We start from the raw sequence: 288358 nt of genomic DNA, 5'->3' as shown, positions 1-288358 counted from the left end.
GCTTCCCTGAAAACTCCCAGTCCCGTAGAAACGGAGGGCGCAGGGGACTTGCTCTTCAACGGTGAGCGAATGAAGCCCGCCACACTTTCTCCACAGACGAGAGTCTTCGCCTAGCTCGTCACACAGCCAGCGCACTGATGTCTTCGACAGGCCAAAATGACGCTGAAACTCCACGGCGGTCATGTACGCGAACGGGTACAGACGGTCATACTGACGGTCGTACAGACGGCTTGCTGCCGCTGGCTGCAATAACACAGGCTGCTGCTGCCGCCGCCATGTTCCCGAGTTGAACTCGGAGGGGGTTTCGCGATGTACGAGTTTAGCACGAGTTTGCCTGTCAATCAAAGCCAGAGGTCACGCCCCGCGCGAGGCATGTAACTCTTGTGCGCGCACCCACCACGGTTGGGCCACGCTCAACTTATCTTTCGGCAACAGCGACGCGGTGCCGAGCTGAGAGGCATCAACAATATTCACCACCGACATAAAACACGCACAACACACTGTCATCGGTGATGTACTGCGCACTACTACCAAAAACAAAGCGTTGACTGTCGCTGGCTTCTCGGGCTGAGATGGCCTCACAGCACGGTTTCATTGCCTGCATTGTGGCGACGTAGCGCACAGTAAATAATTATTGGCACGTCACTGTAGCTGCTTGCAAGGCGTCGACGCGCCGAGGGTGACGACGATGCTGAGGAGTGCGTATCGCAGCAGTCGTTTGAGATGGCTGCTCTGTCATCGGTGATGTATCGGAGCCACAACGTCGTAAACACGATCAGCGTCCGAGAATCGCTCGCTCTTCTAGATCCAGTGCAATGGCATTTCTTCATCACAAGCACCGCGCACTCAACAGTTCCACCACCTTCCTCAGTTCCAAGTCTCATTTCATAACCGCACACAAGAGCCCTCACCTGCCAAAATGCAATTGCTGCGGTGTCGTTACGATATCCTTCTGCGATCGCTGCTGCCTCCAGCATAAGTAATCCGCAAGCACCTTGGTGCGCACAAAACACTCAAATACTGCGTACATGCGCTCAGAGGCACTTTCACTGGGCAAGCGATGACAAGCGATGAATTGTGTCGATGGGAAGCACGCACTTCTTCGCAATGCATCGCCGAGGCTTCGCGCACAAAGATAAACTGGTACATTTTCACTAAACTGCGTCACTACGGGCACTACGGACCGCCATTTTGCAGCGACGGCCGTTGCTCCCGTATTTATGACTAGTGTATCGTTTTTAGTTGGTAAAGCGGGGCCTTAAGGCGCCTGCGATGAACAGCCGTACCACAGCGCTGCGTTTCTATTCACCTAATAGAGAAAGAGTGGTGATCACTGACATTATTGAGAATAGCACTGTTGCGCCCCTAGGCGACTTCTCACTGTATAAACTGCCTCGTGCGTGCGACCCGCTTCAATGTATCCGCTTCTAAGCTTTCGCCTCACTGTCGCCACTCGCGGCAAGAAGTGCAAAATTTAATAATTTGCTCGATCTCCATTTGTCATCAGAAATTTCTAGCATTCAAAACGAAAAACAGACCCCTAAAGAAATAATAATGATGAAGAAATTGCGGCCACTGACCAAGTGAAGGTGAAAAAACACACAGAGACGTTTCGGGACCCGTACGGGTTCCTTGATCACACTCCCGAAACGTCTCTGTGTGTTTTTTCACCTTGACTTGGTCAGTGGCCGCAATTTCTTCATCATCATGTTACCTGACCAGACGAACTTTCGTCGAACTCTTGACTAGAAATAATAATGTTCGTTATTTTATTTGTTGTATTTTAACGTATTCGTTTGAGCGAAAGCGTAGGTGCAAGAAGGCGCCGCATGTACCCTGTTCGCATTCGATCGAGGATGTAAAGATAGTTGCCGAAAGAGGAGGCACGCCCGTGACGCGCCCGGGAAAGGCGTGGCAAGCGGCTCACGGCAAGTCTGCAGACAGACAGCGGGACAGTCACGGTATTGCTAAGTTGCGATAACCCGTTGATAACAATACGCGGCACTGGCGCGTTTCGTTGTGCAGCCGTCTGCGCTTGAAACGTGGAAGCAGGGTGCCGCGCAGGGTGCGCTCATGTTGTCATACGCGGCTTTTTGTCTACATATTTTTTCGCCTGCAGCCTTTGCGCGTTTCACGCTATCTCCGGTCACTGACTGCCGTCGAGCAAACTCGGGTAAAACTCGGGTGAACGAGAAACTCGGCGCATCCTGCATAGCACCCCAGCTCTTTTCTTATACTTTAACGTTACACCCATCATTCTTCTTTCCATAGCTCGTTGCGTCGTCCTCGATTTAAGTAGAACCCTTTTCGAAAGCCTCCAGGTTTCTGCCCCGTACGTGAGTACTTGTAAGACGCAGCTGTTATACACTTTTCTCTTGAGGGATAATGGCAACCTGCTGTTCATGATCTGAGAATGCCTGCCAAACGCACCCCAGCCCATTCTTATTCTTCTGATTATTTCGGTGTCATGATCCGGATCCGCGGTCACTACTTGCCCTAAGTAGATGTATTTCCTTACCACTTCCAGTGCCTCGCTACCTATTGTAAATTGCTGTTCTCTTCCGAGACTGTTAAACATTACTTTAGTTTTCTGCAGATTAATTATTAGACCCACCCTTCTGCTTTGACTCTCCAGGTCAGTGTGCATGCATTTCAATTTGTCCCCTGTGTTACTAAGCAAGGCAATAGCATCAGCGAATCGCAAGTTACTAAGGAATTCTCCATTAACTCTTATCCCCAATTCTTCCCAATCCAGGTCTCTGAATACCTCCTGTAAACACGCCGTGAATAGCATCGGAGAGATCGTCTCTCTCTGCCTGACGCCCTTCTTTATTGGGATTTTGTTGCTTTCTTTATGGAGGACTACGCTGGCTACGGTACGCTCGAGGTCATGAGGCATTGCGTATACAGGGTGGCCAGTTTTTCTAAAACAATTTGCCCACCATCCTTCAACAAATCTGATGTTACCGGATCCTCCCCAGCATCCTTCCCCCTTTGCATAGTTACCAAGGCTTTCTTCACTTCTTCCGGCGTTACTTGTGGGATTTCAAGTTCCTCTAGACTATTCTCTCTTCCAATATCGTCGTGGGCGCCACTGGTACTGTATAAACCTCTATAGAACTCTTCAGCCACTTGAATTATCTCATCCATATTAGTAATGATATTGCCGGCTTTGTCTCTTAGCGCATACATATGATTCTTGCCAATTCCTAGTTTCTTCTTCGCTGCTTTTAGGCTTTCTCCGTTCCTGAGAGCATGTTCAATTCCATCCATATTATACTTCCTTATGTCAGCTGTCTTACGCTTGTTGATTAACTTCGGAAGTTCTGCCAGTTCTATTCTATATAGCTATAGGGTTAGAGGCTTTCATACATTGGCGTTTCTTGATCAGATCTTTCGTCTCCTGCGATAGCTGACTGGTATCCTGTCTAATGGAGTTACCACGGACCTCTATTGCGCACTCCTTAATGATGCCCATAAGATTGACGTTCATTGTTTCAACACTAAGGTCCTCTTCCTGAGTTAAAGCCGAATACCTTTTCGGTAGCCTGATCCGGAATACCTCTATTTTCCCTCTTACCTCTAACTCATTGATCGGCTTCTTATGTGCCAGTTTGTTCTGTTCCCTCCTCAAATCTAGGCTAATTCGACTTCTTACCACCCTATGGTCACTGCAGCGCACCTTGACGAGCACGTCCACATCTTGTATGATGCCAGGGTTAGCGCAGAGTATAAAGTCTATTTCATTTCCAGTCTCGTCAATCGGGTTCCTCCACGTCCACTTCAGCAATGCAGCAATGCAATGCAGCAAAGAAGTTCAGCAATGCATAGTCCCAAAGCTAGTTAGCGCTGGTAGACCGGCTTAAGTCGCACAATATGGCCTATTTCAGGTTGTGAGTGGCGGCGCAGTGTTTTCCGAAATGCTCTTTTGCATGACCTCTTAGTCCACTGCGCCAATGCGTATCAGGACTTAGCAAGACGACAATGAGGACTTAGCAAGACGCGTAAACGCTTCTTGCTAAACCCTCATCGGCGTATAAAGCTCCAAACCCAAACACGGTCGCCGGGTTCGTATTCCACGTAGCGTCGTCGAAGATTCTAGCGCCAGCTGTCAGTCCTCTGCTGGTTCTTGGTGCGCAGGCGGGCGAGCTGTCGGGCTTCTTCGGCGCGCAGGAGATGGGCTATGACGTCTACAGTTTCATCGTCGGTGACGTGCGGCAACATGGTGTTGAGAGTCGTCGTAGGGTTCCTGCCTTAAACAAGGTTGAGCGGCGTGATCTTTGTTGTTTCTTGCACCGCAGTTTTGTTCATGCGCACCATAAGACCATTCATCTACAGGTGATAGGCAGTTGACCTCCTGCGGTTTGGCTGGCTGTAATGCAGAATGGCTTGGGTGAGCTATGCTGTAAAGGCCGTTCCTCTATCGGTGATGAGGACTTCTGGGGCACCATGTCGCAGGACGATGTTGTCGACCAAGAAATTTTCCACTTCGGCTGCGCTACCCTTCGTCAGAACTTTAGTTTCAGCGAAGCGGCTGAGGTAGTCTGTCGACACGGCGATCCACTTCCTTCCGAATGTAGACGTCCGAAAAGGTCCCAACAAATCCACCCTAATCTCCTGAAATAGTCGGCAAGGAGGCTCGATCGGCTGTATCAATCCCGCTGGCCTTGTTGGTAGTGTCTTGCGTCGCTCACAGTCTTTTTTACGGGTACGTTGTTTTGAAGCGAAAACGAAGACAATCCTTGCCTAAATGCCCGAGGGGCAACGTCAGTGTTCCCTTCCACAACGGCGGATTTCCCTTCCAAATACTCGACGAGGCCTTTTAGCTCAGGGTCTGCTCGTTGCTGTTCAGTGAAGTCTTCCGTGCTTATTATTTCAATGAAGGCGTCGTCAATGGGGTCGCGTGATTGGCAGTCGGCATCCTAGTGTTTCCCTCCGAACTTGTAGGTTACAGTGATGTCATATTCTAGCAGATCGAGGCTCCACTACGCCAGGCGTCCTGAATCGTCCTTTAAATTCGGTAGCCAACACAACGCGTGATAATCACTGACGACTTTGAATAGCCTGCCATATAGGCAAGGGCGGAATTTTGCTGTAGCCAAAATGATATGGCGATGCATGACTTTCCGGTTGGAGAATAATTGCCTTCCGCTTTTCAAAGCGACCGCCTAGCATAAGCTATCGCCCCTTCCTCTGGACTAGGACGGCACGGAGGTCTAAGCTTCTGGCGTCAGTGTGTACTTTGGTATCGGCGTCCTCGTCGAAGTGTGCACGTACCGGTGGCGACGGCATCCGTGGTTTCCCACTTCAACTCGACATCAAATTTGTTAGATGTGTCAGCGGCTCAGCGATGCGTGAAAAGTCCTTGACAAAGTGCCAGTAGTAGGCACACATGCCAAGGAATCTACGCACTGCCTTCTCATCGATGGGTTGCTGGAACTTTGCGATGACAGCTGTCTTCTGCGGGTCAGGGCGGACTCCAAACTTGCTGATGACGCGGCCGAGGAACAAAAGCTCATCGTAAGTGAAGCGGAACTTTTATGGCTTCAGAGTGACCCCTGATAACGTGATGAGCTCTAGTACTGTCGCAAGCCCCCTGAAGTGATCGTCGAAATTCCGGACGAAGAAGACGACGTCATCCGAGTACACAGGACACGTATGCCACTCAAACCCTGCTAACACCGTGACCATCGCGCGTTGAAACGTTGCAGGCGCCGACCACAGACCGAACGCCAAGACCTTGAACTCATAGAGGCCGTCTGGCGTGATGAAGGTGGTTTTTGTTCAGTCGACGATAATCGACGGATAAACGTTGAGTTCTGTCATTTTTCTTCACTAAGACCACAGAAGATGCCCACGGGCTTTTCGATGGCTGGATGATGTCGTCACGCAGCATTTCGTCGACTTGTTGCCTTATAGCTTCACGTTTTCCTGTTGAAACTGGGTAAGGGCTCTGGCAGAGTGGTCGAGCGCACTCTTCGGTTATTATGCGATGCTTTGCAACTGGTGTTTGTCGAACCCTGGATGACGTCGAAAAGCTGTCTTTGTATCGTCGGAAAAAGCTTCTGAGCTCTTGCTGCTTATTAATACGGAGACTCGGATTTATTACGAAGTCTGGTTCGGGAACTATGGTCGTCGGGGTATATGCGGCAGAATCCGAGAGGACAGACGCATTGCTAGTTTTCACAATTTCCTCGATGTATTCGATTGTCGTGCCCTTATTTATATGCTTGTACTCTTGGCTGAAGTTTGTAAGCACTACTTTCGCTTTCCCTGGGTGTAGTCGAGCGATCCCTCTTGCGATGCAAATTTTACGGTCGAGCAGTTGACGTTGGTCGCCCTCAATGACGCCTTCTACGTCTGCGGCTGTTTCACTGCCGACGGAAATGACAATACCGGAGCGAGGCGGGAGGGTGACATGGTCCTCACCTACTCTCAAGGCACGCTGCCTGGAAGACCTCTCCTTCTGTATCGCTTGACCTGTAGACAGCGATATCTACTTCGACCTCAGGTCGATGATTGCGCCGTATCAGCTCAGGAAGTCCATTGCGAGGATTATGTCCCGCGAGCGCTGTTGAAGGACAACTAACGTGGCAGGGTAGCTCCGGTCATGAACTGTAATTCTTGTCATGCAGATTCCCGCGCAGATTGAGATCAGCTCTTTCTTTTCACGCTGTTAGCCTATATACGCAGACGATGCTTAGGTATAAAAGAGGTTTGAATTGCAGCTATAGCAGATGGAAGCACAGCCTTGGCGCTGATGATGCGTTGACGAGGCTGAACGATTTAAAAGCCTAATGATTCATTGCATTATAATTTTCTACTCCGCCCTTGTACGGTAGGCGATGACGGTGAGGAGCAAACGCCAACTAGACGTCGAGCAGACGACGCGGCGCCGGTGAGCACATTCAGAAGGACGTTTGCCGCTTTTCTCGGCTAAGCTAATCTGAGGGAACGGCTGAGAAAAAGAGCACTGCAAATCAAACGAAGCCCAAGCATTCAAGTAAGCGCTCCAAAATTTACAGCGCCGAAACCTTTGTTGTGCATGATGCACCACCGACGCAGCCGTCCGGCTGCGTGTTCGCACCGACGACCTAGTCATCAAGCTGCTTCGGGGCTCCAACGCCGAAGGCGTCTCACTCTAAAATAATAAAAAGAAAAACCTTCATTCAGGTGTGCTCTGTCTTATAGGCGGCGTTCAGCAGAGGCAAGGCTGCAAGGTTTGGGAACGTAAATGTGCTTGCACAAAGTGAATACAATTCGTATATCAGCAACCACACCCAATTTGCGTAGTGTTGCGCAACGACGAACGATGCGGACGCTTACGGCCAGACTTCAGGTACGCTTGCCATGGCGCGTGAAAGCTCGCGGCCGCGCTCCTTGCGTTTGCAGCACCTCGAAAGTAATAGCGGTTTGAACCTACCAGACGCAACCAGCGCGCGTCCACTTGACTCACATTTGCGTCTTGGTAGACAAAGTTTCGCAATTTTGTGAGGCAGTCAGAGGACCTATATTTGCCTGGAGAAAAAAGAGATTGAGAATAGCGTTTGTCGCCTTACGTACATAAGCGGAAGCACCTTTGCGGAGCGTTTTGGTGTGCGCCTCTTCAAAACTTTTACAGTTTAACGTACGGGAAGGCAAACGCAAGGAAAGCGTTATTGAGCGTGATATTGAAAACTAATTTCGCTCCAAGAGAAAATGCAGCAGCCGTGGAACCTTCCACTTCAGATCGTGACAGAGCTTGATGCAACACGTATGCGATGACCAGCTCCGCAAGCGCAGGCACAGAAATCCTGACGTCGCAATTTACGCAGGGTTCATTCACAACTTGTACTGATCTCCTCGAGGGCTTTCGGTCATAATCACGTTGTGTGATCACAGTTCCAAAAAACGTTCTCTCTTATTTTATCGGGCATCATGCTATAGACATGAACGGAATTACCATATTACTGCATCTTTGGAAAACATTCCTTAGTTCACAACTTGAGTGTAATCGCGCTTGAAGAACTGTTCCGAAAAGTGTCATTCGCCCACAAGTGGTGTCCGTTGCTGCTCATGTCGGCGCTAAGAAGAATGCTGCATTAGGCCCCCGTGAATTATCGTTCGTATCGTGGGCCCCCCGTGTCCCACGATACGAACCGTCTTCAAGTCGGTATCAACGTGCGAAGTGGCAACTCAGATGAAACGTTTTCAAGCGGATAGACTTTTAATTTTCATAAGGGTGATTTTATTGTAATTTCTTTCCCTGCGATGAGGTGAAAGCCGACCTATAGGCATTTAAATTTTCGTTATTCATAAGACCTCTTCTTAATACAAGGCTGCTGTCTCTTACAAGCTCCTAAATTAGTAAGTAAGTTAGTAATAATAAGATATGATAATCCATTTCCCAGCATTGACTCAATGAAAATGTAGCACGCCTATACTATCACAGTAGTGATGCGAACAAGGCAGTTCCAAACGAGAGAGTCACAAATTTAACTCATTATATGGCTTGCTTGCACTTAAAAAATATAATAGCACTCAAAGCACAACCATCTCTCCGTGCAAAGTATTGCTTCCTCTGAATCCGATGTACGTGCGGATTATGGCATCCGTTCATTCATCAGATTGGAATGTTCGTACATTGCAGCCAAACTTGGCCGCTATTTTGCGATCGAAAATGTATGCCAGTATTCGCTTCACGCGCGCAATCAGAATAATAACGCTCGCTATTGAATTTGTGACAACATTCTTGCTATTAGAAATACATGCAGGCAAGTCTGAAGCTAACCGATGACTTGAGAACAGTGGTTAGACGTTGAAGAAGCTCACGGAAAAAATAAAAATTATAATAATGAAGAGTCGCTTTAAATACTAGCTGAAGCATAGTACTAATGGTAGAAAGGGCCTCAAAGACTGCACAGCGGCGCCGACACACAAAAATTCAAGAGCTAAACACTTTCCAATTACTGGTATTTATCAAACCAGCATTTCGTGCTTCAATGTATCCCTGTACACCAGCGGCCAGTTGCACCACAGGCACTTTGTCGCGGGTCATATTTCACGTGACTGTACGTAAGCCAGCATTAATTGCCCCAAAATCTGGGCCCGTACCCATGATATTTTTTTGGGGGAGGGGGAAGGCGAACCGAAGGTAACTTTTCTATGCAAATGAGGGGTTGAAGGTACCTTTACGCTTAAGAATAATGTACATCCCTAACGGTTTTTTTTTTAGTGTCTATAACTTACCCCCTAGCACCTTGTAAAAAGCTGGTTTTTATAGGGAAGTACACCCTTATGATGGTTCTCCTATATTCTAATAACACCCTATCCCTTGAGGGTGTTTTGAACAAAATATTACCCGTTGACCCAAGAGGTGTAAGGGTGTGATGTGCAATATAATAGCCGTTCTCATAAGGGTGTTGAAGTACAGCATGCTGTAGCGGGTACATATGCACTTCATGGTATGTTTCGTAAGTCTACAGTCAGGCTAGCAGACAGAAATGTTATGTATGGTGTGCATACAACAGGTAATGTGTTTCCAAATGCACGGCATAACAACTTTGAGAGCAAACACGTAATCACATGTGAGTGTTCTGCCTGAAATGGTCCCATTTACCACAGATACAGAAAGAGTGACTGCATGGAGGGTCATTTATTCTTGCACTAAGCCTTGTATGTAGCGACAAGTTTTGTGGTCATGCTACATTGAACAACACTCTCATTCAAACCAATGTTCCAGGGCACAGGCGAGGCTTGTGATGTCTTTGCGTCACATCTTTGCCACCATCGTAGCCTTTGCGTAGTTCCAATGTCCAAAGGCGAGCCATCTTAGATGAAGCCATTTCTTCATTGATTGCTCTAGCCATATGCTTCTTTCCTACCTGCAAAATTATTTTTTGCAGTTTAATATCAGGAAAAGTACATGAAACATGACAAGCAGGGCTTCCCTGCATCATTCACTTTAATATTTCAAGATCCCATGAAGACCAGGATAAAGAAAACAGAAGCACAGATAATGCTTACTTCCATGAAATTGTTATTTGGAAAGAATGAGGCATTTATTACAGCCACATCATAAATGTACGTGAGACAGGCTGCAAATACAGGCATCCCCGTAAACTTCTGTAAGACAGCAATGAATGTTGATGGGTGCACAACCTCCCGAAATGAGAAATTCAATTACAGCCCGCTGTTTCAACTGGATGTCACCACTTTATGCCATGGATTGCTCAATTACATTGGAACGCGAAGAGAGAGGAAGGTGGGGCAAGTGACATTCTATAGCTTAAACATCATGTATTAATTAATAAAGAGAAAATGAGACATCCACCAAAACATAATAGTTATGTGGGATTCCGCAGAACTATTATGTCGAACTCTTGCTTATGCTTCTGAGTTGTTGATAAATTCGACTTCGCCTGCCGTCTGCTTAGTCGCCTGGTTAGCTCAGATGGTAGAGCGGCTGCCCCAGAGAGGCGGCGGTCCCTGGTTCTAGTCTCGAACCAGGACGCATTTTTCAACTGCGAAGCTTTCCTTTCGAGGAACTCGTTTGGGTTGCCTTTGAAGCACTTAGCTACGTTTGGGTGGATGTCTCATTTTCCCTTCATTAAATACTTCTCTCCACCTCGCGGGATTCCGCAGAACTATTACGTCAATCAGTGCATTAATGATAAACAGTTCAAAATGTTTGCAGTACTATTGGTAAAGCAGTGGACTTGGAGGCATTACTTTCTTAACCCCCTCGTATTACAGGAATAATGTTGAACAGTGTTCTTGTGTGTGAAATCTGACCCAAAAGTACAATTTAGAATGTGCACAAACAAACATACTCGTTTTGAGCACAATCAATGATTCACATACACAGCAATCCTTTCTTAATCAATAAGGTTACAATGAGAAGCCACATCATCTCACTGCAACTTTTTCCTACAAGCAAGTTTTAGTTAAAATAAGGTGCAGCGATATGCTTTGCTATGCATTGCATGGTAACCATCAAGAGGTACTTTGACATTAATGCCATGTTCCTAAAACCAACTGTTTAAATGCCAACCATTATCTCACAGGAAGTGGTGACCAAGAGACAATAACACATTCAGGTGTTTAAGGGCCAAAACAATGATCTTGAATGCATCTGTTAATATAACACATGATATTGTTGTTTTGCCTGCCTCCTCTGGAATTTTCATTGGCAACAGAAGTAGAAATCAATTTACATTTTCGCAGCAGCTTGCTTCTTTATTAACAAGGAGCACAAACGATGCTGTTCTTCACATTTCCCAGGCAAACAATGCAAGCAAAGAAATCAAATGTTGTAGTGAAGGGCGTGGGACCAAGAAACGTCTCACTAAAAATTTGAGTCACAAGGAGTCATAAGCTGTAAACCTTCTAGTCAGGATAAAGGCGGAGGTCACTGTGCGCTACTATTCATTCTAGAAAAGCCATACCGAACAAGAGGCAAAGACAAAATAGGATGACAGCCCATGCTGCTTTTCTCCTTGACCTTTGTTCTTTGTGCATTTTCTAAACTGATCCCATGTCAACTTGCCCAGTTAGCTAATGCTCCCAGCCTTATGCTAGTGTTTTCAGGAAAGTACTACAAACAACAGATATGTCAGTGTCCGAAATACTGCCCTAATGAAGACAATTAATATATGAAGTTTTACGTGCCAAAACCACTTTCTGATTATGAGGCACGCCGTAGTGGAGGACTCCGGAAATTTCGATCACCTGGGGTTCTTAACGTGCACCTAAATCTAAATACACAGGTGTTTTCGCATTTCGCCCACATAGAAATGCGGCCGCCGTGGCCGGGATTCAACTAATGAAGACAAAATATAGTAACTATGTGGTGATGGGTGCTTTGCACGACTGCAAGGAATACAGCTGCAAACCCATAACAGAAGCCTTAGTTAAAAAAAAAAGAATACACATTATCAAAGCGGCTGACTGCAAAGTCGGATTAGAGGGACAATGTGTTAGTAAAAACTGGACTCCTGTCTTTGAAAACAAAAGCCCCTTCGTACATGTGCTATATTGTCCTCTGGAACCAGGCAAAATAAATTGTGTTTCTTTCACAGTCACCGCAGCCTCTCCTTATCATTGTTGCCATGTGATATATGAAAGCATACAATACACTTTGTTTGTGAAAAAAAAGGTTATTTGAAGTAAGTGCTATGTGGTGTCTTTTATACACTCACATGTTTGTGAGCACTTGAGAAATATGAAGGAAAAATATGCCATACGGCCACTTACAAACAGCCTGACTTGTAGACTGCAGTTTTCTGCATTCAACAGGAAGTTTTGACATTTTCCTGAAACAGAGATACAATCATATTGACAATAACGACGAACAAGATAGCCACAGTTCCTTAAAGGGCCGGCCCCTCACCAGGTCTGGTCTTTTTGAGCTGACAAGCGCAGAGCATACACAGTGTTATAACAATCATGTCTGCAAAGTATTACATTGCTACGCGCCCCAGAAACACCTGAAATTTCAAACTGAACACCGTTTTCCCTTTCCCTCGCGGCCGCTGCGCTTCAAGCCGGAGGATAGCATACACGCGCTACTGCATCTACGAACACATGTCGGCACTGGGGCGTCGCTTGTGGTGACACGTGACTTCTAGAATTATTCAAGGCAACATCTGTTGTTAGCGTAATACCTGTTGCTTGAATAGACGAAGTAAAGCTTAGAGAAATAATAAAACACAAAAACCGAATGTGTGCATATTTTAGTTTTACTTTGCACCGCAGCAAGAGAGATGTACTTCCATTTCGTCTGCTTGTTCCCATGTCAATAATAAAGGGGAAAATTAGACATCCACCCAAGCGTAGCAAATTGGCACAAAGGAAACCCATATGGGTTCCTCGAAAGAAAAGCCTCGCAGCTGAATTTGTCCTGGTCCGGGACTCGAACCCTACCATCTGAGCTAACCAGGCGGTTAGCAGATGGCAGGGCGAAGTCGAATTTGTCAACATCATGCTTTCACTTGATCTTGCTGGTTATCTGATTGTGAGTGATGCTTTGATCAAAATTTCTAATGGCCAACATCTTTCATCTGTGAAAACTCTAGTGCACTTGTCAGTGTTGTTACGGCATTCTTATATGTGACGATTAGGCTGCTGGCTCTTTAGCACTGTAGTAGCATTCCACAGGGTGATAATATTTAAGTTCCACGGAATTTTTACAAATTTCCTGTGGCAGATGGCATACTTGTTGTCCTTGAGCTAGATTAGTTGAAGAGGCGGACAAAACGATCATGAGAAATCGTAACACATGTTCAACTAATTAACAAAGATGCACTAATTAACTTCGTAATTATTTTACTGCACATATTGCAATTTGCAAATTTTAGCCAGTGAGCTTGGAAGACGTATGCACTTGAACTTCCAGGATGACACCAGTTCAGAAATATTACCCAAAGTATAGAACAAGATACATGGGTGTTCCAGTTGCTTTTGTGCATCAGTGGATAAAAGCGCATTTTGTTAAAAACGTAAGTGGAACAGTGCAGTTTTACAGCAAGTTTGACGGTGCATATCTTTAAACTGGCATCATTCTGGAAATCAATTCCAAGTGGATACACCTTGGAATCTCCTTGGCTATGATTTGTAATTTACAATATGTACCGCAGAGTAATTCATCCAAAAGATAATTAGTCAATTTTTGGTAATTCGTTAATTACATGTTTAGATTTCTCGTGCAATATATGTCTGCCTGTTTGAATGTTCCTGCTAAAGGGCTAGAATTATGCTACATGCAACAAGCTACATTTAAAAAATCCATAAAACTTAAAATCATCATCTTGTATAAAGACACTGTGAATTTAAAAACAGGCTTCAGTGCACCTTATTGAATAGCAAATGGCCACTGTAACCAGCCTCATCATCCGGTAAATATTTTGTGGCTTATAAGCATAGAGCATTTCAATACACATTTAGGAATGCGAAACTTTCTTGCAATCGCCTCTTTCTTTTTAACAGCTAGCATCCCTGCCAGTTTGGTTAAACATAATGTTGCATGACTTCAATAGTACTGCAAAATCAGATTTTCTTTCTGCTCCCAGTGTCTAGTAATGTACTTTAGCAGTGTCTTTAGCAGCTGAGATAATTAATGTTCCTGCAGGTAAATAACAGAAAACATTGCGATAACTGCCAAGCAAATGCAATCGTATGTCTTGTTTACAATACAGCATGTGATTTACCTTCTGCCAGGTTTGTTCTCCATATTAGGCCAGCATGCAACTTGTACAAGAGGCCCCTTTCGCATGCATGAAGATATTTGATGATGTTATGGTGGTGTCAAAACATGACATCAACCATAATGCTTTAAACTATTATATGAAACCCTTGTACAAACCTAGGAAAGGCACCAATTTTGAATTTATAACATTTGGTTTAGAGTACCATAGTAGAAATGGCTCAACTAGTACAGGTATGCATCCAGGCTAGTTGGTATTGGTCCAGGCATTTGACAGCGTGAACTCGACAAAGGATGGTGAAAGACGCGATAGCGTTTGTGTCCGTTTGTCGCCATCCTTTGTAGAAGTCCATGTTATCAAACATGACGGATCAAGTAGTACAGCCTGAAAAAAATGTATCATCTAAGAAAACTTGGCTTTCAACTGCAAGACAATTCTGCCCCCCGCCCTCCCCCCCTGTCATGTATTGTGGTTTCTTCAGACTTATTTCTTTATACAAAGTCAGACCATTAAGTAACACTTACTGAAAAATAAGTTAACAACAACATCAACACCTCTCAAGGCACATGCACCAAAGGAGTCAGATCATCATACACATTACCTTTAGTGCAAGAGCATTCTTTTTCTTAAACAAACTGCACTTATAGTTTCTTAAAACTTATATATTTATTTGTCACAGATATAGGAAAATCACAAGGTAGAAAAAGATGTGTTGGTGCAATTTCAACTATTATGCACAACAACAAAAGGTAAAGCATAGGAAGGCTCACTGCTCCTCTGCGTAAATGACATTCAGTTTCATTTGTCATATCCGCTCCCATCCTGATGGCAACACAAACAGGAAGACAGCAGCGTGGTTCAGAAAGCAGACGGAGGAGCTGATATCCTAGCTGACATAAAGAGTAAAAAAGGTAGCTGGTCAGGCCATGTAATGCAGACTTGAGTCATCATTAACTAGCTCAAAAAAGACAACGGATGACAGCTAGAAGCACACAGAACTCTAGGCTTCCACTTAAATTTTTGCTACACAGAAACATAGGATTCAGGGGATGCACGGAAGCTACATTCATCTTTCCCTTTCCCCGTCTGATACTGGAGGTATCGGTACAAATCGATGGACAGGCTAATTTCGAGATACGAACTCTTTTCTGCTGAGAGCCAGGGCAGGGTGCTTACACACCTTACACATTCGCTTTTGTTATGCAAAGTGCTTTCAATATTTTCATATCGACCTGCCTCTAGAACCGCCTGAGCAGATGACTGCTTTGAAACTGCTCAGTGCACGAGTACCTACGGCAATGATCAGCCAGATGGCCACCAGCCACTGACAGCTGCACTATCTATGTTCCGTCAAGCGGTCATTCAAACACCGACCTGTTTGGCGTGAGGGAACATATGGCAGTGCTTTAGTGGCTGGTGGCTACCTTGGCAATCATCGCCATAGGTGCTCGTGCACTGAGCAGTTTCAAAGCAATCGTGTACACAGGAGACTCCAGAAGCAGGTTCATAGGGAAATATACGAACCGCTTGCATATAAAAATCGGGGAATAGGTGTGTAAGCACTTATCTGTGGCCTTGACTAAGAGTGTTCGTATGTGAAATTAACCTGTTCATCGATTTGTTCCGATAGCTCCTGTGTTGGTTCCGTGTGTCAACGTTATGTGCATTCCATGAATTCCATATTTCTGCCTAGAAAAAATTTCACTTGACGTCTAGAGTTCTGTCTTATGTGCTTCTTGATGTCGTCTGTCGTCTTTCTCGCACTAGTTAGTGATGTCTGAAGTATGTATTGAGCACCGACTAACCCAAGTTTCTTCTACAACCATGTAATGCACAGGGCAGATAACCGGTGGCACATTCGAGCTACAGACTGGATGCCAAGGGGAGAGAAGGTAGTAGAGGACGATAGAAAATTGGACTATGATGAAGTCAGGAAATTTGCAGGCTTCACTTCTAATCAGCTAGCGCAAGACAGAGGTAATTGGAGATCACTGGGAGAGGTCTTCATCCTCCAGTGGAAAAAAATGTAAGCCAATAGTGATGAAAGAAAGCACACCTGTCGGCTAAGACGTCTACACTGTTTTTTCACCAATGTGTAGTGCCAAGACGGTCAGTCGGTTCCCAAGCAATTGCTTCATGCTGACTGTAACTGCATGGATACAGGAAAACAACTCACTGTTAATACCACCCGAGAATGACCACTTAATAAAAGAACCTCTGAGAACTACAAATACAATTAAGCATTTACCACCTTAATGTATATATATAAAGGCTAAGTTACAATAACCATAAGCTTTATAACCAAACATAAGAATAAGGCAGTGAAACGTCCAGTAGCCGTAGGACGTTCTGTGAAATTTCTTTCAGAAATACTGTCGACCTCTGACAGTACGCCTTAGGCAGGGTTCAGTCATACAAAAAGAAAACATAAATAGTAGTAGAAGTAAGCATGCCTACGTGAAACCAAGAAACGAATTCAAGGAGGACAAAAAAAATAATAGATTGGGCTCCGTGTACTTATACGAAACGATAAATTTGGAAACAAATCGCGTAACCACGCGTTCGTCCGCAACAGCACGAGAGCTTCTAGAGCAAACGAGCACAACTGAAAACGAAGGATAAGTATTTAGTCGGGATGGTCGTGGTTATTTTGTTCTGTATTAGTTCTAGCGATGAAACCACAAGCTCTAGAAGCTACCTGCGCCATTGCCTACCACGTGACCTCCGACAGAAAAAACAAAAACAAAGAACAATTGAGTGCATGTACACAAGGAGTATTTAATACGGTTGTCGCATCGCACACTTTTGCCCGTGATCGATCCTGATTAATATCGAATTTCTGGAAGCGTTTGGCTTCATGCAAAATGTGGGGCGTTCATGCTTCCTTGCTCAATCTGCGGACAGGAGCCTGTCGCGGTCGAAAATTTCGATCTAGGACGGGCTCAACCATGATCGAAAGTGGCCGTGTGACACCGGTATAAGTCTGCGCCCATCTTTAGTTACAGAATGAACCAATTAAGCCAAACCAAAGTATTCTTTACCTGCCTGCGCCGAATACTGACGCGTAGCAGAACTTAATTATAAACAACTCAATGTACTGTCAGAATTAGCTGAAGACACGTGAACGATGAATTTTTTCTTTTCACATTCGGTGCTTGTTGGCACCGCCTGGAGTACACATAATTCACTCACATTTAACACACCTTGTGCTTTCCTTCAAAGAAATTACGCGAAAATTAATGCCACAAAGACGCACCACAATAAACCGACGCTGAGCGTGACTACGTACGAACCTTTTATATGAGCAGTCCATACGCCTCGCAAGTGGCCCTCGGCTTGAAGGCGGAGCGCTGCCACGATGTGTACTCTAGGCACTCCATTTCGTCTACGTAGTGGATGGGCGATGTTGACGATGGATTCCGCCGAAACTAAAACGTTCACTTCTTCACTGTTGAGGCCAAATGGAAGGCGTTTTCTCCTTTGCCACGAATCACGGCCGTCGTAGGCACAGTAAACACACGATCACAAAGAAACACCGATGTTGTAGGCTGCTGGAGCCGTTCTTTCTCACGCATAATTGCGTCGCGTTCAGTCCGGGCGCTCACTTCGCGTCCGTGAGCACAAAAGTTCACCAAAACAACGAGGTGCTGACACTAAACGCAGCAATAAACTATCTAATTACTCACAACTTCGACACTGTCAAGAAGAACGTACACATGCGCCCGGCGGCCGGCCGCGACTCTGGATGGATGGATGGATTGATGTTATGAGTGTCCCCTTTGAAACGGGGCGGTGGGTTGCGCCACCAAGAACTTGCTACTATGCTGCCTAATATCCTACCCACCCGCCGTGGTTGCTCAGTGGCTATGGTGTTGGACTGCTGAGCACGAGGTCGCGGGACCGAATCCCGGCCACGGCGGCCGCATTTCGATGGGGGCGAAATGCGAAAACACCCGTGTACTTAGATTTAGGTGCACGTTAAAGAACCCCAGGTAGTCGAAATTTCCGGAGTCCTCCACTACGGCGTGCCTCATAATCAGGAAGTGGTTTTGGCACGTTAAACCCCATAAAAAGAAAAAAAATAATATCCTACCTAGGTTAACCAATGAAGAAAGAAAAAAACAACACTATGAACTACCACGTCCAAACTTTCTGATCCCCTATTGCGAACTGTGCTTTTGTACGTCTGCGTCTTTTGTCGTTTCCCTACTTTTCTTCCACCAATCCTCCAATCGCCTCTTACTAATGTCTATTGCAGACCTGTTTGCTTTACCACTGCTCCCGCTGAACCCAAGGGCTTCAAGGAGGCCAGTGGTGCCCAAATCGACCGCTGGGTAGACGTCTTCACATTCTAATAAAATATGCTCCGTCGTTTCCCTAGCTTTACCGCAGCAAGCACATGCTTCTTCTTCCTTCTTATATCTCGCTTTATAGGTGCGTGTTCTAAGGCATCCCGATCTCGCTTCGAAAAGTAATGAGCTTTCCTTTGAGTTATCATAAATAGTTTCTTTCCTGATTTCGTTTTTTTTTTCTCCTAAGTAGTTACTCATGGCAGGTTTCTTTTCCATTGCCGCCACCCATGAGATTAATTCAGCCTCTCTGACTTTCCGCTTGACCTTCCTTGTTGCTGTGTTGCCCACCCCACAGGCCGCATACTTACTGGTAAGCTTCCTAGTTCTTTTCCTCCACTGTGAATTATTAATGTTTTTTTCTGTACGAGATACCTCATTACTTTCCCAGCCCATTTACTTTCTTCCATATTCCTCAGCCGTTCTTCATACTCAATTTTACTGCGAGTTTCCCTCACTTCAAAACTAGTCCAGCCCATATCCCCCTGCACAGCTTCATTTGTAGTCTTCCCGTGAGCGCCCAATGCGAGGCGACCCACTGACCTTTGGTGCCCGTCGAGTCCTGATTGTACCCCTGATTTAAAGGAAACGACCGCATTTCCAAAATTAAGTCCTGGAACCATTACCCCTTTCCACATACCTCGGAGGACCTCGTACCTATATTATCCCCATAGCGCTCTGTGCTTCATTATGGCTGCCTTTCTCTTCCCCTTGACTGTTATGGTTTTTTCCTGTGTTTCCATATATCCACTGCCTTCGTTTATCCATATACCAAGGTATTTATATTCTGTTACCCGAGGTATTTCTTGGCCCTGTATCTCCACTGTCTGCTCACTGTTTTCATTGAATACCATAACACCTGATTTTCTAACACTAAATTTCAAACCTAAATTGTTGCCTTCCTTCCTGTCCACAGATATTAGCCAGATGTTGCAAATCGCTTTGCTTGTTAGCGAGCAACACAATGTCGTCCGCATAAGATAAACCCGGGAGTTGCTGCTCTATTACTGTACCTGCCTGTTTGTATGAGAGATTAAACCCGATATTACTTCCTTCTAGCGCCCTCTCCATCCTCACTATGTACATCATAAACAGCAGCAGGGATAAAGGGCACCCCTGCCTCAGTTCCTTGTTGATGTGAACTTTCTCCGCGCTCCTCATCCCGTCCCATTCAACGCAAACGGTATGTTCTAGGTAAATCTCTCTCAAAAGCTGTAGACAATCGTTACCTAAGCCTTCCCCTTCCAGAATATCCCACAAAATGTTGCGGTCTACGCTGTCGTAGGCTCCTGTAATGTCCAGAAAGGCCACATACAACGGTCTGCTATCTGCTTTTGATATTTCAATACACTGAGTAAGAACAAACAAGTTATCATCCAGACGCCTACCTATTCTAAAGCCATTCTGAAGCTCTCCTAAAATGCCATTATTCTCTGCCCATGCTTGAAGCTTTAATTTGATTGCCTGCATTGCTAGCCTGTATATTACCGATGTAATGGTGAACGGTCTATACGAGTGAATGCTGTCTTTCTCCCCCTTACCTTTATAAATTAAATTCATTCTACTTTGTCGCGAACTGTCTGGTATTCGTCTATCTTTTAAAGTTTTTTCCACTGCTTTCACCCGAGCTTCCTTACTTTTTGGTCCTAATTCATTTATCAGCCTAACGTGAAGCTCGTCTAGCCCTGTGGCTGTGCGCTTAGGAATTTCCTCTTCCGCTTTCTTCCAGTGTAACTTTTTCCAGTCTAAATTTGTCCAGTCTAAATCTCTCGCTGACTCTCAACAGCGACAGCGGCGACACCCTTCGGTGGAAGTTTTTGCAATTTCGATTTCGTTTTCAAGACATGAAAACAAATATTATTTTAACCTGCTTGTATATAGAACTTTCTAAGCTATTTATTTTACACTATCTCTAAGCTATTTTCTGTGTTTACGGGTAGTTTCACGGGAAATTTATTCGCACAAACATTGGCTGATATCAAATTAAACGGATTGGCAAGGGTGGGATCGTGGCAACTGCGTGTAACTACATGTAACGGATAAGTGAATTCATTTTCTCGCTTTTTTTTCATTGCTTGGACGTTCATTTGTAGAAAGAGACGACCCTTTCTGAGATGCAGAGGTACTTGCGAGCATAGAGATAGTAGAACAACTCTAGAGGAAAAGCTGGGCCGGAAAAGTGGGAACCTCTAGGGCGCCGCCCTGTTGCTACTCATCAATGTGGTAGCGCAATTACTATTGAAAGGGCTGAAAACAAGTAAAGGTCACCTTATGCTTTGTCATCTAAAAACGCATACCTGAAGGCTTTACGAAGGTGGTGCGTTAATATTAAGTTTACAGAAAGCGATCGCTATGTTCTTGACTCATGTAAATCACGATGTACGCATTCATGCAATAAAGGATGACGCGAATTTCGGTTTCGAATCTGTTTTTGGATGCGTAGTAGTTTCGTACAGTTTAGGTTTGACATACGATCGCGCGTCGACATCGGACGCTATGGCACACTCGTGCCTTATGTGCCACCGAAGCCCCGAAGTGCCCAGGCATATACCTTCACATGTAAGTTAACGAATGTATCTCCTTGTTGAGAATATCACGCGAGTAGGCAGCTCTTCTGGTGCATCACAATCGTTTGAGAAGCGTCACAGTAGAGCATTTTTCTACATGCAGAGCGGTGTTTTTATTTGCAGGTTTCCCTTCAGTAAGAAATTGCTGGACAGGCGGACCAGCGCACTGGAATTGTATTGGTGAAGCCACAAGCAACTCAAAGAATCTGTTTAATTGTTGCACTTTGAACAATCATGCTTCTACAAAGGCCACAGCAGAAAAACAGCCTGATGCCGAGTATTTCTGTGCCACGAAGTAATCAAGAGGCGAGTGCCTAATGCGGACGAAATCGAGTGCATCGAGACTTAGAACGACAGAAAGCTGAGCTAGTTGGTAAGGATTCATTATGAAAAACAGAGGTGAGGCATGCAGACAGGACACAAGAGTAGAGAAGTGGGCGGCGCTCGTGTTGTTTGCTTGTAAATACTCTACTCGTGTGTCCTGTCTGCACGCCTCACCTCCGTTTTGCATAACGAGTGCATCAACCCACATATTAATAGCGTAGGCGTTTTATTAACTGTGCAATATTTTAAACACTTCTTTTCATGCCATTTCATGTGGAATATCCTTTCTGGTCACAAATTTGTGCAGCGAATATATTTGGATGATCGACTCCGGGCCTGTGGGACCGTTCACTTGCACTTGATGCTGAATATTTTACATGTATCCATAAACTGCAGATATGCACAACCAAACCCTGCGAGCATTTTCAAAATTCAGTTATTTTAGACAACAGGCACATATGCAATACTCACATAATCTCAAATACCACTAAGCAGCTGGGACACATTTTTGTTGACCATACTCGCAGGTAAAATAAGTAGATCATGTGGACAGCTCCAGCTCATTTTCCTTAAATCAGTGTGTACAAGGGGTATGCAAAAATAATTTTTTTCTCGCGCACCGATTATTTTGCTGTATAAGCAAGAGAACCCACCATGTTAGTGTAACGTATCTTGTACATCACACTAATATGTGCTTTAATTTACTAAGTGAGATGAGTTACTTTTATGGCTAATTCAGTCATATCACACTGCAAGCTGCATTCATCAATCTTCAATTGGATTTTGCAAATGTTTAATGAAACGTGTTTCTCTTTTATGCAGATATGCAATGGCAAGCCCTTCCGTGTGTTCCAAAGGTAATATTTAAGCTCTAAATTAAAGAAGACATTTCTAGTCAGAAACAAGCAAAAATGGTGAATGCAGAGTATCAGAAGCCCAAGGTACAGAAATTATTAGAAGTGTCGAATGATTTTAAGGAAAGAGTCGTATTTGAAAATTCAAGAATCTTTAGTGGAGGTTAAGCAAGTCAATATAGGTAGAATACTCTGCAAAATTATGCGAGTGAGGGGATGTCAAACAATGGGTCAGGAAATGCGTTGTTTTTCTGCAAAACAAAAGCTGATTGCCATTACATAAGTCACTTTAGCATCATGAGACTGCTGCTTGATAAATTCAGAAATAAACCAAAAAAACAAGACACGCAATAATAAAAAACAATTTAATGATGCTCTCTCCACACTTTGATAAATAAAAACAAACATATCACATCTTATGTGGACATATCAGACGCCTTGTGAAACACTAAAGGAAAAATTCAGTTTTGAGCTATGGCACTTGCCGCATAGATGTGGGGGGCCTTGCACTAATAGTGATAGTTACCACTGCATTTAGAAATTGAAAGCATTCATGCAGACAAGAATGATTCTTTATATTTTTGGCTACCACTTCAAATGCCTCCACCAAGTGCAGCAATGCTGCACGCAGCCATACTAAGGATCTCGTAGCAACACCTGCAGGCAAAAAGCAGAAGCAGTCAAAGTGCTGGTGTGTACTGGACACTATGTTTTAAAACTTTTAAGCAAGAAGAGTGCAAGAAGCAGACATAACAACTGCATTTATTTCCATAATTCCCCATTTGAATGGCCTTTTCTTTTTGCTTAGACAATGCCTACGCCTAGCCACAGCAGCTCCCTCATACAGACTCCGCAAGCCAAGAGGCCGTGGAGGCAAATGCAGGTAAGAGGCAAGAAGCAATAGCACTGGTATCGACATTCATCTAATTTCTTTCGTTTAGGCAGCCAGCACACCTCGAACAGCCACCTTGACTGCGAGTGTGTCAGTAGATTCCTGTTGTACATATGCTCATAATAAACTTCAGTAAACTTGAACTTAATAATAAACTTGAAGGCAAATGGGACATTGATGCATTGTTTTTTTGAACATTTATTGTACACATACTACATATGTTATACTTTGCAGTGCTGCAGAGCATATTTTGAAGCTTACCCCTATATTTTGCACCTTTAATTACGTATGTGTTGTGTGGCCCTCAATGCAGTTCATGTTGTAGCAGCTGCTTTGTCTGTGTATCGCACATTGGCTTAAGCTAGTGATATCCGCATACTTCTCTCCCATATACAAAATAAAATTCTATGTAGTCCTCAGTGTTACAATAAAAAATGAAACTAAACAATCCGATCGTGGAATTGTGTTTACTACAGTGATTACTATGTCAAAAACTGACAAGTTGACAACTTGAACTGGTCAATCCGTCCATAGCCTCCTCTATTTTTAAAAAATAAAGGAGGCTATGATCCGTCATGGCAAGGAATTGTATGTATACATAAAAAAGGGGTATGTGTGTGTGTTTGTAATGGGGGGTGTAGCATTAGGGCTGTACGAAAAAATGTACCAACACCGTCCTCTAGACCCATTCCGTTAACGTACCGTAACAAAGCGTATTATGCATAAAGTTCATACAACCAACTCTGATATTACTACACACGCCAGGCGACGCGAGCTACATTTGCCATGACGCATTCGCGACTGCACCGGATGCCCTCCACATTATTCTCGTTAATCGTGCTCGCTGCACCGAGGCAAAAGAAAGATCATGGGCGCAGGTGCTTTTAAAGTATCTCGACCTTGCGAGGCACTGCTGCGCGTGCCAGGGGAGCTGTCCGTGCGAACACTCCCTGGCACACACCTGCCTCGGCGGCCCCAACCTACGTACCGTTCTGCTTCGAGCTTTGATCCCCCCACTGTCCCTTGGGTGCCCTGGATTTCCTGTGCCGCCTGCTTTATTATAATCTCAGGTGCTCTCCTGAGACTTCCGTTTGTCGGTTACATGTGCCCTACAGCTGGATCAGTCCTTATAATAATAAAAAAAAACGATCTATCGTCGCCACGATTGATTGCGAAAGCGGCTTTTGCAACATACCGCGCCCGTGCGAAGAGAATTACGGAACGCCAACGAGGAATCTGACCACAGCTTCGAGCTCGTAACCTCGTCGAGTGACACTCCTGCAACAGGCGTGACCGCTGAAAACCGCATACCGCTGGAAACTTCAACACGATCATCCCTCGGTTGCATAACTGCCACCTGTACGGCCAACATGGACCACACCCACACCGTCCCGCAACATAGAATAAAGAACCAACTTATAAAGCCCAAACACACGGCTGCACGCACACATCACGACACTACAAGCGAGACGCCATGCTATACGCTGCTACGGTTGCCGGATTAAAACTGACTACTGTCACCAAGCCTAGCAAGCGTCTCAGGAGCTGGCAACCTCGGCGCGTAGCAACATGGCGGCGCTCTTGCGGTTACCGATTTCAATGCATGGGCCCTATGGGTAGCTTGTCCTCTAGAGTCAGTATAGTAACTCTATGCTTGCGAGTCTGTCTTTTCCTTTATCAACAGAGAAAGAGAGAGAGAAAAGAAGCTTTAATTGGCGTTTTCTAGAAGTCCACAATGCTCATATTTCTGAACTGGAGGGCTCACGCAAATATTAAATAGCTTAGACGAACGACATATATAGAAGTACTTGCATAATAGATTACTAAACGTACAGCCAAAGGCACGAAATCTCGCATGTACAGAATTACACGACAACATTAATTTTCCAAGTGCGAAAAGTCTTTCATTGCGTGGTGTCATGAGTGTGTAGCCAGAGCGGATCCAATGCCAGCTTTTTCTTTTTTTCTTTTAGAGCAGGTCAGCGAGGGGGGCCGATGACCGCTCAAAGGAAAGAGTAAATAAAACAACGTCTCCTCTTTGGTGGACAGCACCGTGAGTTGTTGTTATAATCTGATGTCGGTCTTTGTCTTACTGCAGTTGCTTAGAATTGAAGTTTGACGAATAATGAGGAATATGTATTGACATCGAGGTATTTTGTGCATGCGGTAGACAAGTCATTTTCAGCCCAACTACTCTCGCCCTCAAACTATCTCTAGCAGAGCAATTTATTATTGTTCCCATTCAATAGCTGCGCCTAAACCATCACCGAATTTTGCTCGGCGAGGGTGCAGCTGTGGCAAATGCTATTGAATAACAACAATCTATTCCTTCTTGGCAAAGTCTGGGAACTGTGATGACTGACACAGTGATGCGCGAAAAACATTCGTGCTCCCCCTTCATCCCTGGATATGGACAACTCTAAAAATGCAGACCATTCTGACCACCAAAAACTCTCGTCCAGGGGACTGCGTACCTCCTGCGTGCGCGTCCTGCCAAGGCACGTAGGGTTCTTCTGAAGTGCCCCCCGCTAGCAAGTGGAAACCTGTAACTACCAATAATAATAATAATAATAATAATAATAATAATAATAATAATAATAATAATAATAATAATAATAATAAAGAAGAGAGGCAGATCCCATGCACTGTGGGAATGGACATAGGCGCAGCTCGCTGGTGTATTTGCGTTCACTTAAGATATTTGGCAATGCCGTTGACGGCCTACCACAGTCGTGATGTTATGTTGAATGTTATAACACAGAGAGACGTGTTTGCTCGAGGCGCTGTTGTGCGCCATTTTTCGTAGCTTATGTGAAAGTTATTGCTCTATTTCCCTTACACGAGCGCATCGCATCGGTGCTAGAGCGCTGATTTGCTGGACCGCTTTCGTATTGTCGTCTTGACGCTGCGGTGCTTTCGTGCTGCTTTGCGTCACTGCACGCCCTGCGTCAGTTAGCCACGTGCACAAAATTGCACGGTGCGTATTTTTTTTATAAATAGCAGAAACATGCCCTAACATACCTTGAAGTAAAATTATTAGTTTGCCCGCAACTCTTGCCATGTCTAGTCGTGTTTCTTTTATTGAGGAGACACCAAACGAAGCATGCGTTGTGTTTGTAGGGTGTGAGACCGGGCTACTTGGCATTCCATGCTGAAGTGACTAACGCAGTAGTGGACACGGGGCACAAAAGGGCGACAGCACCCTTACCCTCTCCAGGGATCATCCCATGTATGCGAGCTGCCACGTGCGAAAAGTGGCTATTATTCACCCATTTCGTGTTGGCTTTAAGCATTCTCTTGTCTGCCCTTAGTACCATACTATCTCTCCTCTGCGCTGTTGCATGTGAGTACAAAAGTAAACCCTGCAGCTTCTGCACTACTTTTGCGAGGGGGGGGGGGGGGGGGGTAACGCGTTGTTAGTCTTCCAGAGGGCATTGCATCGATGGCCATGCTAACTGATCAGGAGCTTACAATACAAGGCCATGAAATACCCCGAGTGGCCGAATACAAATATCTCGGGGTAGGGATAAACAAAGGGCAGATGTACACGGAAAAGCACGAACAGCGTCTCGTAGCAAAAGGGCGAAGAGATGCCGCGATAATGAAACATAAGGCATTGTGGGGGTACAACAGGTATGAGGTACTGAGAGGTATTTGGAAGGGAGTAATGGTGCCGGGGCTTACTTTCGGGAATGCGGTCCTGTGTTTAAGGACAGAGGTTCAGTCGAGACTAGAAGTAATTCGGAGAGCTGTGGGAAGGTTAGCACTAGGTGCCCACGGGAAAACCACAAACGAAGCAGTACAGGGAGATATGGGCTGGGCATCGTTCGAAGCACGGGAAGCTCAGAGTAAAATCCTATACGAAAAACGTCTGACGAAATTGGACGATAACAGTGGGCAGCTAAGGTGTTTAAATACCTATACAGAAAGAGCGTTGACTCACAATGGCGGAAAAGAACTAGGAAGCTAACCAGTAAGTATGCCAGACACGAGGACGAAGAAAGACAGATCATTAAACGACAGGTTAAAAATGCGCTAGGTAAAAATTGGATAAATTCAATGGAAAAGAAGCATAGTGTGGAACTATGTCGATACTGAAAACAGCAGATCAGGAGGGAAGCGTTTTTGATAACTCAAGAGGCAGTACCGTACTCTTTGAAGCTAGATCAGGATGTCTTAGAACGCGGAGCTATAAAAAGAAATTTAACGAAGAAGAAGACACATGTACTGTGTGTGGTAAATATGTAGAAACAATGGAACACCTCATACTAAAATGTGGTGGTATCAAGCCCCTTGTCGATGCGTCCACAGTCACCCTTCCTGAGGCCCTAGCGTTCAGAGATAATAATAGTCATGTAAATAAATATGCGGTGAAAATTAGCAAAAGGCGATTGGAGGATTGGTGGCTCAAACGCAGAGAGGTGACATAAGGTGTAAAGGGCAGGAAGACTTATTTAAAGAAATTCGAGAAATTCAATAACACACAACACAGATAAAAATAAAAATTAAAGGCAAAATAAAAATCTGAGCATGGTGGCAACTGCCATCGCCCCGTTTCAAAGGGGACGCTCCTACCTTCCATCCATCCATCCATGCTGTTTCAGTGCGCATTGTGACGACTAAAGAGCTCCAGAGACTATTGTAGCGACGCCCACGAAGTTCTCGCTAAAAGGACTCGCACAAGCCTCCCCCGCGCATCTCTCATGTAGATTATACACGCTCTCAAACCACCCATCGACGCGGCTGGCAAGGCAGTGACAGCAGCAGCAGGATGAGGGTGGAGGCATAGAAAGCTTCGCTTTCAAATGTGGCATCCAGAGCTCTGGTATTTTGAGAGTTGGGTTTCATTCTACGAAGTATTTCTTTCCCGTATTCAGCAGGTGCCCCTGTCCTAACCGTCTCGAGAGGGGAGACGGGCGAGTCTCGCGCAGATCTGCATATTCCAAAACATAGCGAACGTACTTGGCAGGTGGGAAATAGCAGGCACACTTTAAGAATGCCTCGACACTGTTCCGTGAACAAAGATGGGTATGCAAATGCCCCGCCAATTATACTGTATGCATTGCAAATTGTACGTTGGTTCTCTATACTTTCTCACATTCTCCTCCCTTTCTTTTTGAGCACTCCGTTCTGGCAGCTGTTTGTAAGCTAATAGAACTTTCCTATACAACTACTAACCTAATAGTTTCTTTTTGTACAGCCAGCATCGTAAATTGACGCGTACGCGAAGCCATGAGCGTTTTGCACGGCTCTTTCTGTAGATGCTGCCTGAGTAAAGAATTGTGGTGGGTGAGAAGGCTCAAGTTTGCCAGCGAAGCTACCTTGATTATAAATGTGACAGAAAAAGAAAGGATTGGGGTTATTGATTCGGCGAAATAATGTGAGGTGAGGTTAAAGCTTCCCGAATCGACGTATCTTTTCTCCGCATATGGTTCGTCGCGCCCTTTTCTGCCTGTTTTGTCGTGCTTGACAGAAACCTAGACGACCGCATTGCTTTGGTGCTTGGTGGCGCGCACAGCTGCATGCTGTCACGTGGCCTATCCATTTTGCTTAATTTGCGGCGTCCCAAAAGCAAGAGGCGCACTAGTTCTGCCTTGCTGAAAACGTTTTGAACATTTTTCTTTTTGGTTAAATATGCAATATAGAAAAGTATGTGTGTGGTTTTGGATTCCGCCTAATTTATGCACGACGACATTTAAGATCTGTGTGCCACCTAGCCCACTATGACATAATAGATAGTAGTGCTTCAGCAACACAATTTTCGCAGGACATTTTAAAAATTGCTTATAAAAGAGACAGTGAAACGGAGGGGGACTCTCTTCAGGAGTTTTGTCGGCATTGAAAGCCCGACAGGTCTCGGGGGGAAGAGTTTGGGGTAGGGGAGGGCCCGCTTCTGGATCCACCACTGGTTTGTAGTGCCATGGGACACGCTGTCTCTTCGTACAACTGTATGATTGTGAATGTAAAAAAAAAATAAACAAAATCACCCTTGCACCCACCCCAAATATTCTCAGTCAGTGCACCTTTTGGTGTGTAAAAAGGTGTTATGACATCTAGAACTGCCCTATGCTTCGCAAAAGGTCATGCTGATGGGATGTTTCTTCAATAAAACACCCTTCAAGGGTGTTATCATTCGCAATTCTCACCATCAAGGGTGTAAATTGTTTTACTGTGATATACTAGTGCAAATGTTAATAGTGCCCATCATTCGCCATAAAGAGGCGTAAACCTGCAAGAGATAATTGAAATTGGGTGTATATCACAGTTACGCCTGTGAGATACACCCCTGCTTTACTTGGCAAACAAACGACCACATCAAAGGGACTCGTGCATGAAAGAAGTGCAGGAAGAACACTGCCAAGAACACGTAAAGCAGCGAAAATGTAAAATGACGATGTCCACTCTCGTTCTTTCAATTAGCTTTGGAAGAATTATAGAGAAATATATATTTGCGAAACAATCACAGTTCATTTGGATCCCTCGATTACTGCTCTACCAAGTTAAGCGCCAAAACCAACTCGTGTTGTTATTTGGCAAGTTGCTTAACCATGCATGGCCGCCAATCCCGTACAACCGCGTAGAGCGCATGCAGGACGCTGCGGTTCTAGACGTACTGCGCCCACCGTGGAAGGTTAGAAAAACACCCATATAAGCACAGCATGCAGAGAAGTATACCTACGTAAGGCGGCTCGACTGATAACTGTAGAAACATCATTCAATAGACACGGAATTATTCTCCACTTGAGGCGGCGTTTTCTCTACTTCCTTTTTAAATAAAGGTATGTTGATCAATAAATATTTTTACTAAGGGCGGTTAAATTTGTTAAGTTTCGCTTTTCCTTCTTGCTTGGCTGTTGCCTTGGCTCTCTCCCTTAGTATCCCGCTTAATTTCTCATTTCCTTGCGACTCTTGTTTCCAGTTGACAATTTTGCACGAAAAGTGCTGTACAATTAGAGAGAAATCAGACAACGTAACGGATGACATTCATGTTGCTTGTGGGTTTAACGCTTATTGCAGGGTTTGATGATGGAGGCTGTTTCGCAATATCTTATGTTCCACCTTATCTAACCCATATCGCGGGTATATGGTTCTGAAGATCTGCCAGCGTCGCGGCGAGCCCTCACTCGAGAACTAATCAAGCAAAAGGAAAAGTTAAACGCAACCGGCGTTTTCTCCGGCCGCAACTCATTCCACGAGCATGGAGATCAGCTGGCTACGAATTAACTAAGCTACTTTAATTAAATTTTCAATAGTTCATCTAAGGTGTCTAAAGAAAATTCGTAGTTTGGAGCCCGTCCTCGAGATTATCTAGCGGAGCGAAGAGATTTTGATTAAACATGTTACTGTAAGAGTCATGCGAACAAAACTCCTAACAAGCGCTCTTGGAAAGCGATACTGACGCAAAAAAATAACGTCTGTAATGTCTCAGAAAGAACAGCGCTTCAATACTGGACTTGGTACCAAGGGGGAACCACGCACAGACACTGCTCTAACAACTTGAAGCGCTGTTCTTTCTGTGATAGTTAACAAACTAGCCCGTCAATCAACCCCTGGAAACCTGTAAGGTAACCTGACCGCACCTAGCCTATTGTGATGTCACCAAAAGTGTGGCTCCGTGAGCATATTCCTTGTAGCCAGCCCGCTTTTGATTTTTAAAGCGAAACCTTTACTGGCCGCGAACTTGCGATTTCGCCGTGGCTGTGCTCCGAGGAGGCACATGACGTCACACCGCGCTCCTCGTCGTTGAGTTCGATTCCGCTCGCTTCGCCTGCTGCGTCGCATGCCTGATAACATGTCGGAGAATTGAAAAGGAGAGATCGCCTGCGCCGCAACCACAGTTGAGGCGGCAGCATGGACTCCGACAATTCTGATAAGCAGGAGGAGGGCTGCAATCGACATCAGAACGAGATGAAGAGGAAACGAATCGCCCAGGAAAGAGACGAACAGCGCGTCAAACGACTGCCTAAACACCGCAACATAGCTATACACCCCAAAGGGTGCAACCATTTTTAGAGTGTAAAACAATATTACACCCTTTGGGTTGTATCTTTCCACACAACGACAAACGTCATCAGTCTTGTCTGCATTTCCTTTCTTTAATGCAGCGAGCCTGGTACTTCCCAGTAACGAAAGGCATGCGCATTATCAGCATGACATAGCATTCCCGACCGGGAAGTAGCGGGCGCGGCGTTATCAAGAAAAAAAAAAACACGCAAGCAAGGCAGATGACGAATATCGTGTGCGCTCTAAAAAACGTTGACACCCTTTGGGGTGTATATATTCAACACAGCGATAATCGTCGTCTGCCTTGCTTGCGTTTCATTTCTTGAAAACGCCTCGCCCGCTACTTTCCTGTCGGCAATGCTATGTCATGCTGATAACGCGTATGCCGTTCGTTAAGGCCGATCCACACGACGGACCAAGTCTGCGGGCCGATCAGTCACGTGATGCGACGTCACGGCCCGCCGTGGTCCGGTCCGGCGCAGAGCACATCCACACGGTGGACCGCCATAGCAGACGGCAGAGCAGACCAACAAGCTACAGTCTCGGCCAGAGTGTTATCATTGTTATCATTCCGGCTCGAGTCCCACAAAGCCGGGAACTGCTCAACGAGGGATACAACATAAAAAAACCTCGTCACTGCAAGAGGACACGGTGTTTAAAAAGTATATCTGCTGCACGCACGTGTAGGCGGAACGGCGGACGTGAAACGACTGGCTTGACTGGCTTTTGCTGAGCCGAAAACTAAATTAGATTTGGCTGAAGACACTCTGCTGCCGGACAACATTCGTTGAAAGCCAAAATCGCTGCGGTTTGCATGCGGTCCGCCGCCAAAACGGAAGCGGGAAAAGCCTCGGCGATTTGTTGGACCGCGAGGGCCGCGGTCTTGCGCGGGCCAACGGCGGTACGCACGAACTGCTGACGTCCTATCACGTGATGCGCGGACCGCGGTCCAAAAGAGCAATTTGGTCCGTCGTGTGGATCGGCCTTTACTGAGAAGTACCGGGCTCGCAGCGTTAAAGAAAGGAAATGCGGACAAGACAGATGACGTTTATTGTTGTGTGGCAAGATGCGACTCAAAGGGTTAACACTTTTCTTAGAGTGCGCCAGATATACACCTAAAAAGGTGTACCTTCGTCTCAGAGTGTAGTTACGGCTCAGGCGTGTTTATATATATTTTTTTTTTTGGAGGGGGGGGGGGGGCAGTGGCGTTGATTTCGCCAAATATGTGTTTAAATAACCTCTGTATTACATTCATCCCCGAGAGTAGACGTAAGCGGCGAAATGCTCTCACACTCTCTCAATCACTCTCTATCTCACACACGCAAACACACGCGGACTCTCGCAGGCATGCACAGAAACACGCACAAATAGATACGATACATCTTCGCCTGCATTCACATTTACACACGCCCATGCACGCATGCATACACGCTCAAAAAAGTACGCGCGAACGTGTCTTTGTTTTGTTTTGTAATATTGTCTTAGAGCGCGCACTCTCAAAGAAAATTACACATTTGGTTTGTATCTTGCCACACAACGATTATCATCATCCGTCTTGCCCGGATTTCCTTTCTTTAACGCTGCGAGTCCGGTACATCCAAGTCACGAACGGCATGCGCGTTATCAGCATGACAGAGCATTCTCGACAGGAAAGTAACGAGCGCAGCGTTTCCAAGAAAGGAAACGAAAGCAAGCTACATGACGACTATTGTTGTGTGGCAGATATACACTCCAAAGCGTGCAAACGTTTCTTAGAGTGTGTGGGAAGTACCGGGATCGCAGCGATAAACAAAGGAAATGCGGACAAGACAGATGACGTTTATCGTTGTGTGGCAAGATACAACCCTTTGAGTCGTATCTTGCCACACAACAGGTACGAGGTCTGTTAAAAAAATATCCGACCTTATTTTTTATTTTTTTTTGCGGAAACCTGTAGCATATGAAACAAGCGCGCTTGCATCAGCTGATCTTGAACCTTCATGCGCATTCGCGAATTTTTTCCCGCCTGCCGATAGCGTCAGTCGCTGGGAGTGAAGGGATGCGCTGTGCTCTCGTCAGTTTTTTATTGCAAGGAAATTGTCAGAGCGACTGGAGCAGCGCTACTGCATCAAATCTTGCCAGAAACTGGGCGACAGCCAAGTGGAAACGATTCGGATGATTCAGACGGCTTTCGGTGACGATGCTATGAGCAGCACTCAGATTAAGGAGTGGCACAACCGGTTTAAAGACGGCCGCACATCGGTGGAGAGCGAGCCACGCTCCGGTTGGCCATCAACATGCCGAGATGACCAGGTCATTGCCGAAGTGAACGCTGTGGTGAAGCAGGACCGTCGTGCGACTACCCGACAAATTGCGGAAGAGGTGGGCATCAGCACTTTTTCTGCACATGCCATTATGGCCGAAGATTTGGCCATGACGAGAGTTGCGGCGAAATTCGTGCCGAAGCTGCTCACGGTGGAGCAAAAGCAACTTCGTGTTGAAGTCTCACAGGACAGGCTGGATTCCACAACCAGTGGCCCCGACTTCATGAACACCATGAACACCGCCACGGGTCTTGGGCATACGGGTACGACCCGGAAACCAAATCCAAGTCGTCACCGTGAAAGCATTCCACGTCACCAAGACCACAAAAGGCCCGCCAAGTGCGCAGCAACGTCAAAGTGATGCTGACTGCTTTCTTTGACACCCTCGGTGTGGTATACACCACGAGTACGCAACACAGCGTCAAACAATCACGGAGGAGTACGACAGGGATGTCCTCCGTCTTCTACGTGATGCTGTGCGGCGCAAGAGACCGGAGTTGTGGGCAATAGGAAATTCGCGCATCCATCGCGACAATGTTCCTGCAAATTCCTCGCACTTGATTCAGACTTCTTTGGCGAAAAACCAGACTACTGTAGTTCAACCGGCTCCTTACTCTCCTGATATGGCCCTTTGCGATTTCTGGCTGTTTCCAAAGTCAAGAGGCCATTGAAAGGAGCGCGATTTCAGACAAGAAAGGACACTATGTCTGCAACGACAGCTGAGCTAAACTCCATTACGAAAGAGGCCCTTCTCGGAATGCTTCCAACAATGGCAGCACCGCTAGGAGAAGTGCGTGGAGTCCCAAGGAGACTACTTTGAGGGTGATTAGGTTTCCAACGATCCAGTTATGCCAGTTTTTTTTTTCTTTGGTCCGATATTTTGCTAATAGACATCGTACAATAGGCACAATAGGGATACGATAGGTACAAGGTGCTACCTGGTATGTGAAGAGGTGTAATGGTTCCAGGGCTTACTTTTATAAATGCGGTTGTTTACTTGAAATCATGGGTGCGATCAGGACTCGATGGCAACCAAAGGTCAGTGGGACGCCTCGCATTGGGCGCTCACGGGAAGACTACAAATAATGCTGTGCAGGTTGATATGCGCTGGACTAGTTTTGAAGTGAGGGAAGCTCAGAGTAAAATTGATTATGAAGAACGACTGAGGAATATGGAAGAAAGTAAATGGCCTGGAAGAGTCTTGAGCTATCTGTACAGAAAAAAACATTGATTCACAGTGGAGGGAAAGAACTAGGAAGCTTACCAGCAAGTATGCGGCCTGTAGGGTAAGCAACACAGCAACACAGAACGTCGATTCCAAAGTCAGAGAGGCGGAAAGAATCTCATGGGTGACGGCAATGGAAAAGAAACCTGCCTTGAGTAACTACTTCAGAGGGAAAAACGATATCACGAAAGAAAAAAAAATTATGATAACTTAAAGGGAAGCTCATTACTTTTCGAAGCGAGATCGGGATGCCTTAAAACACGCACCTATAAAGGGAGATATATCAACTAAGAAGTAGTCTAATGTGCTTGCTGCGGTAAAGCAAGGAAAACGATGGAGCATTTTTTATTAGAATGTGAAGATATGTGCCTAGCGGTAATTTAGGCAGCACTGGACTCCTTGAAGCCCTTGGGTTCAGCGAGAACAAGGGGAAAGTAAACATCCCCGCAAAAGAGATTAGTAAGAGGCGATTCGAAGATTGGTCGAAGAAAAGTAGGGAAACGACAAATAACGGAGACGTACAAAAACAGATTTCAGAATAGGGGTGAGAAGATTTGGTTATGCGAATTCATGGTGCGTTTTTTTTTCTTTTTTGCCTAGGTAGAACATGAGACAGCATATAGCGAGAGCTTGGTGGCGCAACTGAACGCCCCGTTCCAAAGGGGACGCTCATAACATCCATCCTGGGACCCGCCGTGCCACCACCACGCTCGCACGTTGGCATGCGTTGGCCGTCTGTGTCACCTGCCCTTGAACACGTATTCATGTTGTGCTTTGTGCGCGTATTTGTTATTTCGTGTGCGTTTTTTCTCTGACCGATGAGGATGACGAATCCTCGTTGGAAGAACTAACTGCTGCGCTCCCAGTTTCAGAACTGGGTATAGAGGCTTGAAGACCGCGCCGAAGATGTGCTGCGTTTCGCACCGGAGCCTTCACCGTGCTGATAAGCCCCTGGAACTGACTGACGCTGTGTGTGAGCTACAGTCGAAAGAAAGTACGTACTTCGACACTGCGTTCAGTTCACTGACAGAAACGAAGTGCGGATACCGCGTGGAAAGCCCTCGCTTTCACCGGACGCAGTACCGACCATTCTGCCGAATGTTCTCAAGTACCTGTAGAAGGTGCCAGTACGCAGAAGACCTCTCAAAGAAAAAAAGGTCTGCGCATAACCTGCAGAGTGTGGCTCGTCTAAGAAACCGTGTTTGCAAGTTGACGAGCTTCAAACGGATGGACCGGCAATCGACGTGCTGTACCTGCCGTTTGGCTTACGGATGTGCCTCAGCCGATCGAGCAGTGGGCCGCTCACAAATTTCCGAATTATGATGGTGCTGCTCACGTTGACGCCTCTTTTAACAGTCAGTCTCGCGGTGTCATGATGGAAACGACTGTCTTCATGAACTAGGTAATACACAAGGCGACGTTGTCTGCCAGACGAACGTTTGCGGCACGTTAATATCAGAACCACTCTCGCACACCATGGAAGCGAAACAGGAGCTGCATGACTCTTTTCGGCATATTTACACGGCGAAGCTGTCCATGGCTAGGATTCAAAAGATGAAGAAAGAACGATAGAACAATAACAGGACAAGGCGCTTGTCCTGTGATTGTTCTTTCTTAGTGCGCTGTCTCTTTTGGCGCTTTTCTTTTGAAAGCTATGAACTAACAAGCCCCACAACGGGTTCTACTGCAATATGGCTAGGATCCCAGTATTTCTTCGTGGCGTAACGTCGACAGAAAACTATCCTCTATGGCTCATACCCCCACAAGGCAGAGGCTACAAACACTCGGCAAAGTAAAGCGAGCAGTGCATACATTTTCTGGAATCGCGCATACAACATTCGAAACAGCATAGGTTTCAATAAATCACAAGCGTTAAAAAAACATCCGAACCACGTGCATAAATGATGATAAGGCACTCCTGCACCTGCATGCAGTGTCAAGCTTGTTGCGCTTCCAGCACACGTTGAGTCTAGTATAAGTCTCAGCCCGGTGAGACTTATACTAGTTACATAGAGGATGTCGTTGATATTTGCGCCCGCGTCGATTCCACCATGACTGAAGAAGACAAGGTGAAGCACATCCTCAAGGGCATCGAGGACGACGCATTTCAAATGCTCCTGGCGCGGAACCCTACTTCTGTCGCAGCTGTCGTCACTCTTTGCCAGAGCTTCGATGAGCTGCGTCGACAAAGGGTCCTTGCGCGCAGCGCTCTCGCACCTGGCGACTCTCTCTCGGGCCTCACGCTCCGCTCAAACACCACGCCAGCAGCATCGCTCTCTGTTGAGGTTAAGGATTTCATTCGTGAGGAGGTGGCGCGCCAATTGTCTATGCTGCCTCTCCACGATGGACCTCCCCAGCCTGACACATCTCTGGCTGCTCCCATTAGGCGGGCCATTCACGAGGAACTTGCTGGGTCGTTACCTTTCGCCCAACCCTGCCCTCCCGTGGCTGCACCTCTGACCTATGCCGAAGTCGCCGCGCGACCTGCGCCGCCGACGTTCTCGTTTCCGGCGCCAATGCGACTTCAAGCTGCACCTCCTCCCGCGTCGCCTCCCGTTCCATCTCGACGCCCAGTTCAGACCTCTTGGCGCACACGCGACAACCGACCCATATGCTTCGCTTGCGGTGTCGCCTTCCACGTTGCGCGCTTCTGCCATCGTCGTATGCCACCTGCTAACGCTACTGTCGCACCACCTGAATATGCCTATTCCCACGATACCAGCGGGCATGCGATGCTTCCCGACCACGAGTTTTCGCCGCCTCCTCGACGCCCTGTCGGCACCCATCGTTCGCCATCACCTCGTCGTCGCTCACTTTCCCCCTTACGTCGCCGCCAGTCACCTAGCGAGGGAAACTAGTTGCTGCAGTTCCGCAGGCACGAACTGCAAGCTTCGCGACTTCTACAAGGCCTGCACAGTCGCCACGCAATTTATTGGACGTTTTGGTCGAAGGAACCGCCGCAATTGCGCTTATTGATACTGGGGCTGCAGTTTCTGTTATCGACGAAAAGCTTTGTCGCAGCCTCCATAAGGTCACAACGCCGTTGTCTGGTATGCTTCTAAGCACCGCGACTGCGCAGCATATAGCCCCGCTCGCTCAATGTACTGCAAGGGTGGTCATCGCAGGCATTGTCTACGTTGTTGAATTTCTCGTGTTATCATCATGTTCACATGACATTATACTCGGCTGGGACTTCTTGTCTCATCATCGTGCCGTCATCGACTGCGCCCGGGCAGAAGTAGCGCTTTTCCCGCTTGCCGATGCCCCGCTGCCTGACCCCTCTGAACAAAAAGCCTCCAAGCTCACTATTGTGTCCGATACGGACATACCACCCGACATGTGTGTGCTTGTGCCCGTCTCTTGCTCTACCGCGCCAGACGCTACAGTACTTTTTACACCGTCGCCGATTTTTCTACGTCGCAAGGCCCTACCTCTCCCATTTGCCGTCCTCACCACTGTGTCTGGATTATCCTCAATGCTTGTGTGTAACCCGTCTCACTACCATGTGACGTTCCTGCGCGGCGAATCACTCGGTCGTGTTCAGCCCCTTGACCCGCTTCACATTCTCGATGTTTCCGACGACACGGCCTGTTATGAACTCGACGCCCTCACTTCTCCCGTGCCGTGCACATCATCATCATCATTGTCGTCGTCGTCGTCAGACGTTGTTGAATCTGTCGTAGACGCCGATCTGCCGCCTCCATATCGCCAGCAAGTCCTCGCGCTTCTTCAGAATTTTCGCTCGTCGTTTGACTGTGACCAACTATCTCTGGGGAGTACGGCAACCGTCACTCACAGCGTACACACTGGTTCCCATCCTCCTTTACGCCAGCGACCATACCGCGTGTCAACAGCCGAGCGACAGATCATTAACGAGCAGGTCGACGACATGCTGCACCGTGGCGTCATTCGCCCTTCCCACAGTCCTTGGGCGTCTCCTGTAGTATTAGTACGCAAGAAGGACGGGTCAATACGCTTCTGTGTGGATTACCGTCGACTCAATAAGATCACTCGTAAAGATGTCTATCCGCTGCCTCGGATAGATGACGCCCTCGACTCCTTGCAAGGCGCGGAGTACTTCTCATCTTTGGATCTTCGCTCCGGCTATTGGCAAGTGCCGATGGCAGATGATGACTGTGAGAAGACAGCTTTCATCACGCCCGATGGCTTGTACGAATTTACCGTAATGCCATTCGGGCTCTGCAACGCGCCCGCTACTTTCGAACGTATGATGGACACCATCCTTCGCAACTACAAGTGGAAAATATGTCTGTGCTACCTTGATGATATCGTGGTGTTTTCGCCAGATTTCCCGACGCACCTCGTTCGCTTGCGTGAGATACTGACCTGCCTTACCTCTGCTGGCCTCCAACTTAACATCAAAAAGTGCCGTTTTGCTGCTCGCAAGTTAACAATATTGGGTCACGTTGTATCGAAGGACGGTGTGCTTCCTGACCCAGCCAAGCTTCGCGCGGTCGCAGAGTTTCCGACGCCCACTACTCTTAAGGCACTCCGCAGCTTTATAGGGCTCTGCTCTTACTTTCGGCGCTTTGTGCGCAATTTTGCGACTATCATCGCACCACTGACCAATTTGCTTACCGCTACCAACGGCATCTCCGCGTGGTCAACTTCCTGTGACGAAGCCTTCCAGCAACTACGTCGCCTACTTACTTCGCCACCGATTCTTCGACACTACGATCCCGCAGCGCCTACAGAGGTACATACGGACGCCAGCGGTATCGGACTTGGTGCAGTCCTCGCACAACGGAAAGACGGCTATGACGAGTACGTCGTCGCGTATGCGAGCCGAACTTTAAAGAAGGCAGAAGCCAACTACTCAGTAACAGAAAAGGAGTGCTTGGCCATTATTTGGGCGCTCGTCAAATTTCGTCCATACCTATATGGTCGCCCTTTTGACATTGTCACCGACCACCATTCACTTTGCTGGCTGTCCTCGTTGAAGGATCCGTCAGGTCGCCTAGGGCGATGGGCACTCCGCTTACAAGAATATGATATCCGCGTTGTCTACCGATCGGGCAGAAAGCACTCCGACGCCGATGCGCTTTCCCGATCGCCGCTACCTTGTGATGTGGCTTCAGTGTCTCCGCTCTTCGCATCCATGTCAGCCTTCAACGTCGCTGATATGCCGGACGAGCAGCGTAAGGATCCCCTGCTTTCAACTATGCTGAATTTCCTCCACGACCCATCCGCCACACCCTCTTCTCGAACACTTCGTCGCCAAGCCGCTCACTTTACTGTCCGCGACAACGTTCTTTACCGCAGAAATTATTTGCCTGATGGTCGCAAATGGCTGCTGGTGATACCACGACACATGCGTTCTGACATATGTGCTTATTTTCATGCTGCTCCTCATAATGGTCACGCCGGTGTTCTGAAAACGTATACTCGGCTAAGGCAGCGTTTCTACTGGCATGGCATGTATCACTTCGTGCGCCAGTACGTACGCGCTTGCACGGCGTGCCAACGGCGTAAAATTCCACAGCGCCCTCCTGGTGAGCTACAGCCGCTGCCCTGCCCGGCTCGGCCCTTCGATCGCGTCGGCATAGACCTATACGGGCCACTTCCCTGCAGTTCCTCGGGTAACCGATGGATAATTGTAGGTGTCGACCACTTGACGCGCTACGCCGAGACTGCCGCACTCCCGGCAGCCTCTGCGCGCGAAGTTGCGTTCTTCATCTTGCGGAACTTCGTTCTTCGACATGGCGCACCACGCGAGCTGCTCAGCGACAGGGGACGTGTCTTCTTGTCCGAAGTCATCCAAGCCCTTCTCGCTGCATGCAGCATCGTTCACCGCAAGTCTACAGCCTACCACCCGCAAACGAACGGCTTGACAGAGAGGTTCAACCGCACACTCGGTGACATGTTGACAATGTACGTCGCCTCGGATCACAGTAACTGGGACACTGTTTTGCCGTTCGTCACGTATGCCTATAATACGGCCACACAAGCTACCACTGGCTTTTCGCCTTTTTTTCTGCTGTATGGACGAGAGCCCTCGTGTACTATGGACACAATGCTCCCATACCGACCCGACGCTTCCGAATGCACGCCTGTGTCTGAAGCCGCCAAATACGCCGAGGACTGTAGGCAGCTCGCGCGAACCCTTACGACCGCTGCTCAAGGTCGTCAAAAGCTGCGGCGTGACAGTGACGCGCTTACACCAGTTTTCCCGACTGGTTCCCTTGTTTGGTTGTGGGTCCCGCCTCACAGCCCTGGCCTTTCGACCAAACTCCTTGCACGCTATGATGGCCCCTACCGCGTCATAGACCGTACCTCCGCTGTCACCTACGTTGTAGAACCTGTGACACCTTCACCCGACCATAGGCATCGCGGGCGTGACACGGTTCATGTCAATCGACTTAAGCCGTACTATGACCCCCTCATCCTACCTACGCCGTAAGTCGCCAGGATGGCTCCTCTTCTCTCCCGGGGGCCATTGTGGTGAAGAGGAAGACGAAGAAGGCGCTCTTGTGTCGGCTGTGCGCGTGATCAGCGTTCATCTACTGCCAGTGCTACTAGACTGTGCCCAGTGCCCCGTAATAAATCATCTTATTACACCGGTAAAGATTACGGTTCCGCAAGCTGCCACGGCGACGGTAGCTTGACTGCTGCACACGAAACAGGCAATGACGTAACTACACTTTCGTACGTAAAAGAAGGACCCACCTCGCGAGTGATTTGTGTTGGGACACGTACGTATAGTGAGGACTCCTGAATAGCAGCACGCATACCAGGCATGGCGAATTTCTCTTCTCTCTGGTCCACTCTTTGTAGGTGCATGAAGTAGCGGCGCAAGCCAGATCGCAGGCCATCGAAACGTAATAATTACGTAAAGTGAACGTCAATGTGGCCACGTGAATAATTTAAACCGACGTCGCAATGGGTAATCGTTCTAGCAGACGTTTGCAGTTTGGCTGTACCACCAGCTTTAGAGCATGGACTGGAGCGCATTTTTTAAGTGCAAATAAAGTGCTCTCTGCAGAACTAAACCTGTGTGCTCCGAATGTTTTCTCCTCACTGCTGTACAGGTTCCGATAAGCCAGTCGTTCCACTGGCGTGTGCTTGGACTCGCATGTACCTAGTAAATGTTTTGAAATTGCGTCCTCGCAAGAAAAAAAACAAAAGAATACCAAGAAAAGAAAACGGAGCGCGTTGGTTTCTTTCCGCTCTTTCTGTCACATCTATATATTAGAGAAAGCTCTGCAGCGAACAGAAACGCGGTTTTCACCAGGGCGAGCAGACAGCCGACGCACATACATACATGAAGGGCCCAGGTGAAAGGTGCAGCAGCGCCACCTGTGCGTTTCTGGGAAAACTGCTTCCCCGCGGAGCCTTCCTACGGCCCGCTACTACGCCTAATCTAGTACAGCATAGTATAACACTCTCAAACACCGTCCCAAGTCGTGGCTACCACTACGCCTACCGGCAAAAAACCGACCATATGATTAGCGCATGCGCACTAGTTATGAACTTTTTCCAATCTATTAAATAACATCTCTAGCCATTTAGCACACCAAGTGCAAGGAATGCACTAACCACAGACTCGAATGAAGTACAAAATGAGAGAGTAAGGACGACAGTGAGGGGGACGGCGCAAATAACAATGAGTCTCACTACCTTGTAAACTTGTTTAATCTAGGAACCTTAAGCGATCGACGTCACCACCATTTGACGTCGCCTTTGCTTTCCGCGGTGCTTGATGGAGAGGCGCATTCGTCAGTCTTATCTGGTAATCGTTAAACCCGAAGATAAACTCGTCAGCAGGAGGTCCTTTCATCCAAACGTTGGGACTACAGCAGGTGGGCGCGGCCGACACCCAACGTTGAACCACGCACTGCCTTGCACCATACACAACGGTCTCAACAAGTAGAACTTCCTACTACAGTTGGAGCTGGCACGCTAGCACCGTCCACACATGAGTAGCGCGCCACAAAAGAATGGATGCTTGCAGGATTTCAGTCGTAACAGTACGTAACAGTGGGTATGTGCCGCACTTCAATGAACCTCTTTGCCGGCAAATTGAGTCACTCGGCATGTGTCGTAAACTGACTTTCTGACTCTTCAGTCAGAAAAAGTACTTCAAAATTTATTCGGTGCAGGGTGGAATATCATCCGCGTAATAGATGTTCGGATAATCTTGTCTCAATATACATACAGACACGCGCGGACTTTGCGGCAGTGCCACTAGATGGCGCAGCGTGTCCAGTGGAATGAGCGAGAGTGGAGCCCGAGTGCAGTACACGGCTCGTACATGACGCGTTTCGGCGCTGGCAATCTTTGGATAAAATCCCGGCCACGGCGCCCACATTTCGGTGGGTGTGAAATGCAAAAACTCCCGTGTACTTAGATTTAGATGAACGTTAAATAACCCCTAGTGGTCCACATTTCCGAAGTTCCCCACTAAGGGGCGCCTCATGACCAGATCAGTGTTTTGGCACTGATCTGGTGCCAAATTGCCAGTGTTTTGGCAATTTCGTTTTCTTTTTTTGTTTAAGATGGCAGTATGGTGTCTGACTACAGTGCTTCCATGCTAATCGCATTAGCGTCGAAATTCATCGTAAGATGGGTTAATGTGCAGGAATTTTTGTTTCGTACGAGTTTGTTGATTTCATAACTTTGTCTCATCGACGACCGATCATAGGAATAACGCCGATAGAGACCAGCTCGGACTACTGAAGAAAAAAATTAGAAAAGAAAAATCTGAGTAGAATCAGCACATTATACCTGTGAGCGGGTCACCAGTGTAAATTTAAATGGCGAGCTAGGGGGGTTGAAACGTGGCGCTGCCAATTTCGTCCATGCGAATATTTGTTATCGTTATCGTGAACGCGAGGCTTACTTAACCGCATTGGGAGGATGAATACTCTCAGGAATGTGGGTGGGCTCACTAACCCCGTTAACCCCCAAGGCAACAGAACATGTGAAGGCGGGAATGCTTACACCTTTCCCCATGAGCTCCTTTAAACTACAGGAAATCCGTACTTTGCCAATAATCCTAGAGAGCTTTACAACCGCGTTTGCAAGCAAGCGGGAACATCCTACATATGTAAAAAGTGATCACCACGCTCTTAATGGTGGGTAGACAATTGGGTTTCAGCGGGTTTTTAATATGGCTGCGGTCACTGCTTCCGATTCAGTCCGAATTGTCCCAAATGCAGCACTCACGCTATTGTTAGACGCCAATAAATAGCGAAATGAGCTTTCCCTTCTTGGTAACCCACCTTAAACTGGTTGTGACCGCTTATATCTCGCCCACTTTGTGAACTGGTTCGGAGATTCTAGCGTCCGTAAGGACTGAATCGACTTGTCAGCAGCGAAACGGCAGCAGGGTTCCTAATGGGTTATCTCAGCTATGACAGTGTTGACACCAGGCACCATAAGCGCCCAGTCAGCGAACGCTTTCTTTCGTCTACAGAAAGTCGGTACTGAGTGTAAGAGAAACTATTCGACATTCCAGAACTTGACGCCTTGGCAAGTGGTGCCTTGCAAAAAAAGGCCAGCAACCATCACCAAGACTTCTCCTGGAGTAAGCGACTTCGCGCCAACTTGGGGCGTTTTGAAAATGCGTTTTGCCGGACTAGTCAAGAATAATGAAAAAGCGCACAACTGAACCAAGGCAAACGATAAGGCAGTGAGCGAAGCGATTCACTATGACGAAACCATTGCTCGGGACTGAGCCAATCGGCGGACTCCTGCGTGTAGCGTGGGAATTGATATTCCAAGTCTTGGACGGAGCCTCCCTCCACGCTCTCACCGAGGCACCAGCTGAGCTCACGGGAGTCGCTAACCGCGAGCGAGTCGTCGAGGCCGTAACGTTCGTTTCTGGAACGGATAAATGTACCCTTGGTGAATACTGCGAAAAGATGAACATCATGAACTTGCGCCGGCTGAGGTTCACTGACTGCCTCGCTCTGCCCTCCGACGTTCTTCTTGGTTTTGTCGCCAGCTGTGAGAACATCGAGGAGCTGCGCGTTGTGGACTGCGTCGTCGAGCATCCGGCGCATTTACCACTGCTCTCACAGAGGATCAAAAAGGTGAAGATGCTACAGTGGTCACTTTACAAAGACCGCCACTACGAGTCGTGGTGAAAGAAGCCGTGGGGGACACCAGCACGTGTTGCCATCTGAACACTCTCCAGTCTATGTACGTGGAAGCTGCGGCGACGCCGCTTACAGCCGACTTCTTGGAGCGCGTCTTGAATGATTGCCACGGCTTGCAGAGCTTGCATGTTCGCGTCATACGAAAGGACGCCGTAGAGGTGCCTATGGGCGACGCCATTACCAGGATGAAGACACCCAGGCCCGGTCTGCGCACCTTCCAGTACACTTGCGAGCGGGCACCTCCGCCCGATTCCGGCTCTTACACGAAGCCTCACCAAGCCTCATACGACTCGAGGACCTTCGAGAGATGAGCACGTCGCTTCAGAGAGTGCACCGCGCGGTCACGGCTGTGGAAGCCGAAAGCCGCTTCCTCGGAGCAACGAAGCTCCCGAGCACTGGAACGACGTCATGTCCCTGTCACTAGCCCTGCTGACGCCGCCGCAACAGGTGCACCTCGAACGCCTCGATAGCTGTGCTCCCGAATTCCTAAAACCAATGCGGAAGTTCCTCCGAACATGCCTCGCCAACATCTCCGAGCTCAACCTCACGAAGAGCCACTTCTTGCTCGTGTGCAACTTCTGCTCAGTCGGTGGCGGGGCCTTGTCTCAGCTGCGCACCCTGGCCCTTCCGCCATGCGCCATGAATTGTGAAGACTCCCTAACCGATAATGAAAATAAAAAAGAGAAAACCTTCTCCGCAGTACACCGCGACGACAACCCGTTCACCGATCATGGTGTGGATTTGCTTGAGAAATAAATTCAAATGGGGGTATGGTTCCAAGAGATCCTCTCCTGGGACAATCATGTCAATAAGCTTAGCAATGATCTTAGCAAAGTAGTAGGCTGTATATATAAAATAGGTGATCTTATACCTTTATAGCTAAAGAAAGCAATATACTACGCCCTTTTTTACTCGAAGCTAACTTATTGTGTCTTGATTTGGGGAACAACTACAGCAAAAAACTATGATAAGTTATTAAGCTTGCAAAAACGAGTAGTCCGAATTTTCGAAAACTACCTTGCTAGGCCGCGTGACTTACCCGCGCACAATCTCTTCGGCAAACATTTACTGATCCGAGCAAATCAATTATTTTATTATAGATTACTCTTACATATAAAAAAACACAGGCTCCATGTTGTCAGCATACCCACTTCTCCTCGATACCCATTACGTTATCAAATCAAGAAAATACCATTCACGCGTACTAACTACGGACGTCAGGATATAAACTATCACATACCAAGGCTACTAAACATTGTTGAGCACAAAATTGATTTCTGTGCGCCTAATTTTAAGCAATGTATAAAAAACCTTCTGATACACAATGAAATTATTTATACATAAAATGCTATCGCACTAAAATTTTTTTTATGCACTATATATGTATTCCTTATTCTGCGCGCTAATGTGAATGCACAAACAAAAATTGAAGCATAAATGTCTTTTTCACAAAGTCATTGTATAATGCACACATTATCTTGTTTATTTGTATTTTCTACATCGTACTTGCTTGTTTCTTGTTATATTTGCTTTTTTCGTACATTGGATCATCATGTAAGCCTAACGCACTTAGGAGCAAGAGCCCCTGTCAGGCCAAATGGCCTTTAGCCCTTGTTTCCTCTTTCTGTAATGAAGAAAGAAAATAAACTTCAAAAAAACAAACAAACAAATGCAGCTACTTTCTTTTTGATTTACCATTGACGTAGTTCGCGTAGCCTTCCCACCTTTGCGTAGGTCGCCAATATAAGCGAACATCCACCGATACTCACTCAACACTATTGCCAACTGAACTTAGCGAGAAGGAAGGGGGGGGGGAGGGGTTATGTGCGTGCATTGTTAATGGCACGGAAGGAATAAAAAACCTTGTGATAATGCCTAACGTTGCAAGGTTTAAGTTGTGGCTTAAGTTTTTGTGGGTAGGATATTTCGGACTGATGTTTTAGTGCAAAATTTATATAATAAGACAAAGGCGCTCTCACAACACAATCGCTTTTGTTGTGTTCGCCTGCAAAGCCCCGATATATTTCGCAGTAAAACACCAGTTTGGTGCATAAACGTTTTACACGGTCACTTTTGCATGAAATAAAAGAAATGCTGAGAAATGTCTGTCCTGAATTGCAGCCGTGGCCAAAACGATGAGAAATTCGGAGTGAGAGGAAGGCTGCAGCCACGTCATGAGCGTGAGGCGTCAAATGTATTTTAACCGTGGAGCTATCGCTTTACTTATGCAAATGTCTCCAATGGTTTTCGCATAATTGTTGCTGTGGTCTGGAAAATTGGGTGCGCTGCAAGGCTGTTTTCATCAGAAAAACCTCGTCCAGAGACTCATTCCCGACTTTATTTCAAAAACAAGAGGTGCACTTATTTGAACCCGCTTGTGCAGTAATAGCAGTGATAGTGGTAGTGATTTAGGGGTGAGCACAACACGTTGCTTTCCGCCACGTTCGGCGGAGCCGGGAGTTAGAGACGAGAAAAAGAGATCAACCGGTTAGTACCGTTCAGGAAAGGGTTCTGAAACCGTCCCCCTTGTTCTCACGAAAGCATCGCCCACACACAGCTAGGACCAATCTGCTGAAAAAAAAAAAAAAGAACGGATACATTCATTTTGCGCACCATTCATGCTTTCCTGGAAGCGCACCCTACCTAGCGTGCTTCAATTCTCTGAAGACCGGAATGTTTCGGTAGAAGTCCACTTTCCAGGACAGCCAAACAGCGGTTCATTGTGTCTTGGGAAAAGGAGGAAGGGGTGGGGGGGGGGGGGGGGTGCAGACAGGGTTTGTGCACAGTGCAGGAAGAGCGTAGGCAACACCATGCTTTTTTTTTTTTCTCTCGTCAGATTAGGATTTTTCATGTCCTTGTTTGTTCGCGTAAATTGGTAGGGTGCGCTCCTATATAGTGCTGGAAAAACATATACGAAGCTGTGAATGCGAGGGTTGAGCCACTAGCGCGTGAAAACACCGTTCAAAGAAGACATGCAGAGATAATACGACTTTCTACGTCCTCTTTTTTTTTTAATGCTCCTCTCACTAATGTTGCAAAATTTTGCAGCACCCGCATGTCCTTAACGTATTTATCTAAGAAAAATGGACACTTGAAAGTATAAATTTAATTTTTCGGACTAATTGTGCCAACAAACTAAGGTAGAATTTAAAAAAGAAATAAATTCAGGCGTGTTATATGCCAAAACCACTATTTGATTATGTGGTGCGTTTTATTGGGCGACTCTGCTTTAATTTAGACCATATGGGGTTCTTTTAAGGTCGCCTTATGGAGGGCACACGCGCGTTTTGCATTTCGCCAGCATCGACATGCGGCTGGGATACGACCAATGTCACTAAGAAACCACGGCACGTACGGCGGAATATTTAATTCGCTGGAACAAGTACTGAAGAAAAATTATGGAAACTACTAGAGAGTTGGCACTATGCCGTAACGCAGGAATTAATTTCTGGATGAATGTTCCAGAAATTCTTTCCCACCACTTTATTTCTATACTCCAAGAATTTGTTTAAGATTTATATCATTTTTTTTTGTTTTGCTTTAAAATTATCACGCATAGGCAATTCAAAGTGACACATAAGTGGTCCCTGCCGAAAATTTAAATGCCAACGTCGGAAACGACCTGCCGAACTCCCTGCTGGACAGCTCCAGCCGCTCTCCATCCCGACCGAACCATTCTTCCGTGTTGGTTTAGACCTTCTCGGTGCTTTTCCCGAGTCAAAATCCGGCAACAAGTGCGTCGCCGTTGCCAATGTATATGCGACCAGACATGCAACCACTCGAGCGCTCCCCACCAGCACTGCCACAGACGTTGCCAATTTTTACTACACGATGTTATTCTACACCACGGCACCCCTCGTCAATTTCTCACAGATCGAGGCCGCGACTTTCTGTCCCGTGTAATCGACGATAATTCGCGCTCCTCCTCAACGCAGCCCCAATTTGACTACTTCCTACCATCCCTAACGAATGGCCTCACCTAATGCCTAAATAGCGCCCTCACGGACATGTTTTCAACGTATGTTTAATCTTAATTAATGGGTTTTACGTGCCAAAACACGCCGTAGTGGAGGATTCCGGAAATTTTGACCACCTGGGGTTCTTTAACCTGCACCTAAATCTAAGTACACAGGTGTTTTCGCATTTCGCCCCCACCGAAATGCGGCCGCCGTGGCCGGGACTCGATCCCGCGACCTCGTGCTCAGCAGCCCAACACCATAGCGACTGAGCAACCACGGCGGGTGTATGTTTCATCTGACCACCGTGACTGGGACCTCGCGCTACCTTACGTAACCTTCGCCTACAATTCGTCGCGTGAAGACACCGCCCGGATATTCATAATTTTTTATGCTCTATTGTCCTAAATGGACGTTAATAAAAAGGCTCGGACATGATCATATATTTGTTTTCAACATCGGGAGGATGCAAGATTGTTTACAATGAGGTGATGTGAGACGTTCTCGAAGTCCAACGCCACAGGTCCAACGCCAGAATTGCTCTTGTTTCAGCTGTACTCTGACCATCCACAACATCCTCCTTAATTTGTAGGATCGACTATGTCCTGCGCAGACAGACGTAGTTGATAGGCGAATACGGAAGAATTGGTTCGCTTCGAGATAAGACAGGAAGCACATAAGAACTACGTGCTCGATGCGTTTGCCGATACAAGAAGTCAGGGAAACGGGTTTCAGATTTTGGAGGGACAACGGTTTCCCGGGTTTCAGAAGTAAGGTAATATCGGCGTGTCGCCATTACTGTGGAAGCGTTCCGTTTTCCACTTGTCGTTGTAATATGCAGTGACTTGCCGTACGACCTGATCGCCGAGGTTGCGTAGTAGTGCATAATGAATGCCGCCTGCTTCGGGCGGCGTGTTACGTTAATTCTGTCTCTGTAATATCGCCGTCCAATCGGGTTTCTTCCTCGTGTGAATATTCTTCGTACTCTTGTCGGTGACCTGCAGTAATATGTCGTTGTTGCAGTCTTTCAAGGAGAGCGTCATCATCCATTTGTTCTTTGTGGATGATAGTGCGAACCGTATTGTGTGCGTTGGGTTGAGCAATGCTCTGAGGAAGGACCACGTTTTCTATGTACTTCGTCTGCCATTAAGGCGGTCGCAGAGGTTGTGTCAATTGTTATTAGTGAGGTTGGTGGCGTATTCTTCCGCTGCTGCTGTGATCCTGACAATTTCTTGTTTCAGCTTATGGTTGTGCCGCCGCCTCTTCCATCGTTTGGTCAGGCCTCTTCGAGCATCACAGAGGCGGAGCAGATTTCTGTCAACATCCTGTGTCTGCGTTTTTGCAGTGAGTTGCTTGGTGGCAGCGCTAAATTTTCGTGCAGCTGTTGTGTCCACTCGTGTAGAAATGGCGTGACGTGTTGTTGAGACTTCGATCTGCTGCGCCGGAAAGCGTCCCAGTTGGTTACCTTAATTGCAGTTGTTGGGTGCGTATGGCCACCAGTTGGACTTCTGTGGCTATATTGCCGTGGTCACTGCCCAGGTTCTCCATTAGATTGTTCCAGGAGCGTTGAGTCAACCCTTTGACCATTGTTAGGTCGGGGCAAGTATCCCTGCTTACGTTGTTACCCGTTCTAGTTGGTGTGTCGGGTTCTGTCAGCAGAATGAATCGATGAAGGCTTGCGGCGTGGGCTAGACGGCGGCCTTTTGGAGTTTCTTTTTGGTACCCTATATAGGCTGTGTGGGACGCATTGAAATCTCCCAGAATATTAAATATTCTGGCTTGTTTGCTGGCGGCCGAAACAAGATGTACGAAGTTTTCTAGTCGCGATTTAGGTGCACTGTACATATTAAGTAAATCAAGCTGGTTCGATATCGACTCCTGCGTACAATTTCTAAGAGCGCATGCTAATCGGGAGATCGCGACACGCGTGTGGGTGACGCACGGGCGCGATTCATAGCAGCCGCCGCAGACAGACCGCTGCTCATGGAGCGCTTTGTTTCCATACAGACGACGCGCGCTACTCTGGCGCCATCTCGTACCCACCGTCGCCGTGGCGATATCCTTTTGTTCTCAGCCTTTCGTTCTACGAACGACAATGCGGCCCTTCGTCGCGGGGAAATCGTGCCACCAGTGTCAGCGGTGACAACACCCAAGGGAGCCTCACATCGAGCGTTACTCGTAGCTGCATGCCATCGGCCCTTGCAGACGCAGCGATACCTGTCGCACGCGCTGGTATTGTGAACAGAATGCAGACACTGACGCAGCGGACGAACGTAACCCTTCCCATCTCACGGTACCCTGCCGCCGGCACGCCGACGCTCAACGCACGAACGGGCTCCTAACAGCTGCGCTCTAAAAAGGAGTAAATACAGTAATCAGCAAACTGACGAAAACTACCCAATGCCAATAACCAACTCGGCACAGAGTTCAAGCCAAGAGGAGCTATAGATCCGACACATTAAAGGGTTGCCGTGACCAACGTTCATTGAAAAGCGGCACATACGCAGTGCAGTTGTGGCGCGGCCTCCTGAAGCCTCGGGTTGCTGTTCTCGAGGAACATCGCGAAGAGGTTCAATTCCGCTATGCATAAGAGAAATTAAGGGATATTTTTCATCATTGTAGAGCTGCACATTCGCAATTGGCACACACCTCGGTTCCCAAGTTGGCGTCAAAAATGCTAATAGAAGAGCGACATGCACCCACTGGTACCTACCAGAAACCAAGTTGACACCGAAGAGGTTTACTGAACATCAGCACAGACTGAGTGCTACATACCCAGTGTTCCAAATGAGCATCAAAATTTTCCTCGAACAGTGGTACCTACCTACCCACTAACGCATCTACTGTGACTTACTTACTGTCACTTACTGACCCAGGTAGGCGGGAAAATGGTTAGATATAAACATATATAGATAGCTAGAGAGATACTTACCCCACAGAAAGCTTCATGATCGAAGCCAATAAAAATGCTCACCGATTTAAAAAGCGCAATAACAACACCAGCTAGAGTACCACGAGCAGCACACGATAACAATGGCTTTAGAGCAGTGCTTTGTCATCCTTGGTCTTGACTTATCCTGTGTTCTTGCGCTGTTTCAACTCCAACACGTATAGTCTAGATCGTGTCAGAACCCTGATTCAGTCCATGTCTTAAAAAAAGAAACTAAATAGACTGGAATACATGTATCGCTAATTATTTCCAGCCCAGTCCTTCGAGCACCTTATCAGGACCAATTTAGTCGCCAACAGCATGAATTAGTTTATTTATTTGTAATATACCTTACAAGGCCCCTACATGGGGGTTGAGTAAGGTGGGCATAGAATCACTGTAGTCACTTATTGGTACATGGATGTGACTTTCATAGAGTCTCGGGCGGGCCTATTAACACGTGGGCCAGCTTCTCGCTGGCGATCCTGTTGTCGGCGCGGTCTTCTTTCGGAGCCCGTGGACGTAGAAGTCCTTTTCGCCGTCCACCCTTTTGTGTCAGCTAGGAGAGAGCGAGGGGGGGGGGGCGTTCCTGCATTCCTGTTTGTCGTCCTTCGTCTCCCCTCTTGTATCAGCTGGTGGAGAGCGGTGGGGGAGGGGGGCGTCTTCTTGCCTTTTAGTTTGTCTGCTTTCCTTTTTATTCAGCTATCGTCGATTCGGAGAAGAGGACCATTATGTTGACGTGGGGAAGCCCGTTTGAGTGCTTCTCAAACCTGATAGGTCGATCCTAACGTCGGCCAAACACCAATAGTGTGTCTGCGCTACGTCGCGCACGGAAAGCAAAGAAGGCGAACACGACGGGCATTCCACGGACAGAAAGCAAGCAAGCAAGACAGTGCAGTTCCTGCTACTTTAAGCTCGGATTGGTCTCACCATCAATGTAAGTGCTTCCTACTAAAGGCAGGGTTCACTTCGGTGGCTCAAGCCTGCTATTTTCGTCAACTATTTCACGTTTCGATAGCCAATTAGTAGTTTAACCTGACAACGTTATCATTTTCGGCACGAATGAGAAGGCGTAGTGGTGACAAAGCTATCCCGACGATTTTTACCGCAGAAGAAAAGAAAAATAAAGAATACGCAGTGAATACGTAAAAACCAAAATTAAGGTGGCCAACGACCTGTGAATCAAGCCTATAGTCGAGTTAATGTGGTTACCTTATTTTCCGTACGATTTTCCGTAGCTTTATCACAGCTATCCCTCGCTCAGTGAAGCTGAGCAAAACGCGTAAATAAATAAAAAAAATTGTGCAGATCCCACTCACATTGGTAATTGATGTAAGCGAAGCTTTCCATGCTCGATCCTTTGATTCACTATATTTAGCGGTAGTGTTTACGGCTAAGCTTAATTTCTTCAACGTTTAGTCTAACAAGAGAGTGGTGAGTTCATGTTAAACGTTACATTTCGTGCTGTTTTTGTACGCAGTACATAGAACACGCAGGGAGAGGTGTTTGCTTGAGGCGTAGTTGAGCGCCATATTTCGTAACCTTAGCGGGGATTGATTATAGTCATTGCCTCACATGGCATATCTTATTGTGGCAGAAGTATTAAACTTGAATTGGATTATGGGGCTGGTACTCACCAAAAGCACAATCGGATTAGGAGGCACGTCGTAGTGGCGGACTGCAGAATAATTTTGACACCGTGATGCTTTTTAACGTGCCCCAAAATCTAAGTGCACGTGCTTTTTCTATTTCACCCCCGTCGAAATGCGGTTGCCGTGACCTGGATCAAATCCGCGACCTCTAGAAATGCCATAGCCGCACAACTACCGTGGCGGGCACAGAAGTGTTGATTTGGCGGTCGATTGGTGTCGTAGTGTCGTCTGGACCCTGCGATGCGCTTTAATTTATTCGGCTATGCTTCTGCCCGCCCTGCGTAGTTTTCAGCTTCGCATATTCGCATGGTGTTTATTCTTCAGAAATAGCAGAAACGTACTCTTCCGTACCTTCAGCCTACGCTTATCCAGTTTTCCCGCAACGGCCGTCGTATAGTAATAGTGTTTTCTTGCCTCCTCACTCACAGTAAAATATTTTGCGCGCACAATTGACAAGGACGCAGTGAAAGGGGACACACGAGGGCTTTACTGTGTCCTTGTCAATTGTGCGCACTAAATATTTTACTATGAATTCGTACCAACTCGGCCAACTATCAGTTCTGCTGCCTTCTCACTTCTCCCCCCCTCGCCACTGCAGTATTGGAACTGCCTCTCACAGTAAAATATTTTGCGCGCACAATTGACAAGGACGCAGTGAAGGGGGACACACGAGGGCTTCACTGTGTCCTTGTCAATTGTGCGCGCTAAATATTTTACTATGAATTCGTACCAACTCGGCCAGCTATCAGTTCTGCTGCCTTCTCACTTCTCCCCCCTCGCCACTGCAGTATTGGAACTGCCTCTCCCAGTAAAATATTTTGCGCGCACAATTGACAAGGACGCAGTGAAAGGGGACACACGAGGGCTTCACTGTGTCCTTGTCAATTGTGCGCGCTAAATATTTTACTATGAATTCGTACCAACTCGGCCAACTATCAGTTCTGCTGCCTTCTCACTTCTCCCCCCCTCACCACTGCAGTATTGGAACTGCCTCTTCAAGTCTTCCCTCCTCCCAACCGTCCTACAGTAGAAAGGGAAGCGCTGCAGTTTCTGGAATGCTTCTGTAGGCAGTCAGGGATAATTTTAGCTGTCAAGTGGCTAAACTGACGACGGCGAGGGGGTCCAGAGGGTGTTGTGCACATTCGACGCGGTGGGCTGAAAACAAGTTTCTAGCGTCGCCTTTCCTCTCTAACGTTATCATTTTTGGCACGAATGAGAAGGCGTAGTGGTAACAAAGCTGTCCCGACGATTTTTACCGCAGAAGGAAAGAAAAAGAAAGAAGACGCAGTGAATACGACAAAACCGAAATTAAGACGGACAACGACCTGTGAAGCAGGCCTATAGTCGCGTTAATGTGGTTATCTTATTTTCCTCACGATTTTGTCCCTTCCAAATTACCTTCTGATGACCAGCCGATCATATGTAGTGATAATGTATCGGGAGAGCAGCACATACTACAGAAGAAGAGGGAAAAGTAAAATAAGAATTAGAATATCATCATTGGCCTGTAATATCCTACCAGTGCGAACCTTTCTAAATATCTACGTATTCCCACAGAGGACATCTCAGTACGCTTTCAATAGTGATTCAACTCAGTTTTTCAATGTCAGTGGCCACGTTTACGGTGCCTTCAAGCTTTTCTTTATTTGTGTGTATGTGTGTGTTTGAAAATTATATTAGACCCATTACATATCCACCTTTTTCCGATAGGCTTAATAAGCCGCTGTAAAGCGCGACACACATGGTGCGATTTTCCGTGCGATCTGTCGTACGGCGCGTCGTGTGCGACTTGCCGCATGCGGCGATTCGGGACACATGGTACGAATGACCGAGCGCCGGGTAGCTTTGCCCAGAACCGGCGCCCCTGCGTGGAAGTTCGGTATGCTGCGTAACTTCGAACAGAAAGTGAAAGCAAACGTATTTGCACAGCTGTCTTGTTTGAAACAAACGATGACAATATAAATACGCCTATATATGCAAGCACTGTAGACGTGTTTCCGCAAGGCCGCGTTAGTAGTAATGGCTCCGTTGACAGCTGCCGATGGCTAGGATCCGGCAGGCATAGCTCGTTCGGCCATCCAATCCGACACCGGTGGCGTTTGCGACGCGATCGCTTGCAGCTCGTATAACGACGCGTCTATGTTAGTTGGCACAACATGTACACAGTTATGTCACGCTTAAATTGCAGCACATTTGATTTCATTGGCGCCGACGGAAGCGAACCAGCATGCCAAGCGATCTTGCGATCGCTGGGAGATTGTGTATAGGCCTAGCTCGCCGGTCATCTATCCGAGGCCGAGGGCCCTGGCCGATGCGTCCACAGCTCGTAATAAAGCGCCTAAATTCATCACCACAATCAATTCCTGAACATTTATGTTTCTCTTAAATGAAACTACGGTTAGTTTTCTCAGTGCCGTTAGTAGCGATGAGTAAACACGCCAGTCAGGCGATTGCTGGCGCGTCTGCGCTGACCGCGTCCGATCAGAAATCACGTCAACGATTGACTATATCGCACAACGTTTTACAACATGCACTCTTTCGAGGTCACTTTATTGTATAAGTTATTTCGTGTCGGAAACAAATTGTAGCTGATTTATGTGCCGCCGCCCGCGTTTCCACCAGGGAGAAAAAACAAAACAGACATGACCGGAGCGGAGAGGCGCTCGCGTGCCCGCCCCGTCGGGTCTACCACGTGACCGTGACGTTCGCGCATCCGGCGCTGTCATTGCCTGCGGTCGTCCGACCGATGCGGCAGTCGCACGAGAATATTCAGCAAGTTGGTCGCATGCGCGGCGTGCGCTTCGGCGCCGCGTGCGGCGGATTTGGTTCAAGCGCGAGACGCATGGTGCGATTTTGGGTGCCATCGGTCGTACGACCATTCGCATCGGCAGCGGCACTCAACAGGTTCTCAACCAAATCCGCCGTACGCCGCGCATGCGACCAACTTGCTGAATATTGTCGTGCGTGGTCGTGTAACTGCCGCATCGGTCAGACGACCGCAGCCAATGACAGTGCCGGTATCATCAACGTCATGGCCACGTGTAGACCCGGCGAGCGGGCGCCTCGCCGCTCCAATCATGCCTGTTTTTTTTTCTCTCCCCGGTCGAAACGCGGGCCTCTTTCGCCGATGACGGCGGCACATAAATCGGCTACAATTTGTTTCTGACGCGAAGTAACTTCTAGAATAAAGTGACCTCGACAGAGTGCCTGTAATGAAAACAGGCACCGTTGTGCGAAATAGTAAATCGTTGGCGTGATTTCTACTCGGACGCGGTCAGCGCAGACGCGCCAGCAATCGTCTGTATACGAAGCAACTCGCCTGACTGGCGTGTTTACTCATCGCTATTAACGGCACAATGAAAACTAACCGTATTTTCACTTAAGAGGAACATAAATGTTCAGGCATTGATTTTGCGGACGAATTTAGGCGCTTTATTACGAGCTGCGGAATCATCGCAAGGACCCTCGGCCCCGGATAGACGACCGGCGAGTTAGGCCTACATCGTATCCCAGCGATCGCAAGCTCGCCTGGCAAGCTCATTCGCTTCTGTCGGCGCCAATGAAATCAAATGTGCTGCAATTTAAGCGTGACATAACTTTGTACGCGTTGTGCCGACTAACATAGGCGCTTCGTTATACGAGCTGCAAGCGATCGTGTCACAAGCGCCACCGGTGTCGGATTCGATGGCCCGGCGAACTATATTCCTGCCGGCTCCTGGCCATCGGCGGCTGTCAACGGATCCGATACTGCTAACGCGGCCTTGCGGAAACGCGTCTACAATGCTCGCATACACGTGTTTATATTGTCATCGTTTGTTTCAAACAAGATAGCTGTGCAAATACGGTTGCTTTCACTTTCTGTTCGAAGTTACGCAGGATTCCGAACTTGCTCGCAGGGGCGCCGGTTCTGGGCGGAGCTACCAGCCGCTCGCTAATTCGTACCATGTGTGCCGAATTGCCGTATGCGGCAAGTCGCACACGACGCGCCGTACGGCAGATCGCACAGAAAATCGCACCATGTGTCTCGCGCTTAACTCCGATAGCTAAGATTGATTTCGACGACATTTTTGCACATAATGCTAAACATTTGCACTATCAATTGCTGAATGGTATTTTAGAAAATCACCTTGCACAACTAGAAACAAAAACTGTGATAGCAACTGACGTTTCTGTCTGTAAAGAAAAGGCAGGCGTGGTCATTGTATCGCCATCTCTTAATTGGTGTTTTTTTTTTAAATTCCGACTGCGTGATATCACACCTATTTTTCAAGCTGAATTATCGTTTTGCTTTATGCAAATTACCCTCATCTTTGTCAGAAGCCGTAATATAACAAATTTTCTTTCTGTTTGTTCTTCCCTAACCACTGGTAAATTATCAAACGCGTCAGACGCAGTCACTTCGTCCCAAGATACTTAGGCCTCGTTCGTTTGGTTTGAGTGCTGGGAAGCAAATGTCCAATACGAAATAAATTTGTGAATGAACTCGCAGTAGCATCGCATGGTCGCCCGGTAGTCCCTACTTTACTATCATTTGCGTTTGTAACGGCCTCGTGAATTAGAAAATTTGCCCCCGAGAATAACTTTCAAAAATCTTCACTGTCCACCTCTGAATATGCGTATCTAAATTTTTCTTGACACCATAGATGGTATTCCACTAGAAAGGCGGATGTGTCGCTTGCGAGACTGCGTTGTCGAGTCCCCCCACCAAACTTTTACTTTCACAAGTTTGGCCTGGCGATATAGGCATTGTGCCACATCTGAATGAATTACATCTGGGGTTTTCCGTGCCAAAACCACGACGTAATTATCAGCGCGTCAAAGTGGGAGAGTCCAGAGTAATTTTGACAACCCGGGAATCTTTAACCTGTTCCCAAAGCATGGCACACGCGCATTTTTCGCATTTCGCCGTCAATGCGGCCGCCAGGATTCGATAAAGCGACCTCATGCTTGGCACCGCAACACCATAGCAGCTAAGCCACCGCGACGGGTGTTAGAGAGTTATACTGAGTGGGACGTGTTTTTGGATGTGTTTCGGGCTAGCCGCAGAGCGGAGACCGCAACGGAGCGCCGCACGAAAGGAAGAGCTTTATCACAGCTATCCCTCGCTCAGTCAAGCTGAGCAAAACGCCTAAATAAATAAAAAAAATTGTGCAGATCCCACGCACTGTGGTAATTGATGTAAGCGAAGTTTTCCATGCTCGATGCTTTGATTGACTATATTTAGCGGTAATGTTTACGGCTAAGCTTAATTTCTTCAACGTTTAGTCTAACACGAGAGTGGTGAATTCATGCTAAACGTTACATTTCCGGCACCAGTGCTGTTTTTGTGCGCAGTACACAGAACACGCAGGGAGAGGTGATTGCTTGAGACGTAGTTGAGCGCCATATTTCGTAACCTTAGCGAGGATTGATCATAGTCATTATAGTAATTGCCTCACATTGCATATCTTATTCTGGCAGAAGCATTAAACTTGAATTGGATTATGGGGCTGGTACTCACCAAAAGCACAATCCGGTTATGAGGCACGCCATAGTGGCGGACACCGGATTAATTTTGACACCGTGATGCTTTTTAACGTGCCCCAAAATCTAATTCCACATGTGTTTTCAATTTCACCCCCGTCGAAATGCGGCGGCCGCGACCTGGATCAAATCCGCGACCACTACCAATGCCATAGCCGCACAACTACCGTGGCGGGCACAGAAGTGTTGATTTGGCGGTCGATCGGTCTCGTAGTGTCACCTGGACCCTGCAATGCGCTTTAATTAATGCGGCTATGCTTCTGCACGCCCTGCGTAGTTTGTCCGCTTCGCATATTTGCATGGTGTTTATTTTTCAGAAATAGCAGAAACGTACACTTCCGTACCTTCAGCCTAAGCTGAGCCTGTTTCCCCGCAACGGCCGTCGTATAGTAATCGTGTTTTCTTGCCTTCTCACTCACAGTAAAATATTTTGCGCACACAATTGACAAGGACACAGTGAAGGGGGACACACCAGCGCTTCACTGCGTCCTTGTGAATTGTGGGCGCTAAATATTTTACCATGAATTCGTACTAACTCGCCCAACTATCAGTTCTGCTGCCTTCTCACGTCTCCCCCCTCGCCACTCCAGTATTGGAACTGCCTCTTCTCTTCCCTCCCCCCTACAGTTCTACAGCAGAACGTCCCCTCTGGACTCGCACGTTAGTAGAAAGGGAAGCGCTGCAGTTTCTGCAATGCTTTTGTAGGGAGTCACGGATAATTACAGCTGTCAAGCGGCTAAACTGACGACGGCCAGGCGGTCCAGAGGGTATTGTGCACATTCTACGCGGTGGGCTGAAAACAAGTTTCTAGCGTCGCCTTTCCTCTCTAACTCGCCCCTTTCATGTAAACGCACGCTCTGAACCACCCTCTCACCCTCCGACGCGGTGTGCTTGACAGCAGCAGCAGCAGTGGGAAAGTCCAAGGAAGAGGCAAAGAAAGCTTTGCTTTAAAAATAAGGAATTCCTGGGAACTTTGCCGCTCTCTCATTCGCCTGCCAAGCTTCCGGAGAGTCGACCCTCCTATTGGGCGAAGCGCCATGGTCACGTGCTTGCGCGCGCTTTTTTGGTCCATGGCAGACGCCGGCGCCATTTCCGGGTATCGAAATCGCGCTTTGGTTGGTTTCTGGCGGCGGAGTTTTGGCGGGAAGCGTTTCGCTAGCGCTGGCGCCGTTAACGTATTGCAGCGCTGCCTATCCGAGGTTGTGCTTATGGGTGCAACAAGCGAAGAGGCTAGGAGAAAAATACTTTTCGTTATTCTATCCGGAAGAAGCAACGCGGCTCGCCGAAGCATTTCGCTGCACACAATCGACCGTGCAAACTTTGAAAATGCGCGAGACCCGCGCCTTTGTGAGGAAAGTGGCCGTTCATCAGCAGTCACTCATATTTTTTCGGACGATTTGGTGAGAAGCGCGAGCGTCTGCAGGCTCTCTTCGCACTAAATAACGTTCGGCATGGTTGTAGTTGGAAACGTTCACATACTGCTACGATGTCGGGCTTCATGTTGTCTGAGCCTCGCCGTTCACGCTTCTGGTTCGGCAGGCTTTATTATGATGTTGCGCACATTGCTTCGTTTTATTTTAGTTGAAACCATCGCTGCGCTCAGACACGAAAGTTGTGCTTCATACGTTAGTTCGACTCGCCGTTCAGTGAGGCGTATTGCAGACTGAAGTGACGGGCATTGCTAGCCGTTTTTTTTTTTTTAGTTGGACTCGAGAGTCAACGAACTCGAGAGTAAAACGGCATTTCTCATCGTTTGAGGCCCCCGCTGTACATACTACTCGTGGTGCAGGTCTCACTTTTATGTAGCGCGCATTGGTGCACGTATTCGTATTTGCGGGATTATTACCAACGTCAGCAGTTACTGTGCCTAGGCACAGTAACGGCAGCTGTATCTTGAGTATGCCGTATCTGCGCGTATAGTAAATCAGAATGCAGACAACCGCTAAACAGAGCCGAAATTATATTGGGTTCGAAGATGTGCAAATCTAAGCTACCTGAAACATCTCTGACGCGGGCAGGTCGGCTAAAAGAAACCTCTAACGAGGGGGCGCGCAATGACCCAGACCATTTTCGACGTTGCTAAAATCGTTATGGCCGTGCACATGGCGGGCTGACATAGCAACAGTTCTTAATTTCGAAATTGTTTGTGAAATGCCACGGTGTATATTTTCTTCGGCGCCTTGTATCATTTCTCAAAAAGTGTGCCATACATAATCTTAGTTTATTCATCTTAGCATCACTTCACCGAAGACCAATGTGTACGCCCAATCCTTCGGACTTACGGCATCAAGAAATTAGGGCCAGATACATTACCCAACCTTTTTGGAGTACGATCAAACGCGCCTTTGACATGGTAGTAGTACATCGTGCAGCATCGGTTCATATAAAGCCTAGACCCCACGTCTGTATTTTTAAAAAGTAAGAGGTAAAGGTCCACATACAAAGCGTACGTTGTTCCAATTTCACTTTCCGGAGTTGAAGTTCAAATGAAGCTGATAACAAGGCGCCGTTCGAGAAAAAAAAACACTCCGTTAGCTCACTTGCGCACACCACCTTCACCGTTGACGCCGCAATCGAAGTGATCGCAGTGGAAGGAGCTGCGATACAGCAGTGTAACGTGGGTAGCGGCAGTTATTGAAGTCACTCATTTAGGAACCTCTCCTGTCACAAACGCAACAACCAAATCCTTCAGACGCGCAGTACACTGCGCGCCAAAGGGGGCGAAGATTGGGAGCGTCTGCTAGCTGGACCCGGCCTAGGTAGCGCCACTGTCGGCGGCCGGGTTGAGCCGATAGAAGGAGCGCCGTTGTAGGCGCTCCGCTCCTTCTGTAGGCGCAAAAACGTCTCCGTTTTTTGTCGTTTACCTACTTCCACCAATTTCCAGTCCCTATTGCGGACATGTTCACTTTTCCCCTGCTCTCGCTGAACTCAAGGGCTTGCCGTAAAAAGCCAGTCTTAATTTACTGGATTAGAGGGGTTCCATACTGAGAAATGTGAGTGAGACGCACTGATCCTTCTAAGCCTCTTAGCAACACAACATACAGTACGCTCGCACGCTAGCTTAAACATGGCTATCCACCAATGCCAAGCCAGCTTTGTCATCTGATCATTTTTGACAACGCGAAAAAGGGACCACGATACAAAATTCCACATTAGCGCGTCTAGAAATCTATTTCCTTTGCACTAAGCGAGATTGATGGCATGCTCACGCACATACTTCCCAAAGGTGCAATCCCAGCGGCTTCGATTATTTCTCGCGTCATTTAGCTGCCATCTTTGCTCACAATCTTGAACTTCTGTGTAGGCGCAAAAACGTCTCCGTTTTTTGTCGTTTACCTACTTCCACCAATTTCCAGTCCCTATTGCGGACATGTTCACTTTTCCCCTGCTCTCGCTGAACTCAAGGGCTTCAAGGAGGCCAGTGGTGCCTAAATCGAACACTGGGCAGATGTCTTCACATTGTAATAAAACATGCTCCATCATTTCCCTAGGTTCACGGCAGCAAGCATATGCTTCTTCATCCCGATCTCGCTTTGAAAAGTAATGAGCTTCCGTTTGAGTTATCACAAAATTGCTTCTTTCCAACTTTCGCTTTTTCTTCTTAAGTAGTTACTCATGGCAGGTTTCGTTTCCATTGCCGCCACCCATGAGATTATTTGAGCCTTTCTGACCTTCCGCTTGACGTTCTTTGTTGCTGTGTTACTTAACCTTCAGGCCTCATATTGCTGGTAAACTTCCTACTTCTTTTCCTCCACTGTGAATCAATGTTTTTTTTTTTTTTTTGTACAGATAGCTCAACGCTGTCCCAGCCCATATACTTTCTTCCATATTCCACAGTCCTTCTTCATAATCAATTTTACTCTCAGCTTCCCCCACTTCAATACCAGTCCAGCCCATATTACCCTGCACAGCTTCATTTATAGTCTTCCCGTGTGCGCCCAATGCCAGGCGTCCCACTGACCTTTGGTTCCCATGGAGTCCTGCTTGTACTCCTGATTTCAGGCAAACAACCGCATTTCCAAATGTCAGTCCTGGAACCATTACGCCTTTCCACATACCCCGGAGCACCTCGTACCTATTGTATTCCTATAGCTTCCTGCGCTTCATTATGGCTGTATTTGTCTTCCCCTGTACTATTATTGTTTTTTCCTATGGTTGCATATATCTATCGCCTTCGTGTATCCATGTACGATGGTATTTCCTGGTCCTGTATTGCCACTGTCTGTTCACTGTATTTATAGAATACCACGACCCCTGATTTTCTAACACTAAATTTCAAACATAAATTCTCGCCTTCCTGTCCACAGATATTTGCCAGACGTTGCAAGTCACTCTGCTTGTTAGCTAGGCACACAATGTCGTCCGCATAAGATAAACTTGGAAGTTGCTGCTCAACCACTGTACCCGCTTGTTTGTATAAGAGATTAAGCCCGATATTACGTCCTTCTAGCGCACTCTCCGTCCTCACCAAGTACATCATAAACAGCAGTGGGGATAAAGCGTACTCCTGCGTGAGTCCCTTGTTGATATCAACTTTCTCATCGCTCCTCATCCCTTCCCATTCAACGCAAACGGCCTTTTCCAGGAAAATCTCTCTCAAAAGTTGAGGACAATCGCCACCTAAGCCTTCCCCTTCCAGAATATCCCACAAGATGTTGCGGTCTATGTTGTCATACGCTCCTGTAATGTCTAAGAAGGTCACATATAACGCTGTGCTTTCTCCTCTTGATATGTGAATACACTGAGTAAGAACAAATATGTTATCATCCAAACGCCTACCTATTCTGAAGCCATTCTGAAGATCTCCCAAAATGCCATTATTCTCTGTCCGTGCTTGCAGGTTTAATTTGATTGCCTGCATTGATAGCCTGTATATTACCGATGTAATGGTCAGCGGTCTATGCGAGTGAATTCTATCTTTCTCCCACTTACATTTATAAATTAAATTCATTCTACTTTGTCGCCAACTGTCTGGTATTGGTCAATCTTTGAAAGTTTTTTCCACTGCTCTCACCATAGCTTCCTTATTGGTCCTAGTTTATTAATCAACCTAACGGGAACCTCATCTAGCTCTGTGGCTGTGCGCTTAGGAATTTTCTCTTCGGCTTTCTTCCATGCAGTTGAAAATTGTCAGCACCCGCTCCTTTTCTATCTGGTTCTCTTTCACGCTCTTTCTTCCTTCAAATAAAACCTCGTAATTGCCTTAAAAAGATTCGGCTGTTTGTTTTCGTGTGTAATTTAATGCCCTTTGCCGTTCCAGTTTATTTGCATGTTCGTTTAGGATATGTTGTTGTATTGTTGTTGAATTCCTGCTTCATAACTTTATGTGGTTCCAAAATATTGTAGGTGCGGCCCTCTTTTTCTTAGGTATTTCTGACTACCAACGTCGACTTTCACCTTCTATATTTGCTTGCACCAGTATTTGAACCACAGACTTCTTCTCGCGGTATAGTTCCCATTTACTGGCTACTTCATCCTGAGGCAACTGCGGCTTTGCCTGCCTCTGGTCTCGGGATGCTTTTCATCGTTCGGCAAACGCTTCTAATATCTCCGTGTTCCATCAGCTTTTCGGTTTCTTTTTTCCTCTCCAACGAACATGTAGTTCCTCTTTCGGCATTTCTGTTGTTATTACACTTAGAAGGTCACTATATTCCAACTCTTGGGGATTTCCCAAGTTCTACCTAGACTCTAGCGACTATATTTGTTATTTGTTCAGCGTTCAAATTTGCACTACCCATTTTGCACTCCTTGCTCTCTATCCCAACTACATATTCCATTTTCAAAATGATGCATTTATGGTTACTCCCTGTGCTGCTGTACCCTCCCTCGTCAATGACACTTTCTTTCAACTTATCATGAATTCATTCTGTCATCAGACAGTAATCAATGGTCAAATTGCCGGTTTCCCACTTCTCACGTGATCTGCCATTCACACTTAAGCCCTGTATTCACGATAACGAGGTTATGTTGCTCACGAAGGTCTAGCATTGACTTCCCGTTGTTGTCCGTATAGCCATCGAAATCGTGAATATGGGCATTCTTGTCAGCTAATAGGATAATTTCGGCATCATTCCCGAAAGCCTTAATATCAGCAGTTATGCCTTCCGCAAACTCTTTATTCTTCTCTGTGCAATTGTATACGGTCCACATTAACGTAACGCCCAGCCAAGTTTCTTTCCAATCATTGTTTCTGATAACCAAAAATGCTCCTGACATTATCAATTTACTCGCTACCATTTGGCTCCCTGATGGCTAAGCATTCCGACTCCCCCACCCTTTCTTTCCGACTTAGTTCTGTTTCACCCTTCCCAAGCAAAATTCTCAAGAGCTGAGCGCTTCGCTACGCCACCTGTCGGACAAGGTTGGGCTTAATGTAGAAAGGTCAGTAACGTCGTTTCAGGTTCTCGATCGCCGTCATTCACTTCAAATCGTCGCCAAATGGTCTCGTGGCTGGAACCTCTACCGGAATACAGAGGTCCTCTTCAGTGGTGAAACACCTTCAATGCTTTTTCGCCTGCAGGCGAGCCAGCGCCGCGTTTGTAGACGACGCCGAAGACATGCCGCTGTTCGTGCGGGTGGACCCTGATCCGCTGCGCTCGCTCCGCTGGGGAGATGAGCGAGCGGCCCGCTCCTGAAACACGCTGGCCACCCCTTGCGCGCAGTGGCGTCTCGGCTGGCCTGCTGGCCCGTAAACCCGCTGAGCTACAACTTTCTATTGTGTCACTTCTGCAACGAAAGTGAATCGCTAGAACATTTCTTTTTAGCATGTCGTCGTTTATAAAGTTCAAAGAAAACTATTCCTGCAAGAGCCATAGCGCAAAGTTGGCTTGTCGATGGCTCTCACAGTGGTCTTCTCCTGTGGTGCTACCGAACTGGGTTTTACCTACGCGAATGTTTCTGACACCTTCTGCAATATTCTGCGCGAGACAATAAGAATTCGACGCAAAAGATTTCCGTTCCATTTTTGTTTTGTAATTCAAATTTTCTACTGTGTAATATGTAGAGACAATAGAGGTTACATCTATATCGGATACACATTAATTCACACAAATTACACTTACCAGATTTTATTGAAATCATATTCCTCAAAATTAGTATTCTTATTTTTTTAACCCTTTCGCCGCTCGATTCATGGCTGATACGCCAGAGTGGGTTATGCGAGATCATTGAGGAAAAGCAACATTATACCGGTCAGCGGTCCTGGAAGTGTATATAAAAGTGGGGGTGAGGGAGAGGGAGATGTGCTGCTAATTTCACCCTTGCATACTTTTTGTTGTTCTTGCCGTAAAAAGCCAGTCTTAATTTACTGGATTAGAGGGGTTCCATACTGAGAAATGTGAGTGAGACGCACTGATCCTTCTAAGCCTCTTAGCAACACAACATACAGTACGCTCGCACGCTAGCTTAAACATGGCTATCCACCAATGCCAAGCCAGCTTTGTCATCTGATCATTTTTGACAACGCGAAAAAGGGACAACGATACAAAATTCCACATTAGCGCGTCTAGAAATCTATTTCCTTTGCACTAAGCGAGATTGATGGCATGCTCACGCACATACTTCCCAAAGGTGCAATCCCAGCGGCTTCGATTATTTCTCGCGTCATTTAGCTGCCATCTTTGCTCACAATCTTGAATTTCTTAAAGAATGGCTGACATCCGCAATCTCTACAATGTATCCCGAGGTGTCCGATGACTGCATTTGAAACGTTACAGTCATGCTCCTTTAATCTTTCATTCAAGCATCGTCCAGTCTGTCCGATCTGGTTTCTGCCGCACTGAAGTGGAATAGAATATACCACTCCCTTAGGGCTGTGGACGAACTTTTGTCTATGTTGTGTTTCACAGACTCGTATCTGTGTGGCACCAGAGTTTACCTGTGCACACATGCTCAGCAATTTTTTCGGTGCGGAAAACACCACTGTTACACCGCATCTCTTAACAATTTTCTTAACTCGGTGCGCGATCGAATGAATGTCCGGCATCACCACTATTTTTTCTCGTGTGCTTGGACCGCAAGGCTCCTTCCCAGATAATGGTGCCCTTTTTCCGATTTCCTTGAGCAAACCTTGTGCCACAGATACTAAACGAATAACCTACCCCCGTGAGCCTGCAGGTTAAAATCACTGCGAGTTGACGAATTCTGAGCAAGTGCTTGCGTTCCTACGAGAAAATTGTGACAAGGGGTATTTGGCTTACTTTTTTGATGTCAAAGACTTATTCTACTCTATTCCTCACAAAGAGCTCCTGCTGTGCATTGAACAATGTATTGACAATTACGAAAACGTTCCCTTTCAAAATGATTCACAGATGCATGTTGAAGCGTTTTTAGAGTTGTTGTCCTTGTATTTAGGATCCACCTACGTGTATAGAAACAAGGAATATGTATAGGTTCTTCTATCGCACCGATTTTGAGTGACTTGTTCCTAGCCAACATTGACAGAACCCTAGCGGTGCGCCTCATGAATTCATGGGTTGCTCGTGTGTTCAGGTTTGTTGATGATTATTAAGTTCTAGTGGAAAATGTTAAAAACATGACTCAATCGCCGCTGACGCACCTAGAAAGAATTTTCAGAGAGGGGCTAGAGCCATTCGTGATCACAAGTGAAGAGCCAGACAGTGGATCAATTAGATTTCTTGACTTAAAACTAAGTCTGGGCTCCAGTCATTGCTCTTGGCAATACGAACCGCGTGCAAATAAGCCTCTTTTGACCTTCGAATCTGCGCATTCGAAAGTCGTAAAATGAGCCATAGTTAAGTCATGTCACAGAAACGCGTTGCAAAAATTGTGCCATCACAGCATTGCTGACAGCATTCGGGAGCAAACGCGCAGGCTCACGGGAGCAGGTTATCCGTTCCATGTGTTAGTATCTGTGGCCCAATGTTTGCTCAAGGAAATCGGAATCAGGGCACCATTATCTGAAAAGGGGCCTTGCGGTCCAATCACACGAGAAAAAATAGTGGTGATGTCGGACATCCATTCGATCTCGCGCCGAGTTAAGAAAATTGGTAAGAGATGCGATGTAACAGTGGTGTTTTCCGCACCGAAAAAATTGCTGAGCATGCGTGCACAGGTAAACTCTGGTGCCACACAGAAACGAGGCTGTGAAACACAACATAGACAAAACTTCGTCGACTACACTAAGGGAGTTGATATTCTATTCCACTTCAGTGCGGCAGAAACCAGATCGGACAGACTGGACGATGTTTGAATGAAAGATTAAAGGAGCATGAGTGTAACGTTTCAAAAGCAGTCGCCGGCCACCTTGGGATACATTGTAGAGATTGCGGATGTCGGCCATTCTTTAAAAAATGCAAGATTGTGAGCAAAGATGGCAGCCAAACGACGCGAGAAACAATCGAAGCAGCTGGGATTGCACGTTTGGGAAGTATGTGCCTGAGCATGCCATCAATCTCCCTTAGTGCAAAGGAAATAGGTTTCCTCATGCGCTAATCTGGAATTTTGTATTGTGGTCCCTTTTTCGCGAAGTCAAATATGATCAGATGACAAAGCTGGCTTGGCATTGGTGGATAGCCATGTTTGTAAAAATCTTTTTGTTTTTGTCGTTCCAGTATCTTCCAGTATTTATTCCATTAACAAGGGAATAAAACGATAGTTGCAAGTAGCGCTCTGTGGTGTGTGTTTCTTTTCTGTGTGTTTTTCTTGCAAATGTTGCGCAATCGAGCCTCTAATATGCTATACCACCACGCCCAGTCCTCAACCTTGGCAAGATACTAACAGTACCTTTGAAGCATGTATCTTCTTTAATATGTGACGTCTTGTGTTACAGCGCAAATAGTATGTTAGAAAGCGGAGTGTACCGAGATCAGCTAAAGATAGCACGCGTATGTCCAGCTTATAAAAGTGGGGAAAAGAATGACTTATCTAATTATAGGCCGATTTCTGTTCAACCCGTTTTATCAAGTCTTTGAAAGTGTCATTAATACTCGCCTCGTAAATGTTTTCCAAAAGTGCAATGTTATTACTTCCTCGCAGTATGGATTCCTGATAAACAAATCAACAGTGCGGGCATTGTTAACACTAAAAGACAAATTATTAGGAACATCGAAATGAAACATTTAACTCTTGGCCTTTTCCTAGATTTCCGAAAGCCATTCGATTGCGGTCATCACAACACCCTGCTACACAAGCTTAACAGTTATGGCAGACGTGGTATTGCATCTGACTTGCTAAAGAGCTATTTGAATAACAGATTGCAGTATGTTCAGGTTAATGGCGTACCCTCAGAGAAATTGGCAATTCAGCATGGTGTTCCTCAAGGATCAATATTGGTACGGTTATTATTTTTAGTATACATAAATGATATCGCCAACATATGCGAATCGCCTAATATTTCCATGTACGCTCACGATACGAATATATTTTTTTTTCATCCAACTCCTTCTCCCAAATGGAGTCTACGGCAAATACATATTTAAGAAAGCTACATAGCTGGTTATTGACCAATAGGCTAAGCCTTAATTTATCTAAAACCAACTACATTATTTTTCATCCTATTAATGCAGTAGAAAGTATCACTCTGAAAGTTGTCTACGAGCATACCGAATTAAAGCGAGTTGCAAACCAGGAATTTCTCGGTGTTTGTTTCAATGAGAAACTTTCTAGGAATTTTCACGCCACCAAATTAATGTGTGATCTAAGTAAAACAGTCGGTTGTTTGTACAAGATATCTCAGTTGTTGAACCCCTGCATAAATATATCCATATATTACGCACTCCTGTACACAAGGTTATCACACTGCATTCTTGTTGAGGGAACTACGACGTCCAGCAATTACCTTAAATTTCAATTCAGAAACGCGCTTTGTGTGCTTTTGAGGGGTTTCATGGCAGGCCTTCAGATTTACCAACGTCGCCGCTATTTAAGAAACATGTTAACCATAAAGTAAAATATGTATATAATTTCTGTGTTCTTATTAAGCACATCCATCGTCATAAATTGTTCTTTTCTTGTCCAGATAATTCAAGCAGCCGATATGATTTCTGGACGAAACGTAACCTTGTTCCAATAGCACGCACCAATTACGGCAAGGAAACACTATGCTACCAAATTCCCACGGTAACAAATAAATTTTCCTTTGAGACTGAATATTATAGTATACCTTCCACAAAACGTTTTAAATCTATAATTAAAAACACCTATTGCAACAAACGGAATGAGATGTTCATTTATTCGACAGACTTTGTATTTATTTGTATTTATTTTACTACCTTTGAGATGTTTTTCTTTTACGCACCTGTTGCAAGCTTTCCTGATATTGTTTCTGTGTTTTAGGAGTGACATTTTTGTTTGTAAAAAAAAGTTATGTATCTTTATACCGCTCATACGATAATTTGTGTATGCGATTTAGTTAATATTTCCTTGTACAAATTTCATGCATGTTAACTTACTGCGTCGTGCTTTTTTACAACACATGAAAAATTCATTGTGAATTTGTGAATTTGTTGTCAAGTGCTCGTGCACAATGCCAGCAGTTCTACAGGTGACCAGGACCTTGTCAGGCTCTTGCCTTTTGTCTTGGCGCCGTGTTTTCGTTTAACATAAATAAACTCACTTTCACTTTCATTGCAGGCCTCGTCTTCTGCAGAAGTGTTTTCTTGCACCGAAAGGCTAGCAACTGGAACTAAGACTTCAAAGGCTGCACACGACTCCGCCCGGAATTGCAGTTGCTTGAAAACGTGTTTGGCCAGGCCTGTCAAGAATACCGAAAAATCCTGCAGCCGAGCCAAGGCAACCGTCAAGGTAGTGAGCGAAGTGATTCACCATGCGACAGCCACCAGCCGGTGCTGAGCTAATCTATGGACTCCCACGTGCAGCGTGGGAATCAATATTCCAACTCTTGGACGGCGCCTCCCGCCTCGCTCTCACCAAGGCAGCAACTAAGCTGAAAGGAGTCGCTGACTGCAAGCGGGTCGTCGAGACCGTAGAGTTCACTTCCGACACGGATGAGTGGACGCTTGATTTATACCGCAAGAAGGTAAACATGAAGAACGTCCGGCAAGTGAGGTTTACCAGCTGCCTCGCGCTGCCGTCTGAGGTTCTCCTTGGATTTCTTGCCAGCTGTGAGAATGTAGAGGAACTGTGCGTTCTGAACTGCGTTGTCGAGCCTCCCGCGCTTTTTCGTATGCTCTCACAGAGGCTCAGGAAGGTGAAGCAGCTAGAATGGTCTCTCTACGAGGACTGCCACTACGAGTCGTGGCTGGAGAAAGACGCTGTGGCGGGAACAAGCACGCAATGCCAGCCACAGACACCGATGCTACAATCCATGTACGTAGAAGTTGTAGCGACGCCGCTGACAGCCGACTTCTTGGAGGGCGTCCTGAATGTGTGCCAGGACCTTCGCAGTCTGCACATTCACGTCCTACGTAAGGACGCTTTAGGAATGCCGATGGGCGACGCCAATTTAAGGCTGCAGACGCCCAGGCCCGGTCTGCGCAGCTTCCTTTACACTTGCGAGTGGATAGCTTCGCCCACTTGCCGGCTCTCACCCGAAGCCTCGTACAGCTTTGTCCGATTTGACGACGTTCAGGAGCAGAGGACCTTGCTTCAGGGAGTACGCCGCGCTGTCGTGGCGGTGGAAGCCGACTCGCGAATCGCCTGCCGCTTCCTCGGAGCTGCAAATCATCCGGAGTACTGGAACGATATCAGGTCCCTCTCACTAGTCTTGCCGCCCCCGCCGCAACAGATCTGGCACAAACGATATCTGAGACCTGCTCCCGACATCCTGAATCCGATGCGGAAGTTCTTCCGAACGTGCCTCGCCAACATCTGCGAGCTCAGCCTGACGAAGAGCCACTTCTCGCTCGTCTGCAAGTTCTGCTCAGTCGTGGGCCCTGCGCTGTCTCAGCTGCGCTCGCTGGCACTCCCACCATGTGCCGTGAACAGGGAAGACTCGCTTGGGTGCCTGGCGCGAAACTGCCGGTTCCTCGAGGAGCTGGACGTCAGCAACGACGAGACTCCTCCATGCGCCGCCTGCAAAGTGCCTTTGATGTTCAAAGAGCGTGACTTCGAGTGCCTGCACAGGCAGACTAGGCTGTGGCGGCTGAGCATCACTGAGACGGCGAAGATCTTGTGCCTCAAGTTCCTTCTTGGGTGCCGAATCACCGACCTTCGCTTCAGCCTAGATAGCCTGGTGAAAGACGCTGGCTCTGTCGTCTACGTCCAGCCTAGCAATCTCTTCTCCGCCAACGATCGGCTCTCGACGCTGACCATACAAGCACGCCACCTAGAGCTCGGGCAGAAGAGTTTCTTCACAGCTAGTCTCACTGCTGCTAAGAGTCTGCGCAGTTTGTGCCTGCTGACCGGAACTGAGGTGGTTGACTCCGCGATGTCGAATTTCATCGCCCTCATGGTGAAAACATTGCCACAGCTGCAATTGGTTCACGTGCACTACCTGGCCTCCAGCTCTTCGCTGAAGACTATGTCATGGATCAACCAGCAACACGCAGTTGTGAATACTCTGCCTAATGGCAAGAGGATTCGTTGCCAAGGCCAGCTCCTGACCGACAGCCCCTGCCTGGGCCGCTACTGTTCTGCCACGTCATACATTGGAGTTGCAAGGCCGAGGAATCGCTACTGAAGAAAACCTTCTCAGCGGCACACAACGACCACTGCCAGTGACCTGAGCATGGCGTTAAGTTTCAGTGAAATAAATTTCATGGGCACTGCTTTCTCTTTATTTTTGCGTGTGTGTCATTTCCTCAGTGCACGTAGCCTTAGGACTTCTGTAATGATTGGGCTTTGCACGTTCTTGCGCGAAGCTGCTGTTATTGCGTGTGTGAATGTCCGCTCCGAATGTCTAAGCAAATTCATTGCAAGGACACTTAGCACTCGCATAATAAAATTTAGTGGCGTTTTAAGGGGTGTCTAGGGTTTAGGCTAGTCGTTGTTTAAGCGAGTACAGTAAACGGTCTAATCTACACTAACGGCGACTGCTATCAAACCGTCCACTAACCAAATAAAGAAACGTGTAATGCGGACGTTGTGGATTCGGCTCGCACCGGCGACACGTTACCTTTTCGTCCACTTTCATTTCCCCTTTTTTTATTAGCGGCAAGATCAAGGAACACTTTTTTGAGGATGGTTTGACTTTCTCGAGCAGAACTTCCTGTTCTCCTCCTGAAACGACCAGGTGGGGGGGGGGGGTATTCCCAATATATCAAAAAGAACTAGAAAAAATAATACAGCACAAAATTCATGGGCTTTTTTTATTGATTTGATATAAGTAGATGTTGGCGGGCAATTTAAGGCGCAGGCTACTCCTTATCTCTTGGGTGGTTCCGTCATATATCATACAGTGTTCAACATAATATATCAAATAATCATTTCACACAAGCACCAGGACTTACCACGCAACGTTTCCGCAGGAAGACTATGAAGAGAGGAACACATGGTACATACAATGTACAAAGTAAATGTCTCCACACTTATGTAGATGAAAGTCTCAAAAGTACAAACGATACTGTCGCCTAATAACACATTGTCTAGTAAGCGGGTGGTACATATATCGTGTAAATGCATTATCACATACAGTCACAACAGAACAGCCAGCATACCATAATTCACAAACAGATGCATATATGCAGTGACATTGAAATGAAGGGAACAATGAAAACGCTAATAACGTCGAACAATGCAGCTGTCTTCAAGAAAATTCTTTAGTGCTTTTAAAGCGCTCTTCTGCGAAGCCGTTGTTGGCCAAAGGCCGAAAAGTTTCCTTAAACTCAAAGGTCTGCGGTCTAATTTAATTAGCGCTGATTTAAGTCGGCATCTTGGTGTGTCGTGATGTCGGCGATCTAGAAGGGGTGATATATATCTTCGTCTACAAATCCACAATCACATTCGCGGGCTTCCGCTCGGCCAATTCTGTGTAAGAAATGCTTTGTAGAGGCAGTGCCTAGCCTTAATCGATGAATAGGGGTTTCCATAGTTCTATCTAATGACAATGAAAATTTGAAATCAATAAATGGATCAATATGGTATAAGTCCGAGCTCTTAGAATTCTGGTCAAATCAAGTGTTTCTAGACATATTGAAAGACGTTGTCCTTATAAAGCAGTGTAATTCATTCTTTGATATTGGGAGCGGAGCCGTATCATCTTTGAGGTGCGCTTGTCGTGCTGCTTCATCGGCTGCTGTGTTGCCAGGAATGTTGCAATGCCCTGGTATCCACTGGAATGCTATTGCATGTTTCGCTTGGCTTGCCTTTGTGAGGTTTTTAAGTGTTTCATATATTATATTGTCACTGAATGTTTTCCTCTTTGCGCTGCAGAGTGATGTTAGAGCCGCCTGTGAATCGCTGAAAATTACCCATTTTTGCGCATCTCTTACTGACAATATAAATGTTATCGCACATAGGATATCGAACAGTTCAGCCGTTGTGGACGAAGTCGCACGAGATAACTTAAATGATTCTTGTTTGTTGAGGTGCGGTATAATGAATGATGAAGATGAAGAGGTTGCTGTACTGGAGCCGTCTGTATAGACGTGTGTGTATCCTGAATACCGCATATATATCTGGTATAGTGCTAGTTGTTGAGCAGCTTGAATGAACACGACTCTTTTTCTGAATATCCCATCTACTGACAATTAGAATTTTGGAACTGTAAGCAGCCATAGAGGATATTCGATGTCTGAGTTCCAAAATTCATTTCTTTGCAATATGTGAAGATTTTCTTGAATTTCTAAATGTACATAACTTCTATCTCGTTTCATTATGTCTAGGACCAATGGGTGTTTTTTATGCTGGGTTTGAAGACAGAAATAATGCCGGCATGTTTCTGTAGTTAGCATAACTGGAAATGGTGATTGGCGAGCCTCAGCTATTACAAGAGAACTAGAAGTCGCTCGTGGAACTCCGAGACATAGGCGTAGTCCTCTAGCTAAAAGTCTTTGAAGTCGCTCTTCTGATGTATGGGAAAGTCCGTGTAAGATGGGCGCGGAATACGCAATTTTTTGTCGTAATAATGCATTGTAAACAGTCAGCATGGACGATACTGATCCGCCCTATGATTTGCCTGCAAGTCTGCGAAGTACAGTCACTATGGCATTGACCTCGTTTTCGAGTTTTTTTATGCGGGGTGCCCAGGATAGCTGCCTATCAAGTATTATGCCAAGAAATCGATGCTGCGTGACAATCATTAGAGGGTGTCCTTCCAGATTAAGAGTGAAATTCTTTAACTGCCTCCGAGTGAAGGGCAATACAGCTGTCTTTTCGTGTGATAGTACCATTCCTTTCCCTCTCAAGAATTGGTTGATGATATTTATGCCGTCTTGCAATGCCATCTGAAGTAGTTGAGCATTAGACCCAGATGTCCAAGTACACACATCATCGGCATACAGTGAAAACATTAACAGTGATGGCAGCCTTCTTGTTAAATCAGCCTTGACGCAGGTTAAAAGGAAGGGGCAGAGTACGCTTCCTTGTGGTACTCCCTGTGTGACAGCATGTTCAGCACTCCTTCCTTCACCCGTCTGAACAAATCATTTGCGACCTGACAGAAATTCAGAAATCCATCGCAGGGACCTGTCAGCCAGACCAAGTTCCAACATGCTTAGCAGAACATGAACGTGACTAAATGTGTCAAATGCCCTCTTGATGTCTAGGAATACTGCTATAGTCATGTTTCCACGTGCACACTCGTGCTTCACACAGTTTACTATATCTAATATTGCATCCGTTTTGCATCTATGTTTTCTAAAACCTACTAAGTAGTTGGACAACACATTCGTTTCATTACACCACCATTGAAGTCGCGCGTCAATCATTTTCTCCTTTACTTCGCATAAACAACTTTTCAAACTAACAGGGCGTAATGATTCAAGGCACAAGGGCGTCTTACCAGGTTTTAAAATTGGTATGATTCGAGCGACTTTCCAAGAGTCAGGTACAGTTTCCTCTATCCATAAGTTATTATAGATGTCTAAGAGAGCATTTCTAGCTGTCGGTCCGAGGTTTCTTAGCATATTGTACGTAATGCGTCCGGCCCAGCTGCGGACTTTTGGCGACATGATGCAATTGCACATTGAAGCTCGCTTAATGTGAAAGTATGATCTAATTGAGGATGTTGGACCCAGTAGCAAGCAGTAATTTTTCGCTTAGCCAACCCTACTGAAATATCAAATTCTGCACATTGCGATGAAAAAGCAGGTCTGGAAATAAGCTCACAAAATTCACCTGCAACTATAATTTCACAAGTGTCCGAGCTACAGCGAGAGCACGAAATGGGAAGCTCTGTGTTCCAGGTCCACTTAAAGAACGAATTACTAGAAAAATTTTTGGGACAGACGTGTGAGGAGGCCGTGTGCCACAGAAATCACGGCAGCGCCGTTTGCCTAAATTTTCCATTTTTGTGCGCATTACATCGTGTATTTTGTGAGCGTTTCTGTATGCTTCTAAACTTCCGCTCCGTCGGTAAGCTATTTCGGATCGGCGTCGGATGACTCTTAGAAGTTCATATTCTCCATCAACTGCAGCATAATATTTTGGAATTGGGATCTTCTTTGTGCATATGTCCATATTATACTGCAAAAATTCTGTAAATCGTTTCACTGTCGCATGTTGATTAATTTGATCCGTTAGGCGGTACCGAAAAGCTTGCCAGGTGGTTAGTCTGCTGTAGCGCCTGATATCATAGTGCATGCTAGGGTGGTTAACAAGGATGGGAAAATAATCACTTCCGCGCGTTTCCATATCTGTTGTCCATCCCACACCATTCACTAGATCATGTGAACACAGGGTAACATCTATGCAGCTTGAGTAATTATATCCACGAAGGAATGTTGGCGACCCAGCGTTTAAAACGGTCAAGTCGCATTTACCTATGGCGCACTCAATAACGTTACCCCGTGCATCACAATGATTACTGCCCCAGATAATGTTGTGTGCATTAAAGTCGCGACATATAAATACATTAGAATGAGCTATTTTGAAGATATCCACTAGCGCTTCTACTGAAATCCGGTTTGAAGGTTGTAGATATAGATTAATCAGTGTGATACAGAGCCTGCCAAAGCATACTTTACATGCGATGAATTCCGGGAAGTCTGAATCACTGGACTGAATTTGATAAGATGGTAGGTCCTTTCTGACGCACAGGAGCACTCTGCTAACAGCACCTTGACGCGAAGTCTTGTATATGACATAATTCGAGAGGCGAAAGTCGTCATTGATTCCCGCCTCTTGAATGCAAAGAATTGGGATGTTGTATTGCACAAGCAGTTTACGAAAGTCAGCCCACTTCCTTCGAAGACTGTTGGCATTCCACTTAAATATGGAGACATTTTTGTAGTGGTTATCCATGTACTGGCTGCCGCAGTTTCGGCCCGGATTGTTGACACAATAGTGCTTCTAGAGGCAACAAGGCTTTCACTTCTGGTAGGTTGTTTGCTTCCGGCAGAGCAGATAGGATTGCCTTAAGAGCTACGAAAATCATTGGCAAAATCAGTTGTGTCACCGATGCTGTGGTATGTTCGCTATTAGCTGGTGTTACTTCTGCAGTAGATGCGTAAGGTCGCTGAGAGAAATGTGTGCGAGTACTGGAGCTTTCTTGTGTATTACTTTCTGCCTGTTGTCGTCTGGGTTTCCGTGGCACTGATGCATAAGACTAGGCGCTTGACTGTGATCCTCTTGATTGGTATCTTGATTGCATTGTTGGTTGTTCTCTAGAGGAGGAATAGCTTGTTGGTGCTATTGGCTGTGGTGGTTCCGGTGCCCGCTGAGGTGGGTGATTTGGCACTGGATGAACAATCTCAAGGTTTGGTGCGGGTTCATTGCGTCGCGGTTGTCTTCCGTGGATTAGTTCATGTCGACGCATTTGTGCCGCTGCTTTCTTCTGAGGGCAGCCTGAGAATGAGTCGGCATGGTTCCCCGCGCTGTTTGCACATTTAGGTTGAAGAAGTGACTTGGACTCCTTGTGGTCATGATCTTCTGAGCAGACTTTGCATTGACGTGTGCTGCGGCAGGTTTTCGCCATGTGCCCAAATCTCTGGCAATTATAACAGCGAAGTGCTGGTCCTAGGTATTCCTCGACAGGGTGACTGGTGATACCCAAGTAAATTCTTCCTGGAATAGGGTGATCGTCTCTGAACGTCAGAATTACCGTGTGAAGTGGATGTGACTTTATTGCTCCATCTTTTTGGCGGGAATATCTTATCTGTCTGCTTGCCGATATAACTCCTGCGTCTTTCAAGAAGTCTAGGATTTGTTCGTCTGTATACTGCAGAGGCACATGTTTTACTTTTCCAACGTTTCGCGTGTATGACTCTGGGATGAAGGGCTTAACTTCCAGGCTGCCTACACTTGAGAGCATCAAAAGGCGTTTCGCCGATGCTAAGGAAGCAACGCTGACACTGAAACTTCCATCTCAGGTCGTCCTGAAAGACTGTAATTTTTCTTTGGCAGCGAAAACTATTTCGTCAGACACTCGGTTTAGATTTACTTGCCAAAAAGTAGTACCTTCACTTGTTGAGTGAAAGACAACCGGAATGCCTTCGGCTCGCTTCTTCTTATACGTGACCAAAGTAAATCGTGCACCTTCACCCATCTCTTCTTTATCACTTAGCTCATAATTCGATGTTGTATCATCGTACTTGCTGTCTTCTAGGTGAGGTTTCTTGCTCTCGGCTTCACCGTTAGCCTATATTCCTGAATTCGCTGAAGTTGATTCCGAGTTGTGGAGAACCAAACGTGTCGGCTTTATGAAGCTATGTGACGCTTGCAAGGCCCCAGGCTTTTCATTACGGCCCGTAGTATCATTCATATGGCCTGTTACGTTTGGACGAGCATAAGGCTCGTGACGATGTTCTAGGCTTCCGACCACCCTAGCAGCAGGGTAATGGCCAGGTCCTTAAAAAAGAAATGTTACACCTGTAAGACGCCTGGCTCGTTGAATCTTCACCCGGCGTCTTGTTAACCAATCGCCGTCAATGGTAACCGTAAATGTCCAAAAAACCAGAAAACTCAGAGAACCACATAAAAACAGCGACCGAACCGATACACAGATACACTTATTCTCGATTGATGGGCGTCATTATAGATATCATATGAGAGCATAAGTTTAGTTACAAGTTGAGTTACTGAAGAGTCTCGAACAAATAGAAATCACTCAGACCACCGGAGACGAAATTAAGAATAAATAAGAAAAATATAGAACGACCTACTACAGTGCGAAATTCATGGGTTTGATAATCGACATGATATCAGAGCGTAAAGCTGGAACCGCATAGCGTTATTCTCGCTCACGAAAATCGGGACGCGCGAGCACCCTCACGAAAAAAATGGAGTGGCGCTATCGCTTCGCGTTTTCCGGGTTGCGAGACAACATAACTACCAACGACAAGAATTGTCTCTATTACCGCATATATAATATGCCCCTAAACTTACAGAACACTACAATAAAAATATTTGTGTAATTAGACAGCGAAATTTTTTTCCAAAGTGTACTTATCAAGCTTCATTTCAAACAGCAAGTTTGCGTGCGGCACTGCGACTATGTACCTTCCGCATCGCGCTACCACGTGTTGCCTTCGATGTGCGCGCCAGTTGTGCGGAGAGAAAAAAAATTCGGCCAAAGAGGTTCCGTCGAGATGCGCAGAGGGCTCGGCCATCAGTTGGTAAAACCAAACTGCCACGTGATTTATCTGAACTCTGATTGGCGGACGCACAGCGCGAGGCACTTTTTTCTGCTCCGTGCTGGTGCAATTTCGTGATGGATTATGCTGGGCACGCGTGATTCCGACGCGTGCGTCCCACCATCCGCGCGGCACTCGCGCCATGCGGTTCCGGCTTTATAGATATCGTCACGTAGTATACTGATGCGGAAGAGGGCAGCAAAACTTCGACTGACAAATCGAGGGTTTTATTGGACGAACCTGTGCTCGGAAAAGAGGCTACACCCAAGGAACAACGATAGCGCCGAACACATTCGGCGATCGTCGAAAATCTGATCAGCGGGTCAAGCCCAGGGGTGAATCTCCGCATGGCTGCCAGTGGCTGTATTGAAGCAGATGCTCTTCCGACGCTAGCGCCAAGGTCCCCTTCAGTTACGGCCCTAGCAGGAGACCGACACTTTGGTAAAATTGCAGCGCACGCGATTGTTTACGTTGTCATGGCGACAGGAACAGCAGCCGCGAATCGCCTCCTCACCCTAGCGCTCTTTGTTTTTATGATGACGACCACCTTCGCTCCCTCTCCAACATCTCCGCCCTTCCCCCTGCCCCGTGCACCTTCACTTTTGCTTTCTTTTTCCCCTGTCTGCGGCGTGTATTTTTCAATTTTTTATCGCGAGCACGCGCTACCACAGGCAATGCTTGTGAACTGGCGCGTGGTGCGCCGTGAGTCCTTTATGCGTTAACGCACACGCAGTCTTGTCCATACTTTGAGTTCGCCAGCATATGCCAGAACATATTACATTCCACTTCCAACACAACAGCTCTTTGGCCTCTTTTATTGAGTTCCGTTTCCGAAAACAAATATTTTCGCGTAACTTGGTATGATACACGCTCAGAAAATAAACAAAATTGAATATTGCATGACATGTAAATGACTACAAAACAACACAAAAGTTCACGGACTGTGATATATAAAAATAAAACTCAAGAAAACGCGAAGGCTTCACGTACACACATATGGAATGATTCTGCAGGCACTTTTGGCAGGACCACGCATTGAAGCTCACCATCGGATTCGTGAGGTTAACCCGAATCGCTGGATACCTTTGGACAAGGTGGGCCAGCATTTTTTGGACTTCTACAGCCTCTTTTCTGTGCATCGCGCGTGGGCGCCACGCTGGGCCTAACGCCACGTAGGTCTAGCGAGCCCGCCAAGCCGGCATGGCCGATATGCGCATGGACGACGAACTCTCCTCGGAGACGGAAGACGGCGAGGAAAGAATGGGTTGGCAGGTGGTCACCAACCGAAGATCGCGATCTGCGAAAAAGACCTGGGGAGCTGGTGGAGCCGCCAATTCGATCCAAGAATCACAAGGAAAGCAGATCGCCAACAAAGGTGCTGCCGGGGCCGACAAGCTCAAGCGCCGGATTGTGAAGGCGTCAAGAATGCCGCAACTGCCGGAGGAGCACAGGAAAATCATCGTTAGGCCTCGCGGAGGCCTCAACCTGAACAAGGTCAGCACAGCTATTGGAGAAGCGATCGTCGAGGCAGCCGGACTTACAGCAGACCAAGCGAGGGAAGACATCGTCTGCCCCAACTTCACACAGAATATTGTGGTGGTTAGTACACCGGACTCCTCTCATGCTGAAAGGTATGTGAGAATCAAGTCCATTACGATCATGGAGGCAGAATATGAAGTGAGCGCTTATGAAACAGCCCCCCACTCTACGTGCAAGGGTGTTATTAGAAGAGTGAACCTCAATGACAGTCAGAGTGTGATCACGAAAAAGATTGTGCATGAATACAACCCAACGGCGTTGGCTGCACAACGTATTAAAGCTACGGGATCGGTTATTGTCCTTTTCGACGGATTCAGGGTGCCCAACTTCATCAAATATGGGTCAACCCTCGTTAGGTGCTATCTGTACAGGAAGCAATTTGACGTATGTTACGCATGTGGAAGAATCGGACACAGATCAGACGTTTGTCCAACACCTGATGTTGTGCAGTGCAGAGGATGTGGTATGCAAGACCCAGGGGAGGCTCATATCTGCTCTCCCAAATGCAAGTTCTGCGGTGAAGATCACCCCACAGGTGACAGGGCGTGCAAGCAGCGGTACCAAATACCATATGTAGTAAGAGTAAGAAGAAGACAGCGCTCCAAAGTGGAGACCGAGATGGAATCGGCCCAACCGACAAAGGAAACCCCTCCAGGCGCCGGAAGGCGCTCACGCTCGAGAAGCACATCAAGATCAAGACAGCGCTCAACATCGAGGGGAAGAAACCGTTCCAGGTCTCGGGAGGCACAGGTGCGCTTCGAGGAGCAGGAACTGAAGACAAACAAGAAAAAGGAACCAGGAGCGACCTGGGCCGAGAAAGTCAAAGGTACTGTGAAAGTCACAGGTGCGCTAGCCTCGCAGGAACAAAGTAATGATGCCAGAGTAGAACAGCTGATCAGAGAGGTTATATCACTAAAGAAAGCAAATGAAGAACTTAAGCAGCAGATTCAGGAAATGAAAAAAGGTTTGAGGACAGAAAGCGGCAGTGTGGCAATAGCTAAGCCGGTGTGTATAAGTAACAGCCAGGAAGAAGACACACCGGCGCCCAAAAAGAGAGCTGTAGTTCCGGAGGCAGAATCGATGTGCTCGGTTCTGGAGGAGATTAGGAATGCGATTAGGGATCTAAAGGACACGGTAGACAGCGTTAACCTTAAGGTGGATAAAACATGGAAGTGGAAGTTAATAGCCGAGAAAAGGTTGAAAAAGCTAGAGGCCCAAGGAGAAGATGAAGAATATATGCCCTTGGAAGCCGAAAGCGCTAGAACACCCCCAGGAGCGGCAGGTGGTACACTCAAGCGAACAGTGACAGGGGGTAGCAAGTCAGGGGGCAACGACAATAATAATGGATAACAGAAATAGACTTAGTGTGTGGCAGTGGAACTGCAGAGGATTTCAGCAAAAAAGAGCGTCACTAGCACAGATAATCAAAACGGTTGAAAATAGGCCGAAATTAATAATGTTGCAGGAAACTCTAGCGGAGGAGATCGGGCTGTCCGGCTTCAACTCGGTCTGCAAAGGCAAAGAACCAGGCAGAGGAATTGCCACCCTAATTGACAAGAAAATTCCTTACATAGAGCACGACCTAAAATTAGGGGCGAGTAAAATTGAATACATATTTATAGAAATGGTCCTAAAACGGCACAGAGGTAAAGCGCAAAGCTTGTTCTGCCTCAACATATATAGCAGTCCCAGAGAGATGAGACAGAGCTTCAGAGCCATTTTTAATAAGGCCATGAGGGTAGCCAAAACTGCGCCACTCATAATAGGAGGGGATTTCAACGCCCCACACCAATCTTGGGGTTACCGCTGGAGTAGTAAGAAAGGGGATGGAATCTGGCATCTCGCCACAGATTTAGGCCTTTCTCTTATCACGGACCCAGCCTTTCCTACCAGGTGTGGCAGTTCCACGTGTAGGGACACTACCCCGGACTTATCCTTCACTTATAACTTACCCAGGGCAGACTGGATCAACTCTGGCACGGACCTAGGAAGCGACCATTATATACTACACATAATGGTAGAAACGACGGGGGGGATGTAAAGCATTTCACTTACATAGACTGGGATCACTTTAGAAAAATCAGAAAAGACAGAGCAGACACAGATAGAAAGGGGCGCATCAGACTACAAGAGTGGGTGGCTCAGCTTAGGGACGACTTGAATGCAGCAACTAAGGCTATAGAGACAGAGGAAGAGGTCGAACAAATTGATAGTAGATTGGCGCATTTGATCGAAGCCAAGCAATCGATTTTACAATGATGGAAATCACAACGCTTAAACAGGAGACTTAGGAAGCGAATTGCTCAGCTCAATAAGAATATAGAGGAACACGCACGATATTTGCAGAAACAAAAATGGGATGAGGTGTGTAAATGTGTAGACGGAAGGATAAAACGTGGAGGCAATTGGAGTCTGCTCAGGCATCTGCTCAACGAAAAAGGCACTAAATCGAATAGACGTACGGCAGTGGCGAAACTGGTACACCAGGAAAGTCAGACTGCAAGCGCAGAGAGCGTAATGGAGCGACTGGCTGCTAAATACTTGCCTCTCAAAAAAGAAGATCAGAATGTGAGTTATCCCGATTACTTAGGGTTAGAGTGCAAATATATGGATCAGGAATTCACCGAAAGTGAGGTACGCACGGCACTGTATGATCTGAATAGTAGGTCAGCAGCTGGCCCGGATGGCATCTCTAACAGATTGCTTAAGAATTTGGACGACGAATCAATAAAATATGTGACCACATACATTAATGAGCTATGGAAAGATGGGGTATATCCAGAAGAATGGAGGACGGCCAGTACTATCTTAATACCAAAGCCGGGCAAGCAACTCAACTTGGATAACCTGAGGCCAATTTCGTTAACATCATGTCTAGGGAAGACAATGGAGCATGTCATATTGAACAGGTTAACGAAATATGTGGAGGACAATGACATCCTACCGTACAATCTGATTGGTTTCAGATCAGGCTTGTCCACACAAGATGCCATGTTGTTAATCAAACACCAACTGCTATTGGCTAAACCAAAAAACACTCGAGCTCTCTTGGGGTTGGATGTCGAAAAAGCTTTTGACAGAATTAAGCATAGAGCAATACTTGAAGTGATTTCCGAACTGGGATTGGGGAGAAAACTCTATGAAGTGGTCAGAGCCTTTCTTGGCAATCGTTCAGCTCACCTTAGATTCGGGGATATTAAATCAAAGAAGATTGATCTCGGTGACAGAGGGACACCACAAGGGTCGGTCTTGTCACCTATGCTTTTCAACCTGGCCATGTCAAAAGTGGCAAAGGGACTAAAAGGGATAGAGGGCATTCACTTTACCATTTATGCAGACGATGTGACTATATGGACCGCTGAAGGAAGTATGGGACATGCGGAAAGCAGACTTCAGAAGAGCATTTATGAGGTAGAGTCTATTTTAGAAGACATGGGACTCGAATGCTCTGCTAATAAGTCTGAACTTCTTGTACTCAAGAACAGAAGAAGGGGTAGAAAACCGAGGGGATACGTTCCCGAGGAAGAACCCAGGTTAGTACTAACCACGAAGGCAGGCGAATCTATTAAGCAAGTAGAATCCATAAGAGTCTTAGGGTTATTCCTGGAGGCAAACGGGGCAAATGGAAGAACAATACGACACATCACTAACAAGACTGTGGAGGTAATAAGACTGCTAAGGAGAATCAGTAACAGACACAGAGGGCTGGGAGAGGAGAGCGCCATGAGACTGGTCCACGCTTTCGCCTTGTGCCACTTCTCATATGTAGCTGGGATGCTCAGTTGGACACAGACAGAGCTAAACAAGTTGAACAGATTAATTAAAAGGCTAGTCAAAACAACAGTGGGGTTACCGATTAACACCCCGGATAACAATTTAATGAAACTGGGGCTCCACAACACAATAGACGAGATAATAGAAGCTCAGCAAATTGCCCACAGAGAGAGGCTCTCTGGAACAAGGCCAGGTAGAGCAATACTAGAAGAGGTAGGATGGTGTCCAACCGAATCCAAAATGCCAGGTGAAGGCACAGTAGAACTAAAAGATAGCATAAGAGAGATAGTCAAGACGACTCCTTTCCCCAGAAATATGCACCCGGTGCACAACCTGGAAAGACGAAAGGCAAGGGCCAAAGCTCTTCTGCAAGAGATAGAACACGACAGAGAACATGCGGCATTTGTAGATGCTGCGTGGGTGAGAGGAAAGAAAGCCTTTACGGCAGTAGTAGTAGATGCAGATGGTCTCACTCGGGATGCTATCACAATCATGACTAAAGACACGACAGTCGCGGAACAAGTAGCGATAGCATTGGCTTTAAGGAATAATAAGTGGACGAAGATTTACAGTGACTCTAAAATGGCTATTAGACACTTTGCCAATGGCTTTGTAACCAAAAGGGCTGCCCAGCTGATCGGTGAGTTGGACAGCCAAGAGATCGAAATCCGCTGGTTTCCTGCGCACATGGGGTCTGTCGATCCATCTCGGAAGAATTTAAACGAGATGGCTAACGCAGCTGCACGAGGACTTACTATCCGTGCACTACGCGACCAGGACCTTAATAATATACAGGAGGAGAACAGGGACCAATTACTAACATATAATGAAATCACGAGGCATTATTACATGAACAGAAGGGAATTCCCAGTGCCACACGCTAAGCTCAATAGAGCTCAAGCGGTGACTCTGAGATTGTTGCAAACAAGAACTTATCCAAGTCCAAACTTTATTAACAAGATATATCCTGAAAGAGAGATACCAATCAATTGCGAGAAGTGTAATGGCATCATTACTCTGGATCACATGCTTTGGCAGTGTCCTGTGACTTTCACAGACTGTGTCAAGGAGAGAGACTGGTGGCGGCGAGTCCTACACAGTGGAGTTCTTTCCGATCAAGTACAGGCCATCCAGAAGGCCCATGATACGGCGGTAAGGTTAAACCTTACTGTCCCGACGTGGGAGCCGCCTGCGTCAACCTAAGGGTTGATCTTCAGGACATTAAATAAAGTTCATCATACCATACCATACGTACACACATATAAAAGACTTTCATATATTGCCCTGAAGACCAAAGTGTATAAGGGCTTCTGGTATGCGCACTGAGATATTGCACAAAACTGGAAGACGTGTATGAAATAGCCATGACAACTAAAGAAAAGGAAAATTCACCGCTAATGGCAAAAATATAGGCACGCAAAATACCAAAAATATAGAATAAAATGCTAAGATTGTTTTATTAACAGCCATACCAAAAAAGAAAGAACTTGCATAAATACCTGCACAAAAGTATACGAAATGCGTCTCATGTTTATTACTACTGAACAAAATGAAAAAGACATGGCGGAACAAAAATATTATTGCACTAAAAACAAAAATAAACAATATGACATTATGCTTCACTTGGCCACAACTCGAGTAACGGTGGCGAGGGGGTGGAGAGGGTAGTCAGCTTTTACAGCAGCACATAAAAAAAAAAAAAAACATTCGCAGAAAGGCCTGTTCCTTTATCAAAGACCTGGTGAAACAAACCAACAACACGACTTTTCTTTCACTACAAATGCAATGTTTAGCAGTAAAATTACGTCACTTAAGGTTAGTGAACTGCTTAGCTATTTGGTTATCCCACATAACAAACGAGTTTTGCGCCAAAACCACACACACAAGAAAGAGCCCGTGTTGTCGCCTCTCTTTCGTATGCGGTTTTGGCGCGAAACTCGTTTATTATGTCATACCTACTGGGCGCTCCTTTGTGTAATAAACACGAACTGTAAAAATCTGCATATAGGACACTTGCAATGCTCATGCTTTCAAGAAAAAGAAAGCTTATCCCGCCTACACATGAAGGTTGTTCGCGAGGTTTTTCCATCGGTAATTGCCGGGATAGTAAATAAACACGAACAGTAATTTTTCAGTTGTTTGTACGTTTGTAGAACGGTGACCCATAGAAAAAGCAATGAGAGCGGAATGGAAAGCTGGGCGATTTACTGAAGTTGCAGAATGGGTCTTGGCAAAGAAAAAACACAAGTCAAAGGACCAGGTGACAATGAGGAGGAACATCTATTTGTCAGCTTTTTCTACTGGTAAGAGGGAAATGTAGTATAATCAAGGCGCAACGACGTCCGGAGACTCATGGAGCAGACACATGCACAGGACCGTGTTCGTGTACATGCGTCTTCTGATGCCCTTGGCTTTGTGCGCTCACTTGTTGTCTTTAGGCACCCGCAAGAACCTCGCATGCAGGCTTGTTTTTGAGGTATTCTTGCACTACTGCATGATGCACGAACTGGTGAGAGTCATGAAACGGGTGAAAAATCGCAGAGCCCTAGCTATAGCTATTGAGGACGACGAAACTGACGAGCCTGCCCACGCTGGTCAAGGCCAGGCACAGCAAATCACGCTTCTCGATGAAAGCAGATAGAGAAACATGAAACTTCAAGCAGCGGGCTAAGCTGGAGCCAAGCCGGCGGGCGCGCGCTGAGACAGGTTAGGGGGTTATGAGGGAGGGCAAGAGGAGAGGACTTGAGAGAAGGGGTGAAAAACACGGCATCCTGGATCGCCGCGCGCGGCCGCGCGCCGATCTAGGAGGTCGTGCAAGCGAGGCGGATTTACTTTCCCGCCCTCCTGATGGATGGCGCCAGTTACCTCTGCCACCGAAGTGGCGGAGTTCCCGAGGCCGGGGTCACGCGCATCACCTTTTATGGATGAGTTATTAAAGGCTCGAGAGTAATCCCTGGGACCCGCGCGTCTTCTAGAAAATTCTACACCATTCGCGCGGCGCATACATGCAGTCAGATTACACAAGGTTTGGTGACAAGAGACCGTGGATAGAACCATCGATAATATTCCGGAAACTTCGGATACATGCAGGCGCTTCGCTGCGCTGAGCGATACCATTCGGTGAAACCGGTGAAACGCGATCACACAATAAACAAGCACACATGTCCATACCCCCGTCTTAAAAAAGCATCGTCCCGATGCTATACACATGGCAGGAAAGCGAAACTCAAAAGCACACCTACTAAAAAAGGTAACAAAGGAACAAAACCCAAATCAAGTAAATCCAAAGAAGGACCGAAGTTCAGCAATCGTCATCATCATCAGTCTGGTTACGCCCACTGCAGGGCAAAGGCCTCTCCCATACTTCTCCTACTGCGCCGGTCATGTTCTAATTGTGGCCATGTCGTCCCTGAAAACTTCTTAATCTCATCCGCCCACCTAACTTTCTGCCGCCCCCTGCTACGTTTTCTTTCCTTGGAATCCAGTCCGTAACCCTTTATGACCATCGGTTATCTTCCCTCCTCATTACATGTCGTGCCATTGCCCATTTCTTTTCCTTGATTTCAACTAAGATGTCATTACCTCGCGTTTGTTCCCTCACCCAATCCGCTCTTTTCTTATCCTTTAAAGTTACACCCATCATTCTTCTTTCCATAGCTCGTTGCGTCGTCCTCAATTTAAGTAGAACGCTTTTCGTAAGCCTCCAGGTTTCTGCCCCGTGCGTGAGTACTGGTAAGACACAGCTGTTATACACTTTTCTCTTGAGGGATAATGGCAACCTGCTCTTCATGATCTGAGAATGCCTGCCAAACGCACCCCAGCCCATTCTTATTATTCTGATTACTTCAGTCTCATGATCCGGATCCGTGGTCACTACCTGGCCTAAGTAGATGTATTCCCTTACCACTTCCAGTGCCTCGCTACCTATCGTAAACTACTGTTCTCTTCCGAGACTGTTAAACATTACTTTAGTTTTCTGCAGATTAATTTTTAGACCCACCCTTCTGCTTTGCCTGTCCAGGTCAGTGAGCATGCATTGCCATTGGTTCCCTGAGTTACAAAGCAATGCAATATCATCAGCGAATTGCAAGTTACTAAGGAATTCTCCATTAACTCTTATCCCCAATTCTTCCCAATAAAGGTCTCTGAATACCTCCTTTAAATACGCTGTGAATAGCATTGCAGAGATCGTCTCTCCATGTCTGACGCCTTTCTTTATTGGAATTTTGTTTCTTTCTTGTTGGTGAACTACAGTGGCTGTGGAGCCGCTATAGATATCTTTCAGTATTTTTACATACAGCTCGTCTACACCCTGATTCCGTAATGCCTCCATGACTGCTGAGGCTTCGACTGAATCAAACGCTTTCTCGTAATCAATGAAAGCTATATATAAGGGTTGGTTATATTCGGCACATTTCTCTTACACCTGATTGATAGTGTGAATATGGTCGATTGTTGAGTAGCCTTCACGGAATCCTGCCTGGTCCTTTGGTTGACACAAGGCTAAGGTGTTCCTGATTCTATTCGCGATTACCACAGTAAATACTTTGTAGGCAACAGACAGTAAGCTGATCGGTTTATAATTTTTCAAGTCTTTGGCGAACCCTTTCTTATGGATTAGGATTATCTTAGCGTTCTGCCAAGATTGCGGTACGTTCGAGGTCATGAGACATTGCGTATACAGGGTGGCCAGTTTTTATAGAACAATCTGCCCACCATCCTTCAACAAATGTGCTGTTACCTGATCCTCCCCAGCTGCCTCCCCCTTTGCATTGTTCCCAAGGCTTTTTTTTGCTTCTTCCGGCGTTACTTGTGGGATTTCAAGTTTCTTTAGGCTTTTCTCTCTTCCATTATAATCGAGGGTGCCACTGGTACTGTTAAAATCTCTATAGAACTCCTCAGCCACTTGAATTATCTCATCCATATTAGTAATGATATTGCCGGCTTTGTCTCTTAACACATACATCTGGTTCTTGCCAATTCCTAGTTACTTCTTCACTGCTTTTAGGCTTCCTCCGTTCCTGAGAGCATGTTCAATTCTATCCAGAATATACTGCTTTATGTGAGCTGTCTTACGCTTGTTGATTAACTTCGAAAGTTCTGCCAGTTCTATTCTAGCTGTAGGGTTAGAGGCTTTCATACATTGGCGTTTCTTGATCAGACCTTTCGTCTCCTGCGATAGCTTACTGGTATCCTGTCTAACGGAGTTACCACTGACTTCTATTGCACACTCCTTAATGATGCCCGTAAGATAGTCGTTCATTGTTTCAACACTACGGTCCTCTTCCTGAGTTATAGCTGAATACCTGTTCTGTAGCCTGATCTGGAACTCCTCCATTTTCCTTCTTACCGCTAACTCATTGATCGGCTTCTTATGTACCAGTTTCTTCCGTTCCCTCCTCAAGTCTAGGCTAATTCGAATTCTTACCATCCTATGGTCACTGCAAAGCACCTTGCCGAGCACGTCCACATCTTGTATGATGCCAGGGTTAGTGCAGAGTATAAAGTCTATTTCATTTCTAATGCAGCAAAAAAGTTCAGCAATGCATAGTCCCAAAGCTCTTTAGCGCTGGTAGACCGGCTTAAGTCGCACAATATGGCCTGTTTCAGGTCGGGAGTGGCGGTGCTGTGATATGCGAAATGATGTTTTGCACGACCTCATAGTCCAGTGCGCCAATGCGTCGGATGATCTTGTAGGGTCCGAAATAGACGCGTAAAAGCTTCTTGCTACACTCTAAGAAAAAATTGAGTAAAAAGTGAGGCAAGGCAACTTGACTCTCTTTTTTCTTCCGAAGACCCATTTTTCCGCGAGTAGAGTCACAAAACAAGAGTCAAGATTTGTGCATGGGTCGTTTGACTCTCAATAGCAGGCGAAGTGTCGTCGTGGAAGATCGCGACTCCTCTGATATTCGAGATGAGTCTGGCGAGAGAAAGATTATAATGCAGCAGAAGAAATACCAGATAACGTCTTCTGTTTTAGGCAGGCCCTCGGGTTCCTGTGCCTGGTGGTAATGCAGGGTATCATTCTTTCGTCCTTAAGCGCTCCAAAATTTACAGCGCCGGAACCTTTGTTGTGCATGATGCACCACCGACGCAGTCGTCCGGCTGCGTGTTCGCACCGACGACCTAGTCATCAAGCTGCTTCGGGGCTCCAACGCAGGCGGCGTCTTACTTAAAGAAAAAAAAAAAAAGAAAAGCCTTCATTCAAGTGTGCTCTGTCTCATAGGCGGCGTTCAGCAGAGCCAAGGCTGCAAGGTTTGCGAACGTATAGGTGCTTGCACAAAGTGAATACAATTCGTATATCAGCTACCACACCCCATTTGCGTATTGTTGCGCAACGACGAACGCTGCGGACGCTTACGGCCAGACTTCAGGTACGCTTGCTGGCGCGTGAAAGCTCGCGGCCGCGCGCCTTGCGTTTGCAGCACCTCGAAAGTAATTGGAGGCGAGGAGTTACGGAGTCGCCATCTATCGGAAGCGCCTCGCTGGCGTAGTATGAGGGATCACGCGGCGCGCTCGTGATAAGTTTTCCTGTCAGCGCTCACTGAAAACACCACGCGCGAGCTCTCCCGTACATTTCTATTAGTACTTTCGAAACGAGAGAAGTTTTTTACTGTCTAAATAATAATCTCGGGCAAACTGAAAGCACAGAATCGTTTACAGACGCTATCTCTTTAGCGAATACATACAGTGAACGCCACTGCGCGCGGTCGCCGCGATGGAGTCTCCCGAACCAGCTTCTTGCGGGAAAGGTAGGTGAACGATGAGAGCAAACTATGTGAAATATGCTCTTATAGTGTTTGTATAACTAAATGGAGCGTAATAAAATGAAGCCTCAATGCAGCGATCGAACAGATTCGCAGCGACCGACTGCGCGTCTGCATGCTTGTCCGCGCTGTTTCGCTTTCGCCTGGTGCGCGTTTTCGCACCGTGGAATGAGCTTTAGGCCACATAATATGAGCATTTGACAGTATACAAGCAACCATTGTTGCATGGGCGCTATCAGAGATGTTAAAAAATAATTTCATTGTAGAGACTTCGACGCCTACGGGGACTGTGATGTGCCTTCGCGACGATACAATCTTTTCTTTTTCTTCTAAATTTTTGGACGTTTCAATATTCTTTCTCGAGTTGTGCCGCAGTGTATGTTTATCGGTGTTCTCAGCGTGCGATTTCCCGCTGCTTCTTTCTTGTAATCCAGTGCAATAATTCATCACACAAACATGACGATATGTCATGCTTTTTTTTAATGTGCTTCTTACCGCTCCCTTTCCACTCCAGTAAACTTGCCAGTATCTATAGCATCGACAAGTTCATAGACCAAACCGTCATGACATTAGTCGGGTAGCGGACTCGGGCGAGCGTCTCAGAGCGCGTTTTCCGAACATCGCAGGCCCGGCGCCATATATATAGCAGAAATCTTCCTCGCGTCTGTGCTTGCTGCATACCCGAGTTGTAGCCAATGACTATTTGCCGGTTTTATGTTTCGCGAGCAGAGCTTCACGCAGCTTCTTGTCCTGCGGCTACGTGTGAATAAGGCTGACACCGGGCTCCATTGCATACGTCCGGCACTGCGGCACCGAGCAGTAGCCTACCATATTGCGCGCCTTCAATGGCAGCCACTACCTATTGTAGTACTTTCAAGCGTTGTAGAGGAGACACTCGAAGCGGGAAAATCTCGCCACTAAATGAGGACCGCAGCGTACGAGGGAATTTAAACTCTCGTTTTCAGCTCGCTTCGGCGCTCCCGAAGCAGCCGACGTGGCCGCTATGTCCACGTGATCCCTAATCGTGGGCACGGGAGAGCAGCGACGATGTTGTTGCTCAAACTCCCCTTCTGCTTTCATATGCAGTTCATCGCCTTATTCTTCGGATGGCTATCCGCGCCTGCGCTTGGACCAACTGCCCCTACATCGACGCCGTTGCCGTTATCATCACCGCTCTTGATACCTTCGGCGACATCGAGCGATTATGTCCAGTACGAGCTTTGCCCTGGTGCCACCTTCCCATCATGGTCAAGCACGGCATCAGCACTGCCACCGACAGCATTTTACCGCCGGGATTTAAAGGCCTTGCATCGGCTTTCCGCCTTCAGTGGGCACGGGAGTGCAGCGACGATGTTGTTGCTCAAAATCCCCTTCTGCTTTTATATGCAGTTCATCGCCTTATTCTTCGGATGGCTATCCGCGCCTGCGCTTGGACCAACTGCCCCTACATCGACGCCGTTGCCGTTATCATCACCGCTCTTGATACCTTCGGCGACATCGAGCGATTATGTCCAGTACGAGCTTTGCCCTGGTGCCACCTTCCCATCATGGTCAAGCACGGCATCAGCACTGCCACCGACAGCATTTTACCGCCGGGATTTAAAGGCCTTGCATCGGCTTTCCGCCTTCAGTGGGCACGGGAGAGCAGCGACGATGTTGTTGCTCAAAATCCCCTTCTGCTTTCATATGCAGGTTGGTGCAGCCCCATGTCTTTACTGTAAACGTTCAAGCAACCGATGTCTCTTGCTCTTCCCGTGCCCAAATGTTGTCTGTGATACCTTGAATGACTGTATATTTGTCGTTAAACTTCTTATGCTAAGCGGTGACGTAGAACAAAACCCCGGTCCTCCCCAGCCTGACCCTAGCAAATCGCACAAGGAACTGCTTGACGCCATTACTGCCTTGTCGACAAAATTTGACAAGCGTCATACGGAAGTAATGGAATCCTTGGCCGAGTTAAAGGTAAACCAAGGGGCACTTACGCAAAAAGTTTCAGATCGTACAGAAAGATTGGTAACTTTAGAATCTGTTGTTGAATCTATTGAAAATGCGTCGGCGCCAACTGAAATTAACCGCCTTGTTCATGAAACTGTTAGGACTGAAGGTGCCGTACTCGACTCAAGGCTCGACGAATTGGAAGATCGGTCTCGAAGGGACAATTTATTATTTTATGGCATAGCTGACAATGCTAACGAGACGTGGGCACAGTCCGAAGACTGTATTAAAGATCTACTGTCGCGTCATCTAAGCTTGAACGTTACCGATAATATGATCGACAGAGCGCACAGGCTGGGTTCCTTTGTGCAACTAAAGACACGCCCAGTTATCGTCAAGTTTGCGTCTTTTAAAACCAAAGAGTTTGTTCTTTCTCGGAAAGCGAAGCTGAAAACAGCTGGCATCTCTGTAGGCGAAGACTTCTGCAGATCAACACGCTTGTCACGAAAAAAATTAGTTGAATATGGAAAATCTAGCGGTCAACCTTTTTCACTGCGCTTTAACAAACTTATCATCAACAAAAAGCGCTACATCTACTGCGCCTCCACAGATAACATTTGTGAAGTTGACTCCCCTCGTGAGTCACATGGTAATCGCAACCCACCTTTAAACAATACTGCCAATTCGTCTGCGTAGCTATCTTCCCGCCATGCAAATGATGTGTCTCTTCTTTTTACCAATGTACGTAGAGTGCTCAACAAGCGAGCAGCACTCTCGGCTCATATTGATTCATGTTCCGCTGATATTGTTATTCTATCCGAAACATGGCTTTCTGCAAAAGTTCAAAGCAGTGAAATCTTTGACTGTGAAAAGAAATACGCTATTTATCGATATGACCGCGATATTCGTATCGGTGGGGGTGTCTTGATCGCTGTTAATGAAGAGTTTCCTTCCTCAAGTGTCTCAGTCGTGTCAGCTTTAGAAGTGGTGTGCGTGCGTATTACCATTGACAATAGGGATTGCATTTTTTGCGTGTGTTACAGACCCCCAACTGCACCCCGTTCTTTCTGTGATGAACTTCATGACCTCTTAAATAATATAGTTACGCGATACCCCACGTTGCCTTTTTTTCTGTTAGGAGATTTCAACCTTCCAAACATATCGTGGCACAGTGGTACCGCCACTATCACAAAAAATTCTTCGGAATGCGCACAGTTTCTTGGTGTTTGTTCGGATTTCAACCTCGCACAACTTGTTGATGAACCTACTCGTACTACTGCAGTTTCCGCTAATATCCTTGATCTCATTTTTACTACTACACCTGATCTGGTTTCCAAACTTACATATATCCCTGGTTTAAGTGACCACTTGATTATTCATTTCACTTTGCGTGCCCATGTTTCTACTAAAAAGAGCTTTAAGGTTGTTCGTGATTACAAGCACGCCGATACGGCTTCTATCACGGCAGAAATGGAATCATTCACAGCCGATTACATCCCCGGTTTTGACGAACGCTCAGTTGAGGATAACTGGCAACTTTTCAAAAATAAACTACTATCTTTAATTGACAATTATATACCTCAACGAAAGATACCCTCAAACACTAGATCACCATGGTTCAACAACTCCCTTAAACGCCTGCGCAACAAAAAGAAACGGTTATTCCGCCGGGCTAAGCAATCAAATCTCCCCGCTCATTGGTCAACGTACCGTCAAGTGGAAACTGAGTACATCCAAATGTCTAGTAACTCTAAAACTACCTTCTTGAATGTTACACTGCCCTCGTTTCTTCAAACGAGTCCGCGCAAGTTTTGGAGTGTTGTTAATGGCACTAAAACAAACATTGTACTCTTAACTTACCCTGATGACACCAGTGTTCCAGCTAATCAATGTTGCAGCGTTTTGAATGAGGCGTTTGCCTCTTTCCTTAATGCCAATATCATCGTCGATTTACCGAGTGCACCAAGTTCAAACTTCCCTGTGATGGACCCCATAATAATTGACTGGGTTGGTATTAGCCGGCTAATCAATAATCTGCAGGTTTCGTCTGCCAGTGGGCCTGATAGTATTAATTCAAAAATATTGAAATGCACTGAGGTGTTTTCATCTGTTATTCTTTCTAAAATTTTTGCGCAGTCGTTGCAGTATTCTTCGCTCCCGCGTGACTGGAAGAAAGGAAAGGTGGTTCCAGTCCCAAAATCAGGCAATGCGCATGCTCCCGAGAACTACCGTCCAATTTCATTGACAAGCATCTCATGCAAACTTTTGGAACACATCATTTACTCTCACCTTGTTGAATTTTCGGAAACCAATTCATTTTTTCATTCCTGTCAACATGGCTTCAGAAAAATGTACTCGTGCGAAACCCAACTAGCTTGCTTTACTAATGATCTTTTTGCTGCATCTGACAATAACTTTGACGTTGACTGTATATTCTTGGACTATGCTAAAGCCTTTGATACCGTAACACACGATCTACTAAACCTTAAACTCGATCAGCTTAACATTGATCCTTTAGTATTAGCCTGGATTAAGGACTTCCTTTCCAATCGAACTCAGTACGTAACTGCCAATAACGCTTCCTCTGCTTTTTCATCAGTTACATCAGGGGTCCCGCAGGGATCCGTTCTCGGGCCTCTGCTCTTTCTAATTTATATTAACGATCTCCCTGATTGCGTGAAATCTTCAATTAACCTATTTGCTGATGACTGCGTAATATATCATAGGATTAGTGACCCCGCCGATTCCACTAAACTACAAGAAGACTTTAACAATTTATCTAAATGGTGCAATGCGTGGAACATGAAACTAAACGTAAATAAATGTAAATATATGCGCATATCACGCCGCTCTAACAATACTGACAAGCGCATGTATTTTCTGAATAGCGCTCCTCTCAGTCAAGTTAATTTTTACAAGTATCTCGGCCTTTACATCACTCACGATCTATCATGGCACAAGCATGTTGAATTTATAACTTCTAACGCTAATCGCACGCTAGGCTACTTACGCAGAAACTTTTACGCCGTTCCTGCATCTTTAAAACTGACGCTTTACAAAACACTCGTTCGATCAAAATTAGAGTATGCCTCGGCCATCTGGGATCCCCCTCAAATATCACTAACCCTCTCCCTCGAAGCCATTCAGAACCGCGCGTGCCGCTTTATTCTATCTAATTACTCTCGTCATGCTAGCGTAACACTCATGAAGCAAACCCTTAATATACCGGAACTTTCAGTACGTCGTGCATACAGTCGCCTTTGCCTTTTCCACAAGATTTACCACAACCCGGTATTAAAAGCAAAACTTCTTACTCGTCCTTCCTACTTTTCATCCCGCAGCGATCACCTTCATAAAGTTTTCGTGCCATCTTGTCGCACGAACGCGTACCATTACTCTTTTTTTACCTCGCACCTGCAATGACTGGAACCACCTCCCCGCATCGGTCGCTGCTATTGTAGACTCATCGGGGTTCAAGACTGGTGTTTTCCATGCCATCTAACAAATGTTTTATTCATTCATCTGCATTCTTTTTTCTATGTATATGTACCACTCCTTTCTGTAGCGCCTACGGGCCTTGAAAGTATTTAAAATAAATAAATAAATAGCACGTCACGGTGACGGTGGCGCCAGCTTTTCTAGTGGTGGAGCTCGAGGCCAATAGCGGTTTGAACCTACCAGACGCAACCACCGCGCGTCCACTTGGCTCACATTTGCGTCTTGGTAGACAAAGTTTCGTCATTTTGTGAGGCAGTCAGAGCACCTATATTTGTCTGGAGAAGAAAGAGATTTAGAATAGCGTTTGTCGCCTTACGCACATAAACGGAAGCACCTTTGTGGGGCGTTTTGGTGTGCGCCCCTTCAAAACTTTTGCAGTTTAACGTACGGGAAAGCAAACGCAAGGAAAGCGTTATTGAGCCTGATGTTGAAAACAAATTTCGCTCAAAGAGAAAATGAAGCAGCCGTGGAACCTTCCACTTCAGATCCAGTGACAAAGCGTGATGCAACACATATGTGATGACAAGCTCCGCAAGCGCCGGCACAGAAATCTTGACGTCGTAATTTGCACAGGGTTCATTCGCAGCTTGTTTTGCTGATCTTCTCGAGGGTTTGCGGTCATAATCACGTTGTGTGATCACAGTTCCAAAAAATGTTCTGTCTTATTTTTTCGGGCATGGCGCTATAGACATGAGCGGAATTATCATATTACTGCATCTTTGGTAAACATTCCTTAGCCAACAACTTGAGTGTAATCGCGCTTGAAGAACTGTTCTGAAAAGTGTCATTCGCCCACAAGTGGTGTCCGTTGCTGCTCATGTCGGCGCTAAGAAGAATGCTGCTTTAGGCCCCCTTGATTTATCGTTCGTATCGTGGGCCCCCCGTGTCCCACGATACGAACCGTCTTCAAGTCGGTATCAACGTGCAAAGTGGCAACTCAGATGAAACGTTTTCAAGCGGATAGACTTTTAATTTTCATCAGCATCATTTCATTGAAATTTCATTCCCTGCGAAGAGGTTAAAGCCGACCTATAACCATTTAAATTTTTGTTATTCTTAAGACCTCCTGTTAATACAAGGTACAAGGCCTTTTACAAGCTCCTAAATTAGTAAGTAAGTTACGAATAATAAATTCCTCTGTTAAATGTGTAAACGTACACGCAAAAAAGATGTCCTAATCCATTTCCCAGTATTGACTCAATGAAAATGTAGCACGCCTATACCATCACAGTGTAGTGATGCGAACAAGGCAGTTCCAAACGAGAGAGTCACGAATATAACTTATTATAGGGCGAGCTTTCACTAAAAAAAAAACAATAGCACTCAAAGCACAACCATCTCTCCGCGCAAAGTATTGATTCCTCTGAATCTGATGTACGTAGCGGATTATGGCATCCGTTCATTCATCAGATTGGAATGTTCGTACATTGCAGCCGAACTTGGGCGCTATGTTGCGATCGAAAATGAATGCCAGTATTCGCTTCACGCGCGCAATCCGAATAGTAACGCTCGCTATTGAATTTGTGACAACATTCTTGCTATTAGAAATACATGCAGGCGCGTCTGAAGCTAACCGATGACTTGGGAACAGTGGTTAGACGTTGAACAAGCTCACCGAAAAAGTAAAAATAATAATAATGAACAGTCGCTTTAAATACCAGCTGAAGCATAGTACTCATGGTAGAAAGGGCCTCAAAGACTGCACAGTGGCGCCGACAGACAAAAATTAAAGAGCTAAACACTTTCCAATTACTGGTATTTATCAAACCAGCATTTCGTGCTTCAATGTAGCCCTGTACACAAGGGGCCAGTTCCACCACGGGCACTGTGTCGGAGCTCATACTTCACGTGACTGTACGTATGCCAGCATTAATTGCCCCAAAATCAGGCACGTAACCATGATTTTTTTTTAGGGAGGGGGGGGGGGGGCAACCGTAGGTAACTTTTATATGCAAATGAGGGTTTGAAGCCGACCTATAAGCATTTAAATTTTCGTTATTCTTAAGACCTCTTGTTAATACAAGGTTGCTGTCTTTTACAAGCATTCCTTGCATTCCTAACAAGCAACTTTTACTAGTACAAATGTGAATAGTACTAGTAGTACTAATGTGAATATGAACTCCAAACTCTACGAGAGCGATTTTGCGCACGAGGGTGACGGGCGACGGCTTCGAGCGACAAAACGGGCCGTCGCTTGAACAAATCGCTCGGTGTTGTCGCTCGATCGCTCGTTTCTAGAAATCTAGAACTCGTCGCCCGGAAATGCTATAGATGAGCGACTAGCCAATTGTGCGAAGCCGAAACTGGATGTACATAACTCAAATACTGCTGCTTGTCGCACGGAACGAGCAAACTATTGAATTTTACACGTGCAAGAATAAGAACCTAGTGCAAGACCTTCAGAAATATTTTATGCTCCTTCTTCAGTAAAATACATCAACTTAAATTGATAAAGCATGCGTCACGCTAGTTTCGGCGCGTATATTGCTGCCCTCATTCCGGGAAGTCGTCGCTCAAAGCCGTCGCTCGCGTGGAGTTCGGCTTGCAGACGACGAGTGAAGGCGACAGCCATCGCCTCGCTTGTAGCGCTGTCGCTGTCGCGTGCAAGATCACTTGTAAGGGGTTTATACTTGTATATACTACACGTATATACGTACATACTTGTACATACATACTACATGTACGAGCCGATTGCGAAGAGCCGGCCTCTCCAAGAAGCAAAAAATGCTGGTGCAAGCACTGCTTTCCACGCGCACGAGGGCGAAGTGTTAGCATCTCCTTGTGTTGGAAATGTTCTTGGGCGAGTATGTTTTTTGCTAAGCTGCATTCAGTGTTCCAGTGAGTACGTTTCCGGGTAAACAACTGTAGTGTTATGTTCCTGCATGCCTCCTCGTAGAACGTAAGCGGTGATGCGATCTTCAGCATTTGTGCGCTGCCCCAAAGCTGTCGGCAATCTACACAGACGGTTTAAACGCGGAAAAAGTTTACCGGCTGTTGTAGCATGTGTAGTATAGAACCTTCATCAGGGCGCCATCCGCACGCTACTCGTAACCGGCGAATTTCGTCGGCTACGTGAGATGGTCGGTTTCTTATGTGTGCGAGAGAAGGGGGAGTGCAGCGTCTTGGCGTGAGCAGGCTTTCCAACATATGCAAACTTTACGCTTGCACTGCGTTGTGGTAGCTGCATGCAGGCTGTTTCACAACACACGTGCGAATAGAAAATTCGCGGCGCTTGGCGATGAAACCTGCGTCAAGGGTGGGCGATAAACATGCACCTTCCGTTCAGCATGCTGACTATTTTTTTTTTTTAGGAGAACACAAAGCACGCATTATTGATAAACTCCGGTAGTAATCGTCACGGAAGTGGTTAGAGCACAACACTTGTTCTTGAGCGCTTGAAGTTGTTTCGCTTCACAGCAGCATCCCACTTAGCTGAAAGCATCTTGTCTTGCAGGAGCTAATGGAACATCAGAACATCGTCGCGGCCGCTGGTGTTCGTGCAAGCGTAGGCTGCACAGAACGCCGGCATGATCGGCCTACAAGTTCAATTGATGCTGCGCACGTCAACTACCACTCCTATATACACACAAATAAAGGAATGTAGGGTCGAGCGAAGCAGATTAGGACGGCACCACGCAGAAATAAGCCCGGTCAGGCACGGTCGCGGAGGCTGCGAAGGAGCGGAACACCAGTGTTGACGTCACTACGCCGCCGTTTCCGGTCTCCGCTCGCATCGTCAGCGTCAGCAACAGCGCGCGGCGCTCGACCGGGGGCGGAGCTACAGCGCAATTTTAACCGACGATTGCGTCGCTCCTAAGTGAAAAATCCCCCCCAAAATTTTAGCTTCATGGTTTATAAGGTTCCCGCATCCGTATATGAGCGTCTTATTGAATTCGACAGACTCTTCAGCTTCCCTTTAAGCACTCCCCATACGTGGGCCCATCCCGAATATTCCGAACCGCGCGTTACAGGTTCCCGATCACACAGGGGTACGTTCCATTGAGCTTGGGCCCTTTCTGCACTCTCACTAGGATCAGCCCACATTATCTTTTTTTTTCTGTTGACGGACGCTTAAGAAACTACGGAAGGTTAGTCATATACAGCTTTCGCTGTAAAGGGCAGCAAAATGTTTGATTTGTCGTTGCTTTACGAATGTGTGTGGGAAGTGGTGGTGTGGGTGGGGAGGGGTGTATTCCGCTTAATTTCGGGAGTGGGGGCGCGGGGCCCCCCGGACCACCCCTTGGGTGTGTGCTTGCAAAAGTCACAGTATATTTTATGTAGGTCTTAACATTACACAGCCAAAATATACGGAGCAAAACCTCATCCTACTACCTCAGTTCTTTTCGTTGAAACGTGCATGTCCGCGCTGCTCCATATGTTACAAAGTGCTGAAAATGTATCCAATGCTTTCCCCCAGGCAGCTGTTGTATTCCGATAAGTATGCCAGGAAACCGAGCCTGATGCAAGCAACGCTCAAAAATTTAATCGGGAGCGCACCCAGTGTTCTCGCACACCATGTGTGATGTAGCGTATATAGCGCTGAGGTGCTTCTTGCATAATGTAGGAGAATCGGTTGTAAACGCAGAAGTGCACGGTGGGGCACATGCGCTTAAGCTCATGAACTTGATTTGCCCCCAGATAACCTGTCCAAGCTTTCATACTTGCTTTATCAGAAGCCTATGCACCATCAATATTCCGGCTGCTCTTAACTGCACGAAATAAAGCTAATAAACCAATAGAAATGTTGGTGACATCATTTTATAATTCCAGTGTTCAGATTGGTAACCTCTAGATACGGAGTAAGTTGTGAAGTTGTGTGCGTAATTAAGTAAGCTACTTTAATTACATTTTCAATAATTGGTCTAAGGTGGCTGAAGAAAATGAGTGGTTTGGAGCCCGTCCTCGAGATTATGTAGCCGAGCGAAGAGATTTTGATTAAACATGCTTCTGTAAGAGCCATGCGAACAAAAATTCTCCAATCAAACGCTCTTGGAAAGCGTGACTGACGCAAAAAAGAACGTCTGTAAAGTCTCAGAAAGAACAGCACTTAAAGACTGGACTTGGTACCGAGGAGCAACCACACACAAACACACATTGCTCCAACAACTTTAAGTGCTGTTCTTTCTGTGATAATGAACGAACTAGGCCATCAGTCACCCCCTGAAAACCTGTAAAGTCAACGTGACCGCACCTAGCCTACTGTGATGTCACTAACAGTATGGCTCCGTGAGCATGTTACTTGTAGCCAGTCAGCTTTCGATTTTTATTCACGCTGTTTTTTCATAGGCAAGCAGTTTAAAGTTTCAGTGGCAATAGAGCAGCGAACGTGTGCCGCCGAAAGCTTGCTTGGACGCAGAAGCGACTGATGACGCAATGATAGTGCATATTTCGCGCGTCGCTGTCATCAAGACAATGCGCTGCCGCCGAGGGGAGGAAGATAACTAAAGTGAACAGCTCGGTAACTGTTCACGGAGCCGGGCCGACGGTGACGATGTCATCGTGGCGATATATGGGGCGGCGATAATAACGGCTCAGGCGTGTTTTTCTTTTTTTTTTCTTTTTGGGGGGAGGGGTCCGTTGATTTCGCATAATATGGGTTTAAATAGCATCTATACTGCATTCATCCCCGAGAGTAGACGTAAGCGGGGAAATGCTCGCTCACTCTCTCAATCACTCTCTCTCTGCCTCAGCCCCCCCCCCCCCCCCACACACACAGACGGACGGACGCTCGCACGCATGCACACAAACACGCACACATAGATACGATACATCTTCGCCTGCATTCAGAGTTACACACGCCCAGGCATGCATACACGCTCAAAAAATTACGCGCGCACGCACGCGGAACCGCACGCGTGCACGCAGTATGCTCGCACGTGCGCACACGCACTCGTGCGCAAGCAGATTCAAATAGGGAAACAAACACACGCACACACGCAAATGCAAGTACACACAAACGCACGCTCAAGGTTTTCCACACCAATATGCACTCCTCCTCCTTCCTTGCTACCTCACAAAAACATGCACGTGCAAACAGGTTCGATGGAACTCGCTCTGCAATTACCGTTCAAACCAGCTGTAATAAATCGCTTTGCGGTTTAAATTTGGCGCTTCTTCAAGTAAATATGCCCTCTGCTGAGAGGGTGCAAAACCGTTTGCTTCTGTAGTGGGACATAACCGCCCATCTCCGACCAAACATAGCTTTAACGCACCACCAATGTCCCGACTATAAGTGCCACACTCTCAAGCAAAATTACACCCTTTGAGTTGTATCTTGCCACACCACGATAATCGTCATCTGTCTTCTCCGCATTTCCTTTCTTTAACGCTGCGAGCCCGGTACTTCCCAGTAACGAACGGCATTCGCGTTTATCAGCATGACATAGCATTCCCGACTGAAAAGTAGCGGGCGCGGCGTTTTCAAGAAAGGAAACGCAAGCAAGGCAGATGACGATTATCGTTGTGGGACAAATATACACCCCAAAAGCTGCAACCGTTTTAAGAGTGTACACAAAGGTACACCCTTTGGGGTGTACACTCTAAGAACAGTTTACACCCTTTGGCGTGCCCCTTCTGCCACACAATAATCGCCATCTGCCTTGATGCGTTTCCTTTCTTTAGCGCTGCGAGCCTGGTACTTCCCAGTAACGAACGGCACACGCGTTATCAGCACGATAGCATCGCCGACAGGAAATGCTATCATGCTCAGCTTCAGCCCACCCCCGAACTTTTTTCCTGGTCCATGTACCGCCGACAAAAGCAACCGCCGGCGCCGGAAATCATCCTGGATTTTGTCTAGAGCGTCTTTTTCACGCTCGAAAAGCCATTTCACCGCGAAAATTGCAATCTCGATCGGGCTGAATTTCGCGGCAACGCCCATGCACCGGGAGTCACATAACGCAAGCAGCCCCATCCGAGCACAATGTTTCTAGGATGTTTTCATGGCGAACGGGCTCGCCGCGACATTTCACGGAGGCCGCGGAATCTACACTCTATGGAATTTACGAAGCGCGTCGATATCACTTCCGAAACTTTATGGGTATAAAGTTCTCATAAACTTTTGATGTGCAAGGGGCATTGACATTTCCAAACGTGTGCTTTAGATTTTCAATTGCGGAACTTTGTAAGTTTAATGCTCCCATAAATATTTGACGCCAAAGGTGCATTGACTTTTCCAAAGTCGCACATCGGGCCATACAACTAGACAAGCCAAATGAACACGCTATCAGACGAATTGACAAAGCCCGCAGCGACGCCCGATGAGACGAAGCGTTGTGGTGGTTCATCCGTGCCGTCATGTCACATAAAAAAAGAATTTTTTTTTTTTACCTGCGCCAAAGCATCCAGTGAAGACACTAAAGCCATCCAAGAACTACGTTCTTATTTATTTTTTTCTACTTTGACTTTGAATCGCGAGGACACATTGAGCCTCTTCAATTTTTTTGTTCTCGCTCCCTATACCCGCGCGCTGCCAGAGCCAGCCAGAGCGCATGCGTTTTTCTCGTGTTGCCCCGACCACCGCGCGTCGCACTTCGGTGCGCGTTCGGTTTTCCCTGGCCGAGTGCATTTTCGCTTGGCAGAGCGTTGGACGCTTTCTAGCTAGCAGACGATAAAAAGAAACAATGGTCGCTAGCCGCCATCACTGTGGGGACTCAACGGACTGCAGCGCGTTGGCTTGAGCGCAACCTCTCCAGAAAGTCTTGTCTCGCCCGTGTAGGATACCGAGCAGTATGGGCATGGTTCTTGGTGGACCAAGCGTCTCGTCTTTTCTTCGATATTCCTTTAATAGCCATATCAGTTGCCCAAAGTAGGCATTCCATTGTGACCGACATACTTTGCGTTTTTTTCTTTCTTCCATTACGGTGCCCCGCCCCACAAAAGAAAAAAAATAGAAGGCTGTTGCGGTGCAGCGAATTGTCGCATGGTGAAAGTGCTATTTTGTTACTTCTTTTGCGGAAAGTAATCGGCCATGGGACGCTTCATCTGCCGGATATCTGCCGGATATGTGCTTGCTGCGGTAAAGCAAGGGAAACGCTTGAGCATTTTTTATTAGAATGTGAAGATATGTGCCTAGCGGTAATTTAGGCAAGACTGGACCCCTTGAAGCCCTTGGGTTGAGCAAGAACAAGGGGAAAGTAAACATGCCCGCAAAAGACATTAGTAAGAGGCGATTGGAAGATTGGTCGAAGAAAAGTAGGGAAACGACAAAAAAACGGAGGCGTCCAAAAACAAAGTTCAGAATAGGGGGTCAGAAAATTTGGTTATGCAAAGTCATCGTGCCTTTTTTATTTTTTTTACCTAGGTAGAACATGAGAAAGTATATAGCGAGAGCTTGGTGGCGCAACCGAACGCTCCGTTCCAAAGGGGACGCTCATAACATCCATCCTGGGACCCGCCGTGCCACCACCGCGCTCGCGCGTTGGCAAGCGTTGGCCGTCTTTGTCACCTGCCCTTGAACACCTATTCGTGTTGTGCTTCGTGCGCGTATTTGTTATTTCGTGTGCGTTTTTTCGCTGACCGATGAGGATGACGAATCCTTGTTGGAAGAACTACTGCTGCGCTCCCAGTTGCAGAACTGGGTATAGAGGCTTGAAGATCGCGCCGAAGATGTGATGTGCTTGGCATCGGAGCCTTCACCGTGCTGATAAGCCCCTGGAACTGACTGACGCTGTGTGTGAGCTACAGTCGAAAAAAAGTACGTACTTCGACACTGCGTTCAGTTCACTGACAGAAAAGAAGTGCGGATACCGCGTGGAAAGCCCTCGCTTTCACCGGACGCAGTACCGACCATTCTGCCGAATTTTCTCAAGTACCTAGAAGGTGCCAGTACGCTGAAAACCTCTCAAAGAAAAAAAGGTCTGCGCATAACCTGCAGAGTGTGGCTCGTCTAAGAAACCGTGTTTGCAAGTTGACGAGCTTCAAACGGATGGACCGGCAATCGACGTGCTGTACCTGCCGTTTGACTTACGGATGTGCCTCAGCCGATCCAGCAGTGGGCCGCTCACAAATTTCCGAATTATGATGATGCTGCTCACGTTGACGCCTCTTTTAACAGTCAGTCTCGCGCTGTCATGATCGAAACGACTGTCTTCATGAACTAGGTAATACACAAGGCGACGTTGTCTGCCGGACGAACGTTTGCCGCACGTTAATATCAGAACCACTCTCGCACACCATGGAAGCGAAACAGGAGCTGCATGACTCTTTTCGGCATATTTACACGGCGAAGCTGTCCATGGCTAGGATTCAAAAGATAAAGAAAGAACAATAGAACAATAACAGGACAAGGCGCTTGTCCCGTCATTGTTCTTTCTTAGTGTGCTGTCTCTTTTGGCGCTTCATCTTTTGAAAGCTATGAACCAACAAGCCCCACAACGTGTTCTACTGCAATATGGCTAGGATACCAGTATTTCTTCGTGACGTAACGTCGACAGAAAACTATCCTCCATGGCTCATACCCCCCAAGGCAGAGGCTACAAGCACTCGGCAAAGTAAAGCGAGCAGTGCATACATTTTCTGAAATCGCGCATACAACATTCGAAACAGCATACGTTTCAATAAATCACAAGCTTGAAAAAAAAAACATCCAAACCACGTGCATAAATGATGATAAGGCACTCCTGCACCCGCATGCAGTGCCAAGCATTTTGAGCTTCCAGCACACGTTTCCCGGTAAAGATTACGGTTCCGCAAGCAGCCACGGCGACGGTAGCTTGACTGCTGCACACGAAACAGGCAATGACGTAACTACACTTTCGTACGTAAAAGAAGGACCCACCTCGCGAGTGATTTGTGTTCGGACACGTACGTATAGTGAGGACTCCTGAACAGCAGCACGCATACCAGGCATGGCGAATTTCTGCAAATAAAGCGCAAATAAAGCGTTCTCTGCAGAACTAAACCTGTGTGCTCCGAATGTTTTCTCCTCACTGCTGTACAGGTTCCGATAAGCCAGTCGTTCCACTGGCGTGTGCTTGGACTCGCATGTACCTAGTAAATGTTTTGAAATTGCCTCCTCGCAAGAAAAAAAATCAAAAGAATACCAAGAAAAGAAAACGGAGCGCGTTGGTTTCTTTCCGCCCTTTCTCTCACATCTATATATTAGAGAAAGCTCTGCAGCGAACAGAAACGCGGTTTTCACCAGGGCGAGCAGACAGCCGACGCACATACATACATGAAGGGCCCAGGTGAAAGGTGCAGCAGCGCCACCTGTGCGTTTCTGGGAAAACTGCTTCCCCGCGGAGCCTTCCTACGGCCCACTACTACCCCTAATCTAGTACAGCATAGTATAACACTCTCAAACACCGTCCCATGTCTTGGCTACCACTACGCCTACCGGCAAAAAACCGACCATATGATTAGCGCATGCGCACTAGTTTTGAACTTTTTCCTATCTATTAAATAACATCTCTAGCCATTTAGCACACCAAGTGCAAGGAATGCACTAACCACAGACTCGAATGAAGTACAAAATGAAAGAGTAAGGAGGACAGTGAGGGGGACGGCGCAAATGACAATGAGTTTCGCTACCTTGTAAACTTGTTTTATCTAGGAACCTTAAGCGATCGACGTCACCACCATTTGACGTCGCGTTTGCTTTCCGCGGTGCTTGATGGAGAGGCGCATTCGTCAGTCTTATCTGGTAATCGTTAAACCCGAATATAAACTCGTCAGCAGGAGGTCCTTTCATCCAAACGTTGGGACTACAGCAGCTGGGCGCGGCCGACACCCAACGTTGAACCACGCACTACCTTGCACCATACACAACGGTCTCATAAAGTAGAACTTCCTACTACAGTTGGAGCTGGCACGCTAGCACCGTCCACACATGAGTAGCGCGCCAGAATAAATGGATGCTTGCAGTATTTCAGTGGTAACAGTACGTAACATTGGGTATGTGCCGCACTTCAATGAACCTCTTTGCCGGCAAATTGAGTCACTCGGCATGTGTCGTAAACTGACTTTCTGACTCTTCAGTCAGAAAAAGTACTTCAAAATTTATTCGGTGTAGGGTGGAATATCATCCGCGTAATAGATGTTCGGATAATCTTGTCTCAATATACATACAGACACGCGCGGACTTTGCGGCAGTGCCACTAGATGGCGCAGCGTGTCCAGTGGAATGAGCGAGAGTGGAGCCCGAGTGCAGTACACGGCTCGTACATGACGCGTTTCGGCGCTGGCAATCTTTGGATAAAATCCCGGCCACGGCGCCCACATTTCGGTGGGTGTGAAATGCAAAAACTCCCGTGTACTTAGATTTAGATGAACGTTAAATAACCCCTAGTGGTCCACATTTCCGAAGTTCCCCACTAAGGCGCTCCTCATGACCAGATCAGTGTTTTGGCACGTGAAACTGCATAATTTCGTTTTCTTTTTTTGTTTAAGATGGCAGTATGGTGCCTGACTACAGTGCTTCCATGCTAATCGCATTAGCGTCGAAATTCATCGTAAGATGGGTTAATGTGCAGGAATTTTTCTTTCGTACGAGTTTGTCGATTTCATAACTTTGTCTCATTGACGACCGATCATAGGAATAACGCCGATAGAGACCAGCTCGGACTACTGAAGAAAAAAATTAGAAAAGAAAAATCTGAGTAGAATCAGCACATTATACCTGTCCGCGGGTCACCAGTGTAAATTTAAATGGTGAGCTAGGGGGGTTGAAACGTGGCGCTGCCAATTTCGTCCATGCGAATATTTGTTATCGTTATCGTGAAAGCGAGGCTCACTTAATCGCATTGGGAGGATGAATACTCTCAGGAATGTGGGTGGGCTCACTAACCCCGTTAACCCCCAAAGCAACAGAACAAGTGAAGGCGGGAATGCTTACACCTTTCCCCATGAACTCCTTTAAACTACAGGAAATCCGTACTTTGCCAATAATCCTAGAGAGCTTTACAACCGCGTCTGCAAGCAAGCGGGAACATCCTACATATGTAAGAAGTGATCGCCACGCTCTTAATGGTGGGTAGACAACCTGGTTTCAGCGGCTTTTTAATATGGCTGCAGTCACGGCTTCCGATTCACTCCGAATTGTCCCAAATGCAGCGCTCACGCTATTGTTAGACGCCAATAAATAGCGAAATGAGCTTTCGCTTCCTGGTAACCCACCTTAAACTGGTTGTGACCGCGTATATCTCGCCCACTTTGTGTACTAGTTCGGAGATTCTAGCGTCCGTAACGTCTGAATCGACTTGTCAGCAGCGAAAGGGCAGCAGGGTTCCTAATGGATTATCTCAGCTATGGCAGGGTTGACACCAGGCACCACAAGCGCCCCGTCAGCGAACGCTTTCTTTCGTCTACAGAAAGTCGGTACTGACTGTAAGAGAAAGTATTCGACATTCCAGAACTTGACGCCTTGGCAAGTGGTGCCTTGCAAAGAAAGGCCAGCGACCATCACCAAGACTTCTTCTGGAGTAAGCGACTTCGCGCCAACTTGGGGCGTTTTGAAAATGCGTTTTGCCGGACTAGTCAAGAATAATGAAAAAGCGCACAACTGAACCAAGGCAAACGATAAGGCAGTGAGCGAAGCGATTCACTATGACGAAGCCATCGCTCGGGACTGAGCTAATCGGCAGACTCCTGCGTGCAGCGTGAAGGCTGTTTCACATGCTGCAACTGAAACGACGAAAATCGGTGCTGTCGCACGCGTCGCAATGCGATTTTTAGAGGGCTCATTTCACATGATTGCGATTTCAACGACGCGACTTGTGCGACGCCCAGGGTTGCTTACTGCCAAGTTTCGTGGCACACTCTGCATAATTCTTTTATTGTAGTGAATAAAACCTTTACACTATAATATTATTGACTTATCTTGATTAGAAGCAAATAATATGTATGTTTACTAATTTAAAAACGTTAGTTAAGATTTGTCTTGGGGTGTGCGACGGCGGTTTCTGTAGTTCAGTGCGACATCGCGCACGTAAACAGCTGTTCCCAGGTGGTTCAGCGATTCTTTATTCTATGGTTCAGCGCTGTGTGTTGTCTTATCTGCATTCTATGACCGTTTCGTTCTGCCTGCGCTACAACAATCTACAAGATGACCTATCGACAAGTTCATATAGCTACCCTCACCGTATGGCAGTATTCGGAATTCGGCTGCCACAAAGTTGTCGTGTCAGCCCAACAAGATCCTCGCGCTACCCGTGCTCGGCGTCAGCTTCCGGAGAAATGATGCGTGTATATTGCCCGTCATTGCGCATACGTGGTGCCTGCTCCTAGCCATATTCTTACGCCAAACGCAACAAGAAGCACCAACCCGAACGCCCGCGTGTGCCCCTGAACGAAGCCTCAAACGATCTGTGTGATTACGACGTGGAATGAAAATTGTGTTGTGAAATTCAACCTTAGCGCTAGCCTGGTTCGTCCATCGCCGTGCTTGCGTTGCGAATATATATAAGGGAGCCCTCTCTAAATATTTCTAAAGGCGCAAAAGCCGACGCATCAAATGTTTCGAGCAGTTACTGTCACTTTTGTAGAAACCTGTACGTTGTAACATAGCATTCTAAAAGACACGCTTCTCGTCCACTTTGTTGTCCCGTCTCTCGCGCTGGTAGTATACTCGGAACTTCTAACAAGAAGACCATATCGATACGCGCTATTCATAATGCAGGATCGTAGGCCCACGGCAGGCGCACTTGCCGTAGAATTTTTCAGCTTTCTGCTCACCCTCGCACGCCGCTCACGGTTAGCCTGTTTTGTGAAAATAAATATTATTATTATATTATTAATGTTATTAGATATTATAGTTTCTTTACTGTAATTTATAGCAATGATCCAGATTTCTTAAGCTATTCATGCATTTAACCTGTATTAGATCAACATTGTTACGACATGCTTATGGGAGTCATTTCAAGCTAGATTGCTCAGCCAGAGAAAGTACAAATGCAAGCCTCAATGTTTACTCCAATTTGGTATTCCTAAACAGATTATATTGGCAGTATTTTCTGCCTGCTTGCATTTCCTGCAATTCAATGTTCAGAGCTGGAAAAACTGATTCCTTTTCTTGCTGTCGAAAGGCTGCTTCAGTGTCGATAGCCAGCTATAATTATTCATTTCGAAAGTGTGAAGCAATGACTATATGTCTAAGCTTATCAATGCGTTTTTGTTCCACGAACAAAATGAATGAATGACGTGCTTATGTACTTATTTATTTATATACCTCGCAGGCTGCAAGGTTGGAGTATTATGCAAGGGGGAATAAAAAAGTTGTTACAAAAGGAAGAAGGGCACAACATTAAGAAAAAAACCAGCAAGAAAAGCAGTACCAATACATTGCACCAACTAGCCCAACCTGTTTTACTGGCACAACATTATACAATACTTAACAAACAATAACAGAAAAAGTTACTGCCCATGCACCCTGTAGAGACGGTAAACCAGTGAAGCTGAAATGTGCTGCCCCGGTGTTTATCACTGGGTTAATTCCAATGGTTTATTCAAGTCTCTCTATATTATTGGTTATGTCTGTGTTTCTTAATGAGGTTATGCACATGTTTGGCTTGGGTTTATCACATTGTTTATTTGGAATTCCACACATTGCACTTTGCAAGATCACCATCATGGAAAGTGCAATGAGTGGTTCATTGTGTTAATCCAGCGGGTCCTCCATCAAAGTCTTTCTGAATTATGTTACGCACTTGTGTTTTGTAATGCGTTAATCATAATGTTTATGACTCAGTCATGCACTGTAGTTAAGAAGTGGCACACCGGGGCTGCACATTTCATTTAATTAAATACAGGGACACATTTTCGAACCTATTGGGAAGTCGGAGAGACTGCTGCACGCGCGCTCTGCTGCTAGAGAGAAACGACGTCACTATCGGTCTAGCCAATGGCCCACCACACCTTTGCTGTGAGATAATAATGACATCATGATTTTGTCTTAACCCCATCCCCCTCTGTGTCCCTTCCCTGCAATATTACGCAGATAAATGTATGTTTGAAATGCATAAGCATTTCTATGTCTACCCAACAAGAAATGTCTCCGTCCATCATGCAAGACGAATGCAATGGCTCACACCCCCTTAAACAATGGCTCATACCCCTACACTAGGGTTTTTGGGATCGGACCATGAGTGTTTCACCTAGGCATATACAGCTTCACTGTAAAAAGAATGAACGCCTTTCTGCTAGAGACCAAGACAATCATGAGGTGTATTAACAAATGAAAGTTTATTGAACATGCCGAGTAAATGCTGTTCGACAAGCAATAAATCGAATTTACACAAAAAGCAGAAGTGAGACCTGATGTGTGTCCATACAGATCCCAACAGGAAACGCATCCATCTTTGAAAGTGTAACAGCGGCCATGCTGACACAAGGTTCTCCCAGTGTATTTGCATCTACAGCATCCATAATTTCTCTAGGCAGCTGATCTCCACAGAATGCTAGCTTCTTCCTCTGCAATGCACTCTCCACATCTGAGCGTGCATTGTAGAGGAAGAAGCTAGCATTCTGTGCAGATTGGCTGCCTACAGAAATTACGGAAGCTGTAAATCTAAAAATGCTGGGTTAATCTTGTCAGCACGGCCTCCGTTAGAAATGGATGCATTTCCTGTCAGGAAACGCACATGAATTTTTGCTTCTCCTTTTTGTGTATGTTCAGTCTATTGCTTGTCAGCGAGCATTTACTCGGTGCGTACATTAAACTTTTGGTTGTTAGATCATCTCGGTTTTCTTGTTTGTCCTATGTGTTCTCTGGAGCCATTTGCAGCCAGGCTATTCATTTTTATTTTTAGACTGCAACAAGTCACTTTAATGGCCCTCATGATACCTTATAAAATCTTTTATTTGGCCAATGTAGCAAGAATGTACAGTGTGAAGCAGTAAGAACAGGGTATGCTAACTTCTAATTAAAAGGTTTATTGTGAAAAATGCAGTGATCTATAAAGGTTACCACAAAGTAGTACAGCAACAAAACCTGATAAAGACTAGTGCTTGATGAAACCAAACATAAAAGCAGGAAAGGGAGAAAATACATATAAATATACAAGTCCAGGGGAAAAAAAACATTGTGATCACCAAGTGTGCATGTGGCTACCTTCAGGAAACTCATTTTTTTCCCAATGGCATGGAATTGGAAGAATGTGCTTGCATAAGCAAGCTGTCAGTCTGTCTATTGGAATAACAACAGTGCTTCTTGAAAGGTGCCGGCATGCAGGATTGGCAATTGTAATGATATTTTCCTGCACTTGGAATTTTTCTCTATTTTCTTTTTGTAGCATTTTTATTTATGTTTGGCTGCATCAAGCACCAATCTTTATCTATCCTTCAAAGATGTCTTTCTTTTTCTGGGGAAAACTCGGGGAAGGCAGCAGATGAAAATTTAAGACGATGAGCAACATGAGAACAAGGTGAAAGTAGGAGCCTACGTTTCCATACGTGGACCTTGAAGAAGACAAGTCCACTTGTCGAAACGTTGGCTCCTGCTTTCACCTTGTTCTCGTTTTGCTCATCGTCCTTTTCTTTTCTGGTAATTTATATAACTCGCCACATTTTTACAAATGAACCTCTGTTGAAAGTTAGTCCTCATCCATATCTAGTGTCATCATGCTGATACTGCTTCATGCTATGCACTCTTGCAACATTTGTGTGTGTGTGTGCGTGTGCGTGTGCGCGCGTGTGCGTGCGTGCGTGCGTGCGTGCGTGCGTGCGTGTGTGTGTGTGTGTGTGTGTGTGTGTGTGTGTGTGTGTGTGTGTGTGTGTGTGTGTGTGTGTGTGTGTGTGTGTGTGTGTGTGTGTGTGTGTGTGTGTGTGTGTGTGTGTGTGTGTGTGTGTGTGTGTGTGTGTGTGTGTGTGTGTGTGTGTGTGTGTGTGTGTGTGTGTGTGTGTGTGTGTGTGTGTGTGTGTGTGTGTGTGTGTGTGTGTGTGTGTGTGTGCGCACACGCGTGGATTTGGATGTGAGATCGGGCTCTTGGGCAGAGGTATCATTCTTCTCCTGTGCAGCCTTATGAATTCATTAACTATAGTGCAACAGAAATGCGATGGACAGGAACGAAGTGAACACACAGAGCGATTCGTTCTTGTCTGTTGTCTATCTGTTGCACTTTAGTTAATAATGAATACACACAAACTGATCTAGTTTTCAGTTAATATGTCGGGCTTATAAGCCCGCTTGTGTCCTGGAATATCTGCATGGCTATGTATCCTGTAATTTAATTTCTGGCATGTGCTTGCAAGTCGCGTGTCAATCTCCTGATTTTCCTGACAATCTTGTGCGATGTGCAGGCCCAGACAGTTTCTGGTGAATCCATGCAGGGTGTTGTGCAGGGTGTAATCTGTACTACAAGTGCTGCTTTGATTGCTTTCAGTTCAGCTTTTGTAGGTGCAGGATGACCTGGAGTGGTACTCACTTATATGGGGTTTAAGTTTATGTAGTGTCATACTACTGTTACACTGCTATTGCCAGATCAGTGTACTGTAGGTGCCTTATGTTTGCTTGCATCTTCATGATTAGCAACCTCCTCTGTGTGTTTGGCAGTTGCATATAGTCTCCTGGCCTAATTGTTTGCCCCCATATTCCACGGTATGGGCCTGTTGTGTTTCAAGTTCAGGTACTCCCGAGATTGTGTTTCTGAAGGGAGGCGTAGTCGTCTTTGCATCTCATATGCTAGCTGGCATAGTATCTTGGGACGAGGTTCTGAGCTCTTGACTGACTGAATAAACTTTATTGAAACCAGCAAGAGATGGTGGCTGGGCCTAGGCCTCCCACGTGGGGACGTCGAGGTGTTGCCTCTTCGCCGCCTCGCAGGCCTGCTGGGTCTCCCAGAGTTGGTCGTCAAGGTTGGGGCTACGCAGGGCAGCGTGCCATCTCGACGAGAGGGTCGTGGGGTTAGTGTCGGGTTATTGGTGTGTACAGTCCCAAAGCATGTGTGGAAGTGTGGCTGGCTGTGTCTTGCAAATATGGCACGTGGGATTGGGGTAAATGTCTGGGTAGATCTTGTTATAAAGTTGTAACGAGGGGTAAGTATTGGTTTGTAGCAGGCGGAAAGTTGTAGCCTGCGCTCGGGATAGTTTGTTGTGTGGGCCGGGGAAGGTTCTACGCTCTAAGTAGAAGGACTTCACAAGATCATTGTAGCGTGTCAGGCGATCCCTACTGAGCTCTTGAGACAAAGAATTTGTGCTGCAGGCTGCAACTCTACTCTGTCTAGCTGCTTGTTCGTTAGCTCTTTCTCATAGAGGTCTTCAAGCATGGTACAGTTGGAAAGACCTGTTATTACTACCTGATGCCTGCATTCGATGAGTTGTCTTCTTTGTGTGCTGCTGGTAATTCATACCGTACCATACCTTGGACACAAGCACAGCATCTGCGATTTTCTATAGTATCCACTCGTCCACCCCCATTATTTCGAGATTATTCTTTTCACCAGGTATGGAAGTTGCGTCCAGGCATTGCATAATTGTTTCACCCACGTGCTGGCTCTGCCGTCATGGGCTTACACTAGCTGAGGATTTGTGGATGTTGACTTGCGGGCATATTTGTCCAGCTATGTGGATCACAATGTGCAATCTGAGGTAGTTCTTGATTCTAGTCTTTCTTTCTTTTCCGACGTCGATATGAGCTGACTTATCAGAAAGTGAGACCAGACTGGCCAAGAAAGTCTGCCGTGTTGTCGAGGGCTTGTTGGATCATTCTTGATTTCTGTACAAGATAGCTTTCCCATAGACTGCAATACACCATAGGCTGTAGTGTTTCTTGTAGTATGCCCGTGTTGTTGGCGTGTGTGGGCCAAATGTACCTCCAACTCTCACCTGGAATTTTCTGTCTTTCAGAAAGTTACTGTTTAAGTGCTCTACCAGAAATGTTTTTGCTCATCGTTCCTCTTATTAGAGTAGCATGAGGTACTGCTGTTAAAAGCCTCTTCACTCTCTTCATTCTATCATAAGCGGTATTACACAATGTCCTGCAATAAAGTTTCTGCTGCTTATGGCTCACTCATATCTGCCAGAAGGGACAACTCTTGAAAAAGGTTTTTTTGTGCTATGTGTGCGACGTAGTATGAGCATTCATGCCTTGACATTTATACATCTGTAGAACCAGCTTCCTGACAGAGTACTTGCTATACCTGATCATGCTTATTTCTGCAGTGCTGTTGAACTGTTGTGCAGTGCTACTGCATATTGATGCAATAAATATTTACACACTCGAATTATCACGAAAGATGGTTGTTTTACAATTCTGCCCTTTGCTTTCTATTGGTGTTAGATTTTGCATAAGCATGCCCCCCTATGCAATAGTATTTTGAAGTGTAAGGGTTCAATAAAAGGTGATGAACTAAATCTAAGTGCAAGACCTTTTTTTCTCACCTATGACTCCCATCGAAATGCGACTTCCATGGCTGACAAATCAACCTCTCGCCTTGTGTTAGCAGCACATTGCTATAGCCACAGTGGCAGGTGAAGAAATTGAAGAACAATATTTCTGTCTATAATTTTTTTCTTCCCTGTATGCAAGTAAAGTTTGGAATAAGTTTGTCATTGCAAAAAAGCCCAGTTTGTGGTCTTTTATTGAATAAACCACATATTGTGTATAGTTGAAATGCAGAAATTTGTTCCAAAATCCTCGGGTGATATATGTTCTTGCAAGTAGCATGGTATTTCATTACTTATAAAGATAGTAATCGCAGCGGATATTGTTATATGGGTTTACACACTAATATATGTGATCACAAACTTATTAGAAAGTTACTAGAAACATGTAAAGCATGAATGTTTCTGCACACTTGATTAGGTGTGAACGTGCAAGAATTGCTTGTACTGGCTGACTTCAGCGCACAGTTTTGATTAACGTTTCTTCAGCGTGTCGTTTTATACTGTTTTATCCCCACAAGAACAGGCCGTTTGCCCGCTTTTCGCATTGTTGCACGAGTTCTACATAATTGTGCAGGAGGGTACGTTGTCACTTTGCCACTATAGCAAGCAATTTAATTAATCTACTAGCTGTACAGTTAACTACCTTGCAGAGCAAGTGTTCATACAGATGCAGTAAGGATACAGAGTCCGCAAAATAGTCTATGTTTATTGGTTTCTGTGCAAGAAAAAAATTCTCCAGAGAAGAGGTGCAACTTAACGTGCATGTAATATTTTATTCAGGCCACGGATTTAATGCTATCGTAGCAAATTCATTACGATAGCCTACACTAAGAGGCAAGATAAGCTTTCAAGATGCTTCGGGAAATTCATGCTTGAAAACCGACAAGAAAATGCAACTGAACGGTACCGCGTTCAGCGCAACGTTGAAACTTCGGGTACTTTGCTGTCTTGTCATTTGCCCTTGCCGAGGTTGAAATAATTCAAGCTGCTCCGTAAGCGCGATTTTTGCATGCTACTCAACAAAAGAAAATTGTGACGACCTCGTCGTCTGCTGGGGATCGAACACCTGTTAGCACTGACAACTCGCAAAGGCGTACGAAGCAAACGTGAAAATGCACTTCATTTGCTGTGTAGCGTGTCAACAAACGCATAGCAATCGGAGAATACAATCTGCGGTACAAGTTTTTTATTCTCCCTTCGCGTACGTACCGAATTCGACGATCCACGTCTCCGTGCATTGCACTTGTCGTGCGAGAAGCCATTTTCCAAAACAAACCGGCGAAATAGCTCCGTTGACAGCTCTCCGCGCAATTTCGACGGAAAATCGCCGCGATCGGTGCGACGGTGCGATTGTGCGACCAACCGGTAGGTCGCAGCCGAAAATCGGGGGGTCGGCACTGCGACTGCGATTTTCATCACAAACGACGGAAATCGCACTTCCGGTGCGACGAAAATCGCATCATGTGAAACAGGCTTGAGAATTGATATTCCAAGTCTTGGACGGAGGCTCCCTCCACGCTCTCACCGAGGTACCAGCTGAGCTCACGGGAGTCGCTAACCGCGAGCGAGTCGTCGAGGCCGTAACGTTCACTCCTGGAACGGATAAATGTACGCTTGGTGAATACTGCGAAAAGGTGAACATCAAGAACTTGCGCCAGCTGAGGTTCACTGACTGCCTCGCTCTGCCCTCCGACGTTCTTCTTCGATTTGTCGCCAGCTGTGAGAACATCGAGGAGCTGCGCGTTGTGGACTGCGTCGTCGAGCATCCGGCGCATTTACCACTGCTCTCACAGAGGATCAAAAAGGTGAAGATGCTACAGTGGTCACATTACAAAGACCGCCACTACGAGTCGTGGGGAAAGACGCCGTGGGGGGCACCAGCACGTGTTGCCATCTAAACACTCTCCAGTCTATGTACGTGGAAGCTGCATCGACGCCGCTTACAGCCGACTTCTTGGAGCGCGTCTTGAATGATTGCCACGGCCTCCAGAGCTTGCATGTTCGCGTCATACGAAAGGACGCCGTAGAGGTGCTATGGGCGACGCCATTACCAGGATGAAGACACCCAGGCCCGGTCTGCGCACCTTCCAGTACACTTGCGAGCGGACACCTCCGCCCAATTCCGGCTCTTACACGAAGCCTCACCAAGCCTCATACGACTCCAGGACCTTCGAGAGATGAGCACATCGCTTCAGAGAGTGCACCGCGCGGTCACGGCTGTGGAAGCCGAAAGCCGCATCCTCGGAGCAACGAAGCTCCCGAGCACTGGAACGACGTCATGACCCTCTGACTAGCCCTGCTGACGCCGCCGCAACAGGTCCGCCTCGAACGCCTCCATAGCTGTGCTCCCGAATTCCTAAAACCAATGCGGAAGTTCCTCCGAACATGCCTCGCCAACATCTCCGAGCTCAGCCTGACGAAGAGCCACTTCTTGCTCGTCTGCAACTTCTGCTCAGTCGCTGGCGGGGCCTTGTCTCAGCTGCGCTCCCTGGCCCTTCCGCCATGCGCCATGAATTGTGAAGACTCCCTAACCGATAATGAAAATAAAAAAGAGAAAACCTTCTCCGCAGTACACCGCGACGACAACCCGTTCACCGATCATGGCGTGGATTTGCTTGAGAAATAAATTCAAATGGGGGCATGGTTCCAAGAGAACCTCTCCTGGGACAATCATGTCAATAAGCTTAGCAATGATCGTAGCAAAGTAGTAGGCTGTATATATAAAATAGGTGATCTTATACCTTTATAGCTAAAGAAAGCAATATACTACGCCCTTTTTTACTCGAAGCTAACTTATTGTGTCTTGATTTGGGGAACAACTACAGCAAAAAACTATGATAAGTTATTGAGCTTGCAAAAACGAGTAGTCCGAATTTTTGAAAACTACCTTGCTAGGCCGCGTGACTTACCCGCAGACAATCTCTTCGGCAAACATTTACTGATCCGAGCAAATCAAGTATTTTATTATAGATTACTCTTACATATAAAAAAACACAGGCTCCATGTTGTCAGCATACCCACTTCTCCTCGATACCCATTACGTTATCAAATCAAGAAAATACGATTCACGCGTACTAACTACGGACGTCAGGATATAAACTATCACATACCAAGGCTACTAAACATTGTTGAGCAAAAAATTGATTTCTGTGAGTCTAATTTTAAGCAATGTATAAAAAACCTTCTGATACACAATCAAATTATTTATACATAAAATGCTATCGCACTAAAAAAATTTTTTATGCACTATATATGTATTCCTTATTCTGCGCTGTAATGTGAATGCACAAACAAAAATTGAAGCATAAATGTCTTTTTCACATAGTCATTGTATAATGCACACATTATCTTGTTTATTTGTATTTTCTACATCGTACTTGCTTGTTTCTTGTTATATTTGCTTTTTTCGTACATTGGACCATCATGTAAGCCGAACGCACTTAGGAGCAAGAGCCCCTGTCACGCCAAATGGCCTTTAGCTCTTGTTTCCTCTTTCTGAAATGAAGAAAGAAAATAAACTTCAAACAAATAAACAAACAAACAAAAAATGCAGCTACTTTCTTTTTGATTTACCATTGACGTAGTTCGCGTAGCCTTCCCACCTTTGCGTAGGTCGCAATATAAGCGAACATCCACCGATACTCACTCAACACTATTGCCAACAGAATATAGCGAGAAGGGGGGGGGGGGGGGGGGTCATGTGCGTTCATTATTAATGGTACGGAAGGAATGGCAAAAACCTTGTGATAATGCCTAACGTTGCAAGGCTTAAGTTGCGGCTTAAGTTTTTCTTGGTAGGATATTTCGGACTGATGTTTTAGTGCAAAATTTATATATTAAGACAAAGGCGCTCACACAACACAATCGCTTTTGTTGTGTTCGCCTGTAAAGCCCCGATATATTTTGCAGTAAAACACCAGTTTGCTGCATAAGCGTTTTACACGGTCACGCTTGCATGAAATAAAAGAAATGCTGAGAAATGTCTGCCCTTAATTGCAGCCGTGGTTCTAAACGATAAGAAATTCGGAGTGAGAGGAAGGCTGCAGCCACGTCATGAGCGTGAGGCGTCAAATATACTTTAACCGTGGAGCTATCGCTTTACTTATAAAAGATGTATCCAATGGTTTTCGCATAATTCTTACTGTGATCTGGTAAATTCGGTGCGCTGCAAGGCTCTTTTTATCCGAGCAACCTCATCTAGAGACTCATTACCGCCTTTATTTCAAAAACAAGACGTCCACTTTTTTGAACCCGCTTGTGCAGTAATAGCAGTGATAGTGGTAGTGATTTAGGGGTGAGCACAACACGTTGCTTTCCGCCACGTTTGGGGGAGCGGGGAGTTCGAGACGAGAAAAAGAGACCAACCGGTTAGTACCGTTCAGGAAAGGGTTGGGAAACCGTGCCCCTTGTTCTCACGAAAGCATCGCCCACACGCAGCTACGACCAATCTGCTGAAAAAAAAAAAAAAAAAAAGAACGGATACATTCATTTTGCGCACCATTCCTGCTTTCCTGGAAGCGCACCCTACCTAGCGTGCTTCAATTCTCTGAAAACCGGAATATTTCGGTAGAAGGCCACTTTCCAGGAGAGACAAACAGCGGTTCATTGTGTCTTGGGGAAAGGAGGAAGGGGTGGGGGGGGGGGGTGCAGACAGGGTTTGTGCACAGTGCAGGAAGAGCGTAGGAAACACCATGCTTTCTTTTTCTCTCGTCAGATTATTATTTTTCATGTCCTTGTTAGTTCGCGTAAATTGGCAGGGTGTGTTCCTATAGTGCTGGAAAAACATATACGAGGCTGCGAACGCGAAGGTTGAGCCACTGACGTGTGAAAATAGCGTTCAAAGAAGAAATGCAGAGATAACACGACTTTCTACGTCCTCCTTCTTTTTAATACCTTTCTCACTAATGTTGCAAAATTTTGCAGCACCCGCATGTCCTTAACGTATTTATCTAAGAAAAATGGACTCTTGAAAGTATAAATTTAATTTTTCGGACTAACTGTGCCAACAAACTAAGGTAGAATTTAAAAAAGAAATAAATTCAGGCGTTTTATGTGCCAAAACCACGATTTGATTATGTGGTGCGTTTTATTGGGCGACTCTGCTTTAATTTAGACCATATGGGGTTCTTTTAGGGGCACCTTATGCATGGCACACGCGCGTTTTGCATTTCGCCAGCATCGACATGCGGCCGGGATTCGACCCCGCGACCTCATGCCTAGCAGCGCAATGCCACTAAGAAACCACGGCACGTACGGCGGAATATTTAATTCGCTGGAACAAGTACTGAAGAAAAATAATGGAAACTACTAGAGAGGTGGCACTATGCCGTAACGCAGAAATTAATTTCTGGATGAATGTTCCTCAAATTCTTTGCCACCACTTTATTTTGTTGAAGATTTATATCATTTTCTTTTGTTTTGCTTTAAAATTATCAAGCATAGGCAGTTCAAAGTGACACATAAGTGGTCCCTGCTGAAAATTTAAATGCCAGCGTCGGAAACGACCTGCCGAACTCCCTGCTGGACAGCTTCAGCCGCTCTCCATCCCGACCGAACCAGTCTTCCGTGTTGGTTTAAACCTTCTCGGTCCTTTTCTCGATCAAAATCAGGCAACAATCAAGTTCGTCGCCGTTGCCAATGTATATGCGACCAGGCATGCAATCACTCGAGCGCTCCCCACCAGAACTACCACGGACGTTGCCAATTTTTACTACACGATGTTATTCTACACCACGGCACCCCTCGTCAATTTCTCACAGATCGAGGCCGCGAATTTTTTTCCCGTGTAATCGACGATATTTTGCGCTCCTCCTCAACGCAGCCCAATTTGACCAGTTCCTACCATCCCCAAACAAATGGCCTCACCGAATGCCTAAATTGCGCCCTCACGGACATGTTTTCAACGTATGTTTCATCTTAATTAATGGGTTTTACGTGCCAAAACACGCCGTAGTGGAGGACTCCGGAAAGTTTGACCACCTGGGGTTCTTTAACGTGCACCTAAATCTAAGTACACAGGTGTTTTTTGCATTTCGCCCCCACCGAAATGCGGCCGCCGTGGCCGGGATTCGATCCCGCGACCTCGTGCTCGGCAGCCCAACACCATAGCGATTGAGCAACCACGGCGGGTGTATGTTTCAACTGACCACCGTGACTGGGACCTCGCGCTACCTTACGTAACCTTCGCCTAGTATTCGTCGCGTGAGGACACCGCCCGGATATTCATAATTTATATGCTCTATTGTCGTAAACGGACGTTAATAAAAAGGCTCGGACATAATCATATATTTGTTTTCCACATCGGAAGGATGCAAGATTGTTTACAATGAGGTGATGTGAGACGTTGTCGAAGTCCAACGCCACAGGTCCAACGCCAGAATTGCTCTTGTTTCAGCTGTACTCTGACCATACACAACATCCTCCTTCAGTAGTAGGGTCGACTATGTCCTGCGCAGATAGACGTAGTCGATAGGCGAATACGGAAGAATTGGTTCGCTTCGAGATAAGACAGGAAGCATATAAGAACTACGTGTTCGATGCGTTTGCCGATACAGGAAGTCAGGGAAACGGGTTTGAGATTTTGGAGGGACAATGGTTTCCCGGGTTTCGAAATTGAGGCAATATCGGCGTGTCGCCATTTCTGTGGAAGCGTTCCGTTTTCCACTTGTCGTTGTAATATGCAGTGAGTTGCCGTACGGCCGGATCGCCGACGTCGCGTAGTAGTGCATAATGAATGCCGCCTGCTTCGGGCGGCTTGTTACGTCTTATGCCGTGTAAGGCTGCCATTAATTCTGTCTCTATAATATCGCCCTCCAATCGGGTTTCTTCCTCGTGTGAATAGTCTTCGTACTCTTGTCGGTGACCTGCAGTAATATGTCGTTGTTGCAGTCTTTGAAGGAGAGCGTCATCATCCATTTGTTCTTTGTGGATGATAGTGCGAACCGTATTGTGTGCGTTTGGTTGAGCAATGCTCTGAAAAAGGACAACGTTTTCTATGTACTTCGTCTGCCATTAAGGCGGTCGCAGAGGTTGTGTCAATTGTTATTAGTGAGGTTGGTGGCGTATTCTACCGCTTTTGCTGTGATCCTGACAATTTCTTGTTTCAGCTTATGGTTGTGCCGCCGCCTCTTCCATCGTTTTGTAAGGCCTCTTCGAGCATCGCAGAGGCGGAGCAGATTTCTGCCAACATCCTGTGTCTGCGTTTTTGCAGTGAGTTGCTTGGTGGCAGCGCTAAATTTTCTTGCAGCTGTTGTGTCCACTCGTGTAGAAATGGCGTGACGTGTTGTTGAGACTTCGATCTGCTGCGCCGGAAAGCGTCCCAGTTGGTTACCTTAATTGCAGTTGTTGGGTGCGTATGGCCACCAGTTGGACTTCTGTGGCTATATTGCCGTGGTCACTGCCCAGGTTCTCCATTAGATTGTTCCAAGAGCGTTGAGTCAACCCTTTGACCATAGTTAGGTCGGGGCAAGTATCCCTGCTTACGTTGTTACCCGTTCTAGTTGGTGTGTCGGGTTCTGTCAGCAGAATGAATCGATGAAGGCTTGCGGCGTGGGTTAGACGGCGGCCTTTTGGAGTTGCTTTTTGGTACCCTATATAGGCTGGGTGGGACGCATTGAAATCTCCCAGAATAATAAATATTCTGGCTTGTTTGCTGGCTGCCGAAACAAGATGTCCGAAGTTTTCTCGTCGCGATTGAGGTGCACTGTACATATTAAGTAAAAACAAGCTGGTTCGATATTGACTCCTGCGTACACTTTCTAAGAGCACATGCTAATCGGGAGATCGAGACACGCGTGTGGGTGACGCACGGGCGCGATTCATAGCAGCCGCGGCAGACAGACCGCTCCTCATGGAGCGCTTTGTTTCCATACAGACGACGCGCGCTACTCTGGCGCCATCTCGTACTCACCGTCACCGTGGCGATACCCTTTTGTTCTCAGCCTTTCGTTCTACGAACGACGATGCGGCCCTTCGTCGCGGGGAAATCGTGCCACCAGTGTCAGCGGTGACAACACCCAAGGGAGCCTCACATCGAGCGTTACTCGTAGCTGCATGCCATCGGCCTTTGCAGACGTAGCGATACCCGTCACACGCGCTGGTATTGTGAATAGAATGCAGACACTGACGCAGCGGATGAACGTAATCCTTCCCATCTCACGGTATCCTGCCGCCGGCACGCCGACGCTCAACGCACGAACGCGCGCCTCACAGCTGCGCTCTAAAAAGGAGTAAATACAGTAATCAGCAAACTGACGAAAACTACCCAATGCCAATAACCAACTCGGCACAGAGTGCAAGCCAAGAGGAGCTATAGATCCGACACATTAAAGGGTTGCCGTGACAGACGTTCATTGAAAAGCGGCACATACGCAGTGCAGTTGTGGCGCGGCCTCCTGAAGCCTCGGGTTGCTGTTCTCGAGGAACATCGCGACGAGGTTCGATTCCGCTCTGCATAAGAGAAATTAAGGGATATTTTTCATCATTGTAGAGCTGCACATTCGCAAGTGGCACACACCCCGTTACCCAAGTTGGCATCAAAATGCTCATAGAAGAGCGACAAGCATTGGTACCTACCAGAAATCAAGTTGACACCGAAGATGTTTACTGAACACCAGCACAGACTGAGTGCTACATACCCAGTGTTCCAAATGAGCATCAAAATTTTCCTCGGAACAGTGGCACCTACCTACCCAGTCCCGCATCTACTTTGACCTCTGTCAGTACGAAACAGGTTCGTTCAACAGCAGCACGTATACACACATTGTCACTTACTGACCCAGGCAGGCGGGAGAATGGTTAGATATAAACATATATAGATAGCTAGAGAGACACTTACCCCACAGAAAGCATCATGATTGAAGCCACTAAAAATGCTCACCGATTTAGAAAGCGCAATAACAGCAGCAGCTAGAGTACCACGAGCAGCACACGATAACAATGGCTTTAGAGGAGTGCTTTGTCTTCCTTGGTCTTGACTTATCCTGTGTTCTTGCGCTGTTTCAACTCCAACACGTATCGTCTAGATCGTGTCAGCACCCTGATATAAGAAACTAAATAGACTGACTGGAATACATGTATCGCAAATTATTTCCAGCCCATTCCTTCGAGCACCTTATCAGGACCAATTTAGTCGCCAACAGCATGAATTAGTTTATTTATTTGTAAAATACCTTACAAGGCCCCTACATGGGGGTTGAGTAAGGTGGGCATAGAATCACTGTAGTCACATATTGGTACATGGATGTGACTTTCATCTGAGTCTCGTGGGCCAGCTTCTCGTGGGCCAGCTTCTCACTGGCGATCCTGTTGTCGGCGCGGTCTTCTTTCGGAGCCCGTGGACGTAGAAGTCCTTTTCGCCGTCCACCCTTTTGTGTCAGCTAGGAGAGAGCGAGGTGGGGGGGGGGGGGGGGGGGGGGCGTTCCTGCATTCTGGTTTGTCTTGCTTCGTCTCCCCTCTTGTATCAGCTGGTGGAGAGCGGTGGGGAAGGGGGCGTCTTCTTGCCTTTTAGTTTGTCTTCTTTCCTTTTTATTCAGCTATCGTCGATTCGGAGAAGAGGGCCATTATGTTGACGTGGGGAAGCCCGTTTGGGTGCTTCTCAAACCTGATAGGTCGATCCTAACGTCGGCCAAACACCAATAGTGTGTCTGCGCTACGTCGCGCACGGAAAGCAAAGAAACCGAACACGACGGGCATTCCACGGACAGAAAGCAAGCAAGCAAGGCAGTGCAGTTCCTGCTACTTTAAGCTGGGATTGGTCTCACCATCAATGTAAGTGCTTCCTACTAAAGGCAGGGTTCACTTCGGTGGCTCAAGCCTGCTATTTTCGTCGACTATGTCACGTTTCGATAGCCAATTAGTAGTTTAACCTGACAACGTTATCATTTTCGGCACGAATGAGAAGGCGTAGTGGTGACAAAGCTATCCCGACGATTTTTACCGCAGAAGAAAAGAAAAATAAAGAAGACGCACTGAATACGTAAAAACCAAAATTAAGGTGGCCAACGACCTATGATTCAAGCCTATAGTCGATGTAATGTGGTTACCTTATTTTGCGTACGATTTTCCGTAGCTTTATCACAGCTATCCCTCGCTCAGTGAAGCTGAGCAAAACGCGTAAATAAATAAAAAAATTGTGCAGATCCCACTCACATTGGTAATTGATGTAAGCGAAGCTTTCCATGCTCGATGCTTTGATTCACTATATTTAGCGGTAATGTTTACGGCTAAGCTTAATTTCTTCAACGTTTAGTCTAACAAGAGAGTGGTGAGTTGATGTTAAACGTTACATTTCGTGCTGTTTTTGTACGCAGTACACAGAACACGCAGGGAGAGGTGTTTGCTTGAGGCGTAGTTGAGCGCCATATTTTGTAACCTTAGCGGGGATTGATTATAGTCATTGCCTCACATGGCATATCTTATTGTGGCAGAAGTATTAAACTTGAATTGGATTATGGGGCTGGTACTCACCAAAAGCACAATCGGATTAGGAGGCACGTCGTAGTGGCGGACTGCAGAATAATTTTGACACCGTGATGCTTTTTAACGTGCCCCAAAATCTAAGTGCACGTGCTTTTTCTATTTCACCCCCGTCGAAATGCAGTTGCCGTGACCTGGATCAAATCCGCGACCTCTAGAAATGCCATAGCCGCACAACTACCGTGGCGGGCACAGAAGTGTTGATTTGGCGGTCGATTGGTCTCGTAGTGTCGCCTGGACCCTGCGATGTGCTTTAATTTATTCGGCTATGCTTCTGCACGCCCTGCGTAGTTTTCCGCTTCGCATATTCGCATGGTGTTTATTTTTCAGAAATAGCAGAAACGTACTCTCCCGTACCTTCAGCCTAAGCTTATCCAGTTTTCCCGCAACGGCCGTCGTACAGTAATAGTGTTTTCTTGCCTTCTCACTCAGAGTAAAATATTTTGAGCACACAATTGACAAGCACACAGTGAAGGGGGACACACGAGCGCTTCACTGTGTCCTTGTCAATTGTGCGCGCTAAATATTTTACTATGAATTCGTACCAACTCGGCCAACTATCAGTTCTGCTGCCTTCTCACGTCTCCCCCCCTCGCCACTTCAGTATTGGAACTGCCTCTTCTCTTCCCTCCCCCCTGCAGTACTACAGTAGAAAGGGAAGCGCTGCAGTTTCTGGAATGCTTCTGTAGACAGTCACGGATAATTTCAGCTGTCAAGTGGCTAAACTGACGACGGCGAGGGGGTCCAAAGGGTGTTGTGCACATTCGACGCTGTGGGCTGAAAACAAGTTTCTAGCGTCGCCTTTCCTCTCTAACGTTATCATTTTTGGCACGAATGAGAAGGCATAGTGGTAACAAAGCTGTCCCGACGATTTTTACCCCAGAAGGAAAGAAAAAGAAAGAAGACGCAGTGAATACGACAAAACCAAAATTAAGACGGACAACGACCTGTGAAGCCGGCCTATAGTCGCGTTAATGTGGTTATCTTATTTTCCGCACGATTTTCTCCCTTCCAAATAACCTTCTGATGACCAGCCGATCATATGTAGTGATATTGTATCGGGAGAGCAGCACATACCACAGAAGAATAGGGAAAAGTAAAATAAGAATTAGAATATCATCATTCGCCTCTAATATCCTACCAGTGCGAACCTTTCTAAATATCTACGCATTCCCACAGAGGACATCTCAGTACGCTTTCAATAGTGATTCAACTCAGTTTTTCAATGTCAGTGGCCACGTTTACGGTGCCTTCAAGCTTTTCTTTATTTGTGTGTGTTTGAAAATTATATTAGACCCATTACATATCCACCTTTGTCCGATAGGCTTAATAAGCCGCTGTAAAGCGCGACACACATGGTGCGATTTTCCGTGCGATCTGTCGTACGGCGCGTCGTGTGCGACTTGCCGCATGCGGCGATTCGGGACACATGGTACGAATTAGCGAGCGCCGGGTAGCTCTGCCCAGAACCGGCGCCCCTGCGTGGAAGTTCGGTATGCTGCGTAACTTCGAACAGAAAGTGAAAGCAAACGTATTTGCACAGCTCTCTTGTTTGAAACAAACGATGACAATATAAATACGCCTATATATGCAAGCACTGTAGACGTGTTTCCGCAAGGCCGCGTTAGTAGTAACGGCTCCGTTGACAGCTGCCGATGGCTAGGATCCGGCAGGCATAGCTCGTTCGGCCATCGAATCCGACACCGGTGGCGCTTGCGACGCGATCACTTGCAGCTCGTATAACGACGCGTCTATGTTAGTTGGCACAACATGTACACAGTTATGTCACGCTTAAATTGCAGCACATTTGATTTCATTGGCGCCGACGGAAGCGAACGAGCATGCCAGGCGATCTTGCGATCGCTTGGAGATTGTGTAGGCCTTGCTCGCCGGCCATCTATCCTAGGCCGAGGGTCCTTGCCGATGCGTCCACAGCTCGTAATAAAGCGCCTAAATTCATCACCACAATCAATTCCTGAACATTTATGTTTCCCTTAAATGAAAATACGGTTAGTTTTCTCGGTGCCGTTAGTAGCGATGAGTAAACACGCCAGTCAGGCGATTGCTGGCGCGTCTGCGCCGACCGCGTCCGATTAGAAATCACGTCAACGATTGACTATATCGCACAACGTTTTACAACATGCACTCTTTGGAGGTCACTTTATTGTATAAGTTATTTCGTGTCGGAAACAAATTGTAGCTGATTTATGTGCCGCCGCCCGCGTTTCGACCAGGGAGAAAAAACAAAACAGACATGACCGGAGCGGAGAGGCGCTCGCGTGCCCGCCCCGTCGGGTCTACCACGTGACCGTGACGTTCGCGCTTCCGGCGCTGTCATTGCCCGCGGTCGTCCGACCGATGCGGCAGTCGCACGACAATATTCAGCAAGTTGGTCGCATGCGCGGCGTGCGCTTCGGCGCCGCGTGCGGCGGATTTGGTTCACGCGCGAGACGCATGGTGCGAATTTGGGTGCCATCGGTCGTACGACCATTCGCATCGGCAGCCGCACTCAACAGGTTCTCAACCAAATCCGCCGTACGCCGCGCATGCGACCAACATGTCGTGCGTGGTCGTGCGACTGCCGCATCGGTCGGACGAGCGCAGCCAATGACAGTGCCGGTAGCGTCAACGTCATAGACACGGCGAGCGGGCGCCTCGCCGCTCCAATCATGCCTGTTTTTTTTTTTTTTCTCTCCCGGTCGAAACGCGGGCCCCTTTCTCCGCTGACGGCGGCACATAAATCGGCTACAATTTGCTTCTTACGCGAAGTAACTTCTAGAATGAAGTGACCTCGAAAGAGTGCCTGTTATGAAAGGTTGTGCGAAATAGTAAATCGTTGGCGTGATTTCTACTCGGACGCGGTCAGCGCAGACGCGCCAGCAATCGTCTGTATACGAAGCAACTCGCCTGACTCGCGTGTTTACTCATCGCTATTAACGGGAAGCGCAGCAGGGGGCGACAGAAAGTTAGGTGGGCAGATGAGATTAGGAAGTTTGGAGGGTCAACATGGCCACAATTAGTACATGACCGGGGCAGTTGGAGAAGTATGGGAGAGGCCTTTGCCCTGCAGTGGGCGTAACCAGGCTGCTGATGATGATGATGATTAACGGCACCAAGAAAACTAACCGTATTTTCACTTAAGAGAAACATAAATGTTCAGGAATTGATTGTGGTGATGAATTTAGGCGCTTTATTACGAGCTGCGGAATCATCGCAAGGACCCTCGGCCCCGGATAGACGACCGGCGAGCTAGGCCTACATCGTATCCCAGCGATCGCAAGCTCGCCTGGCATGCTCGTTCGCTTCTGTCGGCGCCAATGAAATCAAATGTGCTGCAATTTAAGCGTGACATAACTTTGTACGCGTTGTGCCGACAAACATAGGCGCTTCGTTATACGAGCTGCAATCGATCGTGTCACAAGCGCCACCGGTGTCGGATTCGATGGCCCGGCGACCTATATTCCTGCCGGCTCCTGGCCATCGGCGGCTGTCAACGGATCCGATACTGCTAACGCGGCCTTGCGGAAACGCGTCTACAGTGCTCGCATACACGTGTTTATATTGTCATCGTTTGTTTCAAACAATATAGCTGTGCAAATACGGTTGCTTTCACTTTCTGTTCGAAGTAACGCAGCATTCCCAACTTCCACGCAGGGGCGCCGGTTCTCGGCGGAGCTACCAGCCGCTCGCTAATGCGCACCATGTGTGCCGAATTGCTGTATGCGGCAAGTCGCACACGACGCGCCGTACGGCACATCGCACCGTGTGTCTCGCGCTTAACTCCGATAGCTAAGATTGATTTCGACGACATTTTTGCACATAATGCTAAACATTTGCACTATCAATTGCTGAATGGTATTTTAGAAAATCACCTTGCACAACTAGAAACAAAAACTGTGGTAGCAACTGACGCTTCTGTCTGTAAAGAAAAGGCAGGCGTGGTCATTGTATCGCCATCTCTTAATTGGTGTTTTTTTTTTAAATTCCGACTCCGTGATATGACACCTATTTTTCAAGCTGAATTATCGTTTTGCTTTATGCAAATTACCCTCATCTTTGTCAGAAGCCGTAATATAACAAATTTCCTTTCTGTTTGTTCTTCCCTAACCACTGGTAAATTATCAAACGCGTTAGTCGCAGTCACTTCGTCCCAAGATACTTAGGCCTCGTTCGCTTGGTTTGAGTGCTGGGAAGCAAATGTCCAATACGAAATAAATTTTTCAATGAACTCAAAGTAGCATCGCATAGACGCCCGGTAGTCCCTATTTTACTATCATTTGCGTTTGTAACGGCTTCGAGATTTAGAAAATTTGCCCCTGAGAATACCTTTCAAAAATCTTCACTGTCCACCTCTGAATATGCGTATCCAAATTTTTCTTGACACCATAGATGGTATTCCACTAGAAAGGCGGATGTGTCGCTTGCGAGACTGCGTTGTCGAGTCCCCCCACAAAACTTTTACTTTCACAAGTTTGGCCTGGCGATATAGACATTGTGCCACATCTGAACGAATTACATCTGGGGTTTTCCGTGCCAAAACCACGGCGTAATTATTAGACCGTCTAAGTGGGAGAGTCCAGAGTAATTTTGACAACCCGTGGATCTTTAACCTGTCCCCAATGCATGGGACACGCGGATTTCGCCCTCAATGCGGCCGCCAGGATTCGATAAAGCGACCTCATGCTTGGCACCGCAACACCATAGCAGCTAAGCCATCGCGGTGGGTGTTAGAGAGTTATGCTGAGTGGGACGTGTTTTTGGATGTGTTTCGGGCCAGCGGCCGAGTGGAGACGGCAACGGAGCGCCGCACGAAAGGAAGAGCTTTATCACAGCTATCCCTCGCTCAGTCAAGCTGAGCAAAACTCGTGTTTTAAATAAATAAATACGCCTAAATAAATAAAAAAAATTGTGCAGATCCCACGCACTGTGGTAATTGATGTAAGCGAAGTTTTCCATGCTCGATGCTTTGATTGACTATATTTAGCGGTAATGTTTACGGCTAAGCTTAATTTCTTCAACGCTTAGTCTAACACGAGAGTGGTGAGTTCATGCTAAACGTTACATTTCGGGCACCAGTGCTGTTTTTGCGCGCAGTACACAGAACACACAGGGAGAGGTGTTTGCTTGAGGCGTAGTTGAGCGCCATATTTCGTAACCTTAGCGAGGATTGTTCATAGTCATTATATTCATTGCCTCACATGGCATATCTTATTGTGGTAGAAGTATTAAAATTGAATGGGATTGTGGGGCTGGTACTTGCCAAAACCACAATCGAATTATTAGGCACGCCGCAGTGGCGGACTCCGGATTCATTTTGACACCGTGATGGTTTTTAACGTGCCCCAAAATCTAATTCCACGTGTGTTTTCAATTTCACCCCTGCCGAAATGCGGCTCTTTAATTAATGCGGCTATGCTTCTGCACCCCCTGCGTAGTTTTCCGCTTCGCATATTTGCATGGTCTTTATTTTTCAGAAATAGCAGAAACGTACTCTTCCGTACCTTCAGCTTAAGCTGATCCTGTTTCCCCGCAACGGCCGTCGTATAGTAATAGTGTTTTCTTGCCTTCTCACTCACAGTAAAATATTTTGCGCGCACAATTGACGAGGACACAGTGAAGGGGGGCACACGAGCGCTTCACTGTGTCCTTGTGAATTGTGGGCGCTAAATATTTTACTATGAATTCGTACTAACTCGCCCAACTATCAGTTCTGCTGCATTCTCACGTCTCCCCCCCCCCCTCGCCACTCCAGTATTGGAACTGCCTCTTCTCTTCCCTCCGCCCTACAATTCTACAGCAGAACGTCCCCTCTGGACTCGCACGTTAGTAGAAAGGGAAGCGCTGCAGTTTCTGCAATGCTTTTGTAGGGAGTCATGGATAATTACAGCTGTCAAGCGGCTAAGCTGACGACGGCCAGGGGGTCCAGAGGGTATTGTGCACATTCGACGCGGTGGGCTGAAAACAAGTTTCTAGCGTCGCCTTTCCTCTCTAACTCGCCCCTGTCATGTAAACACACGCTCTGAACCACCCTCTCCCCCTCCGACGCGGCGTGCTTGACAGCAGCAGCAGCAGTGGGAAAGTGGAAGGAAGAGGCAAAGAAAGCTTCGCTTTAAAAATAAGCACTTCCTGGGAACTTTGCCGCTCTCTGTTTCGCCTGCCACGCTTCCGGAGAGTCGACCCTCCTATTGGTCGAAGCGCCATGGTCACGTGCTTGCGCGCGCTTTTTTGGTCCATAGCAGTCGCCGGCGCCATTTCCGGGTATGGAAGTCGCGCTTTGGTTGGTTTCTGGCGGCGGAATTCTGGCGGGAAGCGTTTCACTAGCGCTGGCGACGTTAACGTATTGCGGCGTTGCCTAGCCTAGGTCGTGCTTATGGGTGCAACAAGCGAGGAGGCTAGGGGAAAAATACTTTTCGTTATTCTATCCGGAAGAAGCAACGCGGCTCGCCGAAGCATTTCGCTGCACACAATCGACCGTGCAAACTTTGAAAATGCGCGAGACCCGCGCCTTTGTGAGGAAAGTGGCCGTTAATCAGAAGTCACCCATGTTTTTTCGGACGATTTGGTGAGAAGCGCGAGCGTCTGCAGGCTTTTTTCGCACTAAATAACGTTCGGCATGGTTGTAGTTGGAAACGTTCACTTACTGCTACGAAGTCGGGCTTCATGTTGTCTGAGCCTCGCCGTTCACGCTTCTGATTCGGTAGGCTTTATTATGATGTTGCGCACATTGCTTGGCGCACTCGTTTCGTTTTATTTTAGTTGAAACCATTGCTGCGCTCAGACACGAAAGTTGCGCTTCATATGTGATTTCGAACCGCCGTTCAGTGACTCGTATTGCAGACTGAAGTGACGGGCATTGCTAGTCGTCTTTTTTTTTTTTTAGTTGGACTCAGCTGACGAACTCGAGAGTAAAACGGCATTTCTCATCGTTTGAGGCCCCCGCTGTACATACTACTCGTGGTGCAGGTCTCACTTTTATGTACCGCGTATTGGTGCACGTATTCGTATTTGCGGGATTATTACCAACGTCGGCAGTTACTGTGCCTAGGCACAGTAACGGCAGCTGTATCTTGAGTATACCGTATCTGCGCGTATAATAAATCAGAATGCAGACTACCGCTAAACAGAGCCGAAATTATATTGGGTTCGAAGATGTGCAAATCTAAGCTACGTGAAACATCTCTGACGCGGACAGGTCGGCTAAAAGAAACCTCTAACAAAGGGGCGCGCACTGACCGAGACCATTTTCGACGTTGCTAAAATCGTTATGGCCGTGCACATGGCGGGCTGACATAGCCACAGTTCTTAATTTCGAAATTATTTGTGAAATGTCACGGTGTTCTATCATTTCTCCGTGCGTTGTATCATTTCTCAAAAAGGCGTGCCATACATAATCTTAGTTTATTCATCTTAGCATCCCTTCACCGAAGACCAATGTGAACGCCCAATCCTTCGGAATTACGGCATCAAGAAATTAGGGCCAGATACATTACCCAACCTTTTTGGAGTACGATCAAACGCGCCTTTGACATGGTAGTAGTACATCGTTAAGCATCGGTTCATATAAAGCCTAGACCCCACGTCTGTATTTTTAAAAAGTAAAACGTAAAGATCCACATACAAAGCGTACGTTGTTCCAATTTCACTTTCCGGAGTTGAAGTTCAAATGAAGCTGATAACAAGGCGCCGTTCGAGAAAAAACACTCAGTTAGCTCACTTGCGCACACCACCTTCACCGTTGACGCCGCAATCGAAGTGGTCGCAGTGGAAGGAGCTTCGATACAGCAGTGACACGTGGGTACCGGCAGGTTTTGAAGTCACTCATTTAGGAATCTCTCCTGTCAAAAACGCAACAACCAAATCCTTCAGACGCGCAGTGCAATGCGCACCAAAGGGGGCGAACGTTGGGATCGTCTGCTAATTGTACCCGGCCTAGGTGGCGCTACTGTCGGCGGCCGGGTTGAGCCGAGAGAAGGAGCGCCGTTGGAGGCATAGAGTTTCTCACTACATTACCTAGAGGGAAATCTGGCGCTGCTGCGCTGTGGTATGCATGGGAATGCCGGTATATTGTGGATTCGGATTGGCATCGTTCTCGTAGAGACAGGACACCTTGAAGACGCGCTTGGCAAGTACCGTTCCGTCTGTCACAATAATTCATTTTCTACTAGAACAGCACGTAAAAAGCTGTTTTAGCTTTATTATTACGAGAAAACATGTTTTGTTTAACAATGAGAACTTGTTATTGTGTGTACGACTACATGTTACGTAAAAAGTATCAGCGGGCCGCTAAAGTTGGAGGACAGACGACAAGGTTCGCGCTCGCTTTGAAACAGTTGGTCGTCTATTCTTGCTTTTCTTCGCTTGGCCATGCATTGTGGGTGAGTAAAGATGTAATATGCGTGAATGGAAACATTTTAAGAAGATTTTACTTTGAAAACGCGTTATTTGCGTAGCCATATCCACGTTGTAGACGAAGCCTCTTACAACACCAGCCAACACGAGCCTCCCAGACTCATATACCGTCATTCCCATGACGGCACGGTGCCCCCTTAAGAAACTCCCATAGACGGTGGCGCCAGATTACCCTCTAGGTGTTATAGTGAGAAACTCTATGGTTGTAGGCGGAGGAGAGAGATGTCATAACGTTTAGGAACCTTAGAGATGGATGGATGGATGATATGAGCGTCACGTTTGTAACGGCGTGGTGGGTGGTGCCACCAAGCACTTGTACTTATACTACCTAATGTCCTACCTAGGTTAAAAAAAAACCACGATGAACTCCCACAACCAAATTTTCTTACCCCCTATTGTGAGCTTTGCTTTTGTACGTCTCCGTTTTTTGTCGTTTACCTACTTCCACCAATTTCCAGTCCCTATTGCGGACATGTTCACTTTTCCCCTGCTCTCGCTGAACCCAAGGGCTTCAAGGAGGCCAGTGGTGCCTAAATCGAACACTGGGCAGATGTCTTCACATTGTAATAAAACATGCTCCATGATTTCCCTAGGTTCACGGCAGCAAGCACATGCTTCTTCCTTCTTATATCTTGCTTTATAAGTTGGTGCATGTTCTAAGGGATCCCGATCTCGTTTCGAAAAGTAATGAGCTTCCGTTTGAGTTATCATAAATTGCTTCTTTCCAACTTTCGCTTTTTCTTCTTAAGTAGTTACTCGTGGCACGTTTCGTTTCCATTGCCGCCACCCATGAGATTATTTGAGCCTCTCTGACCTTCTGCTTGACGTTCTTTGTTCCTGTCTTACTTACCCTTCAGGCCGCATATTGCTGGTAAACTTTTACTTCTTTCCTCCACTATGAATCATTGTTTTTTTTTTTTTTTGCTGTACAGATAGCTCAACACTCTCCCAGCCTATATATTTTCTTCCATATTCCTCAGTCCTTCTTCATAATCAATTTTAGTCTGAGCTTCCCCCACTTCAAAACCAGTCCAGCCCATATCACCCTGCACAGCTTCATTTATAGGCTTCCCGTGTGCGCGCAATGCGAGGCGTCCCACTGACCTTTGGTTCCCACGGAGTCCTGCTTGTACTCCTGATTTCAGGCAAACAACCGCATTTCCAAAAGTCAGTCCTGGAACCATTACACCTTTCCACATACCCCGGAGCACCTGGTACCTATTGTATCCCTATAGCTTCCTGCGCTTCATTATGGCTGTATTTGTCTTCCCCCGTAGTGTTATTGTTTTTTCCTATGCTTGCATATATCTATCGCCTTCGTGTATCCATGTACGATGCTATTTCCTGGTCCTGTATTGCCACTGTCTGTTCACTGTATTTATTGAATACCACAACCCCCGATTTTCTAACAGTATATTTAGAACCTAAATTCTCGCCTTCCTGTCCATAGATATTAGCCAGACGTTGCAAGTCACTCTGCTTGTTAGCTAGCCACACAATGTTATCCGCATAAAATAAACTTGGAAGTCGCTGCTCTACCAGTGTACCCTTCTGTTTGTATAAGAGATTAAGCCCGATATTACGTCCTTTTAGGACTTTCTCCGTCCTCACCAAGTACATCATAAACAGCAGTGGGGATAAAGCGTACCCTTGCGTGAGTCCCTTGCTGCTATCAACATTCTCATCGCTCCTCAACCCTTCCCATTCAACGCAAACGGCCTTTTCCAGGTAAATCTCTCTCAAAAGCTGTAGACAATCGCCACCTAAGCCTTCCCCTTCCAGAATATCCCACAATATGTTGCGGTCTACGTTGTCATGCGCTCCTGTAATGTCTAAGAAGGTCACATGTAACGCTCCGCTTTCTCCTCTTGATATTTGAATACACTGATTAAGAACAAATATGTTATCTTCCAAACACCTACCTATTCTGAAGCCATTCCGGAGTTCTCCAAAAATGCCATTATTCTCTGTCCATGCTTGCAGGTTTAATTTGATTGCTTGCATTGCCAGCCTGTATTTTACCGATGTAATGGTCAGCGGTCTATACGAGTGAATTCTATCTTTTTCCCCCTTACTTTTATAAATTAAATTCATTCTACTTTGTCGCCAACTGTCTCGTATTGGTCAATCTTTTAAAGTTTTTTCCACTGCTCTCGCCATAGCTTCCTTTTTGTTCCATGCAGTTGAAAATTGTCAGCACCCGCTCCTTCTCTATCTGGTTCTCTTTCACACTCTTTTTTTCTTCAAATACAACCTCGTAATTGCCTTAAAAAGATTCGGCTGTTAGATTTCGGGTGTAATTTAATGCCGTTTCCCCTTCCAGTTTATTTCCATCTTCGTTTAGGATATGTCGTTGTATTGTTATTGAATTCCTGCTTCATAATTTTATGTGGTTGCAAAATATTGTAGGTGCGGCCCTCTATTTCTTAGGTATTTCTGACTACTAACGTCCACTTTCACCTTATATATTTGCTTGCACTAGTATTTGAACCACAGACTTCTTCTCCCGGTATATTTCCTATTTACTGGCTACTTCATCCTGAGGCAACTGCGGCTTTGCCTGCCTGTGGTCTCGGGATGCTTTTCATCGTTCGGCAATCGCTTCTCGTATCTCCCTGTTCCATCAGTTTTCGGTTTCTTTTTTCCTTTCCAACGAACATGTAGTTCCTCTTTCGGCATTACTGTTGTTATTACACTTAGAAGGTCACTATATTCCAACTCTTGGCGATTTGCCTAGTTCTACCTAGACTCTAGCGACTATATTTGTTATTTGTTCAGCGTTCAAATTTGGAATACCCATTTTGCACTCCTTGCTCTCTTGCCCAACTACATATTCCATTTTCAAAATGATGCATTTATGGTTACTCCCTGTGCTGCTGTACCCTCCCTCGTCAATGACACTTTCTTTCAACTTATCATGAATTCATTCTGTCATCAGACAGTAATCAAATGTCAAATTGCCGGTTTCCAACTTCTCACGTGATCTGCCGTTCACACTTAAGCCCTGTATTCACAATAACGAGGTTATGTATCTCACGAAGGTCTAGCATTGACTACCCGTTGTTGTCCGTATAGCCATCGAAATCCTCAATGTGGGCATTCATGTCACCTAATAGGATAATTTCGGCATCATTCCCGAAAGCCTTAATATCAGCAGTTGCGCATTCCACAAACTCTTTATTCTTCTCTGTGCAATTGTATACGGTGCACATTTACGTAACGCCCAGCCAAGTTTTTTTCCACTCATTCTTTCTGATAACCAAAGATGCTCCTGACATTATCAATTTACTCGTTACCATTTGGCTCCCTGATGGCTAAGCATTCCGACTCCCCCACTCTTTCTTTCCGACTTAGTTCTGTTGCACCCTTCCCGAGCAAAATTCTCAAGAGCTGAGCGCTTCGCTACGCCACCTGTCGGACAAGGTTTGACTTAATGTAGAAAGATCAGTAACGTCGATTCAGGTTCTCGATCGCCGTCATTCACTTCAAATCGTCGCCAAATGGCCTCGTGGCTGGAACTTCTACCGGAATACAGAGGTCCTCTTCAGTGGTGAAACACCTCCGACGCTTTTTCGCCTGCAGGCGAGCCAGCGCCGCGTTTGTAGACGCCGCCGAAGACGTGCCGCTGTTCGTGCGGGTGGACCCTGATCCGCTGCGCTCGCTCCGCTGGGGAGATGAGCGAGCGGCCCGCTCCTGAAACACGCTGGCCACCCCTTGCGCGCAGTGGCGTCTCGGCTGGCCTGCTGGCCCGTAAACCCGCTGAGCTACAACTTTCTATTGTGTCACTTCTGCAACGAAAGGGAATCGCTAGAACATTTCTTTTTAGCATGTCGTCGTTTATAAAGTTCAAAGAAAACTATTCCTGCAAGAACCATAGCGCAAACTTGGCTTGTCGATGGCTCTCATAGTGGTCTTCTCCTGTGGTGCTACCGAACTGGGTTTTACCTACGCGAGTGTTTTTGACGCCTTCTGCAATTTTCTGCGCGAGACAATAAGAATTCGACGCAAACGTTTTCCGTTCCATTTTTGTTTTGTAATTCAAGTTTTCTACTGTGTAATATGTAGAGACAATAGAGTTTACATCTATATCGCATACACATTAATTCACACAAATTACAATTACCAGATTTTTTTTAAATCATATTCCTCAAAATTAGTATTCTTATTTTTCTAACACTTTCACCGCTCGATTCCTGGCTGATACGCCAGTGTGGGTTATGCGAGATCATTGAGGAAAAGCAACATTATACCGGTCAGCGGTCTTGGAAGTGTATATAAAAGTGGGGGTGGGAAGGGGGAGGGGGAGATACGCTGCTAATTTCACCCTTGCATACTCTTTGTTGTTCTTGCCGTAAAAATCGAGTCTTAATTTACTGGATTAGAGTGGTTCCATACTGAGAAATGTGAGTGAGAGGCACTGATCCTTCTAAGCCTCTTAGCAACACAACATACAGTACGCTCCCACGCCAGCTTAAGCATGGCTATCCACCAGTGCCAAGCCAGCTTTGTCATCTGATCATTTTTGACTTCGCAAAAAAGGGACCACGATACAAAATTCCAGATTAGCGCGTGAGGAAATCTATTTCCTTTGCACTAAGGCAGATTGATGGCATGCTCACGCACATACTTCCCAAACGTGCAATCTCAGCGACTTCGATTATTTCTCGCGTCATTTGGCTGCCATCTTTGCTCATAATCTTACATTTCTTAAAGAATGGCCGACATCCGCAATCTCTACAATGTATCCCGAGGTGTCCGGCGACTGCATTTGAAACGTTACAGTCATGCTCCTTTAATCTTTCATTCAAACAACGTCGAGTCTGTTCGATCTGGTTTCTGCCGCACTGAAGTGGAATAGAATATCCACTCCCTTAGTGCAGTCGACGAACTTTTGTCTATGTTGTGTTTCACAGCGTCGTTTCTGTGTGGCACCTGGGTTTACCTTTGCACACATGCTCAGCAATTTTACCGGTGCGGAAAACACCACTCTCACACCGCATCTCTTAACAATTTTCTTAACTCGGTGCGCGATCGAATGGATGTCCGGCATCACCACTATTTTTTCTCGTGTGCTTGGACCGCAAGGCTCCTTCCCAGATAATGGTGCCTTGGTTTTCCATGTACGCTCACGATACGAATATATTTTTTTTCATCCAACTCCTTCTCCCAAATGGAGTCTACGGCAAATACATATTTAAGAAAGCTACATAACTGGTTATTGACCAATAGGCTAAGCCTTAATTTATCTAAAACCAACTACATTATTTGTCATCCAATTAATGCAGTAGAAAGTATCACTCTGTAAGTTGTCTATACGAGCATACTGAATTAAAGCGAGTTGCGAACCAGGAATTTCCTGGTGTTTATTTCAATGAGAAACTTTCTAGGAATTTTCACGCCACCAAATTAATGTCTGATCTAAGTAAAACAGTCGGTTGTTTGTATAATATATCTCATTTGTTGAACCCCTGCATAAAGATGTCCATGTATTACGCACTCCTGTACCCAAGGTTATCACACTTCATTCTTGTTCGGGGAACCACGACGTCCAGCAATTACCCTAAACTAATTTCAATTCAGAAACGCGCTTTGTGTGCTGTTGAGGGGTTTCATGGCAGACCTTCAGATTTACCAACGTCGCCGCTATTTAAGAAACATGTCAACCATAAACTTAAAGAAGTATATAATTTCTGTGTACTTATTAAGTACATCCATCGTCATAAATTGTTCTTTTCTTGTCCAGATAATTCCAGCAGCCGATATGATTTCTGGACGAAACGTAAACTTGTTCCAATAGCACGCACCAATCACGGCAAGCAAACACTAAGGTACCAAATTCCCACGGTAACAAATAAATTTTCCTTTGAAACTGAATACTATAGTATACCTTCCACAAAACGTTTTAAATCTATAATTAAAAACACCTATTGCAACAAACGGAATGAGATGTCCATTTAGTCGACAGACTTTGTATTCATTTGTATTTATTTTACTACCTTTGAGATGTTTTTCTTTTACGCACATGTTGCAAGCTTTCGTGATATTGTTTCTGTGTTTTAGGAGGGACATTTTTGTTTGTAAAAAAAATTATGTATCTTTATACCGCTCATTCGATAATTTGTGTAAGCGATTTAGTTGTTATTTCCTTGTACAAATTTCATGCATGTTTACTTACTGCGTCATGCTTTTTATAACACATGAAAAATTCATTGTGAATTTGTGAATTTGTTGTCAAGTGCTCCTGCACAATGCCAGCAGTTCTCGGGCGACAAGGACCTTGTCAGGCTCTTGCCTTTTGTCTTGGCGCCGTGTTTTCGTTTAACATAAATCAACTCACTTTCACTTTCATTGCAGGCCTCGTCTTCTGCAGAAGTGTTTTCTTGCAACGAAAGGCTAGCAACTGGAACTAAGACTTCAAAGGCTGCACACGACTCCGCCCGGAATCGCAGTTGCTTGAAAACGTGTTTGGCCAGGCCTGTCAAGAATACCGAAAAATCCTGCAGCCGAGCCAAGGCAACCGTCAAGATAGTGAGCGAAGTGATTCACTATGCGACAGCCATCAGCCGGTGCTGAGCTAATCTATGGACTCCCACGTGCAGCGTGGGAATCAATATTCCAACTCTTGGACGGCGCCTCCCGCCTCGCTCTCACGAAGGCAGCAACTGAGCTGAAAGGAGTAGCTCACAGCAAGCGGGTCGTCGAGAACGTAGAGTTCACTTCCAACACGGATGAGTGGACACTTGATTTATACCGCAAGAAGGTAAACATGAAGAACGTCCGGCAAGTGAGGTTTACCAGCTGCCTCGCGCTGCCGTCTGAGGTTCTCCTTGGATTTGTCGCCAGCTGTGAGAATGTAGAGGAACTGTACGTTCTGAACTGCGTTGTCGAGCCTCCGGCGCTTTTTCGAATGCTCTCACAGAGGCTCAGGAAGGTGAAGCACCTAGAATGGTCTCTCTACGAGGACTGCCACTACGAGTCGTGGCTGGAGAAAGACGCTGTGGCGGGAACAAGCACGCAATGCCAGTCACAGACACCGATGCTAGAATCCATGTACGTCGAAGTTGTAGCGACGCCGCTGACAGCCGACTTCTTGGAGGGCGTCCTGAATGTGTGCCAGGACCTTCGCAGTCTGCATATTCACGTCCTACGTAAGGACGCTGTAGGAATGCCTATGGGCGACGCCAATATCAGGCTGCAGACGCCCAGGCCCGGTCTGCGCAGCTTCCTTTACACTTGCGAGCGGGTACCTTCGCCTACTTGCCGGCTCTCACCCGAAGCCTCGTACAGCTTTGTCCGATTTGACGACGTTCAGGAGCAGAGGACCTTGCTTCAGGGAGTACGCCGCGCTGTCGTGGCGGTGGAAGCCGACTCGCAAGTCACCTGCCGCTTCCTCGGAGCTGCAAATCATCCGGAGTACTGGAACGATATCAGGTCCCTCTCACTAGTCTTGCCGCCCCCGCCGCAACAGATCTGGCACAAGCGATATCTGAGACCTGCTCCCGACATCCTGAATCCGATGCGGAAGTTCTTCCGAACGTGCCTCGCCAACATCTGCGAGCTCAGCCTGACCAAGAGCCACTTCTCGCTCGTCTGCAAGTTCTGCTCAGTCGTGGGCCCTGCGCTGTCTCAGCTGCGCTCGCTGGCACTCCCACCATGTGCCGTGAACAGAGAAGACTCGCTTGGGTGCCTGGCGCGAAACTGCCGGTTCCTCGAGGAGCCGGACGTCAGCAACAACGAGACTGCTCCATGCGCCGCCTGCAAAGTGCCTTTGATGTTCAAAGAGCGTGACTTCGAGTGCCTGCACAGGCAGACTAGGCTGTGGCGGCTGAGCATCACTGCGACGGCGAAGATCTTGTGCCTCAATTTCCTTCTTGGGTGCCGAATCACCGACCTTCGCTTCAGCCCAGATAGCCTGGTGAGAGACGCCGGCTCTGTCGTCTACGTCCAGCCTAGCAATCTCTTCTCCGCCAACGATCGGCTCTCGACGCTGACCATAGAAGCACGCCACCTAGAGCTCGGGCAGAAGAGTTTCTTCACAGCTAGACTCACTGCTGCTAAGAGTCTGCGCAGTTTGTGCCTGCTGACCGGAACTGAGGTGGTTGATTCCGCGGTGTCGAATTTCATCGCCCTCATGGTGAAAGAGTTGCCACTGCTGCAATTGGTTCACGTGCACTACCTGGCCTCCAGCTCTTCGCTGAAGACTATGTCCTGGATCAACCAGCAACACGCAGTTGTGAATACTCTGCCTAATGGCAAGAGGATTCGTTGCCAAGGCCAGCTCCTGACCGACAGCCCCTGCCTGGGCCGCTACTGTTCTGCCACGTCATACATTGGAGTTGCAAGGCCGAGGAATCGCTACTGAAGAAAACCTTCTCAGCGGCACACAACGACCGCTGCCAGTGAGCTGAGCATGGCGTGAAGTTTCAGTGAAATAAATTTCATGGGCACTGCTTTCTCTTTATTTGTGCGTGTGTGTCATTTCCTCAGTGCACGTAGCCTTAGGACTTCTGTAATGATTAGGCTTTGCACGTTCTTGCGCGAAGCTGCTGTTATTGCGTGTGTGAATGTCCGCTCCGAATGTCTAAGCAAATTCATTGCAAGGACACTTAGCACTCGCATAATAAAATTTAGTGGCGTTTTAAGGGGTGTCTAGGGTTTAGGCTAGTCGTTGTTTAAGCGAGTACAGCAAACGGTCTACTCTACACTAACGGCGACTGCTATCAAACCGTCCACTAACCAAATAAAGAAACGTGGAATTCGGACGTTGTGGGTTCGGCTCGCACCGGCGACACGTTACCTTTTCGTCCACTTTCATTTCCCCTTTTTTTATTAGCGGCACGATCAAGGAACACTTTTTTGTGCATGGTTTGACTTTCTCGAGCAGAACTTCCTGTTCTCCTCCTGAAACGACAAGGGGGGGGGGGGTATTCCCAATATATCAAAAGGAACTAGAAAAAATAATACAGCACAAAATTCATGGGCTTTTTTTTTTATTGATATGATATAAGTAGATGTTGGCGGGCAGTTTAAGGCGCAGGCTACTCCTTATCTCTTGGGTGGTTCCGTCATACATCATACAGGCCGAGGAATCGCTACTGAAGAAAACCTTCTCAGCGGCACACAACGACCGCTGCCAGTGAGCTGAGCATGGCGTGAAGTTTCAGTGAAATAAATTTCATGGGCACTGCTTTCTCTTTATTTGTGCGTGTGTGTCATTTCCTCAGTGCACGTAGCCTTAGGACTTCTGTAATGATTGGGTTTTGCGCATTCTTGCGCGAAGCTGCTGCATGCACGATTCTCGCTCACGAAAATCGGAACGCGCGAGCACCCGCACGAAAAAAAAAAATAGAGTGGCGCTATATCGTTTCGCGTTTTCCAGGTTGCGAGACAACATAACTACCAACGACAAGGATTGTCTCTGTTACGACATACATAACATGTGCCTAAACTTACAGAACACTACAATACGAATATTTGTGCAATTAGACAGCGACATTTTTTCCGAAGTGTATTTATCAAGCTTCATTTCAAACAGCAACTTTGCGTACGGAATTGCCACTATATGTACCTTCCGCATCGCGCTACCACGTGTTGCCTTCGATGTGCGCGCTAGTTGTGCGGAGAGAAAAAAAATTCGGCCAAAGAGGTTCCGTCGAGATGCGCAGAGGGCTGGGCCATCAGTTGGTAAAACCAAACTGCCACGTGATTTATCTGGACTCTGATTGGCGGACGCACAGCGTAAGGCTCTTTTTTCTGCTCCGTGCTGGTGCAATTTCGTGATGGATCACGCTGGGCACGCGTGATTCTGACGCGTGCGTCCCAACATCCGCGCTTCAATCACGCCATGTGGTTCGGGCTTTATAGATATCGTCGCGTGGTATACTGATGCGGAAGAGGGCAGCAAAACTTCGACTGACAAATCGAGGGTTTTATTGGACGAACCTGTGCTTGAAAAAGACGTTACACTCAAAGAACAACGATAGCGCCGAACACATTCGGCGATCGTCGAAAATCTGATCAGCGGGTCAAGCCCAGGGGTGAATCTCCGCATGGCTGCCAGTGGCTGTATTGAAGCAGATGCTCTTTCGACGCTAGCGCCAAGGTCCCCTTCACTTACGGCCCTAGCAGGAGGGCGACAATGTGGTACAATGGTGGCGCATTCGATTGTTTACGTTGTCATGGCAACAGGAACAGCAGCCGCGAATCGCCTCCTCACCCTAGCGCTCTTTGTTTTTATGATGACGACCTCCTCCGCTCCCTCTCCAACATCTCCACCCTTCCCCATGCCCCGTGCAGCTTCACTTTTGCTTTCTTTTTCCCTGCCTGCGGCGCGTATTTTTCAATTTTTTATCGCGAGCACGCGCTACCACAGGCAATGCTTGTGAACTGGCGCGCGTTGTGCCGTGAGTTCTTTATGCGTTAACGCACACGCAGTCTTGTCCATACTTTGAGTGCGCCAGCATATGCCAGAACATGTATACATTCCACTTCCAACACAACAGATCTCTGGCCTCCTTTTATTGAGTTCCGTTTCCGAAAACAAATATTTTTGCATAACTTGGTATGATACACGCTCAGAAAATAAACAATATTGAAAATTGCATGACATGTAGATGACTACAAAACAACACAAGTTTCACAGACCGCGAAATATAAAAATAAAACTCAAGAAAACGCGAAGGCTTCACGTACACATATATAAAAGACTTTTATATATTGCCCTGAAGACCAAAATGTAGAAGGGCTTCTGATAGGCGCACTGAGACATTGCACAAAACTGGACGACGTGTATGATATAGTCATGACAACTACAGAAAAGGAAAATTCACTGGTAATGGCAAAAATAATGGGACGCAAAATACGTAAAATATAGAATAAAATGCTAAGATTGTTTTATTAACAGCCATACCAAAAAATAAAGAACTTGCTTAAATACCTGCACAAAAGTATATGAAATGCGTGACATGTTTATTACTACTGAACAAAATGAAAAAGACATGGCAGAACAAAAATATCATTGTAATAAAAACGAAAATACACAATATGACATTATGCTGCATTTGGCCACAACTCGAGTAACGGTGACAAGGGGGAGGAGAAGGTAGTCTGCTTTTACAGCAGCACATAAAAAAAGAAAACATTCGCAGAAAGGACTATTCCTTTATCAAAGACCTGGTGAAACAAACCAACAACACGACTTTTCTTTCACTACAAATGCAATGTTTAGCAGTAAAATTACGTCACTTAAGGTTAGTGAACTGCTTGGCTATTTGGTTATCCCACAAAATAAACGGGTTTTGCGCCAAAACCACACACACAAGAAAGAGCCCGTGTTGTCGCCTCTCTTTTGTATGCGGTTTTGGCGCGAAACTCGTTTATTATGTCACATAAGGCACTATACGTCATACCTACTGGGCGCTCCTTTGTGTAATAAACACGAACTGCAAAAATCTGCATATAGGACACTTGAAATGCTCATGCTTTCAAGAAAAAGAAAGCTTATCCCGCCTACACATGAAGGTTGTTCGCGAGGTTTTTCCATCGGTAATTGCCGAGATAGTAAATAAACACGAACAGTAATTTTTCAGTTGTTTGTACGTTTCTAGAACGGTGACCCACAGAAAAAGCAATGAGAGCGGAATGGAAAGCTGGGCGATTTACTGAAGTTGCAGAATGGGTCTTGGCACAGAAAAAACAGAAGTCAAAGGACCAGGTGACAATGAGAATAGGAGCATCTATTTGTCAGCTTTTTCTACTGGTAAGAGGGAAGTGTAGCATAATCAAGGCGCGACGACGTCTGGAGACTCATGAAGCACACACATGCACATGACCGTGTTCGTGTACATGCGTCTTCTGATGCCCTTGGCTCTGTGTGCTCACCTGTTGTCTTTAGGCACCCGCAAGAACCTCGCATGCAGGCTTGTTTTTGAGGTATTCTTGCACCACTGCATGATGCACGAACTGGTTAGAGTCGTGAAACGGGTGAAAAATAGCGGAGCCCTAGCTATAGCTATTGAGGAGACGAAACTGATGAGCCTGCCCACGCTGGTCAAGGCCAGGCACAGCAAATCACGCTTCTCCATGAAAGCAGATAGAGAAACATGAAACTCCAAGCGGCGAGCTAAGCTGGAGCCAAGCCGGCGGGCGCGCGCGGAGACAGGTGAGGGGGTTATGCGGGAGGGCAAGAGGAGAGGACTTGAGAGAAGGGGTGAAAAACACGGCAAGCGAGGCGGATTTACTTTCCCGCCCTCCTGATGGATGGCGCCAGTTACCTCTGCCACCGAAGTGGCGGAGTTCCCGAGGCCGGGGTCACGCGCGTCACCTTTTATACATGAGTTATCGAAGGCTCGAGAGTAATCCCTGGTACCCGCGCGTCTTCTAGAAAATTCTACGCCAATCGCGTCGCGCATACATGCAGTCAGATTACACAAGGTTTGGTGACAACAGACCGTGGATAGAACCATCGATAATATTCCGGAAACTTCGGATACATGCAGGCGCTTCGTGCTCTGAGCGATACCATTCGGTGAAACCGGTGAAACGCGATCACAAAATAAACAAGCACACATGTCCATACCCACCTCTTAAAAAACCATCGTCCCGATGCTATACACATAGCAGGAAAGCGAAACTCAAAAGCACACCTACTAAAAAAAGGTAACAAAGGAACAAAGCCCAAATCAACTAAATCCAAAGAAAGCCCGAAGTTCAGCAATCATCATCAGTCTGGTTACGCCCACTGCAGGGCAAAGGCCTCTCCCATACTTCTCCAACTGCGCCGGTAATGTTCTAATTGTGGCCATGTCGTCCCTGAAAACTTCTTAATCTCATCCGCCCACCTAACTTTCTGCCGCCCCCTGCTACGGTTCCCTTTCCTTGGAATCCAGTCTGTAACCCTTTATGACCATCGGTTATCTTCCCTCCTCATTACATGTCGTGCCATTGCCCACTTCTTTTCCTTGATTTCAACTAAGATGTCATTACCTCGCGTTTGTTCCCTCACCCAATCCGCTCTTTTCTTATCCTTTAAAGTTACACCCATCATTCTTCTTTCCATAGCTCGTTGCGTCGTCCTCAATTTAAGTAGAACCCTTTTCGTAAGCCTCCAGGTTTCTGCCCCGTACGTGAGTACTGGTAAGACACAGCTGTTATACACTTTTCTCTTGAAGGATAATGGCAACCTGCTGTACCTGATCTGAGAATGCCTGCCAAACGCACCCCAGCCCATTCTTATTATTCTGATTATTTCAGCCTCATGATCCGAATCCGTGGTCACTACCTGGCTTAAGTAGATGTATTCCCTTACCACTTCCAGTGCCTCGCTACCTATCGTAAACTACTGTTCTCTTCCGAGACTGTTAAATATTACTTTAGTTTTCTGCAGATTAATTTTTAGACCCACCCTACTGCTTTGCCTGTCCAGGTCAGTGAGCATGCATTGCAATTGGTTCCCTGAGTTACCAAGCAAGGCAATATCATCAGCGAATCGCAAGTTACTAAGGTATTCTCCATTAACTTTTATCCCCAATTCCTCCCAATCCAGATCTCTGAATACCTCCTGTAAACACGCTGTGAATAGCATTGGAGAGATCGTATCTCCCTGCCTGACGCCTTTCTTTATTGGGATTTTGTTGCTTTCTTTGTGGAGGACTACGGTGGCTGTGGAGCCGCTATAGATATCTTCAAGTATCTTTACATAGATACGATACATCTTCGCCTGCATTCAGATTTACACATGCCCACGCATGCATACACGCTCAAAAAAGTACGCGCGCACGCACACGGAACCGCACGCGTGCACGCAGTATGCTCGCACATGCACACACGCACTCGTGCGCAAGCAGATTCAAATAGGGAAACAAACACACGCACACACGCAAATGCAAGTACACACAAACGCACGCTCAAGGTTTGCCATACACATATACACTCCTCCTCCTTCCTTGCTACCTCACAAAAACATGCACGTGCAAACAGTTTCGATGGCACTCGCTCTGCAATTACCGTTCAAACGAGCTGTAATAAATCGCTTTACGGTTTAAATTTGGCGCTTCTTCAAGTAAATATGCCCTCTGCTGAGAGGGTGCAAAACCGTTTGCTTCTGTAGTGGGACATAGCCGCCCATCTCCGACCAAACACAGCTTTAACGCACCACCAATGTCCCGACTATAAGTGCCACACTCTAAAGCAAAATTACACCCTTTGAGTTGTATCTTGCCACACTACGATAATCGTCATCTGTCTTCTCCGCATTTCCTTTCTTTAACGCTGCGAGCCCGGTACTTCCCAGTAACGAACGGCATGCGCGTTTATCAGCATGACATAGCATTCCCGACAGAAAAGTAGGGGGCGCGGCGTTTTCAAGAAAGGAAACGCAAGCAAGCCAGATGACGATTATCGTTGTGGGACAAATATACACCCCAAAGGGTGCAACCGTTTTAAGAGTGTACACAAAGGTACATCCTTTGGGATGTACACTCTAAGAACAGTTTACACCCTTTGGCGTGCCCCTTCTGCCACACAACGATAATCGTCATCTGCCTTGATGCGTTTCCTTCCTTTAACGCTGCGAGCCCGGAACTTTCCAGTAACGAACGGCACGCGCGTTATCAGCATAGAACAGTTTACACCCTTTGGAGTGCCCTTCTGATAACGCGCGTGCCGTTCGTTACTGGAAAGTACCGGGCTCGCAGCGTTGAAGAAAGGAAACGCATCAAGGCAGATGACGATTATCGTTGTGTGGCAGAAGGGGTACGCCAAAGGGTTTAACTGTTCTTACACTCTAAGAACAGTTTACACTGGAATTGGAATTCCAGTGTAATGGAATTGACGTGGAAATTGACTTCCACATTTTGAGGCAACCGAAAAAACAGCTCAAGGGAACCAGATTCGTCTCGGATGATGACGTGAAAGTCAGTTGCAGACGTTTTGAAGCAGCAACCCAAGGAGCTTTATGAGACGGGAATTGCGCGACTCTTTAGTCAATGGGACAAATGTCTAAATGATCATGGGGGCTACTTTTAATTAAAGTACCCCGTTTGTTATATATTCGCATTGGCTCACTTTCATTAGACTCGCCCTCGTATATTCTGCAGAAATCCTGCTTTTTATACGTAGTCTCTGTTGCGACTGTAATTTCGGTGCAATTACTAACGATACACGACCGGTGACAGCTGCTGCTGCGTAATACATTAGAACAAATGGCAGCGTCATTGAGATTTTTCACTGGCCGTTGCATATGTACAAGAATGTAAACAAGGATCTTGAATGACAAAGTGTCATTAACATATTTGTCCTCAACTTGTTCATTTCATGGCCTTTACATTTTTCATATCAGCGGCATGCACTGCTTTGCTGGCTTCGAACTGATGTAGTTCTAAAGTTCGTGTGATATTTCCTTTACTTATTAAATAGACAAAATACATGGAAGCATTGACATCAGTTATGTTGGGCACAATTTTTGGCACATACGAGTATATTCTTTTATAAAAAAATACATATTTTACTTGTATTAACAGCGCGTAGCGTTCAACAATTCGTTTGTAGCATCTTTGGCAATGGCAATGCAGTTATTATTCGTGTATTTGATCCCTAGGCAAATTGTTTAAGAGGAAGCTTTAGCTCGGGCCCAACTCCGACGCGGCCTATTCAGATACATGTAAAACGCAGAAACGGTTTCCCGAGATAACTCCTGAATCGCTTTTAATGAAATTTGTTGCATTTGAGAGAGTATGTTAAATTCTAGTGTCTGTTGCAAGCGGAATTTCGATTTAGGGCCTGAACTTTGTTTAAAATATTTTGAAAAATTTGAAAGTTCGAAAAAAATAGACGCACAAAGTTTAAATATTAATAGCTCTGCATCAAGAACAGATATCGCGGTTCTGTAAACGGAATCCATTACACCATTCGAAGCGGACAAATTCGATATGTCAATTTTTATCTTACGTGCATTGGTTATGTTAAGTACAAGGGTTCTGCAAAAGCCGTATTTCCATAATACTTAATTTTTTGCGACTCATGTGTAACATATCAATTTTGTCCGCTGTAGATGTACTATCATGTGCAATTCACAGAATTGAGATATCAATTTTCATTGCTGATTTACAGAGTTGTAAACTTAATTGTTTCGTTTTCTGAAAATTTTCGATTTTTGCCACTTTTCAATAAAATATTGACGACCTAAACCGAAAATTCGAAACAAACTGTCACTAGAATTTAAGTTTTTCTTTTAAATCTAGTTTTAAACATAGTCAAATTTGGTGCAGTGGTTGCCGAGAAAAAGGAATTCTCCTTCTACATGTATTTAGATAGGAGCATCCGACCTAATGTTTAAGGAAGAGGTCCACCTGCAACGTGAGGGCTCTCTGCAGAACTAAACCTGTGTGCTCCGAATGTTTTCTCCTCACTGCTCTACAGGTTCTGATAAGCCAGTCGTGCCACCGGCGCGTGCTTGGACTCGCATGTACCTAGTAAATTTATTGAACTTGTGTGCTCGCAAGAAAAAGATAACAAGTAAACGAAGCGGCTTGGTTTCCTTTCCCCTCTTTCTCTCTCTTCTATATATTAGAAAATGCCCTGGAGCGTACTGAAACGTGGTTTTCACCAGGGCGAGGAGACATCCGACGCATATACATACATGAAGGGCCCAGGTGAAAGGCGCAGCAGCGCCACCTGTGCGTTTCTGGGACAACTGCTTCAGCGCGGAGCCTTCCTACGGCCCACTACTACCCTTAATCTAGTACAGTACAGTATTACACTCTCAAATGCCGTCCCATGTCTTGGCTACCACTACGCCTTCCGGCAAAAAACCGACCACATGATTAGCGCATGCGCACTACTTTTGGACTTTTCCCAATCTATTAAATAACATCTCTAGCCATTTAGCACACCATGTGCAAGGAATGCACTAATCACAGACTCAACTGCAGTAGAAAAGTGAGAGTAAGGACAAAAGTGAGGAGGACGGCGCAGAGAACAATCAGTGTCGCTACCTTGTAAACTTCTTTTATCTAGAAACCTTCAGCGAACGACGTCACCACCGTTTGACGTGGTCTTTGCTTTCCGCGGTGCTTGGTGGAGAGGCGCATTCGTCAGTTTAATGTGGTAATCGTTAAACCCGAAGATGAACTCGTCAGCAGGAGGTCCTCTCATCCCGACGATGAGACTTGTTTTTTGCAGGTGGGCGCGGCGGAGACCCAGTGTTGAACCACGCACTGCCTCACACCATACGCAATTGTCCCAACCAGTATAATTTCCTACTGCAATTGGCGCTGGCATGCCAGCAGCCGCTTGCCACTACCACATACCCAAGGCATGAGTAGCACACCACACTAAATGGATGCTTTCAGTATTTGAGTCGTTACAGTACGTAACATTGGGTACGTGCCGCTCTTCAATGAACCTCTTCGACAGCAACTTCAGTCACTTATTTGTCTATCGGCATGCGCCACTCTTAAGACAGAAAAAGAACTTGAAGATTTATTCGGTGCTGGGTGGAGTCTCATCCACGTAATAGATATTCAGATGATCTTGTCTGAACATATATACAGACACGCGCGGACTTCGCGGCAGCGTCGCTAGATGACGCAGCGTGTCCAGTGGAATGCGCGAGAGAGGAGTCCGAGTGCAGTACACGGTTCATACATGACGCGTTTCGGCGCTGGCAGTCGTGGGATAGAATCCTGGCAACGGCGGCCACATTTCGGTGGGGGCGAAATGCAAAATCACCCATGTACTTAGATTAAGATGCACGTTAAAGAACCCCAGGTGGTCCACATTTCCGAAGTTCCCCACTACGGCGTGCCTCATAATCAGATGCGTTTTGGCACGTGAGACTGCATAATTTCGTTTTCTCTCTTCTTTTCTTTTTTTGCGGTGGCAGTATGGTGTCCGACTACATTGCTTCCATGCTAATCGCATTAGCGTCGACATTCATTGTAAGATGGGTTAATGTGCAAGAATTTTTCTTTCGTAGGATTTTGCCACTTTCAGAACCTTGTCTTATGGGCGACCGATCACAGGAATAATGCCGGCAGAGGCCAGCTCGGACCACTGAAGAAAAAAATTAGAAAAGTAAAATCTGCTTAGAATCAGCAAATTATAACGGTCAGCGGGTCACCAGTGTATATTTAAATGGTGAGGGGGGTTGAAAAGTGGCGCTGCCAATTTCGCACATACGAATATTTGTTACTGTTACCGTGAAAGCGAGGCTTACTTAACCGAATTGGGAGGAGGAATACTCTCAGGAATGTGGGTGGGCTCACTAACCCCTTTAAGCCACAAAGCAACAGAACATGTGAAGGCGCGGATGCTTACACCTTTCCCCATGAGCACCTTTGAACTACAGGAAATCCGTACTTCCTATCCTAGACCTTTACAACCACGTCTGCAAGCAAGCGGGAACATCCTACATATGTAAGAAGTGATCGCCACGCTCTTAATGGTGGGTAGACAATTGAGTTTCAGCGGCTTCTTAATATGTCTGCGGTCACAGCTTCCGATTCAGTGCGAATTGTCCCTGATACAGCGCTCATGCTATTGTTAGACGCCAAGAAATAGCGAAATGAGGTTTCACTTCCTGTTAATCCACCTGAAACTGGTTGTGAGCACGTATATCTCGCCCACTTTGTGAACTGGTTCGGAGATTCTAGCGTCCGTAAGGACTGAATCGACTTGTCAGCAGCGAAAGGGCAGCAGGGTTCCGAATGGATTATCTTAGCTATGACAGAGTTGACACCAGGCACCATAAGCGCCCTGACAGCGAACGCTTTCTTTCGTCTACAGAAAGTCGGTACTGACTGTAAGAGACACTATTACACATTCCAGAACGGGACGCCTTGGCAAGTGGTGCCTTGCAAAGAAAGGCCAGCGACCACCACCAAGACTTCATCTGGCGTAAGCGACTTCGCCCCAAGAGTCGGCGTTTTGAAAATGCGTTTTGCCGGACTAGTCAAGAATAATGAAAAAGCGCACAACTGAACCAAGGCAAACGATAAGGCAGTGATCGAAACGATTCACTATGACGAAACCATCGCTCGGGACTGAGCTAATCGGCGGACTCCTGCGTGCAGCGTGGGAATTGATATTCCAACTCTTGGACGGAGGCTCCCGCCACGCTCCCACCGAGGCACTAGCTGAGCTCACGGGAGTCGCTAACCGCGAGCGAGTCGTCGAGACCGTAACGTTCACTTCTGGCACGGATAAATGTACGCTTTGTGAATACTGCGAAAATGTGAACATCAAGAACTTGCGCCGGCTGAGGTTCACTGACTGCCTCGCTCTGCCCTCCGACGTTCTTCTTCGGTTTGTCGCCAGCTCTGAAAACATCGAGGAGCTGCGCGTTGTGAATTGCGTCGTCGAGCCTCCGGCGCTTTTTCGACTGCTCTCACAGAGGCTCACAAAGGTGAAGAAGGTAGAGTGGTCACATTACGAGGACCGCCGCTACGAGTCGTGGCTGGAGAAGGATGCCGTGGCGGACACCAGCACGCGTTGCCAGCCAAGACTCTCCAGTCCACGTACGTGGAAGTTGTAGCGACGCCTTTGACAGCCGACTTCTTGGAGGGCGTCTTGAATGGTTGCCACGGCCTGCAGAGCTTGCGCGTTCACGTCATACGAAAGGACGCCGTAGAGGTGCCTATGGGCGACGCCATTACCAGGATGAAGACGCCCAGGCCCGGTCTGCGCACCTTCCAGTACACTTGCGAGTGGCTATCTCCACCCAAACGCCGGCTCTTACCCGAAGCCTCGTACAGCTTCATCCAACTCGAGGACCTTCGAGAGATGAGGACGTCACTCCAGGGAGTGCGCCGCGCAGTCGTGCAAGCAGACTCGGAAGCCGCTAGCTGCTTCCTCGGAGCAGCGAAGCACCCGGAGCACTAGAATGACGTCAGGTCCCTCTCGCTAGCCCTGCAGCCGCCGCCGTAACAGGACCACCTCGAACGCCTCCTGAGAGGCATTCCCGACTTCCTGAAACCAATGTGGAAGTTCCTCCGAACGTGCCTTGCCAACATCTCCGAGCTCAGCCTGACGAAGAGCCACTTCTTGCTCGTCTGCAACTTTTGCTCAGTTGTGGGCCCTCCGATGTCTCAGCTGTGCTCGCTGGTGCTTCCACCATCTGCCGTGAATTGTGAAGACTCGCTTCAGTGCCTGGCATGAAGCTGCCAGTTCCTCGAGGAGGTGGACGTCAAAACAACGAGACTCCTCCATGCACCTCCTACAAAGCGCCTTTGATGTTCACAGAGCGTAACTTCGAGTGCCTGCACGGACAGACTAGGTTGTGGCAGCTGAACATCGCTGAGACAGCGAGGATTTTGTGCTTCAAGTTCCTTCTTGGGTGCTTAGTCACCGACCTTCACTTCAATCTGGATAGCGACGCCGGCTCTGTCTTCTACTTCAGGCCTTAACATCTCATTTGTGCAGATGAACGGCTCTCTACGCTCACCATAGAAGCACACCACATGATGCTTGGGCAGAACCGTTGCTTCGCTGCTAGACTCACTGCGGCAAAGACTGTGCAGATTGTGCCTGCTGACAAGAGGTCAGGCAGCGAACAGCGCGGTTGCGAACTTCATCGCACGCATGGTGGTAGAATTGCCACTGGTGCAATTGGTTCACGTGCACTACCTGGCTGCCAGCTCCACGCAGGCAGCACGACAGTCGTGAACTCTCTGCCAAATGGCAAGAGGCTTCGTTTGCAATGCCAGCTCTGTGACGACAGTCCCTGCGTGGGCCGCTACTGCAGCACTTCATTATTCATCGGTGTGGCAAGGCCGAGGAACCGCTAATGAAAAAAAAAAGAATACCTTCTCCACAGTACACCGCGACGACAAACCGTTCATCGATCATGGTGTGGATTTGCTTGAGAAATAAAAATTCCAAATGCAGCTACTTTCTCTTTGATTTACGAATGGCATAGTTCACGTAGCCTTCTCACCTTTGCGTAGGTCGGCAATATAAGCTAATATCCACCGATACTAGTACCCACCCCATATGGAACACCCCTGAAGTCGGGGGTCTTTAAGGAAAATAAACTGAACTCACCATTATTGCCAAACAGAACTTATAGAGAAGGAAGGGGGGGGGGGGGTAATGATGGTCATAGTGAGTTGCGGTTTCAGTAAACAATAGCAGACAACTCAAAATTTTGCACATTGTAGGCTTTGCTCCCAAAATACTAACACACTCGGAGTTCTTTATGTGCGTGCATTATTAATGCTACGGAAGGAATAGCAAAAACCTTGTGATAATGCCTAACATTGCAACGGACAAGTTGCGGCTTAATTTTTGTTGGTCAATATTTCGACCTGGTGTTTTAGCGCAAAATTTACATATTAAAACAAAGGCGCTCACACAACACCAGCGCTTTTGTCGTGTTCGCCTGTAAAGCCCCAATATATATTACCGTTCATCACCAGTTTGTTGCATAACTGTTTTACACGGTCGCTCTTGCATAAAATAAATGCTAAGAAATGTCTGTCCTGAATTGCAGCGGTGGGTCAAAACAATAAGAAATTCGGAGTGAGAGGAAGACTGCAGCCACGTCATGACCACGAGGCGTCAAATATATTTTAACCGTAGAGCTATCACTTTACTTATAAAAAAATGTCTCCAATGGTTTTCGCATAATTGTTACTGTGGTCTGCAAAATTCAGTGCGCTGCAAGGCTGTTTTCATCCGAAAAACCTCGTCCAGAGACTCACTTCCGCCTTTATTTCAAAATCAAAACGTCCACTTATTCGAAGCCGCTTGTACAGTAACAGTAGTGATAGTGATGATGATTTGGGATTTTTATGGTGCAGCAGCTGTGCAGGCTATAAAATGCGCCAAGCACATTGTAGTGATAGTGGTAGTGATTTAGGGGTGAGCAGAAAACATTGCTTTCTGCCCCCCTTCGGGGGAGCCGGGAGTTAGAGAAGAGAAAAAGAGATAAACTGGTTAGTACCACGCAGGAAAGGGTTCGGAAACCGTCCCCCTTGTTCTCACGAAAGCATTGCCCACACACAGCTACGACCAATCTGCTTAAAAAAAAGAATGGATACATTCATTTTGCGCACCATTCATGCTTTCCTGGAAGCGCACCCTACCTTGCGTGCTTCAATTCTCTGAAAACCGGAATGTTTCGGTAGAAGGCCACTTTCCAGGACAGCCAAACAGCGGTTCATTGTGTCTCGGGGAAAGGAGGAAGGGGTGGAGGTGCAGACATGGTTCGTGCACAGTGCAGGAAGAGCGTAGGCAACACCATGTTTTTTTCCTGTCAGATTAGGTAATTTTATATGCTTTTTTGCTCATGTAAATTGGCAGCGCGCGCTCCTATAGTGCTAGAACAACATATACGAGGCTGCGAACATGAGGGCTGAGCCACTACCCACTAACGTGTGAAAATAGCATGTTAAATTATGGGGTTTTACGTGCCAAAACCACTTTCTGATTATGAGGCACGCCGTACTGGGGGACTCCGGAAATTTCGACCACCGGGGGTTCTTTAACGTGCACCTAAATCTTAAGTCCATGGGTGTCCCCATCGAAATGCGGCCGCCGTGGCCGGGATTCGATCCCGCGACCTCGTGCTCAGCAGCCTAACACCATAGCCACTGAGCAACCACGGCGGGTGAAAATAGCATTCAAAAGAGAGATGCAGAGAGAATAGAATTTTTTTACGTTCTGTATTCTTTTTCATATCCCTCTCACTAATGTTGCAAAATTTTGCAGCATCCATGCGGCCTTCACGTATTTACCTAAGAACAATGGACACCTGAAAGTATAAATTCAATTTGTTGGACTAATTGTGCCAATAAACTACAGCAGAATTTAAAGAAGAAGAAAATAAATTCTGGGGTATTACGTGACAAAACCTCGATTTGATTATGAGGCACGCCTTACTGGGTGGCTCTGGATTAATTTCAACCACCTGGGGTTCTTTTACGGGCACTTTATACATGGTAACATCATTTTGGCTTCTAGCGCGAAGTGAAATACGGACACTAGAAGCCAAAATCATGTTACCGTACCAACTCGCCCAACTGTCTATCATCTTGCATTATACATGGTACACAGGCGTTTTTGCATTTTGCCCGCACCGACATGCGGCCGCCGCTGCCGGAGACCCCGCGACCTCGTGCTTAGCAGCACAATGCCACTATGAAACAACGGCGCTTATGGCGGCATATTGAATTCACTTGAACAAGTAGTGAAGAAAAATAATTCAATCTAGTAGCGAGTTGGCGCTATGCCTTAACACAGAAATTAAATTGTGGATGAATGTTCCAGAATTTCTTTGCTACCGCTTTATTTCTATACTCGAAGAACTTGCTTACAGTTTATTTAGGTAGTTTACAGTCCACAGATATTAGCCAGACGATGCAAATCGCTTTGCTTGTTAGCGAGCAACACAATGTCGTCCGCATAAAATAAACCTGGGAGTTGCTGCTCTATTACTGTACCTGCCTGTTTGTATGAGAGATTAAACCCGATATTACTTCCTTCTAGCGCCCTCTCCATCCTCACCATGTACATCATAAACAGCAGCGGGGATAAAGAGCACCCCTGCCTCAGTGCCTTGTTGATATGAACTTTCTCCGCGCTCCTCATCCATTCCCATTCAACGCAAACGGTATTTTCTAGGTAAATCTCTCTCAAAAGCTGTAGACACTCGTTACCTAAGCCTTCCCCTTCCAGAATATCCCACAAACTGTTGCCGTCTACGTTGTCGTAGGCTCCTGTAATGTCCAAAAAGGCCACATACAACGGTCTGCTATCTGCTTTTGATATTTCAATACACTGAGTAGGAACAAACAAGTTATCATCCAAACGCCTACCTATTCTAAAGCCATTCTGAAGCTCTCCCAAAATGCCATTATTCTCTGCCCATGCTTGAAGATTTAATTTGATTGCCTGCATTGCTAGCCTGTATATTACCGATGTAATTGTCAACGGTCTATACGAGTGAATTCTGTCTTTCTTCCCCTTACCTTTATAAATTAAATTCATTCTACTTTGTCGCCAACTGTCTGGTATTCGTCTATCTTTTAAAGTTTTTTCCACTGCTTTCACCAGAGCTTCCTTACTTTTTGGTCCCAATTCATTTATCAGCCTAACGGGAACCTCGTCTAGCCCTGTGGCTGTGCGCTTAGGAATTTTCTCTTCCGCTTTCTTCCAGTCTAAATTTGTCCAGTCTAAATCTGTCGCTGACACCCTTCGGTGGAAGTTATTGCAATTCCGATTTCGTTTTCAAGACATGAAAACAAATATTATTTTAACCTGCTTGTGTATAGTACTTTCTAAGCTATTTATTTTACACTATCTCTAAGCTATTTTCTGTGTTTGCGGGTAGTTTCACTGGAAATTTATTCGCACAAACATTGGCTGATATCAAATTAAACGGATTGGCAAGGGTGGGATGGTGGCAACTGCGTGTAACTACATGTAACGGATAAGTGAATTCATTTTCTCGCTTTTTTTTTTCATTTGTTGGACGTTCATTTGTAGAAAGAGACGACCCTTTCTGAGATGCAGAGGTACTTGCGAGTCTGTCTTTTCCTTTATCAACAGAGAAAGAGAGCGAGAAAAGAAGCTTTAATTGGCATTTTCTAGAAGTCCACAATGCTCATATTTCTGAACTGGAGGGCTCACGCAAATAATAAATAGCTTAGACGAACGACAAATATAGAAGTACTTGCATAATAGATTACTAAACGTATAGACAAAAGCACGAAATTTCGCATGTACAGAATTACACGACAACATTAATTTTCCAAGTGCGAAAAGTTTTTCATTGCGTGGTGTCATTAGTGTGTAGCCAGAGCGGGTTCAATTCTCGCTTTTTTTTTTTTTTTTTTTAGAGCAGGTGAGCGAGGGGGGCCGGTGACCGCTCAAACGAAAGAATAAATATAACAACGTCTCCTCTTTGGTGGACAGCACTGTGAGTTGTCGTTGTTATAATCTGATGTCGGTCTTTGTCTTACTGCAGTTGCTTAGAATTGAAGTTTGACGAGTAATGAGGAATATGTATTGACATCGAGGTATTTTGTGCATGCGGTATACAAGTCATTTTCAACCCAACTACTCTCGCCCTCAAACTATCTCTAGCAGAGCAATTTATTATTGTTCCCATTCAATAGCTGCGCCTAAACCATCACCGAATTTTGCTCGGCGAGGGTGGAGCTGTGGCAAATGCTATTGAATAACAACGATCTATTCCTTCTTGGCAAAGTCTGGGAAATGTGATGACTGACAGAGTGATGCGCGAAAAACATTCGCGCTCCCCCTTCATCCCTGGATATGGACAACTCTAAAAATGCAGACCATTCTGACCACCAAAAACTCTCGTCCACGGACTGCGTACCTCCTGCGTGCGCGTCCTGCCAAGGCACGTAGGGTTCTTCTGAAGTGCCCCCGCTAGCAACAGGAAACCTGTAACTACCAATAATAATAATAATAATAATAATAATAATAATAATAATAATAAAGAGAGGCAGATCCCACGCACTGTGGGAATCGACATACGCGCAGCTCGCTGGTGTATTTGCGTTCACTTAAGATATTTGGCAATGACGTTGACGGCCTACCCCAGTCGTGATGTGATGTTGAATGTTATAACACAGAGAGACGTGTTTGCTCGAGGCGCTGTTGTGCGCCATTTTTCGTAGCTTACGTGAAAGTTAATGCTCTAATTCCCTTACACGAGCGCATCGCATCGGTGCTAGAGCGCTGATTTGCTGGACAGCCGCTTGCGTATTGTCGTCTTGACGCTGCGGTGCTTTCATGCGGCTTTGCGTCTCTGCACGCCCTGCGTCAGTTAGCCACGTGCACAAAATTGCACGGTGCGTATTTTTTTTATAAATAGCAGAAACATGCCCTAACATACCTTGAAGTAAAATTATTAGTTTGCCCGGAACTCTTGCCATGTCTAGTCGTGTTTCTTTTATTGAGGAGACCCCAAACGAAGCATGCTTTGTGTTTGTAGGGTGTGAGACCGGGCTAGTTGGCATTCCATGCTGAAGTGACTAGCGCAGTAGTGGACACGGGGCACAAAAGGGCGACAGCACCCTTACCCTCTCCAGGGATCATCCCATGTATGCGAGCTGCCACGTGCGAAAAGTGGCTATTATTCACCCATTTCGTCTGGGTGTTGGCTGTAAGCATTCTCTTGTCTTAGTACCATACTATCTCTCCTCTGCGCTGTTGCATGTGAGTACAAAAGTAAACGCTGCAGCTTCTGCACTACTTTTGCGAGGGGGGGGGGGGGGGGGGGTAACGCGTTGTTAAGTCTTCCAGAGGGCATTGCATCGATGGCCATGCTAACTGATCAGGAGCTTACAATACAAGGCCATGAAATACCCCGAGTGGCCGAATACAAATATCTCGGGGTAGGGATAAACAAAGGGCACATGTACACGGAAAAGCACGAACAGTCTCTCATAGCAAAAGGGCGAAGAGATGCCGCGATAATGAAACATAAGGCATTGGGGGGGTACAACAGGTATGAGGTACTGAGAGGTATTTGGAAGGGAGTAATGGTGCCGGGGCTTACTTTCGGGAATGCGGTCCTGTGTTTAAGGACAGAGGTTCAGTCGAGACTAGAAGTAATTCAGAGAGCTGTGGGAAGGGTAGCACTAGGTGCCCACGGGAAAACCACAAACGAAGCAGTACAGGGAGATATGGGCTGGGCATCGTTCGAAGCACGGGAAGCTCAGAGTAAAATCCTATACGAAAAACGTCTGACGAAATTGGACGATAACAGTGGGCAGCTAAGGTGTTTAAATACCTATACAGAAAGAGCGTTGACTCACAATGGCGGAAAAGAACTAGGAAGCAAACCAGTAAGTATGCCAGACACGAGGACGAAGAAAGACAGATCATTAAACGACAGGTTAAAAATGCGCAAGGTAAAAATTGGATAAATTCAATGGAAAAGAAGCATAGTGTGGAACTATGTCGATACTGAAAACAGCAGATCAGGAAGGAAGCGTTTTTGATAACTCAAGAGGCAGTACCCTACTCTTTGAAGCTAGATCAGGATGTCTTAGAACGCGGAGCTATAAAAAGAAATTTAACGAAGAAGTAGACACATGTACTGTGTGTGGTAAATATGTAGAAACAATGGAACACCTCATACTAAAATGTGGTGGTATCAAGCCCGATGTCGATGCGTCCACAGTCACCCTTCCTGAGGCCCTAGCGTTCAGAGATAATAATGGTCATGTAAATAAATATGCGGTGAAAATTAGCAAAAGGCGATTGGAGGATTGGTGGCTCAAACGCAGAGAGGTGACATAAGGTGTAAAGGGCAGGAAGACTTATTTAAAGAAATTCGAGAAATTTAATAACACACAACACAGATAAAAATAAAAATTAAAGGCAAAATAAAAATCTGAGCATGGTGGCAACTGCCATCGCCCCGTTTCAAAGGGGACGCTCCTACCTTCCATCCATCCATCCATGCTGTTTCAGTGGGCATTGTGACGACTAAAGAGCTCCAGAGACCATTGTAGCGACGCCCACGAAGTTCTCGCTAAAAGGACTCGCACAAACCTGCCCCGCGTCCCTCTCATGTACATTATACACGCTCTCAAACCACCCATCGACGCGGCTGGCAAGGCAGTGACACCAGCAGTAGGATGAGGGTGGAAGCATAGAAAGCTTCGCTTTAAAATGTGACATCCAGAGCTTTGGTATTTTGAGAGTTGGGTTTCATTCTACGAAGTATTTCTTTCCCGTATTCAGCAGGTGCCCCTGTCCTAACCGTCTCGCGAGGGGAGACGGCCGAGTCTCGCGCAGATCTGCATATTCCAAAACATAGCGAACGTACTTGGCAGGTGGGAAATAGCGGGCACACTTTAAGAATGCCTCGACACTGTTCCGTGAACAAAGATGGGTATGCAAATGCCCCGCCAATTATACTGTATGCATTGCAAATTGTACGTTGGTTCTCTATACTTTCTCACATTCTCCTCCCTTTCTTTTTGAGCACTCCGTTCTGGCAGCTGTTTGTAAGCCAATAGAACTTTCCTATACAACTACTAACCTAATAGTTTCTTTTTGTACAGCCAGCATCGTGAATTGACGCGTACGCGAAGCCATGAGCGTTTTGCACGGCTCTTTCTGTAGATGCTGCCTGAGTAAAGAATCGTGGTGGGTGAGAAGGCTCAAGTTTGCCAGCGAAGCTACCTTGATTATAAATGTGAGAGAAAAAGAAAGGATTGGGGTTATTGATTCGGCGAAATAATGTGAGGTGAGGTTAAAGCTTCCCGAATCGACGTATCTTTTCTCCGCATATGGGTTTTCGCGCCCTTTTCTGCCTCTTTTGTCGTGCTTGACAGAAACCTAGACGACCGCATTGCTTTGGGGCTTCGTGGCGCGCACAGCTGCATGCTGTCACGTGGCCTATCCATTTTGCTTAATTCGCGGCGTCCCAAAAGCAAGAGGCGCACTAGTTCTGCCGTGCTGAAAACGTTTCGAACATTTTTCTTTTTGGTTAAATATGCAATATAGAAAAGTATGTGTGTGGTTTTGGATTCCGCCTAATTTATGCACGACGACATTTAAGAACTGTGTGCCACCTAGCCCACTATGACATAATAGATAGTAGTGCTTCAGTAACACAATTTTCGCAGGACATTTTAAAAATTGCTTATCAAAAGAGACAGTGAAACGGAGGGGGACTCTCTTCAGGAGTTTTGTCGGCATTGAAAGCCCGACAGGTCTCGGGGTGTTTGGGTTGGGGAGGGCCCGCTTCTGGAACCGCCACTGGTTTGTAGTGCCATGGGACGCGCTGTCTCTTCGTACAACTGTATGATTGTGAATGTAAAAAAAATAAACAAAATCACCCTTGCACCCACCCCAAATATTCTTAGTCAGTGCACCTTTTGGTGGGTAAAAAGGTGTTATGACATCTAGAACTGCCCTATGCTTCGCAAAAGGTCATGCTGATGGGATGTTTCTTCAATAAAACACTCTTCAAGGGTGTTATCATTCGCAATTCTCGCCATCAAGGGTGTAAATTATTTTACTGTGATATACTAGTGCAAATGTTAATAGTGCCCATCATTCGCCATAAAGAGGCGTAAACCTGCAAGAGATAATTGAAATTGGTTTTATATCACAGTTACGCCTGTGAGATACACCTCTGCTTCACTTGGCAAACAAACGACCACATCAAAGGGACTCGTGCATGAAAGAAGTGCAGGAAGAACACTGCCAAGAACACGTAAAGCAGCGAAAATGTAAAATGACGATGTCCACTCTCGTTCTTTCAATTAGCTTTGGAAGAATTATAGAGAAATATATATTTGCGAAACAATCACAGTTCATTTGGATCCCTCGATTACTGCTCTACCAAGTTAAGCGCCAAAACCAACTCGTGTTGTTATTTGGGAAGTTGCGTAACCATGCGTGGCCGCCAATCCCGTACAACCGCGTAGAGCGCATGCAGGACGCTGCGGTTCTAGACGTACTGCGCCCACCGTGGAAGGTTAGAAAAACACCCATATAAGCACAGCAGAGAAGTACCTACGTAAGGCGGCTCGACTGATAACTGTAGAAAGATCATTCAATAGACACGGAATTATTCTCCACTTGAGGCGGCGTTTTCCCTACTTCCTTTTTAAATAAAGGTATGTTGATCAATAAATATTTTTACTAAGGGCGGTTAAATTTGTTAAGTTTCGCTTTTCCTTCTTCCTGGCTGTTGCCTTGGCTCTCTCCCTTAGTATCCCGCTTAATTTCTCATTTCCTTGCGACTCTTGTTTCCAGTTGGCAATTTTGCACGAAAAGTGCTGTACAATTAGAGAGAAATCAGACAACGTAACGGATGACGTTCATGTTGCTTGTGGTTTTAACGCTTATTGTAGGGTTTGATGATGGACGCTGTTTCGCAATATCTTATATTCCACCTTATCTAACCCATATCGCGGGTATATGGTTCTGAAGATCTGCCAGCGTCGCGGCGAGCCGTCACTCGAGAACTAATCAAGCAAAAGGAAAAGTTAAACGCAACCGGCGTTTTCTCCGGCCGCAACTCATTCCACGAGCATGGAGATCAGCTGGCTACGAATTAACTCAGCTACTTTAATTAAATTTTCAATAGTTGATCTAAGGTGTCTAAAGAAAATTCGTAGTTTGGAGCCCGTCCTCGAGATTATCTAGCGGAGCGAAGAGATTTTGATTAAACATGTTTCTGTAAGAGCCATGCGAACAAAACTCCTATCAAGCGCTCTTGGAAAGCGATACTGACGCAAAAAAATAACGTCTGTAAAGTCTCAGAAAGAACAGCGCTTCAATACAGGACCTGGTACCAAGGGAGAACCACACACAGACACTGCTCTAACCACTTGAAGCTCTGTTCTTTCTGTGATAGTTAACAAACTAGCCCGTCAATCAACCCCCTGGAAACCTGTAAGACCCGCCGTGGTTGCTCAGTGGCTATGGTGTTAGGCTGCTGAGCACGAGGTCGCGGGATCGAATCCCGGCCACGGCGGCCGCATTTCGATGGGGGCGAAATGCGAAAACACCCGTGTACTTAGATTTAGGTGCACGTTAAAGAACCCCAGGTGGTCGAAATTTCCGGAGTCCCCCACTACGGCGTGCCTCATAATCAGAAAGTGGTTTTGGCACGTAAAACCCCATAATTAAAAAACCTGTAAGGTCAACCTGACCGCACCTAGCCTATTTTGATGTCACCAAAAGTGTGGCTTCGTGGGCATATTCCTTGTAGCCAGCCCGCTTTTGATTTTTAAAGCGAAAGCTTTACTGGCCGCGAACTTGCGATTTCGCCGTGGCTGTGCTCCGAGGAGGCACATGACGTCACGCCGCGCTCCTCGTCGTTGCGTTCGATTCCGCTCGCTTCGCCAGCTGCGTCGCATGCCTGATAACATGTCGGAGAATTGAAAAGGAGAGATCGCGTGTGCCGCAACCACAGTTGAGGCGGCAGTATGGACTCCGACAATTCTGATAAGCAGGAGGAGGGCTGGAATCGACATCGGAACGAGATGAAGAGGAAACGAATCGCCCAGGAAAGAGACGAATAGCGCGTCAAACGACTGCCTAAACACCGCAACATAGCTATACACCCCAAAGGGTGCAACCATTTTTAGAGTGTAAAACAAAATTACACCCTTTGGATTGTATCTTTTCACACAACGACAAACGTCATCAGTCTTGTCTGCATTTCCTTTCTTTAATGCAGCGAGCCTGGTACTTCCCAGTAACGAAAGGCATGCGCATTATCAGCATGACATAGCATTCCCGACCGGGAAGTAGCGGGCGCGGCGTTATCAAGAAAAAAAAACACGCAAGCAAGACAGATGACGAATATCGTGTGCGCTCTAAAAAACGTTTACACCCTTTGGGGTGTATATATTCAACACAGCGATAATCGTCGTCTGCCTTGCTTGCGCTTCATTTCTTGAAAACGCCGCGCCCGCTACTTTCCTGTCGGCAATGCTATGTCATGCTGATAACGCGTATGCCGTTCGTTACTGAGAAGTACCGGGCTCGCAGCGTTAAAGAAAGGAAATGCGGACAAGACAGATGACGTTTATTGTTGTGTGGCAAGATGCGACTCAAAGGGTTAACACTTTTCTTAGAGTGCGGCAGATATACACCTCAAAAGGTGTACCTTCGTCTCAGAGTGTAGTTACGGCTCACGCGTGTTTATATATATTTTTGGGGGGAGGGGGGGCAGTGGCGTTGATTTCGCCAAATATGTGTTTAAATAACCTCTATATTGCATTCATCCCCGAGAGTAGACGTAAGCGGGGAAATGCTCGCACACTCTCTCAATCACTCTCTATCTCACACACACAAACACACGCGGACTCTCGCAGGCATGCACAGAAACACGCACAAATAGATACGATACATCTTCGCCTGCATTCACATTTACACACGCCCATGCACGCATGCATACACGCTCAAAAAAGTACGCGCGAACGTGTTTTTGTTTTGTTTTGTAATTTCGTCTTAGAGCGCGCACTCTCAAAGAAAATTACACATTTGGCTTGTATCATGCCACACAACGATAATCATCATCTATCATCTGTCTTGCCCGGATTTCCTTTCTTTAACGCTGCGAGTCCGGTACATCCAAGTCACGAACGGCATGCGCGTTATCAGCATGACAGAGCATTCTCGACAGGAAAGTAACGAGCGCAGCGTTTCAAAGAAAGGAAACGAAAGCAAGCTACATGACGACTATTGTTGTGTGGCAGATATACACTCCAAAGCGTGTAAACGTTTCTTAGAGTCTGTGGGAAGTACCGGGATCACAGCGATAAACAAAGGAAATGCGGACAAGGCAGATGACGTTTATCGTTGTGTGGCAAGATACAACCCTTTGAGTCGTATCTTGCCACACAATAGGTACGAGGTCTGTTAGAAAAATATCCGACCTTATTTATTTTTTTTGCGAGAACCTGATGGATATGAAACAAGCGCGCTTGCATCAGCTGACCTTGAACCTACGGGCGCATTCGCGAATTTTTTCCCGCCTGCCGATAGCGTCAGTCGCTGGGAGTGAAGGGATGCGCTGTGCTCTCGTCGGTTTTTTATTGCAAAGAAAATGGCAGAGCGACTGGAGCAGCGCTACTGCATCAAATTTTGCCAGAAATTGGGCGACAGCCAAGTGGAAATGATTCGGATGATTCAGACGGCTTTCGGTGACGATGCTATGAGCAGCACGCAGATTAAGGAGTGGTACAACCGGTTTAAAGACGGCCGCACATCGGTGGAGAGCGACCCACGCTCCGGTTGGCCATCAACATGCCGAGATGACCAGGTCATTGCCGAAGTGAACGCTGTTGTGAAGCAGGACCGTCGTGCGACTATCCGACAAATTGCGGAAGAGGTGGGCATCAGCACTTTTTCTGCACATTCCATTATGGCCGAAGATTTGTCCATGAAGAGAGTTGCGGCGAAATCCGTGCCGAAGCTGCTCACGGTGGAGCAAAAGCAACTTCTTGTTGAAGTTTCACAGGACAGGCTGGATTCCACAACCAGTGCACCCCGACTTCATGAACACCATGAACACCACCACGAGTCTTGGGCATACCGGTACGACCCGGAAACCAAATCCAAGTCATCACCGTGAAAGATCCACGTCACCAAGACCAAAGAAAGCCCGCCAAGTGCGCAGCAACGTCAAAGTGATGCTGACTGCTTTATTTGACACCCTCGTTGTGGTATACACCACGAGTACGCACCACAGCGTCAAACGATCAGGAAGGAGTACGACAGGGATGTCCTCCTTCTTCTACGTGATGCTGTGCGCCGCAAGAGACCGGAGTTGGGGGCAATAGGAAATTTGCGCATCCATCGCGACAATGCTCCTGCAAATTCCTCGCACTTGATTCAGACTTCTTTGGCGAAAAACCAGACTCCTGTAGTTCAACAAGCTCCTTACTCTCCTGATATGGCCCCTTGCGATTACTGGCTGTTTCCCAAAGTCAAGAGGCCATTGAAAGGAGCGCGATTTCAGACAAGAAAGGGCATTATGGCTGCAACGACAGCTGAGCTAAACTCCATTACGAAAGAGGCCCTTCTCGGAATGCTTCCAACAATGCCAGCACCGCCAAGAGAAGTGCGTGGAGTCACAAGGAGACTTCTTTGAGGGTGATTAGGTTTTCAACAATCCAGTTATGCCAGTTTTTTTTTTCTTCGGTCCGATATTCCTCTAATAGACATCGTACAATAGGTACAATAGGGATACAATAGGTACAAGGTGCTCCCGGGTATTTGAAGAGGTGTAATGGTTCCAGGACTTATTTATATAAATGCGGTTGTTTGCTTGAAATCAGGGGTGCAATCAGGACTCGATGGCAACCAAAGGTCAATGGGTCGCCTCGCATTGGGCGCTCACGGGAAGAGTACAGATGAAGCTGTGCACGGTGATATGCGGTGGACTAATTTTGAAGTGAGGGAAGCTCAGAGTAAAGTTGATTATGAAGAACGACTGAGGAATATGGAAGAAAGTAATTGGCCTGGAAGAGTGTTGAGCTATCTGTACAGAAAAAACATTGATTCACAGTTGAGGAAAAGAACTAGCAAGCTTACCAGCAAGTATGCGGCCTGTAGGGTATAAGCAACACAGAACGTCAATTCTAAAGTCAGAGAGGCTGAAAGAATCTCATGGGTGGCGGCAATGGAAAAGAAACCTGCCTTGAGTAACTACTTCAGAGGGAAAAAACGATATCAGGAAAGAAAAAAAATTATGATAACTTAAAGGGAAGCTCATTACTTTTCGAAGCGAGATCGGGATGCCTCAAAACACGCACCTTTAAAGGGAGATATATGAACGAAGAAGAAACATATGTGCTTGCTGCGGTAAAGCAAGGGAAACGATGGAGCATATTTTATTAGAATGTGAAGATATCTGCGTAATTTAGGCACCACTTGACTCCTTGAAGCCCTTGGGTTCAGCGAGAACAAGGGGAAAGTAAATATGCCCGCAAAAGAGATTAGTAAGAGGCGATTGCAAGATTGGGCGAAATAACAGTAGGGAAACGACAAATAACGGAGACGTACAAAAACAGATTTCAGAATAGGGGGTGAGAAGATTTGGTTATGCGAATTCATGGTGCGTTTTTTTTTTTGTTGCCTAGGTAGTATGAGACAGTATATAGCGACAGCTTGGTGGCGCAACCGAACGCCCCGTTCCAAAGGGGACGCTCATAACATCGATCCTGGGACCCGCCGTGCCACCACCGCGCTCGCGCGTTGGCAAGCGTTGGCCGTCTGTGTCACCTGCCCTTGAACTTGTATTCGTGTTGTGCTTTGTGCGCGTATTTGTTATTTCGTGTGCGTTTTTTCTCTGACCGATGAGGTGACTTGACGAATCCTTGTTGGAAGAACTACTGCTGCGCTCCTAGTTGCAGAACTGGGTATAGAGGCTTGAAGTTCGCGCCGAAGATGTGCTGTGTTTGGCACCGTGCTGATAAGCCCCTGGAACTGACTGACGCTGTGTGTGAGCTACAGTAGAAAAAAAGTACGTACTTCGACACTGCGTTCAGTTCATTAACCGCGTTTACATGAATGCGACAGTGTCGCATCGCATCGCATTTCTAGCGCATCGCATACATGTAAACAACGGTAATGTGCTAGGAAGGCGCATCGCATTAATGCGCCAGGCGAGGGTAGATTTACGGGCGCGAGTCGACTCTCGCGGAGCATGCAAACGCAGCATCATCGCATTAGGAACTATGGGAAGGAATTAGCTGCGGGACTGCCAGCTGCGAGAAAGCAACGCCTGAAGCAGAAGCAAAATGGCGTACCCCACGGCAAGTTCGCTCGCCGCAGCGTGCTCAACGCGAAACTATTTCTCGGCACTCAGCCACCAACGTGCACTCAGCCGACTATACCCGAAACTAGTTACACAAGAAGTCGGCTGCACTTCCCTTATACGACACCATGTGGCGCTACATTCACGCGAGATCACGCTACATTCACGCGAGATCCCAATGGAAAGAGAGCATACAAAAATGCAATGCAGCCTTGGGTATCAAGCTCGACAAGCAGAATGAAAAGCTGGTTCTCATCAAGGTGAACTTGGAGCACAATCACTCAGACCCGCCCTAGGACCCTGGCACTAATGCAGTTGACAGCACCAACGACCTCTCACAGGTATGGCCTTCAGTTTTTACTCTGTTTGCAGAACTGCATGTTTACTTGGGCATGTTTACTAGAAACAGTGCTTACAATTTAGTAAGAAACATGTTTATGGTATCTTCACTAGAAACTAACCAATAAACACGAACCACCCAATAAGCAACAACTGCCGTGCGTGACCCAGTAAAATGTAAGACTGGCATATATCTTCAGCCCGTAATCACAATTACAACACACTCCCTGTCCATCTCCGTATTGCTGCGTCATTGAAGTGTGATGTTTTTCTATTCTATGCATAGTGTGATACTAGGAAATGCTTTATGTCCTACAGCAGTGCCAATATTAAATAATTTGGCACTTTAAAGGCCAACTGTAATGAAATTTTTGACTACATAAAAAGCCCAGTTTCAGATCGTATAGACATGCAGCAGTCTGGGCAAAGGTTTAGAGCGCAGCTCTTAGGCGTGCGTTCCTGCGTTCAGCATCGGTGTGCCTCGTCCTCCCTCGGCATAACCGAGCAAACGAGCACAGTGAACTATGAAAGAGCAAACGCAGAACACCGCGGCGGATGAAAGGCGGCAAGAGCAAAGATAGCACGAGGAGAAAAGCAAAGGAGCAGGGGGCAGCTGAAGCAGGAGGAGGAAAGCGGAGGAAGCCACCTTGAAGCACCACCAGATGGCACTCACATGCATGCATGCATGGCACTCACATGCATGATAGCTTGGTCCTGGTTGATCGTGGCTCGAGGACGCTCCTGTGGACGAGGCTTCAGCGACTTCGTTCGTAGCTAAGTACTCTTTTATCGTTATTAGCTAGTGTTTTGAAGTGTTTTTTTTTGCATGGAGTAGGGGCGCAAATTTTGAATTCGTGGTAGGAGTAGTAAACGTACCGGCTTTGTCTAGGTCTGGCGGCTCCCCCGTTAGGCCTAGGGCGTAGGAGGGACCCATTTGATAGGCTTATTTAATTCTTTCAGCTAGCTCTTCGGATTCTTACATGGAGTAGGGAGTGATAATTCTTTATTTTTGTTTGGGATAGCGGTCGAGGTCGGGTTTGCGTGAGTGATTTGGCGAACTTGCTCGTTGGGCCTAGGGACGTAGGCCTAGCGATGAAATCGAAGAACGTGGAGGCCGCGGGGGACGGGGAGCAAGTGCAGTGCGACGAGTGCCTGCGCTGGTGCTTCCTCGACGAGACTAAATTCCAGAATTTAGCAGACGCGGTGGGGTCTAGCTTCACGTGCAGGTCGTGCGAGGGCGTCAGGGAAGCCGTCCAAAAACTGGAAGGGAATTGGGCGGCTAAGTTTGAAGAGCTTAAGGCAAACCTGAGGGAGGAGCAGGAGAAGCGGGTAGCACTGCAGGCGAAAGTTGAAAATTTCGTCAAGGTGGAGGCGGCCCAGGCCGCACAGTTAGTAAGGACTGTGGCCGAGCTTGAGGAAGCGAAAGAAAGGAGCGCCGAACTGAAAAAGCGGCTCGATGCTCTTGAGACTCGGGCAGAGGATAATGTCGGGTCAGGACGCCAAAGCGGTGGCGAAGTGGGAGGCAGGGAGCCAAAGCAAGCGGTCGCTAGCTCGCCGCCGGTGAATCGGCGCAGCTATAGTGAAGCAGCGCAACACCCCCCGAGTGAGGCGACGCTGCAGCCAGAGGAAGCTGGAAAGAGCGGCACCTACCTTGAGGCCACCATGCGGAAAAAGCAGGAGCCCAGGGGACAATGCCCTTTGTCGAGTCCGAATCAGGCGGAAAAGGACACCGGGAAGCAGGGAGAGGTAGGAGAGAGTGAAAGGGTGATTATCGCTGGCGACTCAAACATGGCTGGGTGCTCAAAAGCAATTGTGGAGAGGGTGAAAGGCGACAAAAGAGTGGCGGTAGGGACATTTCCAGGGCGGACACTGAGTTCTGTCATGGAGCGAGCAAAAGAAAAGCTCACGGAAAATGCCCACGTGCGCAACCTTGTCGTAGTAGCCGGTGGGCTAAATGACGTCCTGAACAGGAAAGGGCCAGGACTAGCCCAGCGCTTGGCGAAGGGGGTGGACGACTTGCGCGAGCTATCCCCTCAGGTGCAGATCGTGGTGTGCACGGTGCTGGAGGTGCCTGTGTGTGACAGTCACGTACAAAGAGCCGTAATGGCTGCCAATGAGGCAATATGGAAAATGAGCCGGGAGAAAGGCTTCGAGGTTGTCGAAGTAAACAGGGAAGTGAGAAGTTGTGGTGGTTTTAAACGAGATGGGATCCACTTCAATTACAGGCTAGCACGAGAAGTGGGCTGGCGACTTGGGGGTCGCGCTGTTGCTTTTTTAGGGGGCCCGCGGGCGCTCAGGAGGTCAGAGTAGGTAGTAATAAAGAAGGTCCTCTAGGGGAACATCAGAAGAGCATCGCCGTCGATAACACAAAAAGGAGGAAAGCAAGAACAAGAGCTCGCCATGCAATAGGCTACATAAACATGAAGGGCGGCAGAAAAAAGGAAAAGTGGGCAGAGATTGAGGGGCAGTTACATAGAGAACAAATAGGGGTGTATGCGGTTACAGAAACGCACCTTAGAGACTCAGAAGAGCCGCCAGTTATTGAGAATTATGTATGGGAAGGGTGCAACAGAACTAAGTCGGAAAGAAAGGGAGGGGGAGTCGGAATGCTCATCCATCAGGTAGCCAAATGGGAAAGAGTAAATTCACAATGTCAAGAGCATCTTTGGTTATCAGGTACAATGTGTGGGAAAGAAACTTGGCTGGGAGTTACGTATTTGTGGACCGGAAAAAATTGCACAGACAAGAATAAAGAGTTAGCGGAATGCATAAGCGCTGATAATAAGGGTTTCGGGAATGGTGCTGAGATTGTCCTATTAGGTGACATGAATGCCCACATACAGGATTTAGATGGCTATACCGACAATAACGGGAAGTCAATGCTAGACCTTTGCGAGCAACATAACCTCGTGATCGTGAATACAGGGCCTAAGTGTGAAGGACAGATCACGTGGGAAGTGGGAAACCGGCAATCGACCATTGATTACTGTCTGATGACAGAAGGAATTCATGATAAGTTGAGAGAAATGGTCATCGATGAAGAAGGGTTTAGCAGCATAGGGAGTGACCATAAACGCATCATTTTGAAAATGGGATATGTAGTTGGGAAAGAGAGCAAGGAAAGCACAAGGGCCAGTCCAAATTTGAACGCTGAACAAATAGCAAATATAGTCACTAGAGTGGAGGAAGAACTTGGCAAGTGGCCAAGTAAGGGGTGGGAATATGGTGAGCTTCTAAGTGTAGTAACGACAGAAATACGGAAAGAGAAACAACATGTTCGTTGGAAAGGAAAAAAGAAACCGAAAAGCTGGTGGAACAAGGAGATGCGGGAAGCGATCGCCGAACGACAGAAAGCGTCTCGAGAGCACAGGCAGGCAAAGAAGGCGCATTTGCCGCAGGATGAAGTAATCAGTAAATGGGAAATATACCGGGCGAAAAAGTCTATGGTTCAAATACTGGTGCAAGCAAAATTAAAAGGTGAAAGTGAACGTTGGTTGTCAGAAATACGTGAGAAAAAGAAGGCCGCACCTAGAATATATTGGAATCACATAAAATTATTAGGCAGGAAGTCAACAACAATACAACAACATATCCTAGACGAAGATGAAAACAGACTGGAAGGAGAGGCAGCAATAAATTACATCCAAAAAGTAACAGCCGAATCTTTCCAAGGCAAGGACGAGGTTGTATTTGAAGAAAAAAAGAGCATGAAAGAGCCCCAAGTGGAAAAGGAACTGGTGCTTACAAATTTAAACTGGAAGAAAGCGGAAGAGAAAATTCCTAAGCGCACAGCCACAGGGCTAGACGAGGTTCCCGTTAGGCTGATAAATGAACTGGGACCAAAAAGTAAAGAAGCTCTGGTGAAAGCAGTGGAAAAAACTTTAAAAGATAGACGAATACCAGACAGTTGGCGACAAAGTAGAATGAATTTAATTTATAAAGGTAAGGGGGAGAAAGACAGAATTCACTCGTATAGAGCGTTGACCATTACATCGGTAATATACAGGCTAGCAATGCAGGCAATCAAATTAAAGCTTCAAGCATGGGCAGAAAATAATGGCATTTTGGGAGAGCTTCAGAATGGCTTTAGAATAGGTAGGCGTTTGGATGATAACTTGTTTGTTCTTACTCAGTGTATTGAAATATCAAAAGCAGAAAGCAGACCGTTGTATGTGGCCTTTTTGGACATTACAGGAGCCTACGACAACGTAGACCGCAACATTTTGTGGGATATTCTGGAAGGGGAAGGCTTAGGTAACGATTGTATACAGCTTTTGAGAGAGATTTACCTAGAAAATAACATTTGCGTTGAATGGGAAGGGATGAGGAGCGCGGAGAAAGTTCATATCAACAAGGGACTGAGGCAAGAGTGCCCTTTATCCCCGCTGCTGTTTATGATGTACATGGTGAGGATGGAGAGGGCGCTGGAAGGAAGTAATATCGGGTTTAATCTCTCATACAAACAGGCAGGTACAGTAATAGAGCAGCAACTCCCAGGTTTATTTTATGCGGACGACATTGTGTTGCTCGCTAACAAGCAAAGCGATTTGCAACGTCTGGCTAATATCTGTGGGCAGGAAGGCAACAATTTAGGTTTGAAATTTAGTGTTAGAAAATCAGGTGTTATGGTATTCAATGAAAACAGTGAACAGACAGTGGAGATACAGGGCCAAGAAATACCTCGGGTAACAGAATATAAATACCTTGTTATATGGATAAACGAAGGCAACGGATATATGGAAACACAGGAAAAAACCATGACAGTCAAGGGGAAGAGAAATGCAGCCATAATGAAGCACAGAGCGCTATGGGGATACAATAGGTACGAGGTCCTCCGAGGTATGTGGAAAGGGGTAATGGTTCCAGGACTTACTTTTGGAAATGCGGTTGTTTGCTTTAAATCAGGGGTACAATCAGGACTCGACGGGAACCAAAGGTCAGTGGGTCGCCTCGCATTGGGCGCTCACGGGAAGACTACAAATGAAGCTGTGCAAGGGGATATAGGCTGGACTAGTTTTGAAGTGAGGGAAGCTCGCAGTAAAATTGAGTATGAAGAACGGCTGAGGAATATGGAGGAAAGTAAATGGGCTGGGAGAGTGTTCAGGTATCTGTACAGGCAAAACATTGATTCACAGTGGATGAAAAGAACTAGGAAGCTTACCAGCAAGTATTCGGCCTGAGGGGTGGGCAACACAGCAACAAAGAAGGTCAAGCGGAAAGTCAGAGAGGCTGAATTAATCTCATGGGTGACGGCAATGGAAAAGAAACCTGCCATGAGTAACTACTTAAGAGGAAAAAACGAAATTAGGAAGGAAACCATTTATGATAACTCAAAGGGAAGCTCATTACTTTTCGAAGCGAGATGCCTTACAACACGCACCTATAAAGCGAGATATAAGAAGGAAGAAGAAGCATGTGCTTGCTGCGGTAAAGCTAGGGAAACGACGGAGCATATTTTATTAGAATGTGAAGACGTGTACCCAGCGGTCGATTTAGGCACCACTGGCCTCCTTGAAGCCCTTGGGTTCAGCGGGAGCAGTGGTAAAGCAAACAGGTCCGCAATGGACATCAGTAAGAGGCGATTGGAGGATTGGTGGAACAAAAGTAGGGAAACGACAAAAGACGGAGACGTACAAAATCACAGTTCGCAATAGGGGATCAGAAAATTTGGACGTGGTAGTTCATAGTGTTTTTTTTTCTTCATTGGTTAACCTAGGTAGGATATTAGGCAGCATAGTAGCAAGAGCTTGGTGGCGCCAGCCACCGCCCCGTTCCAAAGGGGACGCTCATAACATCCATCCAGTTAATGAGCTACATGTAAACGGCGTCGCATCGTCTTTCTCAAATGCGCTTGGAAATGCTATGCGCCATTGTCGCATTCATGTAAACGGGGCTATTGATAGAAAGGAAGTGCGGATACCGCGTGGAAAGCCCTCGCTTTCACCGGACGCAGTACCGACCATTCTGCCGAATGTTCTCAAGTACCTGTCGAAGGTGCAAGTACGCGGAAGACCTCTCAAAGAAAAAAAAAGGTGTGCGCATAACATGCAGAGTGTGGCTCGTCTAAGAAACCGTGTTTGCAAGTTGACGAGTGTCAAACGGATGGACCGGCAATCGACGTGCTGTACCTGCCGTTTGGCTTACGGATGTGCCTCAGCCGATCGAGCAGTGGGCCGCTCACAAATTTACGAATTATGATGGTGCTGCTCACGTTGACGCCTCTTTTAACAGTGAGTCTCGCGGTGTCATGATCGAAACGACTGTCTTCATGAACTAGGTAATACACAAGGCGACGTTGTCTGTACACCATTGTTGTACACCATGGAAGCGAAAAAGGAGCTGCATGACTCTTTTCGGCATATTTACACGGCGAAGCTGTCCATGGCTAGGATTCAAAAGATGAAGAAAGAACAATAGAACAATAACAGGACAAGGCGCTTCTCCTGTCTTTGTTCTTTCTTAGTCTGCTGTCTCTTTTGGCGCTTCATCTTTTGAAAGTTATGAACCAACAAGCCCCACAACGTGTTCTACTGCAATATGGCTAGGATACCAGTATTTCTTCGTGACGTAACGTCGACAGAAAACTATCCTCCATGGCTCATACCCCCCAAGGCAGAGGTTACAAGCACTCGGCAAAGTAAAGCGAGCAGTGCATACATTTTCTGGAATCGCGCGTACAACATTCGAAACAGCATACGTTTCAACAAATCACAAGCTTTAAAAAAAAAACATCCGAACCACGTGCATAAATGATTATAAGGCACTCCTGCACTTGCATGCAGTGCCAAGCATGTTGCGCTTCCAGCACACGTTCCCGGTAAAGATTACGGTTCCGCAAGCTGCCACGGCAACGGTAGCTTGACTGCTGCACACGAAACAGGCAATGACGTAACTACACTTTCGTACGTAAAAGAAGGACCCACCTCGCGAGTGATTTGTGTTCAGACACGTACGTATAGTGAGGACTCCTGAACAGCAGCGGGCATACCAGGCATGGCGAATTTCTCTTCTCTCTGGCCCACTCTTTGTAGGTGCATGAAGTAGCGGCGCAAGCCAGATCGCAGGCCATCGAAACGTAATAATTACGTAAAGTGAACGTCAATGTGGCCACGTGAATAATTTAAACCTACGTCGCAAAGGGTAATCGTTCTAGCAGACGTTTACAGTTTGGCTGTACCACCAGCTTTAGAGCATAGACTGGGGCGCATTTTTTAAGTGCAAATAAAGCGCTCTCTGCAGAACTAAACCTGTGTGTTCCGAATGTTTTCTCCTCACTGCTGTACAGGTTCCGATAAGCCAGTCGTTCCACTGGCGCGTGCTTGGACTCGCATGTACCTAGTAAATGCTTTGAAATTGCGTCCTCGCAAGAAAAAAAACAAAGGAATACCAAGAAAAGAAAACGAAGCGGGTTGGTTTCTTTCCGCTCTTTCTCTCACATCTATATTTTAGAGAAAGCTCTGCAGCGAACAGAAACGCGGTTTTCACCAGGGCGAGCAGGCAGCCGACGCGCATACATACATGAAGAGCCCAGGTGAAAGGTGCAGCAGCGCCACCTGTGCGTTTCTGGGAAAACTGCTTCCCCGCGGAGCCTTCCTACGGCCCACTACTACCCCTAATCTAGTACAGCATAGTATAACACTCTCAAACACCGTCCCATGTCTTGGCTACCACTACGCCTACCGGCAAAAAACCGACCATATGATTAGCGCATGCGCACTAGTTTTGAACTTTTTCCTATCTATTAAATAACATCTCTAGCCATTTAGCACACCAAGTGCAAGGAATGCACTAACCACAGACTCGAATGAAGTACAAAATGAAAGAGTAAGGAGGACAGTGAGGGGGACGGCGCAAATGACAATGAGTTTCGCTACCTTGTAAACTTGTTTTATCTAGGAACCTTAAGCGATCGACGTCACCACCATTTGATGTCGCGTTTGCTTTCCGCGGTGCTTGATGGAGAGGCGCATTCGTCAGTCTTATCTGGTAATCGTTAAACCCGAATATATACTCGTCAGCAGGAGGCCCTTCCATCCAAACGTTGGGACTACAGCAGGTGGGCGCGGCCGACACCCAACGTTGAACCACGCACTACCTTGCACCATACACAACGGTCTCATAAAGTAGAACTTCCTACTACAGTTGGAGCTGGCACGCTAGCACCGTCCACACATGAGTAGCGCGCCAGAATAAATGGATGCTTGCAGTATTTCAGTGGTAACAGTACGTAACATTGGGTATGTGCCGCACTTCAATGAACCTCTTTGCCGGCAAATTGAGTCACTCGGCATGTGTCGTAAACTGACTTTCTGACTCTTCAGTCAGAAAAAGTGCTTCAAAATTTATTCGGTGCAGGGTGGAATATCATCCGCGTAATAGATATTCGGATAATCTTGTCTCAATATACATACAGACACGCGCGGACTTCGCAGCAGCGCCGCTAGATGGCGCAGCGTGTCCATTGCAATGGGCGAGAGTGGAGCCCGAGTGCAGTACACGGCTCGTACACGACGCGTTTCGGCGCTGGCAATCCTGGGATAAAATCCCGGCCACGGCGCCCACATTTCGGTGGGGGCGAAGTGCCAAAACTCCCGTGTACTTAGATTTAGATGCACGTTAAACAACCCCTAGTGGTCCACATTTCCGAAGTTCCCCACTAAGGCGCGCTTCATAACCAGATCAGTGTTTTGGCACGTGAGACTGCATAATTTCGTTTCTTTTTTTTTTTTTTTGCGATGGCAGTATGGTGTCTGACTACAGTGCTTCCATGCTAATCGCATTAGCGTCGAAATTCATCGTAAGATGGGTTAATGTGCAGGAATTTTTCTTTTGTACGAGTTTGTCGATTTCATAACTTTGTCTCATGGACGACCGATCATAGGAATAACGCCGATAGAGACCAGCTCGGACTACTGAAGAAAAAAATTAGAAAAGAAAAATCTGAGTAGAATCAGCACATTATACCTGTGAGCGGGTCACCAGTGTAAATTTAAATGGCGAGCTAGGGGGGTTGAAACGTGGCGCTGCCAATTTCGTCCATGCGAATATTCGTTATCGTTATCGTGAAAGCGAGGCTCACTTAATCGCATTGGGAGGATGAATACTCTCAGGAATGTGGGTGGGCTCACTAACCCCGTTAACCCCCAAAGCAACAGAACAAGTGAAGGCGGGAATGCTTACACTTTTCCCCATGAGCTCCTTTAAACTACAGGAAATCCGTACTTTGCCAATAATCCTAGAGAGCTTTACAACCGCGTCTGGAAGCAAGCGGGAACATCCAACATATGTAAGAAGTGATCGGCACGCTGTTAATGGTGGGTAGACAACTGGGTTTCAGCGGCTTTTTAATATGGCTGCGGTCACGGCTTCCGATTCAGTCCGAATTGTCCCAAATGCAGCGTTCACGCTATTGTTAGACGCCAATAAATAGTGAAATGAGCTTTCGCTTCCTGGTAACCCACCTTAAACTGGTTGTGACCGCGTATATCTCGCCCACTTTGTGTACTGCTTCGGAGATTCTAGCGTCCGTAAGGACTGAATCGACTTGTCAGCAGCGAAACGGCAGCAGGGTTCCTAATGGGTTATCTCATCTATGACAGTGTTGACCCCAGGCACCATAAGCGCCCCGTCAGCGAACGCTTTCTTTCGTCTACAGAAAGTCGGTACTGACTGTAAGAGAAACTATTCGACATTCCAGAACTTGACGCCTTGGCAAGTGGTGCCTTGCAAAGAAAGGCCAGCGACCATCACCAAGACTTCTGGAGTAAGCGACTTCGCGCCAACTTGGGGCGTTTTGAAAATGCGTTTTGCCGGACTAGTCAAGAATAATGAAAAAGCGCACAACTGAACCAAGGCAAACGATAAGGCAATGAGCGAAGCGATTCACTATGACGAAACCATCGCTCGGGACTGAGCTAATCGGGGGACTCCTGCGTGCAGCGTGGGAATTGATATTCCAAGTCTTGGACGGAGGCTCCCTCCACGCTCTCACCGAGGTACCAGCTGAGCTCACGGGAGTCGCTAACCGCGAGCGAGTCGTCGAGGCCGTAACGTTCACTCCTGGAACGGACAAATGTACGGAGGGTGAATACTGCGAAAAGGTGAACATCAAGAACTTGCGCCAGCTGAGGTTCACTGACTGCCTCGCTCTGCCCTCCGACGTTCTTCTTGGTTTTGTCGCCAGCTGTGAGAACATCGAGGAGCTGCGCGTTGTGGACTGCGTCGTCGAGCATCCGGCTTAAGGTGATCGTCGAAATTTCCGGCGAAGACGACGACGTCATCCAAGTAAACAAGACAGGTCTGCCACTTCAATCCTGCTAAAACCGTGTCCATCACGCGCTGGAACGTTGCAGGCGCCGAGCACAGTCCAAATGGCATAACCTTGAATTCATAGAGGCCGTCTGGCGTGATGAAGGCGGTCTTTTCGCGATCCCTTTCGTCGACTTCTATTTGCCAGTAGCCAGACTTGAGGTCCATCGATGAGAAGTATTTAGCATTGCAGAGCCGATCTAATGCGTCGTCTATCCGTGGGAGGGGGTATACGTCTTTCTTCGTGATTTTGTTCAGTCGACGATAATCGACGCAGAAACGTAGGGTTCCGTCCTTTTTCTTCACTAAAACAACTGGAGACGCCCACGGGCTTTTCGACGGCTGGATGATGTCGTCGCGCAGCATTTCGTCGACTTGTTGTCTTATAGCTTCGCGTTCTCGCGTCGAAACTCGGTAAGGGCTCTGGCGTAGTGGTCGAGCGCTCTCTTCGGTGATTATGCGATGCTTTGCGACTGGTGTTTGTCGAATCCTTGATGACGTCGAAAAGCAGTCTTTGTATCGTCGAAGCAGACTTCTGAGCTGTTGCTGCTTAATCACGGGGAGACTTGGATTTATGTTGAAGTCCGGCTCGGGAACTGCGGTCCTCGGGGTAGATGCAACAGAATCCGAGAGGACAAAGGCATCGCTGGTTTCCTGTATTTCCTCGATGAATGCGATCGTCGTGCCCTTGTTGATGTGCTTGAACTCCTGGCTGCAGTTTGTCAGCAACACTCTCGTGTTTCCTCCATGCAGTCGAGCGATCCCTCTTGCGACGCAAATTTCACGGTCGAGTAGTAGACGTTGGTCGCCTTCGATGACGCCTTCTACGTCAGCGGGTGCTTCGGTGCCGACCGAAATAACGATGCTGGAGCGAGGCGGGATGCTCACTTGATCTTCGAGCACACTCAAGGCGTGGTGACTACAAGGGCTCTCCGATGGTATCGCTTGATCTTCCGACAGCGTTATTGACTGCGACTTCATGTCGATGATTGCGCCGTGTTGGTTCAGGAAGTGCATGCCGAGAATGACGTCTCGTGAACACCGTTGCAGGATAACGAAGGTGGCAGGGTAAGTCCGGTCATGAATGGTAATTCTTGCCGTGCAGATTCCAGTCGGCGTAATGAGGTGCCCTCCAGCGGTCCGAATTTGGGGGCCCTCCCATACAGTCTTAACCTTCTTCAACTGGGCGGCGATGTGTCCACTCATTACGGAGTAATCGGCCCCTGTGTCGACTAAGGCAGTGACTGCGTGGCCGTCGAGAAGCACGTCAAGGTCGGTGGTTCTTTGTCTGGCGTTGCAGTTAGGTCGTGGCGTCGGATCACGGCTGCGTCGTGTTGAACTGAAGCTGGAACGTCGCTTCGTCAAGTCGTCTTTCGTCGGTGTAGTCTTGGCTTCCTGACTTCGTCGCGACGGCGGCGTGTCGTCATTAGGTCGTCGAGATGGTTTCTTCGTCGTCTTCGTCGGCGGCGGAGGATCTTCGTCAGTTCGACGAACAGCAACCGCACCTCCATCGGTTGCTGCTTTTAGTTTTCCGGATATGGGCTCGCAGAGCGGCCCCGGGCTGGGCCGGTGTATGGTCGGTGCTGCGGCGACAGGTAGCGGCCTGGTGACGGCGAACGGGACGGTCGTCGAGGGCTCCACTGAGTAGCGGCGAGGTAGTCGGCGATGTCACGAGGGCGTTCACCTTCCCTCGGGCGCTGTGCGTTCACGGCGAAGCCTCGCAATCCCAGGTCGCGGTATGGGCATCGGCGGTACACGTGGCCGGCTTCGCCGCAGTGGTAGCAGAGCGGGCGGTGGTCGGGGGCGCGCCAAATGTCCGTCTTCCTCGCGTAGGTGCGCTGGGCGACGGGTGGGCGTGCTGGCGGCGGCGGCGGTGGACGACGGAATTGTGGCGTTACAGGGCCCTGGCGTTGTCGCGGAGGGGGAGCTTGACGGCGTGCGACGGCGGCGTAAGTCATCGCTTCTGGCTGGGGCTGCGGTAATTGTGGTTGCACCTCAGGAACTCCTAGCGATCGGTGCACCTCTTCTTTCACGATGTCGGCGATCGAGGCCACTTGAGGCTGCGACGATGGCAAGACCTTGCGCAGTTCTTCGCGCACGATGGCCCTGATGGTCTCGCATAAATCGTCCGTGGCCAGTGATTGAATTCCGGAGTAGCTTGTTGGCTTGGTGCGTCGGTCAAATTGCCGGTTCCGCAATTCCAGTGTCTTCTCGATGCTCGTCGCCTCACGAAGAAACTCGTCGACGGTCTTCGGCGGGCTTCTTACCATACCGGCGAAAAGTTCCTCCTTTACACCACGCATCAGTAGACGTACTTTCTTCTCCTCGGACATTTCTGGGTCGGCGTGGCGGAACAGACGGCTCATTTCCTCAGTGAAAATCGCGATCGTCTCATTCGGCAGCTGCGCTCTTGTCTCCAGTAGAGCTTGGGCTCGCTCTTTTCGCACGACGCTTTGAAATGTTTGCAGGAAGCCGCTTCGGAAGAGGTCCCACGTCGTCAAGGTGGCTTCTCGATTCTCGAACCACGTCTTGGCGGCGTCCTCCAATGCGAAATAGACATGTCGTAGCTTGTCGTCGCTTGCCCAGTTGTTAAACGTAGCGACCCTCTCATACGTTTCCAGCCAGGTTTCCGGGTCCTCAAATGTGGAACCGCGGAACGTTGGTGGTTCCCTGGGCTGCTGCAGCACGATGGGGGACGCTGGGGCTGCCATTGCGGTTAGCTTGGCCACAATCTTCTTGGTCTTCTCAGGTAGAAGTCCGTGCTCCGGGGGCAGCTGTTGAAGACGGCGGCTTGCTCGGTGGTCCGGGACTACGTTGGTGTTCTGTTTGTGGTCTGGGCTGGGATCACGGCTTGTCGGGGGCGTCCTGTACATGGACGAAAAGCACCTCCACCAGATGTCACGTGGAGAGTGACGGTGAAGAAAGAAGCAATACGGTGGAATACAAAACTAGCTTTTATTGGGCGAACCTGTGCCCACAAAAACAGGCTACACTTATAGCACAACGATAGCGGCGAACACGGTCGGCGATCGTCGGAAAACTGATTAGCGGGTCAAGCGCGTCGGCTTTTATAGATCAGTCGTCGAATGTTCCAGATTAACTGATGGGACCCGCGTGTCTTCCACAAAGTTCTACACCATTCGTGTCACGCGATGAAATCTGATAACACAAGGTTCGGCGACAACAGACACGCGGATAGAAGCGTCGATAACTTTCCAGAAACGTCGGATACATGCAGGCGCGTCCCTCGCTGTGCGATTACAGTTGTTAAGCGGCAAAACGTGGTTGCCCGATAAAGATAAGTACACGTGTCAATATTCGGATAATCTTGTCTCAATATACATACAGACACGCGCGGACTTCGCAGCAGCGCCGCTAGATGGCGCAGCGTGTCCATTGCAATGAGCGAGAGTGGAGCCCGAGTGCAGTACACGGCTCGTACACGACGAGTTTCGGCGCTGGCAATCCTCGGATAAAATCCCGGCCATGGCGCCCACATTTCGGTGGGTGTGAAATGCAAAAACTCCCGTGTACTTAGATTTAGATGCACGTTAAATAACCCCTAGTGGTCCACATTTCCGAAGTTCCCCACTAAGGGGCTCCTCATAACCAGATCAGTGTTTCGGCACGTGAAACTGCATAATTTCGTTTTCTTTTTTTGTTTAAGATGGCAGTATGGTGCCTGACTACAGTGCTTCCATGCTAATCGCATTAGCGTCGAAATTCATCGTAAGATGGGTTAATGTGCAGGAATTTTTCTTTTGTACGAGTTTGTCGATTTCATAACTTTGTCTCATGGACGACCGATCATAGGAATAACGCCGATAGAGACCAGCTCGGACTACTGAAGAAAAAAATTAGAAAAGAAAAATCTGAGTAGAATCAGCACATTATACCTGTGAGCGGGTCACCAGTGTAAATTTAAATGGCGAGCTAGGGGGGTTGAAACGTGGCGCTGCCAATTTCGTCCATGCGAATATTCGTTATCGTTATCGTGAAAGCGAGGCTCACTTAATCGCATCGGGAGGATGAATACTCTCAGGAATGTGGGTGGGCTCACTAACCCCGTTAACCCCCAAAGCAACAGAACAAGTGAAGGCGGGAATGCTTACACCTTTCCCCATGAGCTCCTTTAAACTACAGGAAATCCGTACTTTGCCAATAATCCTAGAGAGCTTTACAACCGCGTCTGGAAGCAAGCGGGAACATCCAACATATGTAAGAAGTGATCGGCACGCTGTTAATGGTGGGTAGACAACTGGGTTTCAGCGGCTTTTTAATATGGCTGCGGTCACGGCTTCCGATTCAGTCCGAATTGTCCCAAATGCAGCGTTCACGCTATTGTTAGACGCCAATAAATAGTGAAATCAGCTTTCGCTTCCTGGTAACCCACCTTAAACTGGTTGTGACCGCGTATATCTCGCCCACTTTGTGTACTGCTTCGGAGATTCTAGCGTCCGTAAGGACTGAATCGACTTGTCAGCAGCGAAACGGCAGCAGGGTTCCTAATGGGTTATCTCATCTATGACAGTGTTGACCCCAGGCACCATAAGCGCCCCGTCAGCGAACGCTTTCTTTCGTCTACAGAAAGTCAGTACTGACTGTAAGAGAAACTATTCGACATTCCAGAACTTGACGCCTTGGCAAGTGGTGCCTTGCAAAGAAAGGCCAGCGACCATCACCAAGACTTCTTCTGGAGTAAGCGACTTCGCGCCAACTTGGGGCGTTTTGAAAATGCGTTTTGCCGGACTAGTCAAGAATAATGAAAAAGCGCACAACTGAACCAAGGCAAACGATAAGGCAACGAGCGAAGCGATTCACTATGACGAAACCATCGCTCGGGACTGAGCTAATCGGCGGACTCCTGCGTGCAGCGTGGGAATTGATATTCCAAGTCTTGGACGGAGGCTCCCTCCACGCTCTCACCGAGGTACCAGCTGAGCTCACGGGAGTCGCTAACCGCGAGCGAGTCGTCGAGGCCGTAACGTTCACTCCTGGAACGGACAAATGTACGCAGGGTGAATACTGCGAAAAGGTGAACATCAAGAACTTGCGCCAGCTGAGGTTCACTGACTGCCTCGCTCTGCCCTCCGACGTTCTTCTTGGTTTGGTCGCCAGCTGTGAGAACATCGAGGAGCTGCGCGTTGTGGACTGCGTCGTCGAGCATCCGGCGCATTTACCACTGCTCTCACAGAGGATCAAAAAGGTGAAGATGCTACAGTGGTCACTTTACAAAGAACGCCACTACGAGTCGTGGTGAAAGACGCCGTGGGGGACACCAGCACGTGTTGCCATCTGAACACTCTCCAGTCTATGTACGTGGAAGCTGCAGCGACGCCGCTTACAGCCGACTTCTTGGAGCGCGTCTTGAATGATTGCCACGGCCTGCAGAGCTTGCATGTTCGCGTCATTCGAAAGGACGCCGTAGAGGTGCCTATGGGCGAAGATGAAGACACCCAGGCCCGGTCTGCGCACCTTCCAGTACACTTGCGAGCGGGCACCGCCGCCCGATTCCGGCTCTTACACGAAGCCTCACCAAGCCTCACACGACTCGAGGACCTTCGAGAGATGAGCACGTCGCTTCAGAGAGTGCACCGCGCGGTCACGGCTGTGGAAGCCGAAAGCCGCTTCCTCGGAGCAACGAAGCTCCCGAGCACTGGAACGACGTCATGACCCTCTCACTAGCCCTGCTGACGCCGCCGCAACAGGTCCGCCTCGAACGCCTCCATAGCTGTGCTCCCGAATTCCTAAAACCAATGCGGAAGTTCCTCCGAACATGCCTCGCCAACATCTCCGAGCTCAGCCTGACGAAGAGCCACTTCTTGCTCGTCTGCAACTTCTGCTCAGTCGCTGGCGGGGCCTTGTCTCAGCTGCGCTCCCTGGCCCTTCCAACATGCGCCGTGAATTGTGAAGACTCCCTAACCGAAAATGAAAAAAAGAGAAAAACTTATCCGCAGTACACCGCGATGACAACCCGTTCACCGATCATGGTGTGGATTTGTTTGAGAAATAAATTCCAAATGCAGCTACTTTCTTTTTGATTTACCATTGACGTAGTTCGCGTAGCCTTCCCACCTTTGCGTAGGTCGCCAATATAAGCGAACATCCACCGATACTCACTCAACACTATTGCCAACAGAACATAGCGAGAAGGGGGGGGGGGGGGGGGTCATGTGCGTTCATTATTAATGGTACGGAAGGAATGGCAAAAACCTTGTGATAATGCCTAACGTTGCAAGGCTTAAGTTGTGGCCTAAGTTTTTCTTGGTAGGATATTTCGGACTGATGTTTTTGTGCAAAATTTATATAATAAGACAAAGGCGCTCACACAACACAATCTCTTTTGTTCTGTTCGCCCGTAAAACCCCGATATATTTTGCACTAAAACACCAGTTTGTTGCATAAACGTTTTACACGTTCACTTTTGCATGAAATAAAAGAAATGCTGAAAAATGTCTGTCCTGAATTGTAGCCGTGGGTCAAAACAATAAGAAATTCGGAGTGACAGGAAGGCTGCTGCCACGTCATGAGCGTGAGGCGTCAAATGTATTTTAACCGTGGAGCTATCGCTTTACCTATGCAAATGTCTCCAATGGTTTTCCCATAATTGTTGCTGTGGTCTGGAAAATTGGGTGCGCTGCAAGGCTGTTTTCATTAAAAAAACCTCGTCCAGAGACTCATTCCCGCCTTTATTTCAAAAACAAGACGTCCACTTATTTGAACCCGCTTGTGCAGTAATAGCAGTGATAGTGGTAGTGATTTAGGGGTGAGCACAACACGTTGCTTTCCGCCACGTTCGGGGGAGCCGGGAGTTAGAGACGAGAAAAAGAGATCAACCGGTTAGTACCGTTCAGGAAAGGGTTGGGAAACCGTACCGCTTGTTCTCACGAAAGCATCGCCCACACACAGCTACGACCAATCTGCTGAAAAAAAAAAAGAGGAACGGGTACATTCATTTTGCTCACCATTCATTCTTTCCTGGAAGCGCGCCCTACCTCGCCTGTTTCAATTCTCTTGAAACCCGAATGTTTCGGTAGAAAGCCACTTTCCAGGACAGCGAAACAGCGGTTCATTGTGTCTCGGGGAAAAGAGGAAGGGTTGGGGGGGGGGGTGCAGACAGGGTTTGGGCACAGTGCAGGAAGAGCGTAGGCAACACCATGTTTTTTTTTCTATCTATAGGGTACTTTTAGGGGCCCCTTATACACGGCACACGCGCGTTTTGCATTTCGCCAGCGTCAACATGCGGCCGGGATTCGACCCCGCGACCTCGTGCCTAACAGCGCAATGTCACTAAGAAACCACGGCACGTACGGCGTAATATTTAATTCGCTGGAACAAGTACTGAAGAAAAATAATGGAAACTACTAGAGAGTTGGCACTATGCCGTAACGCAGGAATTAATTTCTGGATGAATGTTCCTGAAATTCTTTGCCACCACTTTATTTCTATACTCCAAGAATTTGTTTATAATTTATATCGTTTTTTTTGTTTGCTTTAAAATTATCACGCATAGGCAGTTCAAAGTGACACTAAGTGGTCCCTGCCGAAAATTTAAATGCCAACTTCGGATACGACCTGCCGAACTCCCTGTTGCACAGCTTCAGCAGCTCTCCATCCCGACCGAACCATTCTTCCGTGTTGGTTTAGACCTTCTCGGTCCTTTTCCCGAGTCAAAATCCGGCAACAAGTGCGTCGCCGTTGCCAATGTATATGCGACCAGGCATGCAATCACTGGAGCGCTCCCCACAGCACTGCCACAGACGTTGCCAATTTTTACTACACAATGTTATTCTACACCACGGCACCCCTCGTCAATTTCTCACAGATCAAGGCCGCGACTTTCCCTCCCGTGTAATCGACGATAATTCGCGCTCCTCCTCAACGCAGCCCAATTTGACTACTTCCTACGATCCCCAAACGAATGGCCTCACCTAATGCCTAAATAGCGCCCTCACGGACATGTTTTCAACGTATGTTTAATCTTAATTAATGGGGTTTACGTGCCAAAGCACGCCGTAGTGGAGGGCTCCGGAAAGTTTCACCACCTGGGGTTCTTTAACGTGCACCTAAATCTAAGTACACAGGTGTTTTCGCATTTCGCCCCCACCGAAATGCGGCCGCCGTGGCCGGGATTCGATCCCGCGACCTCGTGCTCAGCAGCCCAACACCATAGCGACTGAGCAACCACGGCGGGTGTATGTTTCATCTGACCACCGTGACTGGGACTCGCGCTACCTTACGTAACCTTCGCCTACAATTCGTCGCGTGAAGACACCGCCCGGATATTCATTATTTTTTATGCTCTATTGTCGTGAATGGACGTTAATAAAAAGGCTCGGACATGATCATATATTTGTTTTCCACATCGGGAGGATGCAAGATTGTTTACAATGAGGTGATGTGAGACGTTGTCGAAGTCCAACGCCACAGGTCCGACGCCAGAATTGCTCTTGTTTCAGCTGTACTCTGACCATCCACAACAACATCCTTCAGTTGTAGGATCGACTATGTCCTGCGCAGACAGACGTGGTCGATAGGCGAATACGGAAGGATTGGTTCGCTTCGAGATAAGACAGGAAGCACATGAGAACTACGTGCTCGATGCGTTTGCCGATACAAGAAGTCAGGGAAACGGGTTTCAGATTTTGGAGGGACAACGGTTTCCCGGGTTTCGGAAGTAAGGTAATATCGGCGTGTCGCCATTTCTGTGGAAGCGTTCCGTTTCCCACTTGTCGTTGTAATATGCAGTGATTTGCCGTACGACCTGATCGCCGAGGTAGCGTAGTAGTGCATAATGAATGCCCCCTGCTTCGGGCGGCGTGTTACGTTAATTCTGTCTCTGTAATATCGCCGTCCAATCGGGTTTCTTCCTCGTGTGAATAGTCTATGTACCCTTGTCGGTGACCTGCAGTAATATGTCGTTGTTGCAGTCTTTCAAGGAGAGCGTCATCATCCACTTGTTCTTTGTGGATGGTAGTGCGAAGCGTAATGTGTGCGTTGGGTTGAGCAATGCTCTGAGGAAGGACCAAGTTTTCAATGTACTTCGTCTGCCATTAAGGCGGTCGCAGAGGTTGTGTCAATTTGTATTATTGAGGTTGGTGGCGTATTCCTCCGCTTCTGCTGTGATCCTGACAATTTCTTCTTTCAGCTTTTGGTAGTGCCGCCGCCTCCTCCATCGTTTGGTCAGGCCTCTTCGAGCATCACAGAGGCGGAGCAGATTTCTGTCAACATCCTGTGTCTGCGTTTTTGCAGTGAGTTGCTTGGTGGCAGCGCTAAATTTTCGTGCAGCTGTTGTGTCCACTCGTGTAGAAATGCGTGATGTGTTGTTGAGACTTGGATCCGCTGCGCTGGAAAGCGTCCCAGTTGGTTACTTTAATTGCAGTTGTTGCGTGCGTGTGGCCACCAGTTGGACTTCTGTGGCTATATTGCTGTGGTCACTGCCCAGGTTCTCCATTAGATTCTTCCAGGAGCGTTGAGTCAACCCTTTGACCATTGTTAAGTCGGGGCAAGTATCCCTGCTTACGTTGTTACCCGTTCTAGTTGGTGTGTCGGGTTCTGTCAGCAGAATGAATCGATGAAGGCTTGCGGCGTGGGCTAGACGGCGGCCTTTTGGAGTTTCTTTTTGGTACCCCTAGGCTGGGTGGGACGCATTGAAATCTCCCAGAATATTAAATATTCTGGCTTGTTTGCTGGCGGCCGAAACAAGAAGTCCGAAGTTTTCTCGTCGCGATTTAGGTGCACTGTACATATTAAGTAAAAATAAGCTGGTTCGGTATCGACTCCTGCGTACACTTTCTAAGAGCGCATGCTAATCGGGAGATCGCGACACGCGTGTGGGTGACGCACGGGCGCGATTCATAGCAGCCGCCGCAGACAGACCGCTGCTCATGGAGCGCTTTGTTTCCATACAGACGACGCGCGCTACTCTGGCGCCATCTTGTACCCAACGTCGCCGTGGCGATACCATTTTGTTGTCAGCCTTTCGTTCTACGAACGACAATGCGGCCCTTCGTAGCGGGGAAATCGTGCCACCAGTGTCAGCGGTGACAACACCCAAGGGAGCCTCACATCGAGCGTTACTCGTAGCTGCATGCCATCGGCCTTTGCAGACGCAGCGATACCCGTCACACGCGCTGGTATTGTGAATAGAATGCAGACACTGACGCAGCGGACGAACGTAACCCTTCCCATCTCACGGTATACTGCCGCCGGCACGCCGACGCTCAACGCACGAACGGGCGCCTAACAGCTGCGCTCTAAAAAGGAGTAAATACAGTAATCAGCAAACTGACGAAAACTACCCAATGCCAATAACCAACTCGGCACAGAGTGCAAGCCAAGAGGAGCTATAGATCCGACACATTAAAGGGTTGCCGTGACAGACGTTCATTGAAAAGCGGCACATACGCAGTGCAGTTGTGGCGCGGCCTCCTGAAGCCTCGGGTTGCTGTTCTCGAGGAACATCGCGAAGAGGTTCAATTCCGCAATGCATAAGAGAAATTAAGGGATATTTTTCATCATTGTAGAGCTGCACATTCGCAATTGGCACACACCTCGGTGCCCAAGTTGGCGTCAAAAATGCTCATAGAAGAGCGACATGCACCCACTGGTACCTACCAGAAACCAAGTTGACACCGAAGTGATTTACTGAACACCAGCACAGACCGAGTGCTACATACCCAGTGTTCCAAATGAGCATCAAAATTTTCCTCGAACAGTGGTACCTACCTACCCACTCCCGCATTTACTGTGACCTATGTCAGTACGAAACAGGTTGGTTCAACAGCAGCACGTATCCACACATTGTCACTTACTGACCCAGGTAGGCGGGAAAATGGTTAGATATAAACATATATAGATAGCTAGAGAGACACTTACCCCACAGAAAGCTTCATGATCGAAGCCGCTGAAAATGCTCACCGATTTAAAAAGCGCAATAACAGCACCAGGTAGAGTACCACGAGCAGCACACGATAACAATGGCTTTAGAGCAGTGCTTTGTCATCCTTGGTCTTGACTTATCCTGTGTTCTTGCGCTGTTTCAACTCCAACACGTATCGTCTAGATCGTGTCAGAACCCTGATTCAGTCAATATGTCTTATAATAAGAAACTAAATAGACTGTCTGGAATACATGTATCGCAAATTATTTCCAGCCCAGTCCTTCGAGCACCTTATCAGGACCAATTTAGTCGCCAACAGCATCAATTAGTTTATTTATTTGTAAAAACCTTACAAGGCCCCTACATGGGGGTTGAGTAAGGTGGGCATAGAATCACTGTAGTCACTTATTGGTACATGGATGTGACTTTCATTTGAGTCTCGGGTGGGCCTATTAACACGTGGGCCAGCTTCTCACTGGCGATCCTGTTTTCGGCGCGTTCTTCTTTCGGAGCCCGTGGACGTAGAAGTCCTTTTCACCGTCCAACCTTTTGTGTCAGCTAGGAGAGAGCGAGGGGGGGGGAGGCGTTCCTGCATTGCGGTTTGTCTTGCTTCGTCTCCCCTCTTGTATCAGCTGGTGGAGAGCGGTGGGGGAGGGGGGCGTCTTCTTGCCTTTTACTTTGTCTTCTTTCCTTTTTATTCAGCTATCGTCGATTCGGAGAAGAGGGCCATTATGTTGACGTGGGGAAGCCCGTTTGGGTGCTTCTCAAACCTGATAGGTCGATCCTAACGTCGGCCAAACACCAATAGTGTGTCTGCGTGACGTCGCGCACGGAAAGCAAAGAAGGCGAACACGACGGGCATTCCACGGACAGAAAGCAAGCAAGCAAGGCAGTGCAGTTCCTGCTACCTTAAGCTCGGATTGGTCTACTCATCAATGTAAGTGCTTCCTACTAAAGGCAGGGTTCACTTCGGTGGCTCAAGCCTGCTATTTTCGTCGACTATGTCACGTTTCAACGGCCAATTAGTAGTTTAACCTGACAACGTTATCATTTTCGGCCCGAATGAGAAGGCGTAGTGGTGACAAAGCTATCCCGACGATTTTTACCGCAGAAGAAAAGAAAAATAAAGAAGACGCAGTGAATACGTAAAAACCAAAATTAAGGTGGCCAACGACCTGTGAATCAAGCCTATAGTCGAGTTAATGTGGTTACCTTATTTTGCGTACGATTTTCCGTAGCTTTATCACAGCTATCCCTCGCTCAGTGAAGCTGAGCAAAACGCGTAAATAAATAAAAAAATTGTGCAGATCCCACTGACATTGGTAATTGATGTAAGCGAAGCTTTCCATGCTCGATGCTTTGATTCACTAAATTTAGCGGTAATGTTTACGGCTAAGCTTAATTTCTTCAACGTTTAGTCTAACAAGAGAGTGGTGAGTTCATGTTAAACGTTACATTTCGTGCTGTTTTTGTACGCAGTACACAGAACACGCAGGGAGAGGTGTTTGTTTCAGGCGTAGTTGAGCGCCATATTTTGTAACCTTAGCGGGGATTGATTATAGTCATTGCCTCACATGGCATATCTTATTGTGGCAGAAGTATTAAACTTGAATTGGATTATGGGGCTGGTACTCACCAAAAGCACAATCGGATTAGGAGGCACGTCGTAGTGGCGGACTGCAGAATAATTTTGACACCGTGATGCTTTTTAACGTGCCCCAAAATCTAAGTGCACGTGCTTTTTCTATTTCACCCCCGTCGAAATGCGGTTGCCGCGACCTGGATCAAATCCGCGACCTCTAGAAATGCCATAGCCGCACAACTACCGTGGCGGGCACAGAAGTGTTGATTTGGCGGTCGATTGGTCTCGTAGTGTCGCCTGGATCCTGTGATGCGCTTTAATTTATCCGGCTATGCTTCTGCACGCCCTGCGTAGTTTTCCGCTTCGCATATTCGCATGGTGTTTATTTTTCAGAAATAGCAGACACGTACTCTCCCGTACCTTCAGCCTAAGCTTATCCAGTTTTCCCGCAACGGCCGTCGTATAGTAATAGTGTTTTCTTGCCTTCTCACTCAGAGTAAAATATTTTGCGCACACAATTGACAAGGACACAGTGAAGGGGGACACACGAGCGCTTCACTGTGTCCTTGTCAATTGTGCGCGCTAAATATTTTACTATGAATTCGTACCAACTCGGCCAACTATCAGTTCTGCTGCCTTCTCACATCTCCCCCCCTCGCCACTTCAGTATTGGAACTGCCTCTTCAAGTCTTCCCTCCCCCCAACCGTCCTACAGTAGAAAGGGAAGCGCTGCAGTTTCTGGAATGCTACTGTAGGCAGTCACGGATAATTTCAGCTGTCAAGTGGCTAAACTGACGACGGCGAGGGGGTCCAGAGGGTGTTGTGCACATTCGACGCGGTGGGATGAAAACAAGTTTCTAGCGTCGCCTTTCCTCTCTAACGTTATCATTTTTGGCACGAATGAGAAGGCGTAGTGGTAACAAAGCTGTCCCGACGATTTTTACCGCAGAAGGAAAGAAAAAGAAAGAAGACGCAGTGAATACGACAAAACCGAAATTAAGACGGACAACGACCTGTGAAGCAGGCCTATAGTCGCGTTAATGTGGTTATCTTATTTTCCGCACGATTTTGTCCCTTCCAAATAACCTTCTGATGACCAGCCGATCATATGTAGTGATAATGTATCGGGAGAGCAGCACATACCACAGAAGAATAGGGAAAAGTAAAATAAGAATTAGAATATCATCATTGGCCTGTAATATCCTACCAGTGCGAACCTTTCTAAATATCTACGTATTCCCACAGAGGACATCTCAGTACGCTTTCAGTAGTGATTCAACTCAGTTTTTCAATGTCAGTGGCCACGTTTACGGTGCCTTCAAGCTTTTCTTTATTTGTGTGTATGTGTGTGTTTGAAAGTTATATTAGACCCATTACATATCCACCTTTGTCCGATAGGCTTAATAAGCCGCTGTAAAGCGCGACACACATGGTGCGATTTTCCGTGCGATCTGTCGTACGGCGCGTCGTGTGCGACTTGCCGCATGCGGCGATTCGGGACACATGGTACGAATGACCGAGCGCCGAGTAGCTTTGCCCAGAACCGGCGCCCCTGCGTGGAAGTTCGGTATGCTGCGTAACTTCGAACAGAAAGTGAAAGCAAACGTATTTGCACAGATCTCTTGTTTGAAACAAACGATGACAATATAAATACGCCTATATATGCAAGCACTGTAGACGTGTTTCCGCAAGGCCGCGTTAGTAGTAACGGCTCCATTGACAGCTGCCGCTGGCTAGGATCCGGCAGGCATAGCTCGTTCGGCTATCGAATCCGACACCGTTCGCGCTTGCGACGCGATCGCTTGCAGCTCGTATAACGATGCGTCTATGTTAGTTGGCACAACATGTACATAGTTATGTCACGCTTAAATTGCTGCACATTTGATTTCATTGGCGCCGACGGAAGCGAACGAGCATGCCAGGCGATCTTGCGATCGCTGGGAGATTGTGTAGGCCTAGCTCGCCGGTCATCTATCCGAGGCCGAGGGCCCTTGCCGATGCGTCCACAGCTCGTAATAAAGCGCCTAAATTCATCACCACAATCAATTCCTGAACATTTATGTTTCTCTTAAATGAAAATATGGTTAGTTTTCTCGGTGCCGTTAGTAGCGATGAGTAAACACGCCAGTCAGGCGATTGCTGGCGCGTCTGCGCTGACCGTGTCCGATTAGAAATCCCGTCAACGATTGACTATATCGCACAACGTTTTACAACATGCACTCTTTCGAGGTCACTTTATTGTATAAGTTATTTCGTGTCGGAAACAAATTGTAGCTGATTTATGTGCCACCGCCCGCGTTTCGACCAGGGAGAAAAAACAAAACAGACATGACCGGAGCGGAGAGGCGCTCGCGTGCCCGCCCCGTCGGGTCTACCACGTGACCGTGACGTTCGCGCTTCCGGCGCTGTCATTGCCTGCGGTCGTCCGACCGATGCGGCAGTCGCACGACAATATTCAGCAAGTTGGTCGCATGCGCGGCGTGCGCTTCGGCGCCGCGTGCGGCGGATTGGGTTCAAGCGCGAGACGCATGGTGCGATTTTGGGTGCCATCGGTCGTACGACCATTCGCATCGGCAGCCGCACTCAACAGGTTCTCAACCAAATCCGCCGTACGCCGCGCATGCGACCAACTTGCTGAATATTGTCGTGCGTGGTCGTGCGACTGCCGCATCGGTCGGACGACCGCAGCCAATGACAGTGCCGGTAGCGTCAACGTCTGGCCACGTGTAGACCCGGCGAGCGGGCGCCTCGCCGCTCCAATCATGCCTGTTATTTTTTTTCTCTCCCCAGTCGAAACACGGGCCTCTTTCGCCGATGACGGCGGCACATAAATCGGCTACAATTTGTTTCTGACGCGAAGTAACTTCTAGAATAAAGTGACCTTGAAAGAGTGCCTGTTATGAAATGTTGTGCGAAATAGTAAATCGTTGGCGTGATTTCTACTCGGACGCGGTCAGCGCAGACGCGCCAGCAATCGTCTGTATACGAAGCAACTCGCCTGACTGGCGTGTTTACTCATCGCTATTAACGGCACAAAGAAAACTAACCGTATTTTCACTTAACAGAAACATAAATGTTCAGGCATTGATTGTGCGGACGAATTTAGGCGCTTTATTACGAGCTGCGGAATCATGGCAAGGACCCTCGGCCCCGGATAGACGGCCGGCGAGTTAGGCCTACATCGTATCCCAGCGATCGCAAGCTCGCCTAGCATGCTCGTTCGCTTCTGTCGGCGCCAATGAAATCAAATGTGCTGCAATTTAAGCGTGACATAACTTTGTACGCGTTGTGCCGACTAACATAGGCGCTTCGTTATACGAGCTGCAAGCGATCGTGTCACAAGCGCCACGGGTGTCGGATTCGATGGCCCGGCGACCTATATTCCTGCCGGCTCCTGGCCATCGGCGGCTGTCAACGGATCCGATGCTGCTAACGCGGCCTTGCGGAAACGCGTCTACAGTGCTCGCATACACGTGTTTATATTGTCATCGTTTGTTTCAAACAATATAGCTGTGCAAATACGGTTGCTTTCACTTTCTGTTCGAAGTTACGCAGCATTCCCAACTTCCACGCAGGGGCGCCGGTTCTCGGCGAAGCTACCAGCCGCTCGCTAATTCGTACCATGTGTGCCGAATTGCTGTATGCGGAAAGTCGCACACGACTCGCCGTACGGCAGATCGCACGGAAAATTGCACCATGTGTCTCGCGCTTAACTCCGATAGCTAAGATTGATTTCGACGACATTTTTGCACATAATGCTAACCATTTGCACTATCAATTGCTGAATGGTATTTTAGAAAATCACCTTGCACAACTAAAACAAAAACTGTGGTAGCAACTCACACTTCTGTCTGTAAAGAAAAGGCAGGCGTGGTCATTGTATCGCCATCTCTTAATTGGTGTTTTTTTTTTAATTCCGACTGCGTGATATGACACCTATTTTTCAAGCTGAATTATCGTTTTGCTTTATGCAAATTACCCTCATCTTTGTCAGAAGCCGTAATATAACAAATTTCCTTTCTGTTTGTTCTTCCCTAACCACTGGTAAATTATCAAACGCGTTAGTCGCAGTCACTTCGTCCCAAGATACTTAGGCCTCGTTCGCTTGGCTTGAGTGCTGGGAAGCAAATGTCCAATACGAAATAAATTTGTGAATGAAATCAAAGTAGCATCGCATGGTCGCCCGGTAGTCCCTATTTTACTATCATTTGCGTTTGTAACGGCCTCGAGATTTAGAAAATTTGCCCCTGAGAATCACTTTCAAAAATCTTCACTGTCCACCTCTGAATATGCGTATCCAAATTTTTCTTGACACCATAGATGGTATTCCACTAGAAAGGCGGATGTGTCGCTTGCGAGACTGCGTTGTCGAGTCCCCCCACAAAACTTTTACTTTCACAAGTTTGGCCTGGCGATATAGACATTGTGCCACATCTGAATGAATTACATCTGGGGTTTTCCGTGCCAAAACCACGACGTAATTATCAGCGCGTCAAAGTGGGAGAGTCCAGAGTAATTTTGACAACCCGGGGATCTTTAACCTGTCCCCAATGCATGGCACACGCGCATTTTTCGCATTTCGCCGTCAATGCGGCCGCCAGGATTCGATAAAGCGACCTCATGCTTGGCACCCCAACACCATAGCAGCTAAGCCACCGCGGTGGGTGTTAGAGAGTTATGCTGAGTGGGACGTGTTTTTGGATGTGTTTCGGGCTAGCCGCAAAGCGGAGATCGCAACGGAGCGCCGCACGAAAGAAAGAGCTTTATCACAGCTATCCCTCGCTCAGTCAAGCTGAGCAAAACGCCTAAATAAACAAAAAAAAATTGTGCAGATCCCACGCACTGTGGTAATTGATGTAAGCGAAGTTTTCCATGCTCGATGCTTTGATTGACTATATTTAGCGGTAATGTTTACGGCTAACCTTAATTTCTTCAACGTTTAGTCTAACACGAGAGTGGTGAGTTCATGCTAAACGTTACATTTCGGGCACCAGTGCAGTTTTTGTGCGCAGTACAAAGAACACGCCGGGACAGGTGTTTGCTTGAGGCGTAGTTGAGCGCCATATTACGTAACCTTAGCGAGGATTGGTCATAGTCATTATAGTCATTGCCTTACATGGCATATCTTATTGTGGTAGAAGTATTAAAATTGAATTGGACTATGGGGCTGGTACTTGCCAAAACCACAATCGGTTATCATTTACCACAATTATCAGGCACGCCGCAGTGGCGGACTGCGGATTCATTTCGATACCGTGATGCTTTTTAACGTGCCCCAAAATCTAATGCCACGTGTGTTTTCAATGTCAGCCCCGCCGAAATGCGGCTCTTTAATTAATGCGGCTATGTTTCAGCACGCCATGCGTAGTTTTCCGCTTCGCATATTTGCATGGTCTTAATTTTTCAGAAATAGCAGAAACGTACTCTACCGTACCTTCAGCCTAAGCTTATCCTGTTTCCCCGCAACGGCCATCGTATAGTAAGTGTTTTCTTGCCTTCTCACTCGCAGTAAAATATTTTGCGCACACAATTGACAAGGACACAGTGAAGGGGGACACACGAGCGCTTCACTGTGTCCTTGTCAATTGTGCGCGCTAAATATTTTACTATGAATTCGTACTAACTCGCTCAACTATCAGTTCTGCTGCATTCTCACGTCTCCCCCTCGCCACTCCAGTATTGGAACTGCCTCTTCTCTTCCCTCCCCCTACAGTTCTACAGCAGAACGTCCCCTCTGGACTCGCACGTTAGTAGCAAGGGAAGCGCTGCAGTTTCTGCAATGCTTTTGTAGGGAGTCACGGATAATTACAGCTGTCAAGCGGCTAAACTGACGACGGCCAGGGGGTCCAGAGGGTATTGTGCACATTCGACGCGGTGGGCTGAAAACAAGTTTCTAGCGTCGCCTTTCCTCTCTAACTCGCCCCTGTCATGTAAACACACGCTCTGGACCACCCTCTCCCCCTCCGACGCGGCGTGCTTGACAGCAGCAGCAGCAGTGGGAAAGTGGAAGGAAGAGGCAAAGAAAGCTTCGCTTTAAAAATAAGCACTTCCTGGGAACTTTGCCGCTCTCTGTTTCGCCTGCCACGCTTCCGGAGAGTCGACCCTCCTATTGGTCGAAGCGCCATGGTCACGTGCTTGCGCGCGCTTTCTTGGTCCATAGCGGACGCCGGCGCCATTTCCGGGTATCGAAATCGCGCGTTGGTTGGTTTCTGGCGGCGGAATTTTGGCGGGAAGCGTTTCACTAGCGCTGGCGACGTTAACGTATTGCGGCGTTGCCTAGCCTAGGTTGTGCTTATGGGTGCAACAAGCGAGGAGGCTAGGGGAAAAATACTTTTCGTTATTCTATCCGGAAGAAGCAACGCGGCTCGCCGAAGCATTTCGCTGCACAAAATCGACCGTGCAAACTTTGAAAATGCGCGAGACCCGCGCCTTTGTGAGGAAAGTGGCCGTTCATCAGAAGTCACACACATATTTTCGGACGATTTGGTGAGAAGCGCGAGCGTCTGCAGGCTTTCTTCGCACTAAATAACGTTCGGCATGGTTGTAGTTGGAAACATTCACTTACTGCTACGAAGTCGGGCTTCATGTTGTCTGAGCCTCGCCGTTCACGCTTCTGGTTCGGCAGGCTTTATTATGATGTTGCGCACATTGCTTGGCGCACTCGTTTCGTTTTATTTTAGTTGAAACCATTGCTGCGCTCAGACACGAAAGTTGCGCTTCATATGTGACTTCGAACCGCCGTTCAGTGACGCGTATTGCAGACTGAAGTGACGGGCATTGCTAGTCATTTTTTTTTTTAGTTGGACTCAGCTGACGAACTCGAGAGTAAAACGGCATTTCTCATCGTTTGAGGACCCCGCTGTACATACTACTCGTGGTGCAGGTCTCACTTTCACGTAGCGCGCATTGGTGCACGTATTCGTATTTGCGGGATTATTACCAACGTCGGCAGTTACTTTGCCTCGGCACAGTAACGGCAGCTGTATCTTGAGTATACCGTATCTGCGCGTATAATAAATCAGAATGCAGACAACCGCTAAACAGAGCCGAAATTATATTGGGTTCGAAGATGTGCAAATCTAAGCTACGTGAAACATCTCTGACGCGGACAGGTCGGCTGAAAGAAACCTCAAACAAAGGGGCGCGCAATGACCGAGACCATTTTCGACGTTGCTAAAATCGTTATGGCCATGCACATGGCGGGCTGACATAGCCACCGTTCTTAATTCCGAAATTATTTGTGAAATGTCACGGTGTTCTATCATTTCTCCGTGCGTTGTATCATTTCTCAAAAAGGCGTGCCATACATAATCTTAGTTTATTCATCTTAGCATCCCTTCACCGAAGACCAATGTGAACGCCCAATCCTTCGGAATTACGGCATCAAGAAATTAGGGCCAGATACATTACCCAACCTTTTTGTAGTACGAGGAAACGCGCCTTTGACATGGTAGTAGTACATCGTTAAGCATCGGTTCATATAAAGCCTAGACCCCACGTCTGTATTTTTAAAAAGTAAAACGTAAAGATCCACATACAAAGCGTACGTTGTTCCAATTTCACTTTCCGGAGTTGAAGTTCAAATGAAGCTGATAACAAGGCGCCGTTCGAGAAAAAAACACTCCGTTAGCTCACTTGCGCACACCACCTTCACCGTTGACGCCGCAATCGAAGTGATCGCAGTGGAAGGAGCTTCGATACAGCAGTGACACGTGGGTACCGGCAGGTTTTGAAGTCACTCATTTAGGAACCTCTCCTGTCAAAAACGCAACAACCAAATCCTTCAGACGCGCAGTGCAATGCGCACCAAAGGGGGCGAACGTTGGGATCGTCTGCTAATTGTACCCGGCCTAGGTGGCGCTACTGTCGGCGGCCGGGTTGAGCCGAGAGAAGGAGCGCCGTTGTAGGCGGAGGAGAGAGATGTCATAACGTTTAGGAACCTTAGAGATGGATGGATGGGTGATATGAGCGTCACGTTTGTAACGGCGTGGTGGGTGGCGCCACCAAGCACTTGCAGTTATACTGCCTAATGTCCTACCTAGGTAAAAAAAAAAAACCACGATGAACTCCCACAACCAAATTTTTTTACCCCCTATTGTGAACTTTGCTTTTGTACGTCTCCGTTTTTTGTCGTTTACCTACTTCCACCAATTTCCAGTCCCTATTGCGGACATGTTCACTTTTCCCCTGCTCTCGCTGAACCCAAGGGCTTCAAGGAGGCCAGTGGTGCCTAAATCGAACACTGGGCAGATGTATTCACATTGTAATAAAACATGCTCCATCATTTCCCTAGGTTCACGGCAGCAAGCACATGTTTCTTCCTTCTTATATCTTGCTTTATAAGTTGGTGCATGTTCTAAGGGATCCCGATCTCGCTTCGAAAAGTAATGAGCTTCCGTTTGAGTTATCATCAATTGCTTCTTTCCAACTTTCGCTTTTTCTTCTTAAGTAGTTACTCGTGGCAGGTTTCGTTTCCATTGCCGCCACCCATGAGATTATTTGAGCCTCTCTGACCTTCTGGTTGACGTTCTTTATTGCTGTGTTACTTACCCTTCAGGCCGCATATTGCTGGTAAACTTTTACTTCTTTCCTCCACTATGAATCACTGTTTTTTTTTTTTGCTGTACAGATAGCTCAACACTCTCCCAGCCTACATATTTTCTTCCATATTCCTCAGCCCTTCTTCATAATGAATTTTAGTCTGAGCTTCCCCCACTTCAAAACCAGTCCAGCCCATATCACCCCGCACAGCTTCATTTATATGCTTCCCGTGTGCGCGCAATGCGAGGCGTCCCACTGACCTTGGGTTCCCATGGAGTCCTGCTTGTACTCCTGATTTCAGGCAAACAACCGCATTTCCAAAAGTCAGTCCTGGAACCATTACACCTTTCCACATACCCCGTAGCACCTCGTACCTATTGTATCCCTATAGCTTCCTGCGCTTCATTATGGCTGTATTTGTCTTCCCCCGTACTGTTATTGTTTTTTCCTATGCTTGCATATATCTATCGCCTTCGTGTATCCATGTACGATGCTATTTCCTGGTCCTGTATTGCCACTGTCTGTTCACTGTATTTATTGAATACCACAACCCCCGATTTTCTAACAGTATATTTAGAACCTAAATTCTCGCCTTCCTGTCCATAGATATTTGCCAGACGTTGCAAGTCACTCTGCTTGTTAGCTAGCCACACAATGTTGTCCGCATAAAATAAACTTGGAAGTCGCTGCTCTACCAGTGTACCCTTCTGTTTGTATAAGAGATTAAGCCCGATATTACGTCCTTCTGGGACTTTCTCCGTCCTCACCAAGTACATCATAAACAGCAGTGGGGATAAAGCGTACCCTTGCGTGAGTCCCTTGCTGCTATCAACTTTCTCATCGCTCCTCATCCCATCCCATTCAACGCAAACGGCCTTTTCCAGGTAAATCTCTCTCAAAAGCTGTAGACAATCGCCACCTAAGCCTTCCCCTTCCAGAATATCCCACAATATGTTGCGGTCTACGTTGTCATACGCTCCTGTAATGTCTAAGAAGGTCACATGTAACGCTCCGCTTTCTCCTCTTGATATTTGAATACACTGATTAAGAACAAATATGTTATCTTCCAAACACCTACCTATTCTGAAGCCATTCCGGAGTTCTCCAAAAATGCCATTATTCTCTGTCCATGCTTGCAGGTTTAATTTGATTGCTTGCATTGCTAGCCTGTATTTTACCGATGTAATGGTCAGCGGTCTATACGAGTGAATTCTATCTTTTTCCCCCTTACCTTCATAAATTAAATTCATTCTACTTTGTCGCCAACTGTCTGGTATTGGTCAATCTTTTAAAGTTTTTTCCACTGCTCTCGCCATAGCTTCCTTTTTGTTCCATGCAGCTGAAAATTGTCAGCACCCGCTCCTTTTCTATCTGGTTCTCTTTCACACTCTTTTTTTCTTCAAATACAACCTCGTAATTGCCTGAAAAAGATTCGGCTGTTAGATTTCGGGTGTAATTTAATGCCGTTTCCCCTTCCAGTTTATTTCCATCTTCGTTTAGGATATGTTGTTGTATTGTTGTTGAATTCCTGCTTCTTAATTTTATGTGGTTGCAAAATATTGTAGGTGCGGCCCTCTATTTCTTAGGTGTTTCTGACTACTAACGTCCACTTTCACCTTATATATTTGCTTGCACCAGTATTTGAACCAATGACTTCTTCTCCCGGTATATTTCCTATTTACTGGCTACTTCATCCTGAGGCAACTGCGGCTTTGCCTGCCTGTGGTCTCGGGATGCTTTTCATCGTTCGGCAATCGCTTCTCGTATCTCCCTGTTCCATCAGTTTTCGGTTTCTTTTTTCCTTTCCAACGAACATGTAGTTCCTCTTTCGGCATTACTGTTGTTATTACACTTAGAAGGTCACTATATTCCAACTCTTGGTGATTTGCCTAGTTCTACCTAGACTCTAGCGACTATATTTGTTATTTGTTCAGCGTTCAAATTTGGACTACCCATTTTGCACTCCTTGCTCTATTGCCCAACTACATATTCCATTTTCAAAATGATGCATTTATGGTTACTCCCTGTGCTGCTGTACCCTCCCTCGTCAATGACACTTTCTTTCAACTTATCATGAATTCATTCTGTCATCAGACAGTAATCAAATGTCAAATTGCCGGTTTCGCACTTCTCACGTGATCTGCCATTCACACTTAAGCCCTGTATTCACGATAACGAGGTTATGTATCTCACGAAGGTCTAGCATTGACTACCCGTTGTTGTCCGTATAGCCATCGAAATCCTCAATGTGGGCATTCATGTCACCTAATAGGATAATTTCGGCATCATTCCCGAAAGCCTTAATATCAGCAGTTGCGCATTCCACAAACTCTTTATTCTTCTCTGTGCAATTGTATACGGTCCACATTTACGTAACGCCCAGCCAAGTTTTTTTCCACTCATTCTTTCTGATAACCAAAGATGCTCCTGACATTATCAATTTACTCGTTACCATTTGGCTCCCTGATGGCTAAGCATTCCGACTCCCCCACTCTTTCTTTCCGACTTTGTTCTGTTGCACCCTTCCCGAGCAAAATTCTCAAGAGCTGAGCGCTTCGCTACGCCACGTGTCGGACAAGGTTTGATTTAATGTAGAAAGATCAGTAACGTCGTTTCAGGTTCTCGATCGCCGTCATTCACTTCAAATCGTCGCCAAATGGCCTCGTGGCTGGAACTTCTACCGGAATACAGAGGTCCTCTTCAGTGGTGAAACACCTCCGACGCTTTTCCGCCTGCAGGCGAGCCAGCGCCGCGTTTGTAGACGACGCCGAAGACGTGCCGCTGTTCGTGCGGGTGGACCCTGATCCGCTGCGCTCGCTCCGCTGGGGAGATGAGCGAGCGGCCCGCTCCTGAAACACGCTGGCCACCCCTTGCGCGCAGTGGCGACTCGGCTGGCCCGTAAACCCGCTGAGCTGCAACTTTCTATTGTGTCACTTCTGCAACGAAAGTGAATCGCTAGAACATTTCTTTTTAGCATGTCGTCGTTTATAAAGTTCAAAGAAAACTATTCCTGCAAGAACCATAGCGCAAACTTGGCTTGTCGATGGCTCTCATAGTGGTCTTCTCCTGTGGTGCTACCGAACTGGGTTTTACCTACGCGAGTGTTTTTGACGCCTTCTGCAATTTTCTGCGCGAGACAATAAGAATTCGACGCAAACGTTTTCCGTTCCATTTTTGTTTTGTAATTCAAGTTTTCTACTGTGTAATATGTAGAGACAATAGAGTTTACATCTATATCGCATACACATTAATTCACACAAATTACAATTACCAGATTTTTTTTAAATCATATTCCTCAAAATTAGTATTCTTATTTTTCTAACACTTTCACCGCTCGATTCCTGGCTGATACGCCAGTGTGGGTTATGCGAGATCATTGAGGAAAAGCAACATTATACCGGTCAGCGGTCTTGGAAGTGTATATAAAAGTGGGGGTGGGAAGGGGGAGGGGGAGATACGCTGCTAATTTCACCCTTGCATACTCTTTGTTGTTCTTGCCGTAAAAATCGAGTCTTAATTTACTGGATTAGAGTGGTTCCATACTGAGAAATGTGAGTGAGAGGCACTGATCCTTCTAAGCCTCTTAGCAACACAACATACAGTACGCTCCCACGCCAGCTTAAGCATGGCTATCCACCAGTGCCAAGCCAGCTTTGTCATCTGATCATTTTTGACTTCGCAAAAAAGGGACCACGATACAAAATTCCAGATTAGCGCGTGAGGAAATCTATTTCCTTTGCACTAAGGCAGATTGATGGCATGCTCACGCACATACTTCCCAAACGTGCAATCTCAGCGACTTCGATTATTTCTCGCGTCATTTGGCTGCCATCTTTGCTCATAATCTTACATTTCTTAAAGAATGGCCGACATCCGCAATCTCTACAATGTATCCCGAGGTGTCCGGCGACTGCATTTGAAACGTTACAGTCATGCTCCTTTAATCTTTCATTCAAACAACGTCGAGTCTGTTCGATCTGGTTTCTGCCGCACTGAAGTGGAATAGAATATCCACTCCCTTAGTGCAGTCGACGAACTTTTGTCTATGTTGTGTTTCACAGTGTCGTTTCTGTGTGGCACCTGGGTTTACCTTTGCACACATGCTCAGCAATTTTACCGGTGCGGAAAACACCACTCTCACACCGCATCTCTTAACAATTTTCTTAACTCGGTGCGCGATCGAATGGATGTCCGGCATCACCACTATTTTTTCTCGTGTGCTTGGACCGCAAGGCTCCTTCCCAGATAATGGTGCCTTGGTTTTCCATGTACGCTCACGATACGAATATATTTTTTTTTCATCCAACTCCTTCTCCCAAATGGAGTCTACGGCAAATACATATTTAAGAAAGCTACATAACTGGTTATTGACCAATAGGCTAAGCCTTAATTTATCTAAAACCAACTACATTATTTGTCATCCAATTAATGCAGTAGAAAGTATCACTCTGTAAGTTGTCTATACGAGCATACTGAATTAAAGCGAGTTGCGAACCAGGAATTTCCTGGTGTTTATTTCAATGAGAAACTTTCTAGGAATTTTCACGCCACCAAATTAATGTCTGATCTAAGTAAAACAGTCGGTTGTTTGTATAATATATCTCATTTGTTGAACCCCTGCATAAAGATGTCCATGTATTACGCACTCCTGTACCCAAGGTTATCACACTTCATTCTTGTTCGGGGAACCACGACGTCCAGCAATTACCCTAAACTAATTTCAATTCAGAAACGCGCTTTGTGTGCTGTTGAGGGGTTTCATGGCAGACCTTCAGATTTACCAACGTCGCCGCTATTTAAGAAACATGTCAACCATAAAGTTAAAGAAGTATATAATTTCTGTGTACTTATTAAGTACATCCATCGTCATAAATGGTTCTTTTCTTGTCCAGATAATTCCAGCAGCCGATATGATTTCTGGACGAAACGTAAACTTGTTCCGATAGCACGCACCAATCACGGCAAGCAAACACTAAGGTACCAAATTCCCACGGTAACAAATAAATTTTCCTTTGAAACTGAATATTATAGTATACCTTCCACAAAACGTTTTAAATCTATAATTAAAAACACCTATTGCAACAAACGGAATGAGATGTCCATTTAGTCGACAGACTTTGTATTCATTTGTATTTATTTTACTACCTTTGAGATGTTTTTCTTTTACGCACATGTTGCAAGCTTTCGTGATATTGTTTCTGTGTTTTAAGAGTGACATTTTTGTTTGTAAAAAAAATTATGTATCTTTATACCGCTCATTCGATAATTTGTGTATGCGATTTAGTTATTATTTCCTTGTACAAATTTCATGCATGTTAACTTACTGCGTCATGCTCTTTTATAACACATGAAAAATTCATTGTGAATTTGTGAATTTGTTGTCAATTGCTCCTGCACAATGCCAGCAGTTCTACGGGCGACAAGGACCTAGTCAGGCTCTTGCCTTTTGTCTTGGCGCCGTGTTTTCGTTTAACATAAATCAACTCACTTTCACTTTCATTGCAGGCCTCGTCTTGTGTAGAAGTGTTTTCTTGCAACGAAAGGCTAGCAACTGCAACTAAGACTTCAAAGGCTGCACACGACTCCGCCCGGAATCGCAGTTGCTTGAAAACGTGTTTCGCCAGGCCTGTCAAGAATACCGAAAAATCCTGCAGCCGAGCCAAGGCAACCGTCAAGATAGTGAGCGAAGTGATTCACTATGCGACAGCCATCAGCCGGTGCTGAGCTAATCTATGGACTCCCACGTGCAGCGTGGGAATCAATATTCCAACTCTTGGACGGCGCCTCCCGCCTCGCTCTCACCAAGGCAGCAACTAAGCTAAAAGGAGTCGCTGACTGCAAGCGGGTCGTCGAGACCGTAGAGTTCACTTCCAACACGGATGAGTGGACACTTGATTTATACCGCAAGAAGGTAAACATGAAGAACGTCCGGCAAGTGAGGTTTACCAGCTGCCTCGCGCTGCCGTCTGAGGTTCTCCTAGGATTTGTCGCCAGCTGTGAGAATGTAGAGGAACTGTGCGTTCTGAACTGCGTTGTCGAGCCTCCGGCGCTTTTTCGAATGCTCTCACAGAGGCTCAGGAAGGTGAAGCAGCTAGAATGGTCTCTCTACGAGGACTGCCACTACGAGTCGTGGCTGGAGAAAGACGCTGTGGCGGGAACAAGCACGCAATGTCAGACACCAATGCTACAATCCATGTACGTCGAAGTTGTAGCGACGCCGCTGACTGCCGACTTCTTGGAGGGGGTCCTGAATGTGTGCCAGGACCTTCGCTGTCTGCATATTCACGTCCTACGTAAGGACGCTTTAGGAATGCCGATGGGCGACGCCAATATAAGGCTGCAGACGCCCAGGCCCGGTCTGCGCAGCTTCCTTTACACTTGCGAGCGGGTACCTTCGCCCACTTGCCGGCTCTCACCCGAAGCCTCGTACAGCTTTGTCCGATTTGACGACGTTCAGGAGCAGAGGACCTTGCTTCAGGGAGTACGCCGCGCTGTCGTGGCGGTGGAAGCCGACTCGCAAGTCGCCTGCCGCTTCCTCGGAGCTGCAAATCATCCGGAGTACTGGAACGATATCAGGTCCCTCTCACTAGTTTTGCCGCCCCCGCCGCAACAGATCTGGCACAAGCGATATCTGAGACCTGCTCCCGACATCCTGAATCCGCTGCGGAAGTTCTTCCGAACGTGCCTCGCCAACATCTGCGAGCTCAGCCTGACCAAGAGCCACTTCTGGCTCGTTTGCAAGTTCTGCTCAGTCGTGGGCCCTGCGCTGTCTCAGCTGCGCTCGCTGGCACTCCCACCATGTGCCGTGAACAGAGAAGACTCGCTTGAGTACCTGGCGCGAAACTGCCGGTTCCTCGAGGAGCTGGACGTCAGCAACGACGAGAATGCTCCATGCGCCGCCTGCAAAGTGCCTTTGATGTTCAAAGAGCGTGACTTCGAGTGCCTGCACAGGCAGACTAGGCTGTGGCGGCTGAGCATCACTGCGACGGCGAAGATCTTGTGCCTCAATTTCCTTCTTGGGTGCCGAGTCACCGACCTTCGCTTCAGCCTAGATAGCCTGGTGAGAGGCGCCGGCTCTGTCGTCTACGTCCAGCCTAGCAATCTCTTCTCCGCCAACGATCGGCTCTCGACGCTGACCATACAAGCACGCCACCTAGAGCTCGGGCAGAAGAGTTTCTTCACAGCTAGTCTCACTGCTGCTAAGAGTCTGCGCAGTTTGTGCCTGCTGACCGGAACTGAGGTGGTTGATTCCGCGGTGTCGAATTTCATCGCCCTCATGGTGAAAGAGTTGCCACTGCTGCAATTGGTTCACGTGCACTACCTGGCCTCCAGATCTTCGCTGAAGACTATGTCCTGGATCAACTAGCAACACGCAGTTGTGAATACTCTGCCTAATGGCAAGAGGATTCGTTGCCAAGGCCAGCTCCTGACCGACAGCCCCTGCCTGGGCCGCTACTGTTCTGCCACGTCATACATTGGAGTTGCAAGGCCGAGGAATCGCTACTGAAGAAAACCTTCTCAGCGGCACACAACGACCACTGCCAGTGACCTGAGCATGGCGTGAAGTTTCAATGAAATAAATTTCATGGGCACTGCTTTCTCTTTATTTGTGCGTGTGTGTCATTTCCTTAGTGCACGTAGCCTTAGGACTTCTGTAATGATTGGGTTTTGCGCATTCTTGCGCGAAGCTGCTGCATGCACGATTCTCGTTCACGAAAATCGGGACGCGCGAGCACCCGCACGAAAAAAAAAAAAATAGAGTGGCGCTATATCGCTTCGCGTTTTCCAGGTTGCGAGACAACATAACTACCAACGACAAGGATTGTCTCTGTTACGACATACATAACATGTGCCTAAACTTACAGAACACAACAATACGAATATTTGTGCAATTAGACAGCGACATTTTTTCCGAAGTGTACTTATCAAGCTTCATTTCAAACAGCAACTTTGCGTACGGAATTGCGACTATGTACCTTCCGCATCGCGCTACCACGTGTTGCCTTCGATGTGCGCGCCAGTTGTGCGGAGAGAAAAAAAATTCGGCCAAAGAGGTTCCGTCGAGATGCGCAGAGGGCTGGGCCATCAGTTGGTAAAACCAAACTGCCACGTGATTTATCTGGACTCTGATTGGCGGACGCACAGCGTGATGCTCTTTTTTCTGCTCCGTGCTTTTGCAATTTCGTGATGGATCATGCTGGGCACGCGTGATTCTGACGCGTGCGTCCCACCATCCACGCGTCAATCGCGCCATGCGGTTCCGGCTTTATAAATATCGTCACGTAGTATACTGATGAGGAAGAGGGCAGCAAAGCTTCGACTGACAAATCGAGGGTTTTATTGGACGAACCTGTGCTTGAAAAAGACGTTACACCCAAAGAACAACGATAGCGCCGAACACATTCGGCGATCGTGGAAAATCTGATCAGCTGGTCAAGCCCAGGGGTGAATCTCCGCATGGCTGCCAGTGGCTGTATTGAAGCAGATGCTCTTTCGACGCTAGCGCCAAGGTCCCCTTCACTTACGGCCCTAGCAGGAGGGCGACAATGTGGTAAAATGGCGGCGCATTCGATTGTTTACGTTGTCATGGCAACAGGAACAGCAGCCGCGAATCGCCTCCTCACCCTAGCGCTCTTTGTTTTTATGATGACGACCACCTCCGCTCCCTCTCCAACTTCTCCACCCTTCCCCATGCACCTTCACTTTTGCTTTCTTTTTCCCTGCCTGCGGCGCGTATTTTTCAATTTTTTATCGCGAGCATGCGCTACCACAGGCATTGTTTGTAAACTGGCGCGTGGTGCCCCGTGGGATCTTTATGCGTAAACGCGCACGCAGTCTTGTCCATACTTTGAGTTCGCCAGCATATGCCAGAACATATATACATTCCACTTCCAACACAACAGCTCTTTGGCCTCTTTTATTGAGTTCCGTTTCCGAAAACAAATATTTTCGCGTAACTTGGTATGACACACGCTCAGAAAATAAACAAAATTGAAAATTGCATGGCATGTAGATGACTACAAAACAACACAAAGGTTCACAGACAGTGAAATATAAAAATAAAACTCAAGAAAACGCGAAGGCTTCACGTACACACATATAAAAGACTTTTATATATTGCCCTGAAGACCAAAATGTAGAAGGGCTTCTGATATGCGCACTTAGACATTGCACAAAACTGGACGACGTGCATGATATAGTCATGACAACTACAGAAAAGGAAAATTCACTGGTAATCACAAAAATAATGCCACGCGAAATACGTAAAATATAGAATAAAATGCTAAGATTGTTTTATTGACAGCCATACCAAAAAAGAAAGAACTTGCTAAAATACCTGCACAAAAGTATATGAAATGCGTGACATGTTTATTACTACTGAACAAAATGAAAAAGACATGGCAGAACAAAAATATCATTGTAATAAAAACGAAAATACACAATATGACATTATGCTGCACTTGGCCACAACTCGAGTAACGGTGAGAAGGGGGAGGAGAAGGTAGTCTGCTTTTACAGCAGCACAGAAAAAAAAAACATTCGCAGAAAGGCCTATTCCTCAATCAAAGATCAGGTGAAACAAACCAACAACACGACTTTTCTATCACCACAAATGGAATGTTTAGCAGTAAAATTACGTCACTTAATGTTAGTGAACTTCCGGGCTATGTGGTTATCCCACAATATAAACGAGTTTTGCGCCAAAACCACACACACAAGAAAGAGCCCGTGTTGTCTCCTCTCTTTTGTATATGGTTTTGGCGCGAAACTCGTTTACTCTGTCACTTAAGGCACTACGTCATACCTACTGGGCGCTCCTTTGTGTAATAAACACGAACTGCAAAAATCTGCATATAGGACACTTGCAATGCTCATGCTTTCAAGAAAAAGAAAGCTTATCCCGCCTACACATGAAGGTTGTTCGCGAGATTTTCCCATTGGTAACTGCGGAGATAGTACATAAACACGAACAGTAATTTTTCAGTTGTTTATACGTTTGTAGAACGGTGAGCCACAGGAAAAGCAATGAGAGCGGAATAGAAAGCTGGGCGATTTACTGAAGTTGCAGAATGGGACTTGGCACAGAAATAACACAAGTCATAAGCGCAGGTGACAATGAGGAGGAATACCTATTTGTCAGCTTTTTTTACTGGTAAGAGGGAAGTGTGACATAATCAAGGCGCAGCGACGTCCGGGGACTCATGCAGCACACACATGCACAGGGCCGTGTTCGTGTACATGCGCCTTCTGATGACCTTGGCCATGCGTGCTCACCTGTAGTCTTAAGGCGCCCGGAAGAACCTCGCATGCAGGCTTGTTTTTGATGTATTCCTGCACCACTGCATGATGCACGAACTGCGAGAGTCGTGAAACGGGTGAAAAATCGCGGAGCCCTAGCACCTAGCTATTGAGGACGACGAAACTGACGAGCATGCCCACGCCGGTCAAGGCCAGGCACAGCAAATCACGCTTCTCGATGACAGCAGTTAAACAAACATGAAACTTCAAGCATGCAGCGGGCTAAGCTGGAGCCAAGCCGTCGGGCGCGCGCTGGGACAGTCGAAGGTGAGGGAGCGGTGAGGGAGGGCAAGAGGAGAGACCTTGAGAGAAGGGGAGAAAAACACGGCATCCTGGATCGGCGCGATCGGATACCATTCGGTGAAACCGGTGAAACGCGATCACACAATAAACAAGCACACATGTCCATACCCACCTCTTAAAAAAGCATCGTCCCGATGCTCTACACATAACAGGAGAGACAAACTCAAAAGCACACCTACTAAGAAAAGGTAACAAAGGAACAAAGCCCAAATCAACGAAATCCAAAGAAACACAGAAGTTCAGTGATCATCATCATCATGAGCCTGGTTACGCCTACTGCAGGGCAAAGGCCTCCCCCATACTTCTCCAACTGCGCCGGTGATGTACTAAATGTGGCCATGTCGTCCCTCCAAACTTCCTAATCCCATCCGCCCACCTATCTTTCTGCTGCCCCCTGCTACGCATCCCTTCTCTTGGAATCCAGTCCGTAACCCTTAATGACCATCGGTTATCTTCCCTGCTCATTACATATCCTGCCCATGCCCACTTCTTTTCCTTGATTTTAACTAAGATGTCATTGACTCGCGTTTGTTCCCTCACCCCAATCAGCTCGTTTCTTATACTTTAACGCTACACCCATCATTCTTCTTTCCATAGCTCGTTGCGTCGTCCTCAATTTAAGTAGAACCCTTTTCGAAAGCCTCCAGGTTTCTGCCCCGTACGTGAGTACTGGTAAGACGCAGCTGTTATACACTTTTCTCTTGAGGGATAATGGCAACCTGCTGTTCATGATCTGAGAATGCCTGCCAAACGCACCCCAGCCCATTCTTATTCTTCTGATTATTTCGGTGTCATGATCCGGATCCGCGGTCACTACCTGCCCTAAGTAGATGTATTTCCTTACCACTTCCAGTGCCTCGCTACCTATCGTAAATTGCTGTTTTCTTCCGAGACTGTTAAACATTACTTTAGTTTTCTGCAGATTAATTTTTAGACCCACCCTTCTGCTTTGACTCTCCAGGTCAGTGAGCATGCATTTCAATTTGTCCCCTGTGTTACTAAGCAAAGCAATAGCATCAGCGAATCGCAAGTTACTAAGGAATGCTCCATTAACTCTTATCCCCAATTCTTCCCAATCCAGGTCTCTGAATACCTCCTGTAAACACGCCGTGAATAGCATCGGAGAGATCGTCTCTCTCTGCCTTACGCCCTCCTTTATTGGGATTTTGTTGCTTTCTTTATGGAGGACTACGCTGGCTACGGTACGCTCGAGGTCATGAGGCATTGCGTATACGGGGTGGCCAGTTTTTCTAAAACAATCTGCCCACCATCCTTCAACAAATCTGCTGTTACCGGATCCTCCCCAGCATCATTCCCCCTTTGCACAGCTACCAAGGCTTTCTTCACTTCTTCCGGCGTTACTTCTAGGATTTGAAGTTCCTCTAGACTATTCTCTCTTCCAATATCGTCGTGGGCGTTACTGCTACTGTATAAATCTCTATAGAACTCCTCAGCCACTTGAATTATATTATCCATATTAGTAATGATATTGCCGGCTTTGTTACTTAGCGCATACATATGATTCTTGCCAATTCCTAGTTTCTTCTTCACTGCTTTTAGGCTTTCTCCGTTCCTGAGAGCATGTTCAATTCTATCCTTATTATACTTCCTTATGTCAGCTGTCTTACGCTTGTTGATTAACTTCGAAAGTTCTGCCAGTTCCATTCTAGCTATAGGGTTAGAGGCTTTCATACATTGGCGTTTCTTGATCAGATCTTTCGTCTCCTGCGATAGCTGACTGGTATCCTGTCTAACGGAGTTAGCTCGGACCTCTATTGCGCACTCCTTAATGATGGCCATAAGATTGACGTTTATTGTTTCAACACTAAGGTCCTCTTCCTGAGTTAAAGCCGAATACCTGTTCGGTAGCCTGATCCGGAATACCTCTATTTTCCCTCTTACCGCTAAGTCATTGATTGGCTTCTGATGTACCAATTTCTTGCGTTCCTTCCTCAAGCCTAGGTTAATTCGAGTTCTTACCACCCTATGGTCACTGCAGCGCACCTTGCCGAGCACGTCCACATCTTGTATGATGCCAGGGTTAGCGCAGACTATAAAGTCTATTTCATTTCTAGTCTCGTCATTCGGGTTCCTCCACGTCCACTTCAGCAATGCAGCAATGCAATGCAGCAAAGAAGTTCAGCAATGCATAGTCCCAAAGCTAGTTAGCGCTGGTAGGCCGGCTTAAGTCGCACAATATGGCCTATTTCAGGTTGTGAGTGGCGGCGCTGTGTTCTCCGAAATGCTCTTTTGCACGACCTCTTAGTCCAGTGCGCCAATGCGTATCAGGACTTAGCAAGACGACAATGAGGACTTAGCAAGACGCGTAAACGCTTCTTGCTAAACCCTCATCGGCGTATAGGGGTCCAAACCCAAACACGGTCGCCGGGTTCGTATTCCACGTAGCGTCGTCGAAGAATCTAGCGCCAGCTGTCAGTCCTCTGCTGGTTCTTGGTGCGCCGGCGGGCGAGCTGTCGAGCTTCTTCGGCGCGCAGGAGATGGGCTATGACGTCTACAGTTTCATCTTCGGTGACGTGCGGCAACATGGTGTTAAGAGTCGTCGTAGGGTTCCTGCCTTAAACAAGGTTGAGCGGCGTGATCTTTGTTGTTTCTTGCACTGCACTTTTGTTCATGCGCACCATAGGACCATTCATATACAGGTGATAGGCAGTTGACTTCCTGCGGTGTGGCTGGCTGTATTGCAGAATAGCCTGGGTGAGCTATGCTGTAAAGGCCGTTCCTCTATCGGTGATGAGGACTTCTGGGGCACCATGTCGCAGCACGATGTTGTCGACGAAGAAATTTTCCACTTCGGCTGCGCTATCTTTCGTCAGAACTTTAGTTTCAGCGAAGCGGGTGAAGTAGTCTGTCGACATGGCGATCCACTTCCTTCCGAATATAGACGTCCAAAAAGGTCCCAACAAATCCATCCTAATCTCCTGAAATGGTCGGCAAGGAGGCTCGATCGGCTGTAGCAATCCTGCTGGCCTTGTCGGTAGTGTCTTGCGTCGCTCACAGTCTTTTTTACGGGTATACGTTGTTTTGAAGCGAAAACGAAGACAATGCTTGCCTAAATGCCCGAGGGACAACGTCAGTGTTCCCTTCCACAACGGCGGATTTCCCTTCCAAATACTCGACGAGGCCTTTTAGCTCAGGGTCTGCTCGTTGCTGTTCAGTGAAGTCTTCCGTGCTTATTATTTCATCCTCGTCGCCTTACGTCGGCGGGTCAATGGGGTCGCGTGATTGGCAGTCGGCATCCTAGTGTTTCCGTCCGAACTTGCAGGTTACAGTGATGTCATATTCTTGCAGATCGAGGCTCCACTGCGCCAGGCGTCCTGAATGGTCCTTTAAATTCGCTAGCCAACACAACGCGTGATCATCACTGACGACATTGAATAGCCTGCCATCAGGGGCGTAGCCAGGGGGGGGGGGGGGCTTATGGGGCTTCAGCCCCCCCGAAATTTTTTCGTGCTGTCATGCGCCGCCGACCAAAACAACTCCCGGCGCTAGAAATCATGCTCGATTTTGTCTAGAATGTCCTTAGTTCACGCTCGAAAAGACATTTTAGCGTGAACATTGCTAAATCGGGCTGGATTTCGCGGCAACGCCCATGCATCGGGAGTCACATATCGTAACGCAAGGAGCCCCACCGAGCACAAAATTTCAAGGGCGTTTTGAAGGCGAGCGGGCTCGTCTCGGCATCTCGCGGAGGCCGCGGAATCTACAGAGCGCTTGGATTTCAATTTTGAAACGTTGTGGGTATAAAGTTCTCATAACATTTTGATGCGAAAGGTCCATTGACATTTTCAAAGTCGTGCTTTAGATTTTCAATTCCGGAACTTCTTGGGTTTAATGCTGTTGTAAACATTTGACGCCAAAGGTGCATCGACTTTTCTAAAGTCGTACATCGGGCCATACAACAAGACAAACCGAATCAACATACTGTCAGACAAGTTGACAAAGCACGCAGCGAGGTCCGATGAGACAAAGCGTTGTGGTGGTTCATTTGTGCCGTCAGGTCACAGAAAAGAATATAAACATTTTTTTTTCACCTGCGCCAAAGCATCCATGTCAAGACACTAAAACCACCATTGTAACTAAGTTCTTATTTATTTTTCCACCTAGACTTTTATTCGCGAGGATATATTGAGCGTCTTTGTCATTTTTTTTTTTTTTTTGTTCTCGCAACCCGCGGGCTGCCGATCCAGCCAGAGCGCATGCGTTTTTCTCGTGCTGCATTGATAACCGCGCGGCGCACTTGGATGCGCGTTTGTTTTTCTCTGGCCGACTGCATTTTCGCCTGGCAGAGTTTTGGACGCTTTCTGGCTAGCAGACGAGAAAAAGAAACAATGCATAGTCGCTCGCCGCCAGCACTGCGGGGACTCGATGGATTGCAACGCGTTCGCTTGAGCGCAACCTCTCCGGAAAATTTTGTCTCGCCGGTGTAGGATGCCGAACAGTATGCGTATGGTTTCCTGTGGACCAAGCGTCACACGTTTTCTTCGATATTCCTTCGGTAGCCACACTAGGTGCCCAAAGTAGGCATTCGATTGTAGCCCAACATGCTGACCTTTGCGCTATTCTATTTCGCCGCCCACCGCCCCACAAAAGAAAAAAAGAAGACATTGTTGCGGCGCAGCAAATTTTCGAATGGTGAAAGTTCGATTTTGTTACTTCTTTCGCGGAAAGTAATGGGCCACGGAACGCTTCAGTTGCCGGATACTATTATATTATTGCGATAGCAGCTATATGAAGACTAGAGGCGTATTCCTGCCGTTGCCCTCATGTTCCGTATAATTAAAGGCCAAGGGCGATAACATCGTGACCGCTCGCCGCATGCTCTATGTGCGAGTGAAAGCATGGGGGGGGGGAAGGGGTGAGCCGACGGTGGTGGCTGAGTCTTGTGTGCGCAAGGGAGAAAAGCGGGGAGGAAGCGCGCCGCCTTCCGTCGCACGCGATACATTTTGGGAGTGGAGGGATGGGGGCGGGGTGCTGTGATCTGTGAATCTGTGGTTTCGCAACCTGTTTATTTGCCTTGTTTGACGCATAATATATAGTGACTTTTTCTTAGGCACGTAGATTTATTGGTGACTTATGCGTATATTTATATATCTTGTTGCGAGGTTTTAGGCATATGCGCAGTGAACATTGTTTCCAGTGACAATTTTTTGCCCTGTATCAAGCTGTATCTTCACATTCGTATATTCCATTGTATCTTCGCATTTCTAATGTACGAAGGCGAGTCAAATGAAAGTGAGAAAACCCGCCCCGCGCAATAATGGTTGGGTTCATTATTTTCGAGGCATGTGCGTAGCACATACGCATCTCATTTACAATTGACATGCAGAGGTGAGGTTAAATGTTCTTTAATGCTCTCATACACTGGGTTGAACATGGGTGTGTGACATAATGGACACTCCGAAAGTTGAACAGCTTGGTGTCGTGAGGTTTTTGACAAATGAAGATGTTTCCCAAAAAGAAATTATTTGCCGTATGGCTGCCGTAGCGTTGAACATTGCGTTTCATTGGTCACTGTGAAGCGTTGTAGCAAACTGTTCAAAGAAGCACATGAAAGTTACAAAGACAATCCATGGCCGGGCCAAAGCCACCGTGCAATCACCCCGAACACAATTGAAAAGGCCGTCGTTCCTCAGTGGCTATGGTATGGGCTGCTGAGCACGAGGTCGCGGGATCGAATCCCGGTCACGGCGGCTGCATTTCGATGGAGGCGAAATGCGAAAACACCCGTGTACTTAGATTTAAGTGCACGTCAAAGAATCCCAGATGAGGGTGACGACTTTTTGTCTGCAATTGTGACCGGGGATGACTCATTGTGCCGCTACTACTAGCCTGAAACACTACGGCAAAGCTTACAGTTGAAACATTTGAATTCACCACTCCCAAGGAAAACAAAGGCCGTCATTTATGCCGGAAAAGTGATGACTTCTTTTTAGATCGTTAGGGGCCACTATTGATCGAATTTTCTAAAGCTAGAGATACCCTAAATCGTTTCAGATATTGTGAATGGTCGGATCGGCTGCGTGTCGCAATTAAGAACAAACGACGTGGAAAATTGAGCATTGGGAACATCTTGCTTCACGACATTACCTGTTCCCACGTCGCTGATGTGGTTAATACAAAACTGGCAAAGTTCAAGTGGGAAACGCTGCAACATCCCTCATGCAGCCCAGACCTGTTGCCTTGCGTCTTCCACATTTGGTAAAATTTGAAGAAACTGCTCAAGGGAACCAGATTTGTGTCGGAAGATGACGTGCAGTCATTTACAGATTTTTGAGGCAGCAACCCAAGAAGTTTTATGAGACGGGAATTACACGACTCGTTAGTAGGACAAGTGTCTAAATGCTCATGGTGACTACTTTTAAATAAAGTACCCCGTTTGTCATATATTCGCATTGGCTCACTTTCATTTGACTCGCCCTCGTATATGTTGCAGAACTCCTGCTTTTTATATGTGCTCTCTGTTGCGACTATAATTTCGGAGCAATTACTCGCAATGCACAAGCGGTGACAGCTGCTCCTGCGCAATACATTCTAACAAAGGAAAGCGTCATTGAGATTTTCCCCTGGTCGTTGCATATGTACGAAAATGTAAACAAGGTTGTTGAACGACAGACACACACACACACACATATATATATATATATATATCTTAATCCCTCGACTAATTCTATAAGGAGGAGGCCGAGCTGCAAAGTGAGCCCCCCCCCGAACGAAATTTCTGGCTACGCCACTGCCTGCCATATAGGCAAGGGCGGAATTTTGCTGTAGCCAAAATGATATGGCGATGCATGACTTTCCGGTCGGAGAATAATTGCCTTCCGCTTTTCAAAGCGACCGCCTAGCATAAGCTATCGCCCATTCCTCTGGACTAGGACGGCACGGACGCCTAAGCTTCTGGCGTCAGTGTGTATACTTTGGTATCGGCGTCCTCGTCGAAGTGTGCACGTACCGGTGGCGACGGCATGCGTGGTTTCCCACTTCAACTCGACATCAAATTTGTTAGATGTAACAGCGGCTCAGCGATGCGTGACAAAGTGCCTGTAGTAGGCACACATGCCAAGGAATCTACGCACTGCCTTCTCATCGATGGGCTGCTGGAACTTTGCGATGACAGCTGTCTTCTGCGGGTGAGGGCGGACTCCAAACTTGGTGATGACGCGGCCCAGGAACAAAAGCTCATCGTAAGTGAAGCGGAACTTTTCTGGCTTCAGAGTGACCCCTGATAACGTGATGAGCTCTAGTACTGTCGCAAGCCCCCTGAAGTCATCGTCAAAATTCCCGACGAAGAAGACGACGTCATCCGAGTACACAGGACACGTATGCCACTCAAACCCTGCTAACACCATGACCATCGCGCGTTGAAACGTTGCAGGCGCCGACCACAGACCGAACGGCAAGACCTTGAACTCATAGAGGCCGTCTGGCGTGATGAAGGTGGTTTTTGTTCAGTCGACGATAATCGACGAAAAAACGTTGAGTTCTGTCATTTTTCTTCACTAAGACCACAGGAGATGCCCACGGGCTTTTCGATGGCTGGATGATGTCGTCAAGCAGCATTTCGTCGACTTGTTGCCTTATAGCTTCACGTTTTCGTGTTGAAACTGGGGAAGGGCTCTGGCGGAGTGGTCGCGCGCACTCTTCGGTTATTATGCGATGCTTTGCAACTGGTGTTTGTCGAATCCTGGATGACGTCGAAAAGCTGTCTTTGTATCGTCGGAAAAAGCTTCTGAGCTGTTGCTGCTTATTAATACGGAGACTCGGATTTATTTCGAAGTCTGGTTCGGGAACTATGGTCGTCGGGGTAGATGCGGCAGAATCCGAGAGGACAGACGCATTGCTAGTTTCCACAATTTCCTCGATGTATTCGATCGTCGTGCCCTTGTTTATGTGCTTGTACTCTTGGCTGAAGTTTGTCAGCACTATTTTCGCTTTCCCTGGGTGTAGTAGAGCGATCCCTCTTGCGATGCAAATTTGACGGTCGAGCAGTTGACGTTGGTCGCCCTCAATGACGCCTTCAACGTCTGCGGCTGTTTCACTGCCGACGGAAATGACAATACCGGAGCGAGGCGGGAGAGTGACATGGTCCTCACCTACTCTCAAGGCACGCTGCCTGGAAGACCTCTCCTTCTGTATCGCTTGACCTGTAGACAGTGATATCTACTTCGACCTCAGGTCGATGATTGCGCCGTATTATCTCAGGAAATCCATTGCGAGGATTATGTCCCGCGAGCGCTGTTGAAGGACAACTAACGTGGCAGGGTAGCTCCGGTCATGAACTGTAATTCTTGCCATGCATATTCCCGCGCAGATTGAGATCAGCTCTTTCTTTTCACGCTGTTAGGCCTACGCAGACGATGCTTAGGTATAAAAGAGGTTTGAATTCGAGCTATAGCAGATGGAAGCACAGCCTTGGCGCTGATGATGCGTTGACGAGGCTGAACGATTTAAAAGCCTAATCATTCATTGCATAATAATTTTCTACTCCGCCCTTGTACGGTAGGCGATGACGGTGAGGAGCAAACGCCAACTAGACGCCGAGCAGACGACGCGGCGCCGGTGAGCACATTCAGAAGGACGTCTGCCGCTTTTGTCGGCTAAGCAAATCTGAGGGAACTGCTGAGAAAAAGAGCACTGCAAATCAAACGAAGCCCAAGCATTCAAGTAAGCGCTCCAAAATTTACAGCGTCGAAACCTTTGTTGTGCATGATGCACCACCGACGCAGCCGTTCGGCAGCGTGTTCGCACCGACGACCTAGTCATCAAGCTGCTTCGGGGCTCCAACGCGGAAGGCGTCTCACTCTAAAATAATAAAAAGAAAAACCTTCATTCAGGTGTGCTCTGTCTCATAGGCGGCGTTCAGCAGAGGCAAGGCTGCAAGGTTTGGGAACGTAAATGTGCTTGCACAAAGTGAATACAATTCGTATATCACCAACTACACCCCATTTACGTATTGTTGCGCAACGACGAACGCTGCGGACGCTTACGGCCAGACTTCACGTACGCTTGCCATGGCGCGTGAAAGCTCGCGGCCGCGCGCCTTGCGTTTGCAGCACCTCCAAAGTAATAGCGGTTTGAACCTACCAGACGCAACCAGCGCGCGTCCACTTGTCTCACATTTGCGTCTTGGTAGACAAAGTTTCGTAATTTTGTGAGGCACTCAGAGGACCTATATTTGCCTCAAACAGAAAGAGATTGAGAATAGCGTTTGTCGCCTTACGTACATGTACATAAGCGGAAACACCTTTGCGGACCGTTTTGGTGTGCGCCCCTTCCAAACTTTTACAGTTTAACGTACGGGAAAGCAAACGCAAGGAAAGCGTTATTGAGCGTGATATTGAAAACTAATTTCGCTCAAAGAGAAAATGCAGCAGCCGTGCAACCTTCTACTTCAGATCGTGACAGAACTTGATGCAACACGTATGCGATGACCAGCTCCGCAAGCGCAGGCACAGAAATCCTGACGTCGCAATTTGCGCAGGGTTCATTCACAACTTGTACTGATCTCCTCGAGGGTTTGCGGTCATAATCACGTTGTGTGATCACAGTTCCAAAAAACGTTCTCTCTTATTTTATCGGGCATCATGCTATAGACATGAACGGAATTACCATATTACTGCATCTTTGGTAAACATTCCTTAGTCCACAACTTGAGCGTAATCGCGCTTGAAGAACTGTTCCGAAAAGTGTCATTCGCCCACAAGTGGTGTCCGTTGCTGCTCATGTCGGCGCTAAGAAGAATTCTGCTTTAGGCCCCCGTGATTTATCGTTCGTATCGTGGGCCCCCCGTGTCCCACGATACGAACCATCTTCAAGTCGGTATCAACGTAAAAAGTGGCAACTTAGATGAAACGTTTTCAAGTGGATAGAGTTTTAATTTTCATGAGGGTGATTTTATTCTACTTTCTTTCCCTGCGATGAGGTGAAAGCCGACCTGTAGGCATTTAAATTTTCGTTATTCTTAAGACCTCTTGTTAATACAAGGCTGCTGTCTCTTACAAGCTCCTAAATTAGTAAGTAAGTTACTAATAATAAATTACTGTGTTAAATGTGTAAACGCCCACGCAAAAAAGATATGATAATCCATTTCCCAGTATTGACTCAATGAAAATGTAGCACGCGTATACCATCACAGTGTAGTGATGTGAACAAGGCAGTTCCAAACGAGAGAGTCACGAATCTAACTCATTATAGGGCGAGCTTGCACTTAAAAAATATAATAGCACTCAAAGCACAACCATCTCTCCGTGCAAAGTATTGCTTCCTCTGAATCCGATGTACGTGCGGATTATGGCATCCGTTGATTCATCAGATTGGAATGTTCGTACATTGCAGCCAAACTTGGGCGCTCTTTCGCGATCGAAAATGTATGCCAGTATTCGCTTCACGCGCGCAATCAGAATAATAACGCTCGCTATTGAATTTGTGACAACATTCTTGCTATTAGAAATACATGCAGGCGCGTCTGAAGCTAACCGATGACTTGAGAACAGTGGTTAGACGTTGAAGAAGCCCACCGAAAAAAAATAATAATCTTGAACAGTCGCTTTAAATACTAGCTGAAGCATAATACTCATGGTAGAAAGGCCCTCAAAGACTGCACAGCGGCGCCGACACACAAAAATTCAAGAGCTAAACACTTTCCAATTACTGGTATTTATCAAACCATTTCGTGCTTCAGTGTAGCCCTGTACACCAGCGGCCAGTTGCACCACAGGCACTTTGTCGGGGGTCATATTTCACGTGACTGTACGTAAGCCAGCATTAATTGCCCCAAAATCTGGCACGTACCCATGATTTTTTTTTCGGGAGGGCGGGGGCGAACCGAAGGTAACTTTTCTATGCAAATGAGGGGTTGAAGGTACCTTTACGCTTAAGAATAATGTACATCCCTAACGGTTTTTTTGAGTGTCTATAACTTACCCCCTAGCACCCTGTAAAAAGCTGGTTTTTACAGGGAAGTACACCTTTATGATGGTTCTCCTATATTCTAATAACACCCTATCCCTTGAGGGTGTTTTGAACAAAATATTACCCGTTGACCCAAGAGGTGTAAGGGTGTGATGTGCAATATAATAGCCGTTGTCATAAGGGTGTTGAAGTACAGCATGCTGTAGCGGGTACATATGCACTTCATCGTATGTTTCTTAAGTCTACAGTCAGGCAAGCAGACAGAAATGTTATGTATGGTGTGCATACAACAGGTAATGTGTTTCCAAATGCACGGCATAACAACTTTGAGAGCAAACACGTAATCACATGTGAGTGTTCTGCCTGAAATGGTCCCATTTACCACAGATACAGAAAGAGTGACTGCATGGAGGGTCATTTATTCTTGCACTAAGCCTTGTATGTAGCGACAAGTCTTGTGGTCATGCTACATTGAACAACACTCTCATTCAAACCAATGTTCCAGGGCACAGGCGAGGCTTGTGATGTCTTTGCGTCACATCTTTGCCACCATCGTAGCCTTTGCGTAGTTCCAATGTCCAAAGGCGAGCCATCTTAGATGAAGCCATTTCTTCATTGATTGGTCTAGCCATATGCTTCTTTCCTACCTGCAAAATTACTTTTTGCAGTTTAATATCAGGAAAAGTACATGAAACATGACAAGCAGGGCTTCCCTGCATCATTCACTTTAATATTTCAAGATCCCATGAAGACCAGGATAAAGAAAACAGAAGCACAGATAATGCTTACTTCCATGAAATTGTTATTTGGAAAGAATGAGGCATTTATTACAGCCACATCATAAATGTACGTGAGACAGGCTGCACAATTATAAGAGGGCAATCCAGCAAGTAATGCCTTTGAATTCTTTGTCATTATTGCATTGATGTTTAGGCTATAGAATTTCGCTTGCCACACCTTCCTATCTCTACTCATTCCAGAGTAATCGAGCAATCTACGGCATTCAGTGGTGACGTCCAGTTGAAACAGCAGGCTATAATTGAATTTCTGGCTGCGGAAGGTTGTGCGCATATCAACATTCATCACCATCTGACTGCAGTTATGGGGATGCCTTTGCTGACGTAAGCACCGTGCAGAGGTGGACAAGGACTGTGAAAGACGAAAATCCTGCCGCATCAAATCTCCAGGATCTCCAAGAGAAAAACCAGACTACAACAACACTCGCCATTTCTATTAGTTCAGTGAATCACATCAATAAGGACCTCCTGGATTACAAGATTTCAACTTGTTGGCTATGCTTGCTCGACTTTTTAATGTTAGTCGTCAGTTCCCGTGGTACCCAACAAGCGCAAGTCTTCTTGTACCGCAGAAGGTCTTTAATGATGTGGTTCACTGAACCAATGGAAATGGCGAATGCTGTTGGAATATCGTCTTGCTTCATCCTGCGATTGCCTCGAATCAACTTGTCCACCTGAGGTTGATGATCCGCATCACAGGCATTTGTCGGCCGTCCAGTTTGGTGCTGATACTGGACATTTTATGCGGCTGGATTTTGATATTTCACAGTCCTTGCTCACCTCCGTACAGCGCTGACTTCAAAAACAGGCATCCCCGTAAACTTCTGTCAGACAGCAATGAATGTTGATGGGTGCACAACCTTCCGCAATGAGAAATTCAATTACAGCCCGCTGTTTCAACTAGATGTCACCACTTGATGCCATGGATTGCTCAATTACATTGGAACGCGAAGAGATAGGAAGGTGGGGCAAGTGACATTCTATAGCTTAAACATCATGTATTAATTAATAAAGAGAAAATGAGACATCCACCCAAACATAATAGTTATGTGGGATTCCGCAGAACTATTATGTCTAACTCTTGCCTATGCTTCTGAGTTGTTGATAAATTCGACTTCGCCTGCCGTCTGCTTAGCCGCCTGGTTAGCTCAGATGGTAGAGCGGTTGCCCCAGAGAGGCGGCGGTCCCGGGTTCGAGTCTCGAACCAGGACGCATTTTTCAACTGCGAAGCTTTCCTTTGGAGAAACTCGTTTTGGTTTCCTTTGAAGCACATAGCTACGTTTGGGTGGATGTCTCATTTTCCTTTTATTAAATACTTCTCTCCACCTCGCGGGATTCCGCAGAACTATTACGTTAATCAGTGCATTAATGATAAACAGTTCAAAATGTTTGCAGTACTATTGGTAAAGCAGTGGGCTTGGAGGCATTACTTTCTTAATCACCCTCGTATTACAGGAATAATGTTGAACAGTGTTCTTGTGTGTGAAATCTGACCCAAAAGTACAATTTAGAATGTGCACAAACAAAAATACTCGTTTAGAGCACAATCAATGGTTCACAAATATAGCAATCCTTTCTTAATCAATAAGCTTACAATGAGAAGCCACATCATCTTACTGCAACTTTTTCCTACAAGCAAGTTTTAGTTAAAATAAGGTGCAGCGATATGCTTTGCTATCAGAGGTACTTTGACATTAATGCCACGTTCCTAAAACCAACTGTTTAAATGCCAACCATTATCTCACAGGAAGTGTTGACCACAAGGCAAAAACACATTCAGGTGTTTAAGGGCCAAAACAATGATCTTGAATGCATCTGTTAATATAACACATGACATTGTTGTTTTGCCTGCCTCCTCTGGAATTTTCATTGGCAACAGGAGTAGAAATCAATTTACATTTTCGCAGCAGCTTGCTTCTTTAATAACAAGGAGCACAAACGATGCTGTTCTTCACATTTCCTAGGCAAACAATGCAAGCAAAGAAATCAAATGTTGTAGTGAAGGGTGTGGGACCAAGAAACGTCTGACTAAAAATTTGAGTCACAAGGAGTCATACGCTGTAAACCTTCTAGTCAGGATAAAGGCGGAGGTGACTGAGGGCTTCCATTCATTCTAGAAAAGACATACAGAACAAGAGACAAAGACAAAATAGGATGACAGCCCATGCTGCTTTTCTCCTTGACCTTTGTTCATTGTGCATTTTCTAAACTTATCCCATGTCAACTTGCCCAGTTAGCTACTGCTCCCAGCCTTATGCTAGTGTTTTCACGAAAGTACTACAAACAACAGATATGTCAGTGTCCGAAATACTGCCCTAATGAAGACAATTAATATATGGAGTTTTACGAGCCAAAACCACTTTCTGATTATGAGGCACGCCGTAGTGGAGGACTCCGGAAATTTCGATCACCTGGGGTTCTTTAACGTGCACCTAAATCTAAATACACAGGTGTTTTCGCATTTCGCCCACATCGAATGCGGCCGCCGTGGCCGGGATTCGACTAATGAAGACAAAATATAGCAACTATGTGGTGATGGGTGCTTTGCATGACTGCAAGGAATACAGCTGCAAAGCCATAACAGAAGCCTTAGATAAAAAAAAAAGAATAGACATTATCAAAGCGGCTGACTGCAAAGTCGGATTAGAGGGACAATGTGTTACTAAAAACTTGACTCCAGTCTTTGAAAACAAAACCTTTCGTACATTGTGCTATATTGTCCTCTGGAACTAGGCAAAATAAATTCTGTTTCTTTCACAGTCACAGCAGCCTCTCATTATCATTGTTGCCATGTGATATATGAAAGCATACAATACACTTGGTTTGTGAAAAAAAGGTTATTTGAAGTAAGTGCTATGTGGTGTCTTCTATACACTGACATCTTTGTGAGCACTTGAGAAATATGAAGGAAAAATATGCCATACGGCCACTTACAAACAGCCTGACTTGTAGACTGCAGTTTTCTGCATTCAACAGGAAGTTTTGACATTTTCCTGAAACAGAGATACAATCATATTGACAATAACGACGAACAATATAGTCACAGTTCCTTAAAGGGCCGGCCCCTCACCAGGTCTAGTCATTTTGAGCTGACAAGCGCAGCATACGCTGTGTTATAACAATCATGTCTGCAAAGTATTACATTGCTACGCGCCCCAGAAAGACCTGAAATTTCAAACTGAACACCGTTTTCCCTTTCCCTCGCGGCCGCTGCGCTTCAAGCCGGAGGATAGCATACACGTGCTACTGCATCTACGAACACGTGTTGGCACTGGGGCGTCGCTTGTGGTGACACGTGACTTCAAGAATTATTCAAGGCAACATCTGTTGTTAGCGTAATACCTGTTGCTTGAATAGACGAAGTAAAGCTTAGAGAAATAATAAAACACAAAAACCGAATGTGTGCATATTTTTGTTTTACTTTGCACCGCAGCAAGAGAGATGTACTTCCAGTTCGTCTGCTTGTTCTCATGTCAATAATAAAGGGTATAATGAGACATCCACCCAAGCGTAGCAAATTGGTACAAAGGAAACCCATATGGGTTCCTCGAAAGAAAAGCCTCGCAGCTGAATTTGTCCAGGTCCGGGACTCGAACCCTACCATCTGAGCTAACCAGGCGGTTAGCAGATGGCAGGGCGAAGTCGAATTTGTCAACATCATGCATGCTTTCACTTGATCTTGCTGGTTATCTGATTGTGAGTTATGCTTTGATCAAAATTTCTAATGGCCAACATCTTTCATCTGTGAAGCGCAGAAAACTCTAGTGCACTTGTCAGTGTTGTTACGGCATTCTTATATGTGACGATTAGGCTGCTGGCTCTTTAGCACTGTAGTAGCATTGTACAGGGTGATCATATTTAAGTTCCATGGAATATTTAAAAATTTCCTGTGGCAGATGGCATACTTCTTGTCCTTGAGCTAGATTAGTTGAAGAGGCGGACATTACTATCATGAGAAATCATAACACATGTTCAACTAATTAACAAAGATTCACTAATTAACTTCGTAATTATTTTACTGCACATATTGCAATTTGCGAATTGTAGCCAGAGAGCTTGGAAGACGTATGCACTTGAACTTCCAGGATGGCACCAGTTGAGAAATATTCCCCAAAGTATAGAACAAGATACATGGGTGTTCCAGTTACTTTTGTGCATCAGTGGATAAAAGCGCATTTTGTTAAAAAAGTAAGTGGAACAGTGCATTTTTACAGCAAGTTTGACGGTGCACATCTTTAAACTGGCGTCATTCTGGAAATCAATTCCAAGTGGATACACCTTGGAATCTCATTGGCTATGATTTGTAATTTACAATATGTACCGCAGAGTAATTCATCCAAAAGATAATTAGTCAATTTTTGGTAATTTGGTAATTACATGTTTTGATTTCTCGTGCAATATATGTCTGCCTGTTTGAATGTTCCTGCTAAAGGGCTAGAATTATGCTACATTTAAAAATTTCATAAAACTGAAAATCATCACCTTGTATAAAGACACTGTGAATTTAAAAACAGGCTTCAGTGCACCTTATTGAATAGTCAAATGGCCACTGTAACCAGCCTGATCATCCGGTAAACATTTTGTTGTTTATAAGCATGGAGCATTTCAATTACGCATTTAGGAATGCGAAACTTTCTTCCACTCGCCCCTTTCTTTTTAACAGCTAGCATCCCTGCCAGTTTGGTTAAACATAATGTTCCATGACTTCAATAGTACTGCAAAATCAGATTTTCTTTCTGCTCCCAGTGTCTAGTAATGTACTTTAGCAGTGTCTTTAGCAGCTGAGATAATTAATGTTCCTGCAGGTAAATAACAGAAAACATTGAGATAACTGCCAAGCAAATGCAATCGTATGTCTTGTATCAATAGAGCATGTGATCTACCTTCTACCAGGTTTGTTCTCCTTATTAGGCCAGCATGCAACATGTACAAGAGGCACCTTTCGCATGCATGAAGATATTTTCTGAGGTTATGGTGGTGTCAAAACATGACATCAACCATAATGCTTTATTTAAACGATTACATGAAACACTTGTACAAACCTATAGGAAAGGCACCAATTTTGAACTTATCACATTTGGTTTAGAGTACCATAGCAGAAAGGGCTCAACTAGTACAGGTTTGCAACCGTGCTAGTTGGTATTTTTCCAAGACGTTTGACAGCGTGAACTCGACAAAGGATGGTGAAAGAGGCGATAGCGTTTGTGTCCATTTGTCGCCATCCTTTGTACAAGTCCGTGTTGTCAAACATGACGGATCAACTAGTACAGCCTGAAAAAATATGTATCATCAAAGAAAAGTTGGCTTTCAACTGAAAGACAATTCTGCCCCTACCCCCCCTGTCATTTATTATGGTTTTTTCAGGCATATTTCTTTATACAAAGTCAGACCATCAAGTAAAGCTTACTGAGAAATAAATGAACTACATCAAGACCTCTCCAGGCACATGCGCCAAAGGAGTCAGCATCATACACATTGCCTTTAGTGCAGGAGCATTCTTTTTCTTAGAGAAACTGCATTTATAGTTTCTTAAAACTTATATATTTATTTGTCACAGATATAGGGAAATCACAAGGTAGAAAAAGATGTGTTGGTGCAATTTCAACTATTATGCACAACAACAAAAGGTAAAGCATAGGAAGGCTCACTGCTCCCCTGCCTAAATGACATTCAGTTTCATTTGCCATGTCCGCTCCCATCCTGATGGCAACAGAAACAGGAAGACAGCAGCGTGGTTCAGAAAGCAGACGAAGGAGCTGATATTCTAGCTGACATAAAGAGTAAAAAAGGTAGCTGGTCAGGCCATGTAATGCAGACTTGAGACATCATTAACTAGCTCAAAAAAGACAGCGGATGACAGCTAGAAGCACACAGAACTCTAGGCTTCCACTGAAATTTTTGCTACACAGAAACATAGGATTCAGGGGATGCGCAGTACCTCGATGCACGGAAGCTACATTCATCTTTCCCTTTCCCCGTCTGATACTGGAGGTATCGGAACAAATCGATGGACAGGCTAATTTCGAGACACGAACTCCTTTCTGCTGAGAGCCAGGGACAGGGTGCTTACACACCTTACACATTCGCTTTTGTTATGCAAAGTGCTTTCAATATTTTCATATCGACCTGCCTCTAGAACCGCCTGAGCAGACGACTGCTTTGAAACTGCTCAGTGCACGAGCACCTACGGCAATGATCAGCCAGATGGCCACCAGCCACTGACAACTCCACTATCTATGTTCCATCAAGCGGTCATTCAATCACCGACCTGTTTGGCGTGAGGGAACATATGGCAGTGCTTTAGTGGCTGGTGGCTACCTTGGCAATCATCGCCATAGGTGCTCGTGCACTGAGCAGTTTCAAAGCAATCGTGTACACAGGAGACTCCAGAAGCAGGCTCATAGGGAAATACACGAACCGCTTGCATATAAAAATCGGGGAATAGGTGTGTAAGCACCTATCTGTGGCCTTGACTAAGAGTGTTCGTATGTGAAATTAACCTGTTCATCGATTCGTTCCGATAGCTCCTGTGTTGGTTTCGTGTGTCAACATTATGTGCATTCCATGAATTCCATATTTCTGCGTAGCGAAAATTTCACTTGACGTCTAGAGTTCTGTCTTATGTGCTTCTTGATGTCGTCTGTCGTCTTTCTCGCACTAGTTAGTGATGTCTGAAGTATGTAATGAGCACCGACTAGCCCAAGTTTCTTCTACAACCATGTAATGCATAGGGCAGATAACCGGTGGCACATTCGAGCTACAGACTGGATGCCAAGGGGAGAGAAGGTAGTAGAGGACGATAGAAAATTGGACTATGATGAAGTCAGGAAATTTGCAGGCTTCACTTCTAATCAGCTAGCGCAAGACAGAGGTAATGGGAGATCACTGGGAGAGGTCTTCATCGTCCAGTGGAAAAAAATGTAGGCCAATAGTGATGAAAGAAAGCACACCTGTCGGCTAAGACGTCTACACTGTCTTTTCACCAATGTGTAGGACCAAGACGGTCAGTCGGTTCCCAAGCAATTGCTTCATGCTGACTGTAACTGCATGGATACAGGAAAACAACTCACTGTTAATACCACCCGAGATTGACCACTTAATAAATGAACCTCTGAGAACTACAAATACAATTAAGCATTTACCACCTTAATGTATAAATATAAAGGCCAAGTTACAATAACCATAAGCTTTATAGCAAGACATAAGAATAAGGTAGTGAAACGTACAGTAGCCGTAGGACATTCAGTGAAATTTCTTTCAGAAATACTGTCGACCTCTGACCAGACGCCTTAGGCAGGGTTCAGTCATACAAAAAGAAAACATAAATAGTAGTAGAAGTAAGCATGCCTACGTGAAACCAAGAAACGAATTCAAGGACGAGAAAAAAAAATAATAGATTGGGGTCCGTGTACTTATACGAAAAGATAAATTTGGAAACAAATCGCGTAACCACGCGTTCGTCCGCAACAGCACGAGAGCTTCTAGAGCAAACGAGCACAACTAAAAACGAAGGATAAGTATTTAGTCGGGATGGTCGTGGTTATTTTGTTCTGTATTAGTCCTAGCGATGTAAGCACAAGCACTGGAAGCTACCTGAGCCATTACCTACCACATGACCTCCGACAGAAAAAACAAAAACAAAGAACAATTGAGTGCATGTACTGAAGGAGTATTTAATACGGTTGTCGCACCGCACACTTTTGGCCGTGATCGATCCTGATTAAGATCGAATTTCTGGAAGCGTTTGGCTTCATGCAAAATGTGGGGCGTTCATGCTTCCTTGCTCAATCTGCGGACGCGAGCCTGTCGCGGTCGAAAATTTCGATCTAGGACGGGCTCAATCGTGATCGAAAGTGGCCGTGTGACACCGGTATAAGTCTGCTCCCTTCTTTAGTTACAGAATGAACCAGTTAAGCCAAACCAAAGTATTATTTACCTGCCTGCGCCGAATACTGACGCGTAGCAGAACATAATTATACACAACTCAATGTACTGTCAGAATTAGCTGAGGACACGTGAACGACGAATTGTTTTTTTTTCCACATTCGGTGCTTGTTGGCACCGCCTGGAGTACACATAATTCACTCACATTTAACACATCTTGTGCTTTCCTTTAAAGAAATTACGCGAGAATTAATGCCACAATGACGCACCACAATAAACCGACGCTGAGCGTGACTACGTACGAACCTTTTATATGAGCATTCCATACGCCTCGCAAGTGGCCCTCGGTTTGAAGGCGGAGCGCTGTCGCGATGTGTACTCTAGGTACGCCATTTCGTATACGTAGTGGATGGGCGATGTTGACGATAGATTCCGCCGAAACAAAAACGTTCACTTCATCGCTGTTGAGGCCGAATGCAAGGCGTTTTCTCCTTTCCCACGAATCAGGGCCGTCGTAGGCAGAGTAAACACACGATCACAAAGAAACACGGATGTTGTAGGCCGCTGGAGCCGTTCTTTCTCACGCATAATTGCGTCGTGTTCAGTCCGGGTGCTCACTCTGCGTCAGTGAGCACAAAATTTCACCAAAACAACGAGGTGCTGCAACTAAACGCAGCAATAAACTATCTAATTACTCACAACTTCGACATTGTCACGAAGAACGTACACATGCGCCCGGCGGCGTGCCGCAACTCTGGATGGATGGATGGATTGATGGATGTTATGAGACTCCCCTTTGGAACGGGGCGGTGGGTTGCGCCAACATGCTCTTGCTACTATGCTGCCTAATATCCTACCTAGGTTAACCAATGAAAAAAAAAACACAATATGAACTACCACGTCCAAACTTTCTGATCCCATATTGTGAACTGTGCTTTTGTACGTCTCCGTCTTTTGTCGTTTCCCTACTTCTCTTCCACCAATCCTCCAATCGCCTCTTACTAATGTCTATTGCGAACCTGTTTGCTTTGCCACTGTTCCCGCTGAACCCAAGGGATTCAAGGAGGCCAGTGGTGCCTAAATCGACCGCTGGGTAGATGTCTTCACATTCTAATAAAATATGCTCCGTCGTTTCCCTAGCTTTACCGCAGCAAGCACATGCTTAAGTTCTTGTTCCTTCTTATATCTCGCTTTATAGGTGCGTGTTCTAAGGCATCCCGATCTCGCTTCGAAAAGTAATGAGCTTCCCTTTGAGTTATCATAAATGGTTTCTTTCCTGATTTCGTTTTTTCCTCTTAAGTAGTTACTCATGGCAGGTTTCTTTTCCATTGCCGCCACCCATGAGATTCTTTCAGCCTCTCTGACTTTGGAATTGACGTTCTGTGTTGCTGTGTCGCCGACCCCACAGGCCGCATACTTGCTGGTAAGCTTCCTAGTTCTTTTCCTCCACTGTGAATCAATGTTTCGCCTGTACGGATACCTGAACACTCTCCCAGCCCATTCACTTTCTTCCATATTCCTCAGCCGTTCTTCATACTCAATTATACTGGGAGTTTCCCTCACTTCAAAACTAGTCCAGCCCATATCCCCCTGCACAGCTTCATTTGTAGTCTTCCCGTGAGCGCCCAATGCGAGGCGACCCACTGACCTTTGGTTCCCGTCGAGTCCTGATTGTACCCCTGATTTAAAGCAAACAACCGCATTTCCAAAAGTAAGTCCTGGAACCATTAGCCCTTTCCACATACCTCGGAGGACCTCGTACCTATTGTATCCCCATAGCGCTCTGTGCTTCATTGTGGCTGCATTTCTCTTCCCCTTGACTGTTATGGTTTTTTCCTGTGTTTCATATATCCATTGCCTTCGTTTATCCATATACCAAGGTATTTATATTCTGTTAACCGAGGTATTTCTTGGCCCTGTATCTCCACTGTCTGTTCACTGTTTTCATTGAATACCATAACAGCTGATTTTCCAACACTAAATTTCAAACCTAAATTGTTGCCTTCCTGTCCACAGATATTAGCCAGACGTTGCAAATCGCTTTGCTTGTTAGCGAGCAAGACAATGTCGTCCGCATAAAATAAACCTGGGAGTTGCTGCTCTATTACTGTACCTGCCTGTTTGTATGAGAGAGTAAACCCGATATTACTTCCTTCTAGCGCCCTCTCCATCCTCACCATGTACATCATAAACAGCAGCGGGGATAAAGGGCACCCCTGCCTCAGTCCCTTGTTGATATGAACTTTCTCCGCGCTCCTCATCCCTTCCCATTCAACGCAAACGGTATTTTCTAGGTAAATCTCTCTCAAAAGCTGTAGACAATCGTTACCTAAGCCTTCCCCTTCCAGAATATCCCACAAAATGTTGCGGTCTACGTTGTCGTAGGCTCCTGTAATGTCCAAAAAGGCCACATACAACGGTCTGCTATCTGCTTTTGATATTTCAATACACTGAGTAAGAACAAACAAGTTATCATCCAAACGCCTACCTATACTAGTGCAAATGTGAATAGTGCCCATCATTCGCCATAAAGAAGCGTAAACGTGCAAGAGATAATTGAAATTGGGTGTATATCGCAGTTACGCCTGTGAGATACAGCCCTGCTTTACTTGGCAAACAAAAGACTACATCAAAGGGACTCGTGCATGAAAGAAGTGCAGGAAGAACACTGCCAAAAACAAGTAAAGCAGCGAAAATGTAAAATGACGATGTCCACTCTCGTTTTTTTCAATTAGCTTTGGAAGAATTATAGAGAAATATATATTTGCGAAACAATCACAGTTCTTTTGGATCCCTCGTTTACTGCTCTACGAAGTTAAGCGCCAAAACCAACTCGTGTTGTTATTTGGGAAGTTGCGTACAATCCCGTACAACCGCGTAGAGCGCATGCAGGACGCTGCGGTTCTAGACGTACTGCGCCCACCGTGGAAGGTTAGAAAAACACCCACATAAGCACAGCAGAGAAGTAGCTACGTAAGGCGGCTCGACTGATAACTGTAGAAACGTCACTCAAAAGACACGGAATTATTCTCCACTTGAGGCAGCGTTTTCTCTACTTCCTTTTTAAATAAAGATATGTTGATCAATAAATATTTTTACTAAGGGTGGTTAAATTTGTTAATTTTCGCTTTTCCTTCTTGCTTGGCTGTTGCCTTGGCTCTCTCCCTTAGTATCCCGCTTAATTTCTCATTTCCTTGCTACTCTTGTTTCCAGTTGACAATTTTGCACGAAAAGTGCTGTACAATTAGAGAGAAATCAGATAACGTAACGGATGACATTCATGTTACTTGTGGGTTTAACGCTTATTGCAGGGTTTGATGATGGACGCTGTTTCGCAATATCTTATATTCCACCTTATCTAACCCATATCGCGGGTACATGGTTTTGAAGATCTGCCAGCGTCGCGGCGAGCCATCACTCGAGAACTAATCAAGCAAAAGGAAAAGTTAAACGCAACCGGCGTTTTCTCCGGCCGCAACTTATTCCACGAGCATGGAGACCAGCTGACTACGAATTAACTAAGCTACTTTAATTAAATTTTCAATAGTTGATCTAAGGTGTCTAAAGAAAATTAGTAGTTTGGAGCCCGTCCTCCAGATTATCTAGCGGAGCGAAGAGATTTTGATTGAACTTGTTTCTGTACGAGCCATGCGAACAAAACTCCAATGAAGAGCTCTTGGAAAGCGATACTGACGCAAAAAATAACGTCTGTAAAGTCTCAGAAAGAACAGCGCTTCAATACAGGACCTGGTACCAAGGGGGAACCACACACAGACACTGCTCTAACAACTTGAAGCGCTGTTTTTTCTGTGATAGTTAACAAACTAGCCCGTCAATCAACCCCTGGAAAGCTGAAGGTCCACCTGACCGCACCTAGCCCATTGTGATGTCACCAAAAGTGTGGCTCCGTGAGCATATTCCTTGTAGCCAGCCCACTTTTGATTTTTAAAGCGAAACCTTTACTGGCCGCGAACTTGCGATTTCGCCGTGGATGTGCTCCGAGGAGGCACATGACGTCACACCGCGCTCCTCGTCGTTGCGTTCGATTCTGCTCGCTTCGCCAGCTGCGTCGCATGCCTGATAACATGTCGGAGAATTGAAAAGGAGAGATCGCGTTCGCCACAAGCACAGTTGAGGCGGCAGTATGGACTCCGACAACTCTGATAAGCAGGAGGAGGGCTGCAATCGACATCGGAACGAGATGAAGAGGAAACGAATCGCCCAGGAAAGAGACGAACAGCGCGTCAAACGACTGCCTAAACACCGCAACATAGCTAAACACCCCAAAGGGTGCAAACATTTTTAGAGTGTAAAACAAAATTACACCCTTTGGGTACGTTGTATCTTTCCACACAACGACAAACGTCATCAGTCTTGTCCGCATTTCCTTTCTTTAATGCAGCGAGCCTGGTACTTCCCAGTAACGAACGGCAAGCGCGTTATCAGCATGACATAGCATTCCCGACCGGGAAGTAGCGGGCGCGGCGTTATCAAGCAAAAAAAAAAACGCAAGCAAGACAGATGACGGATACCGTGTGCGCTCTAAAAAACGTTTACACCCTTTGGGGTGTATATATTCAACACAGCGATAATCGTCGTCTGCCTTGCTTGCGTTTCATTTCTTGAAAACGCCGCGCCCGCTACTTTCCTGTCGGCAATGCTATGTCATGCTGATAACGCGTATGCCGTTCGTTACTGAGAAGTACCGGGCTCGCAGCGTTAAAAAAAGGAAATGCGGACAAGACAGATGACGTTTCTTGTTGTGTGGCAAGATGCGACCCAAAGGGTGTAAACCTTTCTTACACTCTTAAAACGGTTGCACCCTTTGGGGTGTATATTTGTCCCACAACAATAATCGTCATCTGCCTTGCTTGCGTTTCCTTTCTTGAAACTCGGCGCTCGCTACTTTCCTGTCGAGAATGCTGCGTCACACTGATAACGCGCATGCCGTTCGTGACTGGGAAGTACCGGGCTCGCAGTGTTAAAGAAAGGAAACGCGGGCAAGACAGATGACGATTATTGTTGTGGGACAAGATACGCCCCAAAGGGTGTAAATTTTTCTAAGAGTGTAGAGTGTGGCACATATACACCTCAAAAGGTGTACCTTCGTCTGAGAGTGTAGTTACGGCTCAGGCGCGTTTATATTTTTTTTGGGGGGGGGGGGGAGTGGCGTTGATTTCGCCAAATATGTGTTTAAATAACCTCTATATTGCATTCATCCCCGAGAGTAGACGTAAGCGGGTATATGCTCGCACACTCTCTCAACTCTCTATCTCACACACACAAACACACGCGGACTCTCGCAGGCATGCACACAAACACGCACAAATAGATACGATACATCTTTGCCTGCATTCACATTTACACACGCCCATGCACGCATGCATACACGCTCAAAAAAGTACGCGCGAACGTGTCTTTGTTTTGTTTTGTAATTTTATCTTAGAGCGCGCACTCTGAAAGAAAATTACACCTTTGGGTTGTATTTTGCCACACTACGATAATCATCATCTGTCTTGCCGGGATTTCCTTTCTTTAACGCTGCGAGTCCGGCACATCCAAGTCACAAACGGCATGCGCGTTTTCAGCATGACAGAGCATTCTCGACAGTAAAGTAACGAGCGCGGCGTTTCCAAGAAAGGAAACGAAAGCAAGCCACATGACGATTATTGTTGTGTGACAAATATACACTCCAAAGCGTGTAAACTTTTCTTAGAGTGTGTGGGAAGTACCGGGCTCGGTGCGTTAAAGAAAGGAAATGCGTTTATCGTTGTGTGGCAAGATACGACCCTTTGAGTCGTATCTTGCCACACAATAGGTACGAAGGAAGGAAGGAATTAAAACTTTATGTGGTCCTACAAGTAGTGATAATTAATCACTAAGCGGGCCGCTCCCACGTTGGGACCGGAAGGCCAAGCCTCACGGCCACATCGTGAGCCTGCTGGACAGCCCAGAATTGTTCATCCAGGTCCGGGCTGCGAAGTGCAGCCTCCCACCTGGACGCATCCTTGATCGCCGAGTCTTCAATTCTTTCGCAAGACCAGAGCATGTGTTCGAGCGAGGCTAAAGCACCACTTCCAATTTGAACACGGCTCTGGGCGGCCGGCGAGGCCGGCGCTCCGCAGAGCGCCGCGCGTGGGCGCCGGGGTAACTAATGCCCCAACCACTGGCACGCGCCGGAAAGCTTCGGCGCGCGCCGAAGGGTCAAATGCGTCAAAGCGTCGGTCGGGAACTCGGTGAAGCGGAACGTCGCGCAGCTATTATGTCTACTGCCGATGCTAGAAGTTTGCCGACGCGCGGCGAAGCTGCGCCGGCGTGCACCAATGAGAGGCTGCGACGCCTCGCAGGCGTCAACCAATCGGAGGCTGCGGAGCCTCCGGCTGCTAGGCCTGTAATGGCCGACCGTGCGGAGACGCCGGCACCAACGATCGTCCGAGTTTTTTGGACGCACGACGCGCGCGACAGTGTTCCTGAAAGACAGTGTTGTAATAGTAGGCCGACAACGACACGATCAACCGACCGACGACCGTGGGTTGTGGCAGTGCGACGTGGATCCGAAGCGACTTCGAACGACGCCGACTAATCCAACCTGCCCACTGGGTTCCGCCGGGCTCGGTACGATCGTCTGCTAAAACAGCCAACCGAATCACGATTGCCGCAACGTCTGTGCTTGTTGTATGTGCATATTGTTGTGTTCAAAACGAATGGAAACACGTTTACGAGCTCCGAAGTCTGGATAATCAACACTCGCCTATCGCCGATGTTGTTTACGTTACGCGTAGGCCTAGCGCGTCCATCGAGTTCGTAACTGGCGAGTGAACGAACTCACCTGAGAAACTCTGTCGAAGGAAATGAATTTTCAGGTCCCTTTGGTGCTGCAGTGATTTAAAATGTGGCACTCTTGACTTCGTGTGACCTGTGATGTGGTGAATGAACCGTGTGGAAGTTGGGTTGGTCAACCGCGGCGTGTTTCGTGTGGTGTCGGTTGACTCAAGTTTAACGGGCAAGCTCTGCGCTGTTTCCAGTGGTAAAGATAACTTCCGAAAGCGAAATACACTAGTAGCCGAACTATTGGAAGTACTTACATAATCAGCCGTGCCGCCTGTTTCAGCTGACACTGCGCTCTTCTATTCGGCATGTGAATCCAGTTCAGTACAAGTTCACTGTACTCATTCACACACTTCTTTCTAGTGCGTCCGTCTTTTGGGCTAGTTGGGCATAAATCGCTCGTGAAGCAATCAAGAACACTGACGCTTTGAAGCATACGTGACAACGCAGTCATGTTTGAGTCAGTGTGTCCTTATAGTTGAGCACTGCAAAAAGAAATTATCTGTTTGCAACGTGTGCCCTGTGTGCAGCGCATAGCAGGACCTGCATCATGCAAGACCTATGGATGTAGCAGCGTATACCACGATTGCTTCGATGCCCGCTTCAGAAGCAGCAAGTACTGAGTCAATGAAACTGCAAATGATTTTTTATCTCACTTTTTGCTTATGGAAAGTGTAGATGGTGTGAGTGCATTGTGGGGAAGGTAAACAGGTGTCATCAGTGTTTTGTGCAGTCGGTATACTTAAACTGCTGGAATCCCTTCAGCTTCTACTAAAATGTTTCTTGCTGCGATACTATAAATTGTAGTCAGGACAAAGATCTACTCAAAACCAAGTTACTAATGCATCTGCGCAGAATGTGTTTGATTAACAAGTTAACGCTTCCACAACAACAATATGCCGATGCACAGCCTATGTGCTTACAATAAATACATTCCGTAAAGGTGAACGACTGGGCCTACAATATCAAACTTTGTAGTAGCACCGTAAAAAGTGCTGCCATGCGTATCAGCTACAACGAAACTGCTGCATGTCCAACCTTCTTCCTTGGAGGCACTTCTATAAAGACTGTTCGGGCCCTTCCCATTCTGGGTGTAGCATTTAGCTGTTCTCTCAACTTTTCCGCATATGTCACCAGCACTGTATGTAAGCACCGGCCCTTTCTTGGGTTTGTGTCCCGTGTCTCCCTTCCATGATGACCTAAGGTTTTCCGAGCACTCTACACTTCTATCATTCTGTCACGACTTGAGTACTGCTCATCAGTATAGTTCCCGTACCAAACTCGCGACGCTAACAAGCTTAAGCTTGTTCAGCGCCGGACAATACGGACCCTTTACTCACGTCTTTTCGGTTGTCACAAGCTCATGCCAGCCTTCGAGGATTGCCTCAAACCCCTCAAGTAGCACACCCTGCAATACCAACGCAACATTGCACTAGTCTATACTGCAGGGTGTTTGACGTCTCTCTGGACAGCACTAATCTTTCTTCAGTTCGTCTGAACAAGTCAGCACAGCCTGAGCCCTCATCACGCCTCTATGGCCCGACACCACAACTCCATGATTATATCTGGCATGCAGAGCTTTCTCTCCACCCCCCTGGCGATTTGGATTCTCCTTCCTTGGAACCAGACTTCATTGGCACTCCTGTGTGTTGTGCACCTGTCGAATGTGTGCGTGTGTGCCGTGCTGTGTTATTGAGCAAGTGTGTGTGCACGTGGAGGGGAAGGAAGTGTCTTCTGCATCCTGCAAATTCCTGCTTTAGATGGCTGGTTATCAGATGCTCTAACATACAGGCATCAGCCTTCTTTTTAGTCTAGTGTGCCAAGTTACCACTAAGATTATTATTATTATTATTATTATTATTATTATTATTAGAATCATCACTTTGACCACATTGATTGTGTTGAAGCCAGCGTGACACATAATTCAAAATATTTCTGGAGTTTTGTGGGCTCTCTCTTCTAAAGGGAGTGCCAAAAATGTACGTCTTCTTCATGAACATAGTGGTGCTGTCTCGAACACTGCTGATGCCTTTGCAGAACATTTCTGTTTGCTATATGGCGTGAAATATGCTTCAAGTAACCTTCCTTCTCAGTCTGGCGCAGTGTATGCTAACAGTCAATGAAAACCTCGTTTCCAAGTATATGAAGTGCCTTAAACTTTCCCTTTCTTGTGGTGCTGATGGTATTTCCTCCACAGAGCTTAACCCTTTGAGACGCTGTCTACACAATTGGGCACAGCAGGAGCGTGCATCAATAGCAAAAGCACTGATGAAAGTAATGGTATTTAAAATGTTTCATACATCTTGAAACACTTATTATTGGAACTGGGCTGCAATTTTGAATAATGTGCAGAATGTTTTAACAAAATGAGTGGGAAGGTAGACGGCTGGATGTTGTTACTCTGTGTCAGTATGTTGTATGTAGCGGGTTCACTTCTTTCATTGTTTTTTACAATGTCGTGCACCAGGCATAATTGTCAAGTGGCTGGATAAGTGCTTTTCAAGCTTTTCAAAACATGAAATAGTACGTTTTCATATTTTGTGTTCCTGTAGTGAGTTTTCGCATGGAGTCGAAATTTTGTAAACTTGACAAAACTCGCTAAACTATTGAAAATTCTTAATATTTGCTGCGGCTGTACACTTTCTACGATTCTGAGGATGCAAGAGATGTGGTGAAAGCACCTTTTCAATCAACGGGATAAAGTGGTGTCTGAAAGGGTTAAGATGTATGGAAGCATACTTGTTCCTCGTTCTCACAAGCATCTTCAATAGTTCCCCAAAGTCTAGTACCTTTTCTAGCACTCGGAAGGTAGTATGAACATTGCCCATGCACAAATCAGGTGCTAGATGTGCAGTTACTAACTGCCGACCTATATCTATCCTCTTCAGTGCGTCAGGTGTTTGAATCGATATGGGATTCCTCGCGTTCTGTTAGTGCTAAGAGCATTTTAACAAATGAACAGCATGACTTTGTGTGCCGACATTTCAGACTTTCAGACTATTTCAGACTGTCAACAGTGTTCACTACTGCATCGACTTCCAAAAAGACATTTTTTCACTCTCGAACTGGTGCAGAAACAATAAGTACTCTTAAATGCTTCCAACAATATGGCATTAAGTTATATGCACAAAACGCACCATGTGAAATTTTGATACACCCTACGTGATGCTCCACTCCTTAGGGTCGATGAAATGAAAGATCTTGGTGTGTACTTCGACAAAATGCTAAGCTTCTCTTCACATAGATAATTACACAAGATGCCCTTCACGCTCTTGGAATTGCATGCCGTATATTGCATGATTTCCACTCACCTGTTGTGTTTCTGAAATTCTGCTGTGTGCCTCCAACAACTAGAGTATGTCTCTGTAGGAGGGGGGTGCAATGAGCAAATCTAATTCTGACCTCATTGAACGCATCCAGAATAAATTGATGTCTATCTTCAAGCACCACTTTTGCCATTCTGGCGACCACAGTTGAGCCTTCTCAAATATACTTCAACTCGCACCTCTAGATTCAAGTCTTAATTAATCGCACCTTTTGTTCCTGTATAAGGTGGTCCATGACATTATACATTCCTTAAAGCTTCTTGATCATATGCATTTGTTTTTGCCGCAACAGTATACCAGGTAGCATTCCACATTCGTTGCCTGGGCTTGTTACAAGATTGTGCTAATAAGACTCGACTCCAAAACATACTTCAGAGTTCATTTCCTGTGTATTGTGTATCTGTAGATAATCACGTAGGATTAACTTCCTTTTACTTTTCTGCATTTCCGCTTTTCCCTATTTGTTTCTCTATCTTCCATTATTTTGTCTACTACATTCATGTTTTCTCTACATTTTGTCTCACATAGTGCTCGTTAAGTGCACCAGTACAAAGGCTCTCTAGCTGTTCCTGGGCACTACAATAAAAATTTGAATGATTGATTATTATCATAGTATAAAATTGTGCTTTTTAAGTATGTACTAGTATACTATTTTAGTGCAGTAGCTTTCGTGCAATTAAAAAAGGGCATGAATTAAGAAGAGAGTGAGAAAATGATAGATGAAAGGTTGGGAGGTTAACCAGGACTGAGCCCGGTTGGCTGCCCTACACTGGGGAAAGGGAAAGGGGGACGGAAAGATTAAAAGAAGAGAAAGTCCACTGGGGATATCAGTCGGTCACTCAGTCTGGATCACAGACGCTGACTCAATCCGGTATCTTTCAAATATCGCAGCAGCGCTTTTGTGGCCTTTTGTAGCTGCGATATGCGAGGCCATGTTCCCAAGATCTTGTTCAAGGTGAATGGCTTTACATCTGCTGATTGAGAGCTCTGCAGAGGTCTTGCCTTTCATCTTCAAAAGATGGGCAGTAGCACATTAGGTGTTCTATGGTTTCCTCGACACCGCAGGCATTGCACTCGGCGCTATCAGCCATTCCAATCAAAAATGCATAGGCACTGGTGAATGCGACGCCCAAACGTAAGCGGCACAGCACTGTTTCCTCATTTCGCAGAAGACCTGGTAACAGCCGCAGTTGCATAGAGGGATCGAGGGAATGCAATCGATGTTGAGTGAATTCACGTGTGTGCCACTTTTCCAATGTCAAAAGAGTGCGCTAGCTTGCCTAAGTGTTGGGCTGCGTCGGTCCGCGATAAAGGTATAGAAACAAGGGTTGCTCCTTCGTGGGCTTTCCTAGCAGCTTCGTCAGCGAGGTCATTGCCGGAGATACCGCAATGACCAGGCAGCCACTGAAACACGACGTCGTGTCCTTTCTTGATCACGTGATGGTGCATTTCTCGTATCTCCGACACGAGTTGTTCACATGACTCACGAAAAAGAGATGACAGAAGACATTGTAAGGCCGCCTTTGAATCGCAGAATATTGCCCACCGATTAGCCGGTTGGTTATTAACATAATCAACGGCACCTCGGAGGGCAACAAGCTCCGAACCGGTCGATGTTGTGAAGTGAGAAATCTTGTATTGGATGCTTAGTGATCATGATGGTATAACCACTGCGCCGGTGGAGCTGGTCTGAGTGGAAGAACCATCCGTATATATGTGGACTCGATCAAAGTAGAAAGTGTGCAAACAATCCAGAGCTGCTTGCTTCAAGGCCAAGGTAGGCAGGACGGTCTTCTTTCTTATCCCTGGAACCGTAAGACGCACTTGAGGTTGCTTTAAACACCACAAAGCTGAGGTTGAACGTGCTGAGGGTGCGAATCCCGATGGTAAGGAGGCACGATGGATGCTGACCTTGTTGGAGAAGGACGCCTGTGGTCGTCGTTCTGGCATGAATTAAGAAAGTGCAATAATATGCTATGTGCCTGATCATATGCATTGTGCTATTGATTTCTTCTGAGTTTTAATAATGGCTGGTTACTGTATGCAGTGTTGTGCAATAAAATAATATGCCACAGCAATTATTCCGTGCCTCGCAGAAAAAATTGAATATATCTTTCTCAGTCAAAACATCATAGCAGGCTGAAAACAATAAACTGCAATTTTTCTTTTTGTGGTGACGAAGTGTATAAATTGTGAAAATAACCTGTTTATATATTTCTTATACTATGCAAATGAGCTGCTCCCATACATTCGAATAAGTGCTTCAATAGTACGACTTGGCAAAGGGCAACGAAAGACTCCTATTAAAACCCTCTAATTCTCAAGCTTGTATTATCTGATGGTATGTCATTTCATTAATGTAAAGAAAGGCAAACTTGATATGTGGAAACCAGTTACAATAGAACATGGCCCTTACACTGTGAAAATGTTTTGTAGCAATACACTCAATGTGAAGGCCTCCGGATGCGGTGTTGATGCATCAAAACAACGTAGAATAATAGAGGTGCTCCATGGGCTAAATTTGGCAGAATCAAGAATTGGGGGGAGACAAGATACGAATTACATACATTTTAGCTATGCTAGTTTTTTTTTTTTTTTTGTGAGTGCTACAGGTGTTTAAATTCTGTTGTGCTGATTTTCTCAGAACCCACTTTTTCACGTTTCTCTCATGCACCAACAAGCATAATTATATTGACACGGATGCTTTATCTGTATCCGGTTACCGTATTTCACCGGCTAAAAAATGTTAAACGTTATCTCTCGGTGCAGGATGCGCCTGAACGTATCGGAAGTTTCGCGAATGTTATCGATGGTTCTGTCTGTTGTCGACGAACCTTGCTAATCTGATTGCATACGCGACACGAATTGTGTTGTAGTTTCTGGAAGGCGCGCGGGCACCAGCGAATAGGCTGTAACTTTCGACGACGGACGTATGCAAACCGACGCGCTTGACCCGCAGATGAGATTTTCTACGATTGCCGACATTGCTCGCCGCTATCGTTGCGATTGAGCCGGCACAATTTATTTACCGTCACTACTACGTGGCAATATTTCCAACACAGATTTTTTCAGTTATACATTGCACGCCTAATTCTTATATAGTTGGCTGTGCAATAAGCTACCAAAAAATGAAATGGTACAACAGTTTTTGATATATGGCATCGTCGTGCAGGTGTTTGCAAAGCGATCTTGCAGACAGACGACGCGCAGGTGTATATTCATTATTCAAACGTGTTTTTTATATCTAAAAGCACATACAGATCACTAACTTATTGTTTCAAGCTTAGTTTACAGCAGGCTGTTTTAGGCCGGACTTTGACGGATGAAGACGGAATAGTCCAGCAACAGTGCACCGCAGCCGAGGAGCGAGCTTCGGCGCGCGTCGGAGCTTGTCTCCAGTGGTTGCGCGCCCTTTCCCTCCAGCCGAAGCGAAGCGACGCGTTCGCTTGCCAGCGCGCGCCGAAGCTTTCGGCGCGTGCCAGTGGTTGGGGCATAACGCGCCGGCGCACTGGTAGCCATAGGTGTGGCCTCAGCCGCGTCGTCTAGTGTGTGCTGGCGCGCTGTAGCAGACGACGCGGCTGAGGCCACGCCTGTGGCTGCCAGTGCGCCGGCGCGTTATGCCCCAACCACTGGCACGCGCCGAAAGCTTCGGCGCGCGCTGGCAAGCGAACGCGCCGCTTCGCTTCGGCTGGAGGGAAAGGGCGCGCAACCACTGGAGACAAGCTCCGACGCGCGCCGAAGCTCGCTCCTCGGCTGCGGTGCACTGTTGCTGGACTATTCCGTCTTCATCCGTCAAAGTCCGGCCTAAAACAGCCTGCTGTAAACTAAGCTTGAAACAATAAGTTAGTGATCTGTATGTGCTTTTAGATATAAAAAACACGTTTGAATAATGAATATACACCTGCGCGTCGTCTGTCTGCAAGATTGCTTTGCAAACACCTGCACGACGATGCCATATATCAAAAACTGTTGTACCATTTCATTTTTTGGTAGCTTATTGCACAGCCAACTATATAAGAATTAGGCGTGCAATGTATAACTGAAAAAATCTGTGTTGGAAATATTGCCACGTAGTAGTGACGGTAAATAAATAGTGCCGGCTCAATCGCAACGATAGCGGCGAGCAATGTCGGCAATCGTAGAAAATCTCATCTGCGGGTCAAGCGCGTCGGTTTGCATACGTCAGTCGTCGAAAGTTACAGCCTATTCGCTGGTGCCCGCGCGCCTTCCAGGAACTACAACACAATTCGTGTCGCAAATGCAATCAGATTAGCAAGGTTCGTCGACAACAGACAGAACCATCGATAACATTCGCGAAACTTCCGATACGTTCAGGCGCATCCTGCACCGAGCGATAACGTTTAACATTTTTTTGCCGGTGAAATACGGTAACCGGATACAGATAAAGCATCTGTGTCAATATAATTGTGCTTGTTGGTGCATGAGAGAAACGTGAAAAAGTGGGTTCTGAGAAAAATCAGCACAACAGAATCAAAACACCTGTAGCACTCACAATAAAAAAAAAACTAGAATAGCTAAAATGTATGTAATTCGTATCATGTCTCCCCCCAATTCTTGATTCTGCCAAATCTAGCCCATGGAGCACCTCTATTATTCTAGGTTGTTTTGATGCGTCAACACCGCATCCGGAGGCCTTCACATTGAGTGTATTGCTACAAAACATTTTCACAGTGTAAGGGCCATGTTCTATTGTAACTGGTCTCCACATATCAAGTTTGCCTTTCTTTACATTAATGAAATTATATACCGTCAGATAATACAAGCTTGAGAATTAGAGGGTTTTAATAGGAGTCTTTCGTTGCCCTTTGCCAAGTCGTACTATTGAAGCACTTATTCGAATGTATGGGAGCAGCTCATTGCACAACACACAGGAGTGCACAACACACAGGAGTGCCAATTCAGTCTGGTTCCAAGGAAAGAGAATCCAAACTGTGGTCGCCAGAATGGCAAAAGTGGTGCTTTAAGATAGATATCAATTTATTCCGGATGCGTTCAATGAGGTCAGAATTAGATTTGCTCATTGCACCCTCCTCCTACAGAGGCATACTCTAGTAGTTGGAGGCACACAGCAGAATTTCATAAACACAACAGGTGAGTGGAAATCATGCAATTCCAAGAGCGTGAAGGGCATCTTGTGTATTTATCTATGTGAAGAAAAGCTTAGCATTTTGTCGAAGTACACACCAGGATCTTTCATTTCATCGACCCTAAGGAGTGGAGCATCACGTAGGGTGTATCAAAATTTCACATGGTGCGTGTTGGGCATATAACTTAATGCCATAGTGTTGGAAGCATTTAAGAGTACTTATTGTTTCTGCACCAGTTTGAGAGTGAAAAAATGTCTTTTGGAAGTCGATGCAGTGGTGAACACTGTTGACAGTCTGAAATAGTTTTAAGTCGTCGGCGCACAAAGTCATGCTGTTCATTTATTAAAATGCTCTTAGCACTAACAGAAAGCGAGGAATCAAATATCGATTCAAACACCTGACGCACTGAAGCGGTTAGATATAGGTCGGCAGTTAGTAACTGCACATCTAGCACCTGATTTGTGCATGGGCAATGTTCATGCTACCTTCCGAGTGCTAGAAAAGGTACTAGACTTTAGGGAACTATTGAAGATGCTTCTGAGAACGAGGAACAAGTATGCTTCCATACGACTTAAGCTCTGCGGAGGAAAATACCATCAACACCACAAGAAAGGGAAAGTTTAAGGCAAGGTTTAAGGCACTTCATATTCTTGGAAACAAGGTTTTCATTGACTGATAGCATACACTGTGCCAGACTGAGAAGGAAGGTTACTTTAAGCATATTTCACACCATATAGCAAACAGAAATGTTCTGCAAAGGCATCAGCAGTGTTCGAGACAACACCACTATTTTCGTGAAGAAGACGTACACCTTTGGCACTCTTTTTAAAAGAGAGCCCACAAAGCTCCAGAAATATTTTGAATTACGTGTCACGCTGGCTTCAACACAATCAATGTTGTCGTACTAGTAGTGATGATTCTAATAATAATAATAATAATAATAATAATAATATTATTCTTAGTGGTAACTTGGCACACTAGACTAAAAAGAAGGCTGATGCCTGAATGTTAGAGCATCTGATAACCAGCCATCTAGAGCAGGAATTTGCAGGATGCAGAAGACACTTCCTTCCCCTCCATGTGCACACACACTTGCTCAATAACACAGCACGGCACACACGCACACATTCGACAGGTGCACAACACACAGGAGTGCGAATTCAGTCTGGTTCCAAGGAAAGAGAATCCAAATCGCCAGGGGGGTGGAGAGAAAGCTCTGCATGCCAGATATAATCATAGAGTTGTGGTGTCGGGCCATAGAGGTGCGATGAGGGCTCCGGTTGTGCTGACCACTTGTTCAGACAAACTGAAGAAAGATTAGTGCTTTCCAGAGAGTCGTCAAGCACCCTGCAGTATAGACTAGTGCAATGTTGCGCTGGTATTGCAGGGTGTGCTACTTGAGAGGTTTGAGGAATCCTCGAAGGCTGGCATGAGCTCGTGACAACCGAAAAGACGGGAGTAAAGGGTGCGTATTGTCCGGCGCTGAACAAGCTTAAGTTTGTTAGCGTCGCGAGTTTGGTACGGGAACTATACTGATGAGCAGTACTCAAGTCGTGACAGAATGATAGAAGTGTAGAGTGCTCGGAAAACCTTAGGTCATCAGGGAAGGGAGACACGGGACACAAACCCAAGAATGGGCCGGTGCTTACATACAGTGCTGGTGACATATGCGGAAAAGTTGAGAGAACAGCTAAATGCTACACCCAGAATGGGAAGGGCCCGAACAGTCTTTATAGAGGTGCCTCCAAGGAAGAAGGTTGGACGTGCAGCTGTTTCGTTGTGGCTGATACGCATGGCAGCACTTTTTACGGTGCTACTACAAAGTTTTATATTGTAGGCCCAGTCGTTCACCTTTACGGAATGCATTTATTGTAAGCAGATATGCTGTGCATCGGCATATTGTTGTTGTGGAAGTGTTAACTTGTTAATCAAACACATTCTGCGCAGATGCATTAGTAACTAGGTTTTGAGTAGATCTTTGTCCTGACTACAATTTATAGTATCGCAGCAAGAAACATTTTAGTAGAAGCTGAAGGGATTCCAGCAGTTTAAGTATACCGACTGCACAAAACACTGATGACACCTTTTTACCTTCCCCACAATGCACTCACACCATCTACACTTTCCATAAGCAAAAAGTGAGATTTAAAAATCAATTACAGTTTCATTGACTCAGTACTTGCTGCTTCTGAAGCGGGCATCGAAGCAATCGTGGTATACGCTGCTACATGCATAGGTCTTGCATGATGCAGGTCCTGCTATGCACTGCACACAGGGCACACGTTGCAAACAGATAATTTCTTTTTGCAGTGCTCAACTATAAGGACACACTGACTCAAACATGACTGCGTTGTCACGTATGCTTCAGTGCGTCAGTGTTCTTGATTGCTACATGAGCGAATTATCCTCAACTAGCCCAAAAGACGGACGCACTTGAAAGAAGTACCTGAGTAAATAAGTACAGTGAACTTGTACTGAACTGTATTCACATGCCGAATAGAAGAGCGCAGTGTCAGCTGAAACAGGCGGCACGGCTGATTATGTAAGTACTTCCAATCATTCGGCTACTAGTGTATTTCGCTTTCGGAAGTTATTACCACTGGAAACAGCGCAGAGTTTGCCCGTGAAACTTGAGTCAACCGACACCACACGAAACACGCCGCGGTTGACCAACCCAACTTCCACACGGTTCATTCACACATCACACGAAGTCAGGAGTGCCATATTTTAAATCACTGCAGCACCAAACGGACCTGAAAATTCACTTCCTTCGACAGAGTTTCTTAGCTGGCATCGTTCACTCGCCAGTTACGAACTCGATGGACCCGCTAGGCCTACGCGTAACGTAAACAACATCGGCGATAGGCGAGTGCTGATTATCCAGACTTCGGAACTCGTAAACATGTTTCCATTCGTTTTGAGCACAACAAAATACACACACAACAAGCACAGACGTTGCGGTAATCGTGATTCGGTTGGCTCTTTTAGCAGACGATCGCACTGAGCCCGGCGGAACCCAGTGGGCAGGTTGGATTTGTCGGCGTCGTTCGAAGTCGCTTCGGATCCACGTCGCACTGCCACAACCCACGGTCGTCGGTCGTGTCGTCGTCGGCATACTATTACAACACTGTCTTTCAGGAACACTGTCGCGTGCGTCGTACGCCCAAGGAACTCGGACGATCGTTGGTGCCGGCGCCTTCGTACGGGCGGCCATCATAGGCCTAGAAGCCGGAGGCTCCGCAGCCTCCGATTGGTTGACGCCTGCGACTCGTCGCAGCCTCTCATTGGTGCACGCCGGCGCAGCTTCGCCGCGCGTCGGCAAACTTCTAGCATCGGCAGTAGACGTAATCGCTGCGCGACGTTCCGCTTCACCGTGTTCCCGACCGACGCTTTGACGCATTTGACTTTGCGGCGTGCGCCGAAGCTTTCCGGCGCGTGCCAGTGGTTGGGGCATTAGTTACCCCGGCGTCCACGCGCGGCGCTCCACGGAGCGCCGGCCGCCCAGAGCCGTGTTCAAATTGGAAGTGGACGACCGTGTACCACCGGTTTAAAGACGGCCGCACATCGGTGGAGAGCGAGCCACGCTCCGGTTGGCCATCAACATGCCGATATGACCAGGTCATTGCCGAAGTGAACGCTATGGTGAAACAGGACCGTCGAGCGACTATCCGACGAATTGCGGAAGAGGTGGGCATCAGCACTTTTTCTGCACATGCCATTATGGCCGAAGATTTGGCCATGACGAGAGTTGCGGCGAAATTCGTGCCGAAGCTGCTCACGGTGGAGCAAAAGCAACTTCGTGTTGAAGTCTCACAGGACATGCTGGATTCCACAAACAGTGGCCCCGACTTCACGAACACCATAATCACTGGTGACGAGTCTTGGGCGTACGGGTACGACCAGGAAACCAAATCCAAGTCGTCACCGTGAAAGCATTCCACGTCAAAAGACCAAAGAAGGCCCGCCAAGTGCGCAGCAACGTCAAAGTCATGCTGACTGCTTTCATTGACACCCTCGGTGTGGTATTCACCACGAGTATGCGCCACAGCGTCAAACAATCACGAAAGAGTACTACAGGGAAGTCCTCTGTCTTCTACGTGATGCTGTGCGGCGCAAGAGAGCGGAGTTGTTTGCAATAGGAAATTCGCGCATCCATGGCGACAATGCTCCTGCAAATTCCTCGCACTTGATTCAGACTTCTTTGGCGAAAAACCAGGCTCCTGTGGTTCAACAGGCTCCTTACTCTCCTGATATGGCCCCTTGCGATTTCTGGCTTTTTCTCAAAGTCAAGAGGACATAGAAAGGAGCTCGATTTCAGACAAGAAAGGACATTATGGCTGCAACGACAGCTGAGCTAAGCCCCATTCCGAAAGAGGCCTTCTCGGAATGCTTCCAACAATGGCAGCACCGCTAGGAGAAGTGCGTGGAGTCCCAAGGAGACTACTTTGAGGGTGATTAGGTTTGCAACGATCCAGTTATGCCAGTTTTTTTTTCTTCGGCTAAATGTCGGATACTTTTCTAATAGACGTCGTACAATAGGCACAATAGAGATACAATAGGTACAAGGTGCTCCCGGGTATGTGAAGAGGTGTAATGGTTCCAGGACTTACTTTTATAAATGCGGTTGTTTGCTTGAAATCATGGGTGCAATCAGGACTCGATGGCAACCAAAGATCAGTGGGACGCCTCGCATTGGGCGCTCACTGGAATACTACAAATGAAGCTGTGCAGCGTGATATGCGCTGGACTAGTTTTGAAGTGAGGGAAGCTCAGAGTAAAATTGATTATGAAGAACGACTGAGGAATATGGAAGAAAGTAAATGGCCTGGAAGAGTGTTGAGCTATCTGAACAGAAAAAAAGATTGATTCACAATGGAGGAAAAGAACTAGGAAGCTTACCAGCAAGTATGCGCCCTGTAGGGTAAGCAACACAGCAACACAGATCGTCAATTCCAAAATCAGAGAGGCTGAAAAAATATCATGGGTGGCGGCAATGGAAAAGAAACCTGCCTTGAGTAACTACTTCAGAGGGAAAAACGATATCAGGAAAGAAAAAACATGTATGATAACTTAAGAAGGAAGCTCATTACTTCTCGAAGCGAGATCGGGATGCCTTAAAACACGCACCTATAAAGGGAAATATATGAACGAAGAAGATATGTGCATATGTGCACATATGCACATGTGCACATGTGCACACATAGATATGCAAGCATATGTGCTTGCTGCGTTAAAGCAAGGGAAACGATGGAGCATGTTTTATTAGAATGTGAAGATATGAATGTGAATGTGAAGAATGTGAAGAAGGAGGTATTCACAGACCTGGATTGGGAAGAATTGGGGATAAGAGTAAATGGAGAATACCTTAGTAACTAGCGCTTCGCTGATGATATTGCCTTGCTTAGTATCTCAGGGGACCAACTGCAATGCATGCTCACTGATCTGGAGAGGCAGAGCAGAAGGGTGGGACTAAAAATGAATCTGCAGAAAACTAAAGTAATGTTTAACAGTCTCGGAAGGGAACAGCAGTTTACGATAGGTAGCGAGGCACTGGAAGTGGTAAGAGAATACATCTACTTAGGACAGGTAGTGACTGCTGATCCAGATCATGAGAGTGAAATAATCAGAAGAATAAGAATGGGCTGGGGTGCGTTTGGCAGGCATTCGCAGATCATGAACAGCAGGTTGCCATTATCCCTCAAGAGAAAAGTGTATAACAGCTGTGTCTTACCAGTACTCACGTACGGGGCAGAAACCTGGAGGCTTACGAAAAGGGTTCTACTTAAATTGAGGACGACGCAACGAGCTATGGAAAGAAAAATGATAGGTGTAACGTTAAGGGATAAGAAAAGAGCAGATTGGGTGAGGGAACAAACGCGCGTTAATGACATCTTAGTTGAAATCAAGAAAAAGAAATGGGCATGGGCAGGACATGTAATGAGGAGGGAAGATAACCGATGGTCATTAAGGGTTACGGACTGGATTCCGAGGGAAGGGAAGCGTAGCAGGGGGCGACAGAAAGTTAGGTGGGCAGATGAGATTAGGAAGTTTGGAGGGTCAACATGGCCACAATTAGTACATGACCGGGGTAGTTGGAGAAGTATGGGAGAGGCCTTTGCCCTGCAGTGGGCGTAATCAGGCTGATGATGATGATGATGATGATGATGATGAAGATATCTGCCTAGCGGTAATTTAGGCACCACTGGACTCCTTGAAGCCCTTGGGTTCAGTGAGAACAAGGGGAAAGTAAACATGCCCGCAAAAGAGATTAGTAAGAGGCGATTGGAAGATTGGTCGAAGAAAAGTAGGGAAACGACAAAAAACGGAGACGTACAAAAACAAAGTTCAGAATAGGGGGTGAGAAAATTTAGTTATGCAAATTCATCGTGCGTTTTTTTTTACTTTACCTAGGTAGAACATGAGACAGACATGAGACAGACGCACGTTAATATTAGAACCACTCTCGTACACCATAGAAGCGAAGCAGGAGCTGCATTACTCTGTTCGACATGTTTACACAGCGAAGCTGTCCATGGCTAGGATTCAAAAGATGAAGAACAATAGAACAATAACAGGACAAGGCGCTTGTCCTGTCATTGTTCTTTCTTAGTGTGCTGTCTCTTTTGTCGCTTCATCGTTTGAAAGTTATGAACCAACAAGCCCCACAACGTGTTCTACTGCAATATGGCTAGGATACCAGTATTTCTTCGTGACGTAACGTCGACAGAAAACTATCCTCTATTGCTCATACCCCCCAAGGCAGAGGCTACAAGCACTCGGCAAAGTAAAGCGAGCAGTGCATACATTTTCTGGAATCGCGCATACGACATTCGAAACAGCATACGTTTCAATGAATCACAAGCTTTAAAAAAAAACCGAACCACGTGCATAAATGATGATAAGGCACTCCTGCACTTGCATGCAGTGCCAAGCATGTTGCGCTTCCAGCACACGTTTCCCGGTAAAGATTACGGTTCCGCAAGCTGCCACGGCAACGGTAGCTTGACGGCTGCACACGAAACAGGCAATGACGTAACTACACTTTCGAACGTAAAAGAAGGACACACCTCACGAGTGATTTGTGTTGGGACACGTACGTATAGTGAGGACTCCAGAACAGCAGCGCGCATACGAGGCATGGCGATGTTCTCTTCTCTCTGGTCCACTCTTTGTAGGTGCATGAAGTAGCGGCGCAAGCCAGATCGCAGGCCATCGAAACGTAATAATTACGTAAAGTGCACGTCGATGTGGCCACGTGAATAATCTAAACCTACGTCGCAATGGGTAATCGTTCTAGCAGACGTTTACAGCTTGGCTGTACCACCAGCTTTAGAGCATGGACTGGAGCGCATTTTTTAGGTGCAAATAAAGCGCTCTCTGCAGAACTAAACCTGTGTGCTCCGAATGTTTTCTCCTCACTGCTGTACAGGTTCCGATAAGCCAGTCGTGCCACCGGCACGTGCTTGGACTCGCATGTACCTAGTAAATGTTTTGAAATTGTGTCCTCGCAAGAAAAAAAAAGAATACCAAGAAAAGAAAACGAAGCGGGTTCGTTTCTTTCCGCTCTTTCTCTCACTTCTATATATTAGAGAAAGCTCTGGAGCGACCAGAAACGCGGTTTTCACCAGGGCGAGCAGACAGCCGACGCACATACATACATGAAGGGCCCAGGTGAAAGGTGCAGCAGCGCCACCTGTGCGTTTCTGGGCAAACTGCTTCACCGCCCAGAAACTCCTTCTTACGGCCCACTACTACCCCTAATCTAGTACAGTATAGTATTACCATAGAGTTTCTCACTATAACACCTAGAGGGTAATCTGGCGCCACCATCTTTGGGAGTTTCTTAAGGGGGCACCGTGCCGTCATGGGAATGACGGTATATGTGTCTCCGAGGCTCGTGTTGGCTGGTGTTGTAAGAGGCTTCGTCTAAAACGTGGATATGGCTACGCAAATAACACGTTCTCAAAGTATAATCTTCATAAAATGTTTCCATTCACGCATATAACATCTTTACTATACCCACGATGCATGACAAAGCGAAGAAAAGCAAGAACAGACGACCAACTGTTTCAAAGCGAGCGCGAACCTTGTGGTCTGTCCTCCAACTTTAGCGACCCGCTGATACTTTTTACGTAACATGTAGTCGTACACACAATAACAACTTCTCATAGTTAAAGAAAACATGTTTTCGCGTAATAATAAAACCAAAACAGCTGTTCACGTGCTGTTTTAGTAGAAAATGAATCATTGTGAGAGACGGAACGGTACTTGCCAAGCGCGTCTTCAAGGTGTCCTGTCTCTACGAGAACGATGCCAATCCGAATGCACAATATACCGGCATTCCCATGCATACCACAGCGCAGCAGCGCCAGATTTCCCTCTAGGTAATATAGTGAGAAACTCTATGACTATTACACTCTCAAACGCCGTCCCATGTCTTGGCTACCACTACGCCTTCCGGCAAAAAACCGACCACATGATTAGCGCATGCGCACTAGTTTTGAACTTTTCCAATCTATTAAATAACATCTCTAGCCATTTAGCACACCTTGTGCAAAGAATGCACTAACCACAGACTCTAATGAAGTACAAAATGAGAGAGTAAGGACGAAAGTGAGGAGCGCGGCGCAAAGAACAATGAGTGTCGCTACCTTGTAAACTTGTTTTAGCTAGGAACCTTAAGCGAACGACGTCACCACCGTTTAACGTGGCCTTTGCTTTCCGCGGTGATTGATGGAGAGGCGCATTCGTCAGTCTTATCTGGTAATCGTTAAACCCGAAGATAAACTCGTCAGCAGGAGGTCCTTTCATCCAAACGTTGGGACTTCAAGTGGCTTTTTGCAGGTGGGCGCGGCGCAGACCCAGCGTTGAACCACGCACTGCCTTGCACCATACACTATGGTCGCAATGAGTAGAAGTTCCTACTGCAGTTGCAGGTGCACGCCAGCACCATCCACACATGGGTAGCGCAGCACACTAAATGGATGCTTGCAGGATTTCAGTCGTAAGAGTACGTAACATTGGGTATGTGCCGCACTTCAATGAACCTCTTCGGCGGCAACTTCAATCACTCAGCATGTGAAACTCGGCATGTCTCATAAACTGACTTTCTGACCCTTCAGTCAGAAAAAGAACTTCAAAATTTATTCGGTGCGGGGTGGAATATCATCCGCGTACTAGATATTCGGATAATCTTGTCTCAATATACACACAGACACGCGCGGACTTCACAGCACTGCTGCTAGATGGCGCAGCGTGTCCAGTGAAATGCGCGAAAGTGGAGCCCGAGTGCATTACACGGCTCACACATGACGCGTTTCGGCGCTGGCAGTCGTGGGATAAAATCCCGGCCACGGCGGCCACATTTCGGTGGGGGCGAAATGCAAAAACTCCCGTGTACTTAGATTTAGATGCACGTTGAAGAACCGCAAGGGGTCCACATTTCCGAAGTTCCCCACTAAGGTGCGCCTCATAATCAGATCAGTGTTTTGGCACGTGAGACGGCATAATTTCGTTTTCTTTTTTTGTTTGCGATGGCAGTATGGTGTCTGACTCCATTGCTTCCATGCTAATCGCATTAGCGTCGACATTCATCGTAATATGGGTTAATGTGCAGGAATTTTTCTTTCGTACGATTTTGTCGCTTTCATAACCTTGTCTCATGGACGACCTTGTCTCATAGGAATAACGCCGATAGAGACCAGCTCGGACCACTGAAGAAAAAAATTAGAAAAGAAACATCTGAATAGAATCAGCACATTATACCGGTCAGTGGGTCACGTAGCACTATATATTTAAATGGCGAGGGGGGTTGAAACGTGGCGCTGCCAATTTCGTCCATGCAAATATTTGTTATCGTGATCGTGAGAGCGAGGCTCACTTAATCGCATTGGGAGGATGAATACTCTCAAGAATGTGGGTGGGCTCACTAATCCATTTAACCCCCTAAGCAACAGAGCATGTGGAGGCGTGGATGCTTACACCTTTCCCTATGACCACCTTTCAACTACAGGAAATCCCTACTTTGCCAATAATCCTAGAGAGGTTTACAAACGCCTTTGCAAGCAAGCGGGAACATCCTACATATGTAAGAAGTGATCACCACGCTCTTAATGGTGGGTAGACAATTGGGTTTCAGCGGCTTTTTAATATGGCTGCGGTCACTGCTTCCGATTCAGTCCGAATTGTCCCAAATGCAGCGCTCACGCTATTGTTAGACGCCAATAAATAGCGATATGAGCTTTCGCTTCCTGGTAACTCACCTGAAACTGGTTTTGAGCACGTATATCTCGCCCACTTTGTGAACTGGTTCGAAGATTCTAGCGTCCGTAAGGAATGAATCGACTTGTCAGCAGCGAAACGCCAGCAGGGTTCCTAATGGATTATCTCAGCTATGACAGGGCTGACACCAGGCACCATAAGTGCCCCGTTAGCGAACGCTTTCTTTCGTCTACAGAAAGTCGGTACTGACTGTAAGAGAAACTATTCCACATTCCAGAACTGGACGCCTTGGCAAGTGGTGCCTTGCAAAGAAAGGCCAGCGACCACCACCAAGACTTCATCTGGCATAAGCGACTTCGCGCCAAGAGTCGGCGTTTTGAAAATGCGTTTTGCCGGACTAGTCAAGAATAATTAGAAAGCGCACAACTGAACCAAGGCAAACGATAAGGCAGTGAGCGAAGCGATTCACTATGACGAAACCATCGCTCGGGACTGAGCTAATCGGCGGGCTCCTGCGTGCAGCGTGGGAATTGATATTCCAACTCTTGGACGGAGGCGCCCGCCACGCTCTCACCGAGGCACCAGCTGAGCTCACGGAAGTCGCTAACCGCGAGCGAGTCGTCGAGACCGTAACGTTCACTTCTGGCACGGATAAATGTACGCCTGGTGAATACTGCGAAAAGCTGAACATCAAGAACTTGCGCAAGCTGAGGTTCACTGACTGCCTCGCTCTGCCCTCCGACGTTCTTCTTGGGTTTGTCGCCAGCTGTGAGAACATCGAGGAGCTGCGAGTTGTGAACTCCGTCATCGAGCCTCCGGTGCTTTTTCGACTGCTCTCACAGAGGCTGCCAAAGGTGAAGAAGTTAGAGTGGTCACTTTACGAGGACCGCCGCTACGAATCGTGGCTGGAGAAAGATGCCGTGCGGGACACCAGCACGTGTTGCCAGCTGAACACTCTCCAGTCCATGTACGTGGAATTTGCAGCGACGCCGCTTACAGCCGACTTCTTGGAGGGCGTCTTGAATTTGCCACAGCCTGCAGAGCTTGCACGTTCATGTCATACGAAAGGACGCCGTAGAGGTGCCTATGGGCGACGCCATTACCAGGATGAAGACACCCTGGCACGGTCTGCGCACCTTCCAGTACATTTGCGAGCGGGTACCTCCTCCCAATTCCGGCTTGTACCCAAAGCCTCACAAAGCCTCATACGACTCGAGGACCTTCGAGAGATGAGGACGTCGCTTCAGAGAGTGCGCCGCACGGTCATAGCTGTGGAAGCCGACTCGGAAGCCGTCAGCCGCTTGCTCGGAGTAACGAAGCACCCGGAGCACTGGAACGACGTCACGTCCCTCTCACTAGCTCGGCTGCCGCCGCCGCAACAGGCCCAGCTCGAACGCCTGCAGAGTGGTGCTCTCGAATTCCTAAAACCAATGTCGAAGTTCCTCCGAACGTGCCTCGCCAACTTCTCCGAGCTCAGCCTGACGAAGAGCGACTTCTTGCTCGTGTGCAACTACTGCTCAGTCGTGGTCGCGGCCTTGTCTCAGCTGCGCTACCTGGCCCTTCCAACATGCGCCGTGAATTGTGAAGACTCCCTAACCAAAAATGAAAAAAAAGAGAAAAACTCCTCCGCAGTACACCGCGATGACAACCCGTTCACCGATCATGGTGTGGATTTGTTTGAGAAATAAATTCCAAATGCAGCTACTTTCTTTTTGATTTACCATTGACGTAGTTCGCGTAGCCTTCCCACCTTTGCGTAGGTCGCCAATATAAGCGAACATCCACCGATACTCACTTAACACTATTGCCAACAGAACATAGCGAGAAGGGGGGGGGGGGGGGTTATGTGGGTTCATTATTAATGGTACGGAAGGAATGGCAAAAACCTTGTGATAATGCCTAACGTTGCAAGGCTTAAGTTGTGGCCTAAGTTTTTCTTGGTAGGATATTTCGGACTGATGTTCTTGTGCAAAATTTATATAATAAGACCAAGGCGCTCACACAACACAATCTCTTTTGTTGTGTTCGCCCGTAAAACCCCGATATATTTTGCACTAAAACAACAGTTTGTTGCATAAACGTTTTACACGTTCACTTTTGCATGAAATAAAAGAAATGCTGAAAAACGTCTGTCCTGAATTGTAGCCGTAGGTCAAAACGATAAGAAATTCGGAGTGAGAGGAAGGCTGCAGCCACGTCATGAGCGTGAGGCGTCAAATGTATTTTAACCGCGGAGCTATCGCTTTACCTATGCAAATGTCTCCAATGGTTTTCGCATAATTGTTGCTGTGGTCTGGAAAATTGGGTGCGCTGCAAGGCTGTTTTCATTAGAAAAACCTCGTCCAGAGGCTCATTCCCGCCTTTATTTCAAAAACAAGACGTCCACTTATTTGAACCCGCTTGTGCAGTAATAGCAGTGATAGCGATTTAGGGGTGAGCACAACACGTTGCTTTCCGCCACGTTCGGGGGAGCCGGGAGTTAGAGACGAGAAAAAGAGATCAACCGGTTAGTACCGTTCAGGAAAGGGTTGGGAAACCGTCCCCCTTGTTCTCACTAAAGCATCGCCCACACACAGCTAGGACCAATCTGCTGAAAAAAAAAAAGAACAGATACATTCATTTTGCTCACCATTCATGCTTTCCTGGAAGCGCGCCCTTCCTCGCGTGTTTCAATTCTCTGGAAACCCGAATGTTTCGGTAGAAAGCCACTTTCCAGGACAGCGAAACAGCGGTTCATTGTGTCTCGGGGAAAAGAGGAAGGAGTGGGGGGGGGGGGGGGGGGGCGCAGACAGGGTTTGTGCACAGTGCAGGAAGAGCATAGGCAACACCATGTTTTTTTTTCTATCTATACGGTACATTTAGGGGCGCCTTATGCATGGCACACGCGCGTTTTTGCATTTCGCCAGTATCGACATGTGGCCGGGATTCGAGCACGCGACCTCGTGCCTAGCAGCGCAACGCCACTAAGAAACCACGGCACGTACGGCGGAATATTTAATTCGCTGGAACAAGTACTGAAGAAAAATAATGGAAACAACTATCGAGTTGGCACTATGCCGTAATACAGAAATGAACTTCTGGATGAATGTTCCTGAAATTCTTTGCTACCACCTTATTTCTATACTCCCAGAATTTGTTTAAGATTTATATCATGTTTTGTTTAGCTTTAATATTATCACGCACAGGCAGTTCAAAGTGACACATCGGTGATCCCTGCCGAAAATTCACATGCCAACGTCGGAAACGACCTGCCGAACTCCCTGATGGACAGCTTCAGCCGCTCTCCATCCCGACCGAACCCTTCTTCCGTGTTGGTTTAGACCTTCTCGGTCCTTTTCCCGAGTCAAAATCCGGCAACAATTAAGTTCGTCGCCGTTGCCAAAGTATATGCGACCAGGCATGCAATCACTCGAGCGCTCCCCACCAGCACTATACCACGGACGTTGCCAATTTTTTACTACACGATGTTATTCTACACCACGGCACCCCTCGTCAATTTCACACAGATCGAGGCCGCGACTTTTTGTCCCGTGTAATCGACGATATTTCGCGCTCCTCCTCAACGCAGCCCAATTTGACCACCTCCTACCATCCCCAAACATATCGCCTCACTGAATGCCTAAATGGCACCCTCACGGACATGTTCTCAACGTGTTTCATCGTATTAATGGGTTTTACGTGCCAAAACATGCCGTAGTAGAGGACTCCGGAAATTTTGACCACCTGCGGTTCTTTAACGTGCACCTAAATCTAAGTACACAGGTGTTTTCGCATTTCGCCCCCACCGAAATGCGGCCGCCGTGGCCGGGATTCGATCCCGCGACCTCGTGCTCAGCAGCCCAACACCATAGCCACTGAGCAACCACGGCGGGTGTATGTTTTATCTGACCGCCGTGACTGGGACCTCGCGCTACCTTACGTAACCTTCGCCTACAATACGTCGCGTGAAGACACCGCCCGGATATTCCTAATTTTATATGCTGTATCGTCGTAAACCGACGTTACCACTGGACACCCTCCTTCCGGCTGCTACAGCGCCGCCTTTCAAATATGGACGCGATGCCATCGCTCGTGCTGATGACGCGCATAAGATCGCCCGCACTCAGCTGTCGGCCTCGCAAGCTATCCAGAAGAGATTTTATGACAGCCGACATCACGACATTCGTTTCTCACCCGGTGCCTTAGATCTAATGTGGTGTCCATTCCGTCGTGTTAGCTTGTCAGATAAGTCATTACCTCGGTACACGGGCCCTTACCGGATCGTCCGCCAGGTCACGGAGATCACCAACGAGATTGTTCCCGCCTCGCTGACTGTGCCGCCTACGATCGCTCCCAGTGACATTGTTCACGTCAGAAAACTGAACGCATGCCGCTTTTCTTCTTATAAAACCAGTGTTTAAAGTGCACTGAGTCGGCGCTCTTATACCGCCGGGGGTATTGTTGTAGGAAACCAGCTCATTCCCAGAAACATCCTTCTTGGAGCAGATGAGGATGAAGACGGCCTGTCTGGTGGGCATGCAGTCCACCATCTTGGTTGCTGCTGTGTTCCTCGTTGAAAATACACTGTAAATAGTCCCGACTCGTGCCGTTTCACGTAACAATATCTCACCGAATTTCACCTAGGCCGAAGGGGCCCGTGCGCTCAAATAAAAACGCTCGGACATAATCATAGATATGTTTTCCACATCGGGAGGATGCAAGATTTTAGAATGAGGTGATCTGGGACGTTGTCGAAGTCCAACGCCAGAGGTCCGACGCCAGAATTGCTCTTGTTTCAGCTGTACTCTGACCATCCACAACATCATCCTTCAGTTGTAGGATCGACTATGTCCTGCGCAGACAGACGTGGTCGATACGCGAATACGGAAGGATTGGTTCGCTTCGAGATAAGACAGGAAGCACATAAGAACTACGTGCTCGATGCGTTTGCCGATACAGGAAGTCAGGGAAACGGGTTTGAGATTTTGGAGGGACAATGGTCTCCCGGATTTCGAAATTAAGGTAATATCGGCGTGTCGCGATTTCTGTGGAAGCGTTCCGTTTTCCACTTGTCGTTGAAATATGCAGTGAGTTGCCGTACGGCCTGATCGCCGAGGTTGCGTAGTATAGTGCATAATGAATGCCGCCGGCTTTGGGCGGCGTGTTACGTCTTATGCCGTGTAAGGCTGCCATTAATTCTGTCTCTGTAATATCGCCGTGCTATCGGGTTTCTTCCTCGTGTGAATAGTCTTCGTACTCTTGTCGGTGACCTGCAGTAATATGTCGTTGTTGCATGCTGTCTTTCAAGGAGAGCGTCATCATCCATTTGTTCTTTGTGGATGATAGTGCCAACGGTATTGGGTGCGTTGGGTTGACCAGTGCTCTGAGGAGGGACCAAGTTTTATATGTACTTAGTTTGCCATTAAGGCGGTCGCAGAGGTTGCGTCAATTGTTATTAGTGAGGTTGGTGGCGTATTCTTCCGCTTCTGCTGTGATGCGAACAATTTCTTGTTTCAGCTTATGGTTGTGCCACTGCCTCTTCCATCGTTTGGTCAGGCTTCTTCGAGCATCGCAGAGGCGGAGCAGATTTCTGTCAACATCCTGTGTCTGCGTTTTTGCAGTGAGTTGCTTGGTGGCAGCGCTAATTTTCTTGCAGCTGTTGTGTCCACTCGTGTAGAGATGGCGTGATGTGTTGTTGAGACTTGGATCCGCTGCGCTGGAAAGCGTCCCAGTTGGTTACTTTAATTGCAGTTGTTGGGTGCGTATGACCACCAGTTGGACTTCTGTGGCTATATTGCTGTGGTCACTGCCCAGGTTCTCCATTAGATTGTTCCAGGAGCGTTGAGTCAACCCTTTGACCATTGTTAGGTCGAGGCAAGTATCCCTGCTTACGCTGTTACCCGTTCTAGTTGGTGTGTCGGGTTCTGTCAGCAGAATGAATCGATGAAAGTTTGCGGCGTGGGCTAGACGGAAGCCTTTTGGAGTTTCTTTTTGGTACCCCTAGGCTGGGTGGGATGCATTGAAATCTCTCAGAATAATAAGTATTCTGGCTTGTTGACTGGCGGCGGAAACAAGATGCCCGAAATTTTCTCGTCGCGATTTAGGTGCACTGTACATATTAAGTAAAAACAAGCTGGTTCGATATCGACTCCTGCGTGTACTTTCTAAGAGCACATGCTAATCGGGAGATCGCGACATGCGTGTGGGTGACACACGGGCGCGATTCATAGCAGCCGCCACACACAGACCGCTGCTCATGGAGCGCTTTGTTTCCATACAGACGACGGGCGCTACTCTGGCGCCATCTCGTACCCACCATCGCCGTGGCGATACGCTTTTGTTCTCACGCTTTCGTTCTACGAACGACGATGCGGCCTTTCGTTGCGGGGAAATCGTGCCACCAGTGTCAGCGGTGACAACACCCAAGGGAGCCTCACATCGAGCGTTACTCGTAGCTGCATGCCATCGGCCCTTGCAGACGCAGCGGTACCCGTCACACGCGCTGGTATTGTGGACTGACTGCAGCAAGTGACGCAGCGGACCAACGTAACCCTTCCCATCTCACGGTACCCTGCCGCCGGCACGCCGACGCTCAACGCGCGAACGGGCGCCTAACAGCTGCGCTCTAAAAAGGAGTAAATACAGTAATCAGCAAACTGACAAAAACTACCCGATGCCAATAACCAACTCGGCACAGAGTGCAAGCCAAGAGGAGCTATAGATCCGACACATTAAAGCGCTGCCGTGACAGACTTTCATTGAAAAGCGGCACATAGGCAGTGCAGTTGTGGCGCGGCCTCCTGAAGCCTCGGGTTTCTCGAGGAACATCGCGACGAGGTTCGATTCCGCTCTGCATAAGAGAAATTAAGGGATATTTTTCATCATTGTAGAGCTTCACATTCCCAAGTGGCACACCTCCTTACCCAAGTTGGCGTCAGAAATGCTCATTGAAGAGCGACACGCACCCACTGGTACATACCAGAATCCAAGTTGACACCACAGAGATTTACTGGACTAGCACAGACCGAGTGCCACATGCCCAGTGTTGCAAGTGAGCATCAAAAATTTTCTTCGAACAGTGGCACCTTCCTATCCAGTCCCGCATCTACTGTCACCTATGTCAGTACGAAAGAGGTTCGTTCAACAGCAGCACGTATACACACATTGTCACTTACTGACCCAGGTGGGCGGGAAAATGGTTAGGTTAAACATATATAGATAGCTAGAGAGATACTTACCCCACAGAAAGCTTCATGATCGAAGCCCACTAAAAATGCTCACCGATTTAAAAAGGGCAATGAGGGCAATTTAAAAAGGTCATGAGCAGCACATAATAAGCATAGCTTTAGAGCAGTGCTTTGTCATCCTTGGTCTTGACTTATCCTGTGTTCTTGCGCTGTTTCAACTCCAACACGTAACATCTGGACCGTATCAACACCCTGATTCAGTCCATATGTCTTATAAAAGAAACTAAATAGTCTGGAATACATGTATCGCTAATTATTTGCAGCCCAGTCCTTCGAGAACCTTATCAGGACCAATTTTGTCAACAACAGCATGAATCAGTTTATTTATTTATTTGTAAAATACCTTACAAGGCCCCTACATGGGGATTGAGTAAGGGGGGCATAGAATCACTGTAGTCACTTATTGGTACATGGATGTGACTTTCATCTCAGTCTTGGGCGGTGCTATTAACACGTGGGCCAGCTTATAGCTGGCGGTCCTGTTGTCGCCGCGGTCTTCTTCGGAGCCTGTGGAAGTGGAAGTTCATTCCGACGTCCACTCTTTTGTGTCAGCTTGTGGAGAGCGGTGGGAGAGGGGGGCGTCTTGTTGCCTTTTAGTTTGTATTCTATCCTTTTGTGTCAGCTATCGTCGATTCGGAGAAGAGGACCATTATGTTTACGTGGGGAAGCCCGTTTGAGTGCTTCTCAAACCTGATAGGTCGATCCTACGTCGGCCAAACACCAATAGTGTGTCTGCGCTACTTCGCGCACGGAAAGTAAAGAAGGCGAACACGACGGGCATTCCACGGACAGAAAGCAAGCAAGCAAGGCAGTGCAGTTCCTGCTGCTTTAAGCTTGGATTGGTCTCACCATCAATGTAAGTGCTTCCTACTAAAGGCAGGGTTCACTTCGGTGGCTCAAGCCTGCTATTTTCGTCGACTATTTCACGTTTCGATAGCAAATTAGTAGTTTAACCTGACAACGTTATCATTTTTGGCACGAATGAGAAGGCATAGTGGTAACAAAGCTGTCCCGATTTTTACCGCAGAAGAAAAGAAAAAGAAAGACGCAGTGTATACGAAAAAAACGAAATTAAGACGGACGAGGACCTGTGAATCAGGCCTATAGTCGAGTTATCTTATTTTCCGTACAATTTTGTCCTTTCCAATTTGCCTGCTGATGACCAGCCGGCCATACATATTGATGATGTATCGGGATCAGCACCACATACCACAGAAGAACATTGAAAAGGAAAATTAGAATCAGAATATCATCATATGCCCATAATATCCTACCAACGCGAACCTTTCTAAATATCTACGCATTCCCACAGTCCCATCGCAGTACGCTTTCAATAGTGAGTCGGACTCAATTTTAAATATGAGTGGCCACGTTTACGGTGCCTTCAAGTTTTTGTTTTGTGTGCGTGTGGAAATCATGTTAGAGCCATCACATCTCCACCTTTGTCGATGGGTTTAATAAGCCGCTGTAACTCCGATAGGAAATATTGATTTCGACCAGATTTTAGCGCATAATGCTAAACATTTCCCTGTCAATTCCTAAATGGTATTTTAGAAGATCACCTGTCACAACTAGAAACAAAAACTGTGATAGCAACTGCCGCTTCTGTCTGTAAAGAAAAGGTAGCCGCGGGCATGTATCGCCATCTCTTAATTGGTGTTTTTGGATCTGACTACCTGATTTCACACCTATTTTTCAAGCTGAATTATCGTTTTGCTTTATGTAAATTACCCTCATTTTTCTCAGAAGCCGCAATTTAACAAATTTTCTTTCTGTTTGTTTGTCCCTAACCACTGGTACATTATCAAATGCGTTAGACGCAATCGCTTCGTTCGTCCCGAGATATTTAGGCCTCGTTCGCTTGGTTTGAGTCCTCGGAAGCAAATGTATAATACTAAATACATTTGTGAATGAACTCGCAGTAGCATCACATGGTCGCCAGGTAGTCCCTATTTTACTATCATTTGCGTTTCTAACGGCCTCGTGACTCGGAAAATGTGCCACTGAGAATAACTTTCAAACACCTTCACTGTCCACCTCTGAATATTTGTATCTAAATTTTTCTTGAAACCATAGATGGTATATTCCACTAGAAGCGCGCATGTGTCGCTTGCGAGACTGCGTTGTCGAGTCCCCCCACTAAACTTTTACTTTCACAAGTTTGGTGTGGCGATATAGACATTGTGTCACTTCTGAATGAATTACATCTGGGTTTTTCCGTGCCAAAACAACGACGTAATTATCAGCCCGTCTAAGTGGGAGAGTCCAGAGTAATTTTGACAACCCGGGGATCTTTAACCCGTCCCCAATGCATGGGACACGCAGGGAGGGGTGTTTGCTTGAGGCGTAGTTGAGCGCCATATTTCGTAACCTTAGCGAGGATTGATCATAGTCATTATATTCATTGTCTCACATGGCATATCGCATTGTGGCAGAAGTATTAAACTTGAATTGGATTATGGGGCTGGTACTTACCAAAAGCACAATCGGATTAGGAGGCACGTCGTAGTGGCGGACTCCAGATTAATTTTGACACCGTGATGCTTTTTAACGTGCCCCAAAATCTAAGTCTACGTGCGTTTTCTATTTCACCCCCGTCGAAATGCGGCTGCCGCGATCGGGATCAAATCCGCGACCTGTAGCAATGCCATAGCCGCACAACTACCGTGGCGGGCACAGAAGTGCTGATTTGGCGGTCGATCGGTCTCATAGTGTCGCCTGGACCCTGCGATGCTCTTTAATTATTGCGGCTATGCTTTTGCACGCCCTGCGTAGTTTTCCACTTGGCATATTTGCATGGCGTTTATTTTTCAGAAATATCAGCAACGTACTGTTCCGTACCTTGAACTTAAGCTTATCCAGTTTCCCCGCGACGGCCGTCGTATAGTAATAGTGTTTTCTTGCCTTCTCACTCGCAGTAAAATATTTTGCGCGCAAAATTGACAAGGACACAGTGAAGGGGGACACACAAGTGCTTCACTGTGTCCTTATCAATTGTGCGCGCTAAATATTTTACTATGAATTCGTACCAACTCGCCCAACTATCAGTTCTGCTGCCTTCTCACGTCTCCCCCCTCGTCACTCCAGTAGAAAGGGAAGCGCTGCAGTTTCTGGAATGCTTCTGTAGACAGTCACGGATAATTTCAGCTGTCAAGTGGCTAATCTGCCGACGGCCAGTGAGTCCAGAGGGTGTTGTGCACATTCGACGCGGTGGGCTGAAAACAAGTTTCTAGCGTCGCCTTTCCTCTCTAACTCGCCCCTGTCATGTAAACACACGCTCTGAACCAGCCTCTCACCCTCCGACGCGGCGTGCTTGACAGCAGCAGCAGCAGTGGGAAAGTCGAAGGAAGAGGCAAAGAAAGCTTCGCTTTAAAAATAAGGACTTCCTGGGAACTTTGCCGCTCTCTCTTTCGCCTGCCACGCTTCAGGAGATTCGACCCTCCTATTGGTCGAAGCGCCATGGTCACGTGCTTGCGCGCGCTTTTTTGGTCCATAGCAGACGCCGGCGCCATTTCCGGGTATCGAAATCGCGCTTTGGTTGGTTTCTGGCGGCGGAGTTTTGGCGGGAAGTGTTTCGCTAGCGCTGGCACCGTTAACGTATTGCGGCGCTGCCTAGCCTAGGTTGTGCTTATGGTTGCAACAAGCGAGGAGGCTAGGGGAAAAATACTTTTCGTTATTCTATCCGGAAGAAGCAACGCGGCTCGCCGAAGCATTTCGCTGCACACAATCGACCGAGCAAACTTTGAAAATGCGCGAGACCCGCGCCTTTGTGAGGAAGGTGGCCGTTAATCAGAAGTCACCCATATTTTTTCGGACGATTTGGTGAGAAGCGCGAGCGTCTGCAGGCTTTCTTCGCACTAAATAACGTTTGGCATGGTTGTAGTTGGAAACGTTCACTTACTGCTACGAAGCCGGGCTTCATGTTGTCTGAGCCTCGCCGTTCACGCTTCTGGTTCGGCCGGTTTTATTATGAAGTTGCGCACTCGTTTCGTTTGATTTTAGTTGAAATCATTGCTGCGCTCAGAGACGAAAGTTGCGCTTCATATGTGAGTTCGGACCGCCCTTCAGTGACGCGTATTGCATACTGAAGTGACGCGCATTGCTAAACGTTTTTTTTTAGTTGGACTACGCTGGCGAACTCGAGACTAAAATGGCAGCTCTCATCGTTTGAGCCCCCTGCTGTTCATGCTAGTCGCAGTGCAGGTCTAACTTTTAGGTAGCGCGCATTGGTGCGCGTATTCGTATTTGCGGGATTATTACCAGCGTCGGCAGATACTGTGCCTAGGCACAGTAACGACAGCAGTAGCGACAGTAACACAGTAACGACAGTAACATCGCTAAAATCGTTATGGCCGATCACATCGCTTGCTGAAAAGCAACAGTTCTTAATTTCGAAATTATTTGTGAAATGCCACGGTGTATATTTTCTTCGGCGCCTTGTACCATTTCTCAAAAAGTGTGCCATACAAAATCTTAGTTTATTCATTTTAGCATCACTTCACCGAAGACCAATGTGAACGCCCAATCCTTCGGAATTACGACATCAAGAAATTAAGGCCAGATACATTACCCACCCTTTTTGGAGTACGATCAAACGCGCCTTTGACATGGTAGTAGTACGCCGTGCAGCATCGGTTCATATAATTAAAGCCTGGACCCCAAGTCTGTATCTTTAAAAACTAAAAAGTAAAGATCCACATACAAAACGTACGTTGTTCAAATTTCACTTTCCGGAGTTGAGGTTCAAATGAAGCTGATAACAAGGCGCTGTTCGAGAAAAAACACTCCGTTAGCTCACTTGCGCACACCACCTTCACTGTTGACGCCGCAATCGAAGTGATCGCAGTGGAAGGAGCTTCGATACAGCAGTGCAACGTGGGTACCGGCAGTTATTGAAGTCACTCAATTAGGAACCTCTCCTGTCACAAACGCAACAACCAAATCCTTCAGACGCGCAGTGCACTGCGCGCCAAAGGGGGCGAACGTTGGGATCGTCTGCTAGTTGTAACCGGCCTAGGTGGCGCCACTGTCGGCGGCCGAGTGGAGCCGAGAGAAGGAGTGCCGTTGTAGGCGGAGGAGAGAGATGTCATTACGTTTAGGAACCTTAGAGATGGATGGATGGATGTTATGAGCGTCACCTTTGTAACGGGGTGGTGGGTGGCGCCACCAAGCACTTGCACTAATACTGCCTAATGTCCTACCTAGGTTAAAAAAAGTACCACGATGAACTCCCACAACCAAATTTTCTTACCCCCTATTGTGAACTTTGCTTTTGTACGTCTCCGTTTTTTGTGGTTTACCTACTTCCACCAATTTCCAGTCCCTATTGCGCACATGTTCACTTTTCCCCTGCTCTCGCTGAATCCAAAGCCTAAATCGAACACTCGGGCAGATGTCTTCACATTGTAATAAAACATTCTCCATCATTTCCCTAGGTTCAGCGCAGGAAGCACATGCTTCTTCCTTCTTATATCTTGCTTCATAGGTAGGTGCATGTTCTAAGGGATACCGATCTCGCTTCGAAAAGTAATGAGCTTCCGTTTTAGTTATCATAAATTGCTTCTTTCCTACTTCGCTTTTTCTTCTTAAGTAGTTACTCATGGCAGGTTTCGTTTCCATTGCCGCCACCCATGAGATTATTGGAGCCTCTCTGACCTTAGGCTTGACGTTCTTTGTTGCTGTACGTGTTACTTGCCCTTCAGGCCGCATATTGCTGGTAAACTTCCTACTTCTTTTCCTCCACTGTGAATCAATGTTTTCTTTTTCTGTACAGATAGCTCAACACTGTCCCAGCCCATTACTTTCTTCCACATTCCTCAGTCCTTCTTCATAATCAATTTTACTCTGAGCTTCCCTCACTTCAAAACCCGTCCAGCCCATATTACCCTGCACAGCTCGATGTATAGTCTTCCCCTGAGCGCTCAATGCGAGGCGTCGACCACTGAGCTTTGATTCCCATTGAGTCCTGCTTGTACGCCTGATTTCAAACAAACAACCGCATTTCCAAAAGTGAGTCCTGGAACCATTACACCTTTCCACATACCCCGTAGCACCTCGTACCTATTGTATCCCTATAGCTTCCTGCGCTTCATTATGGCTGTATTTGTCTTCCCCTGTACTGTTATTGTTTTTTTCCTATGCTTGCATATATCTATCGCCTTCGTGTATACATGTGCGATGCTATTTCCTGGTCCTGTATGGCCACTGTCCGTTCACTGTATTTATTGAATACCACAACCCCTGATTTTCTAACACTAAATTTCAAACCTAAATTCTCGCCTTCCTGTCCACAGATATTTGCCAGACGTTGCAGTCACTCTGGTTGTTAGCTAGCCACACAATGTCGTCCGCATACAACAAACTTGGAAGTTGCTGCTCTACCACTGCACCCACCTGTTTGTATAAGAGATTAAGCCCGATATTACGTCCTTCTAACGCCCTCTCCGTCCTCACCATGTACATCATAAACAGCAGTGGGGATAAATGGTACCCCATGCGTGATTTCCTTGTTGATATCAACTTTCTCATCGCTCCTCCTCCCTTCCCATTCAACGCAAACGGCTTTTTCTAGGTAAATCTCTCTCAAAAGCTGTAGACAATAGCCACCTAAGTCTTCCCCTTCCAGAATATCCCACAAGATGTTGCGGTCTACGTTGTCATACGCTCCTGTATTGTCTAAGGTCACATATAACGCTGTGCTTTCTCCTCTTGATATGTGAATACACTGAGTAAGAACAAATATGTTATCATCCAAACGCCTACCTATTCTGAAGCCATTCTGAAGATCTCCCAAAATGCCATTATTCTCTGTCCGTGCTTGCAGGTTTAATTTGATTGCCTGCATTGCTAGCCTGTATATTACCGATGTAATGGCCAGCGGTCTATACGAGTGAATTCTATCTTTCTCCCCCTTACCTTTATAAATTAAATTCATTCTACTTTGTCGCCAACTGTCTGGTATTGGTCAATCTTTGAAAGTTTTTTCCACTGCTCTCACCATAGCTTCCTTTTTGGTCCTAGTTTATTAATCAACCTAACGGGAACCTCATCTAGCTCTGTGGCTGTGCGCTTAGGAATTTTCTCTTCGGCTTTCTTCCATGCAGTTGAAAATTGTCAGCACCCGCTCCTTTTCTATCTGGTTCTCTTTCACGCTCTTTTTTTTCTTCAAATACAACCTCGTAATTGCCTGGAAAGATCCGGCTGTTATTTTTCGGATGTAATTTCATGCGCTTTCCCCTTCCAGTTTATTTCCATCTTCGTTTAGGATATGTTGTTGTATTGTTCTTGAATTCCTGCTTAATAATTTTATGTGGTTCCAAAATATTGTAGGTGCGGCCTTCTTTTTCTTAGGTATTTCTGACTACCACCGTTCACTTTCACCTTCTATATTTGCTTGCACCAGTATTTGAACCATACACTTCTTCTCCCAGTGTATTTCCCATTTACTGGCTACTTCATCCTGAGGCAACTGCGCCTTTGCCTGCCTGTGGTCTCGGGATGCTTTTCATCGTTCGGGAATCGCTTCTCGTATCTCCCTGTTCCATCAGCCTCTCGGTTTCTTTATTCCTTTCCAACGAACGTGTAGTTTCTTTTTCGATATTTTTGTCGTTATTACACTTACAAGGTAACTATATTCCCACTCTTTACTTGGCCATTTGCCAAGTTCTACCTAGACTCTAGTGACTATATTTGTTATTTGTTCAGCGTTCAAATTTGGATTGCTCATTTTGCACTCCTTGCTCTTTCCCAACTACATATCCCATTTTCAAGATCATTCGTTTATGATCACTCCCTGTGCTGCTATACCCTCCCTCGTCAATGACAATTTCTCTCAACTTATCATGAATTCACTCTGTCATCAGACAGTAATCAATGGTCAAAAGCTAATAAAATTTCGGCATCATTCCCGAAACCCTTAACATCAGCACTTATGCATTCCACTAACTCTATATTCTTCTCTGTGCAATTGTTTACGCTCCACATATACGTAACGCCCAGCCAAGTTTTTTTCCACTCATTCTTTCTGATAACCAAAGGTGCTCTTGACATGATGAATTTACTCTTTACCGTTTGCCTCCCTGATGGCTGAGCATTCTGACTCCGCCCCCCCTTTCTATCCAACTTAGTTCTGTAGCATCCTTCCCAAGCATAATTCTCAAGAGCTGAGCGCTTCGCTACGCCACCTGTCGGACAACGTTAGGCTTAATGTAGAAAGATCAGTAACGTCGTTTCAGCTTCTCGATCGCCGTCATTCGCTTCAAATCGTCGCCAAATGGCCTCGTGGCTGGAACATCTACCAGAATACAGAGGTCCTCTTCAGTGGTGAAACACCTCCGACGCTTTTTCGCCTGCAGGCGAGCCAGCGCCGCGTTTGTAGACGACGCCGAAGACATGCCGCTGTTCGTGCGGGTGGACCCTGATCCGCTGCGCTCGCTCCGCTGGGGAGATGAGCGAGCGGCCCGCTCCTGAAACACGCTGGCCACCCCTTGCGCGCAGTGGCGTCTCGGCTGGCCTGCTGGCCCGTAAACCCGCTGAGCTAGAGCTTTCTATTGTGTCACTTCTACAACGTTAGTGAACCCGAAGAACTTTTCTTTTTTTTTTTTTTAGCATGTCGTCGTTTATAAAGTTCAAAGAAAACTGTTGCTGCAAGAACCAAAGCGCAAACTTGGCTTGTCGATGGCTCTCACAGTGGTCTTCTCCTGTGGTGATATACCGAACTGGGTTTTACCTACGCGAATGTTTCTGGCGCCTCCTGCAATTTTCTGCGCGAGACAATAACAATTCGACGCAAAAGTTTTCCGTTCCACTTTTGTTTTGTAATTCAAATTTACTACTGTGTAATATGCAGAGACAATAGAGTTTACATATATATCGCATACACATTAATTCACACAAGTTACTATTACCAGATTTTATTGAAATCATCTTCCTCAAAATTAGTATTCTTATTTTTTTAACCCTTTCACCGCTCGATTCATGGCTGATACGCCTGAGTGGGTTGCGCGAGATCATGGAGGAAAAGCAAGACTATGCCGGCCAGCGGTCCTGGAAGTGTATATAGAAGTGGAGGTGGTGGAGAGGGAGGGGAGGTGCGCTGCTAATTTCACCCTTGCATACTTTTTGTTGTTATTGCCGTAAAAAGCGAGTGTTAATTTACTGGATTAGAGTGGTTGCATCCTGAGAAATGGGAGTGAGAGACACTGACCCTTCTAAGCCTCTTATTGCGTTCCTACGAGAAAATTGTGACAAGGGGTATTTGGGTTACTCTTTTGAGGTCAAAGACCTATTTTACTCTATTCCTCACAAATAGCTCTTGCTGTGCATTGAACAATGTATTGACAATTACGGAAACGTTGCCTTTCAAAATGATTCACTGATGCATGTTGAAGCGCTTTAGAGTTCTCGTTGTATTTAGGATCGACCTACGTGTCTTGGAATGGAAACATTTTTCTTCAGGAACAAGGAATATGTATAGGTTCGTCTATCGCACCAATTCTGAGCGACTTGTTCCTAGCCAACATTGACAGAACCCTAGCGGTGCGCCTCATGAATTCCGTTCCATGTATTAGTATCTGTGGCACAACGTTTGCTCAAAGAAATCGGAACCAGGGCACCATTATCTGGGAAGGAGCCTTGCAGTCCAAGCACACGAGAAAAAATAGTGGTGATGCCGTACATCCATTCGATCGCGCACCGAGTTAAGAAAATTTGTAAGAGATGCGATGTAAAAGTGGTATTTTCGGCACCGGAAAAATTACTGAGCATGCGTGCAAAGGTAAACCCAGGTGCCACACAGAAACGAAGCTGTGACACACAACATAGAAAAAAGTTCGTCGACTGCACTAAGAGAGTGGTATATCCTATTCCAATTGATCGCGGAAGAAAGTATATCGAACAGACTCGACGATGTTTGAATGAAAGATTAAAGGGGCATGACTGTAACGTTTCAAAAGCAGTCACCGGACACCTTGGGATACATTGTAGAGATTGCGGATGTCGGCCATTCTTTAAGAAATGCAAGATTGTGAGCAAAGATGGCAGCTAAATGACGCGAGAAATAATCGAAGCCGCTGAGATTGCACGTTTGGGAAGTATGTGCCTGAGCATGCCATCAATCTCCTTTAGTGCAAAGGAAATAGATTTCCTCACGCCCTAATCTGGAATTTTGTATCGTGGTCTCTTTTTTGCGATGTCAAAAATGATCAGATGACAAAGCTGGTTTGGCATTGGTGGATAGCGATGTTTGTAAAAATCTTTTTGTTTTGGTCGTTACCCCCCCCCCCCCCCCCCGAGTACCTTCGAGTATTTATTCCATTAAAAAGGGAATAAAACGATAGTTGGAACTAGCGCTCTGTGGTGTGTGTCTCTCTTCTGTGTGTGTCGTCCAAATGTAGCGCAATCGAGCCTCTAATATGCTATACCAACACGCCCAGTCCTCAACCTTGGCAAGATACTAACAGTACCTTTGAAGCATGTATCTTCTTTAATATGTGACGTCTTGTGTTACAGCGCAAATAGTATGTTAGAAAGCGGAGTGTACCGAGATCAGCTAAAGATAGCACGCGTATGTCCAGCTTATAAAAGTGGGGAAAAGAATGACTTATCTAATTATAGGCCGATTTCTGTTCAACCAGTTTCATCAAAAGTCTTTGAAGGTGTCATTAATACTGGCCTCGTAAATGTTTTCCAAAAGCACAATGTGATTACTTCCTCGCAGTATCGATTCCTGAAAAACAAATCAACAGAGCAGGCATTGTTAACAGTAAAAAACAAATTATTAGAAACATGGAAATGAAACACTTCACTCTTGGCCTTTTCCTAGATTTCCGAAAGCCATTCGATTGCGGTCATCACAACATCCTGCTACACAAGCTTAACAGTTATCGCAGACGTGGTATTGCATCTGACTTGCTAAAGAGCTATTTAAATAACAGATTGCAGTATGTTCAGGTTAATGGCGTACCCTTGGAGAAATTGGCAATTCAGCATGGTGTTCCTCAAGGATCAATATTAAGACGGTTATTATTTTTAGTGTACATGAATGATATCGCCAACATATGCGCATCGCCTAATATTTCCATGTACGCTCACGATACGAATATATTTTTTTTCATCCAACTCCTTCTCCCAAATGGAGTCTACGGCAAATACATATTTAAGAAAGCTACATAACTGGTTATTGACCAATAGGCTAAGCCTTAATTTATCTAAAACCAACTACATCATTTTTCATCCTATTATTGCAGTAGAAAGTATCACTCTGAAAGTTGTCTACGAGTGTACTGAATTAAAGCGAGTTTCAAATCAGGAAATTCTTGGTGTTTGCTTCAATGAGAAACCTTCTAGGAATTTTCAAGCCACCAAATTAATGTGTGATCTAAGTAAAACAGTCGGTTGTTTGTATAAGATATCTCATTTTCATTGAACCCCTGCATAAAGATATCCATGTATTACGCACTCCTGTACCCAAGGTTATCACACTGCATTCTTGTTCGGGGAACTACGACGTCCAGCAATTACCTTAAACTAATTTCAATTCAGAAACGCGCTTTGCGTGCTGTTGAGGGGTTTCATGGCAGACCTTCAGATTTACCAACGTCGCCGCTATTTAAGAAACATGTCAACCATAAAGTAAAAGAAGTCTATAATTTCTGTGTACTTATTAAGTACATCCATCGTCATAAATTGTTCTTTTCTTGTCCAGATAATTGCAGCAGCCAATATGATTTCTGGACGAAACGTAAACTTGTTCCAATAGCACGCACCAATTACGGCAAGCAAACACTAAGCTACCAAATTCCCACGGTAACAAATAAATTTCCCTTTGAAACTGAATATTACCTTCCACAAAACGTCTTGAATCTATAATTAAAAATGCCTAATGCAGCAAACGGAATGACATTATCATTTAGTCGACAGACTTTGTATTTATTTGTATTTATTTTACCACCTTTGAGATGTTTTTCTTTTACGCACAAGTTGCAAGCTTTCGTGATATTGTTTCTGTGTTTTACGAGTGACATTTTTGTTTGTAAAAAGGTTATGTATCTTTATACCGGTCATACGATAAGTTGTGTATGCGATTTACTTCTTATTTTCTTGTACAAATTTCATGCATGTTAACTTACTGCGTCATGTTTTTTGCAACCCATGAAAAATTAATTGTGAATTTGTTGTAAAGTGCTCGTGCACAATGCCAGCAGTTCTACGGGTGACCAGGACCGTGTCAGGCTCTTGCCTTTTTTCTTGGCGCCGTATTTTCGTTCAAAAGAAATAAACTCACTTTCACTCTCATTGCAGGCCTCGTCTTCTTGAGAAGCGTTTTCTTGCAACGAAAGGCTAGCAACTGGAACTAAGACTTCAAACGGAGCACACGACTCCACCCGGAGTTGCAGTTATTTGAAAACGTGTTTGGCCGGGCGTGTCAAGAATACCGAAAAATCCCGCAGCCGAGCCAAGGCCACTGTCAAGGTAGTGAGCGAAGTGATTCACTATGCGACCGCCATCAGCCGGTGCTGAGCTAATCTATGGACTCCCACGTGCAGCGTGGGAATCAATATTCCAACTCTTGGACGGCTCCTCCCGCCTCGCTCTCACCAAGGCAGGAACTGAGCTGAAAGGAGTCGCTCACTGCAAGCGGGTCGTCGAGACCGTAGAGTTCACTTCCGACACGGATGAGTGGACGCTTGATTTATACCGCAAGAAGGTAAACATGAAGAACGTCCGGCAAGTGAGGTTTACCAGCTGCCTCGCGCTGCCGTCTGAGGTTCTCCTTGGATTTCTCGCCAGCTGTGAGAATGTAGAGGAACTGTGCGTTCTGAACTGCGTTGTCGAGCCTCCGGCGCTTTTTCGAATGCTCTCACAGAGGCTCAGGAAGGTGAAGCAGCTAGAATGGTCTCCCTACGAGGACTGCCACTACGAGTCGTGGCTGGAGAAAGACGCTCTGGCGGGAACAAGCACGCAATGCCAGCCACAGACACCGATGCTACAATCCATGTACGTCGAAGTTGTAGCGACGCCGCTGACAGCCGACTTCTTCGAGGGCGTCCTGAATGTGTGCCAGGACCTTCGCAGTCTGCACATTCACGTCCTACGTAAGGACGCTGTAGGAATGCCGATGGGCGACGCCAATATCAGGCTGCAGACGCCCAGGCCCGGACTGCGCAGCTTCCTTTACACTTGCGAGCGGGTACCTTCGCCTACTTGCCGGCTCTCACCCGAAGCCTCCTACAGCTTTGTCCGATTTGACGACGTTCAGGAGCAGAGGACCTTGCTTCAGGGAGTACGCCGCGCTGTCGTGGCGGTGGAAGCCGACTCGCAAGTCACCTGCCGCTTCCTCGGAGCTGCAAATAATCCGGAGTACTGGAAAGATATCAGGTCCCTCTCACTAGTCTTGCCGCCCCCGCCGCAACAGATCCGGCACAAGCGATATCTGAGACCTGCTCCCGACATCCTGAATCCGATGCGGAAGTTCTTCCGAACGTGCCTCGCCAACATCTGCGAGCTCAGCCTGACCAAGAGCCACTTCTCGCTCGTCTGCAAGTTCTGCTCAGTCGTGGGCACTGCGCTGTCTCAGCTGCGCTCGCTGGCACTCCCACCATGTGCCGTGAACAGAGAAGACTCGCTTGAGTACCTGGCGCGAAACTGCCGGTTCCTCGAGGAGCTGGACGTCAGCAACGACGAGACTCCTCCATGCGCCGCCTGCAAAGTGCCTTTGATGTTCAAAGAGCGTGACTTCGAGTGCCTGCACAGGCAGACTAGGCTGTGGCGGCTGAGCATCACTGAGACGGCGAAGATCTTGTGCCTCAAGTTCCTTCTTGGGTGCCGAATCACCGACCTTCGCTTCAGCCTAGATAGCCTGGTGAAAGACGCTGGCTCTGTCGTCTACGTCCAGCCTAGCAATCTTTTCTCCGCCAACGATCGGCTCTCGACGCTGACCATACAAGCACGCCACCTAGAGCTCGGGCAGAACACTTTCTTCACAGCTAGTCTCATTGCTGCTAAGAGTCTGCGGAGTTTGTGCCTGCTGACCGGAACTGAGGTGGTTGATTCCGTGATGTCGAATTTCATCGCCCTCATGGTGAAAACATTGCCACAGCTGCAATTGGTTCACGTGCACTACCTGGCCTCCAGCTCTTCGCTGATGACTATGTCATGGATCAACCAGCAACACGCAGTTGTGAATACTCTGCCTAATGGCAAGAGGATTCGTTGCCAAGGCCAGCTCCTGACCGACAGCCCCTGCCTGGGCCGCTACTGTTCTGCCACGTCATACATTGGAGTTGCAAGGCCGAGGAATCGCTACTGTAGAAAACCTTCTCAGCGGCACACAACGACCACTGCCAGTGACCTGAGCATGGCGTTAAATTTCAGTGAAATATATTTCATGGGCACTGCTTTCTCTTTATTTGTGCGTGTGTGTCATTTCCTCAGTGCACGTAGCCTTAGGACTTCTGTAATGATTGATATTTGCACGTTCTTGCGCGAAGCTGCTGTTATTGCGTGTGTGAATGTCCGCTCCGAATGTCTAAGCAAATTCATTGCAAGGACACTTAGCACTCGCATAATAAAAGTTAGTGGCGTTTTAAGGGGTGTCTAGGGTTTAGGCTAGTCGTTGTTTAAGCGAGTACAGCAAACGGTCTACTCTATACTAACGGCGACTGCTATCAAACCGTCCACTAACCAAATAAAGAAACGTGTAATGCGGACGTTGTGGGTTCGGCTCGCACCGGCGACACGTTACCTTTTCGTCCACTTTCATTTCCCCTTTTTTTTATTAGCGGGAAGATCAAGGAACACTTTTTTGAGGATGGTTTGACTTTCTCGAGCAGAACTTCCTGTTCTCCTCCTGAAACGACCAGGAGGGGGGGGGGGGGGTATTCCCAATATATCAGAAAGAACTAGAAAAAATAATACAGCACAAAATTCATGGGCTTTTTTTATTGATTTGATATAAGTAGATGTTGGCGGGCAATTTAAGGCGCAGGCTACTCCTTATCTCTTGGGTGGTTCCGTCATATATCATACAGCGTTCAACATAATATATCAAATAATCATTTCACACAAGCACCAGGACTTACCACGCAACGTTTCCGCAGGAAGACTATGAAGAGAGGAACACATGGTACATACAATGTACAAGGTAAATGTCTCCACACTTTTGTAGATGACAGTCTCAAAAGTACAAACAATACTGTCGCCTAATAACACATTGTCTAGTAAGCGGGTGGTACATATATCGTGTAAATGCATTATCACATACAGTCACAACAGAACAGCCAACATACCATAATTCACAAACAGATGCATATATGCAGTGACATTGAAATGAAGGGAACAATGAAAACGCTAATAACGGCGAACAATGCAGCTGTCTTCAAGAAAATTCTTTAGTGCTTTTAAAGCGCTCTTCTGCGAGGCCGTTGTTGGCCAAAGGCCGAAAAGTTTCCTTAAACTCAAAGGTCTGCGGTCTAATTTAATTAGCGCTGATTTAAGTCGGCATCTTGGTGTGTCGTGATGTGGGCGATCTAGAAGGGGTGATATATATCTTCGTCTACAAATCCACAATCACATTCGCGGGCTTCCGCTCGGCCAATTCTGTGTAAGAAATGCTTTGTAGAGGCAGTGCCTAGCTTTAATCGATGAATAAGGGTTTCCATAGTTCTATCTAATGACAATGAAAATTTGAAATCAATAAATGGATCAATATGGTATAAGTCCGAGCTCTTAGAATTCTGGTCAAATCAAGTGTTTCTAGACATATTGAAAAGCGTTGTCCTTATAAAGCAGTGTAATTCATTCTTTGATATTGGGAGCGGAGCCGTATCATCTTTGAGGTGCGCTTGTCGTGCTGCTTCATCGGCTGCTGTGTTGCCAGGAATGTTGCAATGCCCTGGTATCCACTGGAATGCTATTGCATGTTTCGCTTGGCTTGCCTTTGTGAGGTTTCTAAGTGTTTCATATATTATATTGTCACTGAATGTTTTCCTCTTTGCGCTGCAGAGTGATGTTAGAGCCGCCTATGAATCGCTGAAAATTACCCATTTTTGCGCATCTCTTACTGACAATATAAATTTTATCGCACATAGGATATCGAACAGTTCCGCCGTTGTGGACGAAGTCGCACGAGATAACTTAAATGATTCTTGTTTGTTGAGGTGCGGTATAATGAATGATGAAGTTGAAGAGGTTGCTGTACTGGAGCCGTCTCTATAGACGTGTGTGTATCCTGAATACCGCATATATATCTGGTATAGTGCTAGTTGTTGAGCAGCTTGAATGAACACGACTCTTTTTCTGAATATCCCATCTACTGACAATTCGATTTTTGGAACTGTAAGCAGCCATAGAGGATATTCGATGTCTGAGTTCCAAAATTCATTTCTTGGCAATATGTGAAGATTTTCTTGAATTTCTATATGTACATAACTTCTATCTCGTTTCATTATGTCTAGGGCCAATGGGCGTTTTTCATGCTGGGTTTGAAGACGGAAATAATGCCGGCATGTTTCTGTAGTTAGCATAACTGGAAATGGTGATTGGCGAGCCTCAGCTATTACAAGAGAACCAGAAGTCGCTCGTGGAACTCCTAGACATAGGCGTAGTCCTCTAGCTAAAAGTCTTTGAAGTCGCTCTTCTGATGTATGGGAAAGTCCGTGTAAGATGGGCGCGGAATACGCAATTTTTTGTCGTAATAATGCATTGTAAACAGTCAGCATGGACGATACTGATCCGCCCCATGATTTGCCTGCAAGTCTGCGAAGTACAGTAACTATGGCATTGACCTCGTTTTCGAGTTTTTTTATGCGGGGTGCCCAGGATAGCTGCCTATCAAGTATTATGCCAAGAAATCGATGCTGCGTGACAATCATTAGAGGGTGTCCTTCCAGATTAAGAGTGAAATACTTTAACTGCCTCCGTGTGAAGGGCAATACAGCTGTCTTTTCGTGTGATAGTACCATTCCTTTCCCTCTCAAGAATTGGTTGATGATATTTATGCCGTCTTGCAATGCCATCTGAAGTAGTTGAGCATTAGACCCAGATGTCCAAATACACACATCATCGGCATGCAGGGAAAACATTAACTGTGATGGCAGCCTTCTTGTTAAATCAGCCTTGACGCAGGTTAAAAGGAAGGGGCAGAGTACGCTTCCCTGTGGTACTCCCTGTGTGACAGCATGTTCAGCACTCCTTCCTTCACCCGTCTGAACAAATATTTTGCGACCTGACAGAAATTCAGAAATCCATCGCAGGGACCTGTCAGCCAGACCAAGTTCCAACATGCTTAGCAGAACATGAACGTGACTAAAAGTGTCAAATGCCCTCTTGATGTCTAGGAATACTGCTATAGTCATGTTTCCACGTGCACACTCGTGCTTCACACAGGTTACTATATCTAATATTGCATCCGTTCTGCATCTATGTTTTCTAAAACCTACTAAGTAGTTGAACAACACATTCGTTTCATTACACCACCATTGAAGTCGCGCGTCAATCATTTTCTCCATTACTTCGCATAAACAACTTTTCAAACTAACAGGGCGTAATGATTCAAGGCACAAGGGCGTCTTACCAGGTTTTAAAATTGGTATGATTCGAGCGACTTTCCAAGAGTCAGGTACAGTTTCCTCTATCCATAAGTTATTATAGATGTCTAAGAGAGCATTTCTAGCTGTCGGTCCGAGGTTTCTTAGCATATTGTACGTAATGCGTCCGGCCCAGCTGCGGACTTTTGGCGACATGATGCAATTGCACATTGAAGCTCGCTTAATGTGAAAGTATGATCTAATTGAGGATGTTGGGCCCAGTAGCAAGCAGTAATTTTTCGCTTAGCCAACCCTACTGAAATATCAAATTCTGCACATTGCGATGAAAAAGCAGGTCTGGAAACAAGCTCACAAAATTCACCTGCAACTATTATTTCACAAGTGTCCGAGCTACAGCGAGAGCACGAAATGGGAAGCTCTGTGTTCCAGGTCCACTTAAAGAACGAATTACTGGAAAAATTTGTGGGACAGACGTGTGAGGAGGCCGTGTGCCACAGAAATCACGGCAGCGCCGTTTGCCTAAATTTTCCATTTTTCTGCGCATTACATTGTGTTTTTTCTGAGCGTTTCTGTATGCTTCTAAACTTCCGCTCCGTCGGTAAGCTATTTCGGATCGGCGTCGGATGACTCTTAGAAGTTCATATTCTCCATCAACTGCAGCATAATATTTTGGAATTGGGATCTTCTTTGTGCATATGTCAATATTATACTGCAAAAATTCTGTAAATCTTTTCACTGTTGCATGTTGATTAATTTGATCCGTTAGGCGGTACCGAAAAGCTTGCCAGGTGGTTAGTCTGCTGTAGCGCCTGATATCATAGTGCATGCTAGGGTGGTTAACAAGGATGGGAAAATAATCACTTCCGCGCGTTTCCATATCTGTTGTCCATCCCACACCATTCACTAGATCATGTGAACACAGGGTAACATCTATGCAGCTTGAGTAATTATATCCACGAAGGAATGTTGGCGACCCAGCGTTTAAAACGGTCAAGTCGCATTTACCTATGGCGCACTCAATAACGTTACCCCGTGCATCACAATGATTACTGCCCCAGATAATGTTGTGTGCATTAAAGTCGCGACATATAAATACATTAGAATGAGCTATTTTGAAGATATCCACTAGCGCTTCTACTGAAATCCGGTTTGAAGGTTGTAGATATAGATTAATCAGTGTGATACAGAGCTTGCCAAAGCATACTTTACATGCGATGAATTCCGGGAAGTCTGAATCACTGGACTGAATTTGATAAGATGGTAGGTCCTTTCTGACGCACAGGAGCACTCTGCTAACAGCACCTTGACGAGAAGTCTTGTATATGACATAATTCGAGAGGCGAAAGTCGTCATTGATTCCCGCCTCTTGAATGCAAAGTATTGGGATGTTGTATTGCACAAGCAGTTTACGAAAGTCAGCCCACTTCCTTCGAAGACTGTTGGCATTCCACTTAAATATGGAGACATTTTTGTAGTGGTTATCCATGTACTGGCTGCCGCAGTTTCGGCCCGGATTGTTGACACAATAGTGCTTCTAGAGGCAACAAGGCTTTCACTTCTGGTAGGTTGTTTGCTTCCGGCAGAGCAGATAGTATTGCCTTAAGAGCTGCGAAAAGCATTGGCAAAATCAGTTGTGTCACCGATGCTGTGGTATGTTCGCTATTAGCTGGTGTTACTTCTGCAGTAGATGCGTAAGGTCGCTGAGAGAAATGTGTGCGAGTACTGGAGCTTTCTTGTGTATTACTTTCTGCCTGTTGTCGTCTGGGTTTCCGTGGCACTGATGCATAAGACTGGGCGCTTGACTGTGATCCTCTTGATTGGTATCTTGATTGCATTGTTGGTTGTTCTCTAGAGGAGGAATAGCTTGTTGGTGCTCTTGGCTGTGGTGGTTCCGGTGCCCGCTGAGGCGGGTGATTTGGCACTGGATGAACAATCTCAAGGTTTGGTGCGGGTTCATTGCGTCGCGGTTGTCTTCCGTGGATTAGTTCATGTCGACGCATTTGTGCCGCTGCTTTCTTCTGAGGGCAGCCTGAGAATGAGTCGGCATGGTTCCCCGCGCTGTTTGCACATTTAGGTTGAAGAAGTGACTTGGACTCCTTGTGGTCATGATCTTCTGAGCAGACTTTCCAGTGACGTGTGCTGCGGCAGGTTTTCGCCATGTGCCCAAATCTCTGGCAATTATAACAGCGAAGTGCTGGTCATAGGTATTCCTCGACAGGGTGACTGGTGAAACCTAAGTAAATTCTTCCTGGAATAGGGCGATCGTCTCTGAACGTCAGAATTACCGTGTGAAGTGGATGTGACTTTATTGCTCCATCTTTTTGGCGGGAATATCTTATCTGTCTGCTTGCCGATATAACTCCTGCGTCTTTCAAGAAGTCTAGGATTTGTTCGTCTGTATACTGCAGAGGCACATGTTTTACTTTTCCAACGTTTCGCGTGTATACTCTGGGATGAAGGGCTTAGCTTCCAGGCTGCCTACACTTGAGAGCCTCAAAAGGCGTTTCGCCGATGCTAAGGAAGCAACGCTGACACTGAAACTTCCATCTCAGGTCGTCCTGAAAGACTGTACTTTTTCTTTGGCAGCGGAAACTATTTCGTCAGACACTCGGTTTAGATTTACTTGCCAAAAAGTAGTACCTTCACTTGTTGGGTGAAAGACAACCGGAATGCCTTCGGCTCGCTTCTTCTTATACGTGACCAAAGTAAATGGTGCACCTTCACCCATCTCTTCGTCATCACTTAGCTCATAATTCGATGTTGTATCATCGTACTTGCTGTCTTCTAGGCGACGTTTCTTGCTCTCGGCTTCACCGTCAGCCATTATTCCTGAATACGCTGAAGTTGATTCCGAGTTGTGGAGAACCAAACGTGTCGGCTTTATGAAGCTATGTGACGCTTGCAAGGCCCCAGGCTTTTCATTACGACCCGTAGTATCATTCATATGGCCTGTTACGTTTGGACGAGCATAAGGCTCTTGACGATGTTCTAGGCTTCCGACCACCCTAGCAGCAGGGTAATGGCCAGGTCCTTAAATAAGAAATGTCGCACCTGTAAGACGCCTTGCTCGTTGAATCTTCACCCGACGTCTTGTTAACCAATCGCCGTCAATGGTAACCGTAAATGTCCAAAAAACCAGAAAACTCAGAGCACCACATAAAAACAGCGACCGAACAGATACACAGATACACTTATTCTCGATTGATGGGCGTCATTATAGATATCATATGAGAGCATAAATTTAGTTACAAGTTGAGTTACTGAAGAGTCTCGAACAATTAGAAATCACTCAGACCACCGGAGACGAAATTAAAAATAAATAAGAAAAATATATAACGACCTACTACAGTGCGAAATTCATGGGTTTGATAATCGACATGATATCAGAGCGTAAACTGGAACCGCATAGCGCGATTCTCGCTCGCGAAAATCGGGACGCGCGAGCACCCGCACGAAAAAAATGGAGTGGCGCTATCGCTTCGCGTTTTCCAGGTTGCGAGACAACATAACTACCAACGACAAGGATTGTCTCTGTTACCACATATATAATATGCCCCTAAACTTACAGAACACTACAATAAAAATATTTGTGTAATTAGACAGCGACATTTTTTTCCAAAGTGTATTTATCAAGCTTCATTTCAAACAGCAAGTTTGCGTGCGGAACTGCGACTATGTACCTTCCGCATCGCGCTACCACGTGTTGCCTTCAACGTGCACGCCAGTTCTGCGGAGAGAAGAAAAATTCTGCCAAAGAGGTTCCGTCGGGATGCGCAGAGGGCTGGGCCATCAGTTGGTAAAACCAAACTGCCACGTGATTTATCTGAACTCTGATTGGCGGACGCACAGCGCGAGGCACTTTTTTCTGCTCCGTGCTGGTGCAATTTCGTGATGGATCATGCTGGGCACGCGTGATTCTGATGTGTGCGTCCCACCAGCCGCGCGTCCTTCGCTCCATGCGGTTCCGGCTTTATAGACATCGTCACGTAGTATACTGATGCGGAACAGGGCAGCAAAACATCGACTGAAAATTCGAGGGTTTTATTGGACGAACCTGTGCTCGAAAAAGAGGCTACACCCAAAGAACAACGATAGCGCCGAACACATTCGGCGATCGTCGAAAATCTGATCAGCGGGTCAAGCCCAGGGGTGAATCTCCGCATGGCTGCCAGTGGCTGTATTGAAGCAGATGCTCTTTCGACGCTAGCGCCAAGGTCACCTTCAGTTACGGCCCTAGCAGGAGGGCGACACTTTGGTAAAATTGCAGCGCACGCGATTGTTTACGTTGTCATGGTGACAGGAACAGCAGCCGCGAATCGCCTCCTCACCCTACCGCTCTTTGTTTTTATGATGACGACCTCCTCCGCTCCCTCTCCAACATCTCCAGCCTTCCCCATGCCCCGTGCACCTTCACTTTTGCTTTCTTTTTCCCTGCCTGCGGCGCGTATTTTTCAATTTTTTATCGCGAGCACGCGCTACCACAGGCAATGCTTGTGAACTGGCGCGCGTTGTGCCGTGAGTTCTTTATGCGTTAACGCACACGCAGTCTTGTCCATACTTTGAGTTCGCCAACATTTGTCAGAACATATATACATTCCACTTCCAACACAACAGCTCTTTGGCCTCTTTTATTGAGTTCCGTTTCCGAAAACAAATATTTTCGCGTAAGTTGGTATGATACACGCACAGAAAAAAAAAAAAAGTGAAAATTGCATGACACGTAGATGACTATACTAAACAACACAAAAGTTCACAGACAGTGAAATACAAAAATTAAACTCAAGAAAACGCGAAGGCCGTTTCACGTACACACATATAAAACACTTTTATATATTGCCCTGAAGACCAAAGTGTATAAGGGCTTCTGGTATGCGCACTGAGATATTGCACAAAACTGGAAGACGTGTATGATATAGTCATGACAACTAAAGAAAAGGAAAATTCACCGGTAATGGCAGAAATATAGGCACGCAAAATGCCAAAAATATAGAATGAAATGCTAAGATTGTTTTATTAACAGCCATACCAAAAAAGAAAGAACTTGCTTAAATACCTGCACAAAAGTATATGAAATGCGTCACATGTTTATTACTACTGAACAAAATGAAAAAGACATGGCGGAACAAAAATATTATTGCACTAAAAACAAAAATAAACAATATGACATTATGCTTCACTTGGCCACAACTCGAGTAACGGTGGCAAGGGGGTGGAGAGGGTAGTCAGCTTTTACAGCAGCACATAAAAAAAAAACATTCACAGAAAGGCCTATTCCTCTATCAAAGACCTGGTGAAACAAACCAACAACACGACTTTTCTTTCACTACAAATGCAATGTTTAGCAGTAAAATTACGTCACTTAAGGTTAGTGAACTGCTTAGCTATTTGGTTATCCCACATAACAAACGAGTTTTGCGCCAAAACCACACACACAAGAAAGAGCCCGTGTTGTCGCCTCTCTTTCGTATGCGGTTTTGGCGCGAAACTCGTTTATTATGTCATACCTACTGGGCGCTCCTTTGTGTAATAAACACGAACTGCAAAAATCTGCATATAGGACACTTGCAATGCTCATGCTTTCAAGAAAAAGAAAGCTTATCCCGCCTACGCATGAAGGTTGTTCGCGAGGTTTTTCCATCAGTAATTGCCAGGATAGTAAATAAACACGAACAGTAATTTTTCAGTTGTTTGTACGTTTGTAAAACGGTGACCCATAGAAAAA

The sequence above is a fragment of the Dermacentor andersoni genome, unplaced genomic scaffold, assembly GCF_023375885.2.
Source record: "Dermacentor andersoni unplaced genomic scaffold, qqDerAnde1_hic_scaffold ctg00000042.1, whole genome shotgun sequence".
Taxonomy (NCBI): Eukaryota; Metazoa; Arthropoda; class Arachnida; order Ixodida; family Ixodidae; genus Dermacentor; species Dermacentor andersoni.
This window is presented reverse-complemented; position numbering follows the sequence as displayed.